This window comes from Macaca mulatta, chromosome 19 (assembly GCF_049350105.2).
Source record: "Macaca mulatta isolate MMU2019108-1 chromosome 19, T2T-MMU8v2.0, whole genome shotgun sequence".
Lineage (NCBI taxonomy): Eukaryota > Metazoa > Chordata > Mammalia > Primates > Cercopithecidae > Macaca > Macaca mulatta.
In genome coordinates, this window is record NC_133424.1 from 7981437 (window position 1) to 8236050 (window position 254614).

Sequence of the window (254614 nt, forward strand, 5' to 3'; positions counted from 1 at the left end):
CCTCCACTACAACATCCACTACCTCTGCTACAGCATCCACCAGAGCATCCACTACATCCACTACAACATCCACTACCTCTGCTACAGCATCCACTAGAGCATTCACTACCTTCACTAGAGAATCCACTACCTCCACTAGAACATCCACTACCTCCACTACAGCATCTACTACTTCCACCACAGCATCCACTATCTCCACTACAGCGTCTGCTACCTCCACTACAGCATCCACTACCTCCACTACAGCATCCACTACAGTGACTCCAACACAGTGGCCTCCCAGAACATCCACCCCAGCATCCAGTAAAGTGAATCCATTAGAGTTTCCACTATAGTGGCATCCTTTGGGTCTTGGATTATAACAAGGGCTTCTAGAGGTGCTTGGGGTGTAAGATTCTGGGGGAGTCACCTTGAGGGCACAATCTCATCCAGCAGAGTCAGCTTCATGAGGTTGGGGTTATGCTTTAGGAGATGGGTCAGCAGCCTCCAAGAAGTCTGGAGATCAACAGTCGAGAACATTAGACCATGGACTCATAGTCTAAACCACCCACCAGCTATGTCAGCCCTATTAAAAGTATTGCTTCCCTCTTTGTGCAGTACTTTGAAGATGTTTTCTCTCACTTTTGTACTATCCTGATGACCACTGTCTCATCTGTGGTCATGCAAAACACACACGGAGCAGAGCCAAGGCCAGAATTTGCATTTCCTGGCTACCAAGTCTGACTGTCTCAGCAACCCACATCCCCATTCTAACCCAGAGCCCAGCCAGAGTTCCTCCTCTGGTTGTGAGACTGTGATCTATGAAACCAAAGCCTTTGCCTTGCTTTCTCAGTCTGTCAGAGTCTTACGACTGGGTAGGAGCCTTGGATGAAAGGACAGACAGATAGATAAATTGATGGACTGGCAGGAAGAGGGATGGATGATGGATGGATGAATGGATGGATGGATAGGTGGATAGATAAATGGATGGATGGATGGATGGATAGGTGGGTGGATGAATGGACAGGTAGGTGGATAGATAGATGAATGGACGGACAAGATGGATATACAGACAAATGGGTGGGCGGATGGATAGAAAGAAAGGAAGGAAGGAAGGACAGATGGATGGGTGGATGAAGAGAAGGCAATAGACAAACATCTACGAAATTACAAATATGAATAGGTTAAAAAGGCCCCAAGAGAAGTACAGGTAGAAGCAGAATTATAGAAAAGGGGGAGGAGATCAGAGATATGAATGGGAGGAGGAAGGTGAAATGAGAGAGAAAGAAAAACAAAGCCCAAATTATAGCCTGACAGGAAGATTGGGTGGCAGAAACACACATGCAAAGAAAGAGAAAGAAGTGAGACCAAAATTGGAGACATAATTCAGAGAGAGTGACCAAGAAGGAGAGAAACTAAAGAACAGACACAAGGGAAGCAAAGCGAGAGAAGAAAAATAAGACAAGAGTGGGAGGAGGAGAGGGGGAAATAGAGAAAAAAATGGGAAGACAGAAAAGTCCTACATAGAAGGAAAGACAGAGGGAAAGATAGGGTAAGGAGATAGAGAAATAATGTAAAACAGAAATAAATACATCGGGCAAGGTGGCTCATGCCTGTAATCCCAGCACTTTGGGAGGCTGAGGCGGGCAGATCACCTGTGGTCAGAAGTTCAAGAGCAGCCTGGCCAACATGGTGAAACCCGTTCTCTATTAAAAATACAAAAAATTAGCTGGGCATGGTGGCAGGTGCCTGTAATCCCAGTTACTCAGGAGGCTGAGGCAGGAGAATCACTTGAACCCTGGAGGGGGAGGTTGCAATGAGCTGAGACTGTGCCATTGCACTCCAGCCTGGGCAACAAGAGTGAAACTCTGTCTCAAAAAAGAAAAAAGAAAAGAAAAAAGGAAAGAAAGAATAAAAGAAAGTGAGGGAGCCATTGTGGGTGCAGGAGGGGAGTAGATAGTGAGGACAGAGAGAGAAGGGGAAAAAAGAGTTAGAGAAGCACAAATGAAGAGAGGCAGAAATAGAACTGATCACAGAGAGAAGCACCCCGAAGGAGAAAGATGAAGAGAATAGGAGAAAAGAGCAGAAGGCAGATACAGAAGAAGAGGGAGAAGAGGATGAAGAGGACTTGAAAGAGATAAAACAGAGATAAAAGAGTGGAAAGCAGTAGAAAGTAGGACAGAAACAAGGAGGGAGCAGGGTGATGAAGAAACAAGCAAGCAAACAACAAAAAAAAATCAAAACACAAGGAGAAACAGTGAGATAAATACAAAGAGAGGAAGGGAATGAGAGGGAGAAGTGAAAAGGGGAAGCCAGGGTGGAGGCAGCAAAGAAGAGGCCCACACTGAACAAGATAGAGGAAAGAGAGAAGGGAAGAGGGAAAGAGAAGAAAGAGAAGCATTTCTTTCTTCTAGAAGGGTGGAAGAAGGAGGCAGAGATACAAGGGTAGTAGCCAGCACTGGAAATTATCCTGAGGCATCAGATAATGATAAAGATAATGATGGTAATGGTAAGAATGACCATGATGGCGATGATAGTGATGGTAATGAGGGTGATGGCAATGATGATGATGGTGATGAAGATGGTAAGGATGGTAATGATGATGATGGTGATGGTGATGAGGATGGTAATGATGATGGTGATGGAGATGGTTATGATGGTGATGATGATGATGGTATGGTGATGGTGATGATGGTGCTGATGATGATAGTGGTGATGATGGTGATGATGATAGTGATGGTGATTAGGATGGTGGTGATGATGATGATGGTGATGATGGCGATAATGATGATGGTATGGTGATGGTGATGATGATGGTGATGATGATGATAGTGATGATGATGGTGATGGTGATGATGGTAGTGATGATGGTGATCATGATAGTAGTGATGATGATGATGATGATGGTGGTGATGGTCGTGATGGTGATGATGATGGTGGTGGTGATGGAGATGGTGATGATATAATGATGATGAGGGTGATGGTGATGATGGTAATGGTGATGAGGATGGTGATGATACTGATGATGATGATATGGTGATGGTGATGAGGGTGATGGTGATGATGATAATGGTGATGAGGATGGTGATGATACTGATGATGATGATATGGTGATGGTGATGATGGTGATAGTGGTGATTATGTTAATGATGATGGTGATGATGACAGTGATAGAGATGGTGATGATGATATAATGATGAGGGTGATGGTGATGGTGATGAGGATGGTGACGATGGTGATGATAGTGATGATGATAATGACAGTATGGTGGTGATGGTGATGACGGTGATGATGATGGTGATGATGACAGTGGTGGATATGGTGGTGATGATATAATGATGAGGGTGATGGTGATCACGATTATGATGGTGATTATGATAATGATGCTGGTGATAATTATGACGATGCTGATGATGATAATGCTGGTGGAAGCAACAATTGACACATACTAAGTGTTTACTGTGTGCCAGGCAACCTCTTTTAACTGAGGTATAATTTACATACAATAAAAGGGATAGGTTTTAAGCGTACAGGTCAGTGAATTGATAAACGCATATACCTGTGTAATTGCTACCTCAGTCAAGGTACAGAACAAGGTACATCGCCCCAGAAAGTTCCCATGTACCCCTTTGCCACCAAGATCCCATTACCCCTCCATAGCTCCATAGGAAACCCATGTTCTGGTTTTGTCACCATCAATTACTTTAGCCATGCCCTGTGTAAGTGCTTTACACACAGCACAAATTTATTTTATGTCCCACAACAGCCCGAAGAAACAGGGACCACTTTCATCCCCATACCTAGGGAGATTCATACAACTAATCATAGGAGAGCCATGGCTCAAAATGAGGCAGACGGCTTCTGGGAGCTCACTTGAACCACTAAGACAAATATAATATTTTGGGGGTCAAGTGAAGTAACCTTTCCCTGTCACCCTCTTAGAGTCTCTGACTGGGACTGACATAAGACAGATTAACAAGATAAAACATACACATTTTATTTAGTTGAGGATTTTTGTTTATTTTTAGAGACAGTGTCTCACTCCGTCGCCCAGGCTGGAGTACAGTGGCACAATCATAGCTCACTGCAGCCTGCAATTCCTGGGCTCAAGGAGTCCTCCCACTTCAGTCTCCTGAGTAGCTGGGACTACAGGTGTGCACTACTGTGCCTGGCTAATTTTTTTAAAATTTTTTTAGAGATAGGATCTCTCTATGTTGCCCAGGCTGGTCTTGAACTCCTGGCCTCAAGTGATCCTCCTGCCCTGGCCTCCTAAAGTGGAGGAATTACAGACCTGAGTCACCATGCCTGGTCTTCATTTAGCAATTTTTACATGTGCATGGGAGCCTTTGTAAGAAAAATGAAGACCTAAATTAGCAGCTGGAGCCGAATGCTTATGTACTAGGTTGGACAAAATGTAGTATGGTAGTTTCATCTCCTGCTTTCAAGAAGAAAAAGGAAAGCCAGAGTGTCCTTCTTGCATTTGCTATTTTTCAAGCATGTTTAACTCAAAATAATGAAAATGTGTCAAAGTGGCATACTTTGTTGTTGTGAAGTGTTTTCGTTGTGCTTTTTTTACTTTTTATTTTTATTTATTTATTTATTTATTTATTTTGAGACAGAGTCTCGCTCTGTCACCCAGGCTGGAGGGCAGTAGCACAACCTCCGCCTCCCAGGCTCAAGTGATTCTCCCGCCTCCTCCTGGGTTCGAGCGATTCTCCTGCCTCAGCCTCCCAAGTATCTGGGATTACAGGCGTGCACCACCACACTCAGTTAATTTTTGTATTTTTAGTTAGAGACAGGGTTTCACCCCATTGGCCTGGCTGGTTCTGAACTCGTGACCTCAGGTGATCCGCCTGCCTTGGTCTCCCGAAGTGCTGGGATTACAGGTGTGAGCCACCGTGCCTGGCCAAAAGTGGCATACTTTGGAGTGGCCCATTTTGATCCCCTACACAGCCAAAGGCAGAATGTGTTCTTGTCCCGAGTCAGCTCAGTCCACCAGGGGGAAGGGGAAGTTGTTAAAATGCAAGTTCCCAGGCAGCGCCGGTCCCCTGGGCCCACTTTTTCTTTCTCTATACTTTGTCTTTGTGTATCATTTCTTTTCTCAAGTCCCTCGTTCCACCTAACGAGAAACGCCCACAGGTGTGGAGGGGCAGGCCACCCCTTCACCAGGCCCTGCCCCATAGATACTCACTGAGGAGGCCTGGGTGTGGCTTAGACAGACGCGCCTTTGTTTTTAATAAGTGGGATTCTGTTAAGCACCCAAGGCCCAGGAGGCAGCTCCGGGAACCCAGTGCAGACACTCCCCACTCCAGGCCATGTCCCCAGCAACTCTTCCAAATGGTGCTGTGATCACTCAGCCGGGGATTTCGAGGAATTCAAGTGGCTCCTCTGTGCAGAGACCACACGGCCATCCACCCTCCCTGAGACTGATGCCTTCCTTGATGAGCTTTCCTTGGGAGAAAAGCATTTTCAATTTTCCAAGAGACTTATATTGAATTTCACAAACCCAAGGAAGCCGACTTTATACTGCCACCACAGCCAATAAGCAGTAGCATCAATTTCTTGGAGAACAGGGAACTTGGAGGGACTTGGGGATATAGGAACGTCCATCCTGGAGGGAGCATGAAAAATCAATGTTACCTCATTTAATCTTCGCCATGGTCATATCAAGTAAGGTCTATCATCAATAATAAGAGGGTGGGGCCTCTGTGGGCCATGATCAGCCTGCTAGCTGGATGGCAGAGAACTGGGAGCAGAAAGGAGGAGGGGCGAGAGCTCGAACGAACGTCGGGATTCCAGAGCCCAGGGTTAGGACCACCGCCCTTTGTAAAACCAGACAGATTAACAAGAGAAAACATACACATTTTATTTAGTTGAGGTTTTTTGTTTATTTTTAGAGACAGTGTCTCACTCTGTTGCCCAGGCTGGAGTACAGTAGTATAATCATAACTCACTGCAGCCTGCAGCTCCTGGGCTCAAGGAGTCCTCCCTCTTCAGCCTCCTGAGTAGCTGGAACTACAGGTGTGCGCCACCGTGCCTGGCTAATTTAGCAGTTAGTTGCTTGGTGTCTCTTCAGGCTAATTCAACAACCCCATACTGCAGAACCCTGGGCCAGAGTTTGGAGGAATGTGAAGACTTCAGAGGCGACTTTCATGCAGCCTCTGGAAAGCTCCCAGGATAATGGGGAAACCCATATTCAATAACCTCAACTTTCGATGGCCCAGCTCAGAACACCGCCAGCTGGAGGTAGGTGGTCTGAAGAAATCTAGAGACCACCTGGAGGGGGTGGGGGATTGAGTTCCATTGCCTTTGGGAGGGAGAGATTCCACAGCCCACATACTTTGCACTTTAGCTAAGGTCAACCCCTCCACCTGTGCCATCGATCTCATTGTCACTTGTTTGCTTAAGGACATAGATCTAGTAATCCCCTGCCTTCATCTCTTTTCCCTCTGATGACTAGATTATCCCCGTCATCATCCATACTGCTATTTCTCCCATCTAAAACACAAGGAAAAAATAATAATAATAGGAGGGTAAAGTGAGAACTTTACCTTTATATTATTACTGGTAGTAGCAGTATTTATTTTATTTTTTTATTTTTGAGACAGAGTCTCGCTCTGTCGCCAGGCTGGAGTGCAGTGACGTGATCTCAGCTCACTGCAACCTCTGCCTCCTCCCAGGTTCTAGTGATACTCCTGCCTCAGCCTCCCGAGTAGCTGGGACTACAGGTACACGCCACCACACCCAGCTAATTTTTGTGTTTTTAGTAGAGACGGGGTTTCACCATGTTGGCCAGGATGGTCTCGATCTCCTAATCTTGTGATCGGCCTGCCTCGGCCTCCCAAAGTGCTGAAATTATAGGCGTGAGCCACCGCACCTGATCCCCCTTTACATTATTAAAAATAATAATATTAATGATAGGAGGGTAAAGGAGTGGAAGATTTTGCAGGATTGGACTTTAGTTGGTTCACATCACTTTTTATCTGCATCCTTGGACAGTCTTCTTCAAAGCTGACTCTGGGTTTGGCCATGGGACTTACTTTGGGCAACGGGACAGTAGCAAATACCACATGAGCAGAAGTTTGGAAAACATTTGCATTTGGGGGCTTTTTGTTTCTTCCGACTGGGTGTCCTTGCAACCACCACCATACGAACAAGCCTCAGCCTCCTGGAAGATAAGCAATCCTGGCTCTCCCAGCAGAGGCCTCAGCACAGGAGCGAGGCTGTTCCTGGAAGAACCACCCAACCAACACATAGAACTGTAAGAAATAGGCCAGGCACTGTGGCTTATGCCTGTAATCCCAGCACTCTGGAAGGCCGAGGCGGGCAGATCACTTGAGATCAGGAGTTTGAGACCCGCCTGGGCAACATGGCGAAAACCCATCTCTACTAAAAATACAAAAATAGTAATAATAATGATAATAATAATTATGCTGGATGTGGTGGCTCACACCTGTAATCCCAGCACTTTGGGAGGCCGAGGTGGACAGATCACCTGAGGCCAGGCTGGCTTGAGACCAGCCTGGCCAATGTGGTGAAACCCCGTCTCTACTAAAAATACAAAATTAGCTGGGCATGGTGTGCATGCCTGTAATCCCAGCTATTCGGGAGGCTGAGGCAGGAGAATTGCTTGAACCCAAGAGACAGAGTTGCAGTGAGCCGAGATCGCACCACTGTCCTCCAGCCTGGGTGACAGAGCGAGACTCTATCTCAAAACACAAACAAACACACATTAAAAAAAAAAAAAGAAAGAAAAAGAAAGAAGAAAAGAAATAAATGGTTGCTGTTTTAAGCCAGTAAGTTCTGGGGCTGTAGCAAAAATTAACACGTGAAGTGACGTGACTCATTTGAAAGCACTCAAGGAACAGAAGGTGAGGAGTCTGTCTCCTAACCCACTACACTCTGTACTGTGCACGATAGCTCAAGACTGTTTTGGGAGGCTGAGACGGGCGGATCACGAGGTCAGGAGATCGAGACCATCCTGGCTAACACGGTGAAACCCCGTCTCTACTACAAAATACAAAAAAACTAGCCGGGCGAAGTGGCGGGCGCCTGTAGTCCCAGCTACTCGGGAGGCTGAGGCAGGAGAATGGCGTAAACCTGGGAGACAGAGCTTGCAGTGAGCTGAGATCCGGCCACTGCACTCCAGCCTGGGTGACAGAGCGAGACTCCGTCTCAAAAAATAAAAAAATAAAAATAAAAAAATAAAAAAATAAAAGGCTTTCAATCCCATGGTCGAACCCATGGTCACTCACCTGTCCACCCAACCTGGGAACAGGTCTCCACTCCTGGGATGACATTGACAGTATTTAACGTGTGAGTTTCCCACATGTCAGAATAGAGCAAGATCTTGAAGGTTCATTGGTATTCTCGGAGTGAACCCTTGAGTGGTTGCACCATGGGGAGGTCTGGGAGCCCTTGGGGAAGCGCTTACTTACCAAATAGTATGGAAATAGTGCAATATTTAAACCGCCAGTTTGGTCATACCGGTATGTCCCTGCGAGTCATCAACTCCGCTGGTAGCAATTATTTAACCTCTTTTCATGTGTGGAAGAATCTAGGTGTTTTTCTCCTCTAAAAAAAAGGTACCCACAAATTCCAAGAGGTTTTCCTTCACACAACCGAACTCATAGACACATCCTCCCACCACACGACAGGTCCTTACTGGGACACCACACAAAAACAAGCGTATTCTCAGATAATTTAATCAGAATTTTAATATAAACAGGTCATTATCCCATATTTTACATGCAGAACGATTTCAATATTCCAAAAAAAAAAAAAAAGGCATCTTCTGTACATGGTGCTACTTGGCTCTTGTAGGAAAACATTGAAAAAATAATAATGGAGCTGTTGGTGGGTTTTGTGTTTCTGAGTTGTTTTCTGCAAAAGCTGCAGCACATTTGATCCTGCGTTGCCCACACGCAGGGCTGAGGCCACCCAGGCACACAAAGGGACGAGGAGCAGCAACTTTGAGGCAAAGTGTAAAGACTAAACAAGCTGTTCCTGAATATGTGCATGGATGCACACTTATTTTGAGGCTCTTCCTTCCTTCTCCAATGGGACCAAGAGCCCCAGATCTGGTTTTTAACAAGGATTTTCAGTGGCCCACACCCAGATAGAAATTTGGCTGGTGGCTGGTTCTGGACACTGACTGGGATCAGAAGGTAACAGCAAGCTCAAAAAGCCGTTGTGTCCCCTTCCCCCAACCCGATTTCTTGAGGACCCTTAAGGAAATAGTCACCTTCTGTTGCAGCCCCCTGAAAGTCCACCATGTTCTTTTGTATGTTCTAGGGGGGAAAAAAAAGTGCTGACCTGTTCTTTTCATTTCCAACCTCACCTCTCATATAAGTTAATATTCTGAAGAACATGCTAGAAGATTTTCTGAAGTGACACCCCTCTATGTGTACCACGAATATAAAATCGGCATTCCCTGTTCCCCATCCTCAACAAAACCATCGTTTCTGAAGAGCCTAAGGTGTCGAGGACTCACCAGGTGGCATGCAAAGGACATTTAACCCTAAACTTCCACCCACTGTGAAGTAGAGAAATGATTACTGCTGGGACTACAGCACATCCATTTACCAGGATGGCCAGCGCAAGTCATACCCCTGATGATGCTCCTGCTTGTCCACAAGTGTTACAGGGGACTACAAATAAACACTTCCCAACCCAATAAACACATTTCTTGGTGGACTACCTGCCCTGGTAGGATACAGTGAAAGATCTGTCCATCAATTGGTAACATAGTCCCCAGGGTCGCAGGATGACCTGTGCAGACCCTTATGTCAGTTCCCACAGCTTCTCTCCATCGTCCTCAGCCTATATCCAGACAAGCAGCAGTGCTCCTCCTTCTCACTACTTCCAATGACGGAACAGCACCTAGGACAGCTCCCGAAACCTGAACATTTTCTGATGCGTATTTGACATCACCAATGCAGAGAGAAAGTGACGTGCTTAGTATTCTCCTCCTGGAAGAAGAAACTCCTGTGTGGCTTTCACTACGTTAATGAAAAGGGTTTTAATCATAGTGAGACATCTTTAAAAACAAGCAACAAAAAGTGTTACCCTAAGCTGGTTTTGTTGCTTTTTGTTGTTGTTGTTGTTGTTGTAATTTAACACTACAAACTCCCAGGACAACCATGTCTTTCTAGGACCAAAGTTTTATTGTTACAAAGTCAGCATTTCCTAATGTCAAAAGAGGCTTGCAACCCAAGAGCTGTTTGCTCTTTTCACTGTGGCAGTAGAGTCAAATAAATGAAACTGGTGAACCCCATTAGCAAGGGGCAGGCCCAGCACCCTACCTTTCTCCAGGGCGGGTGGAGAAAGGCGAGTCTGCAAGGGCAGTGCCTAAAAGTACAAGAGCAGCAAGATTTGGGCCCCACTGGCCCTGCCTAGACTCTTGCATGGGTTATCAAAGCTGCACAAGGTTCAACAATATCAGCTTGAGGTCAATCAAACCCCAACACAGAGGTCCAAGGTGTTGTCGGAAAAAAAAAAAAAGTGTTCAGCACATTAATGGGTTTTAGATTGGAATTTCCCGCACATGCTCCCATCCCACTTGGAGAATTTTCAAAGACATTGCGTTAGGTGTTTGTGTGTGAGGTGTATCACCAGCCTGAAAGGAGTGGGAATAAACCATCAGGGAGCCCAGGGCACCTTTGTGCTCACTTCAGGGAAATTCCATGGAACAGGTGGGAATGCTTGTTCTGAATCAAAGCCCGTCTTTGCCCCAGCAGCCATCTCTCACCAAAGGAAGGTACACCTTGCGGGCGTACCTCATATATCAGATACATCATGATGGCCTGGAACTTAGTTTATGCTTGGGGAACATAGTGACAATAGATGGAGGATTTTTTTTTTAAAGGAAGATTAAATTCAGAGAAGAATATTACCAGCCAAGGAAGAAAAGGATCTATGCTCACATAAAAGCCATACCTTCTCCATCCCAACTCCCTCCCTCAAAATTCTTGCTGGTCCCTGGCATTCGAATCAGCTGATACACATGTTCCCTGATTCAGACCGGTTCCAGGTAGAATTCTGAAATCTCAAAGATGTCTGTGATTGAATCACATCTTAACAATACACTGAGGTAGACTGTGCTGAAAAACAAAAATCACTATCCCCCATTCACCTGTTTATTTTTCTTTGATAAAAATTTACATGCGCTCCGTTTTTTATGAGAGTGATTTTCAGAGTGATTTTATATATTAAAATAAATACTTTTTCCCCTAATATAAGAAAAACCTTTCTGAATTAGAAAAATGTGAAAATTGCAGCTAGTGTAGTATACAACCACTACAAATTTACTAGGAAGAGAACAAAATACCTAGATCTACGTGTTTTTTTTTTTTAAATTTACGTACAGACCCTCATATTTACAAAATAAATTTGGCAAAAATAATTTCTGTACTCTTGCTTCTTGTACCCAATCACTGAGGCGTCTCAGCAATATTTTTACATGCTGTAATTTCTCGAATCATATAAATAAGATAGCAATAGACAATTGGGATTCGTGTCTACCTGTGTTCTTAATCAAGAATTGAGAGGGCTTGGAGGTTGCCATTATGACTCGATCCCATTCTTAAGCCCACAACTCTTAAGAGAAGAAAAGGAAGCAGTCAAAAAGTTGTAAGAAAATGCACTCAGGAATAACGCATGGGTGATGATTTTTTGATGAACCAAAGTGATGAGTTCACTGTGTTCTTTGAGCAGCTGTGGTGGTTCTTTTCACAAAGAGAAGAAACGGTGGATTCACGCCCATTCGGAAGTTCTTGGTGGTGCGAAAGGTCTTTTTCACGGTTTCTCCTCCAGACTCTACTCTCTTAGGGACTGCAACATCGTAAGTGTCTGCGCATTCTGCTCAGGCACCACACCTGGCCCAGATGAGGTCTCTGGGCTCAGAGCAGCTTCCGGGAGTTTAGTACTGAGGACCGTCGGATGCTCTCAGGGTGGAGGGGAGCAAGATGTACTCTCAGTGCACCTCTCTCTTATATTGCTTAGATATTCCCAAAATCCATCCAGGTTGTTGCTCTTTGGGATCTGATGTTCTTGTGTTTGCACAATAACGGTAGGATGTTCACACCCAGGAGAGGAAACGCCACGAGAGGTACACACAGAGAACCAGAGGATGAACACGGGTGTTCTTGAAGGCAGGCTCAGAGCTAGGTAGCTACCAGCTTATCCGAACAGGAACCTTCCAGCAGACCCGGTGCCTGAACGAGACCATCCACAAAACCTAGTCTCCCACACACTCCACGTGGCCTCACAGCGTCCAAAAGTGTTAGCAGCGAACGTGGCTTCATTCCCAGAAATGGATGCCTTTAAGACCAAACAAAGAGGCCACTTGTGCCTCACTCCCTCCCCTTCCCGGCCCCACAACAGGCACACCAACTCATGTCTCCACTCCCCGCCAACCCCGGGGAATAGTCAATAACTTATGAGGCTAATACCAGAGACTTTAAAAATTAAATACGTTACAAATATATTCTCAAAACTCTGTCATCTCAGTTCTTCCTTTTTTTTTTTTTTCCTTTTTCTATTTTGTTTTTCCTTTCTTTCTTTCTTTTTTAATGTCCTAGCTTGGTTTGGTCTTGAAAAGATTCATAATCACTCCAAATGAAATGTTCCTCCCTTGGCTCCCAAAAAGCATCTTTCCACCAACGTGAAAGGAGGTTAGAAACCTGAGGCTAGACTTCTGACACAAGAAGAGTCTGTCGAGAGCACAGTCTCCCAGTCGATAAGAAGGAAGGAGAGAGGGGGACATGAGCTCGCACCCTTGAGAAGAACCTTCATGAGCCAATTCCCAAAGCATCAACTCCGCAAGGATACTTTGCACACACATCAGCCGTGTCGAATGGACACACACACGCATACACACGTGAGCACACGCCGGGACCACAGATCCTTATCCAAAGTATGAAAGCAGCAGCTATTGGTCAATTTGAGGAACTGATCTTGTAAAGAAAAAAAAAAAAAAAAAAGAAATCCTTCAGCCTGGATGAGGAAAAAAAAAAAAAAAAAGCCTTCTTGAAGCCCAACCTGTAAAGCTTGAAATTCTCCTGGAACAGGGCTGGGTATTTTTGTTTTGTTTTTTTCTTTCAAACTTTTGTTCCACAGACAAGAAGTTTTATCTTTTATACTGCAGCTCAGACACCAGCAAAAAACAAAAACAAAAACAAAAAGAATTTGTAAAAACAAGTGCTGTCTTTCCATCTGCTGGGGGGACGGGGAGAAAAACAAAAAAACACAAAATCCTGGTTTGAAACCGTCGTTGCTCCAAAAGGGCAGCAGTTAAATCCTCTGCGGGACTAGTTAAATTGGCAACCAAACGAGTCCATCTTAAGATGAACAGAAATGTATAGGAACGATCTCTGAACTCCATTGGACATGGTAGAGTCGTGAGAATCCTGAGTTTTCCAGAGGCTTTCAAACCAGAGGAAAGTGACAATGGGAACCCCTGCCCGTCCCCGCCGCGGTAGGCGCTGTTAGGAAGGATTGGACCGAGGCAAGGTCAGAATCCGCCCGTTTTTCTTGCCTCCGTTCATGTGGGTATAAGGGATGTGTTCCTCGTAGCTCCGCTTGAAACCCAGCGAGGACCCTCCATCCCGGCCCCCCGCCTCCTCCCTCTGACAGTGCGAGGAACGGTCCAGGGGCACGTTCTCCATGTCCTCAAACTCCATCTCCAGCTCCTCATTCTCGGGAGCCTTGTTCTCCTCGCTGTGAAAGAACGACACCTCCGGAAAGCTGGGGTGCAGGTCGTCCTTGAGCAGGTTGACGATCTCCAGGAAGGTTGGCCTCATCTTGGGGTTGAATTGCCAGCACATGCGCATGAGGTCAGTGCTGCGGGGCAGAAGGACACGTCCTGGGTGAGTCTAGGGGCCCAGTCAAGCATCCTCCCAACCCCGCCCTCGTCCCTGCAGCCAACACCCACGGACCACATGTGTTCACATCAGATGCTGGCTGTGTGTGTGGACAATTGTCAAGGCAGAAATAGCTATGCTGGAGGTTCTGAGAGATGGCGTTCTCTTTTTGCTTTTCTTCTTTTTTTTTGGACACAGGGTCTCATTCTATTACCCAGGCTGGAGTGCAGTGGCATGATCATAGCTCACTGCAGCCTCTGCCTCCTAGGCTCACGCAATCCTCTCATCTGGCCTCCCAAGTAGCTGGGACCACAAGTGTGCACCACCATGCCTAGCTAATTTTTCTATGTTTTGCAGAGACAGGGTTTTGCTATGTTGCCCAGGCTGGTCTCAAACTCTAGGCTCAAGTGATCCACCCACCTTGGCCTCCCAAGATGCTGGGATTACAGGTGTGAGCCACCATGCCTGGCCACTTTTTTTTTCTTTTTCTTTTTTTTTTTTTGAGACAGGGTTTCTCACGTTGTCACCCAGGATGGAGTGCAGTGGCTCAATCATAGCTCATTGCAGCCTTGAACCCCTGGGCTCAAGCAATCCTCCTGCCTCAACCTCCCAAAGTGCTGAGATTACAGGCATGAGCCATCCTGTCCAGCTGAATTTTTTTTTTTTTTTTTTTTGAGACAGAGTCTCGCTCTGTCGCCCAGGCTGGAGTGCAGTGGCGTGATCTTGGCTCACTGCCAGCTCCGCCTCCCAGGTTCACGCCATTCTCCTACCTCAGCCTCCCGAGTAGCTGGGACTACAGGCGCCCGACACCACGCCTGGCTAATTGTTTGTATTTTTAGTAGAGACAGGGTTTCACCGTGTTAGCCAGGATGGTCTCGGTCTCCTGAATTCATGATCTGCCCGCCTCGGCCTCCCAAAGTGCTGGGATTACAGGCGTCAGCCATCGTGCCCGGCCGAAAGATGGTTTTGAAAAGGGTTGCCTCATTTCAAAACTGGATCAAGAGTAATCCTAGCACTTTGGGAGGTTGAGCCAGGAGGCTGAGTCCAGGAGTTCAAGGTTGCAGTGAGCTGTGATTGCAGCACTGCACTCTACCAGCCTGGGTGACAGAGCGAGACTTCATCTAAATAGATATATATATGTACATTTGGAGGGGGGAATACATAATATGTATGCCTGACAAAATTTTTGTGTGTCTGTGTTTGTTTTTGAGACAGAATCTCGCTCTGTCACCCAGGCTGCTGTGCAATGGCGCAGTCTCTGCTCACTGCAACTTCTGCCTCCCAGATTCAAGCAATTCTCCTGCCTCAGCCTCCTGAGTAGCTGGGATTACAGGTGCCCACCACCACACCCAGGTAATTTTTGTATTTCTAATAGAGATGGGGTTTCACCATGTTGGCCAGGCTGGTCTTGAACTCCTGACCTCAGGTGATCTGTTCGCCTCGGTCTCCCAAATTGCTGGGATTACAGCCACCCATTCCCAGCCACGTGACAAAATTTTCAGCGTATAAATAATTAACAGCCAAACATAGGTCTCGCTCCCCCGATCCCAGGTCTCCAGTTCCCTTCTCCCAAGATAACTACTGCTACGGGTTTCTTATGCAACATTCCAACTATACAATATGCAAGAAAATCTTACGATTTGCGAACACAAGCATGCCAGTAAAGACATAATATGTAAACAAGCACATATGTAAACACGTGTGCTTATAAAGATACGTAAACAAGGTGTACATGTGCCATATGCTGATGTACATGTAAACATACAGTATGCAAACATAAATACCTATGTAAATATATAATATGCAAACAAGCATACATGTAGCACATATGGAAACTCAAGTGTGTGTACCACCATGCAGTATGCAAATGCAAACACGCATGTAAAGACAAGCTATGCAAACACAAACACACCTGTAACATATAGCATGCAAACACAGTGAGCGTGTAGGCATAGGAAAGGCAAAACCAAGCACACGTGTAAAGGGCAATACCCTTTCAATGCACACCTCACACACCTCAAACCCTTTCTACACTTACACTCTCTCTGGACAGTTGTCGGGTTGATCCAGATACCCTCCGTCCATGACAAATTTCAACACCTGTTCATTAGACAGGCCTTGGTAAGGCTGTTCTGCCAAGCTGGTGATTTCCCAAAGGACCACGCCAAAGGACCTGTCAATGACAGTTGAGAGTAGTAACAAAGAAACCATTCACACACAAGCAAACACACACGCAAACAAACACACACGCACACAGGTAAACTAGCACACAACACATGCAAACACACATGCAAACACATGCACACGCACACACACACACGCAAAAACACACACACAAACACGCACACAGGCAAACTAGCACACACATGCAAACACATATGCAAACGCATGCACGCACACAGGCAAACACACACAGGCAAACTAGCACACACATGCAAACACACATGTGTGCACACATGTAAATACACAAACACACGCAAACACACGTGCACACACACGCAAATACACACAAACACAAACACACATGCACACAGGCAAACTAGCGCACACGCAAACACACATGTACACACACACGCAAACACATGCACACAAACACGCACACAGGCACACACATTTAATACACAAACACACACACATATGCATACACATACACACGAACAGGCAAACACACACGTGTGCACACACATGCAAACACACCCAAACACATGCAAACACACACATGTGCACACATGCAAATACACGCACACACGTGCACTCACACATGCAAATTCACACACACACACGAACACGCACACAGGCAAACTAGCACACATGCAAACACATGCATGCACACACACACACACGTTTAATACACAAACACGCAAACACACATACACACAAACACACACACGCGCTCACACACATGCAAATACACAAACGCACACACACACACACACAAACACGCAAACACATCTCTTGGTTTGCGAGAACATGGTTGGCCAGTTAATAAAACAATTCATGCTGCGGTCCATAAATGCTATGGAAGGAAAATCAATCTTGGGGCCCCCAAATCACTAAACTCAAGGAAAAAGTCCAGCTGGGAACTGCTTGAACAAACTTGCCTCCCACTCTATTCAAAGTCCCCCCTCTGCTCACTGAGAAACATTCATATCTGATTGGCTCCTTTGGAGAGGCTCATCAGAAACTCAAAGAATGCGACCATTTGTCTCTTATCTACCTATGACCTGGAAGACCCCTCCCCGCTTCGAGTTGTCCCGCCTTTCCAGACCCAACCAATGGTCATCTTGCATATGTTGATTGATGTCTCACGTCTCCCTAAAATATACGTATAAAACCAAGCTGTGCCCTGACCACCTTGGGCACATGTGGTCAGGATCTCCTGAGGCTGTGTCATGAGCACGTGTCCTCAACCTTGGCAAAATAACCTTCCTAAATTAACTGAGACCTGTCTCCGATTTTCGGGGTTCACAATGCCTACAGGATTAATTAGGACATAAGAGTAGCCATGGGAAGGTCCTCAGACAGGACGCTGCCTTCCTTTCCTTGATGGGGGGTCCAGGAGGATGGCAGGCTTCCTTCCCCCGCTCTTGGCTGTTACTAGCACCTGGAATTCAAGCCCAGCGTCCGTCCACCCCTCCACACACAACTCACCACATGTCAGAAGAAGTGGTAAAGACCCCATCCTTCAGGGACTCCGGTGCCATCCACCGTACAGGGAGCAGACCCTTGCCTCCTTTCCGGTAGTAATCCGTTTCATATATGTCTCTGGTCATTCCAAAGTCTGACAACACAAACGATTCACACGCTCTTAACCTCCAGCCTTGGTCCTACCATCTGCCATCTTGACTGCCCCACCTCTCACGGAGCCCTAAGAGGGGTTCACCTGGCCCTGGTGTGCGCTCACCTGGGTGGTAGCCAAATCCAGTAAGAAGGGATTCTGAGGGTGCACATGGGGAAGTGAAGGGGGAAGATGGGCTACTATTTAAAGGGAGGGAAAAGAAGGTACCAAATGACAAAGAAGCTACATTTTTCTTTCTTTTTCTTTTTTTTTTTTTTTAGTATGGAGTCTCACTCTGTCCTTCAGGCTGGAGTGCGGTGGTGCGATCTCGGTTCACTGCAACCTCTACCTCCCTGATTCAAGCAATTCTCCTGCCTCAGCCTCCTGAGTAGCTGGGACCACAGATGTGCACCACCACACCCCTTTTTAAAAAAATTTTTCATAGAGATGGAGTCTCACTATGTTGCCTAGGCTGGTCTCAAACTCCTGGACTCAAGTAGTCCTCACACCTTGGCCTTCCAAAGCACTGAGATTACAGGCGGGGCCCCCGGTCCTACAAACATATCTTTTAAAGAAGTGAGTTTATCAATACATGCAATTAAATTACAGCCTGGTGGGGGGCAGTCCCCATCCAAAATCTTGCCCAGGCCAGGCACAGTGGCTCATGCCTGTAATCCCAGTGCTTTGGGAGGCCAACACGGGTGGATCATTTGAGGTCAGGAGTTTGAGACCATCCTGGCCAACATGGTGAAACTCCGTCTCTACTAAAAATACAAAAATTAGCTGGGTGTGGTGGCGCACGCCTGTAATCCCAGCTACTTGGGAGACTAAGGCGAGACAATCGCTTGAACCTGAGAGGTGGAGGTTTCAGTGAGCCGAGATCCTGTCACTGCACTCCAGCCTGGGTGACAGAGCAAGACTCCATCTCATAAAAAAGAAAAAAAAAGCCAGTGTGGTAGCTCACACCTGTAATCCCAGCACTTTGGGAGGCCGAGGCAGGAGGATCACGAGGTCAGGAAATCAAGACTATCCTGGCCAACGTGGTGAAACCCCATCTCCACTAAAAATACAAAAATTAGCCAAGTGTGGTGGTACACACCCGTAGTCCCAGCTACTCGGGAGGCTGAGGCAGGTGAATCACTTGAACCTGGGAGGCGGAGGTTGCAGTGAACCAAGATTGCACCACTGCACTCCAGCCTGGGGGACAGAGTAAGACTCTGTCTCAAAACAAACAAACAAAAACAAACAAAACAAAACAAAAAACCAAAAAACAAAAACAAAAAGAAGTATCTTGCCCCTTTTATACTATCAGAAAAGACTTAGCGGCTCATTATAGACAACTTCCTTCTGAAATCAAACCTGGCCTGGGTCGTTACGTTTTCAAAGCAGAAAGCCAGACGAACCTCCGATTTTGACAGTAAAATCATGGGCGACCATGCAGTTTCTCGCTGCCAGGTCCCGATGCACGAACTTCTTGGCATTCAGGTAGGCCATCCCGTCAGCAATCTCCGCCGCCATCTGAATCATCTCTTGCAGGGTAGGGGGAGGGCGGCCAGGATTATTCTAAAACCGAAACATGGGGTTGGTGTTTCAGCAGCACCGGGATTCGAGGAGGCCGGGAGCGGGTGCCCCACCGAGTATCCCGCTGGGTCCCACCGAGGCAGCTCACCTCAGCCTCTGGCCGCAGAGAACGGAGGTAGCTCTTCAGGTCTCCGTGAGCCATCAGTTCCATCACCACCAGCGTGGGCTGGCCCTTGGACACCACTCCCAGGAGGCGCACCTGCAGAGCAAGCCACCAGGGTTCTCGGAGGAGGGTCTGTGATTCGACTCGCCAAGGTTCTCCCTGCCTGGTGTCTATGTCACACACAGCACCCTGTGGCCTGGATGCAGTGTGCTCAGCCCTGGTCTAGGGGAGCAGACAGGCCTTTGTATTTTTTTTTTTTTTTTTTTTTAATTTCGAGATGGAATCATGCTCTCTTACCCAGGCTGGAGTGCAGTGGTGTGATCTCGGCTCACTGCAACCTTCGCCTCCCAGGTTCAAGCAATTCTCCTGCCTCAGTCTACCGAGTAGCTGGGGTTACAGACGCCCACCAGCACACCCGGCTAATTTTTGTATTTTTAGTAGAGACAGGATTTCTCCATGTTGGTCAGGTTGATCTTAAACTCCCGACCTCTGGTGATCCGCCTGCCTCAGCCTCCCAAAGTGCTGGGATTACAGCCACCACGCCCAGCCAGGCCTTTGTATTTTAACCATTCTCTCTGCCTGGCTCTCTGTTCCCTGCCACATCCACAGGGCCCAGCTCCTCATGTCCTTTAAGTCTTTCCTCCCTTTTTTCATGTTTCCATAGCATTTTCTCCTAATGTATAAAGGGTTTGGAGTCAGCCAGGGGCGGTGGCTTATGTCTGTAATCCCAGCACTTTGAGAGGCTGAGGCCGGTGGATCACCTGAAGTCAGGAGTTCGAGACCAGTCTGGCCAACATGGCAAAATCCCATCTCTACTAAAAATACAAAAATTAGCCGGGTGTGGTGGTGGGCTCCTGTTATCCCAGCTACTCAGGAGGCCGTGGCAGGAGAATTGCTTGAACGCGGGAGGCAGAGGTTGAGTGAGCCAAGATTGTGCCACTGTACTCCACCCTGGGTGACAGACAGAGACTCTGTCTTAAAAATATATAAAAATAAAAATAAAGGTTTTGGAGTCTGTCTCCGCCTGCTGTTTTGGAAGCTCTACAGGGGCAGGAATCCACTGTATCACGGGGACAAGAGCAGGGTTTTAAATGCCCCACAAATATGTGTGGCAAGGATGAAAGTGCATGGGACTCAAAGAGAAACAAAGGAGCAGAAAGGCAGGAAGAGTTCGTGCTGCCTTCAAGGGAGAGTAGGAATGATGGCAGGTGGTATGAGGTGGACCTCTGTGTGGTCCTGGGTTACAAAGGAGCCAGGAAAAAGCAAGAAATGGAGGAGTCTAAAAAGCAACAGAAGATTCTGGAAAATGATGGAAGAGTCCAGAAAGTGGTAGAAGATTCCAGAAAATGATGGAAGATTCTAGAAAGTGATGAAAGAATCTGGAAAGCAATGAAGCATTCCAGAAAGTGATAAGACAGTGATAGAGTCTGGTTCCAGGCAAAGTGGGAGAGGATGTGATTTGAGAAGGGAACAATCCCTCCCCACACCTTTAGGATGGGTAGTAGAGTGGGGGTTGGGCAGGAGGTTACACCCAGTGTCCTCTGTCACTCTGTGCAGGAGGAGGAGGCAGAGAGAGGGAAGGGGCAGGAAAGCCAGCCCGTGTCCCACCCCCGCTGGACTCACCACATGATGGCAGGTGAAGCCCTTCATGACCGAGGCCTCATTGAGGAACTCAATCCGCTCTCGGAGACTGGCTGACTCGTTGACCGTCTTCACTGCCACGCGGGTCTCTGCCTCACCCTTGATGATGTCCCTGGCGTTGCCCTCATACACCATGCCGAAGGAGCCCTGCCCCAGCTCTCGAAGGAGGGTGATCTTCTCTCGAGGCACCTCCCACTCGTCCGGCACGTACACAGAGCATGGAAACACTACTTCTCACTTATCTACACAGCATCTTTGGCTGATCCCTTGGGGGTCTGCAGCCACCTTCCACCCAAGCCCTCACCCAAACCTCCTCGAAAACACTCATGAAGTGAGTTCTGTGATCCAGGACCCATGCCAGGCACTGGGCGTACGGCTGAGAACAGGACAGGCATCTGCACCCATGGAGAGGGCATGGCAGAGACTCAAGGAAGGAGCCACAACTGATTCAAGATCCTGGTCAATATGTCCTGAGGCAAACCTGCATCCCCATCCTTCTTGTCTGATTTCAGATCCTTGCCACAGAATGGTGCTACTTCCCACCTGAGACTACTATTTCTGCAAAGTGCCAAGGGGATGGTAGACAGGTTGTAATAGGTTGGGGGTTAAAAAAAGCCAGGATACTTGGCAGCTCTTTCCATGAAAAGGTGGAGTCTATCTCACCACCCCTTGGCTCTGGGCATGGCCTTGTGAGTTATTTTGGTCAATGGGAATCAGCAGGAATGACCCAAGCAGAAACTCCGAATGGACTATTGCCCTGGAGCTTGCCCTCTCTTGCTACTAGGAACCAACAGAGTACCATGTAATGAAGCCTAGGCCAGCCTGCTGGAGCCTAAGAGGCCACATGGACAGAGTGAGGCTCAGCCTCCCCCAGCTTAGGGCCCCCACGTCGGGACCACCCAGCCTGCCGACCACCAGACATGTGAGTGAAATCATCTAAGACTACAAAGTGCTAGCTGACACACCAGCAAAATGTAGCTACATGGGTGAAGCCAGGCAAGACCAGAAGAAGAACCGCCCAGCTGAGCCCAGCCCAAGTTGTCGACCCCATCCAAGGGTCCCAGACCGGCTAGATGAGCCCATCCAGGCAGGTGCCAAATACCATGTGTCCACATGCACACAGTAATGAGGTTTCTGCAGCAAGGGCAGTTTGGCAAGCTCAAATGACTAAGAGGGCTTTTCTTGGCCTCCCTGGGGAACCCATCCTTCACTCTCACTCAATGGTGAAGGCAAAGGAAGCTGTTGAATAGGGTACTGGTCACCCACAGGGAAGGGATGGTACTCACCATCACTGGCACTGAGATACTCAGGGTTTGAAGAAGCGTAAAGCGGTCCCAGCGGCCCATCTGGCTGCCTGGAGGAGAAAAATGAGGCACATTAGCTTGAGGTTCTCATGGGACTCTGCAGGTCTCCAGAAAGGGGTTTCATACAAGACTCCTCAAGGCAAATGGCAGCCCTTACCAGCAGAATCCCCATAATTCTAGATGCAGTCTAGGGCAGGGATGGGGGACCTTTATGTTTTGAATGGAAGCCCATCAGACAAGTACTTAAGTGCATCAACATGGCAGCAGCACTGATCCCTCCCCAGGTTTTTTTTTTTTTTTTTTTTTTCACATTTCAGAGTTGGAGTCTTGCTGTGTTGTGGCTGGACGGCAGTGGTTTAATCATAGCTCACTGCAGTCTTGACCTTCTGGGCTCCAGAGATCCTCTCACCTCAGCTTTTTGAATAGCTGGGAATACAGGTGCTCACCACCACACCTGGCTGCTAATTTTTAAAATTTCGTAGAGACAGGGTCTCACTATGTTGCCCAGGCTGGTCTTGAACTCTTGGTCTCAAGTGATCCTCCTGCCTCATCCTTCTGAGTGGCTGGGATTACAGATGTGCACGACCATGCAGGGCTCTGGCTGGCTTTTATTATAATTTATGGCCGTCTATGTAACACTTAAAAGCCACTCACCCAGTACTGTTCTACAGCGAGCTCATCCCGACTGATGAGAAACAATTATTAAATTTTCAGGAAACGAGTGAGCCAGTTATTAAATACAAGCATCATTAACGATTAAATTGTGGCCGGGCGCGGTGGCTCAAGCCTGTAATCCCAGCACTTTGGGAGGCCGAGGTGGGCGGATCACAAGGTCAGGAGATCGAGACCACAGTGAAACCCCGTCTCTACTAAAAATACAAAAAATTAGCCGGGCGCGGTGGCGGGCGCCTGTAGTCCCAGCTACTCAGGAGGCTGAGGCAGGAGAATGGCGGGAACCCGGGAGGCGGAGCTTGCAGTGAGCCGAGATCGCGCCACTGCACTCCAGCCTGGGCAACAGCGTGAGACTCCGTCTCAAAAAAAAAAAAAAAAAAAAGATTAAATTGTACAATGCCTTCCAAATAGAACAAAAAAATGTAAATTATAGAGGCTTGCAATTAAATAAATTACCCTAAAAGCAAAGACAATACATGTTCAAAACTCATCACTTTCTAACTCTCATACTCCATTTTACTATGATCAATGCAGTTGAGGTTATTTACCTTATATCATTTATACACCATATTGTATCCATAGGGTGAATTCAATGGGGAGCTATCATGTGTCTCTTTCCGACACTGTGCTCAGTAATATTATGCCTACAGCCTGAAATTAGACATGCTAGGAATATTTACATTACAGAAACTGGCAAATGCTATAACTTGGGACTGGATTTGTTGTTCTGTTGTTTGTCCAGGCTTGAGGAAGTGATGAGAAAAATGTTTTTTGTTTTGTTTTTGAGACAGAGTCTCGCTCTGTTGCCCAGGGTGGAGCGCAATGGTGCGATCTCAGCTCACTGCAACCTCTGCCTCCCGGGTTCAAGCGATTCTCCTGCCTCAGCCTCCTGAGGAGCTGGGATTACAGGCGTGCACCACCACACCCTGCTAATTTTTGTATTTTTAGTAGAGACGGGGTTTCACCATGTTGGTCAGGCTAGTCTCGAACTCTGACCTCATGATCCGCCCACCTCGGCCACCCAAAGTGCTGGGATTACAGGTGTGAGCCACCGCGCCCAGCCGAGAAAAATGTTTAATCATGTAGATTAAACTTAAAAGCATGTCATGTCTGCAACTGTGACATTGCGCATGGCACAAAACATTACGAAAATGTTCTTCTGGTATTTAAAAATTATTATCTGACTCAGCAAAGACATCACTCATATCACTGATGAACATATATGTCTTATTTCAGTTTTATCCTACTCTTTTTTTTTTTTTTTTTTTTCTGAGATGGAGTCTCACTCTGTTGCCCAGGCTGGAGTGCAATGGCGGGATCTTGGCTAGCTGCAACGTCCACCTCCAAGGTTCAAGTAATTCTCCTGTCTCAGCCTCCTGAGTAGCTGGGATTACAGGCGCCTACCACCAAGCCCGGTTAATTTCTTAGTATTTTTAGTAGAGATGAGGTTTCACCATGTTGGCCAGGCTGATCTCAAACTCCTGACCTCAGGTGATTCACCCGCCTTGGCCTCCCAAAATGCTAGGATTACAGGCGTGAGCCACTGTGCCCAGCCATGTCCTACTCTTTAATGTAAATTTTGAAAAATTAATCAACATTCACATTGGAGCTATACTTGTTTAATTAATTGCAATAATAGGTTGGCTTCAGATATAAAGGTTTGGGCAAAAAAATTTAAAAAGTCAACAAAAACTTTCTGTGAGAATCAACTGGCTAGAGGGAATTTACAATAAAGAGTTGTATATGTCGTATTATGACAATTATCTGTAAATTGCACATTACACATCCTATATCAGTAAAATTCATAATAAACTTACATATACCTATACCTATATCGAGGCATAATTTCCCCCAGAGAACCAATGGTTCCCAGCACACCACTGAACTCACTCAACTCACCTCTTTCTCAGGAATAGATAAATACTTCCAATCACAATACTGAAGAGAAAGACAAAGATGAGGGGGCCGATGATAATTTTTGCAATATTTGACGGGACATCTACTGAAATAGAATAAGAAAATATATGTTTCATATCAATGTGTTCCCAAGAAAGTTAACACCAAAAATCACATCCACTCCTGGAATGGGTGGGCCACCCTGTTTCCACCCTCCCTTGTCCATGAACTTCTCTGCTACTCTTCCATACCCTGATTTTTCCAGCAGTCCCACAACAGTCCCGTAGGTTCAGTAGGACCAGGCAGTGGGCTCAGAGGTCAGTATTCTGTTAGCACACTGTTCCCCACCCCCACTCCCAAATCACTGCTCATTTCCACCCCTCCCACATCTCAGGCAGTGGATGCAGGACGCCATACTGTCAGTTTAATGCTCTGCTGCTGCCCCTCTGAAATGCTTATTCATTTTATTTTAATCTTTATTTAGTTACTTATTTTTGTGACGGAGTCTTGCTCTGACACCCAGGCTAGAGTTCAGTGGCACGATCTCGGCTCACTGGAACCTCCTCCTTCCAGGTTCAAGCGATTCTCCTGCCTCAGCTTCCCGAGTAGCTGGGATTACAGGTGTGCACCACCACGCCTGGCTAATTTTGTACTTTTAGTAGAGACAGGGTTTCACCTTGTTGGCCAGGCTGGTCTCAAACTCCTGACCTCAGGCGATCCTCCCACCTCAGCCTCCGAAAGTGCTGGGATGACAGGCGTGAGCCACTGCGCCCGGCCAAATTCTTAATAATTTTAAAGCGAGGAGCTCTGCATTTTCATTTTTCACTGGGTCTTGCAAATTATATAGCTAGTCTCGACCCCAGCGTGACTTCTGACAGACGTAAAATTCTTTTGATTTTTATGTTTTAGAGACAGGGTCTTGCTCTGTCACCCAGGCTGGACTATAGTGGCACAATCACAGTTCACCGCAACCTCAAACTCCTGGGCCCAAGTGGTCCTCCTGTCTCAGCCTCCCAAGTAGCTGGGATTACAGGCATGCACCACCACAGCTGGCTAATTTTTGTATCTTTTTGTGGAGACAGAGTCTCGCTATGTTACTCAGGCCGGTCTCTAATGCCTATCCTCAAGCAATCCTCTTGCCTCAGCCTCCCACAGTGCTGGGATTACAGGTGTGAGCCACCACACCCAGCCAAAAAACTCTAATAACAAAGATGGAGATGCTAGCAACAGGGGCCAGGCACTTAACATTTGTGTCATTAAAATGTCCCTCCACCTCCTGGAGTGGTTCTGTTATTATCTCCATGTACAGATGAGCAAGTGCAGGATTGCCAGATAAAGAGCATGTGATACACACCATGGAATACTACACAGCCATAAAAAAGAATGAGATCATGTTCTTTGCAGCAACATGAATGGAGCTGGAGGTGATTTGCTAATTGAATTCACACAGGAACACAAAACCAACTACCTCATATTTTCCCCCATAAGTGAGAGTAAGACACAGAGCACACATGGACAGAAAGAAGGGAACAGTAGACACCGGGACTGATATGGTTTGGATCTATGTCCCCACCCAAAGCTCTTGTGGAAATGCAATCCCCAATGTTGGAGGAGTGGCCGGGTGGGACGTGATTGGATCATGGAGGCAGTTTCTAACGGGTTAGCAACATCCCTCCTGGGTACTGTATAATGAGTGGGTTCTCATGGGATCTGGTGGTTTAAAAAGCATATAGCACCATCCCCCCGTCTTAACACCTTGCTCCCATTTTGCCTTCCACCATGATTGAAAGTTTCTTGAGGCCTCCTCAGAAGTTGAGCAGATGCCAGCATCATGGTTCCTGTACTGTCTGCAGAACTGGGAGCCAATTAAACCTCTTTTCTTTATAAATTACCGAGTCCCAGTCTCAGGCTTCTTTTCTTTTCTTTTTTCTTTTCTCTTCTTTTCTTTTTTCTTTCCCTCCTTCCTTCTTGTCTTTTTTCTTTTCCTTTCTTTCCTTCTCTCTTTTTCTTTTTCTTCTCTCTCTCTTTCACTCTTTCTTTCTTTCTTTTTTTATTTTTTGAGACAGAGTCTCACTGCATTGCCCGGGCTGGAGTGCAGTGGCATGATCTCGGCTCACTGCAACCTCCACCTCCCGGGTTCAAGCAATTCTCCTGCCTCAGCCTCCCAAGTAGCTGGGATTACAGGCACACATCACCATGCCCAGCTAATTTTTTTTTTATTTTTAGTAGAAATAGGGTTCTACCATATTAGCTAGGCTGGTCTCAAACTCCTGACCTCGTGATCTGCCCACCATGGCCTCCCAAAGTGCTGGGATTACAAGCGTGAGTCACCGTGCCCATCCTCTTTCTCTCTTTTTCTTTTTTCTTTCCTTTTCTTTCTTTCTTCTTTCTTTCTCTTTCTTTCTTTCCCTCTCTTTCTCTTTCTTTCTCTCTCTCCCTATCTTTCTCCTTCCTTCCTTCCTTCTTTCCTTCCCTCCTTCCTTTCTTCTTTTTTTTCTTTCTTTCCTTCCTGTCTGTCTCTTTTTTTTTTTTTTTTTGAGACAGGGTCTCGCTCTGTTGCCCAGGCTGGAGTGCAGTGGTACAATCTCGGCTCATTGCAACCTCTGCCTCCCCAGTTCAAGCAATTCTCCCACCTCAGCCTCCCAAGTGGCTGGGACTACGGGCGCCCACCACCATGCCCAGCTAATTTTTGTATTTTTTGGTGGAGATGGGGTTTCACCATGTTGGCCAGGCTGGTCTGAAACTCCTGACCTCAAGTGATCAGCCCACCTTGGCCTCCCAAAGTGCTGGGATTACAGGTGTGAGCCACTGTGCCCAGCCAGGTATTTGTTTATTGCAGTGTGAGTACAGACTAACTCAGGTGCCTACTTGAGAGTGGTGGGTGAGAAGAGGGAAAGGATCAAAAAATGACCTATCTGGTACTATGCTGATTACATGGGTGACAAAATTATCTGTACGGCAAACCCCCAACGACACACAATTTTCTTATATAATGAACTGCATAAGTACCTCTGAAACAAAAATAAAAGTGCTTTTTCTTTTTTTTTAAAGTGCCGGATCAGTCCAGGCATGGTGACTCATGCCTGTAATTCCAGCACTTTGGGAGGCTGAGGTGGGTGGATCACTTGAGGTCAGGAGTTTGAGACCAGCTGGCCAACATGGTGAAATGCCATCTCTACTAAAAATACAAAAATTAGCCAGGTGTGGTGGTGTGCACCTGTAGTCCCAGTTACTGTGAGGCTGAGGTGGGAGAATCACTTGAACCTGGAAGGTGGAGGCTACAGTGAGCCGAGATTGTGCCACTGCACTCCAGAACAAGAATCCATCTCAAAAAATAAAAAAGTGCAGGATCAGAGAGGGCAAGCACCTAGCCCAGTCACACAGCAGCAGCTGGTAGGTCAGAGAATCAAGGCCAGGACCAGCACCTATGGCCTCTCCATGTCGTCCTCTTAAATGTCCCACCATGCTCAGTGCTAAGCACAGCCCCAACTAGCTGAGGCTGCCATGGAGACTTACAATAGTCCGTCACGTAGAAATAGGTGGGTTCCGTCCAGGAGCCGTTGCCCGCGAGGGAGGTGGCCCGGACTCGCACGCTGTAGTTCCCCGGCGACAGCCCGCGCAGCCTGCAGCCCCGTTCCAGAGCGAAGTGCTTGCGGGAGACACAGAGATGCAGCTCCTGGAAGGAAGACAGGAGGAGGAGGAGGGTGGCTGAGTTTTGCACATTTGGGAGTGTCCGCCCCTAGCAGGGAGCTCACAGCCATGATCCTGCTCAGAAAGGACGCCAAGGCAGCAAAGCACAGACTAAGACACACAAGTGACTTTGAGGATTGCAGAATTTTATAACCACAGTGCTAGGGATAAGGATATAGATACAGAGATTATCATGATTGGAAAGGGCCAGACTTCCTAAGCCAGAAGCCGAGCATTAGACCCTGATGGTTTCTTTTCTTTTTTCTTTTTTTTTTGAGACAGAGTTTCACTCTTGTTGCCCAGGCTGGAGTGCAATGGTGCAATCTCGGCTCACTGCAACCTACACCTCTCGGGTTCAAGCGATTCTCCTGCCTCAGCCTCCTGAATAGCTGGGATTACAGGCACCCACCACCACGCCCAGCTAATTTTGCATTTTCAGTAGAGTCAGGGTTTTACCATGTTGGCCAGGCTGGTCTCAAACTCCTGACCTCAAGTGATCTGCCCACCTCGGCCTCCCAAAGTGCTGAGGTTACAGGCGTGAGCCACCGCGCCCGGCCCTATTATCTATTTTCTATTAATATTATTTTCTATAATATTATCTTTCTAAACATCATTTGTTTTATTTTTAATTGACAACAGTCGTATAGGTCTGGCACAGTGGCTCATGCCTGTAATCCCAGCCCTATGGGAGGCCATGACGCGAGGATCACTGGAGTCCAGGAATTAGAGACCAACGCAGGCAACATAGTGAGACCCCATTTCCACAGAAAATAGAACAATTAGCCAGGCACAGTGGTTCGCGCCTGTAGTCCCAGCTACTCAGGAGGCTAAGGTGGGAGAATCACTTGAGCCCAGGAGGTCAAGGGTGCAGTGAGCTATGAAAGCTCCACTGCACTCCAGCCTGAGTGACAGGCTAGACCCTGTCTATAAAATAAACAAACAAAAATAAAAATAATAGTGGTATACACGTATGGGGTACAGTGTAAAGTTATGATACAGTATAAATTGTGGAATGATTAAAACAAGCTAATTAAATGCTCATCAGTTCATGTACTTATTTCTTTGTTGTGAGAATATTTAAAATCTATTCTTCTAGCCATTTTGCAATATGTGTTATTAGCTACAGTCACCATTCATGTACAGAGCAATGGATTCCAAGAACGTATTCCTGTCTGAAACTTCGCACCCTTTGATTCACATCTCTCCTTATTCTTCCTTTGATTGTTTTTTTCCCTGACCATTTTAAAATGCAAAAGTGGGCAGGGCATGGTGGCTCATGCTTATAATCCCAACACTTTGGGAGGCTGAGGTGGGCAGATCACTTGAGGTCAGGAGTTCGAGACCAACCTGGTCAAGATGGTGAAACCCTGTCTCTACCCAAAATACAAAAATTAGCTGGACCTGGTGGCGTACACCTGTAATCCTAGTTACCCAGAGGCTGAGATGGGAGAATCACTTGAACCCGGGAGGCAGAGGTTGCAGTGAGCCAAGATTGTGCCACTGCACTCCAGTCTGGGCGACAGAGCAAGACTCCGTCTCAAAAATAAATACACAAATAAATAAAATGCAGAAGTGACTCCCAGCTCACAAATCATTACAAATCAGGCAGCAGGCCACATTCAGCCTATGGGATATAGTTTACTGACTGACCCCTGGTTTAAGACATTATATGGTTTGTCTGCAGTCTCATAGCTGCAAAGTGGCAGGGCCAGCTCTTGAACTGTCTGGCTCTACAGCTACTCCGGAGGCTGAGGCAGGAGAATGGCGTGAACCCGGGAGGCAGAGCTTGCAGTGAGCCGAGATTACACCACTGCACTACGGCCTGGGCGACAGAGCGAGACTCCGTCTCAAAAAAAAAAAAAAAAGAAGAAAAAGAAAAAAGAAAAAAAAGAGAACTGTCTGGCTTTATAACTTCTCCTTAAGACCATGGCAAAATATTTTTGCCATGTCTCCAGCAAAATTAGAAAAGGGTGGAAATGAAGGATCTGCAGGGTCTATGCCAGATTTCCTGCCTTTCCCTGCAACTCTCGGCCTCTGCCGCATCAGAACCAAATAGATAAATGGGCTTAATGTCTAAGGACAAATAAGAAAGTTCTTTCTTTGCCATGGTGCTGCCTTTCGGTGTTTTTTGTTTTTTGTTTTTTGTTTTTTACTCATTAGGCCAGGCACGGTGTGGCTCATGCCTGTAATCCCAGCACTTTGGGGGGCCGAGGAGGGCAGATGACGAGGTCAAGAGATCGAGACCATCCTTGCCAACATACTGAAACCCTGTCTCTACTAAAAATACAAAAATTAGCTGGGCGTGGTGGCGGGTGCCTGTAATCCCAGCTACTCGGGAGGCTGAGGCAGGAGATTCACTTGAACCCGGGAGGCGGAGTTTGCAGTGAGTTGAGATCGCGACACTGCACTCTAGCCTGGGCAACAGAGCGAGACTGTCTGAAAAAGAAAAAGAAAATGTGGTACGTTTTGCCTCAAAATAAAATAAAATAAGTAAATAAATAAATAAATAAAACAGTGGGGATAAAACAGTTGGGATCCACCCAAATGGAGATTCGCAAAGTGCGAAACATACCTTGTGATAAGCTTGTAACTGGAGATAAACCGAGAGCTTCCGAGAAGAGGCAGGAGGCTCTCGGGAATAAGACCATGAAACCTGCAAGCGTCGAGCCAAAACTCTGAAAAGTTTTCGAAACAGTTCCAAGCTAATAGTGCATGCAGAGAACCGGGCTGGAACATTTAGGAGGGAGGTGGAGAGTGGAGAAGAGAAATAAATGTTTTAGAAAAAAAAAAGCCAACAGGCCGGGCGCGGTGGCTCAAGCCTGTAATCCCAGCACTTTGGGAGGCCGAGATGGGTGGATCACGAGGTCAGAAGATCAAGACCATCCTGGCTAACACGTGAAACCCCGTCTCTACTAAAAAAATACAAAAATTAGCCGGGAGCGGTGGCGGGCGCCTGTAGTCCCAGCTACTCGGGAGGCTGAGGCAGGAGAATGGCGTGAACCCGGGAGGTGGAGCTTGCAGTGAGCTGAGATCCGGCCACTGCACTCCAGCCTGGGTGACAGAGCAAGACTCCGTCTCAAAAAAAAAAAAAAAAAGCCAACAGGCCGGGCGCGGTGGCTCAAGCCTGTAATCCCAGCACTTTGGGAGGCCGAGGTGGGTGGATCACGAGGTCAGGAGATCGAGACCATCCTGGCTAACACGTGAAACCCTGTCTCTACTAAAAAAATACAAAAATTAGCCGGGAGCGGTGGCGGGCGCCTGTAGTCCCAGCTACTCGGGAGGCTGAGGCAGGAGAATGGCGTGAACCCGGGAGGTGGAGCTTGCAGTGAGCTGAGATCCGGCCACTGCACTCCAGCCTGGGGGACAGAGCTAGACTCCGTCTCAAAAAAAAAAAAAAGCCAACAACCCCGTGTTTATCATGTGACAGTAACAGCAAGAAAACAAATCAGTCTGATGGCAGGGGTGGGGGCGGGGAACTCCAGTCCAAAGTTTCTTCCAAGTGGAATGAGTCACCGAGTAGAGAGGGACGAATAAGCAAATATAGAAACCCAAAGTAGCTGCTATCCAGGACAAAGGGGAAATGCATCTTCTTTTTTTTTTTTTTTATTTTTTTGGAGACGGAGTTTCGCTCTCGTCGCCCAGGCTGGAGTACAGTGGCGAGATCTTGGCATCTTGGCTCACTGCAACCTCCACCTCCTGGGTTCAAGCGATTCTCCTGCCTCAGCCTCCTGAGTAACTGGGATGACAGGCGCGTGCCACAGCATGACTCTGTCTCTAAAAAAAATTTTTTGAAGGGAGATACTGAAAAAAAAATGCAATTAAATAGCTAGAGGTGGCTTTGTTTATGAAACTAGCAAAAGAAAAAACAACATAACACTCACCGGCCGGGCGCAGTGGCTCACACCTGTAATCCCAGCACTTTGGGAGGCCAAGGTGGGTGGATCACGAGGTCAGGAGTTCGAGACCAGCCTGACCAACGTGGTGAAACCCCATCTCTACTAAAAGACAAAAATTAGCCGGGTGTGATGGTGGGCTCCTGTAGTCCCAGATACTCAGGAGGCTGAGGCAGGAGAATCACTCGAACCCAGGAAGCGGAGGTTGCAGTGAACTGAGATTGCACCAATGCACTGTAGCCTGGGCTATAGAGATAGACTCTGTCTAAAAAAAAAAAAAAAAACGAAGAAATGCCCAACTCTTTCCTAAAGCAGCTGTGCCATTTTACGTTCCCACCAGCAACGTATGAGGGTTCTGAGTTCTGATTTCTCCTCATCCTCACCAACACTAATTACTATCCATCTTTTTGGTTTTTTGCCATGCTCGTGGGCACGAAGTGGTATCGCATTGTGCTCTTGATTTGCATTGTTGTCACGGCTAATTTGGGGCTGAGTTTTGTGTTCTGTCCTGGTACCAGGGTGGGGTTGAAGGTGGGAGGTGAGAGCCACTCAAGGGAGACGAGCAGCTTCCAAAGGAAGTTCAGGGCATTGTTGACAGCAAGGATACAGATTCTGCAGAGTGAACAATGCCTGTTTCCACTGCAGATCCTCCTTGATTTTTTTTCTGCTTCTGTGTCCAACTTGTCTCTGTTCACCCAGAACTTTCTGAGTGTGGACACTGAAAATCTCACATCCCAGGGAGCCCTCAGTCCTGGCTAAACCTAGACAACTGGCCACCCTGTCCGCATTGGATTTAACTCGAATCCTAACTTCTCCTAGCTTTTTCCCATGCCTTTGACTGGCCTGTGTCTCCTGTTCCTGGGACCCAAGGGTCACTATTAGAAATTCCCACCACGAATCCCCAACAGCCTCTGCCCCACACAGCACAACCCCAATCCCACCCAGTCCAACTCTGTTCACCCTAGAGAGAAGCAGAGAAGGGGGAGAAAATGAAAGGAGAATGTGAGGTTACAGTCACCTTCTTAAGAACCTTTTCATAGACACATTTCTGTTATTGCCAACAATTTCCTTAATTACCTAGCATTGCTTTGATCAAGAAAAAAAAAGCGACGTACAATTTTATTTATTTATATATAGAGAGAGAGATGGAGTGTCACCCAGGCTGGAGTGCAGTGGTGTGATCTTGGATCACTGCAATCTCTGCCTCCCGGGTTCAAGCGATTCTCCTGTCTTAGCCTCCCGAGTAGTTGGGATTACAGGCGCACACCACCACGCCCAGCTAATTTTTGTATTTTTAGTAGACACAAGGTTTCACCATGTTGGCCAGGCTGGTCTTGACCCCTGACCTCAGGTGATCCGCCCTCCCGAGGTGCTAGGATTACAGGCGTGAGCCACTGCTCCCGGCCTAAAACTTTATTTTTATGTACACAATTTATATTGTTGGAGTATAATTTTACTACATTTACAAAATTCTCTCTAGCATGTGGTGGGAGTGAATATTATGTTATGTAAGTTACATCTCAATAAAGCTGTTTCTAAATTTAAAAAAAAAAAAAAATCCCTCATGCCCAAGCCAATCAGCATACAGCATTCCTCTGGTCACATGATTGGGCATTGGGTGTCACATGACCTCAGTCTAGCTGGGAATGCTGGGATGCACTCTGTCTTCCTCTGGGTTTGGCACTGTAAAGAAATGAGGTTTGGAACCACTACAACCACAGGTGGACAGCCAGGGGCTACTGGGCTCACTGCCAGGAGCCTTAAGATGTAACCCACCCAGGCCAGGCGTGGTGGCTCACACCTGTAATCCCAGCACTTTGGGATGCCAAGGTGGATTACCTGAGGTCAGGAGTTCGAGACCAGCCAGGCCAACATGGTGAAACCCCGTCTCCATTAAAAATACAAAAATTAGCTGGGTGTGGTGGTGGGTGCCTGTAATCCCAGCTACTTAGGAGGCTGAGGCAGAAAAATCGCTTAAACCCGGGAGGCGGAGGTTGCAGTGAGCTGAGATTGCACCACTGCACTCCAACCTGGATGACAGAGTGAATGAGGCTCCATCTCAAAAAAAAAAAAAATGCAACCGACCCAAAGGAATCCTGGATCCAGCCATTCCTGAAGCTCCTCAGTTGTTCAGCTCTGGGAGCTAATAAGCTTTTCCTCTATCATAAGTTAGTTTGGATACAGGGGGATTCTTAACTGCTGGCGGATAACACAAAGGAACTAAATTCCAGAGTGTGTAATTTTAACTTCTACATTACACTGAACAAACGTCATCCCAAACATTTTATCTTAGTTTTTTGGAGACAGAGTCTTCTTGCTCTGTCACCCAGTCTGGAGTGTAGTGACTGAGTCATAGCCCACTATAACCTGGAGCTCCTGAGCTCAAGCAATTCTCTCCTCAGCCTCCCAAGCAGATGGAACTATAGGCACAGACCACCACACCTAGCTAATTTTGAAAATTTTTTTGCAGAGATGGGGTCTGGCTATGTTGCCCAGGCTCAAACTCCTGGCCTCAAAGCCATCCTCCCACCTCAGCTTCCTGAGTCACTGGAATTATAGGCACGAGCCACCATGCTTGGCCCCCAAACATCGTTTTAAATGGCTCTTCATCCACCAATTCTATGGCTGCCCCATCTTCCATGTGTCCATTCTCCAATGGATGGATGTCTAGTGGTTTGCATATTTTGCTACTGATGAAAATCTTGTGCATAGAGCTTTGTTCCCTGCCCCAAATTTGAATGATTTCCTTAGGACCTACAGGATTAATACATATAGGATAATATGTTAATAAATTTTGCAATTATGGTCCCCAGGGAATCATGACTTTCTGTGTCTATGAGACTCTGGGAGCCTCAGTATCCAGCTCACTGAGATACTCAGAGGATGCATTGCACTTCCTTATTCTGGGCTTAGCCATGGGCTCACTTTGCCAAAGGGACACTAGCAAATGTGATGTGAACAGAGTCCTGAGAAGTGTTTGTATATGGAGCATGTCCTTCCTTGCCTGGGCTAGCTCGCTGGACAGTGAGAGAACACATGGGGGGAAAAGCTCCAAGTGTCCCCAGCTGAGGCCCCAGTCACGTGAATGAGGCCATCCAGCTCCAGCCAAACTGGCCCACGACAAAGGAATCACCCAGTGAACCTGCAGAATTGAGAGAAAGAATAAATGTCTTTTTTTTTTTTTTTTTTTTTTGCCTGAAACAGAGTCTCTGTGGCCCAGGCTGGAGTGCAGTGGTGCGATCTCGGCTCACTGCAACCTCCACCTCCCAGGTTCAAGTGATTCTCCTGCCTCAGCCTCCCAAGTAGCTGGGATTGCAGGCACGCACCACCATGCCTGGCTAATTTTTGTATTTTTAGTAGAGACGGGGTTTCACCATGTTGGTCCGGCTGGTCTCAAACTCCCGACCTCGTGATCCACCCGCCTCAGCCTCCCAAAGTGCTGGGATTACAGGCATGAGCCACTGCGCCTGGCCAATGTCCTTTGTTTTCAACCAGGACCTTTGGGGGCAGTTTGTCACGCAGCAAGAACTGACTGAAACAGTAACTAAAACTGTCAATCCAAAAAGCGAAACTGTTTTCCAGATAAAATCTGTATTACCTAAAATGGTAAAAAACAGAGGCAATCCAAATCCCCAAAAATAAATGATACCCCAATCACGAGATTAAACTCTATGTAGCAACTACAAATCATAATTCCAAAGGCTATTGTGGACAGAGACATCAAAAGGCAGAAGAAAGTAACTGAAGAATATGGATTAGAGGCGGCCGGGCGCGGTGGCTCAAGCCTGTAATCCTAGCACATTGGGAGGCCGAGACGGGCGGATCACGAGGTCAGGAGATCGAGACCATCCTGGCGAACACCGTGAAACCCCATCTCTACTAAAAAATACAAAAAACTAGCCGGCGAGGTGGCGGGCGCCTGTAGTCCCAGCTACTCGGGAGGCTGAGGCAGGAGAATGGCGTAAACCTGGGAGGCGGAGCTTGCAGTGAGCTGAGATCCGGCCACTGCACTCCAGCCCGGGCGACAGAGCGAGACTCCGTCTCAAAAAAAAAAAAAAAAAAAAAAAAAAAAAGAATATGGATTAGAGGCATATGCACGTTTGTGCCAATTAAACACTTGCTGAGCTTTGTATGGTAAGGGATTTTATTTTAAAAACGAATGTTAAAAAAGGCAAATCAAGCCATTCATTTAGCAAATAGGGCCCCAAAATAGGCCCAGAATGACAATTTCAGTAAGGACACTTGCTATTTTTGAAAGTTTACTTTTTTTTTTTTTTTTTTTTTTTGAGACGGAGTCTCGCTCTGTCACCCGGGCTGGAGTGCAGTGGCCGGATCTCAGCTCACTGCAAGCTCCGCCTCCCGGGTTCATGCCATTCTCCTGCCTCAGCCTCCCGAGTAGCTGGGACTACAGGCGCCCGCCACCTCGCCCGGCTAGCTTTTTGTATTTTTTAGTAGAGACGGGGTTTCACCGTGTTAGCCAGGATGGTCTCGATCTCCTGACCTTGTGATCCGCCCGTCTCAGCCTCCCAAAGTGCTGGGATTACAGGCTTGAGCCACCGCGCCCGGCTGAAAGTTTACTTTTTCTGTGAAGGGCCACATATAGCCTCTGTTGCGTATTCTTTTTTTTTTTTTTTTTTTTTTGAGACAGAGTCTTGCTCTGTCACCCAGGCTGGAGTGCAGTGGCACGATCTTGGCTCACTGCAAGCTCCGCCTCCCAGGTTCACGCCATTCTCCTGCCTCAGCCTCCCGAGTAGCTGGGACTACAGGCCCCTGTCACCACGCCCGGCTAATTTTTTTTTGCATTTTTAGTAGAGACAGAGTTTCACCATGTTAGACAGGATGGTCTCGATCTCAAGACCTCATGATCCGCCTGCCTCAGCCTCCCAAAGTGCTGGGATTATGGGCATGAGCCACCGTGCCCAGCCTGTTGTTGCTGTTTTTGAGACAGAGTCTGGCTCTGTCACCCAGGCTGGAGTACAATGGCCAATCTTGGCTCACTGCAACCTCTCCCTCCTGGGTTCAAGTGATTCTCCTGCCTCAGCTTCCCACCTCGGCCTCCTGAGTAGCTGGGATTACAAGCACCCACCACCACACCTGGCTAATTTTTGTATTTTTAGTAGAGACGGGGTTTCACCATGTTAGCCAGGCTGGTCTCAAACTCCTGGCCTCAAGTGGTCTGCCTGCCTCAGCCTCCCAAAGTGCTTGGATTACAGGTGTGAGCCACCATGCCCAGCAACTTATAAGGTTTTAAGACTCAAATAACTCCTTCTAAAGTGAAATGAGTCTCCTGTCATGGTGGGAGACAGACATCATTCAACTTAGAGGACACAGCTGAAAAGCAATGTGAGAAACTAAGAAAACTAACAAGCTTGTAGGTTGGCATTTCTGACCCATCTTCCTGGGAAGTCAAGTATCAAGGCTTTAAGTGCTAATAGCACAGTATCTGATGAGAGAAGCACTGGAATCAGAATTTCAGCAGAGGAAGGAGGTACCAAGGGCAACTCTGAAGGGGCATGCTGAAGTGTGAAGGGGTGTGCCCAAGAGTCAAGGGCCTTACCTCATCGCCATATCGCCGATAACTCACTTCATACAGCACAATCAGACCATTGGGCTCCTTCGGCTCCTGCCACATCAAGTGGACGATGTTGTTCTCAAAGATTTCATGCGTCACAGGGCCAACAATGTCATCAGCCTTGGCTGTAAGGAGAGGAAGTGAGAGGCAGGGATGTAACTGTTGGATCAGATCCCACTTCTGCCACCTGCCCGTGGTGCAACCTTGGGCTGGTGACACCATTTTTCCACATCCCATTTTCCTCATCAGAGAATGACATCTAAAACTCATCCCACAGGATTGTTAGGAAGATTAAATGGATTACTTTCTGCATATAACTTTTTTTTTTGAGATGGAGTCTTGCTCTGTCACTCAGGCTGCAGTGCAGTGGTGTATTTTCTAAAGTTTACATAATGGTTGCCTATGACTCTTATAATTTGAAAATATGGTCTGGCATGGTGGCTCATGCCTGTAATCCCAGCACTTTGGGAGCTCAAGGTTGGCGGACCATTTGAGCTCAGGCATTGGAGACCAGCCTGGGAAACATGGTGAAACCCTGTCTCTACTGAAAATACAGGTGTGGTGGCACACACCTCTAGTCCCAGCTACTTGGGAGGCTGAGGCAGGAGAATTGCTTGAACCAGGGAGGCGGAGATTGCAGTGAGCCAAGATTGCGCCATTGCACTCCAGCCTGGGTGACAGAGCAAGGCTTCATCTCACTAAAAAAAAAAAAAAAAAAAAGGCCAGGCTCGGTGGCTCATGCCTGTAATCCCAGCACTTTGAGAGGCCGAGGTGGGTGGATCATTTGAGCCCAGGAGTTTGAGACCAGCCTGGGCAATATGGTGAAACCCCATCTCTGGCCGGGCGCGGTGGCTCAAGCCTGTAATCCCAGCACTTTGGGAGGCCGAGACGGGCGGATCACGAGGTCGGGAGATCGAGACCATCCTGGCTAACATGGTGAAACCCCGTCTCTACTAAAAAAATACAAAAAACTAGCCGGGCGAGGTGGTGGGCGCCTGTAGTCCCAGCTACTCGGGAGGCTGAGGCAGGAGAATGGCGTGAACCCGGGAGGCGGAGCTTGCAGTGAGCTGAGATCCGGCCACTGCACTCCAGCCTGGGCGACAGAGCGAGACTCGGTCTCAAAAAAAAAAAAAAAAAAAAAAGAAACCCCATCTCTACTAAAAATACAAAAATTAGCTGGGCGTGGTGGCAGACACCTGTAGTCCCAGCTACTCGGGAGGCTGAAGCAGGGAATCACTTGACGGAGGAGGCAGAGGCTGGAGTGAGCTGAGGTAGCACCACTGTACTCCAGCCTGGGCAACAGGGCAAGGCTCTGTCTCAAGAAAAAAAGAAGGCCAACAAGGTAAAATACAGATATGCACTGCTCAGAGCATGGAGAATCTGTCTTTGGTCAGCCTGGGTGTCCCACCGCATGACATTCAGACCCTGGGGCAGCAGCCCCACCTTCAGGCATGGTCCTGGCGCTGACGTAGGCTGCCACACTGCACCGTTCCTCGGGGGTGTCTTGGTTGCAAGCCTGCAGCTCGATGCGATAGCCCGTGAAGTGTCGCAAGCCGGAGATGACCAGCGACTCCTTGTTCACCACCTTCTCAAAGGGCCTGTGCTCCTCCGGACTTGTGGGCGTGCTGGTCGAGGAAGTGTTGGGGAAAGCTGCCACCGTGGGCACGGCCACCGTCACATTCCCAACGTCGCCAAGGGACCTGCGTTTCCGAGATGGCCTGGAACGACAGTAGGACATGCATGATCACACCATCACCATCATTTTTTTTTTTTTTAAATGACGCTGGAGAATTAAAAGGCTCGATGAAGAAGAAAGATCAGAGTGCAGGAGGGTGCAGCGGTAGGGAACATGGATTACAATGCAGACTGCCAGGAATGACCACCCAGAGCAGCTTTCAAGATGCCCTTGTGAGCATCTGAAGGATTAGAGCAGGCCCACCTCGTGAGGGATGAGTGTTTCTAAGACCATCAATAGTAGACACACACCGATATTCCCCTCGACATGCTCGATTTCAGGTTTTTCATTTTGCAGATAAATAGGCCAGGCAGGGTCAGTGACAAAAATAAGACACCAAAAGCACGTAAGGGTCTAGCTTTTCAGGAAGCCCTGCCAAATGGCATTTGCTCAATGGTCCAAGTTACTGATCGACATCGTCAGTTTAAACAGGAAAAAATACATCTTCTCCTTCTTATGACTGCTTAGGGCACCTGCATAATTTGAGTGATTAAGCTGTAATTCTTAGAAAAGGAATCACATCACTCAGGTCAGGAAGATTAACTCCAAGAAACATCTGTGCAATCAGCACACTTCTCCCCATCCCTTGAAAAGATCCATCAAACAACAAATGTTGATAGCTAGCAAATTTTAAAATACAAAGAAAAAAGGATAAAGGAGAAAATGTAGGCTGGGCGAGGTGGCTCACGCCTGTAATTCGAGTACTTTGGGAGGCCCAGGCGGGCAGATAACCTGAGGTCAGGAGTTCGAGACCAGCCTGGCCAACATGGGGAAACCCCGTCTCTACTGAAAATACAAAAATTAGCTGAGCCTGGTGGTGTACAGCTGTAATCCCAGCTACTCAGGAGGCTGAGGCAAGAGAGTCACTTGAGCCCAGGAGGCGGAGGTTGCAGTGAGCCAAGATTGTGCCACTGCACTCCAGCCTGGGCGACAGAGCGAGACTCTGCCTCAAAAAAAAAAAAAAAAAAAAGAAAAAGAAAAAGAAGAAAGGAAAAGAAAATGTAAATCACTTATAAATCCACAGCCCACTGCTTCCTTTGGGCAATTTTTTCCCTGTAAATATTATGTGTGAACATGATGAGCATCAAGCCTGTTTTATAAGTAAACTTTGTTTACTTGTTATATTGGAAGCATTTATTAAATATTTTCCTTTCAACATAACATCTTAACTAGGAGGGAATTTTGGGATTTTTTCCTTTTTAATGTTAGGGTTTTCCCCCATCACCTACAGAAGCAGCATGTGCTCCCTGCAGAAAACTTGGTAAATGATGAATGACTGTAAAATATTCCATTTACTACATGAGTCATCATTCACTTAACCATCGTCCTTATTTTATTTAATTTATTTTGAGACAGAGTTTCACTCATGTCACCCAGGCTAGAGTGCAGTGGTGCAATCTCGGCTCACTGCAACCTCCACCTCCTGGGTTCAAGCGATTCTCCTGCCTCAGCCTCCTGAGTAGCTGGGATTATAGGCGTCTGCCACTACGCCCAGTTAATTTTTGTATTTTTAGTAGAGATAGAGTTTCGCCATGTTGGCCAGGCTGGTCTGGAACTCCTGATCTCAGGTGATCCACCCACCTCAGCCTCCCAAAGTGCCAGGATTACAGGCATGAGCCACCGCGCCTGGCTCCCTTTTTTTTTTTTTTGCTGTTATAAATATTCCTTTGATCATTATCTGATTGTCTTATTACTTCCCCAAAGTAGATTCCTAGAGGAAAATATCACTAGGTTCAGGGAGATAAGAAACTCTTTAAGCTTCTTAATATCTACAGCTAAATGGTTGTCTAGAAACTCTATATTGTCTTGTGGTTCCACCAGCAGGCCATGAGACTGCATTCCAGGACAATCTCAGCAACCCTAAGCCTTAACAGTTTTTTTTTTTTTCCTTTCTGTGTTTGTTTAGTTTGTCTAGATTTTTAACCCAAGAGATTAAAAATATGCTATCACTCGACTATGTTATTTGTGGATCTTTATATTACTGTGACTTCATTTTTCCTTTATTGGTTCTCTGTGATTCTCCAAAGAATTGTCCCCTCCTTGTCCTTTGTTTTTCCATGAATTACTTGTGCTTTCCTTACTCCTGTGTTGTTTATTCGTTAAAGATATTAACTTTTTATGTATCATGCTACACAACTTACACTTTTCCATTTGCCAGTAAGCTTTCTTTAAATGGTTTGATACAGGCTTTCATGTTTATTTATACAATTTAATATATCAGTAACATTTTAAAATTTGTTCCCTTACAAGTCATTCTAGATGGGGTTATTATGAGTTGTGCTAAGGTTTTATGGCAATTTGGAAAGGGATCTTTTTCCTTATTTTATATTCTAATTATTGCTGGTATATCTACAGTTTTTTTTAGTTATTTCTATTGTACCTACTTTCCCAAACTCTAACTCATTTTAAAAGTTTCATAATTGACTTTCTTGAGTTTTCAATGATATACTAGAAGAGGGGTCAGCAAATTTTCCCGTAAAGGGCTAGATAATAAATATTTTGGGTTTTGCAAGCCAAATGACCTCTGTCACAACTACTCTGTCATTGTAGCTTAAAGCAGCCCTAGATGATGTGTAAACAAGTGGGTGGGGTTGCATTCCAATAAGAGTTCATTTACAAAAACAGGCAGCTAGCCCATGGGCCATAGTTTGCCTACCCTTGAGCTAGACACTCTGCAAATAGCAATGACTTTATTTCCCACATTCCATTCTTTGCAACTCTAATTTCTGTTTCTTGTCTTATTACATTGGCTGGATGCCCAGCGAAATGTTAATTAGTAATGATGAGATGGGGTTTCCTTGTTTTGTTCCTAAGTATACTAAGAATAATTTTAAGAATGACGTTAGCTTGGCTGTTGGTTTAACCTAGGTAACATTTATCTTGTAGAAGAAATATTCTATTACTAGTTTTATGAGAGGCCTCTTTTTTTTTCCTCCCCTTTCTCTAAGTTAGGAATTTTAAATTAAGGTTATTGAAATAGATATGATCTTCCTTATTGCACCTCTTGATGAAATAGATGATGTTATCAAATCTTCTGATCTTAAACCACCCTTGCATTTTGGAGATAAACAATATTGCCAGTGCAGTGTTTTATTTGGGACATTTGAATCTAATGTCACATATTAGCTTGGCCTGTGGCTTTTGTTCAGTGCAGTATCTTTGTCAAGTTTTTTTTTTTTTTTTTTTTGAGACAGAGTCTCACTCGGTTGCCAGGCTGGAGTGTGCAATGGTGTGATCTCAGCTCACTGCAACCTCCGCCTCCTGGGTTCAAGTGATTCTCCTGCCTCAGCCTTCCAAGTAGCTGGGATTACAGGCATGTGCCACCATATCTGGCTAATGTTTGTATTGTTAGTAGAGACAGGGTTTCACCGTGTTGGCCAGGATAGTCTCAATGTCTTGACCTTGTGATCCGCCCATCTTGGCCTCCCAAAGTACTGGGATTATGGGCCTGAGCCACCGTGCCTGGCCTCTTTGTCAAGTTCTTTAAGGGTGTTATGTTCATTTCATAATATGAACTGGGACAATTTTTATAGATTTCTATGCCCTAAAATAGTTTTTATATTATAGGAAATAGATGCTCTTTCAGAACTTGAAAGAACATGTCTATAAAACTCTCCAGGCCAAGGGATTTTTTTGAGGAAATTAATTGACACGTATCTTTTTCCAAGGTTCATAACCACTTAATTTTTCTGCTGCTTTTTGAATCCATTTAGACAAGTTAAATTTTCCCACCATGCTGAAACTTTCAAACTGAGCAAGTGCACAGTTGTCCAAAGAACTTAACACATTAAAATTTTCTTCAGACACTAGTTTTATGTCATCTTCTTTCCTTCTGATTTCCCTTTGATTATGTTTACCATAGGCTTAGCTGTTATTGCTTTTCCCTTCCTGTCTAACACATTTATATTTTATAGTTTAAAGTTTATTTCTTAATGTATCAATCCATTTAAGTCTGCTAACTAACATCAAAGCCAAGCTTTGGCAATATTCTACAAGTGAAGGTATATGATATTCATGTTTTCATTATTTTCCAAAAGGACTTCAATGGAAGTTTCCATTTCTGCTTTGACCCAATAGATATGTAAGTGTTTAACTTTTTAACTTTTTTTTTTTTTAGATGGAGTCTCGCTCTGTTGCCCAGGCTGGAGGGCAGCGGCCTGATCTTGGCTCACTGCAACCTCCGCCTCCCGGGTTCAAGTGATTCTTCTGCCTCAACCTCCCAAGTAGCTGGGACCACAGGCACGCGTTACCATATCTGGCTAATTTTGGTATTTTGAGTAGAGATGGGGTTTCACCATATTGGCCAGGCTGGTCTCAAGCTCTTGACTTCGTGAGGAGCCTTGGCCTCCCAAAGTGCTGGGATTACAGGTGTGAGCCACTGCACCCAGCCTGTAAGTGTTTAACGTTTAACCACCAAGTAGTTTTCTGTTTAAACGTTTGAAATTAACTTTTAGTTTCTATTGCAACGTCACCAGAAAATGTGTGGTAAGAAAACAAATCCTACTTTGGGGGCATTTGTTAAGATCTTCTTTGTGGTCTTTTTGTATTAAAAGACCAACAACGTTCTAGAATGGAAAAGAAAACAGCTCCACCACTTATCAAGCCAAAGATATATCCATATGAGCAAGATTCAGATAATTTCTATACATGCAATGGGTCTTGTGAAAATAACCAAGACGCTGGTGCTTCATGAATAACTACTGAGAAATTGATACCTGAATAACCAGAGATGTAAAACGGGCTCATCAAATAGGCCAAATGGGTTTATATACCAAAAAGATTATAACCAAAAAGACCATGAAGTGGCAAAAGACAAAGCATCAACCGAGTGTTCTACTTCTTACATAGGCAGAATTTTTTTTTTTTTTTTTTTTTTTTGAGACAGTCTTGCTCTGTTGCCTAGGCTGGAGTGTAGTGGGGTGATCTTGGCTCACTGCAACTTCCAATTTCTGGGTTCAAGCGATTCTCCTGCCTCAGCCTCCCAAGTAGCTGGGATTACAGGCGTGTATCACCATGGCCCCGCTAAGTTTTGTATTTTTAGTAGAGACGGGGTTTCGCCACGTTGGCCAGGCTGGTTTCGAACTCCTGACCTCAGGTGATCCGCCTGTCTGGGCCTCTCAAAGTGCTGGGATTACAGACGTGAGCCACGGTGCCCACCCTAGGCAGCATTTCATTATCCAACAATCCCACACTAAACTGGTGGTCTCAACCAAGGGTCCTTCTGCCCCCATCCCCCAGGGGGATATTTAGCAATGTCTGAAGATATTTTTGGTTATTACTTTGGGGGGAAGACATGCTACTGGCATCAGATGAGTGGAAGCCAGTGATGTTGCTTAGTGTTGCTGGACACTGCCCAGGACAGTTTCCATGCCCTAGAATAATCTGACTCCAAATATGATTTATTATTAATTACTATTATGTATTTATTATTATTATTATTATTATTATTTTTTGAGACAGAGTCTTGCTCTGTCACCCAGGCTGGAGTGCAGTGGCGAGATCTCGGCTCACTGCCACCTCTGCCTCCAGGGTTCAAGCGATTCTCCTGCCTCGGCCTCCCAAGTAGCTGGGATTACAGGCGTGTGTCACCACGTCCAGCTAATTTTTATATTTCTTGGAGTGACGGAGTTTCACCATCTTGGTCAGGCTGGTCTCGAACTCCTGGCCTCAAGTGATTGCCCCGCCTGGGCCTCCCAAAGTGTTGGGATTACAGGCGTGAGCTACCACGTCCCGCTGTGGCCCCCAAATATTATTAATAGCAGGACTGAGATTGAGATCCACTTTGGACCAAGCCCACACATTTTTAGATCCTTCTTGGCCACAGATAGTATTGCAAATGGCCACTAGAGGTCATATCAGGCCACACAGGTGCCTGGAAAAAAATAAACACTCCGCTAAAGGAAGAAAATCCCTCCAAGTGGTCCCAACTTGCCTCTCTAGTCTCACCTCCTGTTCCTCCCAAAAGCCCACGATGGGTAACATCTCCTTGCCTTTCTCCCAAGTTCTCCAAGGTTTTCCTCTCTCCCAGGACCCTACTGCTTCATTCTCCTAAGACGCGAGTTGAAAAGAAACGTCCCTGGCCCGGCGCGGTGGCTCACGCCTGTAATCCCAGCACTTTGGGAGGCCAAGGTGGGCGAGAGTTCAAGACCAGCCTGACCAACACGGAGAAACCCCGTCTCTACCAAAAATACAAAAATTAGCCGGGCGTGGTGGCGCATGCCTATAATCCCAGCTACTCGGGAGGCTGAGGCAGGAGAATTGCTTGAATCCGGGAGGTGGAGGTTGAGGTGAGCCGAGATTGCACCACTGCACTCCAGACTGGGCAACAAGAGTGAAATTCCATCTCAAACAAAAAAAAAAAAAAAAGAGAGAAAGAAAGAAAAGAAAGAAAAGAAAGAAAAGAAAGAAAGACAGAAAGACAGACAGAAAGAAAGAAAGAAAGAAAGAAAGAAAGAAAGAAAGAAAGAAAGAAAGAAAGAAAGAAAGAAAGAAAGAAAGAAAGAAAGAAAAGAGAGAGAGAGAGAAAGAGAGAGAGGAAGGAAGGAAAGGAGGGAGGGAGGAAGGGAGGAAGGGAGGAAGGGAGGAAGGGAGGAAGGGAGGAAGGAAGGAAGGAAGGAAGGAAGGAAGGAAGGAAGGAAGGAAGGAAGGAAGGAAGGAAGGAAGGTCCCTGACTCTCCTCTGTAGAATTCAGTGAGCGTCACGGTGTTCTTTTGTTCATATCCTGTCACCCTTTCATGAAAATATTCTGTTTCCAGACCACCCTCCCTTCATGGTATAGGAGTTGCTGGGTCGGGGCACCCAGCCGCGGGGAGCTCAGACTCCAGGGACCCCCACCCACTTCTGCAAATGCACGCGGGAGGTGCAAAGAGATGTTTAGTGAGCCAACAGTGGCTGCAAACAGAAGGCAGGGAGGAGGTACCCAGGAAGCACTCACGTGCTTCTATGTTGTAGCAAGAGTGTGTTAGTGAAGATTTCCCCCCACCATTCATGCCCAGATTTCATTTCAGAGTGAAGGCATTGGATTTCTGAATTGGTGAAGCATCTCATCTCCAGCACAGCAGCCCGCCGCATGCAAAAAGCCACAGAAACCCCTGCGTTCTCCGAGGCGTCTGCCTGGCACACCGCCGGCCCTGCACGGAGCAGGCACCAGGGGTCGTACAGGTGAGTCATACCTAGGGTCCTCGGCACCAGTGCCTGAAGAGGTTTTTCTGTGGAAATAAAACCAACTGCTTTGAGGACAGAGGGAACTTCATTAGACAGACCACTGGGCTCTGACACTTGGAGGCCACATTGTGTTTGAGTAAGGGCACCCTGGCTTTGAACCTGGACCACTTGCTCCCATCACTTGCTGGAGGGAGGGAGCTACAATCTTCACCAGCAGGTGCAGGGGACCGGCAAGGGACGGGGAAGAAATCAGAGAAAATTCTCCCCAGAGACAGCCTGGGATGTCAAATGTGACTACATGTGGACACAACTGACTCAGTCACTTCTCCAAGTCTGGCAGCATTTTTTTCTTTTTTTTTTTTTTATTTTCCTTCTTTCTTCTTTCTCTCTCTCTTTCTGCTTTCTTTCCTCTTTCTTTCTCCTTTCCTCTTTCGTTCTCTCTCCCTCTCTCCCCTTCCTTCCTTCTTTTCTTTTCCTTCCTCTTTCTTTCTTTTTCTTTCTTTCCTTTCTCTTTCTTTTTTCTTTCTTCCTTTTTCTTTTCATTTTCTCCTTCTCTTTCTTTCTTTTTCTCCTTCCTTCCTTCTTCTCTCCCTCCCTCCCTTCCTCTCTCTCTTTCCTTTCTTTTTTTTCTTCTCTCTCTCTCTCTTTCTCTCTTTCCTTCTTTCCTTTTTGAGACAGGGTCTTGCTCTGTTGCCCAGGCTGGGGTGCAATGGTGCCATCATAGTTCACAGCAGCCTCCAACTCCTGTGCTCAAGCAATGCTCCCTCCTCAGCCTCCGGAGTAGCTGGGACTACAAGACATGCACCACCATGTCTGGCTATTTTTGTTTCCTTTTTCAGTAGAGATAGGGTCTCACTCTGTTGCTCAGGCTGGTCTCCACCTCTGGCCTCAACTGATTCACCCACTTTGGCCTCCCAAAGTGCTGGGATTACAGGAGGGAGCCACTGCGCCCAGCCAACATTTCGTTTTTAACAGGTGAAACAGTAACCACTTCAATGCCTGGGCTGTCCCACTGAACATTCTTTTGGACTCGGGGTCATAGGGGAACATGCAAGAAAAAAAGAAGAAAAAAAAAGAGAATTCTTACACATTGATGGTTCTGGGAGAAAAGTCTGCTCGGATGAATAACATTGGTAAACATCTGAACAGATACTTTTAATTTTTTTTTAGAGACAGGGTCTCGCTCTGTCACCTGGAGTGCAGGCTGTAGTGCAGTGACGCCATCATTGCTCATTGCAGCCTCGATCTCCTGGGCTCTTGAGATCCTTCTTCCTCAGCCTCCCCACGGGCTAGGAGTTCAGGCATGCATTACCATGCCTGGCCAATTTTTAAATTGTCTTTTTGTAGAGATGTGGTCTCATTATGTTGCCCACGCTGGCTTCAAGCAACCCTACCACCTCGGCTTCCCAAGTAGGTGGGACCACAGGCTTACACCACTGCACCCAGTTAAACCCTCAATCATCATGGCCAGCCGCAGTGGCTCACACCTATAATCCCAGCACTTTGGGAGGCCGAGGCAGGCAGATCACCTGAGGTCAGGAGTTCGAGACCAGCCTGACCAACATGGTGAACCCCCGTCTCTACTAAAAATGTAAAAATTAGCTGGGCGTGGTGGTGCGTGCCTATAGTCCCAGCTACTTGGGAGGCTGAGGCACGAGAATTACTTGAACCCGGGGAGGGGAGGGTGTGGTGAGCTGAAATTGCACCACTGCACTCCAGTCTGGACGACAGAGGGAGACTCTGTTACAAAAAATAAAAAAATAAAAATAAAAGAGAGAGAGAGAGGAAAGCCTTAATAATCTAATGGTGTTTGTTTTGGAACTCAGATGGAGACCAGCTTGGGAGAGGTAAGAAAGGCAAAGGCTGAGTTTTGTCCATTTTTCCCCTTTTGTGTGATTATTTGCTCTTCCTGATAAAAATCCACTCGAAATTTTGAAATTCCAAGATCTCTTCCTCCACCCAGGAAAGGGCTGCATTCAGACTCCACCTACCCTTCTGCCGTCTCTGGGTCCCACTACCTCTGGGTCCCTAAGCAATGACCAGCACCAAGCCAACTGGCACCCACTAAGAGAGCCCAGCGCCAAGTCCTGACCTGGGGACGAAAACCACGTTGTGCAGGTAATCCTCAAACGTCTTCCTAAACGAGGACTCCTCCAGCTCCTTCAGGATCTGAGAGTCTGTCTTTGGACAGGAGCAACATTCACCGGCTGAATCCTCATATTCACTCTGGTTGTGCTTCTGAGAATCTTCAGACTCGAATGGTGGAGACCAGGTCCTCGAGGGCAGCTTCAGCCCTGGAGAAAGAAACAGAAAAGCGGGGCTCACGTCTCTGCGGCTGAACACACACACACGCGCACACATCCACACACACGCACCACACACACACCACACATACACACACCACACACATATCACACATACACCCACCACACACATCCACACACACCACACATACACCACACACATCCACACACACCACACACACCACACACACACCCCACACCCACCACACACACACCACACACACCCCCCACACCCACCACACACACACACCCACCACACCCACCACACACCACGCACACTACACACACACCACACATACACCACACACATCCACACACACCACACACACCACACACACACCCCACACCCACCACACACACACCACACACACCCCCCACACCCACCACACACACACCCCCACCACACCCACCACACACCACGCACACTACACACACACCACACATACACCACACACATCCACACACACGCACCACACACACCACACATACACACACCACACACACACCCACCACACAATCACACATACACCCACCACACACATCCACACACACCACACATACACCACACACATCCACACACACCACACACACACACCCACCACACACACCACACACACACACCCACCACACACACCACACACACCCCCCACACCCACCACACACACACCACACACCACGCACACTACACACACACCACACATGCACCAACACACCACACGCCACACACCACACACACACACACCCACCACACACACACCACACACACACCACACACACACACCCACCACACACACCACACACACACCACACACCACGCACACTACACACACACCACACATGCACCAACACACCACACGCCACACACCACACACACACACCCACCACACACACACCACACACACACCACACACACACACCACACACACACCACACACACACACACACCCCACACCCACCACACACACACACCCACCACACACACCACACACACACCACACATACACACACCACACACACACCCACCACACACATATCACACATACACCCACCACACACATCCACACACACACACCACACACACACCACACACACACACACCACACACACACCCACCACACACATATCACACATACACCCACCACACACATCCACACACACACACCACACACACACCACACATACACACACCACACACACCCACCACACACATATCACACATACACCCACCACACACATCCACACACACGCACCACACACACACCACACATACACACACCACACACACACCCACCACACACATATCACACATACACCCACCACACACATCCACACACACCACACACACCACACACACACCCCCCACACCCACCACACACACACACCCACCACACACACCACACACCACGCACACTACACACACACCACACATACACACACCACACACACACCCACCACACACATATCACACATACACCCACCACACACATCCACACACACCACACATACACCACACACATCCACACACACCACACACACACCCCCCACACCCACCACACACACACCACACACACACACACCCCCCACACCCACCACACACACACACCCACCACACACACCACACACACACCACACACCACGCACACTACACACACATCACACATGCACCAACACACCACACGCCACACACCACACACACACACCCACCACACACACACCACACACACACCACACACCACGCACACTACACACACACCACACATGCACCAACACACCACACGCCACACACCACACCCCCCACACACACACCACACACACACCACACACCATGCACACTACACACATACCACACACTACACACACCACACACACACTACGCACACCACACATACACCACACACACCACACACACCACACATACACCACACACACCACACACACCACACATACACCACACACCACACACACTACACACACACACCACACATGCATCACACACACCACACACACCACACACACCACACACACCACACACACACCACACACCACGCACACTACACACACACCACACATGCACCAACACACCACACGCCACACACCACACACACACACCCACCACACACACACCACACACCACGCACACTACACACACACCACACATGCACCAACACACCACACGCCACACACCACACCCCCCACACACACACCACACACACACCACACATACACCACACACCATGCACACTACACACATACCACACACTACACACACCACACACACACTACGCACACCACACGTACACCACACACACCACACACACCACACATACACCACACACCACACACACTACACACACACACCACACATGCATCACACACACCACACACACCACAAGCACAAGCCACACACACACCACACACCCCCCACACACCACACACCCCCCCACACACCCACCACACACACCCACCACCACTCACACACACCACACAAATCACACACACACCACACACAACACACATCCACACCACACACCACACACGCGACACACCCATGCCACACACCACACAAATCACACACACCACACACGACACACACCCACACCACACACACCACACAAACACACACCACACATATCACGCAAATCACACACACACCACACACACCACACAAATCACACACACACCACACACCCATGCCACACATCACACACACCACACAAATCACACACACACCACACAAATCACACACAGACAACAAACACCCAGGCCACACACCACAAACACACCACACACACCCCCCACACACACCACACAAATCACACACACACGACAAACACCCAGGCCACACACCACAAACACACACCCCCTACACACACACACACACACACACACACACACACATACAGTGAAGAGGGATCACCTTCTCAGAGAGGCTGAGCTGAGACACAGCCTAGATTCAAGTTCCGCTTTGGAAAAAAGCCAGACACTATGGCTCATGCCTATGGTCCCAGCTACTTGGACGGCTGACGTGAGAGGATCGCTTGAGCCCAGGAGGCCAAGGCTGCAGTGAGCCGCGATTGCGCCCCTACACTTCAGCCTGGGTGACAGAGTAGAACCCTGTCTCAAAGATTAAAAATATAGCCAAACACAGTGGCACACACCTGTAATCCCGGCACTTTTGGAAGCCGAGGTGTGAGGATCACTTGAGCCCAGGAGTTCAAGACCAGCCTGGGCAATGTGGTGAAACCCTATCTCTACTAAAAATAAAGTAAAATAACCAATAAAAACAGGCCGGGCAGATCACACCTGTAATCCCAGCACTTTGGGAGGCCGAGGTAGGCAGACCACCTGACGTCAGGAGTTCAAGACCAGCCTGGTCAATGTGGTAAAACCCCGTCTCTACTAAAAATACAAAAATTAGCCAGGTGTAGTGGTGCATGACTGTAATCCCAGCTACTCAGGAGGCCAAGGCAGGAGAATCGCTTGAACCTGGGAGGTAGAGGTTGCAGTGAGCCGAGATGGCACCACTGCACTCCAGCCTGGGTGACAGAGCCAGACTCCATCTCAAAAAAATAAATACATAAAATATCTGTGTCTAGAGTGTCATCTGAGAAGGGCATGTCAACATGTTTTATTATGTTAATGCATAAGTAATTGCAGCTTTTGCCATTAAAGGTAATAGCAAAAAACCACAATTACTTTTGCACCAACCTAATAGAAACTGACAGGCGTGGTGGCTCACTCCTGTAATCCCAGCACTTTGGGAGGCTGAGGCGGGCGGATCACTTGAGGTCAGGAGGTCCATCCTAGCCAACATGGCGAAACCCCGTCTCTACTCAAAATACAAAAGTTAGCCGGACGTGGCGGTGGGTGTCCCGCTAGGGACACTGGGCAACATCTGGAGATATTTTTAGGTGTCAGGACCTGGCTGCAGCATCCTCCTGGAGTGTGGAATGGGGTGGAGACCAGGGATGCTGCTCAGTACCCTGAAATGCCCTGGACAGCCCCACCCCAGAGAATGATCCAACACCAGATATCAAAAACACAAGGTAGAGAAACCCTGACCTAAAGGCATGAGAGGAGACAGAGGAAGGAATTTTTCAAATACGTACAGAAAAGGGAATTTAAAAATTAATAAATGAAGAACACCAGTAGCTTATAAAGGTAACAGAGTCCTAAAAATACAATACTATTTCTCTCTTTTTTCTTCTTCTTTTTTTTGAGATGAGGTCTTGCTCTGTCGCCCAGGCTGTCTTGGCTGGGCGCAATCTTGGCTCACTGCAACCTCTGCCTCCCGGGTTCACACGATTCTCCTGTCTCAGCTCTCCCGGGTAACTGGGATTACAGGCATGCACCACGACGCCTGGCTAATTTTTTGTATTTTTATTAGAGATGGGGTTTCGCCATGTTGGCCAGGCTGGTCTCGAACTCCTGACCGCAGGTGATCCACCTGCCTTGGCCTCCCAAAGTGCTGGGATTACAGGCATGAGCCACTATGCCTGGCCAATTTTTTTTTTTTTTTTTAATCTGGTAGAGACGGAGTTTTGTCATGTTTGCCAGGCTGATCTCAAACTCCTGAGCTCAAACAATCGGCCCGCCTCGGCCTCCCGAAGTGCTGGGATTAGAGGCATGAGCCACCACACCCAGCCTACAATACTTAAGTACCGCAACTGGTCATGTCTTAACCCCTGAAGTCAAATTCCAGGGTTCTTGTGACCCATGGTGCAAGCACAATTACGCCTCCGGTACAGCCACTAATATGGACGGACACAGCTCTTTACAAGCAAAATCTGCAACAGTCCCTGGAGAGTCACCTCCCCTGCTGCCACCTTGCTTGGTGCCTGGTGACTGCTGAGCAAAGGAAATTCCATTGTTCTGTCCTCCCCTTAATGCCTCCAGGATAGGTAGTAAGCTCTAAATCGTGTATCAAGTACCTTCCTGTGAATGGTGAGTATCGACTCGGAAACCCAAGTATTTATACAGCTTTAAAAGCCTACGAGAGACTGGAAAATACTTCGTATGTTTATAAATAGACATAGAATAACCTGCCTGGGTTAACTCTGATGGGAGCTAGTTACAGCAATACAGATGGAAAAAAAAAATGTAGAACTGCCTGAATAAGGGAAGCTCCTGGTACTATTATTATTATTATTATTATTATTATTATTATTATTTGGAGAGGAAGGGATATTTGTTCAGGCACAGCTATCATTCCTGATACCTGCTACCTCTTCCTAGAATCCACTGCAGGAAACCTGGTACACTGTGGTTTTTCTGAGATTAGAAAAATGAAGCACAATGGGCCAGGCGCGGTGGCTCACGCCTGTAATCCCAGCACTTTGGGAGGCCGAGGCGATCACGAGGTCAGGAGATCGAGACCATCCTGGCTAACACAGTGAAACCCCGTTTCTACCAAAAAATACAAAAAATTAGCCGGGCGTGGTGGGCGGGCACCTGTAGGGCCCAGCTACTCGGGAGGCTGAGGTGGGAGAATGGCGTGAACCCAGGAGGCGGAGCTTGCAGTGGGCCAAGATTGTGCCACTGCACTCCAGCCTGGGCAACACAGCGAGACCCCGTCTCAAAGAAAAAAAGAAAAAAAGAAAAATTAAGCATAATGAAGTATCTAGCGTCATCAGATTCACAAAGACATAAAGGAGGATGGTGGGTGCTGGGGCTGGGGGAGGGAGAAGGGGAGTGAGTGTTTCATGGGGACAGTTTCAGTTTCGGAAGTTGAGAAAGTTCTGGAGATGATGGTGGTGATGGTCGCACAACCACGGCAATGCACTTGATGTAGCGAAACTGTGCCCTTAAACACAGTTACAATAATAAATTGTATGTGATGTCTATTTTACGATAACAGCACATACCCTAGTGATATTAACAGGAAGGGTTTGTAAGCTTATTTATTTGTGTGTGTGTGTGTGTATTAAATTGTGGAAAAATAAATGTCACATAAAATTTACCAATTTATCATCTCAATCTTTTTTTTTTTTTTTTTTTGAGACGGAGTCTCACGCTGTTGCCCAGGCTGGAGTGCAGTGGCGCGATCTCGGCTCACTGCAAGCTCCGCCTCCCGGGTTCACGCCATTCTCCTGCCTCAGCCTCTTGAGTAGCTAGGACTACAGGCGCCCGCCACCGCGCCCGGCTAATTTTTTGTATTTTTAGTAGAGACGGGGTTTCACTGTGGTCTCGATCTCCTGACCTTGTGATCCGCCCGCCTCGGCCTCCCAAAGTGCTGGGATTACAGGCTTGAGCCAACGCGCCCGGCCTTTTTTTTTTTTTTTTTGAGACCGAGTCTCGCTCTGTCGCCCAGGCTGGAGTGCAGTGGCGCGATCTCGGCTCACTGCAAGCTCCGCCTCCTGGGTTCACGCCATTCTCCTGCCTCAGCCTCCTGAGTAGCTGGGACTACAGGCGCCCGCCACCGCGCCCGGCTAATTTTTTTTTTTTTGTATTTTTAGTAGAGACAGGGTTTCACCGTGGTCTCAATCTCCTGACCTTGTGATCCGCCCGCCTCGGCCTCCCAAAGTGCTGGGATTACAGGCTTGAGCCACCGCGCCCGGCCTTTTTTTTTTTTTTTTTTTTTTTTTTTTTTTAAGATGGAGTCTCATTCTGTAGCCAGGCTGGAGTGCAATGGCGTGATCTCACCTCACTGCAAGTTCCGCCTCCTGGGTTCACACCATTCTCCTGCCTCAGCCTCCCAAGTAGCTGGGACTACAGGCACCCGTCACCACACCTGGCTAATTTTTTGTATTTTCAGTAGAGACGGGGTTTCACCATGTTAACCAGGATGGTCTTGCTCTCCTGACCTCGTGATCTGCCTACCTCGGCCTCCCAAAGTGCTGGGATTACAGGCGTGAGCCACTGCGCCCGGCCGCTAATTTCTGTATTTTTAGTAGAAACGGGGTTTCACCATGTTGCCCAGGCTGGTCTCGAACTCCTGGCCTCAAAGTGATCCACCCACTTCGGCCTCCCAAAGTGCTGGGATTACAGGCGTGAGCCACTGTGCCCGGTAAATCTCAACCATTTTAAGTGCACAGTTCTGTGGTATTAAGCGCATTCACAGTGTTGTGCAATCATCACCACCATCATCTCCGGAACTTTCTCATCTTCCCAAACTGAAACTCTGTCCCCAACCCGTCCCCTCCCCAGTCCCTGGCACTCCCCATTCTACTTTTTGTCTCTACGAATCTGAGGACTCTAGGGACCTCCTAGGAGTGAAATCACACAGAATTTGTCCTTAGTGAGTTTCCTTTTAATGATACTAACTTTGCGACAATTACAAATAAAACCATGTTTAAACGGTCCCTTGGTAATTAGAGATTTAGACTTTTGGAATTTAAAAAAAAAAAGAAAGAAAGAAATCTTTGAGTGACATTGCTGGTGGCAGCTCTCATGGGTGGTTCTGGTTACTTGAATGCAGGGCCAACAGCTTAGAGCTGAGCTGATGACTGGACTCACCCTGGAGTTATATAAAGCATCGAAGGAGATAAATCACGTTTGCAACCCTCGGTTCAGGCGGGGATGATGTCACACACACACATATAGCATATGAGCTTAGAGCTGGGACAGCTCCCAGAGATCATCTGTCCTCCCGCCCCTTCTCCCAAAAAGGAGGCAGACGGTGACTTGCTTGGGAACGTGGCCAAAACCCTTCAGCAGGTCAGGGCTGGAGCCAAGAGCAAATGTTGAGCTCCCGGCCGCAGCCACACCTCACTCGCCAGCGGCCCCCTGGCCTTCTCCTCCAGGGTCGTGGACTGAGAATATCACTAACAGAAAATATCTCAAGAAAAAGACATCAAGACACACAAGGAAACCAACACGAAAGAGAAAAATGGGCCCAGTGCAGTGGCTCATGCCTGTAATCCCAGCACTTTGGGAGGCTGAGGCAGGAGGATCGCTTGTGGTCAGGAGTTCGAGACCAGCCTGGGCAACATATCAAGATCCCCACCTCTAAAACATTATTATTATTATTATATATTTTTTCTCAGATGGAGTTTCACTTTTGTTGCCCAGGCTGGAGTGCAGTGGTGCGATCTCAGCTCATTGCAACCTCTGCCTTCCGGGTTCAAGCAATTCTCCTGCCTCAACCTCCTGAGTAGCTGGGATTACAGGCGCCTGCCACCATGCCCGGCTACTTTTTGTATTTTGAGTAGAGACGGGGTTTTGCCATGTTGGCCAGGCTGGTCTCGAAGTCCTGACCCCTGGTGGTCCGCCCACCTCGGCCTCCCAAAGTGCTGGGATTACATGTATGAGTCACTGCGCCCAGCCTAAAAAATTATTTTAAACAATTAGCCAGGTGTAGTGTCTCAGGCCTATAGTTCTGAGTAGTCCAGCTACTCAGGAGGCTGAGGTGGGAAGATCGTTTGAGCCCAGGAGTTCAAGGCTGTAGTGAGCTATGATTGTGCCACTGTACCCAGCCTGGACAACAGAGTGAGACCCCATCTTAAAAAAGAAAAAGAAAAAAGTGACAGATCCTTCTCCGGTTTGATGGGTTTTTAAAAAACCCAATGTTAAAATAATTTTAGGGCCGGGTGCAGTGGCTCACGCCTGTAATCCCAGCACTTTGGGAGGCTGAGGCGGGTGGATCATTTGAGGTCAGGCGTTCAAGACCACCCTGGCCAACATGATGAAACCCTGTCTCTACTAAAAACAAAAAAATTAGCTGGGTGTAGTGGCAGCACCTGTAATCCCAGCTATTCAGGAAGCTGAGGCACAAGAATTGCTTGAACCCGGCAGGTGGAGGTTGCTGTGAGCTGAGATCAAGCCACTGCACTCCAGCCTGGGTGACAGAATAAGACTCCGTCTCAAAAATAATAATAATAATAATAATTTTAAACTAATGTATACACGCTAGTTTGAGACTTTAAATATTAATCCATTTTCCTTCAGATGGACGGCAGTCCATTAAGTAACAAGATTAAGACTGAAAAATTTGTCATTAAGTTTTATAATAAAATTTATGTAATTATTTATAAGTTATATTTATAAATATAATTTTTATACAATAAAATGATTACACAACATTGTGAATGCACTTAATGTCATTCGTATTTTTTTAATTTTAAATTTTTTTTTTTTTTTAATGGAGACAGGGTCTTGCTCTGTCACCCAGGCTGGAGTGCAGTGGACTAATCATAGCTCACTGCAGACTTGAACTCCTGGGCTCAAGAGATCCTGCCACCTGGGCCTCCTGAGTAACTGGGACTGCAGGTGTACACCACCATTGTTTAAAAATTTTTGTAGAGATGGGATCTTGCTATGTTGCCCAGGCTGGTCTCAAAGTCCTGGCCTCCAGTGATCCTCCCACCTTGGCCTCCCAATGTGCTGGGATTACAGGCATGAGTGCCAAGCCTGGTGGACATTTTTAATTGACAGTGTGGGGTGGGAGATACGAGATAATCGATTTTTGCTGCCTTCGATCCTTACAACTAAGGGATCTCAGTGGGGCCAAAATCCTTCCCTGACTTTGTCAATAACCATGAGTTGTGTTTCTAGCTTTGCACGGAAGCGTTGCATGGGTTAACACAGCTGCATCCTGATCAGTGTGAGGAGGGATGAAGAGGACAAGGAAGACAGGGAGGGAGAACGAAGGAGAGGGAAGAGGAGAAAATCCCAGAGGGAAATGGTGCCAAGACATGTGGAAAATCTGGTTTTGACACAAATCTTCAGAGTGTGTGCTTGTGTTATGGTGTTTAAAAATGTGTATGTAGGCCGGGCATGGTGGCTCACACCTGTAATCCCAGCACTTTGGGAGTCCGAAGCGGGCAGATCACAAGGTCAGGAAATTGAGACCATCCTGGCTGACGGGGTGAAACCCCGTCTCTACTACAAATACAAAAAATTAGCTGGGTGTGGTGGCGGGCGCCTGTAGTCCCAGCTACTCGGGAGGCTGAGGCAGAAGAATGGCGTGAACCCGGGAGGTGGAGGTTGCAGTGAGCTGAGATCCGGCCACTGCACCCCAGCCTGGGTGACAGAACGAGACTCCATCTCAGGAAAAAAAAAAAAAAAAAAAAAGTGTATGTATAAGCCATAGTGGCTCATGCCTATAATCCTAGCACTTTGGGAGGCTGAGGCAGGTTAATTGCTTGAAGCTGGGAGTTTGAGACCAGACTGAGCAATATAAGGAGACTCCATCTCTACAAAAAGAAGTTTAAAACTTAGCCAGGGCTGGGCACGGTGGCTCATGCCTGTAATCCCAGCACTTTGGGAGGCCGAGGCGGGTAGATCATTTGAGATCAGGAGTTCAAGACCAGCCTGGCCAACACGGTAAAACCCTATCTCTACTAAAAATGCAAAAATTAGCCGGGCGAGGTGGCAGGTGCCTGTAATCCCAGCTACTCGGGAGGCTGAAGCAGGAGAATCGCTTGAACCCGGGAGGCGGAGGTTGCGATGAGCCAAGATCGCGCCGTTGCACTCCAGCCTGGGCAACAAGAGTGAAACTCCATCTCAAAAAAGTAAATAAATAAAGTAAATAAATAAATAGATAAAAACATGTATGTATGTTTTCGTATGAGATCGAACGGAGCGTGTGTGTGTGGCTCCCGACACTGAGACACGGGAAGGGATGGCTGCTCCGCTAGAGGTGAAGCAAAGTGCATCAGTTATATGTGGGCAAACCCCACCCATCCCAGCACAGCTGCCCGCACTCACCTTTGAGGCAATAATCCAGCTCGAACAGCTCACTGTCTTCCGCCTGCCTCTCCCAGAAAACCAGGTAGTGGGTGATGTTGCCATTGGGGTCGGAGGGCGGTTTCCACTTCAGAATAATCTGGGATGATGAGTTAGACACTGAGATTGGATCCAGGGGCACGGAGGGGTCTGCCAAAGAGAAAGGAAATGGGTCCATTGTGAGAAAGAGTGTGCACAAAAAGCTGGTGGACGGATGCCGGGGACACACTAAAGACATCATGAGAGCACTCATCCCAACACTTTGGGCGACCAAGGTGGGCAGATCACGAGGTCAGGAGATCGAGACCATCCTGGCCAACATGGTGAAACTCCGTGTCTATTAAAAGTAAAAAAAAAATTAGCCAGGCGTGGTGGTGCACACCTGTAGTCCCAGCTACTCGGGAGGCTGAGGCAGGAGAATGGCTTGAACCCGGGAGGTGGAGGTTGCAGCGAGCTGAGATTGTGCCACTGCACTCCAGCCTCGTGACAGAGTGAGACTCTGTCTCAAAAAAAAAAAAAAAAAAAAAAAAAAGACATTATAAGGATGTTTGCTGCAGTGTTTTTGTTTTTTGTTTTGTTTTTGTTATGTTTTTTGTTTTGTCTGTTTTATTTTGTTTGTATTGTTTTGTTTTTGTTTGTTTCGGTTTTGGTTTCTGTTTTTTGTTTGTTTTGTTTTGTTTGAGACAGAGTCTTGCTCTGTGACCCAGGCTGGAGTGCAATGGCGTGATCTTGGCTCACTGCAACCTCCACCTCCCGGGTTCAAGCCATTCTCCTGCCTCGGCCTCCTGAGTAGCTAGGACTACAGGCGCCCGCTACCATGCCTGGCTAATTTTTGTAGTTTTGGTAGAGATGGGGTTTTGGCATGTTAGCCAGGCTGGTCTCGAACTCCCGACCTCAGGTGATCCGCCTGCTTTGGCCTCCCAAAGTGCTGGGATTACAGGTGTGACCCACCGTGTCCGGCTGCCACAGTGTTCTTTAACATCGGAGAAAACTGGAGACATACAGGGAATCCTCACCCAATCAGGGCACAGGATACCAAGCGGTAGCCCATTCACATCCCACATTATGTGAGCATTCATTTATCCTTTTCTGCAACAAACACTAACGCTCTCTGACTATGAGCTAAACTCTCTCTGTTCTGGGCTCTGGGTAGATGCCGCTGAGGAAAGAGAGGATAGTGGGAAGAGACCAATAAACTCACATTTTTCCGATTAACATCTGTCCCTAATTGAACCCAGTCATGGGGCAGACTTGAAGCCACTGGATCGTGTTAATGACCTGGCATTCAGTCTACAAAACCTTCCCCTCAAGAACGGAGGTGGCTGACAGAGTGGCTCATACCTGTAATCCCAGCACTTTGGGAGGCTGAGGCGGGAGGATTGCTTGAGCTCAGGAGTTTGAGACCAGCCTGGGTCACATAGCAAGACCCCATCTCTACTAAAAATCATAAAAATCAGCCAGGCATGAGGAAGCACGCCTGTGGTCCCAGCTAGTTGGGATGCTGAGATGGGAAGATCGCTGGAACTCAGGAGGCTGATGCTGCAGTGAGCTGTGATCGCACGACTGCACTCCAGCCTGGGCGACAGAACAAGATCCTTTCTCAAAGAAAGAAAGAAAGAAAAAAAAAAAAAAAACCAACCAACCAAACAAAACCCAAAAAACCCAAAGTAACAGAGGTGGCCGAGGGAGCTGGGGGTGGTGGGGAAGGAGTCCAAACACCTGGGAGCTAGACGTTTCTGAAAACTGTCTTTTGGTATCACTGAAAGATATAGGATGAGAGGGGATTAACTGAAGAAGATAGGGTGATTTATACAGTTTGAATTCGAGGCCGGGCACGGTGGCTCATGCCTGTAATCCCAGCACTTCAGGTGACCGAATCACCTGAATCACCTGAGATCAGGAGTTTGAGACCACACCTGGCCAACATGGTGAAACCGTGTCTCTACTAAAAAAAAACAAAAATTAGCTGGACATGGTGGTGGGCGCCTGTAATCTCAGCTTCCTGGGAGGCTGAGGCACGAGAATCTTGAACTCAGGAGGCGGAGGTTGCAGTGAGCCGAGAACGCGCCATTGAACTCCAGCCTGGGAGACAAGAGCGAAACTCCGTTGAAAAAAAAAAAAAAGGGCTGGGCGCGGTGGCTCACGCCTGTAATCCCAGCACTTTGGGAGGCCGAGGCGGGCGGATCATGAGGTCAGGAGATCAAGACTACAGTGAAACCCTGTCTCTACTGAAAATACAAAAACTTAGCCGGGCATGGTGGCAGGCGCCTGTAGTCCCAGCTACTCGGGAGACTGAGGTAGGAGAATGGCGTGAACTCAGGAGTTGGAGCTTGCAGTGAGCCGAGATTGCGCCACTGCACTCCAGCCTGGGCGACAGAGCAAGACTCTGTCTAAAAAAAAAGCTGATTTTGAGCCTATAGGACGGGGTTTCTCATCCTCAGCACTATTGGCTTTTGGGGCTGGATAATTCTTTGTCATGATGGAGGGTGCATCCTGTGTGTTGCAGGACATGAAACAGCCTCTCTGGCTTCCACCCACGAAATGCCAGTGGTTTCATCTCCACAGCTGTGACAACCAAAAATGTCTCCAGACATTGATTGGCAACTGTTCCCTGGAAGAGCAGTTAACCCCATTTGGGAACTACTGCTATAAGAGAAGCACTTAGGTTTTACAAAAATATAATTAGGCTGGGCCCAGTGGCTCACGCCTGTAATCCCAGTACTGTGGGAGGCCAAGGTGGGCGGATCATTTGAGGTCAGGAGTTCCAGAGCAGCCTGGCCAACATGGTGAAGCTCCGTCTCTATTAAAAATACAAAAATGGCTGGGCGTGGTGTCTCACGCCTGTAATCCCAGCACTTTGGGAGGCCAAGGCAGGCGGATCACCTGAGATCGGGAGTTTGAGACCAGCCTGACCAACATGGAGAAAGCTTGTCTCTACAAAAAAAAAATACAAAATTAGCCAAGCGTGGTGGCGCATGCCTGTAATCCCAGCTACTCAGGAGGCTGAGGCAGGAGAATTGCCTGAACCCAGGAGGCAGAGGTTGCAGTGAGCTGAGATAGCGCCATTGCACTCCAGTCTAGGCAACAAGAGCGAAACTCAGTCTCGAAAACAAAACAAAACAAAACAAAACAAAAGTTGACATGGTGGCTCACGCCTGTAATCCCACCAAGGTGGGCGGATTGCAGGTCAAGAGATCGATACCATCCTGGTCAACATGGTGAAACCCGTCTCTACTAAAAATACAAAAACTAGCTGGGCATGGGTGGCATGCCTGGTAGTTGCAGCTACTTGGGGGGCTGAAGCAGGAGAATCACTTGAACCGGGACAGGGAGGTTGCAGTGAGCTGAGATCACACCACTGCACTCCAGCCTGGGCAACAGAGTGAGACTCTGTATCAAAAAACAAAACAAAACAAAACAAAAATTAGCCAAGCATGGTGGTGCACACCCGTAATCCCAGCTACTTGGGAGGCTAAGGCAGGAGAATCACTTGAACCTGGGAGGTGGAGGCTGCAGTGAGTCCAGATAGTGCCACTGTACTCCAGCCTGGGTGACAGAGTGAGACTCCATCTCCAACAAACAAACAAAACATAATTAAATTGCTATGAAATACTCCAGGCCAAAACAAACAAACAAACCAAAACAAAACAAAACAAAACAAAACAAAAAGAAGTAACAAGTGGGAAGAGGGAAAAGACATCGAGATGAAACAAAAGTGACCAAAGGTTGAAGCTGGGAGGCGGCTGCCTGTGGGGCTGTCGTTCTTTCTATGTTGTGAATATTTGAAAATTTTTCATAATAGGATGAAAAATATAAATATTCTCATCAAGTGGCTTGTTGCTACTACCTCATCTGAAACTATAAACCTTAATACTCAGCTCCTTTAAAAGCCAATAACTGACTGGGTGAGGTGGCTCACACTTCTAATCACAGGACTTTGGGAGGCCAAGGCAGGAGGATCACTTGAGGCCAGGGGTTCAAGACCAGCCTGGGTAACAAAGCAATGTTCTGTCTCCACAAAAAATACAAAAATTAGCTGGCTGCGGTGGTGCATGCCTGTAGTCCCAGCTACTCAGGAGGCTGAGATGGGAGAATTACTTAAACTGGGGAGGCAGAGGTTGCAGTGAGCCAAGATCGTGCTGTTGCACTCCAGTCAAGGTGACGAAGCCAGACTTTGTCTCAAAAAAGATAGCCACACATAGTGGTATACTCTGATAATTCCTTCTACTTAGGAGGCTGAGGCAGGAGGATTGCTTGAGCCTGGGAGTTTGAGGCTGCAGTGAGCCGTGAACATGCCACTGCACTGTACTCCAGCCTGGGTGACAAAGTAAGACCCTGTCTCCAAAAAAAAAAAAAAAAAAGGTAATAACCGTATCAAGGAGCATTTTATACAACCTCGCCACGTCAGCCTGTTAAAAGCCAGAGGTCCGATTCATAGACAAATTCACATTCCCAAGACACACTCACTGGTGGCATCTGTCTGGACATAAATGATGTCACTCTTGGCTCCATAGGTCCGGCGTTCATCCGAAAAGGTGACCAGGGTCTTCACAAAGATGGCATACTGGGTCCAGGGCTTGAGACCCCGCATTAGCCATCCTGGGTGGTTCTGTGATTTGGGGTCGTTGGACCTCAGGGGCGGGTCAATGTCTACCACCGTCCAGCTGTTGGAACCACACGCATCCTGCCCATCAAACTCCGTCACATTCTGGTAAGGGCTTTCAAGACAAAACAGCAAGGCGGTTGGTTACCTTTATAAGACCATCACATTACGGCCGGGCGCGGTGGCTCAAGCCTGTAATCCCAGCACTTTGGGAGGCCGAGATGGGCGGATCACGAGGTCAGGAGATCGAGACCATCCTGGCTAACACGGTGAAAGCCCGTCTCTACTAAAAAATACAAAAAACTAGCCGGGCGAGGTGGCGGGTGCCTGTAGTCCCAGCTACTCGGGAGGCTGAGGCCGGAGAATGGCGTGAACCCGGGAGGCGGAGCTTGCAGCGAGCTGAGATCCAGCTACTGCACCCCAGCCTGGGCGACACAGCAAGACTCCATCCCCCCCCCCCAAAAAAAAGACCGTCACATTGAGCACCGTGCAGGTGAGGCCTGGGAAGTTATATCCTGTAGGGTCACATCTTACTCACCCAACAATCTCATGCCACAAGAAAAAATAACTCGGGAACAGCCGAAGAGAAAGAAACCGCCAAACCTGACATCTCAATGAAAAAAACACAGCTTGGGTATCCCTTATTCAAAATACTTGGGATTTGGCCAGGCGTGGTGGCTCACGCCTGTAATCCCAGAACTTTGGGAGGCTGAGGTGGGTGGATCATCTGAGGCCAGGAGTTCGAGACCAGCCTGGCCAACATGGCGAAACCTCATCTCTACTAAAAATACAAAAATTAGCAAGGCATGGTGGTGGGCGCCTGTAATCCCAGCTGCTCAGGAGGCTGAGGCAAGAGAATCGCTTGAACTCAGGAGCAGAGGTTGCAATGAGCTGAGATCGCACCACTGCACTTCAGCCTGGGTGACAGAGCGAGACTGTCTAAAAATAAATAAATAAATAAATGACTGGGACCAGAAGTGTTTTAGATTGTGGATATTTTTGGGTTCTGAAATATTTGCATTTTACTAGTTAATTTGCATTGTACCGGTTCAGCATCTCGAATCTCAAAATCTGAAATCTGAAATGCTCCAATGAGCTTTTCCATTGAGCATCAGGTCGGCCCTCAAAAAGCTTTGGATTTTGGAGCATTACAGATTTCAGATTTTCAGATTAGGGATACTCAATCTGTAATAATAGTAATAGCAGGAATTTCCTCACAAGTTATTGATAAGATTAGACTGTAAGTTCTCAGCAAGGCACAAGATCAATCTTGGGGGCTAGAACTATTATTAATATTACACTGGCCAGGCGTGGTGGCTCATGCCTGTAATCCCAGCACTTTGGGAGGCCAATGTGGGCGGAACACCTGAGGTCAGGAGTTTGAGACCAGCCTGACCAACATGGCAAAACACGTCTCTACCAAAAATACATAAATTAGCTGGGTGTGATGGTACATGCCTGTAATCCCAGCTACTCAAGAGACTGAGGCAGGAGAATTGCTTGAACCCGGGAGGCAGAGGTTGCAGTGAGCCAAGATCGTGCCACTGCACTGCAGCCTGGGTGACAGAGCAAGACCCCGTCTCAAAAAAAAAAAAAAAAGTTGGGGAAAAAAATGAAAAATAGATAAGCAATACATTTGATAACATGCGCTCAGTAGACTGAGCTCCTGACTACAAAGGATATCTGATGAGACATACACAGGCAAGGCAAAATGGAATATTGTCCCAGGAAACTGGCCAGTCTGGGCTTCTACGGGAAAGCTGCCCGCTTCCATTTTCGGCATTTGATAAAAGCAGACATTATTGACTTTGTAGACCATTGACCGGTGAGATTGTAAAAAGGAACCTAAGGTATTTATTCCAGGAGGAGGAGGGAGATAGAGAGGAACCCGAGAGGGGCAGATTGGGGCACAAACGAGGCAAGCACAGAGCCAGCCGGCCCTCGCCTCTGCAAGGTCTAACTCTTCCACTTACGCTTCTTTGTAGAACAGCATGAACCCCAGGAGGTCTCGGAAGTCGGGGGGCCAGTACGGCTCCCATCTCAGCAAGATCTTATCGAAAGATGTCCGAATGTAAGAAAATTTAAGTAACTCATTTTCACCTGGGAAAGTTAAAACAAAAGGCAAAAACAAGCTATTTCAGTGTAGTTTCAGACCAAAGCCTGGGGACCCCCACACTTCCTGGAGGGACTGTGAGAAGGGAGCGGTCCGGCTGCTATTCCCCTAAGGGTCTCCTCCCCATGTGCCTGGCTGAGTATGAATGGGGGGAGATTCAAAGGCAAGAAACGGTTTTGCAACTTGGCCGCTCACGCTCACGTAAGCCAATGACTTGACTCAGCCAGACACTCAACTGAATAAGGGTGATCTGTGCCCGCGCGAGAAGGACAACCGGCCAACAGTTATTGGAGGAAGGGATTTCCAAGGATGATGTTTGTCCTGACACAATGTTGTCTCACACGTGGACTTCTAAGACTGACCTGGAAGGAGGTGCAACTCCAGTGCAAATAAACCCATGCCAAGTGAGTTTAGAGAGCCTGCAGACCATTAGACATTGGAGAGACGCATCTAAGTAATTCTCTACCCTCTCCTAAACCTCACCCCAACCTCGTTCTCTCTTCTTGTACTATTTTTTTTTTTTTTTTTTTTTTTTTGAGACAGAGTCTTGCTCTGTTGCCAAGGCTGGAGTGCAGTGGCAGGGTATCTGCTCACTATAACCTCCACCTACCAGGTTTAAGCAATTCTCATGCCTCAACCTCTCAAGTAGCTGGGATTACAGGCACCCACCACCACGCCCAGCTAGTTTTTGTATATTTTTTTAGTAGGGATGGGGTTTCACCACATTGACCAGGCTGCTCTCGAACTCCTGACCTCAAGTGATCTGCCCGCCTCGGCCTCCCCAAGGGTTGGGATTACAGGCGTGAGCCACCATGCCCGGCCCTTGCACTACATTTTGACATAAGTAGCTAACTCCCCATGGAGGTGTCACAGAAGCCCCTGGCAGCTCACTGCTCAGAATCTGTCAGGGAAGTGCAGTCAGCAGGCAGCCTGCAGCTGCAGAAACTGCAGGACCCGCTGTAGCATTCCAGCCAAGACCGGATTCTCCCTGGACAGCCCCCACCTGTGACTGAGCTTGGTGGATGCCTGGCCGTCCCATTGCAATGCAGAACTTCCCTGTAGACAACCGTGGCCTTGAGCCCTTTCTGGGTTTGGACAAGACTCAGGGATGCACCACTGTCTGAGGCTCTCCCAGCCCTATCCTCCTTCCTTCCTGCTCTCTGTTCACAGAGGTCAGACCCACGCTATTGTCAAAAGGCTCCTCATGGCTGGGTGTGGTGGCTCACACCTGTAATCCCAGCACTTTGGGAGCCCGAGGCAGGAGGATCACATGAGGTCAGGATTCAAGACCACCCTGGCCAACACGGCAAAACCCTGTCTCTACTAAAAATACAAAAAAAATTAGTCGGGCATGGTCGCACGTGCCTGTAGTCCCAGCTACTCTGGAGGCTGAGGCGAGAGAATTACTTGAATCCAGGAGGAGGAGGTTGCAGTGAGCCAAGATCGCACCACTGCACTCCAGCCTGGGTGACAGAGCAAGACTCTGTCTCAAAAAAAAAAAAAAAGGAAGCTCTTCCTCTCTTTCACATTTCATGGGTATTACCCTCTATACATTTTCTGCACTCCTAAACTTCAACTTGGCAGTCACTTCACAGGAGATGCAGACTGACATAGGTATTTTACTCAACTCTGAACTCTTCAGCATCAGCCTGATACACATATAAGAAGATGTCATTCATTCATCCATCATTCATTCAGTGCTTGTATGACTTCACCCCGTATCAGGTACTATATTGCATGCAGTAAGCATAGTGATAATATTAATAAATGTGCAGAATCTGCCCTCAGTAAGAAAGCCTATCACACAATGAGTTGTTAGAGGGAAATAACACCCCAGGGGGGCCACTGTGATGGATGAGAGAGGACAGCCACATTATCTGGTTTGTGGACCACTTACAGCAGGGGTCCCCAGCCCCTGGGCCACAGACCAGTATGCTCCATGGCCTGTTAGGAACAGGGCTGTACAGCGGGAGGTGAGTAATGGGCGAGCAAGTGAAGCTTCATCTGTATGTACAGTCACTCCCCATCGCTCGCATGACCACCTGAGCTCTGGCTCCTATCAGATTAGTGGCAGCATTAGATTCTCATAGGAGCATGAACCCCATTGTGAACTGTGCACGTGAGGGATCCAGACTGTACACTCCTTATGAAAATCTAATGCCTGATGATCTGCCACTGTCTCCCATCACCCCCAGCTGGGACCATCTAGTTGCAGGAACATAAGCTCAGGGCTCCCACTGATTCTACCTGATGGTGAGTTGTACAATTCTTTCATTATATATTACAATGTAACAATAATAGGAATAAGGTGCACAATAAATGTAATGCACTTGAATCACGCCGAAACCATCTCCACCCCCTACCAATCCGTGGAAAAACCGTCTTCCACTAAACCAGTCCCTGGTGCCAAAAAGGTTGGGGACCAGTGACTTACAGGATGCCTGGTCCCCATTTGTCTTCAGGGCAATGTCATTTCTCTCCTGGCGCCCCTTGGTTCCTGAAACTTCTTCCATCTTGTGGATTTCTGACAAGCAGAGTTTGGGGTTATAGTGGAAGAAGAGTTTCCCCTGAGTGATCGTGAGGTTGTGTTTGCTCCAGTCCCAGAGCTGCCTTAGGTTCTGGTTGTCCAAGGCATAGAAGGAATAGTTCCTATGGAAATAACACACACATCTAGTCATTCAACAGCTGGTCTTCTACAGCTCCAAGATGGTATGGCCATGCCTGGAGTTGATCTTGTTCAGTGCTGTATCCCTAATCCTCTCCACTTGCTTGGCACATACTCAACATATATTTGTTGAATGGGGATAACAGGGGAAGTTGAGGAAGTTTTCATGGCCAGGAAGGAGGCTCAGCTCAGTCTTGAAGGGGGGTGGTGAGTCTGTGATGGACTGAGGAATAGGTTTTGCAGAAACCAATTTCTGCAAACAGGGGAAATACTGATGACACAGAGGCACCTAAGTTGAGCTCAGGGAAGAGCAAAGTAGCCTGTTTTGGCCAATAGGTGACAGGAAATAGCTGGAGTTGCAATGGACCAGACCGTCTAGTATACTGCGTGCCAGATCAAGACCAAGAACGTGTGACCGTCCTTAATAAGCAGAAAGGAACCACTGAAGGTTTTTGTTTGTTTGTTTGTTTTTTAAATGAGACGGAGTCTCACTCTGTTGCCCAGAGACTACATTGTCTGCTGGAGTGCACTCCAGCAGACAATATAGTCTAAACTATATTGTTTAGACCACCTTCTCGAATCACGTACCAGCTCATGTTGATTAACATGTCCTTTTGTCCCTTTCCCCATTGGCTGTCTGTTCTACAGATGTGAGGCTGGGGCTGAGGCAGCCATCTTGTGACCATGAAGAGCACAAAGATGGAAAGAACCTGGGTCTTCCACAGACCTCCTGCCTATGAGTCAATCTTGATCTGCGTGAAACACAGTTAGTCTGAGTTCCTGCTGTTTTACTAACAGAGTTTCTAGGACCTCAAGGAGAAGGCTGGAATATATTGGAATACACTGAGATGGAGTCCATCCCAGAAATTAGGATGGACAACTGGGACTAAGAAGAAATGTCCATTTTGTGCACGTTAAACTCTACTTACAATGTAGCCCAAACAGCCGGATGCCCTATTTAGCAAAAATTCCAGCCTGGGCCCTTGGAGGATGGGCACCAAGGTTGGGCTGCTCCCACTTTTGTTTCTCAAGAATGACTATAAAACAGCTTTTACAATTTTTGGCTGGATGGACCTCTAGGCACATTCCAAGTTCTTTTCTCCTGAGGTTTTGTCACATAACTTTTATTTGTTTTTTTAAAAATCCTTAAGTTTTTCTTCTTTTTTTTTTTGTGGACCGAGTCTCGCTCTGTCACCCAGGCTGGAGTGCAGTGGTGTGATCTTGGCTCACTGCAACCTCTGTCTCCCAGGTTCAAGCTATTCTCCTGCCTCAGCCTCCCAAGTAGCCAGGATTACAGGTGTGCACCACCACACCTGGCTAATTTTTGTACTTTTAGTAGAGATGGGGTTTCACTATGTTGGCCAGGCTGGTCTTGAACTCCTGGCCTCAAGTGATCCACCCGCATCGGCCTCCCAAAGTGATGGTATTACAGGCATCAGCCACCGCACCTGGCCAAAAAAATCCTTGTTTTTCTAATGCCCAAACTTCCTAGTTAGCACTCAGGCCCACGTACCCGATTTCCAAGGTCTCTCCTCGAATCAGACGTAACTTCCGGAAGAAGGAAAGTGACACCAGAGCGTAGGATCGGCGGATTTTTAGATAACCTGAAATTTCTTCAATGAGGCCGAGGTTGGCTTCTAGCTCAGCTGCCAGATTATCTAAGGAAAGGAGAGAATATTCAGTGGGTTTCTATAGAAATATTTCAATCTTCTCATGATTCTCCATGGTGAGAAGATAACCCTCAGGCTGTAAATGATTGGACATACCCAGCTCAAAACTCATCATGCTGGCCAGGCGCGGTGGCTCACACCTGTAATCCCAGCACTTTGGGAGGCTGAGGTGGGCGGATGACCTGAGGTCGGGAGTTCGAGACCAGCCTGACCAACATGGAGAAACCCCATCTCTACTAAAAATACAAAAAAAAATTAGCCAGGTGTGGTGGCGCATGCCTGTAATCCCAGTTACTCGGGAGGCTGAGGCAGGAGAATTGCTTGAACCCGGGAGGCGGAGGTTGCGGTGAGCCAAGATTGCACTATTGTACTCCAGCCTGGGCAACAAGAGCGAAACTCCGTCTCAAAAAAAAGCAAAAAACAAAAATCAAAACAAAACAAACAAACAAACAAAACCTCATCATGCTTAGAACACAATCTGTAGTTCTTAGCATTCCTTAAATGGGTCAAGCATACTTCTGCCCCAGGACCTTGGCACTGGCTGCCTTTGTTGCTCAGAATATTATTCTACCATATATCTGCTTGGCTTGTTCCATCATCATCTCAAACCCTCCTTTCCCACACCAGAGACTTCTCTAAAATAGCAAATAGCAACCCCAGGCTAGGTGCTGGTGGCTCATGCCTGTAATCCCAGCACCTTGGGAGGGTGAGGCAGGTGGATCACTTGAGGTCAGGAGTTCAAGACCAGCCTGGCCAACATGGTGAAACCCTGTCTCTACTAAAACTACAAAAAAAAAAAAAAATAGCAACCCCTTTTAGTCTCTATTTCAGAGGTTGACCAATGACAGCCCACTGGCCAAATTCCACCTGTTTTGTAAAATAAAGTTTTATTGGAACAAAGCCATGCCCACTAGCTGACATGGGTCTATGGCTGTTTTCATATTACAACAGCAGAGCTGAGTGGTTATGATAGACATTGCCCGGCCTGCAGGGCTGAATATATTCATGACAGAGCCCTTTATAGGGAAAAGCTGCCCATTTCCATTCCACCTATTACCCTGCTGCACTTCCCTTCACAGCACAGGCCACCACCTGAACTTACAATATCTGTTGATTTACTTATGTGCAAAAATCCAGCAGAGTAAGGACTTTACCTTACTCACTGTGAGTATTCAATACATGTTTGCTAAAGAAATAAGCAAAGGAATGCCTTTTTGCCTGACATGGTATTTCTTTTCTTTCCTTTTCTTTTCTTTTGAAATGGAGTCTCGGTCTATGGCCCAGGCTGGAGTGCAGCGGTGCGATCTCAGCTCACTGCAACCTCTGCCTCCCAGGTTCAAGTGACTCTCCTGCCTCAGCCTCCGGAGTAGCTAGGACTACAGGCATGTGCCACCATGCCCAACTAAGTTTTGTATTTTTAGCAGAGACAGGGTTTCACCATGTTGGCTGGTCTCAAACTCCTGACCTCAAGTGATATGCCCACCTCAGCCTCCCAAAGTGCTGGGATTACAGGCGTGAGCCACCGCGCCTGGTCTTTTTTTTTTTTTTTTTTTGAGATGGAGTCTCACTCTGTCGCCCAGGCTGGAGTGCAGTGTGGTGCGATCTCAGCTCATTGCAACCTCTACTTGCTGAGTTCAAGCAATTCTCCTGCCTCAGCCTCCTGTGTAGCTGGGATTACAGGCGTGTGCCACCACACCTGGCGAATTGTTTTGTATTTTTAGTAGAGACGGGGTTTCTCCATGTTTCTCTGAGCTGTGAGCGGGGAAGAAAATGGACATGGAGCCCAGCAGGCAGCCCCAATGTCCCCACAGAGAGAGCACTCACTGCCTCCTCGAATGTTGATGATCAGACTCCCGTTGATGACGGTGCATCCTCGGAGCTCCTGGGCAGACGTCACCGAGTCGATGGTCTTCTCGCCTTCTAGGAGGTGGCATACCTTGGGACAGGGACCCAGGCACGGGGTGCACAGCAAGCTAAGGCAGAGCAGAAAGAGAGAGGAATAAGGGTGTTCAAAGTCCCTCAGATATCTCCGGCATCTTTCTGCCTGATATGCTATTTCTTTGTATGTGCATGAGATAGAGTCTTGCTCTGTTGCCCAAGCTGGAAGGCAGTGGTGCGATCTCAGCTCACTGCAACCTCTGCCTCCTGGGTTCAAGAGATTCTCCTGCCTCAGCCTCCACAGTAGCTGGGATTACAGGTGCCACGCCCAGCTAATTTTCTTATTTTTGAGTAGAGACGGGGTTTCACCATGTTGACCAGGCTGGTCTCGAACTCCTGACCTCAAGTGATCCACTCGCCTCAGCCTCCCAAAGTGCTGGGATTACAGGTGTGAGCCACTGCACCTGGCCCTTTCTGCCTGAGATGATATTTCTGAAAACACAGTCTGCCGATCTACCATAGGGCATATTGCTTGACTGTTAAAATTGTAGATTCTGGAGCCGGGCGTGGTGGCTCCCGCCTGTCATCTCTGCACTTTGAGAGGCCAAGGAGGGAGTGTTGCTTGAGCCTGGGAGTTCGAGATCAGCCTGGGAAGACAGCATACCATGCAGGGTCTCAAGTGATGGCACGAGTCCATCATGCTACGGCAAGGTCTTCTGACCTCAGCATTGTTCACATCTGGGGCCAAGTAACTCTCCACTGCGGTGGTGAGGGTGGCATCCTGTGCATTGGACGATATTAGGCAGCATCCCTAGGCTCCACTCACGAGATGCCAGTAGCATCCCTCCCATAAGTTGTGGCAATTAAAAATGTCCTCCAGGCCAGGCGCAGTGGCTCACGCCTGTAATCCCAGCACTTTGGGAGCCTGGCCAACATGGTGAAACCCTGTCTCTACTAAAAATACAAAAATTAGCCAGGTGTAGTGGTGCCCACCTGTAATCCCAACTAATGGGGAGGCTGAGGCAGGAGAATCACTTGAACCCGAGAGGCAGTGGCTGCAGTGAGCCAAGATCGTGCCTCTGCACTCCAGTCTGGGTGACAGAGTGAGACTCTGTCTCAAAAAAATAAAAAAATGGTAGCACCTTCCCCCTTTTTCTCTTCCTCCAGTCGTGTAAGATGTGCCTGCCTCCCCTTCACTTTCCCCCATGATTGTAAGTTTCCTGAGGCCTCCCCAGAAGCAGAAGCCGCTATGCTTCCTGTACAGCCTGCAGGGCCATGAGCCAATTAAATCTCTTTTCTTTATAAATTACCCAGTTCCAGGTATTTCTCTTTTTCTTTTTTTTTTTTTTCTTTTTTCCTATGAGACTGAGTTTTGCTCTTGTTGCCCAGGCTGGAGTGCAATGGCGCCATCTCAGCTCACCGTAACCTACACCTCCTGTGTTCAAGCGATTCTCCTGCCTCAGCCTCCCAAGTAGCTGGGATTACAGGCATGCACCACCACGCCCAGCTAATTTTGTATTTTTAGTAGAGACGGGGTTTCTCCATGTTGGTCAGGCTTGTCTTGAACTCCTGACCTCAGGTGATCCGCCCACCTCGGCCTCCCGAAGTGCTGGGATTATAGGCGTGAGCCACTGCACCCAGCTAATTTTGTATTTTTAGGATAGATGGGGTTTCTCCATGTTGGTCAGGCTTGTCTTGAACTCCTGACCTCAGGTGATCCGCCCTCCTCGGCCTCCCAAAGTGCTGGGATTACAGGCGTGAGCCACGACGCCTGGCTCCAGGTATTTATTTATAGCAGTGCAGAAATGGACGAATGCACGTGGTAATGAGAATGTGCCATTCATTACCTTGAGCTGATGGGCCTGATGTGGCAGAACTGGCACCGTTACCCCAACGTGGCAGAACTCAACTTGCTACTCCAAGGAGGCAGGACATTTGCTGTTCTGTGTGGGATTTGATGCAAGTATGGCTGTAACATGACTCCATGTTTAACAGCAAACGACTTGGGCAGCCTTTGGTCTTGCCAACCTGCAGCCTGATGCCATCAAACTCACAGCCCCCAGGAGTCCTTTGGGAGCCAGTCTTCCCCTGACACGGGGTCTCTGAGATCAGCTCTTGGCTTCCAAAGCCTTTCTAGATCCAGGATGGACACAAGATCCAAGACAAGCTAAGCACCACCTTCTATTCCTGTGGCGGCTCAGAGGTGGGTACAGGACTTAAGTCAGCGCAGTGAGGGTTTTGCTAGAACATGCAGGAAGGGGAAATTGTTTTCCTTCTGGAGTATCTAAGGGTTTTGCCTTCTTGCTAGCACAGGGTGAAGGGTGAGGGAGAAGCTACCTAAAAGAAAACCAACAAAGAGCCAAATAAAGATGGAAAAGACTGATCAGGTACATCACTTAAGCTTCTTGATACAGCCATGCCTGAAGCAACTCCCTGAACTTTTTGGTTATGGGCACCAACAAACTCCTTTAATCTTGGTTAAATCAAGGTTTTTGTTTTTTGTTTTTTGTTTTTTGATGGAGTCTTGCTCTTGTTGCTCAGGCTGGAGTGCAATGGTACAACCTCGGCTCACTGCAATCTCCACCTCCCAGGTTCAAATGATTCTCCTGCCTCGGCCTCCTGAGTAACTGGGATTACAGGCCTGCACCACCATGCCCGTCTAATTTTTTATTTTTTAATTTTTTTTAGTAGAGACGGGGTTTCTCCATGTTGGTCAGGCTGGTCTCAAACTCCCGACCTCAGGTGATCCACCCACCTCGGCCTCCCAAAGGGCTGGGATTACAGGTATGAGCCATTGTGCCAGGCTGGTTAAGCCAATTTGAGTTGGGGTTCTGGTGCATGAAACCACAAGATTCCCAACTGTTACAGTCTCCGTGTGTTCATCTGAAAATAACAACACGAATGCCACAGCTTGTGATGAGGAACTCGATGCATACCACAAAAGCACTTCGCACACAGAACATAATTTTATCCATTGCTACAAGAGTCATTTGTTATCGGTGGCATCGTTGTTGCTGCTGCCGTTGTTCTCACACCCCTGTGTATTCAACTCTTCAGAATGATTTTTGTGACTGTAGTATCATAAAGAATGCATCTGGTCTTCATCCCAGTTCTTGGCATAGAGCTTCAAAAACCCTTGGAATTTTCTGAGTCATAGGAATGCTTTTGTTAGGAGGGTTAGGAATGCTGGGGGTGACTTGCGGTGGGGGCCTAGATAACATTAGGGTGGGGGGCGGTCACCAGAAAGACCAATCTTGTGATCACAGGGTTGGGGCTTTTAGTCACCTGACCTCCAGGGAGAGGAGGGGGCTGGAAATGGCAGTGTTTAATCACATGGCCAATGATTTCAATCAATCACACAGAAGGAAGGAGACTCCAATTAAAACTCTGGACACTGGGCCAGGTGCAGTGCCTCACGTCTGTAATCCTAGCTCTTTGGGAGGCTGAGGCAGGTGAATCACGAGGTCAGGAGTTCGAGACCAGCCTGGCCAACATGGTGAAACCCCGTCTCTACTAAAAATACAAAAATTAGCCGTGCATGGTGGTGCATGCCTGTAGTCCCAGCTACTTGGGAGGCTGAGGCAGGAGAATCGCTTGAACCTGGGAAGTGGAGATTGCAGTGAGCTGAGATTGTGCCACTGCACTCCAGCCTGGGTGACAGAGTGAGACTCCATCTCAAAACAAACAAACAAACAAAAACTCTGGACACTGAAGCTCAGTAGTACTTTCCAGTTGGTGGACATGTCAGTATGTCAAGAGGGTGATATAGGCTATTGCCACAGGGAGGGAATATGGAAATTCTGTGTCTAGAACTCTCCCAGATCTTGCCCTATGTGTATGCTTTATAATAAAACTATAACTGTATAGCAGGGTTTTTAAATTTGAGACAAGATCTTGCTCTGCCACCCAGGCTGGAGTGCACTGGCACAATCTCAGCTCACTGCAGCCTCGAACTCCTGGGCTCAAGCAATCCTCCTGCTTAAGCCCCCCAAGTAGCTGGGACTACAGGCATGCACCCCCACACCTGGCTAATGTTTTTAAATTTTTGTAGAGATGGGGTCTTGCTATGTTGTCCAGGCTGGTCTCAAACCTCTGAGCTCAAGTGAGCCTCCAACCTTAGCCTCCCAAAGTGCTGGGATTACAGGCATGAGCCACCACACCTGGCCAGGTTTATTTTAGATCTGTGAGTTCCTTCTAGTAAATTATCAAACCCAAAGAGTTTGTGGGACTCCCCCAGTTTAGAGCCAGTTAGTCAGAAGTGTGGGTGGCTGGGGGATCCCCAAGATGCTGCCAGTGTCTGAAGTAAGAGAAATCTCATGAAAGGCTGAGCCTTAAACTTGTGGAGTCTGATGCTAACTTTGGAGGAGGATTGTGTCAGAACAGTGTTGCAGTACACCCAGGTAGTGGCAGAACAGCTGAGGCGGAAACAAAACAGTGTCCAAATGTTTGACTTCTTTTATTGCCTCTATTCTTATTATGTGGCAGGCAATGCTCTAAGCCTGGAGTTGGCAAACAGTGGCTCGGGAGCCAAATCCAGTTGGCCACCTGTTTTTGCAAATAATATCCTATTGGAATATGGCCACATTTATTGGTTAGTATATCATCTAACCCCGCTTTCACACTGCAAAGGCAGAGTTAAGTCACTCCAACAGAGACCATATGGCCCTGAGCGCTGAAAATATTTACTATCTGGCCCTTGGCCAACCCCTGTTCTCAGCTGCCAGTATACATGAGTGAACAAAGCCAATAATATGCTTTCCCAGTGGGAAATTATAAATGACCATGAATTCTTTGCAGCCTCTCCCACCAAGAAGTGGAGTCTATGTTCCCACCTGTTGAATCTGGGCTTGGCCATATGGCTTGCTTTGGCCAATGGGATATTTGCAAACGTGATACAAGCTGAGGCTTGAAAAGCACTTGAACACTGAGGTCTGTCCTTCCTGGCTGCTGGAGTGACAGACTTATGGAGAGAGACCCCCGCTGACCATCTAAGACCCAAGAGGCTCTCCTAAACCATCCTCCTAAACCATCAGCCATAGCTAAACAGGCCCAGGCCAGACAAACCTTCAGTCAACACACAAAATCATCAGAGCTCCTAAAGGAGTGTTTTAAGCCACTAAGCACTGAGGTGGTTTTGTTACACAGCAAGGGCTAGCTGATACACTCCCAAAGCTTATAAGCTGGTTGGGGAGAGTAAATAAATTGACAACAAAGGTTAGGTGCAGTGGCTCAGGTCCTGTAATCGCAGCACTTTGGGAAGCCAAGGTGGGAGGCTCGCTTAAGCCCAGGAGTTCAAGACGAGCCTGGGGAATAGAGCAAGACCCCTATCACTACAAAATTTTTTTTTAGCCAGGTGTGGTGGTATGTGCCTATAGTCCCAGCTACTCAGGAGGCAGTGGCAGGAGGATCTCTTGAGCCCAGGGCGTTGAGACCACAGTGAGCCATGTGGGTGCCACTGCACTCTTGCCTGGGTGATGGAGCAAGACCTTGTCTCAAGAAAAAAAAAAAAAAAACTGACATTAAAAATATCAGCTAGCGACAAATCAGAGTTAAAACTAAATGATGTGACAGAGAATAGTGCATGGATGACTGATTCATACAGGAAGGATTTGCCAAGGAGACGACCAGGACAAAAAGTGGGTCATTCTCAGATTAAGGGACAAGCATTTTAGGAAGAGGGAACAGCTAATGCAAAGGCACAGAGGAAAGCGGATGTAGCAAGCTGGAGGAAAAGCTCCTGCGGTTGCAGCCATGGCCAAGAGGCACCGGAATGAAATTAGAATAAGAACTGGCAGAGCCTTCTTGATAAAGAGTTTGGATTCTGTCCACTGGTCTTGGGGAGCCACTGGGGGGTTTTAGGTAAGGACATGGCATATGATCAGATAGCCACTTTTATTTTTTCTTTTGAGACAGTCTCGTTCTGTCACCGAGACTGGAGTGCAGTGGCACAATCTTGGCTCACTGCAACCTCCATCTCCCAGGTTCAAGCAATTCTCCTGTCTCAGCCTCCCGAGTAGCTGGGATTACAGGCGCCTGCCACCATGCCTGGCTAATTTTTTTTTTTTTTTTTTTTGAGACGGAGTCTTGCTCTGTCGCCCAGATTGGAGTGCAGTGGCCGGATCTCAGCTCACCGTGGTTTCACCGTGTTAGCCAGGATGGTCTCAATCTCCTGACCTCGTGATCCACCCGTCTCGGCCTCCCAAAGTGCTGGAATTACAGGCTTGAGCCACCGCGCCCGGCCAACCGCCTGGCTAATTTTTGTATTTTCAGTAGAGACGGGGTTTCACCATGTTGGTCAGGCTGGTCTCGAACTCCTGACCTCAGGTGATCCACCCACCTCGGCCTCCCAAAGTGCTGGGGTTACAGGCGTGAGCCACCACCCCCGGCCCAGGTGGCCACTTTTAACCAGTGTCACTAGAATGGAAGCAGGAGCAAAGAGATTGTTCAAGGGGACTGGGTCAGACATGATGGTGAAGTAGATGGAGTTGTAGACGAATCTGAGACCTCAGCTTAACAGGAAGAAGTGAGAGAGGCCAAGAAGAGTCAAGGATTTTAGGTCATTCTCCCCTTCCCAATGGATGTCCCGTACTCATTGAAAATTTATCCATCACAAATATCTGATCCTCCTCATCTCAGGAAGCAGCACTGTGCTATTACATCCCAGCAGGTACTTTGGAATGACAGTAGACGGTGAGACCTTTTTTTTTTTGGGAGATGCAGTTTCACTCTTGTCACCCAGGCTGAAGTGCAATGGTGTGATCTCAACTCACTGCAACCTCCGCCTCCTGGGTTCAAGCAATTCTCATGCCTCAGCCTCCAAGGAGCTGGAATAACAGGTATCCACCACCATGCCCGGCTAATATATATATATATATTTTTTGTATTTTAAGTAAAGATGGGGTTTCACCATGGTGGCCAGGCTGATCTCAAACTCCTGCCCTCAGGTGATCCATCCACTTCGGCCTCCCAAGTGCTGGGATTACAGGCATGAGCCACTGCGCCTGGCCAAGACCTTTTAACGAATCCACATGAGTTCCCAGAACTCTGCTCTTAACACTTTCCCAGATAAGCCACCAGAATGGAAGAAAACATGTGGCCCTATTTGATAACAAACCACATTCGAAAATGCCACAGTCCTATAAAGTCTTTCATAAGATAAAAAGAAAAGCTTCAGGCCAGGTACGGTGGCTCACACCTGTAATCCCAGAACTTTGGGAGGCCGAAGTGGGTGGATCACTTGAGGTCAGGAGTTCGAGACCAGCCTGGCCAACATGGTGAAACCCCGTCTCTACTAAAAATACAAGAAAAAATTTAACAGGGCATGGTGACAGATGTCTGTCATCCCAGCCATGCAGAGGCTGAGGGAGGAGAATCGCTTGAACCCGGGAGGCTGAGGTTGCAGTGAGCCGAGATCGCACCATTGCACTCCAGTCTGGGCAACAAGAATGAAACTCCATCTCAAAAAAAGCAAAAGCACTAACAAAAGACATTGGCCGGGCTTGTTGGCTCACACCTGTAATCCCAGCTACTTGGGAGGCTAAGGCAGGAGAACTGCTTGAACCCGGGAGGCAGAGGTTGCAGTGAGCCGAGATCACGCCACTGCACTCCAGCCTGGGTGACAGAGTGAGGCTCTGTCTCAAAATAAATAAATAAATTAATTAATTAAAAGCTTCAGAAATAAAAATATTAATTTTTTTAAACCTACGCAATAAAATACTGCGACAATGCACCATCCTCTCCTTTGTTTTCTTCCATTCAGGAAAGGTCTCCGGTGCCAAAGATGTGCTGTCAGTTTCTCAGAGTTTTTGTTTTAGCATCTCCTACATCATCAGTGAGAAAGTCAAAGGAGGCTGCTATATGTCTCAGGCCGTAGTTAAGGTGAGGCAAAAATGCCTTTTATTTAAGGCCAATGTCTTTTAAACAAACGTCTTGCCAGGAGATATTAACCCATTTTTTTTTTTAATTTCAAATGCGATTTTAGAAAAGAATCAAAAGGAATATGGTCATTTCCTCAATCTTGGGAATACACTGGCCAAAAAAAAAAAAAAAAAAAAAAACACTCTGTCTGGTATGCAAAGGTGATTTATAGACCCTTTTGGTCAATAAAGGCAAAAGGTTTTGTTGGTAGGTTTTTATCAACAACAAGCAAAACAAAACATATTGTACTTACAGGTTTCACAAACACTCAAAGAAAGAGTCGTAAGAACTGAAATTACAGCTTGTTTTCCTTCCCGCCCTCTCCACCCAGGGAAATAAAATTTCCCACCGCAACACTCTCGCTTGGCTAATTCTCAAGTCTGAAGAGGCAGATACTTGACGTCAGCAGGTCAGCTCAAGGCCTCTTGATATGTGTCTGTTTCTGATTTGTTTTTGTGTTGTTTTGTGGTGTGTGTGTGTGTGTGTTTTTAAAACAAAGCATAAAACCTCAATACAAAAACCAGGAAACAGATTTTTGCAACTCAGTTACGGCCCCCAAAATAGCTCATGGAAGAAGCTAACGGCGTGAACAGAAAGTCTGTGATGTGCGTAGGAAATCTGACTCACTGCCGAAGAGAGAAAACCCTGCTAGTTCTCACCCAAACGGCAGGAAATGGTTTGATTATACTGTCCTTCAGAGAACAGCAAAGCCCTGAGAATAATGCAGAATTGAGTCTCTTCCTCCTGGAGACAGTATGTTCTGGGCTAATCTTGGCACACCACCAGGCTACAGGCCAGGGAAGACACAAAGACCTTGGTATATCCTTGATGTGACAATGATGAAGCTACATCAGTGAGGACAGGCCACGTGGAAGATTTTAGGGAAATTCAAGGACTCGGTCGTTATTATGTTTTCTCGTTCTGAAGTCAAGCACAGAAAGCTTAGAACTGGGGTCCACAATGCCAGACGGCGCGGTGGCTCACACCTGCAATCCCAGCACTTTGAGAGACCGAGGCAGGTGGACCACTTGAGGTTGGGAGTTTGAGACCAGCCTGACCAACATGGCAAAATGCTGTCTCTATTAAAAATACAAAAATTGGCCAGGCGCGGTAGCTCACATCTGTAATCCCAGCACTTTGGGAGGCCGAGACGGGAGGATCACGAGGTCAGGAGATCGAGACCATCCTGGCTAACATGGTGAAACCCCATCTCTACTAAAAATACAAAAAAATTAGCCTGGCGTGGTGACGGGCGCCTCTAGTCCCAGCTACGTGCGAGGCTGAGGCAGGAGAATGGCGTGAACCCGGGAGGTGGAGCTTGCAGTGAGCCGAGATTGCACCACTGCACTCCAACCTGGGTGACAGAGCAAGATTCCGTCTCAAAAAAAAAAAAAAAAAAAATTAGCCAGGCATGATGGCAGACACCTGCAGTCTCAGCTGCTTGGGAGGCTGAGGCAGGACAATCACTTGAACCCAGGAGGCAGAGGTTGCAGTGAGCCAGGTTCGTGCCACTGCACTCCGGCTTGGGCGAGAGAACAAGACTCCATCTCAAAAAAAAAAAAAAGAATGGTGGGCACAATGCCAGAAGTATATACTATCTGGCCCTTTAGAGAAAAAGGTAGGCAACTCCTGCTCCCAAGCCCAGGACCAAAACAGGGTGCAAAAGTAGCATCTGAGAGCAGAGACCTCACTCATAGCCAATTAACCCTGGGTTTGCACACAGTTTTAACAGGAGGCATCATCACAACCAACCCCATGTTCCTTCTCCTCTCGGCTGCCGCCCCCTGGACCCACATACAGAACTCACTTGCTGGAATTCATCGTGTACCCGGAGGGACACTCAGGGATGCACTTGTTGTTATGAATGACGTACTGGTGGCAGCCCTGCCTCCGCGAGTTCTTGCATTTGTGGTGCAGGTCCTGGCAGAAGCTGAAGTTCACACAGCGCCAGTCCTGGAAGTGGTAGTACGGGGGCGGGCAGGTCTCCACACACCTGCCGTCCAGGTAGAAGTTGCGGCAGGCCACGCACTTGGTGGGGTCGTCGGGCTCAGAACAGTTGCCCAGGCACTCGCTGTGGCAACAGAGGCCTTCAGCAGTGCAGCCGTGTGACTTACAGATGGTTGGGCAAACTGGAGAGAGAGAGGGAAGAAAATAAATGAATAAATAAAACAGTTGGTCAATGGCTTTGTCCAATTCCTGTCTGCATATGCAGCAATTCTGGATCAGACAGTGAGAGCCAACCAAATACTAACAATAAAAGCGGCATTTCCACATCATTACCCACATGCCAGACACATCTATTAACTGGTTTCAGCCTCCAAACCATTGGTGTGCTTGTCAATGTTTAACAACTGCCTGAGGGAGGGGGACAGGAGGGCCCAGATCTATATAGCATTTGCCAATTTCCATGGTGTAAATATTCCTACCAGTGGTGGATTTCAGGCCACCCACATGAAGTTACTAAACATACAGCTGGCAAGCGATACATAGTAGCATTCCTCTAAATAGTATTTATAAGTATATACAAAATGTATCTACTATTGACACAAAAGTAGTAAATAACCTCAACAGCACAGATAATAGGAAAACATCGTATGCTATTAGGAGGTGGTGAGTTTTGAGTCTTTGCTACTTTTAAAAACCTTTGTTACTTTAAAAACTTCGGTTTTTAATGTCATTTGTTTAACTGTAGGTTTATGTAGTTTTTATGAATATCTATGTCTAACAAATGGCTCACAAATTGACTGAAAATTTGACCACTGGCTCTAGCAAGCCAACTCCAGCATGCTGCTGCACCCCACATGTGAAGTAGATACACTGTTATCTCCTTTATTTTTTTGTTTTACAAATGGGGAAACTGAGGCTTGGGGAGGTTAAGTAACTTGCCCCCAAACCACTGATTGCTTCAACAGACATTTGCTTGCACTAATCTAGATACTGTAACCACTATGGGGAAAAAGTGGCTGCAGACCCTGCCTTTGGGAGCAAGCACAAGGTCTAATGGAGGAGACATGTTAGACTTAAACATGCAAATGTGTCTGGGTGCCATAGCCCATGCCTGTAATCCCAGTACTTTGGGAGCTCGAGGTGGGTGGATCACCTGAGGTCAGGAGTTTGAGACAAGCCTGGCCAACATGGTGAAACCCTGTCTCTACTAAAAATACAAAAATTAGCCGGGTGTGGTGGTGCATGCCTGTAATCCCAGCTGCTCAGAAGGCTGAGGTATGAGAATCACTTGAATCCGGGAGGTGGAGGTTGCACTGAGCCAAGATCGCGCCATTACACTCCAGCCTGGGCGACAAGAGCAAAATTCCATCAAAAAGAAAAAAAAAAAAAAAGGCTGGGTGTGGTGGCTCATGCCTGTAATCCCAGCACTTTGGGAGGCCAAGGTAGGCAGATCACCTGAGGTCAGGAGTTCGAAACCAGCCTGGCCAACATGGTGGAACCCCGTCTACTGAAAATACAAACAATTAGCCAGGTGTGGTGGCGGGCGACTGTAATCCCAGCTACTCAGGAGGCTGAGGCAGGAGAATCACTTGAACTTGGCAGGTGGAGGTTGCAGGGAGCCGAGATCATGCCACTGCACTCCAGCCTTGGTGACAGAGGGAGACTGTCTCAAAACAAAAAAACGAAACAAAAAAAAAAAAGAAAAAGAAAAAGAAAAAAAGTTGGGGAGTATTCTTCACCCCAAATCCCCAAACTGTGATTCTCAGCACAGTGGATCCCACCAGCCAAACTCAGGGAACAGAAGTGGCCCCAGAAGCTACATCCATATGTGAGCAGCACCGTCTGGTCGAACTTTCTGCGATGACAGAAATATTCTCTATCTGGGCCGTCCAACACAGTAGCCAATTCTCCCCTGTGGCTTCTGAATGTGGTTAGTGCGACTAGGAAATCCGATTTTTTTTTAAGTGTGGTAAAATACACATAGCATAAAATTCACTATTGTAACCATGTCTAAATGTAGAGTTCAGTGGTATTAAATACTTTCACGTGGCTATGCGACCATCACCACCACCACCCATCTCCAGAACTTTCTCATCTTAACCAAACTGAAACTCTGTCCCCATGAAACACTGACACCCACCCTCCTCCCCAGCTCCTGGCACCTCCCATTTTACTTTCTTTTTATTTATTATTATTATTATTTTTTTTTTGAGATAGAGTCTTGCTTTGTTGCCCAGGCTGGGGTGCAGTGGCGCGATCTCAGCTCACTGTAACCTCCGCCTCCCGGGTTCAAGCGATTCTCCTGCCTCAGCCTCCAGAGTAGCTGGAATTACAGACGCCACCACCACACCCAGCTAATTTTGTATTTTTAGTAGAGACGGGGTTTCATCATGTTGGCCAGGCTGGTCTTGAACTCCTAACCTCGTGATATTCCTGCCTCGGCCTCCCAATGCGCTGGGATTACAGGTGTGAGCCTTTGCTCCCGGCATCCCATTTTACTTTCTGTCTGACTCTGACAACTCTAGGAACCTTATATAAGTGGAATAATATAGGATTTATTTATTTATTTATTTATTTATTTATTTATTTATTTATTTATTTATTTATTTTGAGATGGAGTCTCACTCTGTCGCCCAGGCTGGATGGAGTGCAGTGACTCGATCTCGGTTTACTGCAACCTCCACCTCCTGGGTTCAAGGAATTCTCCTGCCTCAGCCTCTGAGTAGCTGGGATTACAGGTGCCCACCACCACGCCCCACTAATTTTTTTGTATTTTTAGTAGAGACAGGGTTTCACCATGTTAGCCAGGCTGGTCTCGAACTTCTCACCTCAAGCGATCCACCTGCCTCGGCCTCTCAAAGTACTGGAATTACAGGTATAAGCCACTATGCCCAGCCTAGTTGCACTATTTTAAATTCCCACCAACAGTGTACCAGGGTTCAAATTTTTACCAAGTAACCAAACTTTCAACTACATTTCATTTTAATTTCAGTTTAAAATTTTTAAAAAGTTTTACATTGATACACAATGTTTTACACATTTATGGGGTACGTGTGATATTTTGTCACATGGATAAAACATGTAACGATTTCTTTTGTGTGTGTGTGATGGGGTCTGGCTCTGTCCCCTAGGCTCTGGGGTGCAGTGACATGGTTACAGTTCACTACAGCCTCAATCTCCTGGGCTCGGGTGATCCTTCCACCTTGGCCTCCTGTGTAGCTGGAATGATGGACATGCACCACCACACCCTGCTAAGTTTTTAATTTTTTGTAGAAATGGGGTCTCACTATGTTGCCCAGGCTGGTCTCGAACTCCTGGCTCAAGCAATCCTCCCACCTCAGCTTCCCAAAGTGCTGAGATTACAAGTGTGAGCCACTGCGCCTGACACAGTTCCAATGTTTACTAGCCACAGATGACTACCATCTCCCACACTAGACAGTGCAGGCATAGAGAATAAAAGCAGACCCCCTACAGGCCTTGGGTGGGTCTAATCCCTGCCAGTCTTGCTAAGTCCTTCTCCCAGGCTGGCCTCCTTTCTGCACCTCCCACCCACACACACCCAGGCTCAGCCCTACCTTAGGACCTTGTGTAAGCTGTTCTGGGTGGAGCATGCTGGTCCCTTGTCCCCTTGTGGCTCACTCTTTTGTATCCTTCAGGTCCTTATACAGACCTTCCCTGACCTCCCCAGCAGAAGTTGCCCCTCCTTCTCCATTCATGAGCTAACACGTTATCTCATTACATTTTCCTTATGGCACGGATCACTCTTGAAAATTATCCTGGGGCTGGGCATGGTGGCTCACACCTGTAATCCCAGCACTTTGGGAGGCCGAGGTGGGTGGATTACTTGAGGTCAGGAGTTCGAGACCAGCCTGGCCAACATGGTAAAACCCCGTCTCTACTAAAAATACAGAAATTAGCCAGGCAGGCCGGGCGCGGTGGCTCAAGCCTGTAATCCCAGCACTTTGGGAGGCCGAGACGGGCGGATCACGAGGTCAGGAGATCGAGACCACCCTGGCTAACACAGTGAAACCCCGTCTCTACTAAAAATACAAAAACTTAGCCGGGCGAGATGGCAGGCGCCTGTAGTCCCAGCTACTCGGGAGGCTGAGGCAGGAGAATGGCGTAAACCCGGGAGGCGGAGCTTGCAGTGAGCTGAGATCCGGCCACTGCACTCCAGCCTGGGTGACAGAGCGAGACTCCGTCTCAAAAAAAAAAAAAAAAAAAAAAAAAAGAAATTAGCCAGGCATAGTGGCGGGCGCCTGTAATCCCAGCTACTCAGGAGGCTGAGGCACGAGAATCCCTTGAACCTGGGAGGTGGAGGTTGCAGTGAGCTGAGATCATGCCACTGCACTCCAACCTGGTTGACAGAGTGAGACTGTCAAAAAAAAAACAAAAAACAAAAAAAACCCCAAGAATTAGGAAGTTCTAACAGGGCCAAGCACAGTGGCTGATGCTTGTAATCCCAGCACTTTAAGAGGCTCAGGCGGGTGGATCACTTGAGGTCAGGAGTTCAAGACAACCAGCCTGATCAACATAGTGAAACCCATCTCTACTAAAAATACAAATTTTTTTTTTTGGGTGTGGTGATGCTTGCCTGTAATCCCAGCTACTCGAGAGACTTAGGCAGGAGAATCGCTTGAACCCAGGAGGAGGAGTTTGCAGTGAGACAAGATTGTGCCACTGAACTCCAGCCTAGGTGACAGAGCAAGACTCCATCTCAAAAAAAAAACAGGCTGGGGGAGGGATTGTTAATAAGAGTCCCTTGCTTCCTTCTTAAGGCTGTTGCAAGAAATAAACAGGATAACGTCGGTAACACATCAGATTCTTTGATAGAGACATTTTTAGGCTTGATAGAAATTAACTACAGAGGGTATCTATAATTATCACAATTATCAACGTCATTAACACTGATCTGTCTGTGGGAACCTGAGGGCTGAAATTCAATTGGAGGAAGCAATATACAAGGCAGACAATTACCTAGGGCCCACAGAGTCCCAACGCTCTGGCAAGGACACACACACAAGAGGAAAGGGCTTGTTTCCTGGGCTGGAGCCACTTCAGAGGGTCAGTCCTTTCATTCAAAAGAGGCGTCATCAATGGCCTAACACAAACCTCTCAAACACATAAGTCCTTCCGGCCCAGACAATGGGAAGAAAAATTATTCAACCATTGCAAACAAGGCCAGAGGCTGCCAGACTTTGTAATCCCGTGTTGGAGCCCTGTCTGACAGGCTCATCTGAGCTATTTCATTTTCCAGCACAGGAGTTGGTCAACTTTTTCTGTAAAGGGCTACAGGCAAATACTTGAGGCTCTGCAGGACATACGGTTTCGGTTGAAACTACTCAACTCTGCCATGATGGCATGATAGCAGCTATAGACATATGTACGTGAAGAGGCATGGCTGGGTCCAATAAAACTTTATTTATAAAAGCAAGTGATGGGCCAGATAGTTTTATCAACCTGCGTTAGTTAAATGTACCTGTAATTGATTTTATTCTCTTTTTTGAAATGGAATCTCGCTCTGTTGTCCAGGCTGGAGTACAGTGGTGCAATCTCTGCTCACTATAAACTCTGTGTCCCAGGTTCAAGCGATTCTCTTGCCTCAGCCTCCTGAGTAGCTGGGATTACAGGCACTCGCCACCATGCCTGGATAATTTTTGTATTTTTAGTAGAGACGGGGTTTCACCACGTTGGCCAGTCTGGTCTTGAACTCCTGACCTCAAGTGATCTACCCACCTTGGCCTCCCAAAGTGCTGGGATTATAGGCATGAACCACTACACCTGGCCGATTTCACTATTTCTATTAGGGACTAGACTCATGGAAATTAGTGCTAACTTACAGACAGATACGCTGCAAATTATTTTCATCTCAGAGAAAAGATACTCTCAGCTGGGCATGGAGGCTCATGCCTGTAATCCCAGCACTTTGGGAGTCTGAGGCAGGAGGATTGCTTGAGGCAGGAGGAGTTCAAGACCAGCCTGGGTAACAGAGTGAGATCCCATCTCTCCCTACCAAAAACAAAAAAAAAAGGGGGGGGGGGAAACAGAAAAAAATCATCCCCAAAGATTACAGTTTTATTCTCCTGTGGGACATTAAGCAGCCTCATAGCTAACATTGCCTTCTTATTTCAGTGACTATACATGTTTTGGCTTTATAATCCTGCTGTTCCCTCACTAATGGCTTAAATAAACATGTTGACCTGTATTCTTTGGTGTTTTGTTGTTGTTGTTGTTGTTGTTGTTTGTTTTGTTTTGTTTTTGAGACAGAGTCTCACTCTGTTGCCCAGGCTGGAATGCAATGGTGCGAACTCGGCTCACTGCAACCTCCACCTCCCTGGTTCAAGCAATTCTCTGCCTCAGCCTCCTGAGTAGCTGGGATTATAGGCGCCCGTCATCACGGCCAGCTAATTTTTGTATTTTTAGTAGGGATGGGGTTTCACCATGTTGGCCAGGCTGGTCTTGAACTACTGACCTCGGGATCCACCCACCTCGGCCTCCCAAAGTGCTGGGATTACAGGCGTGAGCCACCACGCCCAACCAGTTCTTTGAAGACTATCCTTGGAACACTATAAGCCCATTCCAGGTGTCTCCAACTCCGTAGGGAGATGTTGATCAAACAGTACAAAATTTCACTTAGGAGAAATAAGCTTTAGTTATGTAATGGACACAATAGTTGCTATAATAAGTAACAGTACACTGGACATTTCAAAATTGCTAAAAATGTAGATTTTTTTAACCATCAAACAATAAGTATGTGAGGCGATAGCTTTTAAATTGGCATGATTAAATAATTCTACAATGTAAACAGATATCAAAACATCACATGCTATCCCATAAATATATAACATATACAATTATTATTTGTCAATTAAAAAAAAATAGAGGCCAGGTGTGGTGGCTCCGCCTATAATCCCAGCACTTTGGGAGGCCGTGGCAGGGAGTTTGAGACCAGCCTGGCCAACATGGTGAAACCCTGTTTCTACCAAAAATACAAAAATTATACAGGCATGGTGGCACGAGCCTGTAATCCCAGCCACACAGAAGGCTGAGGTAGGATAATCACTTGAACACGGGAGGCAGGGGTTGCAGTGAGCCGAGATTGTGCCACTACTGGGAGAGAGAATGAGACTCTGTCTCAAAAAGAAAGAAAAGAGAAGAGAAGGAGAAGGAGAGAAAGAGAGAAAGAGAAGGGAGGGGAAGGAGGGGAGGGGAGGGGAGGAGAGGGGAGGGAAGGGAAGGGGAGGGGAGGGAAGGGAAGGGAAGGGAAGGGAAGGGAAGGGAAGGGAAGGGAAGGGAAGAAAGAGCAAGGCAGGCTACTCGGGGTGACCACTGCACCTCCTAGCTGAGTGGGAGTCCTCTAAACTGGTTCTGGACGCTTCCACATACTCTTGTTCCCCATACTGATTTCTCTGAACACGAATTGTTAGAGAGAATGTGAAAAGCTCCACACGAAAATCACAAGCCTGCCAGGCTCAGTGGCTTGTACATGTAATGGCACTTTGGGAGGCTAACATAGGAGGATCTCTTGAGTCCAGTAGTTCAAAACCAGCCTGGGCAAAATAGCCTGACTCTGTCTCTACAAAAATAAAAAAATTAGCTGGGTCTGATGGTGCACGCTACTAATCCCAGCTACTGGGGTGACTGAGGTGGGAGAATTGCTACAGCCCAGGAGTTTGAGGCTGCAATGAGCTGTGACTGCACCCTGCACTCCAGCCTGGGCAATAAAGCAAGATCCTATCTTTAAAAAGAAGAGAGAGTGAGGGCCGGGTGCAGTGGCTCACGCCTGTAATCCCAGCACTTTGGGAGGCTGAGGTGGGTGGATCACGAGGTCAGGAGATCAAGACCATCCTGGCTAATACGGTGAAACTCCGTCACTACTAAAAATACAAAAAATTAGCAGGGCGTGGTGGCGGGTGCCTGCAGTCCCAGCTACTCGGGAGGCTGAGGCAGGAGGATGGCGTGAACCCGGGAGGCGGAGCTTGCAGTGAGCCGAGATCGCGCCACTGCACTCCAGCCTGGGCGACAGAGTGAGACTCCATCAAAAAGAAAGGACGGAAGGAAGGAAGGAAAGAAGGGAGAGAAAAAGAAAGAGAGAAAGAAGGAGGGAAGGAAGAGAGAGAGAAAAGAAAGAGAAAGAAAGAAGGAGGGAGGGAGGGAAGGAAAGAGGGAAGGAAAGAAGGAAGGAAGGAAGGAAGGAGAGAGACAGAAAAAAGGAAAGAAGGAGGGAAGGAAGGAGGGAGGGGAAAGAGAGAGAAAGAAAGAAGAAAGAGGGAGAAAGAAAGAGGAAGGAAGGAGAGAGAAAGAAGGAAAGAAAAAGACAAAGAAGAAAGAATAAAGAGAAAAAAGAAAAGAAAGAGACAGAGGGAGAAAGAAGAAATAAAGAAAAGAGAGAAAGAAAAAGAAAGAGAAGGAAAAGAGAAAGAAAGAAAAGAAAGAGAAGGGAGGCAGTAAGGGAGGGAGGAAGGGAGGGAAGTAAAGAAAAGAAGGAAAGAAAGGGAAAAATCACAAGCAGCCCAGGGTGGGGAAAGGGCATGACACAAGTGAAGTAGCCACAGAACAGCAGCTTCTTCTGGTGACACAGACCGCAAAGTGAAGACGTTATGAAAGCCACGTGTCGTGCAAGATGAGAAACAGCCCCGGTGGAGGACGGGGTTGACTTTCCTCTCCTTGTGCCCCTGACCTGATCCCCCTTATTGACACTTAATGAGCCCAAGTGTCTGTTCCTGCCCAACTTCTGGTTTGGGGTAGGAACAGTCAGCAGCCCAGGCTGTGTCTGCCAGAGAAGACGGCAGACTTTCAGGAAAATGCCAAACCGTCCAGCAGCTATCCCTCCCTCACATCTGCGCACAAGTGCATGCTGTGTGTGTAGGGAACATCTACCCAGATCTCCCCTCTCCAAAAATGCAGGTTCTGTGTCCATCCATTGTCTCCCCTCCAAAGCCACCTTGAGCCGCTGGTCCCAATTTTCCCCCAGTTCTCCCTAAACCTCCCAAAAGCTCCTGGGTGAGCAAACAGAAGCAGCCATCGCCTTCCTGAAACTGACAGCTGCGGTAGCTTTTTCACTCTATGCTGCTGAGAAGATCGGAGACTAAAATCTAACTAAATTGATGGAGGGGAAAGGAGATCGCTGTGTCAGAGTCCTCTGGTGGACCCTCCCCAGGATAAACAATGTCCCCACTAAAGGACCACTTCCCTAGACAGAGGGAGTCACAGAAACACCAATTTGCTTCAGGGAGGCAGTTCAAAGCAAAGGGAGGAACATTGCACCAAGAGGCAGGTGCAATTTGATGCAGTATTTCTTTTTTCTTTTTTTCAAGATGGAGTCTCACTCTTGTCCCTCAGGCTGGAGTGCAGTGCCATGATCTCAGCTCACTGCAACCTCCGCCTCCCGGGTTCAAGTGATTCTCCTGCCTCAGCCTTCTGAGCAGCTGGGATTACAGGCGCCCGCCACCACACCCAGCTAATTTTGTACTTTTAGTAGAGACGGTGTTTCATCATGTTGTCCAGGCTGGTCTCGAACTCCTGACCTCAGGTGATCTGCCTACCTCGGCCTCCCAAAGTGCTAGATTACAGATGTGAGCCACCACGTCCAGCCCTGACATAGTATTTCCACTTCTAGGAATTATCCTGCAGACAAGAGACCCAACGTCCACGTCAATGCCTGGAAGGGGATATTCTCTGCCCTGTCAGACCTTAGCCATTTGTGTTTCTAACAGCAAAAGACAGAAAACAACCTAGAGATCCAAAATAGAAGACTGGGTAAATAAATTACTGTGGGTCAAGGAGGCGGAATCGTATGTAGCTGTAGAAATGGAGATAGCTCTATGCATTGAGAAGTTGGAATCGCTACCGACATAGCATTAACTTGAAAAATATCAAGGTGCAACACAGTGTCTAAAGAGTCTAAATCATTTGTAGAGAAGGAAAAGAGACATGTATGGTGGGAATACAAAATGGGATGGCTACTTTGGAAAACAGTTTGGCAATTTTTTTCTTTTCTTTTCTTTCTTTTTTTTTTTTTTTTGGAGACAGGGTCTCGCTGTGTTGCCCCAGCTGGAGTGCAGTGACACAATCTCAGCTCACTGCAACCTTGATCTTCCAGGCTCAAGCCATCCTCCCACCTCAGCTTCCTAAGTAGCTGGGCTACAGGCACATAGCAGCTCACCAAGCTTAGAGTTTGACACATTTTTTACAGAGATAGGGTCTTACGATGTTGCTCAGGCTGATCTCAGACTCCTGGCCTCAAATGATCCTAAAGTAGCTGGATTACAGGTATGTGTCAGCCCACTCAGCTAACATTTTTGTAGTTTTTTTGTAGAGATGGAGTCTTGCTATGTTGCCCCGGCGGATCTCGAACCTGACCTCAAGTGATCCTCCTGCCTTGACCTCCCAATGTGCTGGGGTCACATATGTCAACCACCGTGCCCTGCGCCAGTAATCTAGCACTTTGGAAGGCCACGGTGGGTGGATCACCAGAGGTCAGGAGTTCAAGATCAGCCCGGCCAACATGGTGAAACCCCCTCTCTACTAAAAATACAAAATTAGCCAGACATGGGTGGGCATGCGCCTGTAATCCCAGCTACTCGGGAGACTGAGGCTGGAGAATCACTTGAACCCAGGAGGTGGAGATTGCAATGAGTGGAGATCATGCCATTGCACTCCAGCCTGGGTGACAAGGGTGAAACTCCATCTAAAAATAATAATAATAATAAAATAAAAATAAAGTTAAGCATATGGGTCACGTATCGTGGCTCACACCTGTAATCCCAGCATGTTGGGAGGCCGAGGTTGGTAGATCATTTGAGCTCAGGAGTTCGAGACCAGCCTGGTCAACAAGGTGAAATCCCATCTCTACTAAAAATACAACACAGGGCAGGGTGTGGTAGCACATGCCTGTAACCCCAGCTACTCGGGAGGCTCAGGCAGGGGAATCGCTTGAATCCAGAGGCAGAGGTTGCAGCGAGCCAAGATTGTGCCACTGCACTCCAGCTTGGGCGACAGAGAGAGACTCTGTCTCAAAAAAATAAAAATAAAAATAAAGTTGAGCATATGCTTCTCATCCTTACCACACAACCCAGAAATCTCATTCCTAGGGTTTTACCCTAGGTATGCAAAATGGAAACACGCGTTCATGCAAAAACCGGTACTTGAACGCTGATAATGGCTGCGTTCATAATCACTCCGAACCGGAAACAACCCAAATGTCCCTCAACTGGGGAATGCATTAAACTGTGGCACATCCAGGCTGGGCGCGGTGGCTCACACCTATAATCCCAGCACTTTGGGAGGCCGAGGCGGGTGGATCATGAGGTCAGAAGATCGAGACCATCCTGGCTAACACGGTGAAACCCCGTCTCTACTAAAAAATACAAAAAATTAGCCGGGCGTGGTGGCGGGCGCCTGTAGTCCCAGCTACTCCGGAGGCTGAGGCAGGAGAATGGCGCAAACCCGGGAGGCGGAGCTTGCAGTGAGCCGAGATCGCGCCACTGCACTCCAGCCTGGGCGACAGAGCGAGACACCATCTCAAAAACAAAAACAAAAACAAACAAACAAAAAAAACCTGTGGCACATCCATACAAGGAAACACCACTCCGCAATAAAAAGAAATGAAACACTCATACCCATAACAGCATGGATGATTTTTTGTTTTGTTTTGTTTTTAGATGGACTCTCACACTATTACTCAGGCTGGAGTGAACTAGTGTAATCTCAGCTCACTGCAACCTCCGTCTCCTGGGTTCCAGTGATTCCCCTGCCTCAGCCTCCTGAGTAGCTGGGATTGCAGCTGTCCACCACTATGCCTGGCTACTTTTTGTATTTTTAGTAGAGATGGGGTTTTGCCATGTTGCCCAGGCTGGTCTCGAACTCCTAGCCTCAAGCAATCCTCCCACGCTGGCCTCCCAAAGTGCTGGAATTACAGGTGTGAGCCACCACACCTGGCCAACAGCATTGCTGGATTTTAAGTGCATTATATTCAGTGTAGAAATGGATCCAGGTCGGATGCGGTGGCTCACGCCTGTATTCCTAGCACTTTGGGAGGCCGAGGTGAATGGATCACCTGAGGTCAGGAGTTGGAGACCAGTCTGGCCAACATGGTGAAACCCCGTCTCTACTAAAAATACAAAATTAGCCGCCTGTGGTGGCAGGCGCCTGTAATCCCAGCCACTCGGGAGGCTGAGGCAGGAGGATTGCTTGAACCCAGGAGGCAAAGGTTGCAGTGGGAGGAGATCACACCATTGCACTCCAGCCTGGATAACAGAGTGAGACTCCATCTCAAAAAAAAAAAAAAAAAGAAAAAAGCATCCAGGCCAAACTGGATTATTCTCCTCCTCTGTCTTCCCTTGCCACTTTTAAGTATTGAATTTATTTTGTATAATTTTAGTGGAATTATTCTTACTGAGAATAAAATTTTTTACAATCATTAAAAAAAAAGAAAGAAGGCCGGGCGCGGTGGCTCAAGCCTGTAATCCCAGCACTTTGGGAGGCCGAGGCGGGTGGATCACGAGGTCAGGAGATCGAGACCATCCTGGCGAACACAGTGAAACCCCGTCTCTACTAAAAAAATACAAAAAACTAGCCGGGTGAGTTGGCGGGCGCCTGTAGTCCCAGCTACTCGGGAGGCTGAGGCAGGAGAATGGCGTAAACCCGGGAGGCGGAGCTTGCAGTGAGCTGAGATCCGGCCACTGCACTCCAGCCTGGGCAACAGCGCGAGACTCCGTCTCAAAAAAAAAAAAAAAAAAAGAAAGAAAGAAACTGGTCTCAAAAGCTACACAGTGAATGATTCCATTTTGATGACATCCTTGAAAAGGTAAAATTATAGCAAAAAAGGACAGAGCCCAGTGGGTCACCAGGGGGCTGAAAATGGAGAGGGAGTATCTGCAAACACCCAAGAGGAAATTGTTTTTGTGAGGGTTGGGGGTGGGTGGTGATGGAACCATTCTACATCTTGATTGTGGTGATGGTTACATCACTACACAGACCAATTAAAATCTGAAGAACTTTACATTAAAAACGGTGAATTTTACTCTATGTAAATTGTACATTAAAAACTGCGGGCCGGGCGTGGTGGCTCATGCCTGTAATCCCAGCACTTTGGGAGGCCAAGGCGAGCGGATCACAAGGTCAGGAGATCCAGACCATCCGGACTAACATGGTGAAACCCCGTCTCTACTAAAAATATAAAAATTAGCTGGTCATGGTGCCGCGCACCTGTAGTCTCAGCTACCCGGGAGGCTGAAGCAGGAGAATCACCTGAACCCGGGAGGCAGAGGTTGCAGCGAGCTGAGATCGCACCACTGCACTCCAGCCTGGCGACAGAGTGAGACTCCGTCTCAAAAAAAACAAACAAAAAACCCAGGGGGTGGGGGGGAAGGGGAGGACACACGGGACATATGTCCCTCTAAAAGGGACACAAAAAAGTGCTCTATTTTATTTTTATTTTTTACCAAGTACGTGTACTATCCTGTCAAAACTGACATATATTTGGAAATACATTTTTTTTTTTCAAGTAGCTTCTTGTTTCATTTATTTATTTAGAGACAGTGTCTCACTCTGTTGCCCAGGCTGGAGTGCAGTGGCATGATCTCAGCTCACTGCAACCTCTGCCTCCCAGGTTCAAGTGCTCCTCCTGCCTCAGCCTCCTGAGTAGCTGGGACTACAGGCATACACCACCATGCTTGGCTAATTTTTGTATGTGTATATATACATTTGGTAGAGATGAGGTCTCACAATATTGCCCAGGCTGGTCTCGAACTCCTAGGCTCAAGAGATCTGCTCTCCCTGAGCTCCCAAACTGCTTGGATTATAGGCGGAAGCCACGATGCCCAGCCAGGAAATACATTTTCAAAAGCCTCTGCTAGACAGTAAACAATGTTATTGATCAGTCACATGATTCTACTCCCAAATATTCTAATAATGACGCATAAAACAGCTGACAGGCATTGGTGAGAGCTTTTACAAAAGTTTTCTTAAAATCATCTTTGCTGGCCGGGTGTGGTGGCTCACACCTGTAATCCCAGCACTTTGGGAGGCCGAGGCAGGAAGATCACTTGAGGTCAGGAGATCGAGACCATCCTGGCCAACATGGTGAAACCCCGTCTCTACTCAAAATACAAAAATTAGCTGGGTGTAGTGGTGGGCACCTGTAATCCTAGCTACTCGGGAGGCTGAGGCAGGAGAATTGCTTGAACCTGGGAGGCGGAGGTTGCAGTCAGCTGAGATCGTGCCACTGCACTCCAGCCTGGACAACAGAATGAGACTCCATCTCAAAAAAAGAAAAAAAAATTATCTTTGCCTTATTACAAAATCAATATGGGGCTCAGGGGTGAAGTTTGGAGTGTGTTTTAATAATAGCTTTGCTTTTTTTTTTTTTTTTTTTTTGAGACAAAATCTCGTTCTGTCGCCAAGGCTGGAATGCGGTGTTGCAATCTTGGCTCACTGTAACCACCACGTCCTGGGTTCAAGTGATTCTCCTGCCTCAGCCTCCTGAGTAGCTGGGACTACAGGCACGCGCCATCATGCCAACTGATTTTTTTGTTTGTTTGTTTAAATGGAGAAAGGGTTTCGCCATGTTGGCCAGGCTAGTCTCGAATACCTGACCTCAAGTGATCCATCCACCTCGGCCTCTTAAAGTGCTGGTATTACAGGTGTGAACCACTGCGCCAGGCCAGCTTTGCTCTTTTATGGACTATTCAACAAATTGCTAGCATTTCTCTTTTTTCTTTTTTTCATTCAACAAACATGTGTCGAATGTTCCAGTGTGCCGAATCATAGGAAACCAGTTCTCGTATTAACTGAACAAGCATGAGATCATAGATGATACAGAAACCCCATCCCTGTCCTCGAGACATTCAGGTTTAGCATTGTCCTCAGCCCCCAGCAGCACCCCCTCCTGCAGGGAGAAAAGAAAAAGAAAAAAACTCCCACAGTACAAGAAAATGGCAAGAGTAAATCTTGTTGTGGGAAACTTTTCATTCAGGTATATGCATGTCTTGGGTACTGAGTCTTACAGGAAATGTACTTCTTAAAAATTCTAGTTAAAAATACTTCAAGTAACATCGCCCACAATAGTGGCACAAGGCAACAACACATGTTTCCCATTATGATGCACTGAAAAATACAGTATTTGTGTAGCTTTCTTTCCATACATTACTTACCCTAGGCTTGAGGTCATTCTATTAAATAACTGGCCTGTGCTCTTCATAAATGCCAATGTTGGCCAGGCTTGGTGGCTCACACGTGTAATCCCAGCACTTTGGGAGGCCGAGGCAGTAAGATCACTGGAGGTCAGGAGTTCGAGACCAGCCTGGCCAACGTGGTGAAACCCCGTCTGTACTAAAAATATAAAAATTAGCTGGGTGTGGTGGTGCATGCCTGTAATCCCAGCTACTCGGGGGCTGGGGCAGGAGAATCGCTTGAACCCAGGAGGCAGAGGGTTCAGTCAACCGAGATCTCACCACTGCACTCTAGCCTGAGTGACAGAGTGAGCCTCCGCCTCGAAAAAAATTTAAAACTAAATAAATAAATAAAAGCCAACGTTGCGAAAGACACAGAAAACTCAGGAATTGTGCAGACTAAAGAGACAGCAGCATTCAAATGCAAAGTGTGATCCTAGATTGGAACCTTCGCCTAGGAAAAAAAAATCTATATAGGGCAAGATTGAGACAACAGACAAGATTATAGAAGACACTGGATGAAAATACTGTATCAATGTTAATTTCCTGATTTTGACCACGGTACCAGTACCGTCGCTGCGTAACTTTCTTCTTTTTTTTTTTTTTGAGATGGAGTTTCGCTCTTGTTGCCCAGGCTGGAGTGCAATGGCGCCATCTCAGCTCACTGCAACCCCTGTCTCCTGGGTTCAAGTGATCCTCCTGCCTCAGTCCCCCAAGTAGCTGGGATTACAGGCATGTGCCATCACTTCCGGCTAATTCTGCGTTTTTAGTAGAGACAGGGTTTCTCCGAGTTGGTCAGGCTGGTCTCAAACTCCTGACCTCAGGTTATCAGACCTCAGGTGATCAACTCCTGACCTCGGCCCCCCAAAGTGCTGGGATTACAGGTGTGAGCCACCACGCCCCACCTGAGAACTTTCTTGTTCTAGGAAATATCCACTGAAGAATTAAGGAGTATGTATCATGCCTGCAACTGACTCTCAAATAGTTCAGGAAAAAATATATATATATAATGTGTGTGCATAAATATATTAGAGAGGTAATAGAACAAATAGAATAAAATATAAACAATTTATCGATCTAGATATAATCTTGCAATTTTTCTGTAAGCTTGAAACTACATCAAAACAAAAAGCGACCAATTTGTCCAAAGCAAGGTTAAAAGTCAAGAGAAATAGGACACGCAGCGCTGCGTTGTTAAATGACTTGCGCACAAAAATCCAGTCGCTGACACTTTTTTCTTTGCCTCCCTTTTTAAGTTCAAATTAGTTTGGGTTTTTCTTAATTAAGAAGGTATGTGGTAAAAAAACAAAACAGAAAATACAGAAACCACCATTAAATGATTCGATAGCACCACATATGTTAATAACATTTTGTTACATTCTTTCCAAAGCCTGTCGTTTAAAAAAAAATACTCAAGATTTATGATTCCAAAAATTACTGCTTTCCAGAAATTTCCAAACGGAACAGTTGCGTCATGGGCCTGCTGGTACATTGACCACAGGGGCCCGCGGCTCTCCCTATGAGTGTGAGTTTTATAAACTCCTTAAAGTAATTTATTTTGTTTCCATTCAAGGCCTTTCTCTCCCACACTTGCTCCGGACCCTGACCTCAGAGGTTCGACTCCCCGGAGCCAAATTCCTCTCGTTGGAATCTAGTAAATGATTTAATGGCGAAGGGGCAGGGGTTGGGGGCAGCCAAAGGGGTGAACTTTTGACAACTGGGTGGTCAGTAGCGACGACCGCAGGAGCGCGTGTCCTTGAAGCGGGGAAGAGCCCCTTTTCCTTGCCTGACAATACCGCCGCCCCACGCGCGCTGACGCCTTTGAAATCGAACTGCGCAGCTCTTTGGAGACATACGGCGCATACAGAGACTAGAAAGGGAACGGAGTCCCATGGGGCCTTCCCGCTTCGGGAGCCTCAGGCTTGCTGTGTTCCAAGAAAGAGTGAGTAAGCGAGCGAGTGAGAAAGGAGTGAGTCTGTCCACAGGGGCGGGCCCGCTACGTGCTGCGGATCTCTTCGGAGATATACCGCGCACGCAGAGGCCCGGAAGGAGGCGGGGTCCCAGGGGCCTCCACGCTAGAGCAGCCCCGGGATTGGTAGGTTCCACAGTGGGAGTGTAGAGCAGCCCCGGGATTGGTAGGTTCCACAGTGGGAGTGTGTGTGTGTGTGTGTGTGTGTGTGTCCCCAGATGTGTGTGTGTGTGTGTGTGTGTGTGTGTGTGTGTCCCCAGAATTGGTAGGTTCCACAGTGGGAGTGTGTGTGTGTGTGTGTGTGTGTGTCCCCAGAATTGGTAGGTTCCACAGTGGGAGTGTGTGTGTGTGTGTGTGTGTGTCCCCAGAATTGGTAGGTTCCACAGTGGGAGTGTGTGTGTGTGTGTGTGTGTGTGTGTGTCCCCAGAATTGGTAGGTTCCACAGTGGGAGTGTGTGTGTGTGTGTGTGTCCCCAGAATTGGTCGGTTCCAGAGTGTGTGTGTGTGTGTGTGTGTGTCCAGAATTGGTCGGTTCCAGAGTGGGTGTGTGTGTGTGTGTCCCCAGAATTGGTCGGTTCCAGAGTGGGTGTGTGTGTGTGTGTGTGTGTGTGTGTGTGTGTGTATGTGTCCCCAGAATTGGTCAGTTCCAGAGTGGAAGAGAAAGTGAGAGAACAAGAGAAAGAGAATGTGTGTATGCGTGTGTTTGTGTGCGCGTGTGTCTCTACAGCCCCAGGATTGGTTCCAGAGTGGGTGTGTGTGTGTGTCCCCATGGTGGGAGTGTGTGTGTGTCCATGGTGGGAGTGTGTGTGTGTCTGCGTGTGCGCCCATGGGGGCGGGGGAGGGAGCCCTGGGCTCTCAAGGCCCCGCCCCCTCGAGCCGGAGGCCTCCGCGCAGCACAAAGCCCGGGGCGCGCTCCGCTCCGGAGAATCCGGGCCGGGCGGTTGCGTCGGCCGCAGTGCCGCCCTCGCGTTCAGCCAATAGGCGGGCGTGCTGCCGGGGCGCTGGCCCCGCCCCCCCGGGTGCTCCGGGCTCCGTTCCCCGGACTTGCGCTCGGGCAGTGGCCGCCGCGCCGGGCGCCCCGGGAGGGCCCCTCGTGGCTGCCGACCCCGCAGGTCGAGTCAGCCACGGATGGAACTTTGGAAAGAGCTAGGGAAAAGGAGAAACCGAGCGTGCAAGGGTTCATCAAGCATCCACCAGGGTGGTTTAGGCTGTGCGCGGCGCTGGGCGTGTGCCCGGGAGGAGATCGGGTCACCGCGTGGCAGCGCCCGGCACCGCCGAGGGGCCCCCTGACCCTAGGCCTCCCTCGGGAGGGGCCCAGAAAGGGGCAGCGGCTCACTGGGGTCACACAGCAAAATTCCCCACATTGCAGGGGGGAGGGTTCGCATCTCCGAACTCCCCGGGCCAGTGCACCCTCTATTCTCACCCACCACTCGCCCAGAAAACGAGAACCATACTCATAAATACATTCTTAAAATCCACAGGCTACGTTTTTGGGGTAACCTCCAGCCAGTATTTCCCCATGCATTTGAAAACTTATGTATTCCCATTGAATTTGTGGTTCCAGTAAACAAAGGCAGCTAGTGGGCATTCTCATTTAACATTCACCCCCATAAATACACTTTTTTGGGTGGAGGGGGTTCTCACTCTGTCGCCTCAGGCTGGAGTGCAGTGGCGTGATCATCACTCACGGCAGCCTCAAACTCCTGGGCTCAAGCCATCCTCCCACCTCAGCCTCCCGAGTAGCTGGGACTACAGGCGTGCATCACTGTGCCTGGCTAATTGTTTTCTATTTTTTGTAGACATGGGGACTCGTTGCCCAGGCTGGTTTAGAATCCCTGGCCTCAAGTGATCCTCCTGCTTCAGCCTCCCAAAGTGTTGGGCTCACAGGCATGAATACACTCTAAAATGTGTATTCTGCTTGCAGCACACACGGTCCAATCCATCAGTGAGGTCATATTAACTCAATTATTCAAGGAATCATCTCCATTAGAGTTGGAGAAACTGAGGCATAGAATGGCTACTTTGCCAATAACCAGCTCTGCCAGAACTCGAACCCAGGTCTCCCAGAGAGACCGGGAGAGGGTGTGGCATGGAGTTTGGGGGAGTAGGAGTTTGTTTGATGTGTTCTGTTTTGTTTTTTGGGGTTTTTTTGAAACAGGGTCTTACTCTGTGGCCCAGGCTGGAGTACAATGGCACCATCATAGCTCACTGCAGTCTGGGACTCCTGGGCTCAAGTGATCCTTCTGCCTTAGCCTCTCAAGGAGCTAGGACTACAGGAGTGTGCCACTGTGCACAGTGTGTAAGAGTGTGTGGGGGGGGGGGAGGAGGTCTGTGCTGCCTAGGCTGGTCTCAATATCCTGGCCTCAAGCAATCCTCCCACCTTGGCTTCCCAAAGTGCTGCGATCACAGGCCTGAGGTACCCCACCTGGCTGTAACACGGTGTTACACTGTGAGTTATGTTTACCTGTTCCTTACCCCGACCCACCCAGATCTGACACCCTCTTGGCATTGGAATGCAGAAATGGATGGAGACCCTGTCCCTGTCCTCCTAGTATGCACAAGACACAAATGCCCCGTGAAGGGAAAGATGGTGTCTGTCTTGCTTATTACAGCATCCAAGAGCCATGCACACAGTAGGTGCATAATAAACCTTGTAGGAAAAAAAATGCAATGGGGGGCGGGGATTAGGTGACTGTTGCTTTATCACAGCAGGAGAGGAACAGTACATGCACATGTGTGAATCACTAGGGCTACGTTCAGAGAACTATAAACAGTTCAGAGTTGATGAAGGGCAAAGTACAGGGTGAGAGGAATAGAAGATTAGACTCACAGAGGAAAGACAGGGAACCAAGGGGCTTGGACTTTACCTCCCAGGAGAAGCCAAAGAAAGATGTCAGGCAGAAAGAACAGCATCGCATTCACACTTGGGGGTCACTCTTCTGGCTTATGGTAGATGGATGAGGAAGGTGAGAGGCAGAGGAAACAGAAAAGAAGAGGCTGGCTTCTGAAGCCATACGGGAGGTGGAGTTGTCAGGACTTATCTACTGGATGACAGCCAACTTTCCACCTTGGGCAACTGGATACGACTCACGAGAGAAACAGCAAACCAAAAAGACAAGTGCTCACATGTGGACAATCTGGGTTTGAGGTCTGGAGTTCAAGATACAGAGGCTGCGCTTTGGAGGCTGAGGTGGGAGGATTGCTTGAGCCTAAGAGTTCAAGACCAGCCTGGGCGACAGAGTGAGACCTCATCTTTAAAAAAAAAAAAAAAAAAAATTTTTTTTTTTTTTTTTTTTTTTTTGAGACGAAGTCTCGCTCTGTCGCCCAGGCTGGAGTGCAGTGGCTGGATCTCAGCTCACTGCAAGCCCCGCCTCCCGGGTTCACGCCATTCTCCTGCCTCAGCCTCCCGAGTAGCTGGGACTACAGGCGCCCGCCACCTCGCCCGGCTAATTTTTTTTGTATTTTTTTAGTAGAGACGGGGTTTCACCGTGTTAGCCAGGATGGTCTCGATCTCCTGAACTCGTGATCCGCCCGTCTCGGCCTCCCAAAGTGCTGGGATTACAGGCTTGAGCCACCGCGCCCGGCAAAAAAAAATTTTTAAACTAGCTGGGCATGATGACACACAAGTGTAGTTCCAGCTACTGGGGAGGCTGAGACAGGAGGACTGCCTGAGCCTAGGAGTTCAAGACCAGACTGGGAAACATAGCAAGACCTCATCTCTATTTCTTAAAAAAATTAAAGATTTAAAAAAAATAAAACTTAACTGGGCATGATGGCACACAATTGTAGTTCCAGCTACTCGGGAAGCTGAGGCTTGAGTCCAGGAAGTTGAGGCTGCAGTGAGCTAGGATCACGCCACTGCACTCCAGCCTGGGTAACAGAGTGAGACTCTGTCTCAAAATAAAAAAAAGGGTGAAGAGCCACACTTCCACACAAAAATGGTTGTGTTTGTGGTTGCCGAGTCATACCTCGAACCACTCCAGCTTGCTCCAGAAAGCTACTCATGGTAAGGTGCAAAAACCCCTGTTTGTTGGGGACACTTTGGAAGTTTTTATTCTCATTCACGTAGGTAATATACATTTTATGCAATTAAGTACAGGAGTCACTTTTTAAAAGTTGTTGAGTTTCAACCTACCGATGTTTCCTGCTTTTTGAGCCCATATAAGAGAGAGTACAGCTTATGAGAGAGAATGGCATAGCCCTTCTCTGGGGCAAATTCAGAGCCTCAATTTCTGGTAAGGAGAAACAATCTAAATAAAAGTCACACTTGAATCAGTAAATGAACTTATTTTTAATATTTCCAAAATTGTTAGTAGAGCTGTCTTTACAATTTTTTTTTTTTTTTTTTTTTTTTTTTTTTTTTTTTTGAGACGGAGTCTTGCTCTGTCACCCAGGCTGGAGTGCAGTGGCCGGATCTCAGCTCACTGCAAGCTCCGCCTCCCGGGTTTACGCCATTCTCCTGCCTCAGCCTCCCGAGTAGCTGGGACTACAGGCGCCTGCCACCTCGCCCGGCTAGTTTTTTTTTTTGTATTTTTTAGTAGACACGGGGTTTCACCGTGTTAGCCAGGATGGTCTCAATCTCCTGACCTCGTGATCTGCCCGTCTCGGCCTCCCAAAGTGCTGGAATTACAGGCTTAAGCCACTGTGCCCGGCCTACACATTTTTATGGATTTAAATGACACCTGTTTTTAATCCCAGCACTTTGGGAGGCCGAGGTGGGCATATCACCTGAAGTCAGGTGTTCGAGACCAGCCTGGCCAACAGGGTGAAATCCCTTCTCTACTAAAAATACAAAAATTAGCTGCGTGTGATGGCACGCACCTGTCATCCCAGCTACACAGAAGGCTGAGGCAGGAGAATCGCTTGAACCCTGGAGGCGGAGGCTGCAGTGAGCCGAGATTATACCACTGCACTCCAGCCTGGGCGACCAAGTGAGACTCTGTCTCAATCAATCAATCAAAAATAAATTACATCTATTTTCATTCTTAATTTTATCTACAATATTTGTTCTCTCCCCCTCCTTTGTCTTAGTTTTTCTATTTTATTGATTCTCCTCTCTAAAGCAGCACTGTCCAACAAAAGTTCGGCAGCGACGGAAAAGTTCTATGTCTGTTCTATCCATTTCAGTAGTCACCAACCATACATGGCCCCTGAGCACTGGAAACTTGGCTCGTGTGACTGAGAAAATGAATTTTTAATTTAATTTTCGCAGGGGTTGTGGCCACCCCTAGTGAGCAGCATCGCTCTAAAAGATCCAGCTTTTTTATTTTGTCAGTTTTATTTGTTTTCTAATCGGTTCGTTTGTGCTAATTTATTATTTCCAATATTCATCGTCTCATTTTTGTGATTTCTCTCTATATCTTTATAATAAACTATCAAGCAAATTTTCTCCATCATCATTTAAATGTCTGCCTTCGTCTCCATGTTCACATCGTTGTCATCTTAAAATAGGCTGTCCTTGCAGTGTTTCAATCCTCCAACTTAAGACTTATGGGTTGGTTGTTTTTTTGTTTTTGTTTTTGTTTGAGATGGAGGTTAGCTCTTATTGCCAAGGCTAGAGTCCAATGGTGTGATCTTGGCTCACTGCAACCTCTGCCCGCTGGGTTCAAGCAATTCTCCTGCCTCAGCCTCCCAAGTAGCTAGGATTACAGGTATGCTCCACCACCCTCGGCTAATTTTTGTACTTTTAATAAAGACGGGGTTTCACCACGTTGACCAGGCTGGTCTCAAACTCCTGACCTCAGGGGATCAAAGTGCTGGTATTACAGGCGTGAGCCACGAAGCCCAGCCCTTTTGGGTTTTTTGTTTGTTTGTTTTTTGGTTTTCATTTTATTTTTAATTATCAAGTGGTAGGAGTCTCTCTTGCATGCTTGTTCAGTTAAGCTTTTTTTTTTTTTTTTTTGAGACGGAGTCTCGCTGTGTTGCCCAGGCTGGAGTGCAATGGCCGGATCTCAGCTCACTGCAAGCTCCACCTCCCGGGTTTACACCATTCTCCTGCCTCAGCCTCCCAAGTAGCTGGGACTACAGGCGCCCGCCACCTCGTCCAGCTAGATTTTGTATTTTTTTTAGTAGAGACGGGGTTTCACCGTGTTAGCCAGGATGGTCTCGATCTCCTGACCTTGTGATCCGCCCATCCTGGCCTCCCAAAGTGCTGGCATTACAGGCTTGAGCCACCGTGCCTGGCCTAGTTAAGCTTTTAAAAATTAATTTCCAGTTATGCTTACTTGCAGCCAGAGATTAGAGCCAGTACAATGTCTGCTTTTATGGAATGCATTGGTTTGGGGTGTTTTTTTTTTTTTTTCCAGATTTAACAGATGATTACCTTTTCTAACTATTCCAAGAGCACTTTAAAATGTATATTGTTTGCAGAGTGCAAAGTTCAGTCCTATCTGTTACCACAATCTTATTAACCATGTTGTTCAAACTTTTTGTTACCTGAGTCTTATCTCCCAGATCAAGGCTGTGTTGGAGTCTTCTCCGAAGTTTCTCCTTCCATTTCCAACAATTTGCTCTTAACAATTTAATTCTATTCTAGATGACCCTCAACTCATTAAAGATCATCCCTTCAAACCACGCAAAAGCTCTCCCTCTCTCCCTGAAAATGCCTTGCGCCTTGAATTCTTTGCTTATTTTTCTCTGTTCAAATTTAGCCACATGTTAAGTTTTCTGTGTCGTTTTTGGAAATAGGTATGACCATCTGCAAGAGGCACAGAGAGAGAGAACCGCAGCCTCCATGGGAACAAGGAAGTGGGAACGGGATGAGAGTTTGGAATCGATCTCCGTGGAAGGTCTGAATTGCATGGCGGGTTTCCCTGGGGACAATCTCAGCCATAAAAAAGTTCCGCTCACATGACTGATGGCTTTTCAATAACAAGTATATGGCAGTCTTGAATGTGCACAGGTCGACAGTTTTCCCTGGAGCTGCTACACACACAGGGAGTTTTCCCATACTGAATTTCTGCAGAGGCACCGTGAAACAGAATCATTAAGTCAGAAGGAAAATGCACCTATTTCAAATTCCATTGTGACAAAAGGGAGATGACTTTTAGCTTACTTCCCGATTCTGTGGGTTCCTAAAAGCCAGGCTGACTGCTTTAATTTTTATTTTTTATTATTTTATTTTATTTATTTATTTTTGAGACGGCGTTTCACTCTTGCCACCCAGGCTGGAGTGCAGTGGTATGATCTTGGCTCACTGCAATCTCTGCCTCCCGGGTTCAAGGAATTCTCCTGCCTCAGCCTCCTGAGTAGCTGGGATTACAGGCTCCTGGCTCACTGCAACCTCCACCTCCTGGGTTCAAGCAATTCTCCTGCCTCAGCCTCCTGAGTAGCTGGGATTACAGGTGCCCAGCACCACACCCAGCTATTTTCGTTTTGTTTTGGTTTTTTGTATTTTTAGTAGAGATGGGGTTTCACCATGTTGGCCAGGCTGGTCTCGAACTCCTGACCTCAGGTGATCCACCTACCTCGGCCTCCCAAAGTGCTGGGATTACACAGGTCGCCCAGCCTGGAATGACTGCTTTGTTTTCCCCTCTAGAAGTTATGAGAGGCTCCGTGTGTCATCTCCATGCCAGAAGCCTCGTGGCCTCGTTTTCCCACGGGGGCCACTCCCCGTGTATACACCTCAGACACTGCTATTCTGTTAGAAAAACATGTAAAGTTCTCTGACTGGGGGAAATGTCCATTTCCTGCCCATGTTGATTTCAACAAAAGAAAGGAATAAGTTTCCCGCTGGATCCTCAGACTTCACTGGCTTATCAGCCCCACCTTGCAGCTGCTCTTCGTCCACCAGAGCAAACAGGCCAGACACCTGGAACTTCCCAGCTCTACGTGGATTTATGCTACTGATGCCGGCACCTATGCGCGGAAAATAAAGACAAACAATGCTCCCCTATTAGACTGGCTGCTGAATATCATCATGTAAGAAAGATGGGTAGAGCCGGGCACGGTGGCTCATGCCTGTAATCCCAGCACTTTGGAAGGCCGAGGCGGGCAGAGCACTTGAGGTCAGGAGTTCGAGACCAGCCTAGCCAACATGGCAAAACCTCATTTCTACTAAATATACCAAAAAAAGTAGCCGGGCATGGTGGCAGGTGCCCGTAATCCCAGCTGCTTGGGAGGCTGAGGCAGGAGAATCGCTTGAACCCAGGAGGCAGAAGTTGCGGTGAGCCAAGATGGCACCACTGCACTCCAGCTTGGGCAACAAAACCGAAACTTCGTCTCAAAAAAAAAAAAAAGAAAAAGAAAAAAAAAGTTCACTAGGCAGCAGAACATCTCCTGTTGCTTGTCCCATTCTCTAGTGGCTTCCATCAACAGATCTGAGCTCTTACGGAGTGTCCAGCACCATCTGAGCTCCAGATACAAGCTAATGGTTAAAACAGACCATTCCACAGCCTAGAGGGTAGACAGAGAGAAATCAGCATGGGGCAGGCAAGAACATTTCCTTACAAATTGTGACCATGCTCCAAGCAAGTTCACAGGGGGCTGAAATGCCTAGGTTGTTAATTTCCTCAGAAGGTTATTCTATAAAAGCCAAAGTGTTACTTTCGTGCATTGAAAACCCAGAGCGCCAAATGCCAACTTTCTAGCTCAGTTTCTGCCTTCCTTCCTCATCTCTGCTATGCAATCAAACTAAGGAACAGATGGACAGCCAGCCATGCCTGTCAGTCCCGCAGCAGTCAGGCCTAAGATGGGGACAGTAGGGGGAGTGCAGAGAAATTCTACATTGTCCAAATCTGGCTTCCTGCAGTGGCTCTCTCATGCCTGTAATCCCGGTACTTTAGGAGGCTGAGGCCAGAGGATCACTTGAGGTCAGGAGTTCAAGACCAGCCTGGGCAACATGGCAAGTCCGCCCCCCCACCCACCGCTATCTCTACAGATAATACAAAAATTAGGTTGGCATTGTGGTGCACACCTGTAGTCCCAGCTACTCGGGAGGCTAAGGTGGGAGGATCGATTAGCCCAGGAGGTCAAAGCTGCAGTAGGCTATGATTGCACTCCAGCCTGGGTGACAGAGTGAGACACTGTCTGAGGCTCTCCCCTCAGACCTGCGAGCCACAACTTCCATCGCCAGCACGTGGAGTGCAAGGACTTATGGTATCAGGCAGACCTGAGTTTCAAGCAGACAGAGCTACTTCCTGGTCACGTGACTCTGCGTTCTGTGCCTCAGTTTCCCCATGTGCAGAAGGGAACCATCGAAGTACCTTGGGCTGACTTGAGTACTAGAAGGAATGATGCACAAAACAGTACTCACAACTTCCTTTATTTCATGGGGAGGAGAGGGTTGAACAGATTAAACCAGGGATCCCCCACCCCTTGGGGAGTTGAGAGACAGAATCTCATTCTGTAACCCAGGCTGGAGTGCAGTGGGTGTGATCACAGCTCACTGCAGCTTCCACCTCTTGGGCTCACTCAATCCTCCCACCTGAGCCTCCTAAGTAGCTGGGACTACAGGCACACACTTAGGATCCACACTCAGCTAATTTTGGTATTTGTTGTGCAGACGGGGTTTGGCCATGTTGCCCAGTCTAGTTTGAAACCAGCCAGTTAGGAACCAGGCTGTACAGCAGGAGGTGAGCGGCAAGCGAGCGATGGAAGCTTCATCTGTATTTACAGTCACTCCCCATCACTCGTATGACCACCCGAGCTGTGCCTCCTGTCAGATCAGCAGCAGCATTAGATTCTCATAGGAGCATGAACCCTATTGTGACCTGTGCATAAGAGGTATCTAGGTTGCACACTCCTTATGAGAATCTAATGCTTGATGATCTGTCACTGTCTCCCATCACCACCAAATGGGATCATGAGGTCAGGAGTTCAAGACCAGCCTGACCAACATGGTGAAACCCCGTCTCTACTAAAAACACAAAAATTTGCTGGGTGTGGTGGTGAGTGCCTGTAATCCCAGCTACTCGGGAGGCTGAGGCAGGAGAATCGCTTGAACCCAGGAGGTGGAGATTGCAGTGAGCCGAGATCACGCCATTGTACTCCAGCCTGGGCAATGGAGTGAGACTCCATCTCAAAAAAAAAAAAAAAAAGAGAATCTAATGCCTGATGATCTGTCACTGTCTCCCATCACCCCCAGAATGGACCGTCTAATGCAGGAAAACCAGCTCAGGGCTCCCACTGATTCTACATCATGGTGAGTTATACAATTATTTCATTGTATATTACAATGTAATAATAATATAAATAAAGTACACGACAAATGTAATGGGCTTGAATCATCCTGAAACCACCCCCCACCCCCAGCCCCGGCTCAGTCTGTGGAAACATTGTCTTCCACAAAACCAGTCCTTTGGTGTCAAAAAGTTTGCTGGCCTCAGGATTCAATGATGGAATTCAAAGCATGCATTGAGCAACTGTAGTAGTTGTTGTTGTTGATGCATTCTTTGAAAACTTTGATGCATTCTTGGGAAAACTGTGTTTGTCCCCACTTTTGTGTGTGGCTCCCAAATCGTCCAGGTACCGGAGGCAGAGCTGCTGTTGCTGGTGACCCGAACTGGTAACTGGTCCTTCTGGGCAGTTGATCCTGTCAGTCCAACCCGTCACCTCGCTCCATTCAATTCAGCAAACGCAAATATGAACCCGATCTATGCCAAGCAGCCCCTGGCCAGGCACAGGAAGCGGACACTGCCCTCCAAGATCCCACAACTGAGCCCAGGAGGATCACAACCAGACACTGCTATCTGTGCATCTGGGTCTGAACCCACAGTCTCTCCACATTCCCATCAACCCTGCATTCTCCTCTTTCCTAAAAGGACACAATCCAAAAGAGTCATCAAGGAAGGCCGGGCAGGGTGGCTCACACCTGTAATACCAGCACTTTGGGAGGCCAAAGCGGGTGGATCACTTGAGGTCAGGAGTTCGAGACCAGCCTGGCCAACATGATGAAACTAAAAAATACAAAAAGTGTACAAAAATACAAAAATTCTACTAAGAAAAAGAAAAATTAGCCGGGTGTGGTGGCACACTGTAATCCCAGCTACTTGGGAGGCTGAGGCACGAGAATTCCTTGAACCCGGTAGGACGAGGTTTCAGTGAACAGAGATTGCACCACGGCACTCCAGCCTGGGCGGCAGACTGAGACTCTATCTCAACAACAACAACAACAAAAACAAACAAAAAGTTATCAAGGAATAAATAAAACAGGTGACATGCTGTTTTTCTAAAGCCCAGATATCACGTTGTCAACCACACTTCCTGACAACACCTAAATCCCCTTCGAAACCACTTGGAAGTTTCTAGAAGAGCTCACCCACAGTAACAGAACACTCAAGTCTAAAAGGGAAAACACAAAATCCCCAATTTTCCTCTCAGAAATCAGGATTTAATAGCCTCTTAAGGAAACCATAATTTGAGGGCCATTGGGTGCACTGCTCTCTAAGGCCTGTGATTATAGAATGCCGAGAATGACTGGAAACTTGAACCACCAGGGAATTTGGGCTCCAACTAAAACGAATGAGACCCATGGCTGGGCACGGTGGCTCACGCCTGTAATCCCAGCACTTTGGGAAGCCGAAGCAAGCGGATCACCTGAGGTCAGGAGTTCGAGACCAGCTTGGCCAACATGATAAAACCCCGTCTCTACTAAAAATAGAAAAATTAGCCAGTCATGGTGGCAGGCACCTGTAATCCCAGCTGCTCGGGAGGCTGAGGCAGGAGAATCGCTTGAACCCGGGAGGCAGAGGTTGCAGTGAGCCAAGATGGTGCCACTGCACTCCAGCCTGGGTGACAGAGTGAGACTCCGTCTCAAAACAAAACAAAGCAAAATAAAATGAATGAGACCCAAAGCAGAAGGTATAGCAAAGCCCCTTCACCCACACACAGACACTGAGAGGAGGCTGGGGAGGGCACAAGGCAGGTGCAAAGAGGGAAAATATCACGAGAATAAAGAAACCATCTCAAATAAACATGGGTTTGCCCACGTATGTCCCCCTAGCCTGGCTAAAGAAAGAGTGGGCCGGGGCAGTGGCTCATGCCTGTAATCCCAGCACTTTGGGAGGCTGAGGCAGGAGGATCGCTTGAGACCAGAAGTTCAAGACAAGCCTGGGCAATATAGCAAGACCCATCTCTACAAGCAAGTTTAAAAACTACTTGAGGGACTGAGGCAGGAGGATCCCTAGAGCACAGGGGTTTAAGGCTGCAGTGAGCTATGATTGTGCCATTGCACTCTAGCCAGGGTGACAGAGTGAGACCTTGTTTGAGAAGGAAGGAAGGAAAGAGGGAGGGAAGGAAGGAAGAGAGGGAGGGAAAGAAGAAAGAGAAGGAGAGATGGAGGGAGGGAGGGAAAGGAAGGAGACAGAAGAAGGGAGGGAGGGAGAGGAGAAGGGAGGGAGGGAGGGGAGGAGAAAGGGAGGGAGGGAGGAAGGAAGGAAGGAGAGAGAAGAAGGAAGGGAGGGAGGAAGGGGAGAAGGGAGGGAGGGAGGGAGAGGAGAAGGGAGGGAGGGAGGGGAGAAGGGAGGGAAGGAGGGAGGGGAGAAGGGAGGGAGGGAGGGGAGGAGGGAGGGAGGGAGGAAGGAAGGAGAGAGAAGAAGGAAGGAATGGAGGGAGGAAGGGAGGGAGGGAGGGAGGAAGGGGAGAAGGGAAGGAGGGAGGGGGGAGAAGGGAGGGAGGGGAGAAGGGAGGGAGGGAGGGGAGAAGGGAGGGAGGGAGAGGAGGAGAAAGGGAGGGAGGGAGGAAGGGGAGAAGGGAAGGAGGGAGGGGGGAGAAGGGAGGGAGGGAGGGGAGAAGGGAGGGAGGGGAGAAGGGAGGGAGGGAGAGGAGGAGAAAGGGAGGGAGGGAGGAAGGAGGAGGGAGGAAGGGGAGAAGGGAAGGAGGGAGGGAGGGGAGAAGGGAGGGAGAGGAGAAGGGAGGGAGGGGAGAAGGGAGGGAGGGAGGGGAGAAGGGAGGGAGGGAGGGGAGAAGGGAGGGAGGGAGGGGAGAAGGGAAGGAGGGAGGGAGGGGAGAAGGGAGGGAGGGGGGGAGAAGGGAGGGAGGGAGGGGAGAAGGGAGGGAGGGGGGGAGAAGGGAGGGAGGGAGGGAGGGGAGAAGGGAGGGAGGGGGGGAGAAGGGAGGGAGGGAGGGGAGAAGGGAGGGAGGGAGAGGAGGAGAAAGGGAGGGAGGGAGGAAGGAAGGAAGGAGAGAGAAGAAGGAAGGAATGGAGGGAGGAAGGGGAGAAGGGAGGGAGGGAGGGGAGAAGGGAGGGAGGGGGGGAGAAGGGAGGGAGGGAGGGGAGAAGGGAGGGAGGGAGGGGAGAAGGGAGGGAGGGAGAGGAGGAGAAAGGGAGGGAGGGAGGAAGGAAGGAAGGAGAGAGAAGAAGGAAGGAATGGAGGGAGGAAGGGGAGAAGGGAGGGAGGGAGGGGAGAAGGGAGGGAGGGAGAGGAGGAGAAAGGGAGGGAGGGAAGAAGGGGAGAAGGAAAGGAGGGAGGGGGGAGAAGGGAGGGGGAGGGGAGAAGGGAGGGAGGGAGGGGAGAAGGGAGGGAGGGGAGGAGGGAGGGAGGGGAGGAGGGAGGGAGGGAGAAGGGAGGGAGGGGAGGAGGGAGGGAAGAAGGGGAGAAGGGAAGGAGGGAGGGGGGAGAAGGGAGGGAGGGAGGGAGGGGAGAAGGGAGGGAGGGGAGAAGGGAGGGAGGGGAGAAGGGAGGGAGGGAGGGGAGGAGAAAGGGAGGGAGGGGAGAAGGGAGGGAGGGAGGGAGGGGAGGAGAAAGGGAGGGAGGGGAGAAGGGAGGGAGGGAGGGAGGGGAGAAGGGAGGGAGGGAGGGGAGAAGGGAGGGAGGGAGGAAGGAGGAGGGAGGGAGAGAAAGAAAGAAAAGAGTTACAAGGAGCTTGGCCTTGGGCGTGGAAAGGGATTTGTGGTTAAGAGCTGGTCCCACTTCCAGCCCTTGTACCCCCTAGAAAACCACCTCATGTTTGGCTCACGAACTTCTGCTTCTTGGAACTCGTCTAAGTCAAAGACAACAACCCCCTCTGAGATGTCACTGATCTCATGCCACGTAACCATTCTGTGGCTGCCAGGAGGAACCGCCCATTCGGTCTTCTTGGGTTTACTCCTAATTCCACGCCCACCTCACCTTGAATTTCCCACTTTGAAATCTAAAGATCAAAGGTGTTTCTTGGTTCTCACATAGAAATCGCCCCCTTGAACTTCCTTCCTATCAGTTTCCTCAGCCTATCTTCCCTCATTATTCACAAAGAGTTCTACAGGATGCAAAGATAAAATTTAATGTACCTTTCCTTAGCAACCGGGAAAAAAAATCCCTGAAAAATTAAACAGCAGATACCCAAATAGAAACTTTGCTTTGGAAAAATGGGATCTGACCACACACACGTGCACAGGCCACACAAACCGTCATAACCTTGACCAGCTTAAGAGAACAATTCTCAAGCCAGTGAGAAAACAACAGCTGTGGCTGGGCGCCGTGGCTCACACCTGTAATCCCAGCACTTTTGGAGGCCCAAGTGGGTGGATCGCTTGAGCCCAGGAGCTCGAGACCAGCTTAGACAACATGGCAAAACCTAGTCTCTGCTAGGGATACAAAACTTAGGCCGGGTGCAGTGGCTTACGCAGGTAATCCCAGCACTTTGGGAGGCTGAGGTGGGCAGATCATGAGGTCAGGAGATCGAGACCATCCTGGCCAACATGGTGAAACCCCATCCCTACTAAAAACACAAAAATACAAAAATTAGCTGGGCATGGTGGCGCGTGCCTGTAATCCCAGCTACTCAAGAGGCTGAGGCAGGAGAATCACTTGAACCAGGGAGTTGCAGGTTGCAGTGAGCCAAGATCACACCACTGCCCTCCAGCCTGGTGACACAGCGAGACTATATATATAGAGAGAGAGAGAGAGACAGAGAGAGAGAGAGAGAGATACAGACAGACAGACAGACAGACAGAGAGACACAGAGTCTTGCTCTGTGGCCCAGGCTGGAGTACAGTGGCACAATCTCAGCTCACTGCAGCCTCTGTTCTCGGGTTCAAGTCATTCTCCTGCCTCTGCCTCCCAAGTAGGGCTGGGATTACAGGCACCCACCACCACGCCCTGCTAATTGTTGTATTTTTAGTAGAGACGGGGTTTCACCATGTTGGTCAGGCTGGTCTCCAACTCCTGATCTCAAGTCATCCACCCTCCTTGGCCTCCCAAAGTGCTGGGATTACAGGTGTTAATCAAACTGTTCTTCATACAACCAGGTAATTCGGGAAAAATGGTCCCCTTGGGGTCTGCTTGTTGGCTGGCTGGTTGGTTGGTTTGAAACAGGATCTCTCTCTGCTGCACAGGCTGGAGTGCAGTGGCACAGTCACAGCTCACTGCAGCCTCGACTTCCTGATTCTCCCGCCTCAGCCTCCCGAGTAGCTGCGACTACAGGTGCACGCCACCGCACCCAGCTAATTTTTATATTTTTAGTAGACATGGGGCTCTTTCTGTATTGCCCAGGCTGGTTTTGAACTCCTGACCTCAAGAATTTCTCCCACCTCAGCCTCTCTAAGTACCAGGATGACAGGTGCGAGGCACTGCGCTGTCTTATTTAGCAATAAGCTAAATTCCGTTTTCAGAAGAGGATGCTGTCATCCAACTGCCGGTACAATCCAGGTAAGGATTTCACTCCGTCCCCTGTGTTTTCCAAAGGAGCCGGCGTTGGAAAAGGACGTGCATTCCACCAAGCATTCTTAACGACCTGGGACTTTGGGGGTCAGGTAAGTTCCGGATTTTATTATTAGTAACAAATTTAATTAACTAACAACAACAAAAAGTGACCCCTCAGGAACCAAAACATGCACGACCGCATTTATACAGGGGCAGAGTAAACCACTCAACAGCTGCCTCCGCTCCCACAGACTGAAAGCTGCAGGGTCAGGGCCGGCAGCCGCGGACTAGGAAGCCGTCCCCGTCAACCCGATCTGGAACAATCCACAACGCTTATCAGGGGAGATACCCTGGGCAAGAGGCAACGAAAACACTTCTGCCAAATAGAGCTTTGGAAGGAAGATCGGTTTGTCTGGGGCAGGACTGGGTCACGGGCTACACACCTTCTCCTTTTATTCTCACGAATTCAACACCTGGTAATGCTGGGGCTGTTTCTCAAGTCACAGACTCAGACTCTGGGGTGGATAATCCCCCCTTCACTGTTATCTTTTTTTTTTTTTTTTTTTTTTTTTGAGACGGAGTCTCGCTCTGTCGCCCAGGCTGGAGTGCAGTGGCCGGATCTCAGCTCACTGCAAGCTCCACCTCCCAGGTTCACGCCATTCTCCTGCCTCAGCCTCCCGAGTAGCTGGGACTACAGGCGCCCGCCACCTCGCCCGGCTAGTTTTTTTATCTTTTTTTAGTAGACACGGGGTTTCACCATGTTAGCCAGGATGGTCTCGATCTCCTGACCTCGTGATCCGCCCGTCTTGGCCTCCCAAAGTGCTGGGATTACAGGCTTGAGCCACCGCGCCCGGCCCACTGTTATCTTAAAGTAGCGTTTGTCAGCCTCAGGACTGGTGGTATTCAGAGCCGGATCTTCATCTAGGGTGGGGCCGCCTTGTACACTGCAGGGTGCTGAGTAGCATCCCTGGCCTCCGCCCACTCCATGCCAGGAGGATCTCCCCCAGCTCCCCCCGCCCCGGCCCGCTGTATGACAACCACAGATGTCCCCAGAAATATCCAGACCCACCCTAGGGTGAGAACCACCTGGTGAGCAAGACCCTTGCCAGAGCCAGAGGGAAATCATCAAAGCGGATGGGGCTGAAATGGCTGAGTTGATCCATCTGTCTGTTCATCAGGCCCTGATTTACAGCTTTGGGGGCTCCAGCACCCCACGCCCCTGGCTTCCCCACAGTCACACTGCCATTCTCCGTCATCCCCGGGACCCAAGCCCAGCAGTTCCCGCTCAGCTCCCACCTTGGAGACACATGTTGAATCCAACGCACATTCACCTGTCCAAGATTTGCTAAGGGTCTGGCATGTTTTGGGGGCGCTTCAACAGTGACAAGACATCGTGGACAGTGACCTCATGGTGCTTCCAGCCCAGCAGGCAGGCAGAATCAGAGAGAACATTTTTCTTTTAATTTATGTTTGGGTTTTTTTGAGACGGAGTTTCACTCTGTCGCCCAGGCTGGAGTGCAATGGCATGATCTTGGCTCACCGCAACCTCCGCCTCCCGGGTTCAAGCAATTCTCCTGCCTCAGCCTCCCAAGTAATTGGGGTTACAGGCACCCGCCACCACACCCCGCTATTTTTTTGCATTTTTAGTAGAGACAGCGTTTCACCATGTCGGCCAGGCTGGTCTCGAACTCCTGACCTCAGGCGATCCACCTGCCTCGGCCTCCCAAAGTGCTGGGATTACAGGTGTGAGTCACTGTGCCCAGTCAGAGAGAAATTTCTATCTCCTTCTGTGCCACCCTCTAGCAGCCTCTTCAGCCCCGGACCCTCAGTGAATTCCTACAGCACACAAGGATCCCAGGCCAGCAATTAGAGTCCTTTTTCAGCTCTGTTTAAAATGTGAGGCTTAGAATAACAATGAAGATGCTTTCAACCACTACAGGACTCACCCTCCATAAAGCATGCAAAGAATGATCACGCAGCATTCACTTTCCCTTTGCTTCTCTCCCCAAGGAATGCTCAAAATAAATTCTCTCCTACAGGTCCTTTATTTATGGAGCCAAAGAGCATCTCAGAAGGATGATTTCTGCAGCAAAGGTTGCAAATCATTCGCACATCTTCAGAGTACTAGCGTCCATAGCCCAGTGCATGGGCTCCTCTATTTGTCTACGAAGAAAAGCAACGTCTTCAACAACTCGTGACCAGCAGGGAAAGACTTCAGACAGGAAAAGTCAAATCACAAGTTAAAAAGTCAGAACTGGCTGGGCACGGTGGCTCACGCCTGTCATCTCAGCCCTTTGGGAGGCTGAGGCGGGTGGGTCACGAAGTCAGGAGTTCGAGACCAGCCTGGCCAACATGGTGAAACCCCGTCTCTACTAAAGATACAAAAAGTTAGCCAGGCGTGGTGGTGCATGCCCGTAATCTCAGCTACTCAGGAGCTGAGGCAGGAGAATCGCTTGAACCCGGGAGGCAGAGGTTGCAGTGAGCCGAGATGGTGGGCGACAGGGCGAGACTTTGTCTCAAAACAAGGAAGGAAGGGAGGGAGGGAGGGAAGGAGGGAGGGAGGAAGGAAGGAAGGAAGGAGAGAGAAATGGGACATAGACACTTTAACTTCCCAAAACCCAGACAGGTTGGCTGTTAGGCTGTGAGAAGTCTATGAACCAGCTTCTCAATAAATGCCTTCTAAGGATGGCTTTGTGATGACGGTGTTTTCTCTTTGTGATTAAACTCCTTACCCATCTGAAGGGGGAAATTCCATTTAAGAAATGAACCAGGTATGAGAGGAGACATTTTCCCCAGAGGGAGGCAGTGACCTCTTCTTTCCTCCCTGGGGCTCGGAACCTGTTTCTTCACACGTCCTCGCAGAACTCTAGTTCCCATTACCCGCTGTGCTGGCCCCTCCATAAACATTTGCTGAACAAATAAACCCACGACGGAAGGCAACAGAAACTTCAAGACAAGACGGCTGGGCCGCCGACCGCCTAACCGGAGGGAACCAGACGTTACCGTTAAAGTTAAAAGTTAAAAGCCTTCCCAAGGTCACCGAGCGAGGTCTGTCTAACCTGGCCTGAGGTCCTCATTCTTCTCTACCCTGTTTACCCAGGATGGAAAAATGATGTTCTCTGCTGGTGGACCGGTTGTCCACGTGAGAGATTTCAACACAGCGTTTGGGAATTTTAAACCTCTATCATCGCTGCAGCCCAAGGAACAAAATCAGGGACCAGGTATGCGTTAGGGGATTTGCAAATGCCATCTTATTTCATCCACTCAGTGACCATAGAGGAAGGTGTGATGATGATTTATCCCTCTTTTTATAGATGAGGAAACAGAGATGCTCAGTAGTTCCAAAGGTCCTTCCCTTCCCTTTTTTTCTTCCCTTCCTTCCTTCTTTCCTTCCTTCCTTCTGTCCTTCCTTCTTCCCTCCCTTTCTCCCTCCCTCCCTTCCTCCCTCACTCCCTTTCCTTCCTTCCCTCCCACCTTCCTTACTTCTTCCCTCCCTCCCTCCTTGTTCCCTCCCTCCCTCCCTTTTTCCTTCCTTCCTTCCCCCCTCCCCCCTCCCTCCCTCCTTCCTTCCTTCCTTCCCCCCTTCCTTCCTTGTTCCCTCCCTCCCTCCCTTTTTCCTTCCTTCCTTCCTTCCCCCCTCCCTCCCTCCTTCCTTCCTTCCTTCTTCCCTGCCTCCCTCCCTTCGTTTCTTTCTTCACAGTCTGGCTCTGTTGCCCAGGCTGGAGTGCAGTGGTGCAATCATAGCTCACTTCAGCCTCGACCCCTGGGCTCAGTGGATCTTCCCGCCTCAGCCTCCCAAGTAGCTGGGGCTACAGGCACATGCCACTGTGACTGGCTAAATTTTTATTTTTTGTAGACAAAAAAGGTCACACAGCAAAGAAGTGGAAGAACTGGGATTCGAACCCAGGACCACGGGCTCTGAGTCTGTGCTTGTTCATGGAAGCACCAGTCAGTTCAGACGCTCCCAGGCCTCGCCCAGATGGTCAAATGCTTCAAACAAGGACACCAGGGAAGGTCACTGTTCCTCGTATTTATGCCCCTTGTGTCACTGTCTATATCTGGGGTTAAGAATCACTCCAAAAACACCACAGTGATCTTCCAGACTGTCAATTCCAGCAGAGCAGACGGCCGTCCCCACCACCACCCCCTCCACCCACTCAGTCCTCTCTGGGTGCCACTTCAGGATGACTCGAAAGACAGAAAAAGACTCAAAGCAAAATGCCTAAAGCTTGGAAATGCCAGCAGCCCCTAAAAACTACTGAGCTTCCTTTTCTTTTATTTATTTATTTATTTATTTATTTATTTATTTATTTTAGATGGAGTCTTGCTCTGTCACCCAGGCTGGAGTGCAGTGGCATGATCTTGGCTCACTGCAACCTTCACCTCCTGGGTTCAAGCGATTCTCCTGCCTCAGTCTCCCGAGTAGCTTGGATTACAGGCGCGTGCCACCATGCCTGGCTAAGTTTTGTAATTTTTAGTAGAGATGGGGTTTCATCATGTTGGCCTGGCTGGTCTCGAACTCCTGACCTCAGGTGATCCACCCACCTCGGCCTCCCAAAGTGCTGGGATTACAGGTGTGAGCCACCGCGCCCGGCCCCGAGCCTCCTTTTCTGATATCCTTCATTTCTGCTTCCTTCTCTGAACATATTCGAATCACAAAGCCCCGGCTCTGTTGGGAAATTCTGATGGGAATTGAAACAGGTTCCAAATCTCATGGTCTCACCTGAGGGAAAAGTGGCTAAGAATATGGAAGCAAGCCAGGCGCAGTGGCTCACACCTGTAATCCCAGCGCTTTGGGAAGCCAAGGCGGGTGGATCACCTGAGGTCAGGAGTTCAAGACCAGCCTGACTAACATGGAGAAACCCCGTCTCTACTAAAAATACAAAAAATTAGCCAGGTGTGGTGGTGTGCACCTGTAATCCCAGCTACTCAGGAGGCTGAGTCAGGAGAATCGCTTAAATCCAGGAGGCAGAGGTTGCAGTGAGCTGAGATCACACCATTGCACTCCAGCCTGGGCAACAGAGCGAGACTCTGTCTCAAAGACAAAAAGAAGATGGAAGTAACTGACTGTGACTCTGAAATCCTAAACAGAATATTGCATGGCATCTTAGACCACCGTGATGTGATGTGGTACAAATGAGACAGTCCCTGAACTCCCACTGTGTACCAGGCGTTGGGGAGAGGTGCATAGTAGCAGGATAGACATCCAGAGGGTAACAGGGAACCACAGGGGATGTCCCTGGGCTCTGGGTTCTAAAGTGCAGGTGCCTTGTATCCAGGGGGTCTAGGAAGGAACAAACTGCCACAATCTAAGGGAGCCACTGCAGGTGTCCCCAGAAGCCACAGCAAGGCCACCAGGATGCTGGGGCCCCGTGTCCACCTCTCACCAAGCCTGTGCTCCAACTCCTGTTGGCCCCTGGCTAGAGACCTGCCCAGAGGGGGTTTCCAAGCCCAGATGCTGGGTTTCTCACTGTATCCTTTTCCCACTGCTGCTGTCACAAATGCCCACAAATGTAAAACGACATACATTTATTATTTTCTCTTGCATCAGGATCTTACTCTGTTGCCTAGGCTGGAGTGCAGTGGTGCAAGCATGGCTCACTGCAGCCTCGAACTTCTGGGCTCAAGCAATCCTCCCACCTCAACCTCCCGAGTAGCTGGGAATATAGATGTGTGCCACCAAGCCCAGCTAATTGTTTTGTAGAAATGGGGTCTTCCTATGTTGCCCAGACTGGTCTCAAACTCCTAGCCTCAAGAAATCGTCCCACCTTGGCCTCCCAAAGCACTGGCATTACAGGCATAAGCCACCATGCCCTGCCTATTTTCTCACAGTTTTGGTGGTGAAAAGCCCAAAATGAGTCTTACACGGCTACAATCAAGACGTTACCAAAGGCTGGTTCTTTCCGGAGGCTCCAGAGAAAATCCAGCTTTTAGGGCAGTCTCTTTATCTTGGCCATAGCACTCCGATCTCTTGCTTCCCTCTTTCCCTGAAAAGGGTCCCTGTGATGACATCTGGTGCACCAGATAATCTAGGATCATCCCCCATCTCAAGATCTTCAACTTAATCACATCTGCAAAGAGCCTTGTGCCAAGTGAGGTACCAAATTCACAGGTGACAAGGATTACGATGTGGGTATCTCTGGGGGAAGGGAAAGGCATCATTCAACCGACCATATTCACCCTTCCTGGTATTTTCCTCTCCCAGCCACAGAATGAATGTTTCGGTAGCAGTCAGCGAGTGATATCTCTCATCTTTTTCTTTTTTTTTTTTTTTTTTTTTTCGAGACAGAGTCTCGCTCTGTCGCCCGGGCTGGAGTGCAGTGGCGCAATCTCGGTTCACTGCAAGCTCCGTCTCCCGGGTTCACACCATTCTCCTGCCTCAGCCTCCAGAGCAGCTGGGACTACAGGCGCCCGCCACCATACCTTGCTAATTTTTCGTATTTTTAGTAGAGACGGGGTTTCACTCTGTTAGCCAGGATGGTCTTGATCTCCTGACCTCATGATCCACCCGCCTCGGCCTCCCAAAGTGCTGGGATTACAGGCGTGAGCCGCCGCACCCGGCCTTCTTTCTTTCCTTTTGTAAAAACAAAACGGAAAAGTTGCAAGGGTGATACAAAGAGTTCTCAGGTACCTATCACTCAGCAGAGGTAAATCCCCAGGAATGAAACAGAAGGCTGCACCCAAGAATCTGCTGCTCAGAAGAGTCCTAAAAGCTCTCTCCACTGTGGGAGGAAGGGATAGTGACAGAGACAGGAGAATGCCTGCCTTGTGGTGGGGAAAGAGAGATTGCAAAACGGTGAGCAAAGAAATAAACACGTTCTGCCTCCGTAGGAAAACACAGGGGGAAGGGGAGAAATTCTGATACCCCCAGGGGTCGCTCGGCAGTGTCTCGGAGACATTTCTGGTTGTCGCCACCGGTGTGGGGTGGGAGTGCTACTGGCATCTAGTGGGGAGAGGCCAGGGATGCTACTAAACACCCTAAAATGCCCAGGACAGCCCCCACCGGAGAGACTAATCCAGCCCCAAATGTCCTCAGTACTGCGGCTGAATAAGCATGGAGTGAGGAAATTTCATCTAAGAGAAATCAAATCAGTTGCCTAATGTCACCCTGCTCAAAAGGGGCAGACCTGGGGTTAACAACCATGGGTTTTTCTCAGAGATTCTGCACACTGAACTTCTTGCCTCTTGTTTTTTTGTTTTGTTGTTTTCTGTTTGTTTGTTTGTTTTTATGAAACGGAGCCTCGCTCTGTTGCCCAGGCTGGAGTGCAACGGCGCGATCTCCACTCACTACAACCTTTGCCTCCTGGGTTTAAGTGATTCTCCTGCCTCAGTCACCCAAGTGCCTGGGATTACAGGCACCCACCACCACATCTGGTTAATGTTTTGTAGAGGTGGGGTTTCACCATGTCGGCCAGGCTGGTCTCCAACTCCTGACCCCAGGTGATCCACCTGCCTTGGCCGCCCAAAGTGCTGAGATTACAGGCATGGCCCAGCCCTTGCCTGTTGTTTGAGCAAAGATAATCTGAGGAAATCATATGAGGAAGGATCACAGGGAAAAGCATGTAGGTAGAGGGAACAGCAAGTGCAGAGGCTTAGAGGCAGCAGGAAGGCAGCCAGTGAGCTCCAGCCAAGGGTCCCATGTCAGAGAAGTAGGCAACTGGCTTGTTGGTGGCAGCAAAGAAGGCATGAACCATTCTTTCTTCTGCACAGCAGTCACTCTGTGTGTGGTTTTCAGACATATTTAAAGTGGATTTTAAAAACAAGCACACACAAAGGACTTGCAGTCCAACATCTGAGTAGGAGCTTTGTTAGGCTTCCCAGGACCTGGGGAAATTACCCAGGATCCAGGATCAAACTGCAGGGGTGTCTGTTGCAAGGACCAGATATATCACTCTCTCCTGACCACAACCTTCCCCACCTCTACACTGGCCTTTGAAGCTCTGGGCTCCAGTTACTTCCACTGACCACCCCCAGGGCTGGAAACCATAGAGGGGAGTTCTGAGGCTCTCTGGGCTTCACATGTTGCTTTGATTGTCATGCCTTGGATTAGCAAGACCTCTCTCCGTTTGTGAGAACAGAAAGCTGTTATACAGAGAGAGAGAGAGAAAGGAGGGAGGGAAGGACGAAAGGACGGAAGGAAGGAAGGCAGGAAGGAGAGAGAGAGGGAGGAAGGAAGGAAGGAAGGAGAAAGAAAAAAGAAAGAGAGAGAGAGAGGGAGGGAGGGAAAGGAGGGAGGTAAGGAAGGAATGAGGGAGGGAAGGAAGGAAGGAAGCAAAGAGAAAGAGAGAGGAAGAAAGAAAAGAGGCCGGGCGCAGTGGCTCAAGCCTGTAATCCCAGCACTTTGGGAGGCCGAGACGGGCAGATCACAAGGTCAGGAGATCGAGACCAGCCTGGCTAATACAGTGAAACCCCGTCTCTACTAAAAAATACAAAAAACTAGCCGGGTGAGGTGGCGGGCGCCTGTAGTCCCAGCTACTCGGGAGGCTGAGGCAGGAGAATGGCGTAGACCCAGGAGGCGGAGCTTGCAGTGAGCTGAGATGCGGCCACTGCACTCCAGCCTGGGCGACAGAGCGAGACTCCGTCTCAAAAAAAAAAAAAAAAGAAAGAAAAGAAAGAAAGAAAAAAGGAAAAGAAAGAAAACAGAAAAGAAAGAAAAAGGAAGGAAGGAAGGGAAGGGAAGGAAGGGAAAAGAAGGAAGGAAGGAAGGAAGGAAGGAAGGAAGGAAGGAAGGAAGGAAGGAAGGAAGGAAGGAAGGAAGGAAGGAAGGAAGGAAGGAAAGAAAGAAAGAAAGAAAGAAAGAAAGAAAGAAAGAAAGAAAGAAAAAGGAGGGAGGAAGGAAAAGAAAGAAAACAAAAAAAAGAAAAGAATGATTGCTGGCTCATTTAACTAACAAGTCATAGGACAAGCATGCTTTCAGGTATAGCTAGATCCAGGTGTCAAAGGATGTCATGGGCACCCCATCTCTCTCCCTTTCCTTGTCTCAGTCCTGCTTCCTTCTATGGTGTCAGAAGTCTGAGACAGGTGGTCTCTACATGGTGGCACCTGGATTATAGCTTCACAGCAAGGAAGATCTAGCAAGGAAAAAATCTCTCTTTCAATCACTCCCATCAACGTCCCAGAGCTGAATCTTATGGAACCCTCTGGGGTCACATGCTCACCCCTGAACCAATCATGGAGGCTAGAGGAATTAAGAAAGCTGATTGGCCCAGTCTGAGTCCTGTGCCTTCCCCTGAGCCAATCATAAGAGTCTGAAGGAATAAAGGAAGCTGGCTCTGGGAATAGAGTCCGCACAGTGAGGTCTGAGTGGCTTCCCAGGCAAAATGTGATTCTAACCCATGCAAAATCTGGTTCTATCTCCAGGAATGCTGAGTAGGCACATCTGAATGTCTCCTCTCCAGAGATGAGTACTCTTGTGTTTGCCTCCTTTTCAAGTTGCTGGCAAAAGTGAATCATATTTTTTTGTTTTATTTTATTTTTCAGCCTCTCTCTGTCGCCCAGGCTGGAGTGCAGTGGCACGATCTTGGCTCACTGCAACCTCTGCCTCCCGGGGTCAAGCGATTCTCCTGCCTCAGTTTCCCAAGTAGCTGGGACTACAGGTGCGCCCCCACGCCTGGCTAATTTTTGTATTTTAAGTAGAGACGGGGTTTCGCCATGTTGGCCAGGCTGGTCTCGAACTCCTGACCTCAGGTGATCCTTCTGCCACGGTCTCCCAAAGTGCTGGGATTACAAGTGTGAGCCAGCGTGTCCGGCCGCGAATCCTATTTTTACAACTTGTGCCAACTCTAGGCAGGTTCGGTCTTGTTATGCCGATTCGAAAAACTGGGACTAACAGAGCATATGTTATGCAGTGACCAAGAAAATTAAATAAAATAATAGATATAAAACACTTAGCACAGGGTCTAGTATTTGGTAAGCCCGCCACACATCGGCCATTATTATTATTGTATTTTAAATTTTACTGGTAACATAATAGTATGATTTGAGTATTTGTCCCCTCCAAAACACATGTTGAAGTGTAATTCCCCATGTGGCAGCACTGAGAGGTGGGGCCTTTAAGAAGTGATTATGAGGGTTTATCATAGGAGTGGAACTGGTGGTTTTATAAGAAGAGGAAGAGCGACCTGAGCTGACACTCTCAGCCCCCTCGCCATGTGATGCCCTGCTCCCTGTCAGGACGCTGCAGAGAGCCCCCAGCAGCAAGAAGGTCCTCATCAGGCCGGGCGCGGTGGCTCATGCCTGTAATCCCAGCACTTTGGGAGGCTGAGGCGGGCGGATCACTTGAGGTGAGGAGTTTGAGACTAACCTGGCCAACATGGCGAGACCCCGTTTCTACTAAAAACACAAAAATTAACCAGCCGTGGTGTTGCGCACCTGTAATCCCAGCTACTCGGGAGGCTGAAGTGGGAGAATCTCTTGAACCCAGGAGGCAGAGGTTGCAGTGAGCTGAGATTGTGCCACTGCCCTCCAGCCTGGGCAATAGAGTGAGACCCTATCTAAAAAAAAAAAAAGAAAAGAAGAAGAAGAAGGCCGGGTGCAGTGGCTCACGCCTGGCCTCATGCTCACTGCGCCCGGCCAGTTTTTTTATTTGTTTAGAGACAGGGTCTTGCTACATTGCCCAAGTTGGTCTTCAATTCCTGGCCTCAAGCGATCCTCCTGCCTCAGCCTCCCAAAGTGCTGGGATTACAGGCATGAGCCACGGCGTCCAGCCTGGCTTCCCTATTTGGCAGTGATTAGGTCCACTCCTTACTCTTGGTGAAGGAAACAGCTAAGTCCTTGGGGAGGGCCAGGCTGGAGGCAGCTACACTTCCTTAGAGGAAGCTGCAGGTATAAGGAAGCCTGCTGACTCCAGGGACAGGGAGGCCAGCCCCCTTGCAAAAAAGGCAAAGAGGGGCTGGGCGCGGTGGTTCATGCCTGTAATCCCAGCACTTTGGGAGGCCGAGACGGGCAGATCACGAGGTCAGGAGATCGAGATCATCCTGGCTAACACGGTGAAAACCCGTCTCTACTAAAAATACGAAAAAAAGTAGCCGGGCGTGGTGGCGGACACCTATAGTCCCAGCTACTCGGGAGGCTGAGGCAGGAGAATGGCGTGAACGCAGGAGGCAGAGCTTGCAATGAGCCGAGATCGCGCCACTGCACTTCAGTCTGGGCGACAGAGTGAGACTCTGTCTCAAAAAAAAAAAAAAGGCAAAGAGGGAGGCCAATGAAAAACTGGCTAAAACTGGCCAGGCACTGTGGCTCACGCCTGTAATCCCAGCACTTTGGGAGACCAAGGAGGGAGTATCACCTGAGGTCAGGAGTTTGAGACCAGCCTGGCCAGCATGGCAAAACACCATCTCTACTAAAAATACAAAAATTAGCCCGGTGTGGTGGTATGCACTTGTAATCTCAGCTACTTGGGAGGCAGAGGCAGGAGAATTGCTTGAACCTGGGAGGCGGAGGTTGCAGTGAGCTGAGATTGCGCCACTGCACTCCAGCCTGGGTGACAGAGCAAGACTCAAAACAAACAAACAAAAACAACAAGCTAAAACTAAAGAGGTTACCATGTGCCACACACTACACTTTATATATCACAAGCATTAATTACCTCATTTGATTTTCACCCAAACCAAGAAATGGAAGTATCTAGAGAAAGAAGCCCAGCATAAAGACACAAGGGAGCATTTTGGAGATAACCATTGACAGAACTGAGTTAAAGAAAATTCAATCAGTGTCCAGGCTCTGGTGTAAAATTCTGCTTTTGGGTGAAATGTAGGGTGACCTGGGCACACTGTGATGGTCCTGGCTAACCAATAGCAGATGGGCTTTTGCAGAGAAAAATCCAGGGCCCTGTGATGAGTTGGTCACCCTAGTGACCCAATTTTGGCCTCCAGATAATAGCTTCTGGCCAACTCTAAGAGGATCAGGAAGGCAAGGTTAGCACAGACTGTGCGTCTTCTTCATTGAACTCCTATTCACCCTTCAAAACCCAGTACAAAAATTCCCTTCCTCTGTAAGGCAGAGTATAACAGGAAAAGCTAGGGTTCTGAAGCCAGAGAGACTGCGGGTTCAAATCCTAGCTCTGTGAAAAGATTGTTATGAGGACCATGTGCCTGGGAGACAATGCATGCTCAATAACTGTATACAGCTGGTGCTCAATAAATAGTAACTTGTGGATGTTCCCAGGTGCTTCAAAGCCCTTAACCTGATGGATGCTACTTATTAAACCCAAAATTTCCCATCTTCCCTCCTCTAAGCCACCAGAACAGACTGGAACACAATTTTTTATTTTATTTTATTTTTTTGAGATGGGCGGAGTCTCGCTCTGCCACCCAGGCTGGAGTGCAGTGGCGTGATCTCGGCTCATTGCAACCTCTGCCTCCTGGGTTCAAGCCATTCTCCCGCCTCAGCCTCCCGAGTAGCTGGGACTACAGGCGCCCGCCACCACACCCGGCTAATTTTTGTATTTTTAGTAGAGACGGGGTTTCACCATGTTGGCCAGGATGGTCTCGATCTCTTGACCTCGTGATATGCCTGCCTCAGCCTCCCAAAGTGCTGGGATTACAGGAGTGAGCCACCGCACCAGGCCAGTTTTTTTTTTTTTTTTTAAGACAAAATCTTGTCACATGAGCAAACCAGTTCATGCAAATCTCCGTTTCAGTCTTTCTCCCTCAACCTCAAGCCCTGACACCAAGCAGGGCTGTTTTTCCACTTGGCTTTTCCTCTGCCAAGAATTTCTCCAGAGCACAAACAGAGGCGTGCAGCGAAGTAAACACGGGAAGCTCTGAAAACGCATTCACGGGCAGCTCAAAGGTGTCGAGACATCAGGGTGTGTGGCCGAGCTTTCCGCCATGGGGACAGCGAGCCTCCACGAAGCCGAGGCGACTTCTGACGGCCCCGCTCCAGATGACCAAGCCACATCTCGACCAGAGGAAGGAGAACGCACAAAGACAGACAGTGTCTCTGCCGGCGGGCGATGGTCCAGGCAGTGCACCCTGGGCGAAGGCGCCAAGAAGCCGTAAGATGTGCGTCCCGAGGAAATGCACTGTGGTTATAAATACAGCAAAGAGTGTTTGGATGAAGCTGGTGTCTGAAAGTGGAGATGGTCCTGGCTAACCGACAGCAGGTGGGCTTCTGCAGAGATCATCCAGGGCCCTTTCCACAGAGACCTGCGGCTGTAAGGAAGTCCCCCAACCCCCCATTAAATATCCAGGTTCTCCTTGTCTCTAAATTAACTGGCTGAAGAAAACTTGGTCCAAACTGCATCAGTGGTGGGGGTGGGGGAACAGAGGAAAGCAAACGGGATGAGACAGGCAGACAGACAGACAGACAAACAGAGACAGACGGGGAGTATCCCATCAAGGCAGCAGGGCAGCAGAAAAGCGGAGACAGGAGAGAGGAGGGGAGAGGGGAGGCTGTGGCCACATGCTATAACACTTACAGCTTCCTATGCACCCAGCACTAGTCCAATTATTAACCATTTATTTCCCCCAACAATCCTAGATGTTACCATTTTACAGAGGAGAAGACTGAGGCACAGAGAGGTTCAGTAACCTGCCCATGCATGGCCACACAGCTATTGAGTTACCGAGCCATAAGAAGATGCTCGCTCCATCAGTGTTACTGTGGGCCAGTTGCCATCATGGGCGTAAGATGATTCTTCAGGGAGAAACACTGATGTTCCCCTTCACCGACACTTTCTCCAGATCAGCTTAGGGGTGCTTGAGTGCCTGGCCCGCCCCCACCAAGCCAAAATGCTTCCGATTCTCCAGTGTACCATGTCACCAATTAGGTGTTTCACGAGGGGCTTCCAAGAGAGAAGGACCTGTCCGTTTTCTTCCCTGCGGCTATGTCCTGACTCCCCAGCCCAGCACTTGAGTAATACATAAACCCACCCTCATTACATGACTATAATCGTATTCCCCCAGATCCCTTGGTCCCCCAAGACTAGGGACGTGGTTTTTGTTGGTAGCACTGCAGTGTCAAGCCACAGAGCCATTTGGCTGATGATAGGCTCTTGGTTTCCATTCCCCATCCCCTCAAAAAAAGAGCAGAGAATAACTGCAGAGTACCCCTCACCCCCATTCCAGCCCCCTGGTCCAGGGGTCCTCAAATGGAGGCAATTCTGCTCACCAGGAGACACCCAGCAGTGTCTGGAGACATTTGTGTTTGCCATGCCTCAGGGGCGGCGCTCCTGGCATGGAGTGGATGGAAGCCAGGGATGCTGCTCAGCACCCTGCAGTGCCCAGGATGGCCCCACCCCAGAGAACAATCCAGCCCCAGTGTCCACCGGACCCAGGTGGAGAAACCTCGTGCCAGAACGGGAAGCTCCTCTTCTCCACCACATCAAAGCGAAGATGACAATGGCTCTGAGTTTGACGCAAAGTTAGGGGGAAGTCTCATTTTGCAAATGGCTGACTGTTAACACTAAAAAAGGAAAATTAAAAAATGTCTGAAGATCGGCTAGGTGTGGTGCCTCACACCTGTAATCCCATCACTTAGGGAGGCCGAGGTGGGAGGATCACGAGATCAAGAGATCGAGACCATCCTGGCCAACATGGTGACACCCCGTCTCTACTAAAAATACAAAAAAATTAGCCGGGCATGGTGGTGTGTGCCTGTAGTCCCAGCTACTCAGGAGCCTGAGGCAGGAGAATTGCTTGAACCCAGGAGGAGGAGGTTGCAGTGAGCCGCAATCACACCACTGCACTCCAGCCTGGCAACAGAGCAAGACTCTGTCTCAAGAAAAAAAGAAAAAAAAAAAAATGTCTGAGGACTAACTGCAGTGGCTCCTGCCTGTAATCCCACTTTGGGAGGCAGAGGCAGGAGAGTTGCTTGAGCCTGATAGGTCAAGACCATCCCTGGCAACATAGTGAGACCCCATCTCTACAAAAAAATATAAAAATTAGCCAAGCACGATGGTGTGCACCTGTGGTCCCAGCTACTCGGGAAGCTGAAGTGGGAGGACTGCTTGAGCCCAAGAGGTCAAGGCTACAGTAAGCCACGATCACGTCACTGCACGCCAGCCTGGGCAACAGAGCCAGACCCTGTTTTAAAAAAAAAAAAAAAAAAAAAAAAAGGCCGGGCACGGTGGCTCAAGCCTGTAATCCCAGCACTTTGGGAGGCCGAGACGGGCGGATCACGAGGTCAGGAGATTGAGACCATCCTGGCTAACACGGTGAAACCCTGTCTCTACTAAAAAAAATACAAAAAAACTAGCCGGGCGAGGCGGCGGGCGCCTGTAGTCCCAGCTACTCGGGAGGCTGAGGCAGGAGAATGGCGTAAACCCAGGAGGCAGAGCTTGCAGTGAGCTGAGATCCGGCCACTGCATGCCAGCCTGGGCGACAGAGCGAGACTCCGTCTCAAAAAAAAAAAAAAAAAAAAAGCCTGAAGGAGGAGGTGAGTCCTAGAAACAGCCTGGTTTCATCTCAGTACACCCATACCCCAAACAGGTTTCCAAATTGCAAAAATGGCTGATAAGCTGTTAAAGCTGATGTAAAAACCAATGCCCTCCTCCTCCTGCCAATTTTGCTACTCTTGAGCAAGATCTCAGCAGCTCCACTTGGATGCTGGAAATATATGCCAGAGGAGACTTATTATGCTAATTTCCTTTAGTAAACAGTTCAAATCTTGTCTTGGACACCAATGAAATAAGAAAAGCTAGCCACAGGCTGTGTGGAATTCCTTCCTCTTAACGCTAAGCATCAGGCATTTCATGATGTTTGCTCTTGGGGTAGCAAACATGAATGTTTCTAGAACACTGAGTTTTCCAGCATATACCTTTTCCAGTTATTTTCAATAGGTGCAAAAAATTAATGAATTCACTATTTGTTGCTGGACAGTCCCTCTGGAACAAAGAACTGTGTGTTAAATACCAGCTGAATAATCAAGCAAACATTTGCATTTAAAAAAAAAAAAACGGTCTGGCTCTGTTGCCTAGGCTGGAGTGCAGTGGCGCGATCACAGCTCACTGCAGCCTCCACCTCCTGAGCTCAAGCAATCCTCTCACCTCAGCCTCTCAAGTTGCTGGGACTACAGGCATGCACTACCACACCCAGCTAATTTTTGTATTTTTTTGTAGAGATGGGGTTTCACCAAGTTGCCCAGCCTGGTCTCGAACTCCTGGACTCAAGCAATCCACTTGCCTCCATCTCCCCAAATGCTGCAATTACAGGCGTGAGCCACTGGGCCCGGTCAACATTTGCATTCTCTTCAAAAGATCACGTGCTTTTTCCAAAGCCTGTGAGTGTTTTGCATCAACTCCAGCCAGCTTAGACCTAATGTGGGTCCTCCCCTTTCACCAAGAGGACCAGCAGCTATTGCAGATGCCCTTGCAAATTATAAAACGAGTTCTTCATCAAGCCACACAGGGGTAGGGCCTGGAAAGGCAGCCCACCCTGATGAAAACCACAGTCGCGGTATAAATTGCTTTGCTTTTGTTTTTGTTTTTCCAGAACACTGATATGTATCCTCGATGGTTAACATTGTGTTCTAGAAGGTGTTTTTCTGTTTCTTAACATACCAGAAACAGGATGGTCTGAGACCGGAACCTTCACACTAAGGTCATATTTCAACACAGAAACCAGGGCAGCATCACCCAGGAAAAAAAGGGGGGAGGCATAAATCAGACTGTCCCAAATCTAGGGCCTCTCTCCGGGCACAAGAAACAGCCCCAGAGGGCCCCATGGGTCCTGCTCACTAAGGCCATTTGTCTCTGTTCACTGTGGTACCGGGTGGTTCTGAAATGCATCCTAACTTTAGTGATGACACAGGGTCCGGCAAGTATCCAGACCAGATACTAGTCCGCCAGACTTTCCATCAAGAGCTGCTCTAAAACGAATAGCGGCATTTGGCCGGAAGCAACAAAACAACATTCCACTCTGCTTGCAAATTGAGGCGGGGGCTTAAAGGCTTATTTTAACAGCTTAACAGCTTAGCAAAATAAATCTGCTGTCATTATACACAGACAAATGTCGTTTATGTCTCTCGCATCTACGAGACAATCAAGATTTCACGATCACACCCCATTTACTCAGTGAGGCTAAAGACAGGAAGGTCAAGAGGATGAACGATTATATAATTATCCTCTGCAGTAAAACAATTGAGGCATTCCACTCAAATCAGAAATGAGACTGGGCTGACCATATTCAGCTGCATCACCGAACACTGTTCTGGAAGTTCCTGCCATAACAAGGTTAACAGCAATAACTGGTCTAATTATTGGCAAAAGGCAACAAGTCATCATTATCTGCAGATGCTGCAATTATAGAGTTGGAAAATTGAAGGGAATCAATTGCAAGGCTTTTAGAACTAGTAAGCATTTAACAAGGTAGCAGTGAGTAAAGAAAACACGATCCCTGTCCCCTATTCTACAAAATAATCACTTTTAATACTTCAAAACATCTCCCTTATATTAGATGATAGACACATGGATAGATGGAGAGATGAATGGATACATGGATGGGTGGATGAATGGGTGGGTGGAGGGATGAATGAATAAGTGGATGTATGGATGGGTGGATAGATAGATGAGAAGATTGGTGGGTGAGTGGTTGGAAGAGATGGAGGGACAGGTATGTGGATTATTGGGAAAGTAGAAGGATGGATGGATGGATGGATGGATGGATGGATGGATGGATGGATGGATGAGTGGATGGATGAATGGGTGAGTGGATGGATGGATGGAGGAATGGATGGATGGATAGATGGATGGATGGATGGATGGATGGGTGAGTGGATGGATGAATGGGTGAGTGGATGGATGAATGGGTGAGTGGATGGATGGATGGAAGAATGGATGGATGGATGGATGGATGGATGGATGGATGGATAATAGATGGGTGGGTGGGTGGATGAACTGGATGGATGGATGGATGGATACGTGGATGGGCAGATAAGCAAGTGGATGGATGGATGGATGGATGGATGGATGGATGGATGGATGAGTGGATAAATGAAAGGGTGAGTGGATGGATGAATGGGTGAGTGGATGGATGGATGGATGGGTGAGTGGATGGATGGAGAGGTGAGTGGATGAATGGATGGATGGATGGATGGATGGATGGATGGATGGATAATAGATGGGTGGGTGGATGGATGGATGGATGGATGGATGGGAAGATGAGCAAGTGGATGGAGGGATGGATGGATGGATGGATGGATGGATGGATGGATGGATGGATGGATGGACAGACAGATAGGTAAGATAGATAGATAGGCAGATGAGCGAGGGAGTGATAGATACAAAGCCAGCAATCTAAGAACAATGCTTACAAGAAGTAGACAAACTGTGTCTGAAGGAAAATCACAAAACATTTCTAAGAATAGGAAAGAACCCTCGGGAAAATGGAGAGGAAATCCATGACATAGGAGAGTACAAGTAAATACTGTCAAGATGCTCCTTCTCTCCATCAGTGTATGGGCTTCACATACAATCAAGCCCATAAAGGGCCTCTGGGTCTGTATTTTCCTTTTCCTTTGCTTCCCTTTCACTTTCTTGGAACTCAGCTACAGTTTTTAAACTTTTGGAAGCATAAACAAAGCAAGGATGCTTTTGAAAAATGAAAAAGAAGAATTACTCTGGAGGATACATTTACAGTCTTTTTTTTTTTTTTTTTTTTTTTGAGACAGAGTCTTGCTCTATTGTCCAGGCTGGAGTGCAGTGGCACAATCATGGCTCACTGCAGCCTCGAACTCCTGGAGTCAAGTGATGCTCCCACCTCAGCCTCCTAAGTAGCTGGGACTACAAGTCAGTGCCACCATGCTCAGCTAATTTTTCTTTTTCCTTTTTTTTTTGTGTTTTTGTTTTTGTAAAGACGGGGTCTTGCTATGTTGTCCAGGCCAGCCTCAAACTCCTGGCTTCAAGGAAGTCTTCTGCCTCAACTTCCCAAAGCACTGGGTTTACAGACATGAGTCACTGTACACGGCTCAGAACTTTTATCTATATTGTTCTTGGCCACATTCTCAGAGCCCAGCACAGTGCCTGGCTCTTAACAGATGGACAGAAGGCACAAGTCAATGAATGGGCAGCTTAGATAGGGAAGATGGATTTGAAGGCCATGTAAGGAGTTAAAGGGATGGGACTCAGTAATTGATCAGGTGTAGCAATGGGGGAGAGAAAGGTTCCCAGCTCTAGACTGAGGTCAGGCGGTGAGCTCAGAGCAAAGGCTATAGTTCATCTTGGTAGCAGCTGGATCACTTTGAACACGGTGCTGACCTTTCTGTCAGCCTGAAATTCTCCCTCTGCAAATTAGGAATCCTAACAGTGTCCACCTGGTGAGGTCACTGAGCCGATGACAGGATAAACCACACCAAGCCTCTAGCTCACAGCATGGTACTCCACCTTTCAGAAATATAACCTCGGTCGGGTGAGGTGGTTCACGCCTGTCATCCCAGCACTTTGGGAGGCCAAGGCAGGTGGATCACCTGAGGTCAGGAGTTCGAGACCAGCCCGGCCAACATGGCAAAACCCCATCTCTACTAAAAATACAAAAATGTGTTAGGTGTGGTGGTGGCCATCTGCAATCCCAGCTACTTGGGGGGGCTGAGGCAGGGAGAATCACTTGAACTGGAGAGGTGGAGATTGCAGTGGCCCAAGACTGCACCACTGCCCTCCAGCCTGAGTGACAAAGAGAGACTCCGCCTCAAAAAAAAAAAAAAAAAAAAAAAAAAAAAAAAAAAAAGAGGCCAGGCACGGTGGCTCAGGCCTGTAATCCCAACACTTTGGGAGGCCAAGGCGGGCGGATCACGAGGTCAGGAGATCAATACCATCCTGGCTAACACGGTGAAACCCCGTCTCTACTAAAAAATACAAAAAACTAGCCGGGCGAGGTGGCGGGCACCTGCAGTCCCAGCTACTCGGGAGGCTGAGGCAGGAGAATGGCGTGAACCCGGGAGGCGGAGCTTGCAGTGAGCTGAGATCCGGCCACTGCACTCCAGCCTGGGCGACAGAGCCAGACTCCGTCTCAAAAAAAAAAAAAAAAGAAAAAGAAAAGAAATATTAGCTCAAGGCCTCCTCTAGGAGAGATTAGGTCAGACTGTTCCTCCTGCGGCAAGACCCTTCGGCGTGCGGAGGAACCTCGGAGGTCTGTGCAGAACAGAGACTAGGAAAAGCGTTTTCAACAAAGCCAGTGCCAAAGAGGCACGTGTCTACAGCGGAGCTGAGGCCTTTAAAAGCCTCCAACCTCCCCTCCTGGCGCGGGCTCAGGGAAGTCAACTCCCTTGGCCAGAGCCAGGAGCCAGGAGCCACACCAGCTCACTGATTTCCAGAAACTCACAACTGCCCACTTACTCGGCACAGCCTGCGTGCCACGGAGGAAACGGGAAAGGAGGGATCTCCCTGGAACATCCTGGCAGCTCAGCAGAGAGGGGGCAAAAATTCGTTTCGGATCCTGAATTTGCATCTGCAAATGCTGTTTCTTTCGTTCAAATGCTTTGTGGTGTTTGTTTTTTGTTTGTTTGTTTGTTTTTGAGATGGACTCTCCCTCTTTCGCCCAGGCTGGAGTGCAGTGGTGCGATCTCTGCTCTCTGCAACCTCCACCTCCCAGGTCCAAGTGATTCTCCTGCCTCAGCCTCCAGAGTAGCTGGGATTACAGGTCCCCAACACCACGCCCTGCTAATTTTTGTATTTTTAGTAGAGACGGGGTTTCACCATTGTTGGTCAGGCTGGTCTCGAACTCCTGACCTCAAGTTATCTGCCTCCCTTGGCCTCCCATAGTGCTGGGATCACAGACATGAGCCATGGCACCCGGCCCTGTGTTGTCTTGATAAAGTTTAAAGTCACTGGACGTTGGGGCTGTATATCCGCCACCCAATGACCTGCCATGCATCGTTTTACCCTCAAATTTTTGCTCTTCTTGTATCCTAACTGCTTCTGGCAGTAAACCCCGTCTAGGACAACCTGCCAACACCCCTTAAACTTTTCTCCTTTTTTTTTTTCTTTTTTCTTTTTATAGAGACAGAGTCTCATTATGTTGCCCAGGCTATTCTCGAACTCCTGAGCTCACGTAATTCTCCTACCTCGGCCTCCCGAAGTGCTGGGATTACAGGCATGAGCCACCACACTCAGCCAAACTTTCCAAACAATACTCTCCTTAAGCCATATCTCAGGCTCTCATATGTCCTACTTTTTGCATGAAGCTAACTATTTCTTTCTCTACTCTCTTCTTCAATCAAACCAAACTGAACAATAATAATCAGTAATGGTGATAATAATCATCGTAACACCTCATTCCCAGGGGGTACTAGGAATTCACTGGAAAGGGCTGGGATGAGGCAATGTTCTCCATTTTGTTTTCAGTGGTAGCTACATGAGTACCTATAATTTTTGTCAAAATTCATTGAACTGAATGCTTAAGACCTGTGCATTTTATTTTATGTTATTTATTTTGAGACAGAGTCTCCCTCTGTCACCCCTGCTGGAGTACAGTGGCCTAGTCTTGGCTCACTGCAACCTCCACCTCATGGGTTTAAGCGATTCTCCTGCCTCAGCCTCCTGAGTAGCTGGGATTACAGGAACACACCATCATATCTGGCTAATTTTTGTATTTTTAGTAGTTGGCCAGGCTGGTCTCAAATTCCCGACCTCAAGTGATCCGCCTGCGTCAGCCTCTCAAAGTGCTGGGATTACAGGCGTGAGCCACTGCGCCCCGGCCATATGCATTTTATTGTATGTGAAATATTTCAGTTGTTAAAGTTAATCAAAGGAATAACAGCAGCTACAATAGGATCACAATGTGTAACTGCAATATAACTACAATACTAGCAAAAATTTAACCTGTTAAACACAACCAAAGGAACAGCAGCAGCTACAATAGGTCGCAGTGTACAGCTGTAATATAACTGCAATACGTTGCAATGTACAGCTGTAATATAACTACAATACGTCGCAATGTACAGCTGTAATATAACTACAATAGGTCGCAATGTACAGCTGTAATATAACTACAATAGGTCGCAATGTACAGCTGTAATATAACAATAGGTCGCAATGTACAGCTGTAATATAACTACAATACTAGCAACAATGTAACTACCATGCCTATTATTCCCACATCCCCTTCTCTGATCCTCACAAGCTTGTAATACATTTTGGGTTTGGTTTTGGTGTTGATTTTTTGAGACGGTCTCCCTCTGTCGCCCAGGCTTAAGTGCAGTGGCACCATCTCGGCTCACTGCAACTTCCACTTCCTGGGTTCAAGTGATTCTCCTGCCTCAGCCTCCGGAGTAGCTGGGATTACAGGCACCAGCCACGACGCCTGGCTAATCGTTGTATTTTTAGCAGAGACTGGGTTTCACCATGTTGGCCAGGCTGGTCTTAAACTCCTGACCTCAAGTGATCCACCCACCTTGGCCTCCCAGAGTGCTGGGATTACAGGCGCCTGGCCTGTGATATGTTTCAGTTGCCATTTTACAAAAGAAGAAACAGAGATCCCGGAGAACTCCAGTGAACTTGCCCAGGGCCCCACGGCTACTAACGGGTAAAGCCTGGTTCCAAACCATAGCACTACGCTGTGTGTCCTGGCATGTGTTAGGTGGGGGAGAAAGAAATGAAACATGACTGCAGCTTTTCAGAAACTTCTACAAGCAAGCCCTGACCCCGAGTGCTGGGAGCCACACTGTCAATGAAAGAAACCCCACACACTGCCCACTCTGCCATCTTGCTACCCTGCACATCCTATGCCTTACACCAAGGATGGCCAATCCCTGCAACACTGGGTCACCCAGGAAAGCTGAACATCTTTCGTTTTTTCCTTTTTTATTTATTTATTTATTTATTTATTTATTTATTTATTTTGAGATGGAGTCTCACTCTGTCGCCCAGGCTGGAGTGCAGTGGCGCGATCTCGGCTCACTGCAAGCTCCGCCTCCCGGGTTCACGCCATTCTCCTGCCTCAGCCTCCCAAGTAGCTGGGACTACAGGCGCCCACCACCACGCCCGGCTAATTTTTTTATATTTTTAATAGAGACGGGGTTTCACCGTGTTCGCCGGGATGGTCTCGATCTCCTGACCTCGTGATCTGCCCGCCTCGGCCTCCCAAAGTGCTGGGATTACAGGCCTGAGCCACCATGCCCAGCCATCTTTTGTTTTTTCTAAGAGATGGGGGTCTCCCTCTGTTGCCCAGGCTGGAGTGTAGTAACACGATCATGGCTCACTGCAGCCTCAACCTCCTAGGCTCAAGCAATCCTCCCACCACAGCCTCCTGAGTAGCTGGGACTGCGGGCGCATGCCACCAATAACTTGTTAATTAACATTATTTTGTAGAGACAGGGGTCTCACTATATCACCCAGGCTGGGCTCGAACTCCCAAAGTGCTGGGATTACAGGTGTGAGCGACAGCTCCTGGCCTCTCCCAACTATTGAAAGACCTATTTATTCTGGCTCATAACAAAGTTCTCTAGTAATACAAAGTTACAGGGTATAAATGTGTGTGTGTATGTGTTATGTTTTGTTCCTAACAAAACAAATATTGACAACTATTTATTTTTAACATGGTTTAAGTTCAACTGCTTTCTTCTTCACACTCCTTAAGCCGAGCTGTAACTTTCTGGCTCTAAATGAGTGCTTACTACGTGCTAACTGTCGTACGTGCAGTCTCTCAGTTAAGCCTCACAGTAACTCCACGAGGAAGCCTGGATTATTATTTTACCTTTTGCAGGTGAGAAAACAGAGGCTCAAAATGGATACACAACCTGTTCCTGGGTTGTCGCCAAGGTTCACATTTATCTGAGTGCTTAATCACCACTATAAAGTACTTCCATGAATGTGGCTGACAACTTGTTTGGTGTTTAATCTTTACTTTTGATAATCTGTTATTGGTGGACACAACTCTATTGACAGAAACTTTTTTTATTTTTTGGGACGAAGTCACATTCTGTCACCCAGGCTGGCGTGGTGCAGTGGTGCGATCTTGGCTCACTGCAACCTCCACCTCCCGGGTTCAAGTGATTCTCCTGCCTCAGCCTCCCTAGTAGCTGGGACCACAGGTGCGCTACCGCGTCCAGCTAATTTTTTGTATTTTTAGTAGAGATGGGGTTTCACTATGTTGGGCAGGCTGGTCTCAAACTCCTGACCTCAAGCGAGGACCCGTCCACCTCAGGCTTCCAAAGTGCTGGGATCACAGGCATGAGTCACTGCGTCTGGCCCCTATTATTATGTTAAATGGAAACGGGGTCTTGCTTTGTTGCCCAGCCTGGAGTGCAGTGGTGCGATCATAGCTCACTGCAGCCTGGAACTCCCTGGCTCAAGCAATCTTCCTGCCTCAGCCTCCCGAGTAGCTGGGACTACAGGCACATGCCACAATGCCCAACTAATTTTTAAATTTTTTGTAGAGATGGTTTCGCCATGTTGCCCAGGCTGGTCTTGAACTCCTGGGCTCAAGTAATCCTCCCACCTCAGCTTCCAAACGTGCTGGGGTTACAAGTGTGAGCCACACTGCCAGACCAAGATGATTTAAAAGTATACAGGAGGGGCTGGGTGCGGTGGCTCACACCTGTAATCCCAGCACTTTGGGAGGCCAAGGCGGGAGGATCACGAGGTCAGGAAATCGAGACCATCCTGGCTAACACGGTGAAATCCCATCTCTACTATAAATACAAAAAATTAGCCAGGCTTGGTGGCGGGCGCCTGTAGTCCCAGCTACTCAGGAGGCTGAGGCAGAAGAATGGCGTGAACCTGAGAGGTGGAGCTTGCAGTGAGCCGAGATTGCGCCACTGTGCTTCAACCTGGCCGACAGAGAGAGACTCGTCTCAAAAAAAAAAAAAAATGTATACAGGAGGATGTGTGTAGGTTACATACAAACACTACGCCATTTTCTATCAGGGACTGGATCCCCAGGGGGTTTTGGAATCGTCAAGGATGCCAAACAAGTGTACAATCTATGCAGGAGAAAATGAAGATGGGAGAATCGACAGTTCCGAGTATCAGGATCTAAGGAGGAGATTTCAAAACACTGCTTTTCATATCCTCCCATCATGAAAATGACGGTTTTTCAAAAATTCCTTCTTAAAAATATTTCTGGAAATAGACTTTTCACAGATGGTTGTGAGGGCCAGTATTCAATCATCACTTGCAATCAGTCAGCCTTGACTTCTGCCTTGGCACTTATTTGTTCAACTATAAACTCAGTCAACAGTCTAAAAGCAAGGCAAGTTTCAACCTGCAGCTCGTCCACCCTTTGAGAACCCCGAGGTGGTCATTAGACCCCTGCTATGCTCTTCCCTCTCCAAATACAGTCACGAACTCCCTAAATTCTTACTCCTTGTGTTTGAAGATGAATAACCATCCTGAAATGATTGCTCCAAACTCTCTCACTGGAAAGAAAATTTCCAGGACTCTAGAAAATAAGATTCTGCAAATGTCCATGTGTCTGGGGCTAGAGCTTACGGAAGATTTTCAGAGCCACAACGTGGAGCTAATTAAATTAATGACAACACCCTGTGAAAAATCAGCTGCTTTTCGAAGATACTGTTAAGAAAGTGAAAGGGGCCAGGCGCTGCAGCTCTCGCCTGTAATCCGAGCACTTTGGAAGGATGAGGAGGGAGGATCGCTTGATCCCAGGGGTTCAAGACAAGCCTGGGCAAGGTAGTGAGACCCCATCTCTACAAAAATAAAATTAGCTCGGTGTGGTGGTGTGTGCTTGTAATCCAAGCTACTCAGGAGGCCGAGGTGGGAGGATTACTTGAGCCCAGGAGTTCAGGGGTGCAGTGAACTCCAGCCTGGGCAACAGAGTGAGATCCTGTCTCTAAAAATAATAATAATAAAGATTGACAATAAATATTAAGCGCCGCTGAGGATGTGGAGCAATTAGAACTCTCACACATTGCTGGTGGAAATATAACAGGCTCCAACCATTTAGGAAAACAATCTGGCCTTTCTTTTTTTTTTTTTTTTTTTTTTTTTTTTAAGACAGAGTCTCGCTCTATTACCCAGGCTGGAGTGCAGTGGTGCAATCTCAGTTCACTGCAACCTCCACCTGCTGGGTTCAAGCAATTCTCCCAACGTAGCTGGGATTACAGGTGTGCACTACCACACCCAGCTAACTTTTGTTTTTTTAGTAGAGACGGGGGTTTCACCATGTTGGCCACACCGGTCTCGAACTCCTGACCTCAAGTGATCCACCTGCCTCAGCCTCCCAAAGTGCTAGGATTACAGGCATGACCCATCGCGCCAGGCCTGGCCATTCCTTATACATACTTCTGCTACACAACTCATCCATTCTGCTCCAGAATATGCCCTCAAGAGATATAAAGGCATTAGTCCGCATAAAAGACTCCTACACAATTGTGTATAACAAGTTTATGCATAATAGCAAAAAGTTGAAAAAAACCCAAATGTCTCTCAACAGGTAAAATGCTAAAACAAGGCTGGGCACGATGGCTCAAGCCTGTAATCCCAGCACTTTGGGAGGCTGAGACGGGCGGATCACGAGGTCAGGAGATCGAGACCATCCTGGCTAACACGGTGAAACCCCGTCTCTACTAAAAAATACAAAAAAAAAAAAAACTAGCAGGGCGAGGTGGCGGGCGCCTGTAGTCCCAGCTACTCGGGAGGCTGAGGCAGGAGAAGGGCATAAACCCAGGAGGCGGAGCTTGCAGTGAGCCGAGACTGCGCCACTGCACTCCAGCCTGGGTGACAGAGCGAGACTCCGCCTCAAAAAAAAAAAAAAAAAAAAAAAGGCTAAAACAAAATGCTGTCTCTTCACACAATGGAATACTACTGAACAACACAAAAGAAATAGGCTATTGATAAATGCAAAACCATGGATGAATCTCAAAACATGACACCAAAGAAAAGATGCCAGACATTGACCAGGCACCATGGCTCATGCCTCTAATCCCAGCACTTTATACATTATTCAGTCTCACTCTTATCCTAAGTGAAGTAACTCAGGAATGGAAAACCAAACATCATATGTTTTCACTCGTAAGTGGGAGCTAACCTATGAGGATGCAAAGTCTTAAGAATGATACAAGGCCAGGCATGGTGGCTCCTGCCTGTACTCCCGGCACTTTGGGAGGCTGAGGCAGGCGGATCACGAGGTCAGGAGATTGAGACCATCCTGGCTAAAATGGGGAAGCTCCACCTCTACTAAAAATACAAAAAAATTAGCCAGGCGTGGTGGCGGGCGCCTGTAGCCCCAGCTACTCAGGAGGCTGAGGCAGGAGAATGGCGGCATGAACCTGGGAGGTGGAGCTTGCACTGAGCCAAGATCGCTCCACTACACTCCAGCCTGGGCGACTGAGCAAGACTTTGTCTCAAAAAAAAAAAAAAAAGAAAGGATGATACAACAGACTTTGGGGGCTCATGGGGAAAGGATGGGAAGTGAGCGAGGGATAAAAGACTACAAATTGGGTTCAGTGTATACTGCTCGGGTGATGGGTCCACCAAAATCTTACAAGTCACCACTAATTTACTCATATAACCAAATACTACCTCTTCCCTAAAAACCTGTGGAAACAAAAAAAATAGGCTGGGCGCGGTGGCTCACGCCTGTAATCCCAGCACATTGGAAGGCCGAGGCAGGTGGATCACGAGGTCAGGAGTTCGAGACCAGCCTGGCCAATATGGTGAAACTTTCAGTCTCTACTAAAAGTACAAAAATTAGCTGGGTGTGGTGGCAGGTGCCTGTAATCCCAGCTACTCCGGAGGCTGAGGCAGAAGAATCACTTGAACCGGGGAGGCAGAGGTTGCAGTGAGCAGAGATTGTGCCACTGCACTCCAACCTGGGGAACAGAGGGAGACTCTGTCTCAAAAAAATAAATAAATAGGCTGGGCACGGTGGCTCATGCCTGTAATCCCAGCACTTTGGAAGGTTGAGGCGGGCAGATCACAAGGTCAGGAGATCATGACCATCCTGGCTAACACAGTGAAACCCCGTCTCTATTTAAAAATACAAAAAATTAGCCGGGCATGGTGGCGGGCACCTGTAGTCTCAGCTACTCGGGAGGCTGAGGCAGGAGACTGGCATGAACCCGGGAGGAGGAGCTTGCAGTGAGCCGAGATGGTACCACTGCACTCCAGCCTGGGTGACAGAGCAAGACTCAGTCTCAAAAAAAAAAAAAAAAAAAAAATTAAAAGAAAAATAAATTAAACTAACTTTCTAAAAATGTTAAAAATACCCAGTCTCAGATAGTTCTTTATAGCAATGTGAGAATGAACCAGTATCCTCTCATCCCAAAATCAAAATCAAAATGTTCAGTTATGTACAAAACCAGGAAGAAAAAGGCAAAAAAGAAAAGGGAAGGTTTCCCTCCATCTTGGGCATGTTTTTATACTCATTCCTTTCCCAGAGGAAGGATGGAAAGAAAATCCTCCTAGAACAGACCTGACCTGGCCAAGCAAGCCCTGAAATCATTTGAAGAGACCATGATTGAATGGAGAATCACAAAGTAAATCCATAACTGTTTCCCTCCCACACTAAGGAAGTTCTTCATCTCTCAAAATCCAAAAGCAAATGAAATAATAGAGAGAGAGAGAAAAAAAAAAGCACCAAGTTCCTGGACAAATGCCACATTCCACATCAACATAGAAAATGTCCACAGGCAGGAGATGGACTTTCCATTGATGCAACAGAAAATGGAAAAAGAGGCCAGGCTCAGTGGCTCACGCCTGTAATCCCAGTACTTTGGGAGGCTGAGGTGCGTAGATCACTTGAGGTCCTGAGTTCAAGACCAGCCTGGCCAACATGGTGAAACCCCATGTCTACTAAAAAAACTATAAAAAGGCCGGGCGCGGTGGCTCAAGCCTGTAATCCCAGCACTTTGGGAGGCCGAGACGGGCGGATCACGTGGTCAGGAGATCGAGACCATCCTGGCTAACACTGTGAAACCCTGTCTCTACTAAAAATACAAGAAAATTAGCCGGGCGAGGTGGCGGGCGCCTGTAGTCCCAGCTACTCTGGAGGCTGAGGCAGGAGAATGGCGTGAACCCAGGGGGGCGGAGCTTGCAGTGAGCCGAGATCGCGCTACTGCACTCCAGCCTGGGGCACAGAGCAAGACTCCGTCTCAAAAAAAAGAAAAAAAAAAACTATAAAAAATTAGCCTGGCGTGGTGGCATGCACCTGTAATTCCAGCTACTTGAGAGGCTGAGGCAGGAGAATCACTTGAAGCCAGGAGGCAGAGGTTGCAGTGAGCCAAGATCATGCCATTGCACTCCAGTCTGGGCAACAGAGCGCTCCATCTCAAAAAAAAAAAAAAAAAGGAAGGGAAAATGAACCCAGCCATGAGTCTCGTCGTCTCTCGTCTCAGCCTTCAAAGAATCATAAGGGTCCAGGCTGGAGAACTTTTGCCTTGTCCTCCATTCCCTCCATGTTCCTCACTGGAACAGAGGCTCCCATGGGCTAAGTCCCTCAATGGGCCTCATTCTTGAATCAGGAAGGGGTGGGCTTCTGCTATGTGTCCCCAAAACTTGGGCAGCCACAAACAGGTATTTGTAGACCCATGTTTTTCCCAGCATTAATTACAATGGCCAGAAGGCAGGAACAACCCAAATGTCCATCAACAGATAAATTCTCAAAAAAAAAAGAAAAAAGGTTAAGATGATCAATTTTGTGATGCATGTTCTATTACTACAAAAGCAATTAAAGATTTAAAGAAGAGCAACTGAAGATATACAAACATCAGCACCTCAAAGAGATTAAAAAAAAAAATGGATGCCTATTGGTCTAACTGGGTTTCTGTCTGGCCACAATTTCTTTTTTTTCTTTTTTTTTTTTTTTTTTTTTTTGAGACGGAGTCTCACTCTGTCACCCAGGCTGGAGTTCAGTGGCCGGATCTCGGCTCACTGCAAGCTCCGCCTCCCGGGTTACACCATTATCCTGCCTCAGCCTCCCGAGTAGCTGGGACTACAGGCGCCCGCCACACCGCCTGGCTCGTTTTTTGTATTTTTTAGTAGAGACGGGGTTTCACTGTGTTAGCCAGGATGGTCTAGATCTCCTGACCTCGTGATCCGCCCGTCTCGGCCTCCCAAAGTGCTGGGATTACAGGCTTGAGCCACCGCGCCCAGCCTGGCCACAATTTCAAGTGAGAAAAGCAAAGCAAAACACACACTGAAATGCTGGGTAAAGAAATGCAATGACAGCATTAAAGCATTTCCAACACTTCAATCCCTTGTGCACCTCTTTGTGACAGTTGCAAATGCAGAGTCCCTGAAGAAAAAGGCCCAGCCCCATCCCCACCCCAAAATAGCTCCCAGGGAAAGAGGAGGAAGAGGTAGGAAGACATGGCTAAGAAGCACACAGAGACAGTCTCAGTCTTACCAGGAATCAGGGCGCTGCAAAAGAAAACCATAGGATACCAATTTCCATGCACTGGAATTAACATAATTTTCCTGCAGCCTTGCTCACATTTGACATACACCTTAACGCACCACCGGTAAAATGGTATGCTGTCACAGCCACCTTGGAGACCATCTGGGGAGTATATACTAGATTTTAAAATGTACACACCCCATTCCCAGTCACTTCAATTCTGAACATCAATCCTAGAAAACCATTCACAAATGGGCAGGAGGAGATGGACACCAAGATGTTCATTGCGGCATTGTTTATAAAAGAAACAAACCGGAAACAATCTCAATGTCTCCCACTAGGGGAGCTAGTGAGTAGCATGTGGCTCATTCATACAAGATACTATGTAGCACTTAAATGAATGAACTAGCACTACTGAATCAAGAGGCATCAACTTAAAGAACATATTGGCTGAGAGAAAAAAAAAAAGCATTTGGCTTAAGAACTCATGCAGCAGGTGTAGAAATTTGAATCACACACACAAACATATCATATGTGTGCATGGTGAGGGGGATCGCGGAGTATTTTTAAAGACTAGATCCATTATGGTAGGACCAGCCACGTGTGGCCAGTCAGAACTGAAATGTGCTTTAAGGGCAAAATACACAATGACTTCCTAAGGGATAACACTGCTTAGCTTCCCAATATATGCAGATATTTAGAATACTCAAAAGTGTATTCCAATATAAATGGCAGTGTTTAATGCCAGTGAACTGTATACTTAAAAATGGTTAAGATGGCAAATTTTATGATGTATACTTAATTACAGCAGCAAAAGATTTAAAGAAAGATTTATGCCAGGCGTGGTGGCTCACGCCTGTAATCCCAACACTTTTGGAGGCTGAGGCAGACGGATTACTCGAAGTTGGGAGTTTGAGACCAGCCTGGCCAACATGGTGAAATCCTGTCTCTACAAAAATACAGAAATTAGCCAGGCATGGTGGTGCACACCTGTAATCCCAGCTACTAGGGAGGAGAATCGCTTGAACCGGGAGGTGGAGGTTGCAGTAAGCCAAGAATGCACCATTGTACTCCACCCTGGGTGACAAGAGCGAAACTCGGTGTCAAATAAATAAATTAATAAATAGGCCAGGCGCGGTGGCTCACGCCTGTAATCCCAGCACTTTGGGAGGCCGAGGCGGGAGGATCACGAGGTCAGGAGATCGAGACCATCCTGGCTAACATGGTGAAACCCCATCTCTACTGAAAATACAAAAAATTAGCCGGGCATGGTAGTGGGCACCTGTAGTCCCAGCTACTCGGGAGGCTGAGGCAGGAGAATGGCCTGAACCCAGGAGGTGGAGCTTGCAGTAAGCTGAGATCGTGCCACTGCACTCCAGCCTGGGTGATAGTGCAAGACTCCATCTCAAAAAAAAAAAAAAAAAAAAAAAAAAAAAAAAAAAAAAAAAAACCATGCATTTTTTTGGCTGGAAGTTTATGTACTAAACTTAAGAGAGTTGTTACCTCTGGGAAGAAGGGAGGGGAATATGGCAAGGGAAATGACAAAGAGAACTCCAACAGTATCTTACATTTTATTACTTTCACTTATTCACTTATTATTTTATTTATTTATTTTTTTTAAGAGATGAGGTCTTGCTCTGTTGTCCAGGCTGGGGTGCAGTGGTGTGATCATAGCTCACTGCAGCCTCCAACTCCTGGGCTCAAGTGATCCTCCCACTTTACCCTCGTGAGTAGCCAGAACTACAAGCGCATGCCACCACCCCTGGCTAAATTTTTAAAAATTTTTTTGTAGAGATGGGGTCTTTCTATGTTGCCCGGGCGGGTAGATCACTGGAGTCAGGAGTTCGAGACCAGCCTGCCCAACATGATGAAACCCCGTCTCTACAAAAATACAAAAATTTGCCACGCATAGTGGCGTGCACCTATAATCCCAGCTACTTGGGAGGCTGAGGCAGGAGAATCACTTGAACCTGGGAGGCAGAGGTTGCAGTGAGCCGAGATCATGCCAGTGCACTCCAGCCTGGGTGACAGAGCAAGACTGTCTCAAAAATAATAAGTAAATAACTAATAAAATAAAAATAAATTAGCTGGGCATGGTGGCACATGCCTGTGATCCCAGCACTTGGCAGTATCCGGAGACATTTTTGGCTGTCATGACTTGGGGTTGCTACTGGTATTGAGTGGAGGCCAGGGATGCTGCTCAGCTTCCTGTAATGTATAGGGCAGTCCCCACCACAGAGAGGGGCACAGCCCAGAATGCTAATACTGTTGAGGCTGAGAAACCCTGCCTAAACTCATTAAGTTTAAAAAAGAAGAAAACAAGCCAGGCACAGTGGCTCATGCCTGTAATCCCAGCACTTTGAAAGGCCGAAGTAGGAGGATCACTGGAGGTCAGGAGTTCAAGACTGGCCAACATGCTGAAACCCCATCGCTACTAAAAGTACAAAAATTACCCAGGTATGGTGGTATGCACCTGTAATCCCAGCTGCTTGGGAGGCTGAGGCAGGAGAATTGCTTGAACTCAGGAGGCAGAAGTTGCAATGAGCCAAGATCATGCCACTGTACTCCAGCCTGGGTGACAGAGTGAGACTCCGTCTCGGAAAAAAAAAAAAAAAAAAAAAAAACAGAAGGAGGAGGAGGAGAATGAGAAGGAGAAAGAGAAGGAGAAGGAGGGAAGCCAGATGTGGTGGTATGTTCCTGTAGTCCCAGCTACTTGGGAGGCTGAAGTTTGAAGAGCCCTTCAGCCCAGGAGTTCGAGGCTGTGGTGTACTATGGCTGTGTTTCTACTGTACTGGGCAACATGGTACATATCTTTTTAAACATTCTTTCTAAAAACAGCAAATTTTATTTTATGTGTGACTTTTACCATAAAAAAAAATGTTTTTAAAATAATAAAAGTTCAGCTGGGTGCAGTGGCTTATGCCTGTATTCCCAGCACTTTGAAGGGCCGAGGCGGGCAGATCACTTGAGGTCGGGAGTTCAAGACCTGCCTGGCCAACACGGTGAAACCCCGTCTCTACTAAAAATACAAAATTAGCCAGGTGTGGTGGTGGGTGCCTGTAATCCCAGCTACTCAGGAGGCTGAGATGGGAGAATTGCTTGAACCCGGGAGACGGAGGTTGCAGTGAGCCAAGATCGCATCACTGCACTCCAGCCTGGGTGACAGAGCGAGACCGCCTCAAAAAAAAAAAAAAAAAAAAAAAGAGCTACAACTCTGGTGTAATATCATGAAACCAAAAATATTTGCATGTTGTGTACCACAGAAGCTATTTATAAATGAAAATTTTGGCCTAAAAAGAAAGAAAGAAAAGGAATCCAAATCAAGACCCCTCTAAAGAAGCAGCACCCTGTTTTCAGTGTTGGTCTCCTACTAAAGCAGAGAAAAATGAGGTTTTGGGAAGTAGGACAGATCCTTAGAGCCAATGTTAGCAAAATTACCAAACCCACCCACCCCAGCACAGACACACACACCATTCTTAGTCATCAACAGTAAAGACATACAAGGAACACAGACTCCAGATGGCACATTAAAAAAAAACATTATTAGATTTCCAGTGAAAACTTCTGCTGCAGTGCTTCTAACGTGATACAGCCCTATAAAAATAAAGATGAATCACGGCCCATTTCGAAGGAAAGGTCTAACTGCCTTACGTCAGAGCCAGTCACACACTGTTTTGGGTTTTTTTTTTTTCTTTCTTTCTTTCTTTCTTTTTTTTTTTTTTTTCTGAGATGCAGTCTAGCTCTACTGCCCAGGCTGGAGTGCAGTGGTGAGATCTTGGCTCACTGCAACTTTGGCCTCCCGGGTTCAAGTGATTCTCCTGCCTCAGCCTCCTGAGTAGCTGGGATTACAGACTTGCACCACCACACCTGGCTAATTTTTGTATTTTTGGTAGATACGGGGTTTCACCATGTTGGCCAGGCTGGTCTCAAACTCCTGACCTCCTGTGATCTACCTGCCTCGGCTTCCCAAAGTGCTGGGATTACGGGCGTGAGCCACCGTGCCTGGCCTAAATTTGTTTTTTAGGCTATCAAAGAATTGCTCCCCCGCAAAAAGTTACGGCACCATAAAACTAGTCAATGAATACTCAGTTACCTGCTATTTCATTTTATGTGGCTAGAACATAATAAATAATCGAAACTGATGAAGAGATTGCAAAATAAAACAAACCAAAAACATAGCCCAATTTCACTCATGAACACAGATGGCAAGAATTCAAAAACCGAAACAAAGCAAACCTAGCAAATCTAATTCAACATTATGCTGAAAGAATAATTCATCACCACCAAGTAGGGTTTACCACAGGAAAGCAAGGATGATTTTATATTAGGAAATCTATTAAACATGGATGTCAGATAATACCATTGTTAAATATTTAATGTTAGTCTAGAAGCCCTGGTCAATAGAATAAGATTTACAACTGAAACAAGAGGCATGACTTTTAGACACAATTTTTTTTTCATGCTTCCAGAACCGAGCAGACATCATTTTTTTAAATGGCCATAATTTGTAGAGGACAAAATTGCATATAATGAATAAAACGATTTAAAAACCTACCAATCACTTTCGCTAAAGGATCTGGATTCGGGGTAAATATGCTACTCGTAGGAGGCATAACTAACACAACAAAACTCCGTGATACAGAAATCAGGAACCATCATAACAAAAATAATACAAGATAAAGATGAAAAAGGGACAATATAAAAGATTTGAACAAACTGGCCGGGTGCGGTGGCTCATGCCTGTAATCCCAGCACTTTGGGAGGCCGAGGTGGGTAGATTACTTGAGGCCAGGAGTTTGAGACCAGCCTGCCCAACATGGTGAAACCCCATCTCTGCCAAAAATACAAAAATTAGCCAGGCATGGTAGTGGGCATCTGTAATCCCAGCTACTCAGGAGGCTGAGGCACGAGAATCGCTTGAACTTGGGAGGCAGAGGTTGCGATGAGCCCGGATCGTGCCCCTGCACTCCAGCCTGGGCGACAGAGCGAGACTCTGTCTTAAAAGAAAAGAAAAAAAAAAGATTTGAGCAAATGGAAAAGGAGATCCCGTATCTGCCTGGAAAGGAAAAATATGAAGTTATTGATTTCTTAATTTATGGATTTTAACCCATTTTTCCATTTGTCCCAAGAATATTCTGTTCTCTAATTCTAATGTAACATTACAGACATTTCTGTTACATTAAGACTAGAGGTAAGTTCTGTTTAGAAATAACTCCAAGAACTGTTTTTATATTTTCTCACATTGAAAATCAGTCAGATTTGCTTCAGACTCAAAGAACATGTTTATGAAAATTAAAGAAGTGCTGGCAGCGAGCTGTACTTTTTTTTCTATGGGAAATGGGTTACATTTTTAATTAAATTTTTAAATCAGTATCTCGATGGGTTTTATATGAAGGCGAGAGGAGGGAAAGATTTAGTTCAACCAGAAAAGGAAACATTCTTCTAAAAGGTGTAATAGGGAAAAAACCTAGATTTGCCACTTTATCAAGCATGTTCTTACCAGGCATGAGTTTGTAGTCCCAGCTACTTGGAGGCTAAGGCAGGAGGCTCACTTGCACCCAGGAGTTTGAGTCCAGCCTGGGCAACACAGTAAGCCCCCATTCTTGTTTGAAGACAGAGTCTCGCTCTGTCACCCAGGCTCAAGTGCAGTGGCATGATCTCGGCTCACTGAACCTCCACCTCCCGGGTTCAAGCAACTCTCCTGCCTCAGGTTCCCAAGTAGCTGGGACCACAGGCACGTGCCACCATGCCCGGCTAATTTTTGTATTTATAGTAGCGGGGTTTCTCCATGTTGGCCAGGCTGGTCTCGAACTCCTGACTTCAAGTGATCCAGCTGCTTCAGCCTCTCAAAGTGCTGGGATTACAGGCATGAGCCACCACACCCAGCCAAGCCCCACTTCTTTAAAAACAAAACAAAACAAAACAAAGCAACAACAAAAACTTAAAAAAACACAAACTCTAAATCTATAAACAGTATGGTACTGGGGTAAGATTAAGACACAGAACACTTGAAATCGAATGGATACCCCAAAAGCAAATTCATGGTTTTGGTTTAATTTAATACCTGATGAAGAAAACATCAAGAATTACTTGGGGAAGGAATTGGTTATTCAACAAGTGGAATTCATAAAAATTAAATTCCTACTCAGAAAACTCATTTAATGTCCTCAGTCACACCATCCACAGTCCTGATGTCCAACTGAGCTCCAAATTCTGATTAAAATGTTATTGTACTCATTAACCTAAAATAAAAGGTTTTAAAAAAAATGTTTTATGAGCCCCACTGTTTCCCACTCCAGGGTTCTTTGGTAGATGGCAAACAGGGCCACAAATTCTTCCTCTTCCATCAACATGTAAATTCTGTATTCTCCCTTTCCCCCTCCCCCCAGCTCACCTTAGCCAATGGGATGTTAGCACACAAGATGCAAACGGAAACTCAAAAGGCACGTGTGCACTGGAAATTGATCTCTTGCCACTCTTGGAACGCTGAGACCATCATGTAATCTAAGCCCAAACTAGCCAACTGGAGGATGAGAGGATGAGCAGCTACAGGGAAGGAAACCAAGGCCTCCCAGCTGACAGCCAGCACCAACCACCAGACATGTGAATGAGGCCATGCTAGACCATCCAGCTACCAGACAACCCACTGGCTGATCCCAGACACGAGAGAGAACAGAGCCTGTGTTTGTGGTCTGCTGGTGGGTCTAAACAAGAAAACTTGCCCAGCTGCCCCACAAAGTCATGAGCTAAGTACATGATTGTTGATTAAGCCATTACGTTTCAGAGTAGTTTGTTACACAGCAAAAGCTAGCTGATACAAGTTCCATGATTGAACTTGGATACAACAAGTTCCCAGTTTTATGTTTCAGGGTGGTTTGTTACACAGCAAAAGCTAGCTGATACATGCTCCAGGAATGAACTTGGATACAACAAGTTCCAAGTTCTCTGTTTCAGGGTGGCTTGTTACACAGCAAAAGTTAGCTGGTACAAGCTCCATGATTGAACCTGGCTACAAGTTTCAAGTTCTGTGTTTCAGAGTGGTTTGCTACACAGCAAAAGCTAGCTGACACAAGCTGAAAGCCCTGTGTTGCCCCAATTAACACCCTGCCCCCACCTCCATGGCTTAAGTGAGCCCAAATAGATTCCCATTACTGGCATTCATGGGTTGACTGAGACACTCAGTGCTGAGCCAGGAAGACAAACTCAGGCTGGGGTTCTCTCTCACGGCCCCTTCCATATCCTTAAACCACTTCCTCCATACCCATTACCCATTTTACTCCACTTAAGCAGCAATGCACTGTTCTCTGTTCCCAGAGAGGAGAAGCCAGGAAGGAGCTGACATATTCCTCATTCTTGGTGACCCACAGACAAGACACTGTGAGCCCCGGTCAACACTTGTACTCCTTCCTTGTTCCTCTTCTAGCTTAGATGTACCTATAATAGCCTCTTTGTTGTGATCAACTTTCCCAAGCCACTCCTTCCTCTCTATTCCAGGGACTCTCAAGGGGTGGAGAGGTTGAAAAAACATTCAACGGTATATTTTATATTTAGAGGAAAAAAGAACAAACTCCAAGTAGGGAAGAGGAACTGGATTTTTATTTTTATCGAAAGAAGGGATATACCAGTTCAAAGTTGAGGAAAATCTTGGAGACTGGTTCCCTTATCATGTCCTCATGAGAGAAGAGAAAACAGACATTCAGAAAAGCTAGACAATGTGCCCAAGGTCACGAAACAGATACAGGATTCAAATGTAGGCCTGTCTGACTCCAGAACAATCTTTCATCATGGAATGCAAAGTTCTAAGGCAGAGGTAGTTACCCAATACAAATTTTTGCAGTGATAGCAATATCACTGCTATCGTCTGCATCGTCTAAATATGGTGAGTACAACTGAGGGGCAAATACCTAATTTTAATGAAATTCTACTTAAATTGCCACACGTGGCTGTGGCTGGCAGGGCTCCCTTAGTAGACAGTGTAATTCTAGAATTTCACTAAGTTGGTTCTATATCACTACCAAAAGCAGCACCCAGACAGGTGTAGTGGCTCATGCCTATAATTCCAGAACTTTGGGAAGCCAAGGCAGGAGGATCACTCGAGCCCAGGAGTTCAAGACCAACCTGGGCAACACAGCAAGGCTCCATCTTTTTCTTCTTTTCTTTTCTTTTTTTTTTTTTTTTTTTCAATTTTTGGAGATAGGGTCTCGCTCTGTCACCCAGGCTGGAGTGCAGTGGCATGATCTTGGCTCCCCGCTGCCTCAATCTCCCAGGCTCGAGCGATCCTCCCGCCTCAGTCCCCCAGGTAGCTGGGACTACAGGCATGCACCACCGCGCCTGGCTAATTTTGCAAGAATATATTTTTTAAATTAGTCAGGCACGGTGATTCATGCCTGTAGTCCCAGCTACTTGGGAGGCTGAGGTGGGAGGATCACTTAAGCCTGAGAGGTTGAGCCTTCAGTGAGCTGTGACTGCCTCACTGCACTCCAGCCTGGGCGACAGAAGGAGATCCCATCTAAAAAAAAAAAAAAAAAAAAAAAAAAAAAAAAAAAAAAAAAAAAAAGCGCGACCCTCAACATACATACCCACCCACCTACCCAAGAAGAAGTGGCAACTTAAAGATTTAAGAAAGACCTTAAGGGGCAAATAGCATGAGGAAAATGAAGTTATGACCAAACCTGGGAAAGCCCTTTATAAATATTCTAATGTCCTCTAAAATACAACAGATGACCCATGCCATTCGACAGTTCATGAGTTAGCAAGAATAAGTTCTGAAGAATGGATTGTCCTGGACTGTTCCCGGCTGGCCAGAATTTATTTTATTTTATTTTATTTATTTATTCATTTTTTTGAGACGGAGTTTCATTCTCGTTGCCCAGGCTGGAGTGCAGTGGTGCAATCTTGGCTCACTGCAACCCCCGCCTCCCGGGTTCAAGCCATTCTCCTGCCTCAGCCTCCCAGGTAGCTGGGATTACAGGCACACACCACCACACCCAGCTAATTTAGTATTTTTAGTAGAGACAGAGTTTCTCCATGTTGGTCAGGCTGGTCTCGAACTCCCGACCTCAGGTGATCCACCCATCTCGGCCTCCCAAGGTGCTGGGATTACAGGCGTGAGTTACCACACCCATGCCCCCCACCCCCAGTATCTTTGGAAGCCATCCTTTCAAAACTAAAAGTCTGTGAAGAATTACAACTTCCTCTGAACTACGCTGGCAAATTTAAGACCATCCTCTAACTTTTTTCCTGCATCAAATTCATCCCTCCCTGGGAACCTCTTTCCTTTCAGAGGTTCAGCTATCACTTTCCCCGTGACATTTGTGGTGACGTCTTCTGCCCATTCCGTCTTCCGTACCACCAGGAATCCTAAGATAAACCTCTCGCTTTTTTCTCACCCGAGTAAAATTCCTTTGCAAATAACCTTCATACCTTTCTTGCTTATAAAAATAATTTTCTTAGCAAAACTTGCCTTCGTCAAGAACACAAAGTTTTGTTATGAAGTTTGGTCTGTGCCCTGTTTGTCAGACACTAAGAAAAGGGAGGCCTGTCGGCACTGTTTTACCACAGAAAAGAATTCTCAGATGTAATCTCGCATAGCTTTATCACTCAAGTATGGATCTCTAGACAAATATTTAGTCTTGCCCAGTTAAAAAAAAATGGGTACACCTGTAATCCCATTGAACTGGGGGAGGCTGGGGTGCTAGAACTGCTTCAGCCCGGGAGTTTAAGACCAGCCTGGGCCGGGCGCGGTGGCTCAAGCCTGTAATCCCAGCACTTTGGGAGGCCGAGACGGGCGGATCACGAGGCCAGGAGATCGAGCCCATCCTGGCTAACACAGTGAAACCCCGTCTCTACTAAAAAAATACAAAAAAAACTAGCCGGGCGAGGTGGCGGGCGCCTGTAGTCCCAGCTACTCGGGAGGCTGAGGCAGGAGAATGACGTAAACCCGGGAGGCGGAGCTTGCAGTGAGCTGAGATCCGGCCACTGTACTCCAGCCCGGGCGACAGAGTGAGACTCCGTCTCAAAAAAAAAAAAAAAAAGACCAGCCTGGACAATATAGTGAGACCCCATCTGTACAAAAAATAAATTTTAAAAAAATTAGCTTGGGCTAGGCACAGTGGCTCACACCTGTAATCCCAGCACTTTGGGAGGCCGAGGCAGGTGGATCACTTGAGGTCAGAAGTTCGAGACCAGCCTGGCCCTCATGGTGAAACCTGTCTCTAATAAAAATATAAAAAGTAGGTGGGCATGGTGGCGTGCACCTGTAATTCCAGCTACTCAGGAGGCTGAGGCAGGAGAATCACTAGAGCCCAAGAGGTGGAGGTTACAGGAGAAAAGAAAGAAAAGAGACGGGAAGGGAAGGGAAGGGAAGGGAAGGGAAGAGGAGGGGAGGGGAGGGAGGGGAGGAGAGGGGAAGGAGGGGAGAGGAGGGGAGGGAAGGAAAATGAAGAGAGAAAAAAAGAAAGAGGAGGGAGAAAGGGAAAGAGGAAGGAGGAGGGAGGGAGGAAGGGGGAAAGGGAAGGGAAGTAAGAAATAAAAAGGAAGAAAGGAAAGGAAAGAAAGAGAAAGAAGGAAGGAAGGAGAGAGAGGGATAAAGGGAGGGAGGGAGAGGGAGGGAGAGATGGAAGGAAGGGAGGAAATAAAGAAAAAGGAAGGAAGGAAGGAAGGTAGAAGGGAGGAAGGAAGGAGGGAGGAAGGAAGGAAGGTAGGTAGAAGGGAGGAAGGGAGGAGGGAAGGAGGGAAGGAGGGAAGGAAGGGAGAAAGATGAGAGTTTGGGCAACTGTGTTTTAAAAACTGTGTTTTTTGTTTTAAAACAAAAGAAAAAGAATAAAAATCAAAGAACTCACCACCACTCAGAGCCACGTGCAGACGAACAGCATCGAGCATGGTCGCCTTTGAAAACAGCTGACTGCAGAGAGTGCGGAAGTGTTACTTGTTAAATAAAGTCAGTCCCAGAGGTAGAACCTGAGTGTGACCCTAGCTCTGGGTCTGGAGCTCAGACGGGCAAGCGGAACTGCCCCAGGAACGTACAATCAGCAACACTCAGACCGGGGAATGCACCCCAAGTCAAAGAGCCCAGCTCTTCAACAGGCAGAAGGTAAGGAACGGAAAGGGATGGAGGGAGAACCTGTGGACCAGGGTTTCTCCCCCTCAGCACTATTGACATTTGGGGCTGGATCATTCTTTGTGGCTGGGCTGTCTCTGCATTGCAGGATGTTGAATAGCATCCCTGGCCTCCATCTGCTCAATGAAAGCAGTACACACACATTCCCTGGAGTTGTGACAACCAAAAATGTCTCCAGACATTGCCAAATGTCCCCGGGAGACAAAATCACCCTCAGTTGATCCAAACAAACACATCAATTTATTTTATTGTTTTTCTTTATTTTTGAGCCAGGGTCTTGCTCTGTCACGCAGGCTGGAGTGCGATATGCGATGTCGGCTCATTGCAGCCTCAACCTTCTATGCTCAAGCGATCCTCCCACCTCAGCCTCCCGAGTAGCTGGGACTACAGGCATGCACCATCATGCTCGGCACATTTTTTATTTTTAGTAGAGATGGGGTCTCACTATGTTGTCCAGGCTGGTCTCCAACTCTTGGCCTCAAGTGATCCTCCCGCCTCAGCCTCCCAACGTGCTGAGATTACAGGCACGAGCCACCGCACCCGGCCACCAAATTTTTTTTAAGGGGCAAAACTAAATATTTGTCTAGAGATTCACACTTAGGTGATAAAACGATACAGAAAGAAGGAAGTGATTTCTACAAAAGACAGGACAGTGACTACTCTGGGGGAAGAAGGCTGTGACTAGGATGTGGTCCATACCGTGGCTTTTGGAGGGGCTGTTCTGGCAAAGTACTATTTCTCAACCAGAGTTAGGGATTACAAGGGTGTTCACGTTAGAGTGAACCATTAGGCTATTCATTTGTTTTGTGTGGCTTTCTGAATCTGTGGTGTTTTTATATAATAAGATAGAATTTTTTAAAGTAAAACCAAAAAAAAAGAAAAAGAAGCTTTGATTCCATTAATTAAACATAGAATTACCAAGTAACCCAGCGATTCCACTCCCAGGTATAACTTCGAAAGAAGTGAAAATAGCCCAGGTGCGGTGGCTCATGCCTGTAATCGCAGCACTCTGGGTGGATGAGGTGGGTGCATCACCTGAGGTCAGCAGTTCGAGACCAGCCTGGCCAACATGGCGAAACCCTGTCTCTACTGAAAATACAAAAATTTGCCAGCACGTGGTGGTGCACGCCTGTAATCCCAGCACTTTGGGAGGTCGAGGCGGGTGGATCACTTGAGGTCAGGAGTTCAAGAGCATTCTGGCCCACATGACGAAACCCCATCTCTACTCAAAATACAAAAAATTAGCCAGGCGTGGTGGTGTTCACCTGTAATCCCAGTTACTCAGGAGGCTGAGGCAGGAGAATCGCTTGAACCCAGGAGGTTGCAGTGAGCTGAGATCACACCACTGCACTCCAGCCCGGCTGACAGAGCAAGACTCCATCTCAAAAAAAAAAAAAAAAAAGAAACAAATTTAAAGAAAAGGAATCTTGACCACTTTGGATCAAACCTGTCTGCTAGGTTAGTAAATTTCTTTGCAAATGAGGAAACCCTTAACGTCATCACCACCAATGAGGCAGCCTGAGACAAGAGCCTTGTTCACCAGCTGACGGGCTTTGCAGGTGGTCAGTAAACAACGCAGTACTTCGCATACCGCGTGTCGGCATGACTAGCTGCCAGCGCTTTAAAACCCGTCCTTATCAGACCTTTGAGTAAGAATGTTTTCCTTCCCCAGGTGAGCCCTTAGAAACACTTGGTAATAAAGCCTATTAAAAAACCATTCTTTCTAGGCTGCAGTCAATAAGCCATGGGGTCATTAAAGATCCAAGACCCTCCTTGCCTGGGACAAAACGAGAGGCAAAGAAACTTCTATGATGAGGAAGCCACGGCCAGGCGCGGTGGCTCATGCCTGTAATCCCAACACTTTGGGAGGCCGAGGCGGGCAGATCACAAGGTCAAGAGATCGAGACCATCCTGGCCAAAATGGTGAAACCCCATCTCTACTAAAATACATTAGCCAGGCGTGGTGGCGTGCGCCTGTAGTCCCAGCTACTCAGGAGGCTGAGGCAGGGGAATCCTTTAGAACCTGGGAGGTGGAGGTTGCAGTGAGCTGAGATTGTGCCACTGCACTCCAGCCTAGTGACAGAATGAGATTCTGTCTTAAAAAAAAAAAAAAAAGAAGAAGAAGCCACAGGACCCTCTACCCCAAACCCTCTAGGTAGGTACTTGACAATGGTGGGCTTCATCTACCACATTCCCTACAGTGTAATTTTTTTTTTTTTTTTTTTTTTGATACGAAGTTTTGCTCTTGTCACCCAGGCTGGAGGGCAGTGACGTGATCTCGACTCACTGCAACCTCCACCTCCTGGGTTCAAGCGATTCTCCTGCCTCAGCCCCTCAAGTAGCTGGGATTACAGTTCCCACCACCAGGCCCGGATAATTTTTGTATTTTTAGTAGAGATAAAGTTTCTCCATGTTGGCCAGGCTGGTCTCGAGCTCCTGACCTCAGGTGATCCACCTGCCTGGGCCTCCCAAAGTGCTGGGATTACAGGCGTGAGCCACCGTGCCCGGCCCCTCCAGTGCAAATTTGATGATCATGCTAAGTCCAGTGTGTTGAGAGACCTTAGTCCACTTCCCAAACCCGTGATTGGAGGAAGGTGGCTCAATCTACAGCTACTCCTCAGGCCCCAGGATGACGGAACCAGGGAGCAGAGGAGAGCAATGTTTTCAATGCTTTCTTGTTTGCCTCCCACTCTTGACATCATTTATGTTTAAAAATGAGCAACAGGGCCGGGCGCGGTGGCTCAAGCCTGTAATCCCAGCACTTTGGGAGGCCGAGACGGGCGGATCACGAGGTCAGGAGATCGAGACCATCCTGGCTAACACGGTGAAACCCCGTCTCTACTAAAAAATACAAAAAACTAGCCGGGCGAGCTGGTGGGTGCCTGTAGTCCCAGCTACTCGGGAGGCTGAGGCAGGAGAATGGCGTAAACCCGGGAGGCGGAGCTTGCAGTGAGCTGAGATCCGGCCACTGCACTCCAGCCTGGGTGACAGAGCGAGACTCCGTCTCAAAAAAAAAAAACAAACAAACAAACAAAAACCAGCCGGGTGTGGTGGCATGCGCCTGTAATCCCAGCATTCTCACTGAGGTAGGAGAATTGCTTGAACCCGGGAGGCAGAGGTTGCAATCAGCCGAGATCACGCCATTACACTCCAGCCTGGGTGACACAGCGAAGCTCCATCTCGGGGGGGAAAAAAAAAAAGGAAAATGAAAAAATGAGCAAATAGGTCAGCCTGGTGGCTGACACCTGTAATCCTAACACTTTGGGAACCCCAAAGTGGGAGGATTGCTTGAGTCTAAGAGTTCAAGACCAGCCTGGGCAACATAGCAAAATCCCCATGTCTACAAAAAGAAAAGTTAAAAAAAAAAAAAAAAAATGAGCCAGGCATGGTGGTGTGCACCTGTAGTCTCAGCTAATGGGGAGGCTGAAACAAGAGGGTCACTTCAGGACAGGAATTTGTGACTAGCCTGGGAAACATAGCAAGACTCCATCTCTTAAATAAATAAATAAATAAATAAATAAATAAAATTAGCTGGGTGTGGTGGTGTGCACCTGTAGTTCCAGCTACTGGAGAGGCTGAGGCTGGAGGATTGCTTGAGCCCAAAAGGTTGAGGCTGCAGTGAGCTGTGATCACACCACTGCACTGCAGCCTGGGTGACAGAGCAAGACCCCATCTCAAAACCAAACAAACAACAACAAAACAAAAAACAGAGAGGGTGGCCGGGCGCGGTGGCTCAAGCCTGTAATCCCAGCACTTTGGGAGGCCGAGACGGGCGGATCACGAGGTCAGGAGATCGAGACCATCCTGGCTGACACGGTGAAACCCCGTCTCTACTAAAAAAAATACAAAAACTTAGCCGGGCGAGGTGGTGGGCGCCTGTAGTCCCAGCTACTCGGGAGGCTGAGGCAGGAGAATGGCGTAAACCCGGGAGGCGGAGCTTGCAGTGAGCTGAGATCCGGCCAGGGCACTCCAGCCTGGGCGACAGAGCGAGACTCCGTCTCAAACAAACAAACAAAAAAAAACAGAGAGGGAAGACAGAGGAAAGGGGAGCTAGGGTAAGGGGTACAATTTTGAAACTCCAGCATGCACATATCGCCTCCCTTTATTGGGGAATGGACGGTGCTATCTGACGCAGGCACATTCAGAGAGACAGACCACAGAAGGGCCTGGGCTCCCGGCCTGACGCACGCGCTTGCTGACGTCCCTGGGTCCTCCCCGGGGCATTTCAGGTGTTCAGTCACAAAGAACAGATTTTAATTCTGACAAAGGGTCGGGTGACATGGGAAGTAACTGGTCAATGAATATCAGGTAGGAAGGAGAAAAAGAAAAACTTGTCAGACCAGTTAAGCCGCCTTTCTATAACGATGGATTTTAATTCTACCCGCCTTCTTCCCAAAAGGATTGGACCAAAAGGTCAGTTTCAACTGATAGCCCTCAGCCTCCCCGCCCCGGCCCCCCGCCCCCACCGGCTCCAGGAAGCCGGGCAATGGTGGGAATTGTAAATTCATCATCTTCACCACTCAAGATTTAGACATCATCTGTGGGGCAGCCAAGTGACCACACGGCCAACTAGTCTACCATCTTTCAGTGCAGCCTTGAACCCACTACAGCACTTTCTGCCCACCCAGTTTATATAACCTGATAGTTACTTTGACTTCCTCCCTGACTCAGCAAGGACTGCAGGGCCCCAGCAAAAAGCCTGGCTCAGCAAGGCTGTCCACTCAGCACTGGTAGAAACAGCCCCTCCTAAACACAGCCCCCGTGTGACCTTCATGAGGGCACTGGAGCCCATAAGGACTCTGCACTGGTCCAAGCCTCCCTTCCCAGCACGAGGCACCTTCTTCACTCTTTCCCACAAAACGCCTCTTGGCCTTGCCTTTGCCATTTCATCCACCCGAATACCCTCCCCTCTCACCCTCTCTTCTCTTTTCTTTTTTTTTCTTGTCTTGTCTTTGTTTTTCATTTCTTTTCTGTCTTTCTTTTTGTTTTTGTTCGTTTGTTTGTTGTTTGTTTTTGAGACAGGGTCCACTCTGTTACCCAGGCGGGAGTACAGTGGTCTAATCATAGCTCATTGCAGCCTCCAAGTCCCAGGCTCAAGCGATCCTCCTACCTCAGACTCCTGAGTAACTAGGACTACAGGCACACAGCACCATGCTTGGTTAATTTTTTAAAAAATTTTTGTAGAGATGGGGTCTTGCTACGTTGCCCAGGCTGAGCTCAAATTCCTGGGTTCAAGCAATCCTCCTGCCTCAGCCTCCCAAAGTGCTGGGGTTACAGGTGTGACCCACCTTACCAACCTCATCCTCTTTCTTTGTGATCCTTGACACCCAAACCAAAGCAGGTCTCTGCCACTCCGATCTGGAACAATCTCTCTTCTTTTACAAATGCCAACGGCAATTCATCTTCAACCCCTGGAAGAGGAGCCGGGAGCCCAGAAACATACTTTCCAGAGCACTCGTTCTTTCCTGCTCTACAAAATCCAATCATCTCCAAAGTGAAAAGTTTAAAAACTTTCAAATTTTTAAAATGTATTTTATTTAAAAATAAAATACAAATAAACAAATAAGGGCCAGGCACGGTGGCTCACGCCTATAATCCCAGCGCTTTGAGAGGCCGAAGTGGGAGGATCACCCAAGGTCAGGAGTTCGAGACCACCCTGGCCAAAATTGAGAAACCCCATCTCTACTAAAAACACAAGAAAAAAACAATTAGCCGAGCATAGTGGTGGGTGCCTGTAGTCCCAGCTACTTGGGAGGCTGAGGCAAGAGAATCACTTGAACCCAGGAGGTGGGAGTTGCAGTGAGCCGAGACTGCACCACTGCACTTCAGCCTGGGCAGCAAAGCAAGACTCCATCTCACTAAATAAATAAATGAATAAATAATTCCAATCACGGCTGGCACCGTGACTCACAGCTATAATATAGCACAACACTTTGAAGGTTGAAGCGGGTGGGCTGCTTGGGCCCAGGAGTTCAAGACCAGCCTGGGTAACGTGGTGAAACCCCACGTCTACAAAAAATACAAAAATTAGCCGGGCATGGTGGTACGTGCCTGGAATTCCAGCTACTCGGGAGGCTGAAGTACAAGGATTGCTAAGCCAGGAGGTCAAGGCTGCAGTGAGCCAAGATTGCACCACTGCACCCCAGCCAGGGCGACAGAGTTGAGACCCTTGTCTCAAAAAGAAAAAAAAAAAATGCTAATCATCTGAGTGAAAAATGAATTACAAATTCTGTGGAATTTTTTTCAGTATAGTGATTATTTCTCGCCTAGATTTTTTTTAAAAAGATCTTTGACAACTTAAAAGGGAAGAAAGAGGAATGAGAAATTCAAGTGGGCCATCATTGGCGTTATATGCTCTACCCCACCTTTTTTTTTTTTTTTTTTTTCTTTTTTTGAGACGGAGTCTCGCTGCGACGCCCAGGCTGGAGTGCAATGGCACAATCTCGGCACACTGCAACTTCAGCCAAGCGGTTCTCCTGTCTCAGCCTCCCTAGCAGCTGGGATTACAGGCACATGTCACCCCGCCTGGCTAATTTTTGTATTTTTAGTAGAGATGGGGTTTTACCACGTTGGCCAGTGTGGTCTCGAACTCCTGACCTCAGGTGATCCACCCACCTTGGCCTCCCAAAGTGCCCGGCCTCCCCGACCTTATCTTTTTCTTTTTGTTGGATCCCCATGTGCAGGCGTTACACTTTCTTGTCTTCTGCGTGGACGACAGTAACATCACCACAAGGGAATTTATCCATATTCCCTGTTATCTGGAGAACATCATGATTTCCAGGTACTCTGCTCCAAACACGTCTAGAAGCACCGATCTGATGACTCACTCGAAGGGGAAAGGCAGAGTGGGAGGAGGGAGGCGGGTGGAGAGGGGCCTTGTCTTGTACATCATATACTGCACTCTGCCACCCAAACAGAGAGCTCAAAAAAAAAAAAAAAAAAAACAAAGAAAAACAAATGCTAATCATCTGAGTGAAAAATGAATTATGGCTACTGTGGAATTTTTTTCAGTACAGTGATTTGTGTTTGTTTCTCTCCTAGATTTTTCTTTTTTTTTTTTTTTTTTTAACAGATCTTTGACAACACAAAAGGGAAGAGAGATGAATGAGAAATTCAAGTGGTCCATGATTCGCGTTACATGTTCTACCTCACCTTTCTTTTTTTTTTCTTTTTTTGAGAAGGAGTCTCAAAAAGGAAGGAAAGAAGGAAAGGAAGGAAAGAGGGAGGGAAGGGAAGGGAAGGGGAGGGGAGGGGAGGGGAGGGGAGGGGAGGGGAGGGAAGGGAAGGGAAGGGAAGGGAAGGGAAGGGAAGGGAAGGGAAGGGAAGGGAAGGGAAGGGAAGGGAAGGGAAGGAAGAGGGAGGGAGGGAAGGAAGGAAGGAAGGAAAGTACCAGCAAAGGTCAGTACCAGCAAAGGGCAGCTGGGCTTTGTGGGCCTGAGGCCGTGGTGGTCCCAAGTTCCACTGAAACAGCCTCTATCCCTGAATGTGAATGTCCAGCTCATATATAGAGAGGCGGAGTCTCGCCCTGTCGCCCAGGCTGGAGTGCAGTGGTGCAGTCTCCACTCATTGCAACCTCCGCCTCCCAGGTTCAGGTGATTCTCCTGCCTCAGCCTCCTGAGTAGCTGGGATTACAGGTGCCTGCCACCATGCTCAGCTAATTTTTGTACATTTTTTTAGTAGAGATGGGGTTTCTCCATGTTGGCCAGGCTGGTCTCGAACTCCTAGCCTTGAGTGATCCGCCCACTTCAGCCTCCCAAGGTGCTGGGAGTACAGGCATTAGCCACCACGCCTGGCCAAAAATGTGAAAAAGCAGTCTTAAGCCAAGCAAGCACTATGGCTCACGCCTATAGTCCCAGCACTTTGGGAGGCCAAGGCGGGAGGATTGCTTGAACCCAATTGTTTGAGACCAGCCTGGGCAACATAGCAAGACCCCATCTCTACCAAAAATATAAAAAGAAACTAGCTGGGCATGGTGGTGCATGCCTGTGGTTCCAGCTACCCAGGAGGCTGAGGTTGCAGTGACCTATGGTCATCCCACAGCACTCCAGCCTGGGCGACAGAGTGAGACCCCATCTCTAAAAATAAAAAGAAAATAAAAAATTCTTAGCTCGTAGGTCATACAAAAATAGCAGCTGGCGGGCTGGGTTTGGCCCACGGGTCATAGTTTGCTGATCACTGGACAAAGGCCTTACGTCAGACAAGTCTGAGGTCAAACCATTCCCCAGCTAGGTCTCCTAGAGCGAGTCTCTTAATTCCTAGCCATGCCTCAGTTCCCTCTTCCGTAAAATGAGGGTAATAAACCCTCATAGGCTGTGGTGGGATCCCCTAAGGCATTGCTTAGCACATAGTAAGTGCTCAATAAACACTAGCTATTGATGAGTGTTAAGGATGTCATTGTTTGTCAACTGTGAGCCAGGTACTAGACAGGTGCTTGAGATATAACAAAGTCCCTTGGGGGAGCTTAGTCTGATGGGAGAGGCCCTAAGTCAAGACAGGATGAGAAGGCTGATAAGAAGAGGCAACAGGCATGTTGGCAGGGGCAAATTCTAGATTTCCTCTCCAGTTTCTTTTCCTTCCTTCCCTCCTTCCTTCCCTCCTTCCTTCCCTCCTTCCTTTCTTTCCTCCTTCCTTCATTCCTTTCCTTTCTCCTTTCCTCCTTCCTTCCTTTCTCCTTCCCTCCTTCTTTTCTTCCCACCTTCCTTCCTTCCTTCTTTCCCTCCTTTCTTTCCTTTTCTTTCTTCCCTCCTTCCTTCCTTCCTTTTCTCTTCTTTCTTCCCTCCTTCCTTCCTTTCTTTTTACAGTTTCCTGCATTTCACCAACTTCCCCCAGTGACATCTATAAGACACAATGGTAAGAAGCTTGGATTCTGAGCCAGAATACCCAGGTTCAAATCCCATCTCCACTACTTACTACCCGTGTGTATGTGTGTGTAGCTGTGTGTTTGTGTGCATGTGTGTGTGTCTCTGTGTCTGTGTGTGTGTCTCTGTGTGTGTGTGTGTGTGTGTGTCTGTGTGTGTGTGTGTGTGTGTCTGTGTGTCTGTGTGTCTGTGTGTGTGTCTCTGTGTGTGTGTGTGTCTGTGTGTCTGTGTGTCTCTGTGTGTGTCTGTGTGTGTGTCTGTGTGTGTGTGTGTGTCTCTGTGTGTGTGTGTGTGTGTGTCTGTGTGTATGTGTCTGTGTGTCTGTGTGTGTGTCTGTGTGTGTGTGTGTGCGCGCGCACTCGGTGGGGTGGTGGTGGGGCAGGGCGGTGTTGGAAATGGAAGTTGCTTAACCTCTCGAAGCCTTAGTGGCCTCAACCATAAATAAGACTGTTGGGAAGATGGGATGCAATATCCTAATGAAAGCACCTAGAACCATGGCTGGCATGAAATCAGCATTTGTTGCAAAGACAATTTCGATTGTTAAAATACCAAGACAAGCCCAGAGTGGTGGCTCACACCTGTAATCCTAGCACTTTGGTAGGCCAAGGCAGGCGGATCACTTGAGGCCAGGAGTTCGAGACCAGCCTAGGCAATATGGCGAAACCCCATCTCTACTAAAAATACAAAAATTAGCCAGGCATGGTGGCACGTGCCTGTCATCCCAGCTACTCAGGAGGTTGAGGCAGGAGAATCGCTTGAACCCAAGAGGCAGAGGTTGCAGTGAGCTGAGATCATGCCACTGCACTCCAGCCTGGACAACAGAGCAAGACTCTGTGTCAAAAAAAAAAAAAGAAAGAAAGAAAAAAAATCAAGGTAAGCCCAGCGTGGCGGCTCACACCTGTAATCCCAGCACTTTGAGAGGCTGAGGTGGGGGAATTTCTTTGAGCCCAGGAGTTTGAGACCAGCCTGGACGACATAGCAAGACTCCCATCTCAATTTTTAAAAATATTAAAAACCAAATAAAAATGTAAAAAAATAAACTGTCAAGGCAGACTTTTTAAATGGAAGAAGAAAAAAAAAGCAGAGAGTTTCCATAGGCAGCTAAAAATTCTGCCAAGAATCAAACCCTCCAAGAGCATGCATTTAACCTAGTACGTTTAAATACGCAATATTTTATGTGGTAGGCAGAAAACCACATGCTCAGAGACTTTGACTCGGAACCGTCATCTCAGACCCAGGGAGGAGGGATTTGCTGCTTTTGGCCTCCGCCTCCTGCTTTGGTGCCGACGTCCATATGTGGCATCTCGGGCTGGTTTCTCCTGGCACCCAGCATGTCCCGACCTCACCCACCCCTCTGGCTGGCAGTAAGCAGCTGGGGTGACCTCCCAGAAAGAAAATGCCAGTGGATTTGGCTAAAGCAGCTGGTCAGGCAAACCCTGTGGCTTCTGGTCCCCTCGAAATGCCCAGAGCTGAGAATTTCCAGAGCATCGCACGCTGTTGGCACCTGACAAATCAGGGTGGCCTTCACTCCGGGGCTGGAGGTGTGGTACCCACCCCTCATCAGCAGGTCACAAGATGCACGTTCCTCTGCCTGCCTCAAAACCAAAGTCAGAAAGGAGGCTGAGCCCTGGTAGATATTCACCTGGAAACTAGTCTGCCCAGATAGGGTGGGCCCATGGTGCTTACTGACTGGAAGCTTCCAGAACACTCACGGAGCACCCGAGGCTGGGTTAAGTGCCTCCTCCTGCACCATCTCATTTAACCCCCCCAAACCACCACCCTAAGAAGCAGGTCCCATAATGACGCCCATTTTTCAGATGGAGAAAGTGAGGCTTGAGCCAGCTTGTGACCAGTCAATGGTAAAACGAGACTGGAAGCCGGTGCTGCCTGCCTCCAACAACTTCTTTTTTTTTTTTTTTTTTTTAAAGACAGAGTCTCACCGAGTCTCACTCTGTCGCCCAGGCTGGAGCGCAGTGGTGCGACCTCAGTTCACTGCAACCTCCAGCCCCCGGCCCGTGCGATCTTCCCACCTCAGCCTTCCAAGTAGCTGCGATTACAGGCACCTGCCACCACGCCTGGCTAATTTTTGTATTTTTTGTAGAGATGGGGTTTCTCCACTCGAACTCCTGAGCTCAAGCAATCTGCCCTCCTCGGCCTCCCAAAGTGCTGGCATTACAAGCGTGAGCCACGGTGCCCGGCTGGTTGAACTAACGTAGATCTCCCTCTAACGCTCCCACTCCTCTGAGGATACTTGGTTTGATCGTGAACATCTGCATTTGCCACTAGAGTGACTGCTCTGAGGAGGCAAAGGCTGGCTCTCTTCCTATGCCCTGAGTGCCCCAGAACATACCTAGTAGGCAATCAATAAACGAGCTACATAGACCCCGTCTCCACTCTTCCCATGCAGGGCTTCGTGCATGGGACCTATTCTGGTATTTTCGCCCCAAATCCATGGCAGGATAATGGAGAGAGGGTGTCCTCTCCAGGCTATGGATCATTAGCACATGCCATGTTTCTTTTTTTTTTTTTCTTTTAATTCCCCTAACCATTTTTTTTTCTTAAAAAAAAAAAAAAAAAAAACAGAGTTTCACTCTCTCACCCAGTTTAGAGTGCAATGGCACAATCTCGGCTCACTTCAACCTCTGCCTCCTGGGTTCGAGTGATTCTCCTGCCTCAGCCTCCCAAGTAGCTGGGATTACAGGCGCCCGCCACCACGCCTGCCTAATTTTTGTATTTTTAGCAGAGACAGAGTTTCACTATGTTGCCCAGGCTGGTCTCGAACTGCTGACCTCAAGAGATCCGCCCACCTGGGCCTCCCAAAGTGCTGGGATTACAGGTGTGGGGCCTCCACACCCGGCCCCCTTAACCATCGAAAGCCTTCCTTTGGTCTTTCTGTAAAAAGCATCACTGCTTAAGGGACAGATAGAAGAAGGGGTGTATGCTGCTTGGAATTGCTTAAACTAGGTCCAAAGGACAAACCAGCATCTTCATCCTAAATATTGATCCATTCCCCTGATGCTTCCAGAAGCTGCCAAGTGTGGAAGATAAAAACAGCAATTACAGATGTTCACGGAAGGATCTGAGAAGACTCTGGGGGAAAAGAGGGGTTGATGGATAGTTTTCTCCAGCCCATTTCTGTCACCTAAGACAGGGGAGTATCCTCTGAAGGTTCAATCTATTCTGCATTCCAAAATCCCATCACAGCAGGGCACGGTGGCTCATGCCTGTAATCCCAGCACTTTGGGAGGCCGAGGCGGGCGGATCACGAGGTCAGGAGACTGAGACCATCCTGGCTAACATGGTGAAACTCCGTCTCTACTAAAAATACTAAAAAATTAGCCGGGCGTGGTGGCAGGCGCCTGTAGTCCCAGCTACTCAGGAGGCTGAGGCAGGAGACTGGCGTGAACCCGGGAGGTGGAGCTTGCAGTGAGCCAAGATCACGCCACTTGCACTCCAGCGTGGACTACAGAGCGAGACTCCGTCTCAAAAAAAAAAAAAAAAAAAAATCCCATCAGACATTAAATAAGCCTCTGAAGGCTGGGTGAGGTGGCTCATGCCTGTAATCCTAGCACTTTGGGAGGCTGAGGTGGGTGGATCACCTGAGGTCAGGAGTTCGAGACCAGCCTGGCCAACATGGTAAAACCCCATCTCTCCTAAAAATACAAAAAATTAACTGGGCATGGTGGCAGGTGCCCATAATCCCAGCTACATGGGAGGCTGAGGCAGGAGAATCGTTTGAACCCGGGAGGCAGAGGTTGTAGTGAGCTGAGATCGCCCGGTTGCACTCCAGCTTGGGCAACGAGAGCAAAACTCCATCTCAAAAAATAAAAAAATAAGTCTCCTAAAGCCTCAGCAACAAGGTTAATGCAGGCATTGAAAAGCTAGATGTGTAAACGGGAGCAGCCCTGATTCACAATGGCAGAAATGTGAAAGGAACCAAGTGCCCATGGATGGATGAATGAACAGGCAAAATGTGCTCCCTCCATACAATGGACATGATTCAGCCTTAAAAAGGAAAGAATTTCCGACACAGGCTACCACGTGGATGAACCTTGAGGACATCCCGCTCAGTGAAATAAGCCAGGCACAAAAGGACAAATCCTGTCTGATTCCACTCACAGGAGGTCCCTAGAGTCATCACATTCATCGAGACAGAAAACAGGAATGGTAGGTGCCAGGGACTGGAAGAGGGAGATGGTGGAGTGAGCGTTTCATGGGGACACAGTTTCAGTTTGGGAGGATGAGAAAGTTTGGGAGATGGTGGTGGTATTGGTTGCAAAACCATGTGAACGTGCTTACTGCCGCTGAACTGTGTACTTAAAATGCTTAAGATGGGGCCAGGCACAGTGGCACACACCTCTAATCCCAGCACTGTGCAAGGCTGAGGTGGGTGTATCGCTTGAGGCCAGGGGTTTGAGACCATCCTGGCCAACGCAGCAAAGCCCCCTCTGTCCTGAAAATACAAAACTTAGCCGGGCGTGGTGGCCGGTGCCTGTAAGTCCCAGCCACTTGGAAGGCTGAAGCAGGAGATCACCTAAATCCAGTAGGCGGAGGTTGCAGTGAGCCGAGATCGCACCACTGCCCCCCAGCCTAGGTGACAGAGCAAGACTCCATCTCAAAAAAAAAAAAAAAAAGGTTAAGATGGCAAATGTATTCTATGTGTATTTTACCACAATAAAATAAATTGAGAAAGGGAAAGAAAGCTGAAGCTGAGTTGTTCTCCAAAGACAGGGGCGACAGTTCAAAAAACAATCATTTCTTGACATTATTATCAGGACATGGCAGGCTCCCTAGGGATACTGCTACTAAATGGGTGGCTGAGATACACACCACATGCCAGGAACCCGGTACCCGGGGAAGTATTACTCGCACCCTCTCCGGGTGACAAAGCCCCCAGTACTGGAAAAACAAGCCCGGTTCTTTTTTTTTTTTTTTTTTTTTTTTTTTTTTTTTTTGAGACAGAGTCTCGCTCTGTCTCCCGGGCTGGAGTTGCAGTGGCCGGATCTCAGCTCACTGCAAGCTCCGCCTCCCGGGTTCACGCCATTCTCCTGCCTCAGCCTCCCGAGTAGCTGGGACTACAGGCGCCGCCACCTCGCCCGGCTAGTTTTTTGTATTTTTTAGTAGAGACGGGGTTTCACCATGTTCACCAGGTTGGTCTCGATCTCCTGACCTCGTGATCCACCCGTCTCAGCCTCCCAAAGTGCTGGGATTACAGGCTTGAGCCACCGCGCCCGGCCACAAGCCCGGTTCTTTTCACTCTTTGGTTTTGTGTTCATTTTTGTTTTTGTTTTCTTTTGTTTTTGAGATAGAGTCTCGCTTTGTCACCCAGGCTGGAGCTCAGTGGCATGAACAGGGCTCAGAGCAGCCTCGACCTCCTGGACACGAGAAGCCTGGTTCTTAATAGCAAAGCAATTTTTGGCCGGGCGCGATGGCTCACGCCTGTAATTCCAGCACTTTGGGAGGCCAAGACGGGCAGATCACGAGGTCAGGAGATCGAGACCATCCTGGCTAACACGGTGAAACGCCGTCTCTACTAAAAATACAAAAAAACTAGCCGGGCGAGGTGGCGGGCGCCTGTAGTCCCAGCTACTCGGGAGGCTGAGGCAGGAGAATGGCATAAACCCGGGAGGGGGAGCTTGCAGTGAGCTGAGATCCGGCCGCTGCACTCCAGCCTGGGCGACAGAGCGACACTCCGTCTCAAAAAAAAAAAAAGCAATTTTTAATTCACTCAAAACATCAGGCACAGCCAGGCACAGCCAGGCACACTGGCCAACGCATGTAATCCTAGCACTTTGGGAAGCCAAGGCGGGAGGATTGCTTGAGCTCAGAAGTTTGAGGCCAGCCTGACCAACATGGCCAAACCTTGTCTCTACAACATATACAAAACTTAGCTGGGTGTCGGCCGGGGGCGGTGGCTCACCCCTGGAATTCCAGCACTTTGGGAGGCCAAGACGGGCGGATCACCTGAGGTCGGGAGTTCAAGACCAGCCTGGCCAACGTGGAGAAATCCCGTCTCTACTAAAAATACAAAATTAGCCGGGCGTGGTGGCGCATGCCTGTAATCCCAGCTACTCGGGAGGCTGAGGCAGGAGAATCACTTGAACCCGGGAGGCAGAGGTTGCCGTGAGCCAAGATCATGCCATTGTACTCCAGCCTGGGCAATAAGAGCGAAATTCTGTCTCAAAAAAAAAAAAAAAAAAAAAGTAGCCGGATGTGGTGGCACCTGTAATCCCAGTTACTTGGGAGGCTGAGGCAGGAGAATTGCTTGAACCTGGGAGGCGGCGGTTGCAGTGAGCCGAGATCGCGCCACTGTACTCCAGCCTGGGTGACAGAGCGAGACTCTGTCTCAAAAACAAGCAAACAACAACAGCAACTAAAAACCCATCAGGGAGCAGGGGACTCAATCGCAGATAACACCATTCTGGATATTTTGTCTAAAACAGATCCAAAAATAAATCCATACAGGAATGTCTTAAATTATATCTCAAGACAGGCAAGCCTAGAGCATTTCAAACAAGCACCTACATTTGGAAAACTCAGTAACAGAATAAAAGAATGTTCACTGTTTCCCCTGGTGTCCCAGTTGGAAGCAGCTCACTTGTTTCTAAACAGAGGGGACATCCTTCCCACTCCCCCCAAAAATCATAGTTTTTATTTTGGTGTATGTCTTGCATAAATTTGGCGCAAACCCTAGTTCTGTCTTTTATTAGCTGTGTGGCCCTGGGCAAGTTAAGTAACCTCTCTGGTCATAGTTTAGCTTCTCCTTGCCCCTGACCTACAATATTCTCAGGATTTTTTCACAGTACAATAATAACGGTCCCCTCTCCCACCTCCCTTCACTACCCCATCTTCTTTTTTCAACGCTCCCACTCCCCATTTCCAACCATCAAACATGTACCATGGAACGACTCATTCTAGGGGCTCCAAGGGAGTCCTCACAGACAATTCCAAGGATTCTATTTAGATCTATTTAAGGACTCAACTCACTCTGAGTGGCTTCCCCAGAGCGTTGGGCTCAGATAAGAAGATCCTCCTTTCTCCCCTCCCTTCTATCTTTTGTGATACAACCCTCAAGCCACCTACTTAACTTCTTCCCACCTCCATCGCATGTTCCCTAGTTCTTCCCAGGGAAACGTGGAAAGAAGTCCATGAAACAACAAACCAGTAACATGTGTGTATGTGGAACTGCCTCCTTGAGCATGAAAACATGATAAAACTACCATGATCAGAACAGTCACGGCTCTGTGGCATGGAGAGGCAAATCTATGGACACACCAGAAACAGACTCCAAAGCAATGGCAAAGAGGTCGATTTCTATAATCAATAGCTATCTGAGGCCCCCAATTAGCTATATGGAAGAGAAAAGAAACACCCATTGAATCACACAAACAGATCTCAAGCAGTGAGGCTGAATTTTTTTAGATGCTAATAATTAAAATATAGGCTGGGCATGGTGGCTCACGCCTGTAATCCCAGCACTTTGGGAGGCCAAAGTGAGTGGATCACCTGAGAGTTCGAGACCAGCCTGGTCAACGTAGTGAAACCTCGTCTCTCCTAACAATACAAAAATTAGCTGGGCATGGTGGTGGGTGCCTGTAATCCCAGCTACTCGGGAGGCTGAGGCAGGAGAATCGCTTGAACCCAGGAGGCAGAGGTTGCAGTGAGCCGAGATCGCACCATCACACTCCAGTCTGAACAACAAGAGTGAAACTCTGTCTCAAAAAAAATAAAACTAAATTAAAATATAAAATGTAGAGGGAAAAAAAACCTTTCATGGGTAGAGAAAGACATTCTAAGTGTAAAGTACAGAAGTGGCACACAGAAATCCAGCTCTGAACTCCATCAACATTTTAAGCTTCTCCAGCAAAACAAATCCCAGGGCATTTAAACCACTGAACAGCAACAAAAACAATAAAATGCAACTGGCAAAGGGTTAGTAGCCTTCATTGATGAAAACCACATACAGATTAACTTTGCAAAAGCTACTGAGGTACTAAAAGACAAATGGGCAAAGGATATGAACAGGAAGAGAAAACCCAAATGACAAATAAACATGTTTTAAAAGGTTCAGCCCCGATAGCAATCAAAGAAATGCAAATAGAAACAATGACAACACATCAGCTCCTCCCTCCCGCAGTAAATTATGAAAGATCTTTCAAATAACACTCAAAGCTGGCCAAGGTGTTCCCTCTTCTCCAAAGCTAGGAGGAGCGGCCGTTGGTACAATGTTTCCGGAACACCATTTGGCAATCTGCACCAAGAGCCTCTGACCCAGAAATTTCACTTCTGGAAAGCAAGCCTAAAGAAATAACTGCTAGATAAAGCTTTGACTCGAAAATGTTCATCACTTTCTTTGTGAAAACTAGAAATCATCTTTTTTTTTTTTTTTTTTTTTTTTTTGAGATGGAGTCTCCCTCTGTCACCCAGGCTGGAGTGCAGTGGCACAGTCTTAGCTCACTGCAACCTCCGCCCCTCCAGGTTTAAGCAATTCTCTGCCTCGGCCTCCGGAGTAGCCGGGATTACAGGGGCATGCCACCACACCCAGCTAATTTTTTTGTATTTTTAGTAGAGACGGGATTTCACCATCTTGGCCAGGCTGGTCTTGAACTCCTGACCTCATGATCCACCCGCCTCGGCCTCCCAAAGTGCTGGGATTACAGGTGTGAGCCACCGCACCCAGCCAAAATCATCTTTTTTTTGAGACAGAGTTTTGCTCTGGTTGCCCAGGGTGGAGTGCAAAATGGCGCAATCTCGGCTCACTGCAACCTCCACCTCCCGAGATCAAGTGACTCTCCTGCCTCAGCCTCCCAAGTAGCTGGGACTACAGGCGTGCACTGCCACACCCTGGCTAATTTTGTATTTTTAGTAGAGACAGGGTTTCACCATGTTGGTCAGGCTGGTCTCAGACTCCTGACCTCAAGGGGTCCACCCTCCTCAGCCTCCCAAAATGCTGAGATTACAGGTGTGAGCCACCGCGCCCAGTCTGGAAATCATCTTACTGCCCAATAACAGGAATGGTTAAGGAAACCTTTAGTAGACACAACAGATTCCTGAAGACCACTAGAAGGAACAACCCCCAATAAAGTACTCTCAGCGACATGCATTGTGGAATAAGATGAATGTTTTCCTTTTTTTTCGTTTACACATTTCTTTTTCCAAATGTCTATTATAAGCAATATCACTTCTTTTTTTTTTTTTTTTTTTTTTTTTTGAGACAGAGTCTCGCTTAGTCGCCCAGGCTGGAGTGCAGTGGCGCGATCTCGGCTCACTGCAAGCTCCGCCTCCCGGGTTCACGCCATTCTCCTGCCTCAGCCTCCCGAGTAGCTGGGACTACAGGCGCCCGCCGCCTCGCCCGGCTAATTTTTTGCATTTTTAGTAGAGACGGGGTTTCACAGTGTTAGCCAGGATGGTCTCGATCTCCTGACCTTGTGATCCGCCCGCCTCGGCCTCCCAAAGTGCTGGGATTACAGGCGTGAGCCACTGCGCCCGGCCTATAAGCAATATCACTTCTATAATCAGATAAGAACTACACTATTTAAAAAAAAAAAAAAAAACAAATCTATAGTTTTCCACTCCTTTTCCTCTCCCAAGCAAGAACAACATTCCCTGTCTAGCACAGGAGGTGGCAAACTGCTGTCTTCCAGCAAAATCCGGCCCACGACTTGTTTTTGTAAATAAAGTTTTATTGAAACAAAGCCACAGTCACGTTTATGCGTGCCTGTGGCTGCTTGCCCACTACAATGGCAGAATTGAGTCACTGCATCAGAGACCATATGGCCTGAAAAATCTGAAGTATCTACTATCTGAGTCTTTACAGAAAAAGTCTGCCACTCCCTGGGCTAGTGAATGCCACCACCCACTGTTCCCCGGCCCCTACCTAATGTCCATTTAACATTTTTAAGCTATAAACATTTTAAGCTTTCTAGAACAAGGCACTAGACACTGCTTAGAACCCTGTATCCCCAGCATACCTTTCTGGCAGTGACTATGAGTCCAACACCGTTCGACAAACTGCCCATTGATGACAGTGGCGGGGCAGTTGGTCTTGCCCTTCGCTGTACCCGGACAGATGTCTCCACACTCCTCGTTGTCATCTTTGTTCAACACGATGTAATTATCCTCCACGGAATCCAGGATGCGGGACCAGTCGATAGTGGCCAAGTAACAGAGCTCGTTGTTCTTCTCGATGCGGACAGAACCCCGGGTGATGTTCATTAGATTGTAGAGGCCAAGTTCCTTGAGGTGAACCATCTCGAAGATGACCAGCGCGTAGTTAAAGAACAGTCGTGATCCCCGGATGACCGTGAGGTTGGGGAACAGGTCCTTCAGGCTCTCGAGCCCATAGACCCGGAAGAGCAGCAAGTAATCAGTGATCATTATGAGTTTGGGGAAACTGAGGTCCCGGAAATCTTCGGGCCTCGTTTTGAACATCAAGAGTATCTGCAAGTGTCCTTCGATGACAGAGCAATTCTCCAGCTCGTGTAACCTGGTGAGGTTGTTCCGGATATCCATGCCGGGACACACTAGAAGAGAAAATGAACAGAAAGCAAAGACAGGTGAGCAGACGCACGGTGGATGCGTCAGAAGGATCAGGGGCAGAGCCGGCCTCATGGACGTGAAACCTGGGCCCTGTGTTTTCATCCCGGGCCCTGTAAACCCTGCAGCCGGCCGGGATGAGTGGCTTTCTCTGTAAAGTGCCCATGCCTAAGTAATTACTTTCAAAAGGCCAAGAAAATAATTCTTTTGGCAAGCCCTGTTAAAATCCTTAAAATCATCACCTCTGAAATGATGCAATTGGGACAATGGGATTACAGGGGATTGAGTAACGCGGCAGGTGCAGAAGGCGAAAGGGAAACTGTCTCCAGTGCGTCAACACTGAAGATCTTCAGGAGATGATTTACGGGGATAAAGGTGCCCGCGTCAGAAATGGGGCAAGGAAAGCTGAATGTATTTGTTTTGTCAATCCTCCCACCTCGCTGGCTGACTTTCCTTCCCGGACTGCTCTCCTGGCCTGCAATCAAGACCTAATTACCTTTTACCTGGGTGTGGTGAGAGCTTCCCAGGGAGCCCGATCTCCATTGCACAAATGCCCTGAGTTCTCATTCTCCTGAAGGCGGTCCCTCCCAGGCCCCAATGCCCTCCATGGCTCCCCATCACCCTGCACTCCCCTCAAGATTCTGCCCCTCCATCCCCTGCACCCACTAAACAGGCCTGCCCACCACTCTTGCACAACTCCAAGACTCCTATCCTCCTCTGTAACATGGCTTATGTGGAAGAAGAAGTGAAACAACTCAGGGCAAGCACTCTAACAGTGCCTGAAACATAGCAAGTGCTGCATTAATGTCAGCTATTTTCTTGTTTATTGTTTTGCCGCTGCTGTTGTCTATTCCTCCAAACATATAACAGTCATCTCTAGGCATCTCTAGGCTAGTCTATCTTTTGGCTGGTGAAGTGCTTTGGACCTTAGCTCCCTATTTCTAACTCCAGCCCATCATGCTTCAAGATATCCAGTTCAAATGCTGCCTCCTCCTCCAGGCAGTCTTCCCTGATTCCCTTTCCTCAGCATACCTATTTGGGTGTTTCTCCTCCTTGTGTCCCTTACACTTGAGTTGACATTTTTCAAAATCGAACTCTTCAGATGGCTTCTCTCTGCCAACGCGCGCACACACACACACACCCCGTCTCCCCAACACATACACCACAATCCTCAGCACCTAGAATATAAGGCTCACTATATAACTCCTGCTTATTTTGTTCCAAAACACTAAACCTTCCACCAATATCTTCGAGGAAAACCGACTGGTCTAAAGAATAGTAAATCCTCTTAAAAAAAAAACCCACCCTGAGAATTACCCACAAAAGAAGCACAAATTAGAAAAACAACAACAACAACAAAAAAAAACAGCAAAAGCAAACAAATGGGAAAAACAAAGTAGCAATAATTCTGAATCACATTCCATGCAGCAAATGGATTAGGCTAAGTCAAGAAAACACACACATACACACACACACACACACACACACACACACACACACACATACAGTCGCTTGCTAGGAAGTTGGAGGAAAGCCTCAGTACACAACTATGGAATAACCTCCACCCTCCCCTCAACACTGGCTGCCTGGGGTCTGAACCAAGCAGGAACCCTGCAGGGACCAAGCTCAGGCTGAGAGGCAGCTTCAAGGGGACAAGGATGCCAGTTCTAGCCCCCCACCCCTCCTAGTCAAGGACCCAACCCCAGTCTGAGGCTCCCAGTCACAGTCACATTAACGGCTTCCACATCCAGAGATGTCACAGGACCCTGTGTGCCACTGACGCCTCCCAGCAAGCTCTGTCCCCATCTCACAGGTGAGAAAACTGAAGCTCCAAGGGGCAAAGGCCATCACTCAAGGACACGCAACTCACCAGCAACTGACAGGATTGCCAGACTTAGCAAATAAAAATGGAGGATGCCTGGTGAATTTGAATTTCAGATAAGCAACAAAACCTTTTTTAGGATAAGTATATCCCATGCAATGTTTGGGATATACTTACCCTAAAAAAAAATTACTCATTGTTTCCTTGAAATTCTTGTGGTGTTTGTTGTTGTTGTTTTGAAATGGAGTCTCATTCTGTTGCCCAGGCTGAAGTGCAGTGCCATGATCTTGGCTCACTGCAACCTCCACCTCCTGGGTTCAAGTGATTTTCCTGCTTCAGCCTCCCAAGTAGTGTCCAACACCATGCCTGGCTAATTTTTGTATTTTTAGTAGAGACGGGATTTCACCATGTTGACCAGGATGGTCGCGATCTCCTGACCTCGTGAACCACCCGCCTCGGCCTCCAAAGTGCTGGGATTACAGGCATGAACCACCATCCCTGGCCGGCATCCTAGTCTTAGATTTGGCCATAGCCCTGGGCTTCTCAGCCCTGAGTCCCACACTATATTTCATTTCTCTTTCTCTCTCTTTCTTTCTCTCTCTCTCTCTCTCTCTCTCTCTCACACACACACACACACACACACACACACACACACACACATACTGCAGGTACAAAGAACACTTGCCCTCCATCCTCCCCAGGCTATGGCAGAACCAAAATCAGACATGAATATGCATTCAAAGGTTAACTAGGGCTGGGCACAGTGGCTCCTGCCTATAATCCCAGCAGTCTGGGAGGCCACAGTGGGAGAATCGATTCAAGCCAGGAGTTCAAAGTCAGCCTGGGCAACATAGCAAGACCCCAACTCTAAAAAAGAAATAATAATAATTAAATATCCAGGTATGGGCCGGGCGCGGTGGCTCACACCTGTGCACTCCAGCCTGGGCGACAGAGCGAGACTCCATCTCTAAATAAATAAATATCCAGGCATGGTGGCATGTGCTTGTAGTTCCAGCTACTTGGGAGGCTGAGACAGGAGGATCACTTGGGTCCAGGAATAGGAGGTTACAGCGAGCTATGATCACACCACTGCACTCCAGCTTGGGCAACAGAGTGAGACGTTGTCTCGATTTAAAAAAAAACAACGGCCAGGGGTGGTGGCTCACGCCTGTAATCCCAGCACTTTGGGAGGCCAAGATGGGTGGATCACGAGGTCAGGCGATCGAGACCATCCTGACTAACACGTTGAAACCCATCTCTTACTAAAAAATACAAAAAAATTAGCTGGGCCTGGTGGCGGGTGCCTGTAGTTCCAGCTACTCGCGAGGCTGAGGCAGGAGAATGGTGTGAACCCGGGAGGTGGAGCTTGCAGTGAGCCAAGATCATGCCACTGCACTCCAGCCTGGGCGACAGAGCAAGACTCTGTCTCAAAACAACAACAACAACAACAACAACAAAGATTAACTGGCTGTTGGACATTAGGGAAACACAAATTCAAACCACAAAGAGATGGGCCGGGCGCGGTGGCTCAAGCCTGTAATCCCAGCACTTTGGGAGGCCGAGACGGGCGGATCACAAGGTCAGGAGATCGAGACCATCCTGGCTAACATGGTGAAACCCCGTCTCTACTAAAAATACAAAAAAACTAGCCGGGCGAGGTGGCGGGCGCCTGTAGTCCCAGCTACTCGGGAGGCTGAGGCAGGAGAATGGCATAAACCCGGGAGGCGGAGCTTGCAGTGAGCTGAGATCCGGCCACTGCACTCCAGCCTGGGCGACAGAGCGAGACTCCGTCTCAAAAAAAAAAAAAAAAAAAAAAAAAAAAAAAAAACCACAAAGAGATATTACTTTATCCCCACTAGGATAGCTAAAACCAAAAAGAGTGACAATTACAAGTGCAAAGAATGTAGAGAAATGGGCCGGGCACCGTGGCTCACACCTGTAATCCCAGCTTTTTGGGAGGCCAAGGCGGGCAGATTACCTGAGGTCAGGAGTTCAAGACCAGCCTGGCCAACATGGAGAAACCCCGTCTCTATTAAAAATACAAAAAACAATTAGCTGGGCGTGGTGACAGGCACCCGTAGTTCCAGATACTTAGGAGTCTGAGGCAGGAGAATCACTTGAACCTGGGAGGTGGAGGTTGCAGTGAGCCAAGATCACTGCACTCCAGCCTGGGCGACAGAGCGAGACTCCATCTCAAAGAAAAAAAAATGTAGAGAAATTAGTATCCTTTTGCATTCCTGATGGGGATGTAAAACAGTGTAGCCACTGTGGAAAACACTCTGGTAGTTCCTCAAAATATTAAACCAAGAGTTGCCATATGACCCGGCAATTCCACTCCTAGGTAACTACCTAAGAGAAATGATACTTTATGTCCACACAAAGACGTGTACACAAATGTCTATAGCAGCATTATTCATAATATCTGAGGCTGAGTGCAGTGGCTCACGCCTATAATCCCAGCACTTTGCAAGGTAGAGACGGAAGGATCGCTTGAGTCCAGGAGTTCAAGACCAACCTGGGCAACATAGTGAGACTCCATCTCTATAAAAAATTAAAACATTAGCTAGGGATACTGGTGTGTGTCTCTGGTCCCAGCTACATGGGAGACTGAGGCAGGAGGATCGCTTGAGCCTAGGAGTCTGGGACTGCAGTGATCTGTGTTTGCACCCCTATACTCCAGCCTGGGCAACAGAGCAAGATCTTGTCTCAAAAGTAAATACAGGCCGGCCGCAGTGGCTCATACCTGTAATCCCAGCACTGTGGGAGGCCGAGGCAGGTGGATCATGAGGTCAGGAGATCGAGACCATCCTGGCCAACATGGTGAAACACCATCTCTACTAAAAATTAAAAAAAAAAAAAAAATTAGCTGGGTGTGGTGGCACGTGCCTATAATCCCAGCTACTTGGGAAGCTGAGGCAGAAGAATCGTGTGAATCTGAGAGTCAAAGGTTGCAGTGAGCCGAGATCGCACCACTGCACTCCAGCCTGGCGAAAGAGTGAGACTCTGTCTCTAAATACATAAATAAATGTAAATAAAAGACCAGCCACAGTGGTTCATTCCTATAATCCCAGCACTTTGGGAGGCCGAGGCGAGTGGATCACCTGAGGTCAGGAGTTCGAGACCAGCTTAGCCAACATGGTGGAACCTTGTCTCTACTAAAAATACAAAAATTAGCTGGGCGGGGTGGCACATGCCTGTAATCCCAGCTACTAGGGAGGCTGAGACAGGAGAATGGCTTGAACCCGGGAGGCGGAGGTTGCAGTGAGCTGAGATCTTGCCTTTGCACTCCAGCCTGGGTGACAGAGCGAAACTCCATCTCAAAACACACACACACACACACGCAAAACAAAAACAAAAACAAACCAACAAAAACAAAACAAAACTATGCCTCCAGCGTAGCTGGAACCACAGACATGCACCACCATGCCCAGCTAATTTAAAAATTTGTTTTGTAGAGACAGTGGTCCCGCTATGTTGCCCAGAACGCCCTCAAACTCCTGAATTCAAGAGATCCTCCAGTCTTTGCCTCCCAAAGTGCTGGGATTACAGGTATGAACCTTCTCCATAAAAGAAGTCGAACAGAGAAGGCCACGTTTTCCGACTCCATTCATACAAAAAAATCCAGAAGAGGCAAATCCATAGAGACAGAAAATAGATTCGTGGCTGCCAAGAGCGAGGGAAATGGGGGATGGAAAGTGGTAGCTAAAGGGTACAGTGTTTCTTTGAGGATGATGCAAACGTTCTAAAACTGACTGTGGTCACAGTTGCACAACTGTAAATGTACTCAAAACCACCTAATTGCACACTTAAAATGGGTGAATTGTATGTCATGTGAATTCTATCTCACTAAAGTTGTTATGAGTAAAGATTAAACAGCTATAATTGTAGGGAACAATCAAGAATTGCTTTTCTTTTTAAATCTCCTATGAATCTAACTCTTAATTCATTAAAGCCGTATGTGTCCCTATTAGTGAAAGACAATAGTGCAATTTACTCCTGGGACAGAAAATACCCAGAGGATGTTAGAAATGACGGCAGAAATAGACGCAAGGACTTCTACCAGCTTTTAACATCTCTGAGTGGGAGTGAAGGATGCTTCAAGTTCTTCATAATGGGTACCTGGTTAATGGCCACTCTTTGTACAGGTAGAGAAAGGCAATGAGGAAGAGGGTGCTAGTGGCAGCTAATATTTTCTTTTTCCTTCTTTTTTCTTTTTTTTTTTTTTTTTCCTTTATTTGAGACTGACTCTCACTCTGTTGCCCAGGCTGGAGTGCAGTGGCACGATCTCGGCTCGCTGCAGCCTCCGCTTCTGGGATTCAAGCAATTCTCCTGCCTCAGCCTCCTGAGTAGCTGGGATTACAGGTGCCTGCCACCACTCCCGCCTAATTTTGTATTTTTAGTAGAGATGGGATTTCATCATGTTGGCCAGGCTGGTCTCAAACTCTGATCTCAGGTGATCCGCCCACCTCAGCCTCCCAAAGTGCTGGGATTACAGGCGTGAGCCACCATGCCTGACCACCATCTCCGTACTAAAATATGCCAAATGGGTCAGGTACCGTGGCTCACGCCTGTAATCCCAGCTACTTGGGAAGCCGAGGCAGGAGAATCACTTGAACCCGGGAGATGGAAGTTGCACTGAGCTGAGATCATGCCATTGCACTCCAGCCTGGGCAGCAGAGCAAGACTCCATCTCAAAAATAAAAAAAAGGCCGGGCGCAGTGGCTCACACCTGTAATCCCAGCACTTTGGGAGGCCAAGGCGGGTGGATCACCTGAGGTCGGGAGTTCAAGACCAGCCTGACCAACATGGAGAAACCCCGTCTCTACTAAAAATACAAAATTAGCCAGGCATGGTGGTGCATGCCTGTAATCCCAGCTACTCGGGAGGCTGAGGCAGGAGAATCACTTGAACCTGGGAGGCGGAGGTTGCGGTGAGCCGAGATCGCGCCATTGCACTCCAGCCTGGGCAAAAAGAGCGAAATTCCGTCTCAAAAAACAAAAAAACAAAAAACCATTTCATCACGTAATCAATACTAAAAAAAAAAAAAAAAAAAAAAAAAAAAAAAAAAAAAAGATTAATGAGATAGTCTATAGCAGTGTTCCTCAACCTTTTTGGCACCAGGGACCAATGATGGAAGACAATTTTTCCATGGATGGGGATGGGTGGTGATGGTTTTAGAATGCAACTGTTCCACCTCGGATCATCAGGCATCAGTTAGATTGTCATAGGGAGCAGGTAACCCAGATCCCTTGTACACACAGTTCACAATAGGACTGGAGCTCCCATCAGAATCCAATGCTGCCACTGATCTGACAGGACGCGGAGCTCAGGCGGCAATGCTCGCCAGCCCTCCACTCACCTCTGCTGTGCAACCCAGCTCCCAACAGGCCATGGACTGCTACTGGTCTGTGGCCTGAGGGTTGGGGATCCCTGGTCTGCAGGATTTTTTTCCCATGATGCCTACAAGATGTGGTGTGTGCTTTACCCTGGCAGCCTATCTTGAAACGGAGGCTCATTTTTCATTAGAAATATTTGATCTGAGGCCGGGCGTGGTGGCTCAAGCCTGTAATCCTAGCACTTTGGGAGGCCGAGACGGGTGGATCACGAGGTCAGGAGATCGAGACCATCCTGGCTAACACGGTGAAACCCCGTCTCTACTAAAAATACAAAAAAACTAGCCGGGCGAGGTGGCGGCGCCTGTAGTCCCAGCTACTCGGGAGGCTGAGGCAGGAGAATGGTGTGAACCCGGGAGGCGGAGCTTGCAGTGAGCCGAGATCCGGCCACTGCACTCCAGCCTGGGCGACACAGCAAGACTCCATCTCAAAAAAAAAAAAAAAAGAAATATTTGATCTGTGTAATCCCAGCACTTTGGGAGGCCGAGACGGGCGAATCACGAGGTCAGGAGATCGAGACCATCCTGGCTAACACGGTGAAACCCCGTCTCTACTAAAAAAATACAAAAAACTAGCCGGGTGAGGTGGCGGGTGCCTGTAATCCCAGCTACTCAGGAGGCTGAGGCAGGAGAATGGTGTAAACCCGGGAGGCAGAGCTTGCAGTGAGCTGAGATCCGGCCACTGCACTCCAGCCTGGGCGACAGAGCGAGACTTCGTCTCAAAAAAAAAAAAAAGAAATATTTGATCTGTCTATGTAGATTTTATAAAGGGTATCATCGAAAATATAGGTTTGATGTAGAAGAGGCAAGCCCCAAAATTGACTCTTACCCTGGGAGGGTTTTTGGCTTCACCCAGGAAAGAATTCGAGGGCAAGCTGGTGGTGTTAGATGGTACCTTTTTTCGCTGTTGTTGTTGGTTTTTTTGTTTTGTTTTTTTGGAGATAGAGTCTCACTCTGTTGCCCAGGCTGGAGTGCAGTGGCATGATCTCTGCTCACTGCAACATCTGCCACCTGGGTTCAAGCAATTCTCCTGCCTCAGCGTCCCAAGTAGCTGGGAATACAGGCATGCACCACCACATCTAGATAATTTTGTATTTTTAGTAGAGATGGGGTTTCACCATGTTGGCCAGGCTGGTTTCGAACTCCTGATCTCAGGTTATCCACCTGCCTCGGCTTCCCAAAGTGCTGGGATTACAGGCGTGAGCCACTGTGCCCAGCCAGCCCTATCCTCGTTGTAGCTAGACCTTGATTTGGTCCCGGGCTGGATCCCCACCTCTGGAGGTCTGGCTGTGTATACCTGTTCTGTCTCCCATCTGAGCCATGTGGAATCCATTCCCAGATTTATTACCTCCAGAAATTAGAGCTTGGACACACTGGTCAGAGATCGTTAAGATTCTCCACCTGTCTGCAAGAATAGCTTTCAAATCTACCTCTGCGAGGAGGAATGGAGGCGTCATGGATCAAATGCAGGTTCTGGACCCGGCAAATCAGCCACGTGGAAATCATTCCTGTATTCACTCAACAAACGTTTGCTGGGCATCTCAGTGGGCCAGACATTGTGCCAGGCCCAGGGGGACTCTCAAGACAAATAAGGTTGCACTCTTACAGCAAGTAAAGGAAAGACGCGCCTAAAGAACTGTGATAAGCTACCACCAGAGCTAAAGGACAAAGTAGTAAAACAAAGAACTGCAGAGATGTTGGCCGGGTGCAGTGGCTCACGCCTGTAATCCCAACATATTGGGAGGCCTAGGCAGGTGGACTGCTTGAGCCTGGGAGTTCAAGACCAACCTGGGCAACTGGCAAAGCCCTGTCTCTACTAAAAATACAAAACACAGCCAGGCGTGGTGAGGTGCATCTGTGCTCCTAGCTACTCAGGAGGCTTAGGGAGGAGAACTGCTTGAGCCCAAGAGGTTGAGGCTGCAGTGAGCTATGACTGCACCACTGCACTCCAGCCTGCTGGGTGACAGGGTGAGACCCTATCTCTAAAAAAATCCAAGGCCGGACGCAGTGGCTCACGCCTGTAATCCCAGCACTTTGGGAGGCCAAGGCGGGCAGATCACTTGAGGTCAGGAGTTCGAGACCAGCCAGGCCAACATGGTGAAACCCCATCTGTACTAAAAATACAAAAGTTTGTCAGGCATGGAGGTGCACACCTGTAATCCCAGCTAGTCAGGAGGCTGAAGCAGGACAATCTCTTGAACCCAGGAGGGAGAGGCTGAGTGAGCCGAGATCACATCACTGCACACCAGCCTGGGCGACACAGTGAGACTCTGTCTCAAAAAAAAAAAAAAAAAGGAAAGAAAAGAAAGAAAATAAAAGAAATATCCCTCTAGACAGGGCACAGTGGCTCACATCTATAATCCTAGCCCTTGGGGAGGCTGAGGCAGGAGGATCACTTAAGTCCAGAAGTTGAGACCAACCTGCGCAACACAGTAAGACGCCGTGTCTATAAAAACAAAATTAAAAAAGAAAAAAGAGAGAGAGAAACAGCCTTCTGGCAGCAGAATGAAGAAGGTACTGAAGACAGCACGCATAACGCCACAGAAACCAAGGGCAGTTTGTGTGAACAGGACTTCATACCCAGGAGAAATGGAAGAGAGGAGGGAGAAGAGAGTGAGGAGGGATTGTCAATGAGCCTGAAGCATCCAAGATAGGACCAGTTTATGGTGGCAAGAACAACAGGGTCAGTTGGGGGCATATTGAATCTGTGAGGGCTATGGGATACTCAGGGATGTGGGTCCCGTGGGCATTGGGAAGATGGGGGAACAGGTACGGATGCTGGTGGATGCAGTGACAACAGGTGATATTGCAGGAAAGGTGGCGGGGAGAAAACTGAGAAAAGAAAAGGATAGAAAGAGAGGCTCACGCCTGGAATCCCAGCACTTTGGGAGGCTGAGATGGGTGGATTGCTTGAGCCCAGGAGTTTGAGATCGGCCTAGGTAACATAGCAAAACCCCATCTCTAAAAATAAATAAATAAATAAATAAATAAATAAATAAATAAATAAATAAATAAATAAATGGGTGTGGTGGTGTGCACCTGTAGTCCCAGCTACTTGGGAGGCTGAGGATTGCTTGAGCCTGGGAGATGGAGATTGCAGAGGCCTGAGATCACACCACTACACTCCAGCCTGGGTGACAGTGTGAGACCCTGTCTCAAAAACAAAACAAAGGCCAGGTGCGGTGACTCACGCCTGTAATCCCAGCACTTTGGGAGGCCAAGGCAGGTGGATCACTTAAGATCAGCAGTTTGAGCCCAGCCTGGCCAAAGTTTGAGACCCATCTCTACCAAAAATATAAAAAATTAGCCAGGCCGGGTGCAGTGGCTCACACCTGTAATCCCAGCACTTTGGGAGGCCAAGGCAGGTGGGTCACCTGAGATCGGGAGTTTGAGACCAGCCTGACCAACATGGAGAAACCCCATCTCTACAAGAATACAAAATTAGTTAGGCATTGTGGCTTATGCCTGTAGTTCCAGCTACTTGGGAAGCGGAGGCAGGAGAATTGCTTGAACCTGGGAGGCAGAGACTGCAGTGAGCCAAGATCATGCCATTGCACGAAAGCCTGGGCAACAAGAGCAAAACTCCATCTCAAAATAAATAAAAAATAAAAAATAAAAAAAATTAGCCAGATGATGTGGTAGGCGCCTATAATCTCAGCTACTCAGGAGGCTGAGGCAGGAGAATCTCTTGAACCTGGGAGGCCGAGGTTGCAGTGAGCCAAGATCGTGCCACTGCACTCCAGGCTGGGTGACAGAGCGAGACTCCATCTCAAAAAAAAAAAAAAAAAAAAAAAACAGAAAGAAAGAGGGGCTCCAGGGGACACAGTATGAAAGGCCAGGGACTAGGAGGGGCACCTGTCCCACAGCCACCCTAACATCAACACCTTCTAGGAGCTCTGGAATGTCTGACTCCTCTAGTGTATTACATAGTTTTGTAATCCTAACAATATCACACATCAAACCACAGGGTTAGAAGGGGGCTTCTGTGCTATTTCAGGAGTCCTGAAATTTATACAGACAGGAGCAGACAGGACACGGAAGACAGAAGGAAAAACAAGAGAAGTCCTGCAAGACCAGAAAGGCACTCTGTAACAGGTGGTATGGAGACCGTGTAACTGGGTATAATTAGGAGGGAATATATGAGGTCCTCCCTTTTCTGATCTTCCGGAAGGAAACAAAAGGATACATCCTTGAGAGTAGAATGGCAACAACAACACACATGCGCAGTCAGAAAACAGTTGTATCCCACCAGGCACAGTGGCTCACATCTGTAATCCTAGTACTTTGGGAGGCTGAGGTGGGACAATCACTTAAGGTCTTGAGTTTGAGGCCAGCCTGGGCAACACAGCCAAACCCTGTCTCTGCAAAAAATAAAAATTAAAAAAAAAAAAACTATCCAGGCATGGTGGTGCATGCCTGTAGTCCCAGCTACCTGGGAGGATGAAGCACAAGAATTGCTTGAGCCCAGGAGTTCAAGGCTGCAATGAGGCATAATCGCACCACCGCACTCCAGCCTGGATGACACAGCAAGACACTGTCTCTAATTATAAAAATAAATGAGATTTCGGCCGGGCGCGGTGGCTCAAGCCTGTAATCCCAGCACTTTGGGAGGCCGAGACGGGCGGATCACGAGGTCAGGAGATCGAGACCATCCTGGCTAACACAGTGAAACCCCGTCTCTACTAAAAAATACAAAAAACTAGCCGGGCGAGGTGGCGGGCGCCTGTAGTCCCAGCTACTCAGGAGGCTGAGGCAGGAGAATGGCGTAAATCCGGGAGGCGGAGCTTGCAGTGAGCCGAGATCCGGCCACTGCACTCCAGCCTGGGTGACAGAGCGAGACTCCGCCTCAAAAAAAAATAAATAAATAAATAAAAAAATGAGATTTCAAAATCAATTTAAAAAAGCAGTTGCATCCCTACTCTCTTGAGTCCCTTCCTGTCTGACTACTTTTGCCTGCATTGATAACAAGGGTAATTTTTAGAAAGTACCTATGGTTTCCACATTCCCATAAAGGCAAAGGAAACAAGAATCTCATGATAGCACCCTGCCCTTCCTGAACACACGTCAGGGGCTTTTATATAAACCTGATGAGACACCCTACTTTTAAGGAACTGGAAGAAAATGCCAGATGTGAAATTAAACATTCATTCTCACAAGTCCGCTTTGAACTCCAACAGGAACTTAGAGCCGGTCTGTACGTGGCACCGCAGAATAGCAAACCTTGTTCTGCTGAAAGCAAAATATGTTTCTAAAATCCCGCAAGCCGGCCGGGCGCGGTGGCTCACACCAGTAATCCCAGCACTTTGGGAGGCTGAGGTGTGTGGATCATTTGAGGTCAAGAGTTCGAGGCCAGCCTGACCAACGTGGTGAAATCCCGTCTCTACTAAAAATCCAAAAAATAGCCAGGTGTGGTGGTACACGCCTGTAATCCCAGCTATTCAGGAGCCTGAGGCAGAAGAATTGCTTGAACCCAGGAGGTGGAGGTTGCAGTGAGCCGAGATTGTGCCACTGCACTCCAGCCTGGGCAACAGAGCAAGACTCCATCTCAAAATAATAATAATAATAATAATCCTTCAAGCCAGCTGGACAAGGTGGCTCACACCAGTAATCCCAGTCCTTTGAGAGGCCGAGGCAGGCGGATGGCTTGAGGTCAGGAGTTTGAGACCCACCTGGGCAACACGGGGAAACCGCATCTCTACTAAAATATAAAAATTAGCCAGTCGTGGTGGCACACACCTGCAGTCCCAGCTACTCAGGAGGCTGAGGCAGGAGAATTACTTGAATCCCAGAGGCAGAGGCTGCAGTGAGCCAAGATCGTGCCACTGCACTCCAGCCTGGGCAACAGAGCAAGACTCCACTCAAAATAAAAATAATAATAATAGGCGACATGGCGAAACTCCATCCCTACTAAAATACAAAAATTAGCCAGTCGTGGTGGCACACGCCTGTAGTCCCAGCTACTCAGGAGGCTGAGGCGGGAGAACAACCTGAGCTCAGGAGGTTGAGGGTGCAGTGAGCTGTGACTGCGCCACTGTACTCCAGCCTGAGCGACAGAGCAAGACCCTTTCTCAAAAAAGTATAAATGAATAAATGAAATAAATAAAATCCTGAGAGCCACTGCTGCCTCTCCCTGCCACCAGTGTTGGCAGAGGGCAGGGATTCCCCTCACTGAAACACAGGCTGGAGTTTTTAGACATCTCATGAACTTTCCGAAAGGTAACCAACCCAGCAGTTTCCATGAAGATGAAAATACAACAAAAAGAGCATTTGCATTCAAAGGATTCTAACCGGGAAATGACAAGCCCACAGTTTTGTTTTGTTTTTTTTAAGACGGGGTCTCACTCTGTTGCCCTGGCTGGAATGCAGTGGTGCAATCTCGGCTCACTGTAACCTCCGCCTCCCGGGTTCCAGCGATTCTCCTGCCTCAGCCTCCCAAGTAGCTGGGACTACAGGCATGAGCCACCGTGTCTGGATAATTTTTGTATTTTTAGTAGAGACGGGGTTTCACCATGTTGGCCGGGCTGGTCTCAAACTCATGACCTCGGGTGACCCACCTGCCTCAGACTCTCAAAGTTCTGGGATTACAGGCGTGAGCCACAGATTCACCAATTTTAAACCACTTGCAGCCGATTCTTGTTATTGGTGGACTCTGTGAAATTCCCTCGAATGTTGAACTAGCGAATACTGAACCACTGCTCCCAGCAAAACGCAAGGGTAACTGCGAACTTCTGGCCACAGCACATTTATCCATGGGTCAATACCTAGCCTTGTTTTATGTGTGTTTCTGTTGAAAGACATTATTGAATCTATATTGTTGATTCATTAACACTGAACTCACGGCCAACAGTAGTAGAACTCATGCCTGAACAAAGTTAATGTAACACATGCCTTTGTGTGTGTGTGTGTGTGTGTGTGTGTGTGTGTGTGTGTGTATGTGTGTGCTGGTTTTTTATTTGTTTTTTTTGGTTTTTTTTTTTTGAGACAGGGTCTCACTCTGTTCTCTGTTGCCCAGGCTGGAGTGCAGTGGCACCGTCTTGGCTCACATGCCTTTGTGTCTGTGTGTGTGTGTGCGTGTGTGTGTGTGTGTGTGTGTGTTGGTTTTGGGGGTTTCTTTTTTGTTTTTTGAGACGGAGTCTCACTCTGTTGCCCAGGTTGGAGTGCAGTGGCACCGCCTTGGCTCACTGCAACCTTCACCTCCTAGGCTCAAGCAATTCTTGTACCTCAGCCTCCCAGGTACCCGGGATTACAGGCATGCGCCATCACATCCAGCTAAGTTTTGTATTTGCAGTAGAGATGGGGTTTCATCATGTTGCCCAGGCTGGTCTCGAACTCTGGCCTCAAGTGATCCACCTGCCTTAACCTCCCAAAGTGCTGGGATTGCAGGTGTGAGCCACCACGCCTGGCCACACTGCATTTTCTCCACAACGGTGGGTGGTCACAGCCTTCCTTAGCCAAGAAACAATAGAGAGCTGAGCTTTAGCGCCCTGGGGTGCATTTGAAACAGCCCCATCACCAACTGAAAGCACAAAAATGCTAAAAATGCAGCACCAAATAACCACAAAAAGGACTCGGGGTTTTTTGTTGTTTTTTGTTTTGAGACGGAGTCTCACCCTGTAGCCCAGGCTGGAATGCAATGGCATGATCTCGGCTCACTGCAACCTCCGCCTCCCGGGTTCAAGGGATTCTCCTGCCTCAGTCCATAGCTGGGACTATGGGCACCCGCCACCACACCGGCTAATTTTTTGTATTTTTAGTAGAGACGGGGTGTCACCATGTTAGCCAGGATGGTCTCGATCTCCTGACCTCATGATTCGCCCCAGCCTCCCAAAGTGCTGGGACTACAGGCATGAGCCACTGTGCCCGGTCAAAAAGGACTAGTTTTAATCCTCAATGTATAGATTGTATGAATCTGATGCATAAGGGCTGAAGCAAAAAGGTGGAGTGCCCTCTTACTTGACCTCAAATTTGAGATTCATACTTATGAGTGTCCTGAAATGACCAGAAAGGCACTGAGCATGCTGGTTCGAGGGTTACAAATAAATTTTAGTGAGTAGGTGAATTCAAAAATACAGGGTCTGGGGCCAGATGCAGTGGCTCATGTCTGTTATCCCAGTACTTTAGGAGGTCAAGATGGGAGGATCACTTGAGGCCAGGAGTTCGAGACCAGCCTGAGCAACATAGCGAGCCCTTATCCCTACTGAAAATTTAAAAATTAGGCTGGGCATGGTGGCTCACACCTGTAATCCCAGCACTTTGGGAGGCCGAGGTGGGCGGATCACTTGAAGCCAGGAGTTTGAGACCAGCCTGACCAACATGGTGAAACCCCATCTCTACTAAAAATAAAAAAACTAGCCGGGCATGGCGTCAGGCCTGTAACCTCAGCTACTAGAAAGGCTGAGGCAGGAGAATCACTTGAACCCGGGAGGCGGAGGATGCAGTGAACCCAGATCATACCACTGCAGTCCAGCCTGGGCAACAGAGTGAATGAGACTCCATCTCAAAAATAAATAAATAAATAAATAATTAAAAAATAAAAATAAAAATTAGCTGAGCGTGGCAGCTAGTCCCGTATGTCCCAGCTACTCAGGAGGCTGAGGCAGGAGGATCGTTGGTGCTCAAGAGTTGGAGGCTGCAGGGAGTTAGGACCACACCACTGCACTCCAGCTGGATATCAGAGCAAGAACCTGCCTCTCAAAATAAAAATTTTAATTTTAAATTTTATAAAGAAAATATGGGATCTGGGAATAATGAGGATCAACTGGACTCAAATTTAAAATTTCAACTTTAAGAATATTAATCCAGGCCAGGCGTGGTGGCTCATGCCTATAATCCCAGCACTTTGGGAGGCCGAGGAGGGCGGATCACGAGGTCAGGAGATCGAGACCATCCTGGCTAACATGGTGAAACCCTGTCTCTACTAAAAATACAAAAAATTAGCTGGGTGTGGTGGCGGGTGCCTGTAGTCCCAGCTACTCGGGAGGCTGAGGCAGGAGAATGGCCTGAACCCAGGAGGCGGAGCTTGCAGTGAGCCAAGATCGCGCTACTGCACTCCAGCCTGGGTGACAGAGCGAGACTCTGTCTCAAAAAAAAAAAAGAAAAAAGAATATTAATCCGATTATAAGATAAAACATTTTAAAGTCTAGAGAAAACTATAGGGATGGAGAACAGATCTGTGGTTAGGGGTGGAGGTGGTTTAGTGATAAAGGGGTGAATTGAGGGAGTTTGGACAACAATGAGACTATTCTCTATCCTAATTGTGGCAAGAGCCATACAACTTACAGCCTTCTTTAGCCAAGAACAGTAGAGAGCTGAGCTCTAGACATGGCTTAAAATTCATAAACGGTACACCTTTAAAAAGCCTATTTTACTGTACGATAATTTTCTAAATATTTTGTTGTTGTTACAGAGTCTCACCCTGTCACCCAGGCTGGAGTGCAGTGGTGCAATCACAGCTCACTGCAGCCTCGACTTCCCAGGCTCAGGTGATCCTCCCACCTTAGCCTCCCTAGTAGCTGGGACCACAGGTGCTCACCACTGTATCTGGATACCTTTTTTGGAGGCTTTTGTAGAGACAGAGTCTTGCTATGTTACCCAAGCTGGTCTTGAACTCCTGGGCTCAAGAGATCCACCTGCTTTGGCTTCCCAAAGTGCTGGGATTACAGGAGTGGGCCACCACACCTGGCCAAAAAATTATTAAACATTAAAAAGACATATAAACCAATGGCACAGTTACCTCCCTGGACATGAATGGAATGCTTTGGGGGACAGGGGGACAAGACTTTTTTACTATTTCTTTTCTTTTTGAGACAGGGTCTGACTCTATCACCCAGGCTGGAGTGCAGTGGCATGAATACGGCTCACTGTAGCCTCAACCTTCTGGGCTCAAGCGATCCTCCCACCTCAGCCTCCTGAGTAGCTGGGACTACCGGTACACACCACCATGCCCAGTTAATTTTTAAATTTTTTCTAGAGACAGTGCCTCGTTATGTTGCCCAGGCTGGTCTCGAACTCCTGGCTTCAAGTGTTCCTCCCACCTCAGCCTCCTAAAAAGTCCAGGGGTTACAGGTGTGAGCCACTGCACCCCAACACAAGATTGTGGAAAAGGACTTTTGTTTTTTGTTTTTCCCTTTCTATACTTTGGTAATTTTTCTTTTTGCAATGAGAATGCATTACCTGTCACTATTTTAATTAGAAACCATAAATACACTGCAACTGGAAAACATCAACCAGGCCACTCCAAAAGTACTCTTTTTTTTTTTTGTTTGAGAGAGAGAGAGAGAGGACCTCACTGTTGCCCAGGCTGGAGTGCAGTAGTACAATCACAGCTCACTGCAGCCTTGCCCTTCCAGCCAGCCTCAAGAGATCCTCCCATCTCAGCCTCGCAAGTAGCTGGGACTACAGACGCAGGCCACCATGCCCGGCTAATTTTTGTTTTATTGTTAGTGGAGACAGGGTCTTGCTATGATGCCCAGGCTGATCTGAAACTCCTGGACACATGTAATCCTCCCACCTCAGCCTCCCAGAGTGCTGGGATTACAGGCATGAGCCACAGAACCTGGCCAAAAGTATTTTTTTTCTTTTTTGAGATGGAGTTTCGCTCTGTCGCCCAGGCTGCAGTGCAGTGGCGCGATCACAGCTCACTGCAACCTCTACCTCCCGGGTTCAAGCGATTCTCCTGCCTCAGGAGACAGGGATTACAGGCATGTGCCACCACGCCCAGCTAATTTTGCATTTTTTTTAGTAAAGACGGCATTTCACCACGTTGGTCAGGCTGGTCTCAAACTCCCGACCTCAAGTGATCCACCCACCTTGGCCTCCCAAAGTGCATGGGATTACAGACGTTAGCCACCACACCCGGCCTCCAGGAATATTCTTAATAGAAATTAACACAAGAGAGGCTTGAGAAAAAAAAAAATCTCATTATATATACCAGTTATATTTTCGGTTCTAGACACAGGGCTGAGAGCGTGAAATCCTTATTCAATACCAGTATAGCTGTTTAAATAAATAAATTATAAGATCATACACATAGCTAAGTAGGCAACATCACGGTGATGTTTCTCATCCTTGGAATCCGTGTATTCAGTGCAGCAAATGATACACTTTCTTTAACGTGTCTTGCAGCGTAAAGAGAAAGACATAGCATTTTTTTTTTTTTTTTTTTTTTGAGACGGAGTCTCGCTCTGTCGCCCAGGCTGGAGTGCAGTGGTCGGATCTCGGCTCACTGCAAGCTCCGCCTCCCGGGTTTATGCCATTCTCCTGCCTCAGCCTCCCGAGTAGCTGGGACTACAGGTGCCCACCACCACGCCCGGCTAGTTTTTTTGTATTTTTTAGTAGAGACGGGGTTTCACCGTGTTAGCCAGGATGGTCTCGATCTCCTGACCTTGTGATCCGCCCGTCTCAGCCTCCGAAAGTGCTGGGATTACAGGCTTGAGCCACCGCGCCCAGCCAGATATAGCATTTCATTTCACTCGCTTCATTCAAGTTGTACCAGGGACCACACAAGCCATTAGGCATGCTATCATGAATGAAACCTCAAGGCGTCTGTTCCAGATCAGAGGTTAGCAAACGTTCTCTGTAAAGGGCCAAAGTGTAAATATTTTGGCCATAGAATTCCTGTTTTAACTACTCAACCTGCCGTGTCCAGGCATTTTTGTGCAGTCATAGATGATGAGTAGACAAATGAGTGTGGCTGCATGCCAATAAAACTGCATTTACAAAATCCGTGGGATTGGGCCTGAGGGCCACGGTTAGCTGACCCCTGTTCAGATGAAGAAGTCGGATCTATGTAAATTTCTTAGCTGGGTGCAATGGCTTCTCATGCCTATAATCCCAGCACTTGGGAGGCCCAGGAGGGAAGACTGCTTGAGGCTAGGAGTTTAAGACCAGCCTAGGCAACATAGCAAGACCCTGTCTCTACAGGAAAAAAAAAAAAAAAAAAGTTTTAATTAGCCAGGCGTGGTGGTGACTGCCTGTGGTCCCAGGTACCCAGGAGGCGGAGGCGAGCAGGTTGCTTGAAGCCAGGAATTCACGACCAGCCTGGGCAACATAGCAAGACTCTCTCTCTACAAAAAATTTTAAAAATTAGTGAGTCATGGTGGTGCCTGTGCCTGTGATCCCAGTTTCACAGGAGGCCAAGGCGGGAGGATCACTTGAGGCCAGGAATTCAAGACCAGCCTGGGCAACACAGCTAGACTCTGTCTCTACAAACAAATGTTTAAATTAGCTGGGCACGGTGGCACCTGCCTGTGATTCCAGCTATTTGGGGAACCTAGGTGGAAGGACTGCTCCAGGCCATGACTTGGAGGCTACAGTAAGCTAGGACCAAACCTCTGCACTCCAACCTGTGTGACAGAGCAAAATCCTGTCTCTAAAAAGAAATAAAAATTTAAAAAAGAAAAAAGAAAGTGGGCCGGACACGGTGGCTCATGCCTGTAATCCCAGATCTTTGGGAGGCTGAGGTGGGTGGGTCACTTGAGGTCAGGAGTTCAGGACCAGCCTGGCCAACAGGGTGAAACTCCATCTCTACTAAAAATACAAAAACTAGCCCGGTGTGGTGGCACATGCCTGTAACTCCAGCTACTGGGGAGGCTGAGGCAGGAGAATTGCTTGAACCTGGGAGGCGGAGGTTGCAGTGAGCCTGGATCGTGCTGTTGCACTCCAGCCGGGGCGAAGAAGTGAATTTAAAAAAAAAAAAAATAGTGAGCTGAGAGAAGATTAAAGGAAACACTGACCCTCTGGGAAGAGAGAGCCAACATCTTAGCCTAGGTAGAAGGAGAAGAGAACAGTAGAAAACAAGAACCCAGGCTCAGGTGAGACTGGAATCGCAACCTTCCAGGAGGAGGAGGGATTGGCAGTGTCAAACCCAGAGGGGTCAAGTGAGGTGAGGTTGCAGGAGACGCAACTGGGAGATGAGAGATTAACTTTGACAGCCATTGGTAAAGTGGTGGAGATGCAAGCCAGACGCTGGGGGCAGAACAGTGAGTAAAGAGATGAAAAGGGCAGGGAGGACTGGCCGGGGGAAGCTGGACAGGGTGGAGGCTGGAGGTCAGTGGTGGGTAATGGGGATCGGAGGGTACGGGGTGTTTTTTTGTTTGTTTGTTTGTTTTTTGTTTTTTGTTTTTTTTTGAGATGGAGTCTCGCTCTGTCGCCCAGGCTGGAGTGCAGTGGCGCGATCTCGGCTCACTGCAAGCTCCGCCTCCTGGGTTTACGCCATTCTCCTGCCTCAGCCTCCTGAGTAGCTGAGACTACAGGCGCCCGCCACCGCGCCCGGCTAATTTTTTGTATTTTTAGTAGAGACGGGGTTTCACCGTGGTCTCGATCTCCTGACCTTGTGATCCGCCCGCCTCGGCCTCCCAAAGTGCTGGGATTACAGGCGTGAGCCACCGCGCCCGGCCAAGTACGGGGTGTTTAGAGGCTAAAAAAGTATGTGGGTAAATGAAGATTTTTTTTTTTTTTTTTTTGAGAGAGTCTCTCTCTGTCGCCCAGGCTGGAGTGCAGTGGCATGATCTCGGCTCGCTGCAATGCAACCTCTGCCTCTCAGGTTCAAGCAATTCTCCTGCCTCAGCCTCCCTAGTAGCTGGGATTACAAGGGCCCACCACCACACCTGGCTAATTTTTGTATTTTTAGTAGAGATGGGGTTTCGCCATGTTGGCCAGGCTGGTCTCAAACTCCTGACCTCAGGGGATCCGCCCACCTCGGCCTCCCAAGGTGTTGGGATTACAGGCGTGAGCCTCTGCACCCGGCCAAAGATTCTTGAACAAAGAGAGGACAAAGAACAAGAGCCCAGATGGGTAAATGTCTCAGACAGGGAAAAGGTTAACTCCTCCAGTGCAGTGCCTGGCAATGTCTGGAGACATTTGTGGCTATCATGACTGGGTGGAAGGGGGCCCTACCAGGAGCACATGGGTGGAGACCAGGGCTGCAGCTCAACACTCTACATGCAGGGCAGACCCCAGCACCAAGAATGATCCAACCCCAAATGCCAGCAGTGCGGAGACTGAGAGCTCCTGCTTGAACCAAAGAGGAACAGAAGTCAAGGGTAGAGTGGGGTGAGGTGAGGACCCCCAGGGACTCAGCCCACACACTATGGGCTCTATGCATGAATGGGGAAGGGCAAGAAGCAGGTCTCCAGGAGAGAAGCAAAGAATAAGAATAACTGCAGAGGCCAGACACTGTGGCTCATGCCTGTGATCCCAGCACTTTGGGAGGCCAAGGCGGGCAGATCGCTTGAGGCCAGGAGTTTGAGACCAGCCCAGACAAAATAGCAAGACTTCATCTCTACAAATTAAAGTAAAAATTAGCCAGGCAGGGTGGCGTGCACCTGTGGGCCCAGCTACTAGGAAGGCTGAGGTAGGAGGATGGCTTGCGTCCAGGAGGTCGAGGCTGCAGTGAGCCGTCATTGCCCAACTGCACTGCAGTCTAAGCAACAGAGCAAGACCTCATCTCAAAAACAAATACAGTAAAATGAATAGATAGGTAGATAGATACAAAAATCACACTGATTTTCCTCCACCCTTCATCCCAATCAAAATACCATATAGGGCCAGGAGTGGTGGCTCACGCCTGTAATCCCAGGACTTTGGGAGGCCGAGGCAGGCAGATCACTTGAGGTCAGAAGTTTGAGACCAGCCTAACCAATATGGCGAAACCCCATCTCTACTAAAAATACAAAAATTAGCCGAGGGTGGTGATGGATGCCTGTAATCGCAGCTACTCAGGAGGCTGAGGCAGGAGATGCACGTGAACCTGAAAGGTGGAGGTTGCAGTGGGCAGTGAGTAAAGATCGTGTCACTGCATTCCAGCCTGGGTGACAGAGTGAGAACCTGTCTCAAAAAAAAAAAAAAAAAGGCCGGGCGCAGTGGCTCATGCCTGTAATCCAAGCACTTTGGGAGGCTGAGGCGGGTGGATCATGAGGTCAGGAGATTGAGACCGTCCTGGCTAACACGGTGAAACCCTGTCTCTACTAAAAATATAAAAAATTAGCCGGTGTTGTGAAACACACCTGTAATCCCAGCTACTGGGGAGGCTGAGGCAGGAGAATCCCTTGAACCTGGGAGGTGGAGGTTGCAGTGAGCCGAGATCGTGCCACTGCACTCCAGCCTGGGTGACAGAGCAAGACTCCGTCTCAAAAAAAAAAAAAAAAGCCACATTGGTTGACATTAGAGATTAATGATCTAATGATCTGAAAAGCTCTTTGCCCCTCCCCACGCCTTCAAGAGGCATCACAGCCCATTTATTTGATAGGATTTTGTTCACCATTACCCCAAACATGGGGGGTATGGAGGCTCAGACTCAAAAGAACAAAGATTTGTTAAGAAACCATTGCTCTGCAGCCACACTAGCTAGATTCCAATCTCAGCCCTGCTGCCTGCTGGCCTCAAACGAAGTTTTCTCACTTGTGAAAAGGGATGATTAAATCACACCTCGTGTGGGGTTTTGCCGTGAGGATTAACTGAGATTATATATGCAAAGCGAATAGAACAGCACCTGCTGAGAGCTTGCTCTTACAATTCTTAGGAAGGTATTACGCAGAGAATAAAGAACTTCTTAAGATGATAAAGGAGCCCAGTACACCCAGGGTTTCTGTGCCCCACTGCAGAACAAATATTTACTGAACACCTACTATGTGCCAGGCACCGTTCTGGGGTCTAAAAATACAGTGGTGAACAACATCAACAACAAACCATAAACCCCTGCCCATATGGAAGCCATAAATGTGAAAAGAAATGGTAAATCTATTTACTGACCCTGAAAGTCCAGGCACAGATCCACGATTAATTACCAAAGCTACAAGGAACAGAAGAGCAGTGAACCACACAAACGCACACACAGAATCTGGCATAGTTCTAAACCACTCGTCTTGGATTTTTTTTTTTAAGACAAACTCTCACTCTGTCGCCAGGCTGGAGTGCAGAGGTGCCATCTCAGCTCACTGCAACCTCCTCCTCCCCAGTTCAAGCAATTATCCTGCCTCAGCCTCCCAAGTAGCTGGGATTACAGGTGCACGCCACCACATCCCGCTAATTTTTGTATTTTGAGCAGAGAAGGGAGTTTCACTATGTTGGCTAGTATGGTCTCGATCTCCTGACCTCCTGATCCGCCCGCCTCAGCCTCCCAAAGTGCTGGGATTACAGGCGTGAGTCACAACAGCCAGCCGGATTTTCTTAACAACAACCCAAATTAAACGCCACCCTTCATTGAGCACCTACTGTCTACCAAGCACCTGGGGGCGGGGTGGCCGCAGGGCTTTTAAACATTATGTAATTCACAGAGTTGACTCAGCACACCCGGTTGGTCCACTCTAGCACCTCTGATTTTACATGTACCCGGTTCCCCATCAATAAATGTAGGAGCTTCAATTCCTTCCCTCCCTGACCCCTTCCTCATTACCACTGATTTCCTTTTATGGAGAAATCTGAAACAGTAACCCAACAGATATGTTTAAAGCAGGGCCTCAGACCCCACAGTGGGACACTCAGGCTATATTGTCTTAAATGATTGCGCCATCTTTATCTTACAACCCCAAAGGTGCCTGCTGTCAAGCCCAAGGAAGATGCTACCCACACGTGGGAGAGGGGCCCATGGGGTCAGGGGGAAGGAAAGGCTCACTCAAGGTCAAAGGCTCCTTCATGAAGGGCAGGGCTGAGGGGAGAGGAGGAGTCAAGGAGACAGCAGACAAGGGACAGTAGTCCAAATTCTTGTGCAGAATGGGACACAGAGAGGTTCAAGTCCTGGCTCTGGCACTGACTTAAGGGCAAGGGAGTTATGCATCCTACCTGAGCCTTAGTTTACTCCTCTGTGAAATGGGTACAGAACTGTATCCGCCTCCCGGGGCCACTGTGACAGTCCAGAGAGATAAGATAGACCAGCCTGTGGCGTGCGGTGATACTAATTACAATAAATAGGGTAAAAAACCGCCACTACTTCTGCTACAATTGCTGCTGTTGCTAAGGCTTTAGAATTTGCCTCCAGACATCTGGAAACAGAACCCAAAAGGGTAAACGTGGACCTAGAGTCCGGGGTGGCCACGGGCCTAAATCCAAGGTAGCTGGGTAGAGGGGGTTTCTGCAGTCCCCGACCCCAGGCAGCGTCACCCACCGGTGAGGCACTCGGGGCGATTGGCTCTACCTACACCATATGCGCTCGGGGGACTTGGCTGTCCGGGGCTCTCCAGACCCAGTGACCCCACTTCCCGGCCGCGACCCAAAGACGACGCATGTCGTGTCTCCGGAGCGACTTGGGCTCGGAGGGGCTGGGGCACGGGTCGGAGGCGCGCTCCAGAGAGGCGCCCGCGGCGGGGCGGGCACTGGGGCAAGGTTCCTCGGGCTCAGGTCGGGCACGCGGGGCGCGGAGGCGCGAGCCCGGGCGGGCAAAGGCCAAGGTCAGCGGCTTCCCGCCCACCCCCCCACCACGCGAGGCAGGAGCTACAGTCCCGGCCACCGCCCCCCGCCCCCGGGGAGGGTTCTCAGTCCACAAGCCGGGGCTCGATTTTGGCTCGGGTGGGGTCCTCTCCCCATCGCGGCGCTCCCCGTCCACGCCCGCGCCCCCAGACTCACCCTCTCCGGGGTACAGGTGGCCCGCGGCGCCCAGTAGCAGCGCGGCCACCGCCACCAGCAGCGGCGCGGCAGCTGTCCCCCGCCGGCCCCCGGTGCCCATGGCTGCGGGAGCGCGGGGTCTCCTCGGATCAGAGCGCGCGGCGCTGGCCCGCGGGGGTCATGCTCTGAGGCGGCCGTCCGAGAGGCGCTGGGGGCCGCGCGTCCTTCTCTTCCACGCCGGCGACCCGCGGGCCGCAGCCCCGCTGCCCGGGAGGGCCCTAGAGACAGCCCCGGGAAGGAGGCGCGCGGCTTCGCCCGCTACAAATAGGGAGCGGAGGCCCTCGCGGTGGCGGCCCCGACCCCCGGCCGCTGCGGCCCGGGCCCCGTCCCACGATGTCGGGGCGGGGAGCTCGGCGCTGCGCCCCAGACTGTCTCTCGGCTCTCGGCCCCGCGCGCTCTGGGTCGCGACCTGCGGGCTCCGGGACAGAGGGACGCGCGGACCAACGGACAAGCTGACGGGCGGGCGGGCACCTGGGCTGGCGGGTGGCGGGCGGGCGGCGGGAGCGAGGGCTGCTCGGGCCCGTAAACAACGCGGCCCGTCAGCTGGGCCCGGTGCGGGCCGCGGGAAAAGGCGGCGCGGATCTGGCCTAGGAAGGGACTCTGCGCCCGGGAGAGGCCCAGGAGAGGGAGGGAAAGCAGGCAGGAGAGGGAGGTGCCGCCCGGCCCCGCCCCGCCCGCCTCCCCGCCTGCCTCCCCGCCTCCTGTGCCGGGCCCCGCGCTGGAGGCCCTGGGCGCGCCGGGACCGAGGGGGCGCCCCAGATCCGCGGGCCCTACAGCCCCGAGTCTCCTCCAGTTTCAGACCCCCGGAGGCGCCCCACAGGCCCTACCCAGCAGCACAGGTCCTTTCTCTACCGTTTTGCTATTTTGTTCATAGTGGGCTTTGGAGGATTCCTGTTGATTTTTTTTTTTTTAACACTGCATTAAAATGTTTATTTTGGTGACTCGAGGTGGTTTTCGTTTCTTTCTTTCTTTCTTTTTTTCACTCCCTTAAATTTTGCAGCCCAGGCGAGTAGTGTCTCACTCGCCTTTCCCCAGTCCGGGCCTGGCCAGCGACACTCGTCCCAGAGCGCGTGGGCGCCCCCAGATGTCCCGCCCGCGCGTGCGCCCCCGCCCAGGGGCGAGACCCAAGCCAGGCCCCTGGGGACAGCCACGTGCCCGCGCGCCCAGTGCGCTCCCTGTGTTCAAGTTAAAGAAATGACACCTGGAAAAATGTGCAGACGCTTCTGAAAGAGCAAAGAAGAGGCCAAAGACGACTCCGGAGACCTCGAATAGGGCGCAGGTGGACATCTCAGATTTTCAGCATCTCAGATTTTCAGCAGACCAGCCTGTATGTGTCTGAACGTCTAGCAACGACATTCACCAACAAGGCGGGACAGCAGTTCCACCTACTCAGTATAGGAAAGCCAGAACTCAATGGGAAGAGGGTTCCTCCACCCCTCACTCCTGTATGGTCTTGGGCCAGCTACTTTACTGTGTCTGGGCCAGTTTCACTTGTGTAATGGGTTTGATAATACCTGCAGGCCAGATCTGGGGAGGTACCCGGGAAAGAAAACTTAAGAAAGCGCCCAGCACAACCCTAGACCCAAGGCATTCATTCTTCTTTTATTAAATAGTTTGCTAGGAGCTGGACCCACTGTTCATGCAACAGGCCAAACCTATTCCTGCCTCCAGGCCTTTACCCCAGCGTCTCCCTTGCCTGTAACACTGCAGGATGGCTTCATCTCTGCTCCAAGGAGCCATCCCTAACCACACTTTTGCAAATCCTCCCCACCAGTTCCCTGTTCCCTTCTCTCTCTCTCTCTCTTTTTTTTTTTACATGGAGTTTTGCTCTGTTGCCCAGGCTGGAGTGCAATGGCCAGATCTCAGTTCACTGCAACCTCCCCTGCCTGGGTTCAAGTGATTCTCTTGCCTCAACCTCTCAAGTAACTGGGATTACAGGCATGCACCACCACACCCGGCTAATTTTTGTATTTGGTCTCGAACTCCTGACCTCAGGTGATCCACCGGCCTTGGCCTCCCAAAGTGCTGGGACAGGCCTGAGCCACTGTGCCCAGCCCCTTCTCTTTCATTTTCATAGCATGCTTACCTCTCTACCTGCAATTCTATGTTCTCTTTTCTTTTTTTTCCTTTTGACAGAATCTTGCTGTCACCCAGGCAGGAGTGCAGTGGCGCAATCCTAGCTTACTGCAGCCTTGAACTCCTGGCCTCAAGCAATTCTCCTGCCTTGGCCTCCCAAGGTGCTAGGATTACAGGCATGCACCACCATGATTGGCCTTGAAATTCTTATTCAACGTTTTCTGTGTCTTCTCCCCTCCCCCGAAAGTGAAAATCTTTTCGGTCTTGTTTCACTGCTTAAACCCAGTGGCTGACATATCTGTTGCTTAATAAATATTTGTTGAGTGGGAGAATCAACAAGCAATAAGTAGTAGGGGGATTTTTCAGTGAGCAAAATAAACATGACCCATTTCCTTATGGAGTTCACAACTGAGCCAGGGAGAAAGCCCTTAAAATAACTGAGTGTATGATGAGTTGAGGGGAGTGGGAGGTGCATAGGGAGGAGTCTGCTGAGGACGTGAGTTTTTTTGTTTGTTTGTTTGCTTGCTTTTTGACGGATCTTGCTCTGTCACCTAGGCTGGAGTGCAGTGGCACGATCTTGGCTCACTGCAACCTCCGCCTCCCAGGTTCAAACAATTCTCCTGCCTCAGCCTCCCGAGTAGCTGGGACTACAGGTGCACACCACCATGCCCGGCTAATTTTTGTATATTTAGTAGAGACGGGGTTTCACCATATTGGACAGGCTGGTCTCAAACTCCTGACCTCAAGAGATCCGCCTGTCTCAGCCTCCCCAAGTGCTGGGATTACAGGTGCGTGAGCCACTGAGGATGTCGTTTGAGCTTAAGTCTGAAAATGAAGAGGAGCCAGCCTAGGGAAGCACAGGGATGTGTTTCAGGTAGAGGGGAAGGCATGAGCAAAGGCTCAGAGGAGGGTGGACAAGGCATTCTTGCAACTGAACCAGGCACTCACTGTAACTGTAGAAAAGAAACAGGAGAAAGTGAAACCATGGGTAAGCGCTGCAGTGGGCTCTTCAACAACATGAGTTTGAACCGTGCACGTCTTTTTTTTTTTTTTTTTTTTTTTTTTTTTTTGAGGCAGAGTCTTGCTCTGTCACCCCAGCTGGAGTGCAGTGGAACAATCTCAGCTGCAACCTCCATGTCCCAGGTTCAAGCGATTCTCCTGCCTCAGCTTCCCAAGTATCTGGGACTACAGGCACACGCCACCACACCCAGTTATTTTTTGTATTTTTAGTACAGATGTGGTTTCACCATGTTGGCCAGGCTGGTCTCGAACTCCTGACCTCAGGTGATCTGATCAGCCTCCCAAAGTGAGGTCATCTTTTAAACAGAATGTTTTTCAATAAATATATTGGAAACATGTTTAGAGATTTGCAACAGTTTGAAAAGATTTCCAGATGAACTTGGTAGCCAAGAAATATCAAAAAAAAAAAAAATTAAGTTACCTATGTCATGAATGCATAAAATATATGTAGATACTAGTCTGTTTTATTATTTTTGTTATTATTTTCTTTTAGAGACAGGGTCTTGCTCTGTTGCCCAGGCTGGAGAGCAGTGGCCCAATCATGGCTCACTGTAACCTCCAACTCCTGGGTTCAAGCGATCCTCCTGGTAAGCACCAACACGCCCGGCTAATTTTTTTACTTTTTATAGAGACGAGGTCTCACCATGTTGCCCAGGCTGGTCTCAAATTCCTAAACGCAAGTGATCCTCCCGCCTCTACCTCCAAAAGCGCGGAGATTACAGGCATAAGCCACCATGTCCAGCCCTATTTTATCATTTGCTAACATAAAATATACACAAACCTGTTACAAAAAGTTAAAATGTATTAAAACGTACACACACACTTACAAACCATGCATGGTGTTACTCCAAGTCAAGAGAAACGTAAAGACGCAGCATTAAATCATAGCTGCATAAAATTAACTGTAGCATATATTGTGTTATTGTAATAATTTCATAGCCACCTCCTGTTGCTACTGGAGTGAGTGCAAGTGTTGAAACTATCTGCTTAAAATGTCAAGTTACATTAATTATCTCCCTGCGGGCAGTTCGCCTCTCCAGGAAATTGTGCCCCAGTAAAAAGGGATCTCTTGGCGGTTCCCGCGTATTTTTCACTGTGTTTAGTGCAATACCGTAAACATTGAATAACATCACGAGGCCCATGTGAAGTGCCACTAGTGAGCTGGAAATGCTCCCAAGAAGCAAAGAAAAGTCAGGACGGGACAAGAAAAAGTTGAATTACTTGCTAAGTAACATAAATTGAGCTCTACAGCTGCGCTTGTCCATTTCAGACAGACAATTCATCTTATAAACAAATTTATGGCATGATAAATATTGTAGCGGTCTGTAATTGTGAATGTATTTTCTCTTCCTTGTGATTTTCGTTTCCTTTTTTTTTTTCTTTTTCTTTTTGGAGACAGGGTTTCACTCTGCTGCCCTGGCACCATCAGGGCTTACTGCAGCCTCTACCTCCTGACCTTGGGTGATCCTCCCGCCTCAGCCTCCCAGGGAGCTGGGATTACAGGCACGTGCTACCATGCCCAGCTGGATTTTTTAAAATAACATTTTCTCTTCTCTACCTTGCTTTATTGTAAGACTATAGTGTGTAGAGGCTGGGCACAGTGGTTCACTCCTGTAATCCCAGTACTTTGCAAGACCGAGGGAGGCAGATCACTTGAGGTCTGGAGTTCAAGACCAGCCTGGCCAACATTACAAAACCCCATATTTACTAAAAATACAAAAATTAGCCAGGTGTGGTGGCGTGTGCCTGTAATTCCAGCTACTCTGGAGGGCTGAGGCATGAGAATTACTTGAACCCAAGAGACAGAGGTTGCAGTGAGCCGAGATCATGCCACTAGCACACTCCAGCCTAGGTGATGCAGTAAGACTCTATCTCTAATAATAATAATAATAATAATAATAATAATAATAATAATAAAGAAGGAAAGAAATACAGTGTGTAATACGTGTAACATACAAAATGCCTGTTAATCGGCTGCTTGTTACTGCTAAGTCTTCAGGTCAACAGCAGGCTATAAGTAGTTAAAGTCTATTATAAAAGGTGCAGAACCTAGAATATGCCGTATTAAGATTTGCTTTGGGGCTAGGTACGGTGGCTCATGCTTGTAATCATAATCCCAGCACTCTGGGAAGCCAAGGTGGGTGAATCACTTGAGCCCAGGAGTTCGAGACCAGCCTGGGCAACAAGGCAAAACCCTGTCTCTACCAAAAATACAAAAAAAAAAAAAATAGCCAGGCATGGTGGTGGGTGCCTATAGTCCCAGATACTCAGGAAGCTCAGGTAGAAGGATAGCTTGAGCCCAGGAGGCAGAACCTGCAGTGAGCTGAGATCACCCCACTGCACTCCAGCCTAAGCAAAAGAGGGAGACTCCATCTCAAAAAAAAAAAAAAAAAAAAAAAAAGATTTGCATCTCCATACTAAAAATGCATTTTGTAAACTTCATAGCCGTTCAAAAATGAAACCGTAAGACTTTAGGATATGAACATTTTATTTTATAATTTCAGATTGAGGAAAGTTTCTCCAAGCAAGACATGAAACCCAAGTTTAACTTTGTAAAATAGCAAACTTGGCTATGTAGAAATTAAGATTATATGAATAGCCAAAAAAAAAAAAAGAAAGAAAGAAAGTCCTATGTATCAAGTCAAAAGACAGATTTTTAAAGAAATTTTTCTTGGCCGGGTGTGGTGGCTCACACCTGTAATCCCAGCACTTTGGGAGGCCAAGGTGGGTGGATCACTTGAGGTCAGGAGTTTGAGAACAGCCTGACCAAAATGGTGAAGCCCCGTCTCTACTAAATACAAAAAAATTAACTGGGCGTGGTGATGCATGCCTGTAATCCCAGCTACTTGAGAGGCTGATGCAGGAGACTCACTTGAACTTGGGAGGCGGAGGTTGCAGTGAGCCGAGATCGTGCCATTGCACTCCAGCCTGGGCAACAAAAGCAAAACTCTGTCTCAAAAAAAAAAAAAAAAAGAAAAGAAAATTTTTTCTGTTGATGCATAATAGATGTACATAGTTTTGGGGTACATGTGATAATTTAATACATTCATATAATTTGTAAAGATCAAATCAGTGCACTTGGGATACCCATCACCTTAAATATTTGTCTTTTCTTTATGTTAGAAACAGTCAAATTCTTCTCTTTAGCTATTTTGAAATATTCAATAGGCTACTGCAAACTATAGTCACACTACTGATCTAACAAACACTGTCTTATTTCTTCTATCAAATTGTCCATTTGTACCTACTAATCAACTTCTCTTCATCTCTCTCTTTCTCCTACCCTTCCTGGTAACCACCAATCTACTGTCTATCTTTATGAGATTCACTTTTTTTTTTTTTTTTTTTTTTTTTTGAGATGGAGTCTCACTCTGTCACCCAGGCTGGAGTGCAGTGGTGTGATCTTGGTTCACTGCAACCTCCGCCTCCTGGGTTCAAGTGATTCTCCTGCCTCAGCCTCCCAAGCAGCTGGGACTACAGGTGCCCACCACCATGTCCAGTTAAATTTTGGTATTTTTAGTAGAGATAGGGTTTTACCATGTTGGCCAGGCTGGTCTCGAACTCCTGACCTCAAGTGATCCATCCACCTCGACCTCCCAAAGTGCAGGGATTACAGGCATGAGCCACTGTGCCTGTCCAAGATCCACTTATTTAGCTCCCACATAGGAGTGAGAACATGTGATATTTGTCCAAAAGACAGACATTTTTTTTTTTTTTTTTTGAGACGGAGTCTCGCTCTGTCACCCAGGCTGGAGTGCAGTGGCCGGATCTCGGCTCACTGCAAGCTCCACCTCCCGGGTTCACGCCATTCTCCTGCCTCAGCCTCCCGAGTAGCTGGGACTACAGGCGCCCGCCACCTCGCCCGGCTAGTTTTTTTGTATTTTTAGTAGAGACGGGGTTTCACCATGTTAGCCAGGATGGTCTCGATCTCCTGACCTTGTGATCCTCCCGTCTCGGCCTCCCAAAGTGCTGGGATTACAGGCTTGAGCCACCGCGCCCGGCCTTAAGACAGACATTTTAAGTGAGGAAATTATATGCAACAGATAAAAGGCATGCATTCAGTCTGGGCAAAATAGCAAGACCTTATCTCTACAAAGAATGTAAAAATTAGCTGAGTGTGGTGATGTGCACGGATCGTCCCAGCTACATGGGATGCTGAAGTGGGAGGATCGCTGGAGCCCAGGAATTCGAGGCTGCAGTGAGCTATGATTGCACCACTGCACTCCAGCCTGGACAGCAAAGCAAGACCCTGTCTCAAGAAAAAAAAAAAAAGCATAAGGGTCAGAAATGAGAATTTTTTAATTTGTACAAATTTAAGTGGTACAAGTGCAATTTCGTTACACGGATATATTGCATCGTGGTGAAGTCTGGGCTTCTGGTATATCCACTACCTAAATAATGTACATTGTGCCCCAGAAATTTAAAATGTAAAACTAAGAGAGCTTCTTGTGAGTATTGAAATATACCTCCTTGTTTTTGTTTATCACGGTAAAATACACATAACACAGAATCTATCTTTTTTTTTTTTTTTTTTTTTTTTGAGACAGAGTCTTGCTCTGTTGCCCAGGCTAGAGTGCAGTGGCGCAATCTCAGCTCACTGCAAGCTCCGCCTCCCGGGTTCACGCCATTCTCCTGCCTCAGCCTCCCGAGTAGCTGGGACTACAGGCACCCAGCACCACACCTGGCTTTTTTGTATTTTTAGTAGAGACGAGGTTTCACCATGTTAGCCAGGATGGTCTCAATCTCCTGACCTCGTGATCCACCCACCTCAGCCTCCCAAAGTGCTGGGATTACAGGCGTGAGCCACCACGCCCGGCCAGAATCTATCATTTTAACCATTTTAAGGTGTACGACTCAGGGTTATTCAGTACATTCACGACATTGTGCAACTGTTGTCACCATCTCGTTCCAAAATGTTTTCATCACTCCAAATGGAAACGCTGTCCCCATCAGCACTCATTCCCCACCTCCCTTCCCCAGCCCCAGGCATCCACTAATCACCTTCCTATCTCTGTGGACTTGCCTGTTCTGCAAACTCCATATAAAAGGAGCTATGTAATAGGCGAGCTTTGGGGACTAACTACTTTTATTTAGCATAATGTGTTCAAAGTTCATCCTTGTCATTGCCTGAACCAGTGCTTTATTCCTTTTTATGGCTGAATGATATTCCATCATTCCTTAGAGTTTGAATGATCAGACCCATTCCACACTCCTATTTTGAACCCATGCTTATTTATTTACTTATATATTTATTTATTGAGACAGAGTCTCCTGCTGCTCAGGCTGGAGTGCAGTGGCACTATCTAGGCTCACTGCAGCCTCCACCTCCCTGGTTCAAGCAATTCTCCTGCCTCAGCCTCCCAAGTAGCTGGGATTACATGAGTGCGCTACCATGCCCAGCTAATTTTTGTATTTTCTTGGTAGAGACAGGGTGTTGTCATGTTGGTCAGGCTGGTCTCCAACTCCTGACCTCAAGTGATCCTCCCGCCTTGGCCTCCCAAAAGTGCTGTGATTACAGGCATGAGCCACTGTACCCAAATAAACCCATGCTTTTTGAAGCCTGCAACATGAAAGTGCAAACCACAATAGTCAATAATAATTTTATCGTATGTTCATTTTTTATTTTATTTTATTTTTTTGAGACAGAGTCTCACTCTGTTGCCCAGGCAGTGGTGCCGTCTTGGCTCATGCAACCTCCACCTCCTGGGTTCAAGCGGTTCTCCTGCCTCAGCCTCCTGAGTAGCTGGGATTACAGGTGCCCACCACCACACCCGGCTAATTTTTTTATTTTTGTATTTTTAGTAGAGACAGGGTTTCACCATGTTGGCCAGGCTGGTCTCCAACTCCCAACCTCAAGTGATCTGCTGGGCTCAGCCTCCCAAAGTGTTGGGATTACAGGCGTGAGCCAGCACGCCCGGCTTAATTGTTTAAAAATTATTTAATTATTTAAAATATTATTTATTTAAAAATAACTTAATTATTTTAAAATAACTAAAAGAGTGTAACTGGATTGTTTGTCACACAAAGGATAAATGCTTGAGGGGATGGAGATCCCATTCTCCATGAAGTGATTATTACACATTGCATGCCTGCATCAAAACATCTTGTGTACTCTGTAAATATAATCAACCACTATGTACCCACGAAAATTAAAAACACAAACTTAAAGAAAAATAAAAGTGCAACCAAGGCCGGGCGCGGTGGCTCATGCCTGTAATCCCAGCACTTTCGGAGGCTGAGGCAGGCGGATCACGAGGTCAGGAGATCGAGACCATCCTGGCTAACATGATGAAACCCCGTCTCTACTAAAAATACAAAAAAAAAAAAAAAATTAGCCGGGCGTGGTGGCGGGCGCCTGTAGTCCCAGCTGCTCTAGAGGCTGAGGCAGGAGAATGGTCTGTACCCGGAAGGCAGAGCTTGCAGTGAGCCGAGATCGCACCACTGCACTCCAGCCTGGGCGACAGAGCAAGACTCTGTCTCAAAAAAAAAAAAAAAAAAAAAGAAGTGCAACCCACAGGAATTTCTGGACGATGAGCTTCCTCCAGTTTCTTATGCTGCCAGGGCCATGATCAGAATTGAGGCTTCATGTTAAAGAGTTTCAGAGAGCATAGATATTACCTGGGCTCAACATATAAAACTCTTAGAAAATGATTGGGAAAGCCAGGCGTGGTGGCTCACGCCTGTAATCCCAGCACTTTGGGAGGCCGAGGAGGGTGGACCACCTGAGGTCGGGAGTTCAAGACCAACCTGGGCAAGATGGTGAAACCCCATCTCTACTAAAAATACAAAAATTAGCTGGGTGTGATGGTGTGAGCCTGCACTCCCAGCTATTCAGGAAGTTGAGGCAGGAGAGTCGCTTGAGCCCAGGAGGCGGAGGTTGCAGTGAGCCAAGACTGTGCCATTGCATGCACTCCGGCCTGGGCTGCAGAGCAAGATTCGTCTCAAAAGAAAAAAAAAAAAAGAAAAGAAAAGAAAGAAAAGAAAATGAGAGGCCAAGGTGGGTGGATCGCTTGAGTTCAGGAGTTCAAGACCAGCCTGGGCAACATGGTGAAACTCTGTCTCTACAAAAAATACAAAAATTGCCACTGTACTCCAGCCTGAATGACAAAGTGAGACCCTGTCTCAAAAAAGAAAGAAAGAAAGAAAGAAAGAAAGAAAGAAAGAAAGAAAGAAAGAAAGAAAAAGAAAGAAAGCGAAAGAAAGAAAGCGAAAGAGAAAGAAAGAAAGCGAAAGAGAAAGAAAGAAAGCAAGCAAAGAAAGAGAAAGAAAGAAAGAAAGAAAGAAAGAAAGAAAGAAAGAAAGAAAGAAAGAAAGAAAGAAAGAGAAAGAAAGAAAGAAAGAAAGGGGGAGAAAGAGAGAAAGAGAAAGAGAAAAAAGGAAAGCCAAGGAAGGGAAGGAGGAGGAGGGGAGAGGGTGAGGGGAGGGGAGGGGAGGGGGTGAGGGGAGGGGAGGGGGTGAGGGGAGGGGAAGGGGTGAGGGGAGGGGGAAGGGGGAGCGGGAGGGGGGAGGGGAGGGGAGGGGGTAAGGGGAGGGGAAGGGGTGAGGGGAGGAGAGGGGGTGAGGGAAGGGGGAGGAGGGAAGGGGGAGGGGGAAGGGGGAGCGGGAGGGGGGAGGGGAGGGGGAGGGAAGAGGAGGGGAGGGGCTGAGGGGAGGGGAGGAAGTATTACCAGTTTATCTGGAGATCGTGGCGCAATGGTCTTTGCTTCTCTCTCTTCCCATTTCCCTCCCCTCAGTGCACTTTTCCAGAAAGATGAAGACAAAATTTATGTAAAATATTCTCATTTCTCAAAAGCACTTCTTGGATTTGTTTTGCAAATGTACAAGACCCTTTCCCACTGGCTGAGATAAGTAGTTACCTGAATCTAGGTAGAAAATGATTATGTAAAATTTTATAATTAAAGTAAAATTATTTTTGCAACATAAACACTGAAAAGATATTCAGTGAAACATTGTGATGTTTCAAGAAAAGACCAAGCTACATCTACATGTCCTGAGATGAGAATTTCCAAAATATACATATTACAACCTAAGAATATTAAATGCAGAATCATGTATCTGAAATACTATCGTTCGCATTTTAAAGGGGGGTGAGGTACAGCTACACACACTAACCTATACGCATTCACTGATACTTCTAGAATCTTGAAGTTGGTCTCCAAAGACACATTCAAAACTGGCAATCATTTTTTGTCTCTTTGAAGAGTTTTAACCACGTATATTAATCCCTTTTTAAAACACAGCATGAGACGGCTACACGTTTTTTTTTGTTTGTTTTTGTTTTTGTTTTTGTTTTTTCAGAACAGCATCACCATAGCCACAAAGTGACATAAAATAAAATACAGAGGGAGCCGGGGGTGCTATGCCCCGCCTGTAGTCTCGGCTACTCCAGAGGCTGAGGCGGAAGGATTGCGTAGCCCGGGGGTTCAAGGATATAGTGAAACGTGTTACTGCATATGAATACCACTGTATTCCAGCCTGGTTGACATAGGGAGACCCCACCTCCTAAGAAAACAAAAAACAAAACAACTTAGAAAAACATTTAACAGCAATGGCCCTGACCTAAATATTTTTTTAAAAACTAATGCTTAATAACTTGAATAAAGAAATGTGCCGCCGGGCGCGGTGCTGTAATCCCAGCACTTTGGGAGGCCGAGACGGGCGGATCACGAGGTCAGGAGATCAAGACCATCCTGGCTAACACGGTGAAACCCCGTCTCTACTAAAAAAAAATACAAAAAACTAGCCGGGCGAGGTGGCGGGCGCCTGTAGTCCCAGCTACTCGGGAGGCTGAGGCAGGAGAATGGCGTAAACCCGGGAGGCGGAGCTTGCAGTGAGCTGAGATCCGGCCACTGCACTCCAGCCTGGGCGACGGAGCGAGACTCCGTCTCAAAAAAAAAAAAAAAAAAGGAAATATGCCTTATTATTTCTGGAAAAAAGAACAGAATATTGGAGGCCAGGCACAGTGGCCCATGCCTGTAATCTCAGCGCTTTGGGAGGCCCAAGCAAGAGGATCACATGAGGCCAGGAGTTCAAGACCAGCCTGGGCAAGAGAGCAAGACCCTGTCTCTACAAAAAAAAAATTTTTTTAATTAGCTGGACATAGTGACGCCCACCTGTTGACCTAGCTGCTCAGGAGGCCCAGGCAGGAGGGTTGCTTAAGGCCATGAGTTCAAGATCAGCCTGGGCAACATAGCAAGACTCCACCTCTACAAAATGTTTTAAAAATTAACCAGGCATGGTGGCACCCACCTGTTGACCCAGCTGTTCAGGAGGCCCAGATGAAAAAATCACCTGAAGTCAGGAATTCAAGACCAGACTGAGCAACATAGCAAGACCCTGTCTCTACGAAAAAAAATTGTAAAAATTAGCTGAATGTGGTGGTGCCTGTCTGTGGTCCCAGCTACTCCACAGGCTGAGGTGGAAGGATCACCTGAGTCTAGGAGTTCAAGGCTGTGGTTAGCTATGATTGTATCATTGCACTCCAGCCTGAGTGACAGAAACAGATCTTGCCTCAAAAAAAAAAAAAAAAAAAAAAATTCAAAATCTATACCTAAAAGGGTATAGGAAAATTATTCTGAAGTTCATCTGGTATAGGGTTTCTCAACCTCGGGGCTATGGACACTGAGGCATGGATAATTCTTTGTTGAGGAAGACTGTCCTGCACACTGTAGAATGTTTGTATTTTGTTTTTTGGGGGTGTTTTTTTGTGTGTGACCAAGTCTGGCTCTGTCACGCAGGCTGGACTATAGTGGCACAATCTCGGCTCACTGCAACCTCCACCTCCTGAGGTGAAGTAATTCTCCTGTCTCAGCCTTCTGAGAAGCTGGGATTACAGGTGCCCACCACTGAGTTTGGCTAATTTTTTTGTGTTTTTGGTAGAGACGGAGTTTCACCATGTTGGCCAGGCTGGTCTCGAACTCCTGACCTCAAGTGACCAGGAGCATGGATTCACACCCCAGTTCCGCTGCTCAACCAAAATGTTTGGCCAAGACCACGTAGAGTATCTCAACCACTAGCTCTTTCTCTAGAAAAACTCTCTTGTGGTTGTGAACTGCCTCCATCAACCGAGTCACCACTCGCAGACCCTGGATGTCCCCACCAAGATGTGCTGCCTCCTCTGCCCTCTGAACACCTCTCTACCTGCTTCCTTCACTTTCAGTTCTTTCTTATTTATTTATTTTTGAGATGAAATATTGATATGTTGCCCAGGCTGGGGTACAGTGGCACGATCTCGGCTCACTGCAACCTCCTCCTCCTAGGTTCAAGCGTTTCTCCTGACTCAGCCTCCTGAGCAGCTGGAACTGCAAGCATGCGCCACCACACCCAGTTAATTTTTGTATTTTTAGTAGAGATGAGGTTTTACCATGTTGGCCAGGCTGGTCTTGAACTCCTGACCTCGTTATCTGCCCGCCTCAGCCTCCCAAAGTGCTGGGATTGCAGGTGTGAGCCACCGCACCCACTCCTTTTCATGTTTTTAAAGACAGGATCTCACTCTGTCGCCCAGGCTGGAGTGCAGTGGCACAAGCTCAACTCACAGCAACCTCCGCCTCCCGGGTTCAAACGGTTCTCCTGCCTCACCTTCCCAAGTAGCTAGGACTACAGGTGTGCACCACCGCACCTGGCTAATTTTTGTATTTTTAGTAGAGATGGGGTTTCACCATGTTGGCCACGCTGGTCTTGAACACCTGACCTCAGGTGATTCACCCACCTCAGCCTCCCAAAGTGCTGGGATTACAGGTGTGAGCCACTGCACCTGGCCCCATCTGACTTCTTAAATCAGTTTGCCTTATTACCCGTCAGAGGAAGACATTTCTACTCCCTTCGCTCTCTGTGATGTTCTAGTTGCATTAAAACAATCGTAAAAGTCCATGCTTTCATTACGTGCAATAGCTCAAACCTAGAAACAACTCAGATTTTTATCAACAGGTGACTGGATAAACCAATAGTGATATAACCACGCCATGAATCACTGCTTCACAATAAAAAGGAAGGAACTATTGATACATCCAACAATAGGGATGTATCTCAAAATAATTCTGCTGAGTTAGAAGAAGCCAGGCCATAAAAAAAAAATGCTTGGTACATGATTCCAGAAAATCTTAGAAATTCTGCTGAGTTAGAAGAAACCAGGCCAAAAAAAAATGCATGGTGCATGATTCCATTTCCATGCCTGTAATCCCAGCACTTTGGAAGGCTGAGGTGGGTGGATCATGAGGTTGGGAGATAGAGATCATCCTGGCCAACAAGGTGAAACCCCGTCTCTACTAAAACTACAAAAATTAGCTGGGTGTGGTGGCAGGCACCTGTAATCCCAGCTACCTGGGAGGCTGAGGCAGGAGAATCACTTGAACCCAAGAGGCAGAGGTTGTAATGAGCCAAGATCACACCATTGCACTCCAGCCTGGATGACACAGTAAGACTCCATCAAAAAGAAAAAGAAAAAGAAAATGAAAAAGAAAAAAGGGAAGGGGAGGGGAGGGGAGGGGAGGGGAGGGGAGGGAAATCAAACTAATCTATAATGACAGACAGCAAATCACGAGCTACCAGGAGAGGGGAAAGAGGGAGGGATTCCAAAGGAGTGTGTAGAAACTTTCAGCTGGGCACAGTGGCTCAGACCTGTAATCCCAGCACTTTGGGAGGCAGAGGTGAGCAGATCACTTGAGGCCAGGAGTTTGAGACCAGCCTGGCCAAAATGGTGAAACTCCATCTCTACTAAAAATACAAAAAAAAAAAAAAAAATTGGCGGGGCGTGGTGGTGGGTGCCTGTAATTTCAACTACTCAGGAGGCTGAGGCAGGAGAATCATTTAAACCCAGGAGGCAGAGGTTGTAATGAACCAAGATCACACCATTGCACTCCAGCCTGGGTGACAGAGCAAGACTCCGTCTCAAAAAAAAAAAAAAAAGAAAAAGAAAAGAAAAACTTTCAGAGGTGATGGATACGTTGCCGTCCTGATGGTGGTGGTGTTTTCACAGGTGTAGACATACAGCAAAGAGTAACCTACTGTAAACTTTAAATATGAGTGTTTTCTTGTATGTCAATTACACTTTAATAAAGTTGTTTTTTAAGCCATAAAGGTTGTCTTTTACAAGTTTCAACTGGTGATTATTTTGTTAGTTTGTTTGAGACAGGGTCTGGTTCTTTTGCCCAGCCTGGAGTGCAGTGGTTGCAATCATAGCTCACTGCAGCCTTGACCACCTGGGTTCAAGCAATCCTCCCACCTCAGCCTCCCAAGTAGCTTGGCTTGCAGCTGCTCGTCACCACACCCGGCTAATTATTTTATTTTTTGTAGAGACAAGTTTTTTGTCATGTTGCCTAGGCTGGTCTCGAACTCCTGGGCTCAATCAATCCATCCACTTCAACCTCCCAAAGTGCTGGGGTTACAGGTATGAGCCACTATCCCCGGCCTCCCAGACTGATGATCTTTTGACGGTGTTTGCTCTTTCCCACACTCTGAGGTTTAAGGACACGATCAATGAGACCAGTCTCTACAGCAGAACACGTTGGTGCTACCTGGTATTCTGTTGTGGAGGTGGCGGGTACGAATTTCCTATTGAGTAGCTCTCATTCAAGGGGTTATAATTCTGTAAAAGCTGCCCCCATCATATCTGATGTAAAAACCTGCAGAGTTGAAACCATCCATCTCTAGTTACAAAATAGCTCAGCAAGAATCAAAGAGGCAGACCAGGTGTGCTGGCTCACGCCTGTAATCCCAGCACTTTGGAAGCCCGAGGCAGGCTGATCACGAGGTCAGGAGATCGAGACCATCCTGGCTAACACGGTGAAACCCCGTCTCTACAGAAAATATAAAAATTAGCCTGGCGTGATGGCACGTGCCTTGGGAGGCTGAGGTAGGAGAATCGCTTGAATCCGGGAGGCAGAGGTTGCAGTGAGCCGAGATCATGCCACTGCACTCCAGCCTGGGTGACAGAGTGATGCTCTGTCTCAAAAAAAAAAAAAAAAAAAAAAAAAAATCAAAGAGGCAGTAAACACCCCGAGCAAAGGAGACCATGACGAGGTAAGAGATTGTAACTCTGCACCAGACATTTCACAGGACAGAATTAAGCGTCACGGATTTGTGGTGAAAAGTGAGCAAAACAAATTTCATGCAGCCAATGAACCTCTGCAAATAGGAACGCAACCGGCTTTTATTTATTTATCTATTTTTATTTATTTTTTTTTGAGACGGAGTCTTGCTTTGTTGCCCAGGCTGGAGTGCAGTGGCCAGATCTCAGCTCACTGCAAGCTCCGCCTCCCGGGTTTACACCATTCTCCTGCCTCAGCCTCCTGAGTAGCTGGGACTACAGGCACGCGCCACCTCGCCCGGCTAGTTTTTTGTATTTTTTAGTAGAGACAGGGTTTCACCGGGTTAGCCAGGATGGTCTCGATCTCCTGACCTCGTGATCCGCCCGTCTTGGCCTCCCAAAGTGCTGGGATTACAGGCTTGAGCCACCGCGCCCAGCCACAACCGGCTTTTAAAGGGACAGCCGCAAGCAATACGAAGGTGTTTCCCAGCTATTAAGGATGCACCTGGCCAGCTTTATTCTAAGTGAAGTAACTCAGGAATGAAACGGAGAATATCCTATGTTCTCATTTATAAGTGGGAGCTAAGTTAGGAGGATGCAAAAGCTTAAGAGTGATGTAATGGCCGGGCGCGGTGGCTCACGCCTGTAATCTCAGCACTTTGGGAGGCCGAGGCGGGCAGATCACGAGGTCAGGAGTTCGAGACCAGCCTGGCCAAATGGTGAAACCCTATGTCTACTAAAACTACAAAAATTAGCTGGCCGTGGTGGCAGGTGCCTGTAATCCCGGCTACTTGGGAGGCTGAAGCAGGAGAATCGCTTGAAACCAGAGGGTGAAGTTGCAGTGAGCCGAGATCGTGCCCCTGCACTCCAGCTTGGGCGACAAGAGTGAAACTCTGTCTAAAAAAAAAAAAAAAAATAGTGATATAATAGACTTTGGAGACTTGGGCGGGGAAAATGGTGGGGTGAAGGATAGAAGACTACATATCAGCTACAGTGTACACTGCCTGGGTGACGGGTTCACCAACAGCTCAGAAATCGCCACTAAAGAGCTTATCCATGTAACCAAAAAACACCTGTGCCCCCAAAACTACTGAAATAAAAATAAAAATTTAATAAATAAATAAATATATCTTTGTCCTGGGAAAAATAATAATAATAACACACCAGCCGGGCGCAGTGGCTCAGCCTATAATCTCAACACTTTGAGAGGCTGAGGCAGGTGGATCACCTGAGGTCAGGTGTTCAAGACCAGCCTGGCCAACATTGCGAAACCCCATCTCTACTAAAAAATACAACAATTAGCCAGGCATGGTGATACACGCCTGTAATCCCAGCTACTCCGGAGGCTGAGGCAGGAGAATCCCTTGAACCTGGGAGGCGGAGGTTGCAGTGAGCTGAGATCATGCCACGGCACTCCAGCCTGGGTGACAGAGCGAGACTCCGTCTCAAAAAAAAAAAAAAAGAGTATTTCTAGAGGCCAGGAGTTCAAGACCCACTTGGGCAACATAGCAAGACCGCATCTCTTAAAAAAAGATTTCAAATTGGCCAGTCATGGTGGTAGATCCCTATAGTCCCAGCATTTTGGGAGGCGGAGGTAAGAGGATGGCTTGAGTCCAGGAGACTGAGGGTGCAGTGAGCAATGATCACACCACTGCACTCCAGCCTGGGTGACAGAGTGAGACCCTGTCTCTAAAATAAATAAATAAATAAATAAATAAGGAGTCAGAGAGTTTTGACAGAAGAGGAGAAGGTCATGTAAAGAGAGTTGCAGAGATTGGAGTGATTTAGCCACAAACAAAAGAATGCCAGTAGCCACCAGAAGTGAGAAGAGGCAAGAAATGTGTGTGTGTGTGTGTGTGTGTTTGTGTGTGTGTATTTTCTTTTCTTTTCTTTTCTTTTTTTTTTTTGAGACAGACTTTCACTCTTATTGCCTAGGCTGGAGTGCAATGGCACGATCTTGGCTCACTGCAACCCCTGCCTCCTGGGTTCAAGCAATTCTCCTGACTCAGCCTCCTGAGTAACTGGGATTACAGGCGCCCACCACCACGCCTGGCTAATTGTTTTTGAGAGACGGGATTTCACCATGTTGGCCAGGCTAGTCTCGAACTCCTGACCTCAGGTGATCCATCTGCCTTGGCCTCTCAAAGTGCTGGGATTACAGGCACAAGGCACCGCGCCCAGCCGTATGTGTGTATTTTTTAATTAATGTGAAATTCGCATAAAATAAGATCAAAGATCTTAAAGTGAATAACTTAGTGGTATTTTGTACGTTTACGATGTTGTACAACCACCACTTCTATCAAGTTCCCGAACATTTTTATCACTGTTAAAGGGATGAAAATATATGTGAGGGAAACCTCACATATACTAAGCTGTTATTCCCCATTCCACCCCCATCCTTGGCAACTGGTAATTCACTTTCTGTCTCTATGAATTTCCCTACGTCAGATTTTTTTTTTTTTTTTTTTTTGAGATGGAGTTTCACTCTTGTTGTCCAGGCTGGAGTGCAGGGGTGTGATCTCGATTCACTGCAACCTCCGCCTCTCGAGTTCAAGTGATTCTCCTGCCTCAGCCTCCCAACTGGCTTGGATTACAGGCATGTACCACCACACCTGGCTAAGTTTTATATTTTTAGTAGAGATGGGGTTTCACCGTGTTGGCCACAGTGGTCTCGAACTCCTGACCTCAAGTGATCTGCCCGCCTCGGCCTCCCCGATTGCTGGGATTACAGGCGTGAGCCATCGCAACTGGCCAGAATTTCCTTCCTATTTATTTATTTATTTTATTTTATTTTTGAGATGGGAGTTTTGCTTTTGTTGCCCAGGCTGAAGTGCAGTGACATAGTCTCGGCTCACGGCAACCTCCGCCTCCCGAGTTCAAGTGATTCTTCTGCCTCAGCCTCCCAAGTAGCAGGGATTACAGGTACCCACCACCACACACAGCTAATTTTTGTATTTTGAGTAGAGACAGGATTTCATCACGTTGGCCAGGCTGGTCTCGAACTGCTGACCTCAAGTGATCCAGCTGCCTCGGCCTCCCAAAGTGCTGGGATTACAGGCATGAGCCACCGCGCCGGCCGAATGTCCTTCCTTTTTAAGGCTAAATCCTATTCCAGCCTACGGAGGGACCACATTGTTTATCCATTCATCTCCTGGTGGGCACTAGAGTGGCTTCCGTCTTTTGCCTGTTATGAATCGCACTGCTGTGGACATGGGTGTACAAGTGTCTCTTTGAGTCCCTGCTTTCAAATCCCTTGTGCATATACCCAGAAGCAGAATTTCTAGGTCATACAGTAATTCTATGTTTAATTTCCTTTTTTTTTTTTTTTTTTTGAGACAGAATCTCGTTCTGCCACCCAGGCTGGACTGCAATGGCGCGATCTCGGCTCACTGCAACCTCCGCCTCCCAGGCTCAAGCAGTTCTCGTGCCTCAGCCTCCTGAGTAGCTAAGATTACAGGTGCCCACCACCACACCTAGCTAATTTTTTTGTATTTTGAGTAGAGACACGGTTTCACCACATTGCCCAGGCTGGTCTCAAACTCCTGACTCAGGCAATCTGCCGGCCTCGGCCTCCCAAAGTGCTGGGATTACAGACATGAGCCACGGCACCTGGCCTGATTCTATGTTTCATATCTCTAAGGAACCAGCGTACCCTTTTCCATAGCGGCGGCACCATTTTTTATTCCCACCATCACTGCACAGGAATTTCCATTTTTCCACATCTTTGCCTTGTGGCGTACGCATCCCGCACCCCAACACCTTCTTGGTGTCTGCTTCCAGAGCACCCCACTGGGCGACCGTCAAGCCCACAGCTGGGTTTCTAACCACTGTGTTTCCCAGATTCCCTCCTGGATGCTCCATCTTCTGAATGCCTTTGGGCCACAGATGGCCTGAGAAGGAGGTTTTCCGCTAGCATAAGCCACTGTAGTACAGTGTACACAGCAGATATCCAGGTCCTGGGAGCATCCTTCCCCTAATTTTCTTTTTTTTTTTTTTTAGATGGATTTCGCTCTTGTTACCCAGGCTGGAGTACAGTGGCATGATCTCTGCTCACCGCAACCGCCGCCTCCCAGGTTCAAGCGATTCTCTCGCCACAGCCTCCCAAGTAACTGGGATTACCGGCATGCACCACCATGCCCAGCTAATTTGTTTTTTAGTATTTTTTTTTTTAGTAGAGACGGAGTTTCTTCATGTTGGTCAGGCTGGTTTCGAACTCCCGACCTTAAGTGATCTGCCCACCTTGGCCTTCCAAAGTGCTGGGATTACAGGCATGAGCCAACGCACCCAGCCTCCTTTCCCTAATTCTTGGTCAACCATCCCCACTCACTTTCCACAACCTGACTGAAGCCCTCCCATTCTTCTCAGCTCCCAAGACCTCCCACCCCTGCCTGAGACACACCAGCTGGTGGCCTCCTCGCTCCCAAGAGGAAGAGCAGTGACGCGGTCCATTACACGCCTTCCCAGTCTTTACCCGGAAGTCCATCCGCACCCACCTTGTGGCCTTCCTTCCTCCCTGTTCCCAGCTGGGATCAGCCCTTCCCCTCTATCCTGGGCCTGTCCGTTTGCCAACTTCCAGGTTGGCATCCACCAGCCATTCTGTCTGTCCTGAGCATCTGCTCCATTCCACTGGCTGTGGACTCAGCCTTGTCAGATCCCAGCTCTGCCACATCCCGGCTGTGTGAGACACAGATGCACCTCTTCTGTAAAATGAGGAATAGAAAAAGAAACATGGGACCAGGCACAGTGGCTTACACGTTAAGAGGCCAAGGCGGGAGGATTGCTTGAGCCCAGGAGTTTGAGACCAGCCTGGGCAACATAGTGAAACCCCGTCTCTACTAAAAATACAAAAATTAGCTGAGCGCGGTGGCAGGTGCCTGTAATCCCAGCTACTCGGGAGGCTGAGGCAGGAGAATCATCTGAACCCGAAAGGCAGAGGTTGCAGTGAGCCGAGATCACGCCACTGCACTCCAGCCTGGCGACACAGCGAGACTCCATCTAAAAAAAAAAAAAAAAAAAAAAAAAAAAGAATAAAAATAAATAAAATTAACTGGGCATGGTGGCGTGTGCCCATAGTCCCAGCTACTCAGGAGGCTGAGGCAGGAGGATCGCTTGAGCCCAGGGGTTTAAGGATGCAGTGAGTCATGATCATGCCACCGCACTGCAGCCCAGGAGACAGAGTGAGATCTTGTCTCAACAACAATATACAAACAAAAATGATGCTTTCTTATCCTTGTCACAAACAACTGGTGCTATTTTCTTAGTGCACAATTAACAAAATTCATCCATGCTTCCAGTTCACCAGATCAATAGTGTCTGTACCATCCCACACAGAAGAAAATGTTATTTATTTTCTACCTTTTTTTTTTTTTTTTTTTTTAAGGCATTCAGAAGATGGAGCATTCAGGAAGGAATCTGGGAAGCACAGTGGTTAGGAACCCAGCTGTGGGGCTTGACTGTTGCCCAATGGGGTGTTTTGGAAGCAGACACCAAGAAGGTGTTGGGGTGCGGGATGTGTACGCCACAAGGCAAGGATGTGGAAAAATCGAAATTCCTGTGCAGTGATGGTGGGAATAAAAAATGGTGCCACCGCTATGGAAAAGGGTACGCTGGTTCTTTAAAGAAATGAAACATAGAATCAGGCCAGGCACCGTGGCTCACGTCTGTAATCCCAGCACTTTGGAGGCCGAGGCCGGCAGATTGCCTGAGTCAAGAGTTCAAGACCAGCCTGGGCAACGTGGTGAAACCCTGTCTCCACTCAAAATACAAAAAAAAAATAGCTAGATGTGGTGGCGGGCACCTGTAATCTTAGCTACTCAGGAGGCTGAGGCACGAGAATAGCTTGAACCCAGGAGGCGGAGGTTGTAGTAAGCCGAGATCACGCCATTGCACTCCAGCCTGGGCAACAAGAGTGAAAGTCTTTCTCAAAAAAAAAAAAAAGAAAAGAAAAGAAAAAAAGAAAATACACACACGCATTTCTTACTTCTTCTCACTTCTGGTGGCTACTAGCATTCTTTTGTTTGTGGCTAAATCATCCAATCTCTACAACTATCTTTACATGACCTTCTCCTCTTCTGTCAAAACTCTCTCTGACTCCTTATTTTATTTATTTATATATTTATTTTTAGAGGCAGGGTCTCACTCTGTCACTCAGGCTGAAATGCAGGGGCATGGTCTCGGCTCACTGCGACCTCTGCCTCCCAGGTTCAAGCGATTTTCCTGCCTCCGTCTCCCAAGTAGCTGGGACCACAGGCATGCGCCACCGCGCCTAGCTAATTTTTTTTTTTTTTTTTTTTTTTTTTGAGGCGGAGTCTCGCTCTGTCGCCCAGGCTGGAGTGCAGTGGCGCGATCTCGGCTCACTGCAAGCTCCGCCTCCCGGGTTCCCACCATTCTCCTGCCTCAGCCTCCCGAGTAGCTGGGACTACAGGCGCCGCCACCACGCCTGGCTAATTTTTTTTTTTGTATTTTTAGTGGAGACGGGGTTTCATTGTGTTAGCCAGGATGATCTCGATCTCCTGACCTCGTGATCCGCCCGTCTCGGCCTCCCAAAGTGCTGGGATTACAGGCTTGAGCCACCGCGCCCGGCCTAATTTTTGTATTTTTAGTAGAGATGGGGTTTCACCATGTTGGCCAGGCTGGTCTTGAACTCCTCAGTCTCCTAAAGTGCTGGGATTACAGGCGTGAGCCACTGCACTGGGCCTATTTTTAAACTGGGTGTAATTTACATATAATAAGTGTATGTAAACTGTAAGCAGAAGGTTTGATGAGCCTTGATAGCATACACACCGTTTAACCATGACTCCATCAAGATACAGAATGTTTCTAAAAATAGTACTACCATTCCATCCAGCCATCCCACTACTGGGTATCTACCCAAAGGAAAAGAAATCGATATATCAAAAAGATACTTGCACTCATATGTTTATTGCAGCACTATTCACAATAGCAAAGCTATGGAATCAACCTAAGTGTCCATCAATGGATGATTGAATAAAGAAAATGTGGAAATGTGGTTTACATGCACCACAGAATACTCTTCAGGCATAAATAGTATAGTATTCTTTGCAAAAGAATGAGATCATATCTTTTGCAGCTTCATGGATGGAACTGGAGGCCATTCTCTCTCTCTCTCTCTCTCTCTCTTTTTTTTTTTTTTGAGACAGAGTCTAGCTCTGTCGCCCGGGGTGGAGTGCATGGAGTGCAGTGGCGCAATTTTGGCTCACTGCAACCTCTGCCTCCTGGGTTCAAACAATTCTCCTGCCTCAGCCTCCTGAGTAGCTGGGATTACAGGCGTGAGCCACCGCGCCCGGCCCTGGAGGCCATTCTCTTAAGTGAAACAAGCCAGACACAGACAAATATCACATGTTCTTACTTATAAGTGGGTGCTAAACAGTGTGTACACCTGGACATAGAGAGTGCGATGATTGACAATGGAGACTCAAAAGGGTGGGGAGAGGCGGTGGGTGATGAGAAAATACATGTGTATGATGTAAAGCCCCGACTTGACCACTAGGAGCGTAATCTATGCATATAACAAAATGGCAAGGCCGAGCCTGGTGACTCAGGCCTGTAATCCCAGTACTTCGGGAGGCCGAGGCAGGCTGATGGCTTGAGGTCAGAAGTTGGAGACCAGCCTGGGCAACATGGTGAGTGCCCGTCTCTACAAAAACTACAAAACTTAGCCAGGCGTGGTGGCACATGGCTGTGTTCCAGCTACTCAAGAGGCTGAGGTTGGGAGGATTGCTTGAACCCGGTAGGTGGAGATTGCAGGGAACGGAGATGGCACCACTGCACTCCAGCCTGGGAGACAGAGTGAGATCCTGTCTCCAAATCAAAAATAGTACTTGTACCCCATACATTTACATATATTAAAAAATGCTATATGTGTAAACTTGTTTTTTAAAAAGATGTGAAATATTGGCCAGGTGCAATGGCTCACACCTGTAATCCTACCACTTTGGGAGGCCAAGGCAGGTAGATCACCTAAGGTCAGGAGTTTGATACCAGCCTAACCAACATGGTGAAACCCCATTTCTACTAAAAATACAAAAAAGTTAGCCGGGCAGCGCCTGTAAACTCTGGAGGCTGAGGCAGGAGAATCACTTGAACCCAGGAGGTGGAGATTGCAGAGAGCCGAGATCACGCCACTGCACTCCAGCCTGGGTGACAGAGTGAGACTCTGCTTCAAAAATAATAATAATAATAAAAAAGATGTGGAGTATTTCCATCACCCCAAAAATCTCCCTCATGTCTCTTCCCTGTCTGTTGGGGTCCCCAGCCTCCAGAGGTAACTGTGATTCTCCATCATGTTAAACTCCTTTGATCTCTTAGAAGACTTTATAGAAATGGAATCCTGTGGTCTGGTATGGGTTGAGCTCCCTTTGCTCAACATAACATCAGTAGCATTCAGCAGTATTGCTGATGGGACAAGAGGGTCATGTTCACAGCAGCACTACTCACAATAGCCAAAAGGTGAAAGCAACCCAGGTGTCCATCAATAGATGAATAGGTAAACACAATGTGGTATATCCATACAGTGGAATATTATTTAGCCATAAAAAGGAAGGAAATCCCGACACATGGTACAACATGGATGAACCTTGAAGACATTATGCTCAATGAAAAGTGCAATTAGCCAGTCTCAACAAATCTTGTCTGCGTTTTTTTTTTTTCAGACTGAGTCTCACTCTGTCACCCAGGCTGGAGTGCAATGGCATGATCTCGGTTCATTGCAACCTCTGCCTCCCGGGTTCAAGCAATTCTCCTGCCTCAGCCTCCTGAGTAGCTGGGATTACAGGCCCACACCACCACACCCAGCTAATTTTTGTATTTTTAATAGAGATGGGATTTCACCATCTTGGCCAGGCTGGTCTTGAATTCCTGATCTCATGATCCACCTGCCTCGGACTCCCAAAGCGCTGAGATTACAGCAGGCATGAGCCACGGCACCCAGCCATCCTAACCGTTTTTTTTCTTTTCTTTTCTTTTCTTTTTTTTTTCCTGAGACGGAGTCTTCCTCTTCCTCTGTCACCCAAGCTGGAGTGCAGTGGTGCGATCTCAGCTCACTGCAACCTCTGCCTTCTGGGTTCAGGCGATTCTCCTCCCTCAGCTTCCCAAATAGTTGGGACTACAGGTGTGCACCACTATGTCCAGCTAATTTTTGTATTTTTTAGTAGACACAGAGTTTTACTACATGTTGCCCAGGCTTGTCTCAAATTCCTGACTTCAGGTGATCTGCCCGCTTTGGCCTCCCAAAATGCTGGGATTACAGGTGTGAGCCACCGCACCCAGCCATCCTAATCATTTGTGTGTGTGTGTGTGTGTGTGTGTGTATGTGTGTGTGTGACAAAGTTTTGCTTTTGTTGCCCAGGCTGGAGTGCAATGACGTGATCTTGGCTCACTGCAACTTCTGCCTCCCTGGTTCAAGGGATTCTTCTGCCTCTGCCTCCCAAGTAGCTGGGATTACAGCCACCCGCCACCACTCCCAGCTAATTTTTATATTTTTAGTAGAGACGGGGTTTCACCATGTTGCCCAGGCTGGTCTCAAACTCCTGACCTCAGGTGATCTGTCTGCCTTGGCATCCCAAAGTGCTGGGATTTCAGGTGTGAGCCACCACACCTGGCCATCCTATTTTTAAGTGGATAGCTGAGTGGCATTGAATACATTCACCTGGTTGAGTGACCATCACCACCATCCATCTCCAGAACTTTCACAACTTCCCAAACTGAAAGTCTTCACATGAAACATTCACTCCCCATCCCCACTCCCCAGCCCCACTCCCCAGCCCCTGGCACCCTCTATCCTACTTTCTCTCTCTATGAATCTGACCATTCTAGGGACCTCCTATGAGTGGGATCATACAGGATTTGTCATTTTGAGACTGGCTAATTTCACTGAGCGTAATGTCCTCAGGGTTCATCCATGTTGTAGCATGTGTCAGAATTTCCTTCTTTTTTATGGCTAAATAATATTCCACTGTATGGATATACCGCATTGTGTTTATTGATTCATCTATTGATGGACACTTGGGTCACTTTCACCTCTTGGCTATTGTGAGTAGTGCTGCTAGGAACATGGGTGTGCAAATATCTTTTTGATACTCTAACCTCTTTGGGATATATACACGTAAGTGGGATTGCTGGATCATATGATGATTCTGGTTACTTTTTTGAGGAAGCGCCATACTGTTTTGCACAGCGGCTGCACCATTTTGCATTCCCACCGATAATGGGAATTTCCAACTTCTTCACATCTTCCCCTACACTTCTTGTTTTCTGATATATATCATATACATATAATCATACATATAATGTTACTATATTAGCACGTCAGATCATATGTAGTGTTATTAGTCACATAGATTTTATATATATATATTTTTTATTTCTGTAAATTTACCAAGTACAAGTGCCATCTTTGTTTTTGTTTTCATTTTTGTTTTGAGATAGAGTCTCGCTTGGTCACCCAGGCTGGAGTGCAGTGGCATGATCTCGACTCACTGCAACCTCCACCTCCAAGGTTCAAGCAATCCTCCCAACCTCAGCCTCCCAAGTAGCTGGGATTACAGGCATGTGCCACCATGCCTGGCTAATTTTGTACTTTCAGTAGAAACGGGGTTTCACCATGTTGGCCAGGCTGGTCTCGAACTCGTGATCTCAGGTGATTCACCCACCTTAGCCTCCCAAAGTGCTGGGATTACAGGCATGAGCCATCATACTTGGCCTCCTTTTTGTTTTTGAGACAAGTTCTGGCTCTATCGCTCAGGGTGGAGTGCAGTGGCGTGATCTCAGCTCCCTGCAACCTCCGCCTTCTGGGTTCAAGTGATCCTCTCAACCTTGGCCTCCTGACTAGCTGGAACACAGGCAGGTGCCACCAAGCCTGGCTAAGGTTTGTACTTTTTGTAGAGAATGGGTCTTGCCATGTTGCCCAGGCTAATCTTGAACTCCTGAGCTCTGATACATACCATACATATATGATATATAATATATATCAGCATATATATTTATGAGGATATATATATGTATATACATGTGTGTGTGAGGCAATATGTCATTGGTTTTTGATTTGCATTTCCCTAATGACTAACGATGTCAGGCGTCTTTTTCATGTCCTTATTGGCCACTTGTACATCTTCTTTGGAGAAATGTCTATTCAAGTCCTTTGCCCAGTTTTTCGTTGGATTATTGGATTTTTGTTGTTGAATTGCAGAAGGTATCTTTATATATTATGGATACCAACCCCTCATCAGGTATGTATTTGCAAATGTTTTATCCCATTCCGTAGGCTGCCTTTTCACTTTGTTGATTGTTTCCTTTGATGCACAAAAGATTTTAAGTTTGAAGTAATCCCATTTGATTGAAGTAATCCTATTTTTGGCTTTTATTGCCCATACTTTTGTGTCATATTCCTTTTTTTAAGTAATTAATGTATTTTTTGAGACAGGGTCTCACTCTATCACCCAGGCTGGAGCGCCATGGCATGATCTCAGCTCACTGCAACCTCCGCCTCCTGGATTCAAGTGATTCTCTTGCCTCGGCCTCCCAAGTAGCTGGGACTACAGGCACCTGCCACCACGCCCAGCTAATTCTTTTGTATTTTTAGTAGAGACGGGGTTTCACCATGTTGGCCAGGCTGGCCTTGAACTCCTGGCCTCGAGTGATCCACCCACCTTGACCTCCTGAAGTTCTGGGATTACAGGCATGAGCCCCTGTGCCCGGCCACTTTTGTGTTATATTCAATAAACCATTGCAGAAGTGAACAGAACAAACTCTCTTCAGCCTCCTAACTTTTGTATGCGCTGCTTCTTCTGCCTAAAAGGTCTCTCCTTTGGCCCAGCTAACTCTTATTTGTCTATTAACGCTCACCTCTTGTGGGAAGACTTCCCTGACCATCCCTGGGCCCAAAAGTTGGGTGTATACCCAAAGGAATAGAAATCATTCTATCATAAAGACACATGGAAGTGTATGTTCATTACAACACTATTCACAATAGCAAAGACATGGAATCAACATAAATGCCTATCAACAATAGACTGGATAAGGAAAATACGGTATATGGCTGGCCACGGTGGCTCATGCCTGTAACTCTAGCACTTTGGGAGGCCAAGGTGGGCGGATCACCTGAGGTCAGGAGTTCGAGACCAGCCTGGCCAACATGGTGAAACCCTGTCTCTACTAAAAATACAAAAATTAGCCAGGCATGGTGGTGGGCACCTGTAATCCCAGCTGCTCAGGAGGCTGAGATGAGAGAATCGCTTGAACCTGGGAGGTGGAGGTTGCAGTGAGCCGAGATCACACCATTGCACTCTAGTCTGGGCAAAAAAAAAAAAAAAAAAAAAAATCATAATAATCCATATAACAAACTCCCATGACACAAGTTTACCTGTATAACAAATCTGCACATTTGCCCCTGAACTTAAAAGTTAATTTTTTTTTTTGAGATGGAGTCTCGCTGTGTCACCCAGGCTGGAGTGCAGTTGTGGGGTCTTGACTCACTGCAAGCTCCACCTCCCGGGTTTAAGTGATTCTCCTGCCTCAGCCTCCCAAGGAGCTGGGATTACAGGCACCTGCCACTACGCCCGGCTAATTTCCTGTATTTTTAGTAGAGACAGCATTTCACCATGTTGGCCAGACTGGTCTCAAACTCCTGACCTCGTGATCTGCCCGCCTCGGCCTCCCAAAGCGCTGGGATTGCAGGCGTGAGCCACTGCACTCGGCCAAAAGTTAAAATGTTAAAAAAAGAAATACAATAGCCAGGGGTTATGTCTTGAGACCATCCACGGCGGGGGGGAGAAAAAGCCTTCTCTAAATTGCAACAAAAAATAGACGATCATAAACAACCCGAATCATAAAATCATCATCTCCGTGATCACCACCAGACAATCAACAGCCAGCAAATCCCCTCAAACAGCCCCCGCTTTAGAGTTCTTGGGTCTGTCTGAAAGAGACCTCAACGCGTGCATGTTCCAAACGAAGAGAACCCAAAGGTCACTTCTGAAGTCACATCCTCTATCCACCCGCCAGGCAAGGCCAAAACAAACAGGCGCTGATAAGCCGGCTCTATTCTGAGTAGAGAAGGGTCAGCTTATCACCCAGCTGGCCCTGCCCTCAATGGAAAGACACGTTCCTCTCCTTGGCCCAGAGACGGGAATGTGTTCAACAGCACAGAAAAATTAAAAAATGAAAGAAATAAATAAAATGAGTCCAAGTGGAGTTCATTCTGTCAGAATAGAGTTACTTGGCCTCAGCACTGTGGATGCTTGGGACCGCATAATACTTTGCATAGGGAACATCCTATGTGCATGGCAGGACCTTGAATGGCACCCCGGCCTCTACCACCCCAATGCCAATAGCAGCTACACCCCAGTTGTAACAGAGTCTCGCTCTGTCTGCAGGCTGGAGTACAGTGGTGCGATCTCGGCTCACTGCAACCTCCACCTCCTGGGTTCAAGCGATTCTCCTGCCTCAGCCCCTCAAGTAGCTGGGATTACAGGCTCGCGCCACCATGCCCAGCTCGAGATCAGTCTGGCCAACATGGTGAAACCCCGCTTCTACTAAAAATACAAAAGTTATCTGGGCGTGGTGGTGCGTGCCTGTAATCCCAGCTATCGGGGAGGCTGAGGCAGGAGAATCATTTGAGTCCAGGAGGCAGAGGTTGCAGTGAGCTGAGATCGCGCCACTGCACTCCAGCCTGGGCAAAAGAGAGAGACCACGTCTCAAAAAAAAGTAATTTACATAATGATAATAATATACTTTTTTTTTTTTTTTTGAGACAGAGTCTCGCTCTGTTGCCCAGGCTGGAGTGCAATGGCACAATCTCAGGTCACTGCAAGCTCACCCTCCTGGGTTCACGCCGTTCTCCTGCCTCAGCCTCCCGTGTCGCAGGGACTACAGGCGCCCACCACCATGCCCAGCTATTCTTTTTTTTTTTTTTTTTTTTGCATTTTTAGTAGAGATGGGGTTTCACCGTGTTAGCCAGGATGATCTCGATCTCCTGACCTCGTGATCCGCCCACCTCGGCCTTCCAAAGTGCTGGGATTACAGGCGTGAGCCACCGCTCCCGGCCAATAATATACCATTCTTTAAAAGTAACACTCTAAGTCTTGTTTTCTACTTAAAGACATGGGAAAATGAGCAAGATCTATTAATGTGTTAAAAAGCATAAAGCGTGATCCCATTTTCACAAAACGTGGGTATTATATATTTATTTGGGTGTAGATAGAGAACATAAGAAAATACATATGTAGCTGTCTGTGTGTGTGTTTATAGCATTCTAGGAGGATATACAAATATTCATAGTGGTTGAGATCACTACAGGAGACTTCCACGTTCTACATTTTTGTGTTATTTCTTTTTAAAATATGTATTGTTAAGACTGGGCATGGTGGCTTGCACCTGTAATCCCAGCACTTGGGGAGGTCGAGGTGGGCAGATCATGTGAGGCCAGGAGTTTGAGACCAGCCTGGCCAACATGGTGAAACCCTAACTCTACTAACAATACAGAAATTAGCCGGGTGTGGTGGCAGGTGCCTGTAATCCCAGCTACTCGGGAGGCTGAGGCATGAAAATCACTTGAACCCAGGAGGCAGAGATTGCGGTGAGCCGAGATCACACCACTGCACTCCAGCCTGGGCGATAGAGCGAAACTCTGTCTCAAAAAAAAATATATATATATATATATGTGTGTGTGTGTGTGTGTAATGTGTATATATAATATATATAATGTATATGTATAATGTATATATTATTGCTTTTTTCAATTCAACAATTTTTTAAATTTTTACTTGTGGCAAATCACACATAAAATGTACCCTTGTAACTATTTTTCAGGGCACAGTTCAGTGGCATTAAGCACATTCACATGGCTGTCCAGCCATCACCACCATCCTCTCCAGAACTTTCTCATCTTCCCAACTGAAACTCTGTCCCCATGAAACACTCACTCCCCATCTCCCCTCCTCAGTCCCTGGCACCCACCATCCTACTTTCTGTCTCTATGAATCTGATGACTCTAGGGACCTCATGTAAGTGGATGAAGGGGATGTTTGAAAAACCTGAGAATCATCATTAGTGGTTTGGGGGTTCCTGCTATATATGGGAGATTTCAGAGAGGTAAACTAATCCTATGGAGTAAAGGGGCGCCCCTTTCCATCTTCCGGAGAGATGGGAACCAGGGACGAAGATTCCAAGAATCCTGACAGAGGCCAGAAACAATGGTCATGTTCCTGGGTTGATTGTTTCTTGCTTTCTGGGAAGGGAGGATGAAAAAACCAGGCCCACCATGCCCCAGAGCCCAGGCCAATTTAGGATAGGAGTGCAGCTTCCACATGGAATCTTGGCAGAATCTGGACATCCTGGGGTCCAAACCCTCTTTTGTGGCAGGGAATCAGAGGCACTGTCCCAGTTGGCGTGGGGTTGGGGTGCTCTCAAGCAGCCAGAAAGACCCGGACAAGGTTTCCTGGCCAGGCGCAGTGACTCACGCCTGTAATCCCAGCACTTTGGGAGGCCGAGGCAGGTGGATCACTGGAGGTCAGGAGTTCAAGACCAGCCTCGCCAACATAGTGAAATCCTATCTCTACTAAAAATACAAAAAATTAGCTGAGCATGATGGTGGGCGCCTGTAATCCCAGCTACCCAAGAGGCTGAGGCAGGAGCATTGCTTGAGCCCGGGAGGTGGAGGTTGCAGTGAGCTGAGATCATGCCACTGCACTCCAGCCTGGGCAACAGAGCGAGACTCCGACTCAAAAAAAAAAAAAAAAAAAAAGAAAAGAAAAGAAAAAAGAGAACAATTTTTAAATAAAGTAAAACACAGCTGGTCTTTCATTACTCTGCCACTGTCATTTATTTCAACCAGAAAGAACCTCTCTTCCTGGAAAACTCTTATTCACCCGTCAAAACCCAGCTTCAAGTTTACTTCCCTTGACCCACTTTTCTACTACATCTCAGATGTAGAAAATGAGATCCTCCCGCCGGGCGCGGTGGCTCAAGCCTGTAATCCCAGCACTTTGGGAGGCCGAGGCGGGCGGATCACGAGGTCAGGAGATCGAGACCATCCTGGCTAACACGGTGAAACCCCGTCTCTACTAAAAATACAAAAAACTAGCCGGGCGTGGTGGCGGGCGCCTGTAGTCCCAGCTACTCGGGAGGCTGAGGCAGGAGAATGGCGTAAACCCGGGAGGCGGAGCTTGCAGTGAGCTGAGATCCGGCCCCTGCACTCCAGCCTGGGCGACAGAGCGAGACTCCGTCTCATAAAAAAAAAAAAAAAAAAAAATGAGATCCTCCCTTCACTATGATACTATGGGAGTCAATAAACCTCCAAAGCATTCAACTCAATAAGTCCTAGAGAAATAAGCTGAGACAGGAATTTGTCCTGGGTAACAAAAGTGGAACTTTATTCATTAAAATACATAAAAAGGCTAGAATAAAGAAAATAATTTGGGAAATAGAATTTGTTTTTCTTTTTCTGTTTCTTGAATAAACTGGCTAGAGTTTATTCAAGAAACAGAAAAAGAAAAACAAATTCGATTATCTAAACAACAGAAAGGTGGCTATAAATTCAGATGTAGAATTTTTTTAAAATAAAAGAATATGATATACAACTCTATGCCAAAATTTTTAAAATCTCTGAAACTGAGCTTTCTATAAACATGTAAATTATCAACATTAAATCAAGGAATAGAGGCACTGAATGAATAACTAAATAATGATGAAATAAACTAAAGATACTGTGAAAAATAACCTCCAAAAAGGTCAATCCCAAATGGTTTATGGAATCATTTAACCTTCAAAAGTTCAAGAAATAGATAAAGATTTTTAAGGTTTATGGAATCATTTAACCTTCAAAAGTTCAAGAAATAGATAAAGATTCCTAAAATAGACGAGAAATGTCCTAATCATTCTATAAACAGCCCAATCCTGGTACAAAACCTGACAATCTACCAAAACATTTTTAAGACCAAGTTCTCTCTCTCTCTGTCTCTTTTTCTGTCTCTCTCTCGTAGACAAACACACACACACACGCACACACACACACACGCACACACACACAGAGCTAAGTAAATAAAACTAGGTTCACTAACTCTTTTTTTTTTTTTTTGAGACAAGGTCTCGCTCTGTCGCCCGGGGTGGAGTGCAATGGTTCAATCGTAGCTCATAGCAGCCTCCACCTCCCGGACTCAAGCAATCCTCCCACATGAGCCTCCCAAGTGACTGGGACTATGGGCACACACCACCATGCTTGGCTAAGGTTCACAGACTCTTATCCATAATTCTGAGAACCTAAATGCTCTGGGCACACAAGATATTTGGCATAAATTTGGCGCCAAAACTAAGTTGGTAACCAACTTCACTAAGAGTGATATGAGCCTATTGATGACACATGATTTATGACACCTATATGAATATTCATGGATGGTCTCTGCTGAAATATTAATGTGCTTGATTATGAGGTCCTCCTATATAAACCATAAGTCGTGTTAGGTAGTAACACATGATATGCACTCTATTGAATATGTGTGTATTAAAATAATAAATGATATATAATTAATAAATTATTATAATAAAATTAATTAATAATTAATAAAATTATTAATAAATAATAAAATAATAAACTACATCTGAGTTTATAGCCACTTTTTTGTTGTTTAGATAATTGAATTTCTTTTCTTTTTCCGTTTCTTGAATAGAGTTTATTGAAGATCTTAGAGGTCTACACCGGGAACACACATACGAATCAATGTAGGTAGCAATGTGTTGGAACTGGCTCAGAATGGGTCACACGGGCCAATGGGCAGCATCTCTTCCCAACTTACCCTTAGCACCATCATCCTGGGTAGCTTGGATCACCCACAGTGCGAGTATTTACACCACTGGAATTGGCAAATGCTACAAACTTGGGACTTTTTTTTTCCATTGGCCAGCACCTTCTTGAACACTGGGAAATCTTTTAAGTAAAACTCACTGTCTGTAGGTAAAAGAAAAAAAAATAGTGCCTGTTCATCTCCAAAGAATTCAAACAGTGGTTAGATAAAATCTCTTTTTTTTTTTTTTTTTTTTGAGATGAAGTCTGTCTCTGTCGCCCAGGCTAGAGTGTAGTGACACCATCTCGGCTCACAGCAACCTCTACCTTCCGGGTTCAAGCAATTCTCCTGCCTCAACCTCCCAAGTAGCTGGGATTACAGGCGCGTGCTACCACGCCTGGCTAATTTTTGTTTTTTTAGTAGAGACAGGGTTTCGCCATGTTGGTCAGGCTGGTCTCGAACTCCTGACCTTATGATCTGCCCACCTTGGCCTCCCAAAGTGCTGAGATTACAGGCATGAGCCACAGTGCCCAGCTGTTGGTTTGATAAAATCTTTATCCATTTCTGATATAAAAGTTTAGTAAATTAGTAGTGGAGGATATTTTTATTGTCTAATGGGGGCAGTATAGCCCAGGTAAACACAAAGGCTCTGAAGTTCTATTCCCTGTGTTTAAATTCTGATTCTTTCACTTTCTGGTTTTTCGTGGGCTCTCTGAGCCTATGCTTTCTCCTATGCATATGTAATAATATCAGTACCTACCGCTGAAGGCTATCTGCAGGAATTAAGTGAAATAATTCCTGTAAAGTGGTTAGAAAAATGCCGGACAAATATTAATAGTAAAAACCTAGTAAATGGTAGCTAGTGCTATGAATTGTTAAATATAGGAAAAGATTATATTTTCCTTTTTTTTTTTTTTTTTTTTTTTGAGGCGGAGTCTTCACTCTGTCGCCCAGGCTGGAGTGCAGTGGCACCATCTCGGCTCACTGCAAGCTCCGCCTCCCGGGTTCGCGCCATTCTCCTGCCTCAGCCTCCGGAGTAGCTGGGACTACAGGCGCCCGCCACCGCGCCCAGCTAATTTTTTGTATTTTAGTAGAGACGGGGTTTCACCGTGTTAGCCCGGATGGTCTCGATCTACTGACCTCGTGATCCGCCCGTCTCGGCCTCCCAAAGTGCAGGGATTACAGGCGTGAGCCACCGCGCCCGGCCAGATTATATTTTCTTGATCATAAATGGTTCTATCTCAATCACTGCATCATGTTTAACAAGGAGTCTGGGTGCAGTGGCTCATGCCTGTAATCCCAGCACGTTGGGAGGTTGAGGCGGGCAGATCACTTGAGGTCAGGAGTTCGACACCAGCCTGGGCAACATGGCGAAACCCTGTCTCTACAAAAAATACAACAATTAGCCAGGAGTGGTGGTGTGTGCCTGTAGTCACAGCTACTTGGGAGGCTGAGGCAGGAGAATTGCTTGAACTCGGGAGATGGAGGTTGCAGTGAGCTGAGATCATGCCACTGCACTCCAGCCTGGGTGATGGACCCACGCTCCGTCTCAAAAAAATAAATAAAAAATAAATAACAAGGGGATCGGGCATGGTGGCTCATGACTGTAATCCCAGCACTTTGGGAGGCCGAGGTGGGCGGACCACGAGGTCAGGAGATCGAGACCATCCTGGCTAACACGGTGAAACCTCGTCTCTACTAAAAATGCAAAAAAGTAGCCAGGCGTGGTGGTGAGCGCCTGTAGTCCCAGCTACTCGGGAGGCTGAGGCAGGAGAATGGCATGAACCCAGGAAGCGGAGCTTGCAGTGAGCCGAGATCGCGCCACTGCACTCCAGCCTGGGTGACTGAGTGAGGCGAGACTCCATCTCAAAAAAAAAAAAAAAAAAGAAAACAGAAAATCCTTAAGCCGACCCGAATATAGATAACTATCTGGTGTTTATAAATGAACAACTTTAAATCAGAATGCAAATAGCTACTTATTCAAGAAATGGGTCTTGGACAACTGAGTAAACATTTGGAATAAGTTTGATCTTCACTTCAACCCATACAACCAAATAAATACTATATGGATTTTAAAAAAAAAAAAAGTTAAGTGTAGAAAATTTGCAAAAGCACACTGCTAAAAGAATATTAACCAAAGGTATACATCACAAAGGAAAAGACTTATTAATTTGGTTAGATACAATTTTTAAGCTTCTAAGGGCCAGAAACCATGTTCAAAATGTTAGAAGAGAGAAACAAGAAAAGAATATTTGAGGCCGGGCGCGGTGGCTCAAGCCTGTAATCCCAGCACTTTCGGAGGCCGAGACGGGCGGATCACGAGGTCAGGAGATCGAGACCATCCTGGCTAACACAGTGAAACCCCGTCTCTACTAAAAATACAAAAACTTAGCTGGGCGAGGTGGCAGGCGCCTGTAGTCCCAGCTACTCGGGAGGCTGAGGCAGGAGAATGGCGTGAACCCGGGAGGCGGAGCTTGCAGTGAGCTGAGATCCGGCCACTGCACTCCAGCCTGGGTGACAGAGCGAGACTCCGTCTCAAAAAAAAAAAAAAAAAAAAAAGAATATTTGAAACATATTTGCCAAAGGACACTTTTTATATAAGAAATCTTAGAAAGCAAACTGGGAGCAGTGGCTCACACCTGTAATCCCAGCACTTTGGGAGGCCAAGGCAGGCAAATCACCTGAGATCAGGAATTCGAGACCAGCCTGGCCAACATGGTGAAACCCAATGTCTACTAAAAACACAAAAATTAGCCAGGCATGATGGCTCGCGCCTGTAATTCCAGCTACTTGGTAGGCTGATGCACAAGAATCACTTGAACCAGCCATTTCTTATTTCCTCAGTTCCAGGCTCCACAAGCCTGAGACAAAAAGAGCATGCACTTTAGACTGACTACCTAGAGATTCTAATCTTGGCTCTTCCATTTTTCAGCTCTGTGACTGTAACTAAGAATCACGTTTCATCTCTCAGAGTCTCTGTTTCCTCATTGTGTTGTTGGAGGAATGATAGTAATGGATGAAATGCTGAATCATGTGTCTGGTACGTAATTGTTGCATTATTGTTGCTACTCCTACCCACCACCTTCACCCCCACCATCATCAACACCATCATTACTGTCACCGTCACCATCGCCATCACTATAATCACCAACATCATCATCACCATCATCACCATCACAATCATCACCATCACCATTACCATCTCCATCATCATCACCACCATCAGTATCACCATCATTGTCATCACCATCATCACCATCACCATCATCATTGTCATCACCATCATCATCATCACCGTCACCATTACCATCACCATCACCATTTCCATCATTATAATCACCAACATCACCAACGTCAATATCACCATCATTGCCATCACCATCATCATCACCATTGTCACCATTACCATCTCCATCATCATCACCACCGTCAATATCACCATCATTGTCATCACCATCATCATCACCACCGTCACCATTACCGTCACCATCACCATTTCCATCATTATAATCACCAACATCAATATCACCATCATTGTCATCACCGTCATCATCACCACTATCATCACCACCATCATCATCACCATCATTATGATCACCATCATCATCTTCATTATCATCATCACCACCATCATCATATCACCATTATCTTTACTGCCATTGTCACCAACATTGCCACCATCAATATCATCATCATTGTCATCATTGTCATCACCATCATTACTATCACCATCATCATCTCCATCACCATTATCACCAGCATCATCACCATCAACACCATCATCATTATCACCATCATCTCCACCACCACTATTATAATAATCATCAATATCACCATCACCATCATAATCGTCATTGTTATTACCACTGCCGTCATCAAAATCATTACCATCACTATAATTACTATCCTCATCACCATCATTAACTTCATCACCACCATCATCACTATCATAATCAATATAATCACCATCACCATTATCACCATCACCACCACCAACATCATTATTATAATTATCATTCTTGTTGCTGTTATTATGTTCTATCGTTAAGTTCATAATGATCCAGTTTGTGATAAGATGACACACTAGTGTGGGCTGCTAGCTTCCTCCCTACAAAACCAACACAGGAAACACCACAGAAGAGAGATGGAAGCAAGGCATTGAGGGATTAATATAAAAACTGTGAGAAACCCTGCTGGTGAACAGGTACATGTGTTTGTGGGGGGGGGTGCACAGTAAATCATAGGACAGGAGGGAGGTGGGCAGAAGGAGATTTACATTCCGTTTGTGCCTTTCCCCTTTATTGTCCTGGGAGGGTCAGTGTTGGTTTCATGTTTCAGGTGGCGTTGTTTGGAAGTAGACACAGAAACAGAGTTTTAGGTGCAAGATATTTATTAGAGGCCAACACCTATGAAAGGTAGGGAGAGGAAGCAGGATGAGCAGAGAGGGAAATCACGGTGCATGGTAGATTCTCAACAAAGATGGTTGAATGAATAAAGACTTGAACTAGTGGAGTTATATGCCCAGAGTTGCGCAGTTAACTTCCGTTTCTTCCTTCCATGAAGGTTTTTTTAGGTGTGCACTTAATAATAAACAATAGCGAATATCATTTGAGTGCACACACACCAGACACTGTTTTCTAAGCACTTTACATGGGTTTGCTCTGAATTTTGAATTATTATCGTTGGCCAGGTGCGGTGACTCACGCCTGTAATCCCAGCTCTTTGGGAGGCCAAGGTGGGCAGATCACTTGAGGCCAGGAGTTCGAGACCAGCCTGGCCAACATGGTGAAAAAATACAAAAAATACCCGGGCAGGGTGGTACATGTCTGTAATCCCAGCTATTTGAGAGGCTGAGGCACAAGAATTGCTTAAAACCAGGGGTTAGAGGTTGCAGTGAGCCAAGGTCGAGCCACTGCACTCCAGCCTGGACGACAGAGTGAGACTCTGTCTCAAAAAAAAAAAAAAAAAGCAGAGTGCGGTGGCTCACACCTATAATCCCAGCACTTTGGAAAGTCAAGAAGGGCAGATCTCTTGAGGTCAGGAGTTCAAGACCAGCCTGGCCAACATGGTGAAACCCCGTCTCTACTAAAAATACAAAAAAAATTAACTGGGTATGGTGGCACATGCCTGTAATTGCAGCTACTCGGGAGGCTGAGGCACGAGAATGGCGTAAACATGGGAGGCGGAGCTTGCAGTGAGCCACGATCATGCCACTGCACTCCAGCCTGGGCGACACAGCGAGACTCCGTCTCAAAAAAAAAAAAAAAAATTAGCTAGGCATGGTGGCGCATGCCTATGATCCCAGCTACTCGGGAGGCTGGGGCAGGAGAATCACTTGAACCTGAGAGGCGGAGGTTGTAGTGAGCTGAGATCACTCCATTGCACTCCAGCCTGGAGCCTGAAACAGAGCCAGACTCTGTTTCAAAAAAAATAAATAAATGATCATCATACCGAGTGACTAGGTCAGACGAAGGAGGCTCAGATGTTAAACAACTTTCCCGTATGAGTAGTAAATAGTGGAGCATGGAACCTGGTTGGAAATAAACTGGACAGGTTCCTGATTGTACAAGCTTCCGTTCCAGCTGCAGAGAGAGAACAATGAATAAATTCCGGTAACAATGAATAAAGTCAAAAAGTGTCATGAGAATAGAATAAAGAAAGTAGCGGGGTGGGGGGCATGGAGAGGGAGGCCTGCCTGAGGTGACTTGTGACTTGTGATTCGAAGTCTAGAGAATGAGAAGGGGCATCCATGAAGATCCGGGAAGCAGAGGGGGCCTGGAAGACAGAATGCTGAGCAGAGGGAACAGCATGTGCAAAGTCCCAGGGGCTGGAGAGAGGTCTGTCTGAAAGACAAAAAGGCAGCCTGTATATTCGATTTGTTGGGAGGAAGATATAAAGCAGTGTTCGTAACTTCGTAGTCCTGGGCCTGGCACCCAGCCCACACTGACTAACTGCAACAATTGTTATGATTTCATTCTAAGAGGTGGGCGCCTCTGCAGCTGCCCCCGGGGGGCTGAGCTTTTGGAAGTCCCCTAGCCTTCGGATGTGACCATGGAACAAGCAACGTCTGCCGTGGGAACCTCTCCCAGGTCTGGCTCAGGAAAGCCTGGGAAGGTCCCAACCAGTCAGCCAGTCATTCTTCCTCACGTCCTCAAACACAGCCCTGGGGTCACCCACACCTACCTTCCAGGAAGATGGCTGGGGATTCAGCACCCCTCCCATTCTCCTAAGACCTTTGTCAGATGACAGCTGACTGCTTTTTCTTTCTTTTTTTTTTTTTTTTTTTTTAACACAATAGTCACTTTGGAGAATGGAACAACTAAAAAAAAAAAAAAAAAAAGAAAGTGCTCAAAAGTCATTTTTATCCAAAATATTTGCGTGTATTGACTACATATTTTATGCACACTGCAATGACTGTTGCTCAAGGCAGGGTTCTTAAGAAACTAACGGGCCACGCGCGGTAGCTCACCGCTGTAATTCCAGCACTTTGGGAGGCCCAGGCGGGTGGATCACTTGAGGTCAGGAGTTCAAGACCAGCCTGACCAACATGGTGATACCCCGTCTCTACTAAAAATACAAAAATTAGCCAGGCGTGGTAGTGCACACCTGTAATCCCAGCCACTAGGGAGGCTGAGGTGGGAGGATCCCTTGAAGTTGGGAGGCAGAGGCTGCAGTGAACTGAGATCAGGTCACTGCACTCCAGCATGGGCAACAGAATGAGACCTTGTCTCAAAAACAAGAAAAAGAAAAAAAGAAAGAAACTGAGGCCATTTATATTTTAATAGATGTTCGTGCCAACTAGGGGTAGAAACCCCTGAGTGGTGGAGCAAAGGCATTTAAACTGAACTCCCCACTATGGGAAGCACCACAAGACCCAAGCCCCTGGTTATGAGATTGGGGAAGGGCTATTCTGGTTGACCTGAAAATATGAGTGCAATTTTGTCTGATTTTGTTAGGAAGTGGAATCTAACTCTCAGCCCTTGAATCTGGGCTGGTTTTGTGATTTTGTGACTGGTAGAACCTGGTGTTGTATGAATGACAGCCTGGGAGATCGGAAAGGAGTGTCGGGGAGGGAGAGACGCAGAGAGAGGGAGATGGATAGATAGAATTATAGATAGATGGATGCATAGGTAGATGATGATAGATGAATAGATAGATAGATAGATAGATAGATGATTATAGATATAGATAGATGATAGATAGATATAGATAGATGATAGATAGATAGATGATAGATATAGATAGATGATAGATAGATAGATAGATGATAGATATAGATAGATGATTGATAGATATAGATAGATGATAGATGATAGATAGATGATAGATAGATAGATATAGATAGATGATAGATAGATAGGTAGATAGATAGATAGATAGATAGATAGATAGATAGACAGATAGACAGAGCTAGGCACAGTGGCTCAGGCCTGTCATCTTAGCACTTTGGGAGGCTAAGGTGGGAGAATCCCTGCAGTCCAGGAGTTTGAGACCAGTCTGGGCAACACAGTGAGAACCTGTCCCTACAAAAAAAAAATAAAAAAGTAGTTGTGTGTGGTGGTACACATCTGTGGTCTCGGCTACTTGAGAGGCTGAGCTGGGAGGATAACTTGAGCTTGAAAGGTTGAGGCTGCACTATGCTATGATGGCACCACTGCACTCAGCCTGGGTGACACAGCAAGACCTTGTCTCAAAAAAAAAAATAGATACATAAAAAAAATAGATACACATAGATAGATAAATAGATAGTTAGAGTCATAGGTAGATGGATGGATAGATGGATGGATGGATGGATGGATGGATGGATGGATGGATGGACAGACGGACGGACAGACGGACGGATGGATGGATGGAAGGATGGATGGATGGATGGATGATGTATTAGTCCATTCTCATATTGCTACAAAGAAATACCTGAGAGTGGGTAAATTATAAAGAAAAAGTGGGTAATTTATAAAGAAATGCCTGAGAGTGGGTAATTTATAAAGAACTGGTTCACAGTTCTACAGGCTATACAGGAAGCAGGGTGCTGGCTTCTGGGGATGCCTCAGGGAACTTACAATCATGGCAGAAGGCGAAGAAGGAGCAGGCACATCTTACATGGCAGGAACAGGAGCAAGAGAGTGAAGGAAGGAGAGAGGTGTCAAACACTTTTAAATGACAGGATCTCACGAGAACTCACTATCACAAGAATAGTACAAAGGAGATGGTGCTAAAGCCAGAGGTCCCCAACCTTTTTGGTACCAGGGACCAGTTTCATGGAAGACAATTGGAAGGTGGTGGTTTCGGGATGATTCAAGAACATTACATTTATTGTGCACTATGATGCACTGTTATTATATTATTACTACATTGTAATATATAATGAAATTATTATACAACTGGGCCAGACCCAAGGCGGCTCACGCCTGTAATCCCAGCACTGTGGGAGGCTGAGGCGGGCAGATCTCTTGAGGCCAAGAGTGTGAGACTAACCTGGCCAACATGGTGAAACAAATACAAAAATGAGCCTGGCACAGTGGCACAAGCCTGCAGTCCTAGCTACCCAGGAGTCTGAGGTGGGAGAATCACTTGAACTCTGGAGGCGGAGGTTGCCATGAGCTGAGATGGTGCCACGGCACTCCAGCCTGGGTGACAGAGTGAGACCCTGTCTCAAAAATAAATATATAAATAAAATAAAGACAATTCAGAAAACAAAACGGGGGAGGTAAGGAGGGGAGCAGAGAGATAGAGAGAGGCAAAGTCCCTTGAGGGGGTACTGTTTGAGCAGACTAAATTAAGGATAAAGAACCAGATGTGCCCCCAGGATGACATCCACACACCTGTCCAGATGACCCAAACACAGGTTCTCAGACCCCACCACCCACCGCCCACCTGGGATTCCTGAGCCCTCTCCTGCTGACACCTGGCAGGGTGCTGAGCCCATAAGCGCATCGGAAGAGAGGCGCCCATGGCCATGACCCCTTGCCCACCCGCTAGACACCCTGCCCTTCCTCTGGGGTTCCCAGATGCCCTGGCACAGTGCTACCTGGAGGAAAAGGAAGAGCGTCAGCCAGGGGCAGCGTCTGCCTTGCCGGCCCAGCTGCTGGGGTGGGAGACCTCCTTCCCAGCCCTCTCCCTTCCAGGGCAACCAGAGGAGCAGCTGGAAAGTTCCAGGCTCAGGAAATGCAAATAGATGAATGGAGGGAAGTGGACAGGGACGCTACACCCATAGACTGGTGGGAATTGAGGCTGCCAGTCAAAAGTGCTGACCCTGGAGCCTGTCCCAGACCCTGTCCGCTGGGGAGCCAGGCTGAGAGCTGGGTGGCATTCTCGCTCCCCATCCACCCATGTCTACACAAAGTCCAGCTCATTTTGCCTCTCGAATTTCCCCCTAGAGTCACTCACTTTTCTCTCTCCGATGCCTGGGCCTCTGTCCTGTCTTCCTGAATGACAGCATTGCCACTTTGCCAGCTTCCAGGATTATACCCTCTATCCATTCCTTCCGTGCCCAGTTAAAGGGAGCTTTCTGAAACAAAGAGCAGACTTTGCCTCCCCTCGGCGTAAAACCTTCCATGTCTCCCCCATTGGCTTAGGGATAAAACCGAAAGCTATGCCACTGGACCCAGACACAATGGCGTCTGTCTCCAGCTTCCCCCGCTATAACCACTTTCCCTCTTGATTCTCCTTGTCGTGGATGGGAGCAATCACCTGTGGCCCTGTGTTTGTCCCAGGTCCCTCACATCCTTCAGGTATCTGCTGGACGCTGCTTCCTGAGGAAGCCTCCCTGGACTTCCCAGTCTGGGGCTCAGGGACTGCTTACCTGGGCTCTGATTATCACCCCTGCCATATTGCTTTGTGCTTACTGAATAATGCAGTGTGGGAAGGGAACTCCTGGGGCATGGCCCTGCGTCCCCTGATGAGTCTTCTGCAGGTGGTAGTGGTAGGCAGAGGTTGTCCACTACACCATTCGCATGAGTCCAGGTCACTGGCAGAGACAGGCAGGGTTAGCAATACGGTTGCCCGGCCCTCGGCCAATGTGCCTAACACAGATTCCCAGAGGCTGTCTTTCTCAACATACTGTTAACAAAGCAGATGTTCTAAGAGGTTCTGCATGCTGCAGCCTCTGAGGGACAGTGTGTCACAGAACCTTGCCTCACTGAGCCTCAGCTTCCTCATCTACAGAACGGGGCCAATACGGCCAACAGGGCCTTCCTTCCTGGATGGTTGTGAAGATGGCATGAGATTAAATAAACTACACAGAAAGTGCTCAGAGAGGGGTGACCCCTCTTTTATGATTCATAACCAGCACCAGAAGTCACGCCAGGACACATCTTGCCATTGGAAGTACGTAAAGTAATGGCGCCGTGCTTCTGTGGACATCTCGTTATGAGAATGTTCAGTTCTTGGGTTATATTAAGATGCGGTTTTCCTGTTGAAGCCTCTAAAGTCCCTTGTGGTTTCTCTGGGGTCCAACAGCCTGAATGACAAAGAGAAAGAGCCCAGCCTGCTGTTCCACCACGTGTTACTATGAGAATTGGGGAACCAGCACCTGGGGACACAGAGGCTACTACAGAGTCCCTGAATTGGCTTGCCGCATGTAACAGAAAAATATATAAGACACCCAGGTTCCTATATTTGGTCTGGCAACCCTATTTCTGAGTCCACAAGTGTGCTAGGTACTCTCACTTGTCTGAATAAGTAACATCTCCTGCATATATATAGATCTATTTTTCTTTTTCTTTTCTTTTCTTTTTTTGAGACAGGATCTCACTCAATTGTCCAGGCTGGAGTGCAGTGATGCAATCATAGCTCACTGCAGCCTCCACCTCCTGGGCTTGAAGGATCCTCCCACCTCAGTTTCCTGAGTAGCTAGGTCAACAGGTGGGCACCACCATGCCTGGCTACTTTTCAAATTTTCTGTAGAGACGGGATCTTGCTATATTGCCCAGGCTGATCTTGAACTCCTGGGCTGAAGTGATTCTCCGACCTCAGCCTCCCAAAGTGCTGGGATTACAAGCATGAGCCACTGTGCCCAGCCTAATTAGCTAATCTAAGCTTTTTGCCTACACACACAGACACACACACAGACACACACACACACACACACACACAGAGAGAGAGAGAGAGAGAGAGAACTGAAAGAGGACCAAAAGAAGAATAAAGAAGAATAGTCCAGCCAGGTGCAGTGGCTCACGCCTGTAATACCAGCACTTTGAGAGGCCGAGGCTGGAAGATCACTTGAGGTCACGAGTTCAAGACCAGCCTGGCCAACATGGTGAAACCCCGTCTCTACTAAAAACACAAAAATTAGCCGGGCATGTGGCATGCGCCTGTAATTCCAGCTACTCAGGAAGCTGAGGCAGGAGGATCACTGGAACCAGGGAGGCAGAGGTTGCAGTGAGCCAGGATCGTGCCACTGCACTCCAGCCTGAGTGACAGATGGAGACTCTGTCCCAAAAAAAGGAAAGAAAAGAAAAAAGAAACAGTTAAAATGTTTCTTACAACGCTAAATGTACATTTGCCATAGGACCCAGAAATTCTATTCCTATGTATTTTACCAAGATAAATGAAAGCATATTCATATTGAAGCCTTGACATAAATATTTGTAGTGATATTATTCATAATTGCCAAGATAAGATACAATTTGGCTGGGCGTGGTGGCTCACGCCTGTAATCCCAACACTTTGGGAGGCCAAGGCGGGAGGATCAGGAGGTCAAGAGATTGAGACCATCCTGGCCAACATGGTGAAACCCCGTTTCTAAAAATACAAAAATTAACTGGGCGTGGTGGCGTGCACTTGTAGTCCCAGCTACTCGGGAGGCTGAGGCAGGAGAATCGCTTGAATCTGGGAGGCGGAGGTTGCAGTGAGCCGAGATCGCACCACTGCTGGGAGACAGAGTGAGACTCCTTCTCAAACTAAAAAAAAGAAAGAAAGAAAGAAAGAAAAAGAAATGCTGGCCGGGCGCGGTGGCTCAAGCCTGTAATCCCAGCACTTTGGGAGGCCGAGACGGGCGGATCACGAGGTCAGGAGATCGAGACCATCCTGGCTAACACGGTGAAACCCCGTCTCTACTAAAAAATACAAAAAACTAGCCGGGCATGGTGGCGGGCGCCTGTAGTCCCAGCTACTCGGGAGGCTGAGGCAGGAGAATGGCGTAAACCCGGGAGGCGGAGCTTGCAGTGAGCCGAGATCATGCCACTGCACTCCAGCCTGGGTGACAGAGCCAGACTCCGTCTCAAAAAAAAAAAAAAAAAAAAAAAAGAAATGCTACTTGGGGTGGCCACCTGTTTTCCAGCTACTCAGGAGGCTGAGGTGAGAAGATTGCTTAAGCCTGGGAGGTTGGGGTTACAGTGAGCTGAAAGTGTGCTATTGCACTCCAGCCTGGGTGACAGAGGGACACTCTGTCCCCTGCCCCCCCACAAAAAAAAAGAAGAAAAAAAAGAAAAGAAAAAAGAAAATATTAGAAATCACATAGACAAATTAAGTCTGTAGAATTTAATAAATAAATTTTCTAATTTCCAACATAATTTCAACTATAGTAAGATGATAATCAGATACATTCCTTTTTGTGGTTGCTATTGCCACACTCTTAGATATGAAGTAAACAGCTCCCTATTATTGAAATTCACACTCTCTAGGCTTCTGAGAACTATATTTTCATCATTCTTTGGCTCTTGGCTGTGCTTTTCTGAGACATGCCTGTTCACATCCTTTCTTTCTTTTTTTTTTTTTTTTTGAGGCCTAGCTCTGTTGCCCAGGCTGGAGTGCAATAACATGATCTCAGCTCACTGATGCAACCTCTGCCTCCCAGGTTCAAGCGATTCTCCTGCCTCAGCCTCCCAAGTAGCTGGGACTACAGGTGCCCACCACCTGCCCGGCTAAGTTTTGTATTTTTAGTAGAGACAGGGTTTCGCAATGTTGGCCAGGATGGTCTCGAACTCCTGACCTCAAGTGATCCGCCTGCCTCAGGCTTCCAAAGTGCTGGGATTACAGGCGTGAGCCACCACGCCCGGCTCCACATTCTGTCTTAATTTTCTATTTCTGTTGTGTCTTTTTCTTATCAATGTGTGGAAACCTCTTTGTATATAAAGGTACTAACCTTTTTCAGACAACCATTTCATCTTTATTTATTGCTTTTGCATATATTTCCCTGATAATTTATAAAATTATTCTGTTAGTTATATTTAATATATTTTTATTATAAAATTTTTAACAGATGTTTATATAGGTTTGTTTGTTTGATTGTTTGTTTGTTTGTTTGTTTGTTTTGAGACAGGATCTTGCTCTGTCACCCAGGCTGGAGTGTGGTAGTGAGATCTCAGCTCACTGCAACCTCTGCCTCCAGGGTTCAAGCGATTCTCCTGCCTCAGCCTTCTGAGTAGCTGCGATTATAGGTGTACGCCGCCACACCCGGTTAATTTTTGTATTTTTCATAGAGACAAGGTTTCTGCATGTTGGCCAGGCTGGTCTCTAACTCCTGGCCTCAAGTGATCCACCTGCCTCAGCCTCCCCAAGTGCTGGGATTACAGGCATCAGCCACCGTGCCCGGCCACGTTTATATAGATTTTTATGTATTAAGTATTTCTGTATTTTCATTCATAGCTTCTGGGTTGTCTTAGTTACACACACACACACACACACACCAATTTCAAAAAAAAAAAAAGCATGTTTTCAAGCCTCAATTTTTTTTTTTTTTTTGAGACAGAGTCTTGCTCTGTTGCCCAGGCTGGAGTGCAGTGGCGTGATCTCAGCTCACTGCAAGCTCTGCCTCCCGGGCTTATGCCATTCTCCTGCCTCAGCCTCCCGAGTAGCTGGGACTACAGGCGCCCGCCACCTCGCCCGGCTAGTTTTTTGTATTTTTTAGTAGAGACGGGGTTTCACCGTGTTAGCCAGGATAGTCTCGATCTCCTGACCTCGTGATCCGCCCGTCTCGGCCTCCCAAAGTGCTGGGATTACAGGCTTGAGCCACCGCGCCAGGCCTCAAGCTTCAATTGTAAAAATAGCCTTGTAGATTCCTTCTGTGATCTGTATTGGTCTATTTTTCACATTTCATCTTTAACCCATCTGAAATTATGTTGTTTTCTACAGCACAGGAATATTTCGCTCTGCCACGTCTCTGTCAAAAGTGGGAGAAAAGGCCAGGTGTGGGTGGCTCACATTTGTAATCCCAGCACTTTGGGAGGCCGAGGAGGAAGGATCACTTGAGGCCAGGAGTTTGAGACCAGCGTGGGCAACCTAATGAGACTATTCCTTTACAAGAAAAAAATAAACGTGGTAGAAGGAAGGGTAAACCCGTGTCTCACACCCCACGGCCCTCACTAACTCAGGCAGCTGCCTGGCCCCTGTAAGCTCTGTGGCTTTCCACAATGGTCGGTTTATTTTTTTCTGTTTTGCTTTCTGTGGTCTTTCTGGCCAGAGGCGAAGCCACGGGGAAGTGCTGCCCCCACGTGGCCATCTCCATGATAGCAGCTACGGCTGGAAGAAAAAGGCTTTTTTTTTTTTTTTTTCTTTTTGAGCTGGAGTCTCGTTCTGTCACTAGGCTGGATTGCAGTGGTTCGATCTTGGCTCACTGCAATCTCTGGCTCCCGGGTTCAAGCGATTCTCCTGCCTCAGCCTTCCGAGAAGCTGGGACTACACACGTGTGCCACCATGCCCAGCTAATTTTTGTATTTTTGGTAGAGACGGGGTTTCACCATATTGCCCAGGCTGGTCTTGAACTGACCTCAAGATCCGCCCGCCTCAGCCTCTCAGGGTGCTAGGATTACAGGCACTGCACCTAGCCAAAGGCATCTTTTAAAGCTGAAAGCAAAATGGGTTCACAGGCCCTTGCTTAAAACCCTCCGCGGGTGGCTGATGCCTGTAATTCCAGCATTTTGGGAGGCCGAGGTGGGAGGATCACTTGAGCCCAGGAGTTTAAGATCAGCCTGCACAATATAGCGAGACCCTGTCTCTACAAACAATAAAATAAGGCCGGGCAGGGAGGCTCATGCCTATAATCCCAGCATTTTGGGACACCAAGGCAGGTGGATCACCTGAGGTCAGGAGTTCAAAACCAGCCTGACCAAAATGGTGAAACCCCGTCCCTACTAAAAATACAAAAGAAAAAAAATTAGCCAGGTATGGTGGCACATGCCTGTAATCCCAACTACTTGGGAGGCTAAGGCAGGAGAATCTCTTGAACCCAGGAAGCGGAGGTTGCAGTGAGCCAAGACTGCGCCATTGCACTCCAGACTGGGCAATAGGGTGAGACTCTGTCTCAAAAAGACAAAAAGAAGATAAAATAGCAGGGCGCAGCGTTGTATGCCTGCGGCCGCAGCTACTCCAGAGGATGAGGAGGGAGGCTGGCTTGAGCTTGAGAAGTCGAGGCTGCAGTGAGCTATGATCACACCACTGTACTCCAGCCTGAGTGACAGAATGAGACCCTGTCTCTCAGAAAACAAGAACAAAAACTTTATTTATAAAAATAAGCATTGGGTTAAACTTGGCCTAAGGGTTATAGTTTGCTGACCTATGTTCTATTGCATGTATTCTGCTGGACGTGGTGGCTCATACCTGCAATCTCAGCATTTTGGGAGGCCGAGGCAGGTGGATCACTTGAGACCAGGAGTTTGAGATCAGCCTGGCCAACATGGTGAAACCCTGTCCCTACTAAAAATACAAAAAAAAAAAAAAAAAAAACCGTACAAAAATTATCCAGGTGTGGTGGCACACACCTATAATCCCCAGCTACTCGGGCGGCTGAGGCAGGAGATTCGCTTGAACCCGGGTGCAGAGGTTGCAGTGCAGTGAGCCGAGATCGCGCCACTGCACTCCAGCGTGGGAGATAGAGTGAGACTCCGTCTCAGAAACAAACAAACACCACCACCAAAAAAAAAAAAAAAAAAGAAAGAAAGAAAGAAAGAAAAGAAAGAAATAAAAACAATAAATCTAGCTGGGAGTGGTGGTTCATGCCTGTAATCCCAGCACTTTGGGAGGCCGAGGTGGGTGGATCACCTGATGTCAGGAGTTCGAGACCATCCTGACCAACATGGTGAAACCCTGTCTCTACTCAAAATACAAAATTTGCTGGGCGCGGTGGCAGGTGCCTGTAATCCCAGCTACTTGGGAGGCTGAGGCAGGAGAATCGCTTGAACCCAGGAGGTGGAGGTTGCAGTGAGCAGAGATCGCGCTGTTGCATCCCAGCCTGAGCAACAACAGCAAAGCTCTGTCTCAAAAAAAAAAAAAAAAAAAATCGGTTAAAATAGGCTGGGTGCAGTGGCTAATGCCTGTAATCCCAACATTTTGGGAGGCTCAGATGGGAGGATTGCTTGAGTCTAGGAGTTTAAGACCAGCTGGGCAACATAATGAGATCCCTTCTGTACAAAAAAATTAAAAATTACCCAGGCATGGTGGCGCACACCTGTGGTCCCAGCTACTCGGGAGACTGAGGCAGGAGGATGGTTTGAGTCTGGGACATTGAGGCTGCAGTGAGCTGTGATTGCACCACTGCACTCCAGTCCAGGTGACAAAGACCCTGTCTCAAAAACAAACAAACAAACAAAACAAACAAACACAAAGGGTTAAAATATAGAATTGAATCATGTCTTTTGCAGCAATATGAATGGAACTGTAGGCTGTTATCATCTTAAGTGAAACAGTTCGGAAATAGAAAGTCAAATACCACATGTTCTCACTTATACGTGGGAGTTAAATAATGCGTATGCACGGTCAGAGTGCGGAATTTTAGACAGTGGAGACTCGGAAGGGGTAGAGGAGGATGGGTGGGAGGGAGTAAGGGATGAGAAATGACTTAATGGGTACAATGGACATTACTTGGGTGTTGGTTACACTAATGCCCAGGCTTCCTGCTGTGCAATCTATCCATGTAATAAAATTGCCTTTATACTCCTTAAATGTATACACATTTTAAAAATCATCTTTTAAATTAAAAAAATAATGGTTAAGGCCAGGCATGCTGGATCACGCCTGTAATCCCAGCACTTTGGGGGGCCAAGGCGGGCAGATCTCTTGAGGTCAGGAGTTCAAGACCAGTCTGGCCAACAGGATGAAACCCCATCTCTACTAAAAATACAAAACGTTAGCCAGGTGTCGTGGCAGGTGCCTGTAATCCCAGCTACTCGGGAGGCCGAGGCAGGAGAATTGCTTGAACCTGGGAGGCGGGGGTTACGTGACGGTGAGTCGAGATCCTGCCACTGCACTCCATGCACTCCAGACTGGGCGGCAGAGCGAGACTCCGTCTCAACAACAACAAAAAAAAAGGTAAAAGGGTAAATTTTATGTTGTGTGTCTTTTCCCACCAACACAAGCAGTAAAGGGTAGAGCAGGTGGCGGCCCTCTCTGCAGGCTGGACAGGGTGGTAGAAGGGAAGGAAAGGAGCCAGGTGTGCACAGCTGAGGGGTGGCCTCTGCATTCAGCCTCCAGGAGGCCAGTGTCAGGTGTCCAAGGGGCAGTGGGGACAGAGTCCAGGGCTCAGAGAGTGGGGAAGCATAGACAGGAAGTGTGGACGGCACTCCCAAACAGCACAGAATATTTGTTTTTGTTTTTTTTTTTGAGACGGAGTCTCGCTCTGTCACCCAGGCTGGAGTGCAGTGGCCGGATCTCAGCTCACTGCAAGCCCCGCCTCCCAGGTTCACGCCATTCTCCTGCCTCAGCCTCCCGAGTAGCTGGGACTACAGGCGCCCACCACCTCGCCCGGCTAGTTTTTTGTATTTTTTAGTAGAGACGGGGTTTCACCATGTTAGCCAGGATGGTCTCGATCTCCTGACCTCGTGATCCGCCCGCCTCGGGCTCCCAAAGTGCTGGGATTACAGGCTTGAGCCACCGCGCCCGGCCCAGCACAGAATATTTCTACCACACAGAAATATTTCACTCTGCCATGTCTCTATCAAAAGTGGAAGAAAAGGGCAGGTGCGGTGGCTCCCATTTTTAATCCCAGTACTTGGGGTCCTATGACAGTCTCCTCCAGCCTGGCTCCAGCCACGCCTGCTTCCTCCTGTTCCTCAAACACCCTAAGCTCAGTCTTGCCTCCAAGCCTTTGCCCTGGCAGTTTCTACCACCCAGAATAACTTTCCGCTAGATGTTTTTTTTTTTTTTTTTTCTTTTCTTGAGACCGGGTCTCACTCTATCACCCAGGTTGGAGTGCAGTAGCGCGATCTCGGCTCACTGCAGCCTCTGCCTCCCGGGTTCAAGTGATTCTTCTGCCTCAACCTCCCTAATAGCTGGAATTACAGGTGGACGCCACCACACCCAGCTAATTTTTGTATTTTTAGAAGAGATGGGGTTTCCCCATGTTGGCCAGCCTGGTCTCGAACTCCTGATCTCATGTGATCTGCCCGCCTTGGCCTCCCAAAGTGCTGGGATTACAGGTGTGAGCCACCACACCCGGCTAGACATTGATTTATATTCCTGACTTCTTCTGAGCTTACAGACCTCAGCTCAAACGGCCTTCCCTGACCTTCCTGGCTAAAGCGTGAACCTCCCCCACCCACTCTGTCACATCACTCTGTTTACTTCCTGCTGCGGCAATTCACAGGACCTGAATTTATCTCATAGTTGTGTTTCCTGATTCACGGTTTGCCTCCCCCGGCTGGAGCTCCTGCAGAGCAGGGGTCTGTGTCTGTCTTGTTCACCTGCCACAGTGCCTGGCATACAGTAGGTGCTTGATAAATGCGTGTTGGCTGAAAGAAATAATCAGTTGGTTACAGAATGGGTGTGTGCAGATCTGTGTATGTCTGTGTCCCCCTGTGTCCTGTGTGTGTCTCGTTGCTGTGATTCTCTGGACGGCCCCACGTGTGTCCCTGGGGACAAGCGTGGAGCTATGGGTCAGTGAGTGTTTGTGGTGAGGGCTTTCGGGCCTGTGTGTTTGTGACTTTGAGGGGTCCTGTGGCAACCAGTGTGCAAGTCAGTGTCTCCATAGGTGTTCTCAGAGGTGGCCAGCATCTGTTCCTTTTTGTTGTTGTTTTGTTTTCGTTTGTTGTTTGAGATGGAGTCTCGCTCTGTCGCCCAGGCTGGAGTGCAGGGGCACGATCTTGACTCACTGCAACCTCCACCTCCCGGGTTCAAGCTGTTCTCCTGCCTCGGCCTCCCGAGTAGCTGGGATTACAGGCACCTGCCACCACACCCAGCTAATTTTTATATTTTTAGTAGAAACGGGTTTTCCCCCATGTTGGCCAGGCTGGTCTTGAACTCCTGACCTCAGGTGATCCATCCACCTCGGCCTCCCAAAGTGCTGGGATTACAGGTGTGAGCCACCGCACCTGGCCAGCAGCATCTGCTCGTGTGTGTGTGTGTGTGTGTGTGTTCTGTGTGACTGTGATTGTGAGTCCACGTGCATGTCAGGGGTGTTTGGTGTGTGTGTGTGTGTTCTGTGTGACTGTGACTGTGAGTCCACGTGCATGTCAGGGGTGGTTGGTGTGTGTGTGTTTGTGTTCTGTGTGACTGTGATTGTGAGTCCACGTGCATGTCAGGGGTGTTTGGTGTGTGTGTGTGTGTGTGTTCTGTGTGACTGTGATTGTGAGTCCACGTGCATGTCAGGGGTGTTTGGTGTGTGTGTGTGTGTTCTGTGTGACTGTGATTGTGAGTCCACGTGCATGTCAGGGGTGTTTGGGGTGTGTGTGTGTGTGTGTGTGTGTGTCTGCATGCCCATTCTGCGTGTCCACATGACATTGCATGATCTGGTGTGAAGTTGTGTCCATGAGCACACGTGTGTGTGTTTGCATCTCCTTGTGTGTCCTCTGGGTGTGCACTTGAGCTTCGTGTTTCCAGGAGCCTACAGTCCTGTTGTGCAGGGCTATTGTGCTCTGTTGTGCCTGTGTATGTGTCTCGTGTTCT

General features: G+C 47.8%; 1 protein-coding gene, 9 long non-coding RNA genes and 1 pseudogene across 14 annotated transcripts; 5 read left to right on the forward strand and 6 right to left on the reverse strand.

The window, feature by feature from the left end:
* Positions 1–8678: 8678 nt before the first annotated feature.
* Positions 8679–201488, reverse strand: INSR (insulin receptor). 4 transcript variants are annotated; one of them, XM_077979743.1, is made up of 22 exons: positions 200846–201488; positions 175508–176059; positions 82492–82813; positions 72714–72862; positions 70733–70877; positions 68989–69203; positions 66415–66541; positions 64306–64556; positions 59821–59988; positions 48963–49164; positions 46879–46914; positions 39415–39689; positions 37957–38096; positions 28333–28492; positions 24820–24919; positions 22231–22298; positions 20927–21171; positions 19289–19399; positions 19023–19182; positions 17493–17622; positions 15880–16014; positions 8679–13821 (listed from the first exon to the last, which is right to left on the reverse strand). In XM_077979743.1, the coding sequence occupies exons 1-22, from the start codon at positions 200943–200945 to the stop codon at positions 13467–13469; spliced, it is 4146 nt and encodes a 1381-aa protein (XP_077835869.1). In that variant the 5' UTR covers positions 200946–201488; the 3' UTR covers positions 8679–13466. The 4 variants fall into 4 exon arrangements, with proteins under 4 accessions (XP_077835869.1, XP_077835868.1, XP_077835871.1 ...); XM_077979742.1 differs by having other exon boundaries at positions 24820–24922; XM_077979745.1 differs by lacking the exon at positions 46879–46914.
* Positions 14313–29714, forward strand: LOC144337046 (uncharacterized). Its single transcript, XR_013409667.1, has 4 exons — positions 14313–14548; positions 20428–23046; positions 23982–24224; positions 29274–29714. It is a non-coding gene; the product is annotated as an uncharacterized LOC144337046 (long non-coding RNA).
* On the forward strand, positions 26729–28823 carry LOC144337054 (uncharacterized). The gene is made up of 2 exons (XR_013409677.1): positions 26729–26913; positions 28165–28823. It is a non-coding gene; the product is annotated as an uncharacterized LOC144337054 (long non-coding RNA).
* On the forward strand, positions 71392–75354 carry LOC144337049 (uncharacterized). Its single transcript, XR_013409670.1, has 2 exons — positions 71392–72403; positions 74389–75354. It is a non-coding gene; the product is annotated as an uncharacterized LOC144337049 (long non-coding RNA).
* LOC144337047 (uncharacterized) lies at positions 74091–75373 on the reverse strand. The gene is made up of 2 exons (XR_013409668.1): positions 74534–75373; positions 74091–74398 (listed from the first exon to the last, which is right to left on the reverse strand). It is a non-coding gene; the product is annotated as an uncharacterized LOC144337047 (long non-coding RNA).
* Positions 77950–82085, reverse strand: LOC144337041 (uncharacterized). The gene is made up of 2 exons (XR_013409662.1): positions 80554–82085; positions 77950–78784 (listed from the first exon to the last, which is right to left on the reverse strand). It is a non-coding gene; the product is annotated as an uncharacterized LOC144337041 (long non-coding RNA).
* On the forward strand, positions 99789–110365 carry LOC114674095 (uncharacterized). 2 transcript variants are annotated; one of them, XR_013409674.1, is made up of 4 exons: positions 99789–99899; positions 106460–106560; positions 109857–109913; positions 110237–110365. It is a non-coding gene; the product is annotated as an uncharacterized LOC114674095 (long non-coding RNA). The 2 variants fall into 2 exon arrangements; XR_013409673.1 differs by lacking the exon at positions 99789–99899 and adding an exon at positions 102825–102962.
* LOC144337045 (uncharacterized) lies at positions 114276–130392 on the reverse strand. Its single transcript, XR_013409666.1, has 3 exons — positions 130014–130392; positions 126593–126798; positions 114276–114329 (listed from the first exon to the last, which is right to left on the reverse strand). It is a non-coding gene; the product is annotated as an uncharacterized LOC144337045 (long non-coding RNA).
* Positions 127958–128929, reverse strand: LOC106994623 (uncharacterized; annotated as a pseudogene).
* On the reverse strand, positions 147158–171742 carry LOC144337044 (uncharacterized). Its single transcript, XR_013409665.1, has 2 exons — positions 171641–171742; positions 147158–147529 (listed from the first exon to the last, which is right to left on the reverse strand). It is a non-coding gene; the product is annotated as an uncharacterized LOC144337044 (long non-coding RNA).
* LOC144337051 (uncharacterized) lies at positions 167435–173268 on the forward strand. Its single transcript, XR_013409672.1, has 2 exons — positions 167435–167699; positions 173031–173268. It is a non-coding gene; the product is annotated as an uncharacterized LOC144337051 (long non-coding RNA).
* Positions 201489–254614: the final 53126 nt, after the last annotated feature.

What these genes read in the sequence shown, in the direction of transcription:
- INSR (XM_077979742.1), bottom strand. Translation starts at nt 200,945, where the DNA reads ATGGGCACCGGGGGCCGGCGGGGGACAGCTGCCGCGCCGCTGCTGGTG. An exon ending in AACGTGGTTTTCGTCCCCAG is followed by an intron (nt 46,915 to 48,962) that starts GTCAGGACTTGG and finishes TTATTTCCACAG; the next exon opens with AAAAACCTCTTCAGGCACTG. An exon ending in TATCTATTCCTGAGAAAGAG is followed by an intron (nt 22,299 to 24,819) that starts GTGAGTTGAGTG and finishes TTTCTCCTCCAG; the next exon opens with GCAGCCAGATGGGCCGCTGG.